The 259,827-nt window shown below is 40.7% G+C and overlaps 1 protein-coding gene across 2 annotated transcripts; it reads left to right on the forward strand.

Moving 5' to 3' along the window:
- The first annotated feature begins 65,813 nt into the window (after positions 1 to 65,813).
- Positions 65,814 to 185,098, forward strand: CDH20 (cadherin 20). Of its 2 annotated transcripts, none has more exons than XM_039722122.1 (12): positions 65,814 to 66,126; positions 147,043 to 147,425; positions 153,943 to 154,237; positions 155,942 to 156,061; positions 159,194 to 159,361; positions 161,201 to 161,388; positions 166,189 to 166,442; positions 169,772 to 169,908; positions 172,421 to 172,542; positions 174,458 to 174,575; positions 181,694 to 181,945; positions 183,505 to 185,098. In XM_039722122.1, exons 2-12 carry the CDS (start codon positions 147,183 to 147,185, stop codon positions 184,002 to 184,004), a joined length of 2,397 nt encoding a protein of 798 aa, XP_039578056.1. In that variant the 5' UTR covers positions 65,814 to 66,126; positions 147,043 to 147,182; the 3' UTR covers positions 184,005 to 185,098. The 2 variants fall into 2 exon arrangements, with proteins under 2 accessions (XP_039578056.1, XP_039578066.1); XM_039722132.1 differs by lacking the exon at positions 65,814 to 66,126 and adding an exon at positions 94,337 to 94,449.
- Positions 185,099 to 259,827: the final 74,729 nt, after the last annotated feature.

Here is a 259,827-nt window from a genome sequence, read left to right on the forward strand (position 1 = left end):
ATTTTAGCAACCTCCATATGCCTCTCAAATCTGAAAATGTTTTTCTAAGCAGTATATGGATGTTTCTGAGTACTTCAACCAATTTGCAAAAGAAAATAAAATGTTATGTCTTGGTACATAGACTCAGAATATTCACAGAAGACAATATTTTGGGCTATGTGACCAACTCTGCTTTTCAGAGTTCAAACATGAAATGCACGCTGTCATTACATCAGAAATCTAGTTGGGATATCACTGCTCCAGTGACCTTTACATCATTAACTGCCTGCTGCATTGTGTGTTCAGACAATATCCTAATATGATAACTTGGTTTCCTTCACTTTGCTCTAGTGTTATTTAGGAAGTTTTTAAAACATAAGTTTGTATAGCTGTATTTTATATATTTTGTTTAGAACCTTTGGCCACATAGTTTATTCATAAGTAATCACATCGTAACAGAAGAAATCTGAACTGGTATGCCAAGTGCTTCTTACACAGTTGCACCTCAATGCAAAACATTGCACAAGCATAAAATTATGCTAAAGGAATGTTAGTGTTTCAAAGTCACTCAGAATTTAGGCAGTGAAATAAATTATGTTATCCACAGCTTTATTTTGTTTTGTGAATTAACTGCTATGTGTAGTGACATCCTTTCACATCATTACCATGACCAAGTTTTCTTAAGACTCCTGCTCCACTTGCACACAGGCAATGTTGTGCCCCAGAAATGAGTTGAAAATCCATAGAAAAATTGCAGCATCCTTGCTTCATTGTTGTGGGAACTCAGAGATATCAGAAGAATGAAATAGGGGGCATAGAAAGATACAATAATCTTGTGGTTAAGGAAGTTGAAGGTCACCTAGAAATTCTAACATTATCTCACTTATATCTACAGTTCCAGCATAAGACTTTGACCAGAAACATTTCATTTGTCTGTTTTGGTATGACTCCCTTTTTTTTTTTTTTTTTTTTTAACAGTATTGTTTTAAATTTTGGTCCTAGAATCTTATCAGTAGAAGAGCTGCTATCTGACTGAGTAGGAGGCTGCACAGCACTGCAGGCTTCTTACTTTGGTCTCATTGAAATTCATTCTTCCACTTATGAAATACTAAACAGAACTCACAAAAGTGTTGAGAATTATTATTTCTGAAACACTAAAAAAATAAATACAGCAGAGCTAACACAGAAAAAGGTCTAAAGTATTCATTGTTCAATTAAAATTTGGGTCTTGTTAAGTAAAAGTTGCTCATTCATGATTTTCAATGCAGAAGTGCCAGCATCTGCAGAATCAGAGTTCTCAATGAGCAAATATCCATTACTTCAACATTTTTCAATTGTTTCTCAGGGAAAATCTAAACAATATATCCCTTCAGCTTTAAACCAGATAACATGGAACATTCTTAAAGGAATTGTAATTTGGGGCTGCATATGGTCCTATGCTAATAAATTAAGCAGTTGCCAGGAATGTTCTCAGACACTAAAATGTTATTGTCTATGTCATAAAAATGTAAAAATATTTCTTGGCATGACTTTGGCCTCAGCCAATTAGCACTTTTCCCAAACAGTTACATGGGCCAGGGACCATTACTTGTAGGCAGACAGTGTGTGGCTGTCCTGTTTTAAAAGGTAAAAGACTTTAACAGCATGCTTGGATGCCATTGCCATGCATGTCCATCAGTCTCAGCAACAGAGAGTGACCTTGGCCCAGTTATTTAGAAGTATAAGCAGAGCCGTGAGAACCAGGGTCCCAGGCCAGTTTATCTGTCCAAACATATTGTTCATTCTTCCTTCTACATAGCCCATTGTTGCATTATGAGATCCAATGGAATACGGATATATGGAGAATACCATGGAAAATACCACTTTTGCAGGGGATGTGGAACTTTAATCTAACTTGCATGACACAGGAAATTACTGCAGGGTAATCTCTTTTAATACAGGTAATTTTTTCATGAGTGGAAAAAAGGGAGGCAAAATTTCTATAAACAGGTCACACCCATTTCCTTTGTGATTTGGACTCCATAAAGACTTTCCAACTCACTTTTGTTTCATTTTACAGTTTTTAGGTAAACATTTGCCTGACAGTAGGTAAAGTGTGTGCAACTACCTGCCTACACACAACAAAAACAGTGATGTTCAAGGGCATGGCAATGTTCTATATGAAACCCTTGGATGAATGAAAGTAAAATAAATTTTACCCAATGAGGAAAATGCTGGGTTGAGAAAATGTAGCAAGAGAGTGAAACCACAGTTAAAATGGGAGGTTTTCAGTATCATTTCTCTTCAGAGCAAAACAGAAAAGGAGCTTACCTACTGGTACAAAGTAATGCCCCAGGGTAGCAAATGAAGAACATAGGAAGAGTTCCTAGCTCCCACACAAAGAAATGTTCCTTATTCTCACAAGTTCTGACATCCATGATGCAGAACACAAAGCTTACATCTTCTTTCTTCTTAGCAAGTCCAAAAGACTTCCGTAAGGATCTTTTTCAACCCAAATGAATCCATGAGTCTATGAATTCATCTAATAGACAATGAGAAGAAAGCCACTTCTGCCACTTTAGAAGGTCTGCTCAGTAACTGTAAGACATTTTCTTGGAAAACATGCCTTATCTTCACCATTTCTGTGTGCTCAGTTATTCTCATCCCTTAATGAGGGATAAGTCATTCTCATCCTATTGTATCTTCTTTCTTCTGACCTTCTTCTTTACATTCTTTCTTAATTTGCCTTCCAAATGAAAACCTACCCTTGAAGCAGCCCTTCAAGTTAACTTCCATTGTTGGTGTCCACCATAACAGCCAATCTCTTCTCTTTGCTCCCTTAGAATTGTTCCCAGCATCTGTGCTTTCAAAATTGTCTTCTCTTGATGTCTTCAGTGGAGCAGATTTTTTTCACAGCTGCTATCCACTCCTCAGTCTCACAACCTACTTCACCCATGCTTTTTGTCATTTCTCACTCTTCTCTTTGCTGTGCCTGCCCTTAGAAGATGTCCTTCCTCCTGCCTTCCTCATCACTGACCCATCAAATCCTCCACTATGCCGCAGTTTTCCATATTTCCCTCCTTCATTGGCCAGTTCATGTTTCCCAGCAGACCTCTACCTGAAAACAGATGCAGTTCTGGAACCATCTCATCAGGCTCCCCTGTGCTTTCTGGTGCCTGATACCATAATGACAAGATGGTGCTGGGCTGCAGGTGGGCACAAGCAGCTGCTATCAAAGCACTGTGGGATCATCATAGCAAAAAGGCATAACAAAATATGTAATGGGCAGAAAATGTTCCTGGCTGGACTGTCAGCAGCAGCCTCTTTTCCTTGTTCTGTATTTCACCTGGAGCAAGGGACAGATGGGACTTAACAAGGGAGGCCATTATTACATGCCCTTTTCTGTCCTTATCTTTCAGATGTCATGGACAGAAAGAAAACAGATTATAAGGTGTGACTCAGGCTTTGTTTACTCTCTTCTGTCCAGACCAGACCTAGAAGTTTGCAAGTGCATTAAAAGCTTTCCTTCTTCCTTCCACTTTTCCTACCCAGCTAAGGGACAGACTGTGTGGGAACTGAGACATTTGCAGGAGGCATTCATGAGTTATTTTTACTCTCAGTCATGTCTTGTATAGGAGACATACCACAGGCACATGTAGAAATGAGAACCTTTGCCAAAAGAATTTCATTCTTGGGAAAAAAGATACGTCTTCCCTCCTGTGCAAAAAGACCTAATTTTTCAATTACTGTTTCTAAGCACATGAAATTCAGAATATTTTTTAAAGATATCTATTGCTTGAAATTTGAGTTTATCCTGCTGTTCCAATGAAAAAACCTGTAAATGTCACACACTTGTCTGAAGCCCATGCACACCTCAGTGACCTCATGCTCACTTCTCTGGCTTGACAGGTACCTCACCCACTGCAGTGCAGCATCAGAGCCTGTGCCAGGCTACACACCCCAGTGTGCCCATTGTAACAAGTCAGTCCAGCTTCCTCTGATCCATCCCCCAGCTGAGTCCGGCATGTGTGGCCACACTGCAGGAGGGAGATCTCGCCTGAGGAAGGGTGTCACTGAGGGAGGCCCTATGCCCAAAGAATTCCCCACTGAAGTCAGTCTCCAGCTGCAACTGCTGTCTTGCCAGGTAACTGGACTTGCCAGGAATGTCCCTGGCACACAGTACAGTCTCACAGGTGGAGTATAAAGAACTTCAAAGGTCTGAAGTTAATTATCTCCAGACTCAAGACTACAAGGTGCTGCTGTCTCAGGGCTGAACTACAAAATAGAGTTCTCCATTAGCATCAAAGAGAGAACCTGCTATCACTATCCCACTGTGAATCATCTCCTGCTATCAATGAAGTGGCATTTGGAAAATCACAATCGGTAGATATCCATCAGTAATTTACTATAGGACACTATTTTTAATTTAAATTGTCCCTTTTGTCCCCAGAGAAATAAAAGATACCTTCCCCGGAGTTCCTCAGTTGTTAGCCAACAATAAGGGATTTCTTGCCTTTGCCAACACCAGCCTGAGCTTTCCTCAAAGCACTGAGCCACAGCTGGAACTTGCCTGGTCTACATGGTGCAAAGTCCTTGTATTTTGGACAAAAGAAGCTCTGCACAATATCAGAGCAGTGATACAGTCTCTGGTATTTATTTATGATAAAGAAAAGAGCAGCCTGATGAATGGCTGAAGGATTACAACTTATGCTGTGAATATTAGAGTATTAATAGCTGTGCTGCATTTTTCTAGTCTGCATCCTGGGGCTTTCATTCGTAAGGCTGTGGAAAGAAAAGACACCTTCCTATTATCCCAACTAGTATACTTAGACAGATTTTCAGGTATCAAAGCCTTTTCATGAAATGAAATACAGGAGAAGAAAAGCAGTGTACTATAAAGGCACCAACCACCAAGCAAGTTGAGATCGCTTGGCCATATGCTCAAATCAAAAAGTTCCACAATGAAGAAATTTTGGTTGTGTTCCCTTATATGCTAGCTGTGAGTAAGGACTTTGAGACGGTCTTTCACTGCAGGCTCACCTGCTGTTTTCCCTGTATAACCCTGCTATACAGGGAAAATCCAAATCCGACAAGGAAAATCCCACTTAGTTCAACTTATTTCTGGCTTATTAAAGCTGTTTTCAGTGTTTCACTTTTCCACTTCTTATTATGTTAATGTACTTCTCTCACACATTAGGGAGACTCCCCACCTCTTCTTTCATAGCACTGTCACTCCAGGTTTGAGGAACACCAAGACCCCCACCACCTGAAAGGTCTTTAAAATGTAACCTACAATTTAATTTACTGTTTCTGTCCAAGATCCTGGAAAATTGCACTTCAGCTGCAGTCACACCTCAGTGGGAATGCCAGGTTCAATCCATTTCAGAGAGGGCTTTGGAAACCTTTCCCAGCCCCAAAACTGCTTCACCAGCTTTTTTACTCCCTCCTGGAAAGCCACAACCATCTCTCACCTGTCTCATGGTCTCTTGGACTCCTCCACTGCTCTTCACAGGGGAACTGCGAATTTTGTTCTGGTCACTTGGCCACTTAAGCAGTTCTGCTGCTGCTCATGAAGGGTTTTGATTGTCAGGCTTCTCCATCCTGTTTTTACATAAGGGTTTGTATGTTTGGGAGTACAGTCCCTGGAGTTATTTAAACATCTATTCTTCAGCCCCATGCTGTTTAATAGCTTTAAATATGCTGCTTTTGGGGTGTGGATTTAAATTGCTGCACTTTCTCATGTCAGTTCTCTGTAGCTGCACCTCAGTTATTCTGCCTCATACTGACATTGCAACCTCAGTGAGAGAGTGTGGCCTGGGATCTCTCTCAGTAGAGAGAGACCTTGCAGAGGTCAGACACCAGTTACAGCTGAGCATCAACAAAAGACAGATTGCAATTCTGAGTCCCTGTAAATACTCATTGTGATCATATATTATCACCCACTCTATCCTTCCAAGGACGTGAATGCATTTTCAAGCACTTATCAATTAAGCCTCAAAATATCTCATTGAGGTACTGCAAATTAGGTGATAAAGGGATCAATTTACCTAACACTGATATGTACCTACTTCAGAAATTAAATGGCACATCACAGCTATTCAACAATGCACATTTAAATCCCTGAATGATGGACTACAACCACAAATGAGGAAATTAAGTCCAGCACTGCAGCACTGTCTCGTTCATTTAGCAACAGTCTCAGCCAGGAGTTTTTGAAAGTGAATTCTCTTGGGTGAGAAAAAAAACCACTAAACAGGATTGTGAAATACACATGAGAAATAGCCTTATCTCTTCCAGTCTTTTCTCTGGTGGATGACTAGACCGCAAATCTACCCATCAATTGGTTACCTAAAGTCTCCTTTATGAAGATTGCCTTCGTCTGTCAGTGTTAAGACTGCAACTATGGAAAAAATTGTGCTACCTTAGACAGCATTGTTCCTGCTTTGATTACTTCTAGCAGTAAGATAAATTTCAGCCAAAAAATAGAGTTACACACTAAATACAGGGAGGTAGGTATATGTAGGTTGTATATGGAGGCTTATGCACATACACATTCTGATATATATACTATAAACATGTATATGAACATATATATATATAAAACATATATATATATAAATTATTTGGTATATATTTGCTCCACAAGGGAAGTATATTTTATGTGCTGTACACTGAGTAAAGTACTCAAGTGTTTGAATTTGGCATTATTGATGAAATTTCTTGAGGTTGCTTGATATCAAGAGAAAATGTGGCAAGGAGATGTCAAAATAATTTTGTTTATGGAGCAAGATACAAAATATTACTGGTTTTAAACTTCAAAATGTCATTAGGAGCAGAAAGTTCTCTTCAGAAAATATCAAAATTTAAGAGTCATCCCAATAACCAGACGTTATTGGGATGGGGTTTTTTGTTGCAGTAACAAGGCATTCTAAGATTCAAGTTTCACACTGTTTCCAGAGAAAATAACACACCTTCTACAGAAGACATGAGCTTCAAGAAAACCCAGACGTGGTCTTCTCAGAACTTTCAAACTCTGTGCAGAAAGCAGAATGACTGTACATTTATGATGCTTTCTCCACAGAAGGGCCATCCTACATTTGTAAACCCAAGAAACCAAGGCTCCCCAAGCGAGGGTTTAAATAAGTTGAAGAAAAATTCGGACACCTTTCCATCTGGTTTCTGTCAGAAATCCTTTTCCTGGCTCATTGGTAGTTGATTACATAGCTAATTTCTGAGATATTTCTGTTTCAAAGAATTTACAACTTCTGGTGCAAGCGTGTCTCATTGGAAAATTTCCAACTGCTTTCCTAGTTTCTTCTTGACAATTATGATAATATGGAAATTTTTTCTTTTTAGAACCCTGATCATCTTAGCACTAGAGTAAATCAGGAGTAATATTATTGGAGCCTTTGATTTTAAGTTGGCAGAAAATTGTTATGGGGAAACTGGGTCTCTACTCTCCCTTTAGACTCCTGGCTGAATGTCTGTGAGGTATTGCTTCTATCATTTAGAAATATTGGCAAATATGGTCTTTGAAAAAGAATAATGTAGAGATTAGATTACATGTTTGGTGACCTTGGAGTCTGATGACAGCAATTTTTTCTCGATTCTCTGCTAATTTATCAGCAGGTTCTTGTTTATACATAATGCAACTGCTACCATAGATTTCTGGCATGGTCTTGGCCAGTGTAATGCTCTATAAATGCATCTTGGTGACACTGAAGCTGCAAAAGCCATTTTAATTGCAACTGTGACCAGCCACCTTCCTAAGCATCTTCCCAACTTCAGTGTATTTATCCTAATGCACTAAACACCAGGAAAAGAACCTCTATTGTTTGTATTCCTCAGGAGGGAGAAGAAAAATATCCTCTTTCTTAGCTGATCCATCACTGAGCTGCTGCTGCCTGCAATCAGTCTATTGACTGCTGAGCAGTGAAGAGCTCTTGCTTGGCACTGTCAAGGCTCCTTTGTTTTGTGTTAGTGAGATGCTCAGTGAAGCAGAGGCTGGCTCCTCAGCCCAGTGCTTGCACTGTGCACATGGGGTGTAGAAAGCTGTTTGGTGTTTGGCTTCTGGCAGTAGAAAGTGGGGTGGCTCTCCCATGAGCTTTCAGATTCAGGCTCCTGGAGCACAGAACTAGAGCACTATAACTTGGTGTCTCAGGCATTCATCTTGGAGGCCAGCTCAAACCTCCAGCCAGAACCAGAAAGGACAATGGCTCCTAAGTGTATTCATTAGCCAACAAACTATTGGCTGATTTTTGGTAAAAAAAAAATCATATCTATCATTGACAGGAAGTTTTACATTCAGTCTCAAAATTCAGCCCTCTCAACACTACAAAAAATCAATAATTTTTTTAGAATTTTTTAATTTTTTTTTTAATTTTAAAAAGAAAAAAAAACAGCTTTTTTTTTTTACATGTCTCAGAATCTCTTTCATTTTCTTATCTGGTAGAAGATTTTAGATTTCTTTTAGCTATGGGATGTTTTTATGCTAAACATCTTGAATGAATAAGCCTATAACATTCTGGTCACTGTGCAGAATATCATGGTGGTAAAACAGATGCAATAAATCCTCCCAGAGAATTTGAAACAAATTGATTTGAAAGCCCCTTAGTATTCTCAGAGGATTGAGGTACAGTATAGTGCACAACAGAAGCACAGTAGAAGAAATAAGTTCCTTTGGTCCTGTGTGAAAAACCTACTCAGAATGTATATGTGTAATAAGGCTGCTAACAATTTACCCATCATTAGGTCTTTGTATTCCAATTTAAAATTTCTTATTGACTGATTCTAAATCCTGGAGATAAGATTTCCTCTTGCCTTTCATTTTTCGCTGTGAATAGCTGATAATCTGATGCTTTACAGAAACCTGTCTGGGTTCCTAACCTTGGACAGCTTTTATGCTCCGCTGTCAATTCCTCTGAGCGCTGTAGCTGCTATGCATGAATGCTGTAATTTTACAGCATGACCTGCAGAGAGGAACAGAGGCAACTGGAACCTATTAGACCATGAACTTCATTTTCTGAGGACCTACAGCTCCTGTTGTAGTTGTGCATATTGGCAATTTCTGAAAATGAGAGCCCCTCCCCCACCTTTTTATAAGAAATTTTGACAAAAGTCTCTGGGATTGGAGTGCTGTTTCAGGAAGGCTGATAGTTAATAAACCTTGTCAACTCTGCCTCATTCTTCTAATCGCTTTTTACAGTGTGTTTTGGTTTAGTTTTTAATCTCAATGGTTCTCTCCTCTCTCTCTGCCTGTATTTTTAGCTTTATGACTGAAAGTCCTTGTTGGGAAATACATACACATGCGTCACTTGCAGAAAAGTGAAATGTGTTTCTGCCACTGTTTTTTTAGTTCACAGTATGTATTACTTTTTTTCCTTGGAAAGATTTCCTGTAAAACATTACCCTGTCCTCATAAGTGGAAACCAAAGCTTATTTGTTATGGATACACAAACGTTTTCAAAAGCAGATTCTTTCTTCTAATAACGAATGGATGCACCCAACTTTGTCTAACTGCTGAATCTAAGGATGCAGCCACTATCAGTTCTGACAAGCTGTAGGACTGCATCCTGTGTTTTAGAAAGTCCACTAGCAGAAATCAATATAGCTGCAATAAATCCCATTATGTTACTTATCATTAGATGTACATCACGAGTTCATGTTCTCAGTCCCCTTCTTTAAATCTGGGAAATCTTTCTTGTATTAATCAAGTTAATGATGTAAGAAAGTAATATGTGTATATACATAATTTAGTTGAGATCAGTTTCAGCTGGGTTATATCAATAAATGCCATAAATACAACACTTGTAAATAACAGGACTGCACTTACAGGCAGCAATGAGCATGCTGCAGTAATAGATTCTGTAAATCAAAAATACTACAGAGAAAAACATGTAAACTGATTTAATACAAAGTAGTAAAATCAATGAAAACTAGATGATTTCTTGATTGTGTAATGCATTTATGAATGTGTCAGGTCATTGTGAGTGCTTGAGCTCCAGGACAGCTCAGTGGAATTGATTGTGGTGCCTATATAGAAAGGTTTGTTTCTTCATCTGCAGCTGCAGCAGATTTTGTTTTACCCTTTGGTCAGCCTGTGGCAAGCCAGCCAAAATAACAACTACTGCAAATGTGTGCAGCATTGGCGCTACTTTTGGACATCTATTATCAAACCTATGACTTTAGATTGAATATCAAATGAGTTTATCAGTTTAATATACATGCTGCAAATCTGTGCCCTACCAAGCCATTTGGTCCTGCCTGAGCGAGTTTAGTGACTGCTCATAAACACCATGTTATGTGACAAGATGAGCTTTGCTTGCTGCCTTTAATCCAAAGCCACCATGCAGCCGGAATAAAAAGGTCACACTACAGTGAAAGGGTCGGGCTAAATGTAACTGTAAATTACCTTTTCCCTGAACAACAGGCTTAAGCCAATAAGAAGTCTCTCTAGATGCATGTTCTTCTGGTGCCACTGAAAATCAAGCTATTAATCTGTCCCTGAAAAAAACAGCTGTTGATCTTCTACTCAGTTGAATAACTAGTTCATACAGATGTTGAGATGTGAAAGACAAAACTCTGAGCGGCAAAGTCAGCACAAGTTAGGTGGAAAATATAGGGAGAACCAAGGGCAATTATGGAGAAGTTGCGGAGTGGTTTGCTAGAGCATGAAGCAAAAAAATGCTCTATCTTTTCATCTTCACTGTTGAATGTACACACAGACATTAAAAGATCTGATGGCTGCAATCTGGTCTAACCTTTTATCTCTGAAGAGTGATCTAATAACTCACTCTGGACTGTAGCAGTTATGAGTTATCATTTCGCTCATTCGCAAAGATGAATGCAAGCATCTCCACAGCTCTCAGCCATTGTGCATTCTGCAATTCTCTGTGTGTAAATAAATTAGCTATGCTATTAAATTAATAACAAAATTTGGTTTCACTTAAGTTACAGCAGGGGATGTAGTTTTCTTTTTCTCTCTTTATTAGCAAATGAGAATTTGTAGTCACATGAATGTTAATCACAAGACACTAAGTGCCTGCTCACATCCTCTCTGTATGCTGATGTAAATGAGCTGATAGGAAACTGTATATTTTAAATCAGAACTTATTTTTGCGAAAAGTAAAAGTCTATATTTCACACAGGAAAGCAAACTAAATCCTGATTGTTCTTCTGCAGCAAAGAGGCAGCAGAAGTTTTTCCCTGTAAAAAAATTAAATGGTTAAACCATAAAATGCATTTTTAATACTGTACCAGTAAACTCCACAAAAGTAGTCATGATGCCTTTTAATGACTGATTTGATGAATAACAACTGCGCATTAGCACACTCAGAATTTGCTTGGGATCATTAAATAACTGTGTTATTAAGTGTTGCAAACAACCACTCTTTCCTGCATTATTTGATAATATGTACCTTCTGTGTATGTCATATGCAGCTAAGCATAAAGGCAAGACTGAGTGGAAAACAGATCACCAAATTCTATCAATTTTTCACACTTCACAGATTGAATTTTGCTGCTGTAATAATTCTGATGCATACTGTAATTGGGAAAGACAATCAGTCTTTCTATATTTAAAACAAATATCTGTTCCTAGAGTTGAAATAAGGGATTATATTCCAAATACATGGCTGGTGAAGTAGTCCTTTCCCCCTCACCAGCACACTTCTATCCTCACCCTAAAATATTTCACTAAAGTAAAAATGAAGTGGTTTGGGTTTTAGCCAAAAGGTCTGTCATCTGAAACACTTTTCTTCATCAGGCATGTTCCTCTTGAATAGAAATTCATTCAGTTGCAAGTCTGCCCCTCAGTCAAAGAGGCAAAATGAGGTAACACAATTAAGCACCTCTTTGTGGGGAGGGCAAGGGAGGCTGGCAATGGAGGTCTTGGGGCAGTGAGAGGCTGGCTGAGGCTGTGGGAACATCTCTACGAGCTCAGGTAACTTCTGTAACTTCTCCTTACAGCTGGAGTCCAACCAGCTCCTCTCCTCATCTTCATCCCCCAGCTGCTTCTGCATGGCAGGAAAAAGTCCCTCTTGCCATAAGAGAAGACTCTCTGAGCTGTCATGGTTTAACCCCAGCCAATAACTAAGCATCACACGGCCCCTAGCTGACAAACCCCCAGCAGAATGGGGGGGAGAGAACTGGAAGGGTAAGAATGAGAAAACCCATGGGTTGAGATATGAAAAATTTAAAAATTTTAGTAGTAGTAGTAGTAGTAGTAATAATAATAATAATAATAATAATAGAAAATTACAAATAGTGGCAATAAAACCCCAGAAGGACAAGTGATGAAAATGAGAACTATTGTTCATAACTGACCAATCAACCAATCAGTGCTCAGTGAGTCCCTGAGAAGCATTTCCCCCTGGCTAACCTTCCCCATGGTTTTATAGCTAAGCATGGCATGCTAAGATATCCAATATCCCTTTAATCATTTGGGGCCAGTTTCCTGGCTGTGTTGCTTTCCAACTTCTTGTGCACCTCCAGTATCCTTGCTGGGGTGAGACAGGAAAGGCCTTGACCCTGTAAGCACTGCTGAGCAGTAACTTAAACATCCCTGTTTTTATGCTCATAATACTATGCTCAGCAAAAATCCAAAACACAGCCCCATATCAGCCGCTGAGAAGAAAATAAACCACTCCAGCCAAAATATAGTATACTGAGCACACCTGAGAAAGTGAAGGCAAAAAGGAGGCTCCTTTTGAGGGATCTTGTTTTATTCAATTTATTTTATTTTATTTTATTTTATTTTATTTTATTTTATTTTATTTTATTTTATTTATGCCTTTTTGAGGAGGAGGCTCTGTTTTACAAACAACTTATACTGGATGAAGCCTGGCTGGTTCATCTCTGCATTTTTTTCCCCAAGGCCACGTTACTGCACAGTTCTCCCACAGGGTTTAGTTGTGTAGCTTGTTCCAGTTTCAGAGAGATGACTGATTCTGCTGAAGGTACTGGTGCATAAAATTGGAGTGCCAGGAGGACCAGTAACATCTCTAGGATGAGAATGGACTTTAAAAGCGTAATCAGAATGATTCTTTCACTTAGCAGACAACTTCCTGCAATACCTCTACTCAACTTTTCACAAGTATCAGGCCATGAACCTTGAAACAGTCTAGTAACAAAGACAAGTAATAGGAGTTTTAGCTGCTTAAGCATTAATATTACAACAGGTGTAAGAAGTAAACTTAAATGTCCACAGAGTTTGCATATTTATAGTCTAAAGCTGCAAAATATAATGTGTCTTAAATGCATATGCTCTGAAGGTGTCCCCATTCAATTCAGTAGCAAAACTTTCTCTGATGTCAGTCATATAGGATCAGGGCCTGTGTTTTAATACAGGTGCAGCACCTAGCACACCTTTAGGATTGTTAAAAATTATATGTAGAAGCTGTGTGTAGCTTATCAAAAGAAGAGAGCCTGTGGCTTTTCCAGTGTGCTGTACTCCTATACATATTAAGCCAGCTCAAGATTTTTCAGAGGTGTGGGGAAGATGAGTTTTGATGTTATGATGTGTAGGAAAACTGAGGAGGAAGTTGGGATTAGGCTGCTGCTTCCATGAGAAGTGAGGATGGGACAATGGCAGTGGCTTGGAGGGCTGGACCAGGAGTGACCTGGTGTTGCTCCCATCCTGGGTGTGGGCAGAATGGGTTTCTGTGAGGAGCTACCCCATAGCCACCAACAGTCTGGGCAGTCGCAGCAGGGCAAGCTTATTTTCTAATACAGCAATGACCACTCTCACCACTCAAGGGTATTTTGCTGTTCTGGGCAAACGCCTGCTCTGCCCAGTCCACATGCTGACTCTGTATCTGCCTGGATTCTGTCAAGACAGCTTTCCTACCCATAGTGTAATGTACTTAAAACTTTGGCGATTTGGTTTTCATATTTTTTCCAGAAGCTCTTTGATGCACAGCTGCAGTTGCACTTCCCCATGTGTCAGACTTTCCAGACATGTTGGGAGAGGTTACACTATGAGCAACCCCAAGGAAGAAATGCATCCCTTAATAAGAAATCCAGTTACAAAGAGGAGCCTATTTCCCCATGGTGTCAGATCTCATGGTCAAGTTCCTCAGCATCTGATAAGGTGACACTTGAAGATGTCTCTTCAATGTAAGGAGCTTTTTTTTCTATCAAGTGTTTCTGCCTTGTTGAATTCTTGTGATGAACAAAAGGTGAAGTTGTCTTGCAGCTTTCCCCTCTGCAGGGATGCTAATAGGATAGTTCTTCTCCCAGCCACCTGTTTTCATGTAACTTCTGGGAGCTTCATATCTTTGACAGCAGTTTCAACTCGATTTGACAGCCCAGTGGTTTCAGAAAGGATGGTGAAGGGGGACACAGAGCACACATTTAGGGGAGTGCATGACCTCTGCTGCCACGGGGAACCAAGCAAAGCTACGCTCTTACAGTAACAACATTACTATTCACCAGAACAAAAGTATAAAAGCTCATACAATGCAGAATGGAACAAACATGCAGAACACCATACAACACCAACAAAACCTTTCTTCTCTTCTTTGAGAACTGCTCTGCACTTTTTTAATGCAGGGAAAATTTTAGGGCTCATGAAATAGTTTTAATTGGCATGTTTTCATTCCTTTTTCAATTTGCATCTTCATGGAATGCCTTTTTTTTTTTTTTAAAGGGGAAAGTGAAGACTGTGTTAACAACATGCTAACCAGTTAAAACTAGGGTTTAAAACTCCCTAAACACCAAAGATCTTTTCAGCAGCCAAAAGCTGAAGGGGAGGGAATTTTTCCGTTGGAAGAATTTTAAAAATTAATACTCATTTTATTATAAACTAAAATATTTGGAAGAAAATTAGACCACTTTCACAAATATATGAAATAAATCCCTCTCAATTCTGACTTCAATATTGATTCAAAGGAGTGTGGAAGCTAAAACTGGGCAGGTTTCAAAATGGCCTCAAATGCAATGTAGGATTTTTTTGAATGTATCAGCCAAGCTGGAATGCAGAGTGCAGTATGGTGTTGAGAGACAGGGAGTTTGCAGGACTGTAATGTGGGACATCCTGAGTGGGTGGCGTGCAAGAGGCCAAAGCTGAGTTTCAGGATGTGCCTTTCCAACTTGAAAACACCAAACACCTTTTGCATGCTTTGTGTTCTCAGCACTGGGTGCACAAGGCTCCAGCTCAACAGGCCTGCAGGTTTGGTAGTGGGCTATGCTGTTCTACCATTGCTTCAATCATAGAAATCACTGCTGACTGTGTGACTGGGCTGGAAGCTGCACAGTTAATGGATTAAATGCTTAGCTGTGCTCTCCTCTTTGACCAGATACTGTATTTTATCTTTAGTGCACTGTGCTGTGCTAGCAACAACGTTTCTATTAAGTTAATTTGGTTGTGAGTGGTTTTCACTCATACTTGTGCAGTTTGGCCAATATCTCCATGAGCTGGTCTCTCATTAATCTTGTCAAATATATCCTAATATCAGTGCATACCAAGTTCTGACATCAGACATCTATTTGTCAGCAGATTTGAGTATTTTCTGTGCATATAGGCAAAATCTCATTGAGGTCATATTCACGTTTCACACTAGGAATGTAAAAATACACCTGTAAAGATGAAAACTGCAATTGGATACCTCTTATAAGAAGGAAAAAGTAGCTGAAATATATTATGACCTTCGGTATTTAATCCGCAGATTAAGTAAATTTCCCAGCATATGAATGAAATCATCTCTACTAATAACAAGAATGCAATTCTTCAAAATGCAAACTCCACTGTTGGTCTGCAGGGGCAGAGAATAAAAGGGAGAGAAAGCAATTATGTGAATAGAGTCAAAGGTTCACTAAGACTGCAAAAACCTTTGCCTGAACACCACCAAGTCAATTAACCACAGCTCTTAGTGCCACATTCAGTTGAATAGTTCCTTTTTTTTATAAAAAATATCATACACTGAACTAGAATAAAGTAGAAGTTCCTGCACAATTTGTGGTCAGCATTAGTGTTTTCTGGACATCCCAGCATTGGTGAACATGGGTTCTCCCTCACAGAAGGAGCAGTGCTGGCTGCAGATCAGCAAGCCCACCCAGCTCATTTCACTCAAAGACAGATGACAACAGTACTAGGTTGGGTCAGCCACTGCCTTATCTAGCTAAGTCTTGCAAAACTTCACTGGCAGAGATTCAACAACCTTTACTGCTATCTTGTTCCTCTCCTCTAGTTTACTAGTGAAGACCTTTTTCTTATATTATCCTAATTCAATCCTCCCATCCACAATGCGCTCTACCACCTCTTGTTATACCATCTACTGACTGAAAGAAGTTTGGGTCAAACATCTTTGCACCTTCTCTTCAAATACATGTAGGCTCCCATCATATTGCTCCCTACCATCTTCTTCAGCAGACTTTGCACCAGTTCATTCTACCTGTCCTTGCATTGCAGGTGCCATGGCTTGTACTCACCAAGGCAGCTCTCTGCAAGACCATCTCCAAGCTTTCTTATATTTATACATATAAACTGGAAAGATTTTACCTTCTATTTTTAATTCATATACACATTAAACAAATTGCAATTTGTGTCACCAACAAGAATAATACTGTGAAGGAAAAGAGTGGTAAGAGCTTGAGGAATATAACAAATTCTTGCCCATTTCAAATAGACTTAAATCTGTGTAAATGTCCAAGCCTTCAATACTGTTGGAGTATGCTTCACTGACTTGGGAGACAACTAACCACAGTCTGTAAAGTACTGCCTAGGTTTGTTTCTGAGCACTGAACAGCAATGATCTGTACTATTAAATGTTAGGATACCACCTTCCATGCTTTTGCCCCATTTCCAGTCCCCTCAAACAATTCCCAGCCAAGGTTTGGGAATTGGAACTTACCAGAAGATATTCCTAACAGGTGATCTGTGCTCACTACACCCTAGAGGTGGAGAAGATTTAGTAGCTTAAATCTGAGACATCAAGTAACCCAAGCACATTCAGAGTGTAGGCACAATCCTGGGTATGTTTAACTTACTAGTACAGCCATACATGCCTGCCCCATACTCAACTACTGTATTCATACAACCACACTAATTGAGAAATAAATAATTTTTTCTTTCATGGCTGAAAAAAAATAAGGCTCATGTTACTTGGAATGAAGCACTGATCGATAAAGTTATGCCAAGAAAATAAAACCCAGTTAAGATGCAGCAGAAATTTTACCACTTTCCATAACAGTTTTTACTCCTATCGGCATAATAGTAAAAAAGGACTCTTGTGATTTAGAAATAGGCAAATGTGCTGCTCTTTGCAGAATATATTTTTATGTCAGCTCATCTCTTTCATCAGCCCTTCCTCTTTAAAAAAAAAAAAAAAAAAAAAAAAAAAAAAAAAAAATAGAGCTTGTCTGGAAAATTTTGAGCTATTTATGGTCTTTGAGCTCTGGATATCTCTCCATCATACTCATTCTGCGGTTTCCTCCATCCCGCTTCCCCCTTCACCACACCTTGTCCATAGCTCTGCTTCCAAGGGCAGATAGCCTCTGAATTCTCTCATCTGGTTCCTTCTCTGTGCCAACCGTGGCTCCCTCACTGTTTCCACAATGGCATATTTTGAAAGGCTGTGAAGGGGGTTGCTCCATCCTCCCTGAAGTCTGATCATCCAAATTGGAAAGGGACCAACTGTGCATCAAGTGTCACTGTAACTATGCTGGGGTTGCACAACTCAGCCTCCTGCTGCTACAGTGACAGCAATGAGCTTTTTAGGTTCCATTATAGATTTCTGTGAGCATATACAGACATCTCCCCAACTATTCCTCCTCACTGAATTTTCATCTGTCTTCTGTGTTTTTTTCATACTTTCTTTCTTTCAAGGCATTTTTACAAAAATACATAATAATGTGGATGACATATTGACATTTTCTAAAGGTTTATGACTCAGACAAAACTTGTGCAATCACTGCTTCTTGTCTTGACATAGTCGTAAGAAGCAGCTCAGTTCTTGAAATGTGAAGAGGCATGGTGGTGTTAGCATCCAAGAAGGAATGTTGGTGTTAGCATCCAGTGACAGCAGTCCAAGAAAAAAAAAATTTACGGAATTTATTGTGTCTGTGGTGTGGCCTGAGAGGAGTTCAGAACTTTCTCCTGCAGCGTGATTTCCTCATCACCTTACTGGTGAACAGAGCTCTGAACAGTTTTTGAAAATCAAAGAAATTAAATGGCAGTTACCTGATTCTACCATATGCTTAAGCCAAATTAATACATTCTGTGGAAATTCAGTTAATCTCTGCACTGAAAGCTACAATTCCCTCTGCTCTATTCCATTTTCCTGCTGTAATGAGTCAGTGTAACCCCTGACTAAAATGTAGTGCAGGAGATGTAGTCAAGGCAGAGACCAACACATTCAAGAGAATAGCAGCACGTGATTTGGAATTACAATCTGCACTAACCTGTCACAACTCAAAGGAGCATGGTTAAGTTGTCACTCCATACAAAAGCCTTGCTCCTTGACATATTTAAATGGATGAAAACTTGCAGAGTTCCTCACATCCACTTTTGCCTTTTTTTGAAAAGCCACAGCCTGCTTTGGCATTTCATTACGATTCAGGATTGCAATGGTATCCAAGCACTGGAATGACCTGTAGGAAGGGCTCATCTGTGAGCATCCCTACTGCTTGGAGTTATCCTACATGGATACATCCCTGCTGTTTCAGGAATGAGTAACTCCAAGCCCTTATAACCAAATCACTTAACTGATTCTCTAAAAGTGGTAATTCAGTGGTTCCAGCTAAAAACTTTCTCTTACTTTATATTTGCTCTCAAGGCTTTAAGACAAGATTAATGGTGAATTCTACAGTGAAGGCATGTGACATGAGGCATGTGTTAGCACCATTCAGGACTGTTGTCACATTCTAACTTGCTTCAGCAAGTGTTGTCAGAGCTGTGCAAATGTTAGTAGACAGCTCATCGAGCCAAGAATTTACTTTGAAAATGTTGGGTTTTTCTTCTTATTTCTAGTTTATCATTTTTGAAAGAGCAGTATTTGCTCTTCCATTATACAAAATTCTTTTTTATTTTCTTTTTTCTTAGTTTCAGGAAGATTCGTACTGGATTTTGATGAGATCAAACTTTCTCCAGAGCTCTTAAATTGGTTGTCACGGTATTATCTTATTCAGTAATATGCAAATGCAGAAATTCAGTTTTGTTCTCAGTGTGATTGTGTGTGCATGTATAAAATTATATTTTTCAAGCATCTCTCTCATAATCTAGACACACCAGTCAGCATTGTTTACCTGAAAAACTGATTAAGTAGGCTCTGTAGTATACTTCAGTTATTAAAAGCTAAGTAGCAATCAAAGATTCTTAGAGGAAGTTACTTCATTTTAGTCCAAAGTAAACCAATCCCATTCAAGTAAAGAAATAAAATGTTTTCTATTGTGTTTCAAGCACATAGAAGTGGTTTTGGGGTTTTTTGCTTGTTTGTTTGTTTTCAATAGAGCCAAAACAAAAACATTATTCTAAGTCACCAGCTCAGAGTATAGAACCCAGAATATTATTGAGGTTAATGGGTTTTCAATAGACCCTCAGACATTACTCTCTGGAGTTCACTAGATGAATTACAAAAATTGTATGACATTTTTGTGATGAAAAGGACTTTTATTTAGATAAAGTGTAATAGTTTTAAATAGTGCATTATTTATCAATACAGTAGCAAAAAGGAAAGAGGAGGAAAAAACACTGGTGATAATACCCCATAGAATACACTTTTATATTCTGATCTGGCCAACACCAACTTTGGCTTTTTGAGAATGCCATGATGTCTTTATTTATGAAGTTTCTCTATGATTTTGGCTAGTGGCTAGTTTGCATCTGGCATCTGGCTGTAAATATGGATGATAATGTCATATCTGGTATGAAGTCATGGTGATGATTAGTTGACATAAAGTCTAGCAGTGTTTTATCCTCTAGAAATTAGCCTTGGAGGTTGCTGAGAAAGGTACCAGTGGGAAGACCTTAAGTACATAAAAAAAATATCAAAAATACAGTGTAAGTGGTGTTATGTAGGGGACATGACATAGAAAAAAAAAGCACAGTAAGAAATGCTTTCTTTAACATGCAATATTTAACAATATTGCATCCATCATTGTTAGCAGTTACAAGAATTTAAATACAGGAATTAATTAGGTATTGAGTTCTTCCAATTTCTGGCAAGAAAAAACATTGATTTTTGCTCCGTTTCTTACTGACAGTAACTTTATAGAGAAGAAAACAAAGGCTACTGCACTTGCCATCCTTCTACTCCTGTTCTCAAAAGTGGGTTTAGCCAAATAAATCTGAGATATATTGCTGACATCCTTGCCAAGGCTTTGTTGATTGAACACCTTGGGGTGAGGTGGAGTGGGAACCTCACACCCTGTGTATGGGCAAGTAAAGAAGCGAAGATGCAGGCACTGCTGAGCAGCTGAGCATCAGTGACAGAACTTGCTGGAAAGGAAAATTAAGCTCTGGTCTGGGAACAAGCTATAATTTTAAAAGCCTGTTCTACCGAGTCTAACTTGCTGCCTCTAGCAGAGATCTGTACACAGCAGGAACAACATGCACTCTGTGTTTTTCCTAGGATGGATGATGTATAGTTTTGATATTAAGATATTAAAATCTTGCACTGTGCCTGCAGTGAATAGGGAAAGCATGCTTTTGCACTGAACTAGATATCCCTCATAAAATCTCACAATGGACAATTGAAAAGAGCGGAGATTTAAGTTCATATTGCATCGTTTTTATCCACATTGCTGTTATACAGTGTGTATCCGCTGTAAGGAGAAAAGTATTTAATGCTGGGTTACTGCTTATATCCCTGGTAAAAAAAAGGAGGGGAAAAGGTGTAGACTAATTAATATAATGTGTTGTTCTTGAGATTAAATTAATTTGTGAACTTTCTAATATTTTCAAAAGCAGAGTTGACTCAGTCTTTCTAAAAAATGGAAGAATGAGGTTTGACTCTAGATCTGTTGTAAAGACTTTGTTTCCACCTTCGAAATCTGTCCTTCCACTCTTATGCAGCATAACAAGTTGTTTAATTTTTCATTTATTTTTCTTGAGATCTAAATTCTCCCAAAGAAAATATCTTAGCATCATATAAAATATATATCTCAAGCTCGCCTCATCCTTCCTCACATAAAAGCCACCAAAACTTGCAGTATGTCCCAGCACAATTCATTTGAAGCATAATTCTCAAGTCCGGTTCATTGGCTAGATAATTAAGAGACTGAAAACAGAGTTTCTATGGATCTGAGAACACCAGGGACAGCTCAGTTCCCAATATTTTTCTCAACAAGTTTCAATATGTGGGCTTTAATTACTGAATCAATGTGTTACAGGACAGACATCAAGATGTTAAAATATTGCTGTATCAGACTTGATTTGCAATGCTTTTCCTTTTCTGTCAGCACAGTTAAGATGACATCATGGAGTTATTTAGTCATGAACAAAATTTTTTCAGGCCTTTTCCCATAAGTCTTTTTATGTTAGAAATAATGAAAGTTCACTCATAATATTTTGCATATAAATACAGCTAATTCACATTGTGTAGAAAGATGTGTAAAGGGCTCTGGTTCTGGGATTTCTTCTACTTTTATAAAGGAAAACATAGCTGTATTTAAGCTTATACCATAAAGGACTTTCTTATTGAATTTTCCTTTTGACATGATTGATTTCTGTATTGACTCTAGGAAACGGAAACTAGTAAGTAGAGTCTGACATAAAAGAAATATTTGGGCTCTGCAGTAATGCCATTTACTACAGTAACAGCTAAACTGGAATGTGAATTGCCACCAGCTTCTTCTGCATATGCAAATGCATTTTTTTCCTCAGGGTCATAATTGCATCCTCTTTGAGGAGGGTAAATAAACACAGCCACTGATTCATCTGTCACTGCAGTGGGGGAGGATGGGAGGGAATTTGTATATAATTAGGATACCTGGCTCAGAATTTTGGCCTAGGAAGCATTAGAGTATAACACGTTGGAAAACTGAAGCCTCCCTCTGCTCTTTCACGTGGAATAAACATGAGAATAACCTGCAGGTGAGTGGCTTTCTGTGCCAACCTGAAATAAGCATTGGCTCTGCTCCTGTTGCTGTTATTCACTGCTCCAGATGACCAGTGATACTGATGTTGCTGTTCATCTGTGTTGAGCAGCAGTACTACTGTGTGTCAGATGCACTGTAGGTCATAAAATTGCAAAGTGATGGTAGTGATGTTCCAAGTGAATTTTTACCTACTATATAATTTCATAAAACAATAAACACAAATCTCCTGCATTCATCCTGCAGCATAGTTAATTTGCAGAGCATCAGGTGAAAAATCACTGCAAGTCGCTCACCTAATAATAATAACGGTCAGCCAGAATTGCTAATAAATCAGGCTTAGGCACTCTGAGACAGTCTATCTAGATTATTTATTTTTTCATTACAGGGCTTGATTTTGCAATTTATTATTCCTTTTATTATTTACATTCTACTGGTGCCCATGCTCTGCTCTGTTATGGCCCACATTAGGCAGAGGATGCACATCCCTGCCCCAGGGATCCCACACCAGCTGTCACAACCCAGCCCATGCTTTGTTCAGTGGCAAATCCCACACAGGGATGGCAGCTCCAGCCATCTTCCCCCAGCTTGATCCTGCAAGCACAGGACATGGGGACCACACACAGAGGTAGAAGTCTGGAGGAGCAGGTACAAATGCTGTGCTGCCCCTGGAGGCAGTGAGGCTGCCCCTGGTGGGGCAGGAGCTTGGCTCCCAAAAACGCTTCTCTAAAAGGCATCTCACGGCAGCGTGGCAGTGGCTGGGTTTGGGTAGGCATTTTTCAGCTGAGAAAATCACAGCAAGATGTGGAGCAAAACGCCAGTCATTTCTGTATCTCTGAATTCGTAATGTGCAGAATAAAACGTTAACATGTAACATTTCACTGTTGAAAAAGATGAAAAGAGGCTATTTTCAAATTCCCCAAATGACATGAGTTCTGCAATTAGAAGTAAAGGAACTTCAAAGTCTCCCAAAAATGCTACAATAAGTGTCGTAATGCCTCCAGGGGAGAAAAGCAATAAAGCTGTCATGAGACGCAGATCTTGCTTTGCCTTCCATTTTGTTTCTGGGCTGAGCAGGCATCAGCACAGTAAATATGTGCACGTACAGTCATGGCTCCTTTCAGTCTTGTGTGTCACAGAGATGTTCCCTCTCTCTTCTTTTCCTATTAGAAATAAAATAGGCATTGCTGCTTTCACTAACAGCACGGGGTCTAGAAACCAAGCTGGGACAGACTGTGGAGGGAACAATCTATGAAATGTCTTTGGAGACTCACTCCCCCAACCTTTATCTGACAGTACTCAAAATTGCTGTTTTCCAAATGCACCTCTAAGCTCTTATTTTTCTATGCTTTTTCTGCAGATAGAGTAAATGGAAATAATTGAGTTGTGAGGAAAGGCTTTCATTTGGGTGCACCAAGAGTCTTGTAATAAGAACATTAGCACTCTTATTAAAATGTCTTGTTTGCTCATGCCCCGAGGTTTAGACAGGGGTATTGCATTTTCATTTTCTAAAAAAAAAGAAATCTAAATAAAAATCTAATAGCCAATTTCTGAGCACAGCTGACTAGATGGGAATGTGCTAACCTTAATATATTCTCATTAGAGAAATTTTATCCTGCTCTGGTCAACAAAGAAGACATTTTTCCATAGATAACACTTGGTTCAAAGGCGGGACCAGTTCCAGAAGCCAAGATTGCTGTTGCCTACTGCACTGCCAGAAGTTTCTGCTGATAAACCTGCCAATCCTGGGTGAACCACTGCAGTCAAGAGGCAGCACATGAGCTGCCATGTGCCACCCACTTTCCTGTTTGTTGGGGATGTGACCAGTAAGTCCCCAGCTTGTTGTTGAGGCCTTCACCAAACCCATCTGGAGCCTGCCCTGAACCCATTCCCAGGGAGAGGGAAGACTGATCTTCCTCTCATCTTCATGTCACACCTTGTCCAGTGGAGTCCTGCCTTAGGACGCCACCCACGTGCAACATATTGCGGTGTTCTCATTTGGAGCCTGCATCCCAACTGCTTTCTCCAGCCTTTCTCTTTGTGGATAAATTGTGTGACTGGAATGTCTCCACAGCCACGGTGTGAGGAAAAACGAGCTGAAGCTCAGTGCCAGCCTGGCTCGTAGCGAAGCGGAGGGCCCTACTGCTTATTGATGAGTTTCCACAGGGACTCAGCATGTCATGCTCAGCTCCAGGGGACCATGGCACTGCAACCTGGATGATACATTGCAGTTTTGCACCAGGCAGGAGGCAGTAATTGGGTGAACCCTCCCTGTGTGCAAGACAGCTGCAAAGATCCACACCTTGAAGTCATAGCAGCTTTCCCACAGTTAGCAGAGATTATGTAAACCCCGAGCCAAAGCCCCCAACATCTATTTCATTTTGAACAGAAGGCTGAAATACAAATGGTGAAATGTTCCCGATTCAGCAACCATAAATACAGGGATGGCATGAACAGTAAAATTAATAGCAGGATCTCATTAGAGTGCTCCTCCCCTGTAAAATAACAAGAACAACAGAAAAAGCTCCTCATATATGCACACACATTCCTAATTAAACTGCATAGAATAGAAAGAAGAAAGGCACTCTGGATTGCCTCGTCCGTTGAAAGACATTTTGGCACTCAAACCTTCTCATTCCGGCTGGGCAGCTGTTGGAGCCTTTGAGATGCTCTCCTTGGTGGAGGGAATAAGGCAGATGGCCTCAGTGCCTGAGGTGTGTGTGTGTCCCCATTGGGTCCCCCTTCTCCAACTCTCCTGTCGAGTGGTCCATGCAGAAACCTCTCTGCCTGCCTCTGCCATGGTGCTTAAGTATCTGTTCAAAGTTAAGCTTTCAAGTAGTTTGTATATAAACTGGAAGCTGACAGTTTTATGTGCAAGTAATTACACAATAGCTTTATGCTTTGCATGGCCTCTGATCACTTCTATAATTAAAATAAATCAGTAGATATATTTACTGTAAATTTTGAAAATCTGCAAAGTAAAAATAAAATCACAGCAAGCTTAATGTACTACATAAATTTGGAAATATGCCCCTTCATATCAAAGTATAAATAAAAACATTTATGCAAAGTGCAAAGACTATTGGAAATTCTGAGCAAAGATGTTCAGATATAGCTGAACAGCAGTTTAAATTATATTATTTACAGGATGTGTTTCCCCTAGCATCAAAAAAAGAAATGTAAACCCTTCAAGAAAATCATAAATATTTTGGATTTGCATCTAATAAATCATGACAAAGCTGAAATACTATAACAGTTTCTCACAATGCATGATTTACTTTGTTGGGGAGAAAATAGTATTTGGCAATTTGTTTTTGCTAGGCAGCTGTTTCAGAAAGTCACTAAGAAAGCAAAGGTTATGTTACCTTTCATTTGCTCTGCTGTTTTAGGAGGAATTTGTTCCAAATATTGTCCCCCTGTCTAATCTGTCTATGTTCAGAATGGGACTATAAAAACAAAATGAAAGGAGGAAAACTTTAGAGAAGTTCTGCAAACAGCAGGGTGAAGCGTTTCCCTGAGACAGCCACAGATATCTGCAGAAAACCCTTTCAGAGGTTTGTTACACTTTTGTACAATGACTGTGATCCCTCTGTGCATTTCTGTGTAACACTTCATTTGATATGTCTTAAGTGCCTCAGCTGCCATTATTTGGCAGGCTTCATTTACCTCAGTGGAGCTAAGCCAGTTTATATCACATGAGGATCTGGCACATGTTTCTCAGAGTGGTTTAAGACATGCATAGCCTTTTTCTGGAAGTTTAGTAGAAGCAGACAACTTCCCTGAGGAGGGAATATCATGTACATCTGTGAGCAAACCATCACATAAGTATTTAAATAACTGATGGCATAAAACACTAAATTTTTTAAGCAATTAAAGAAAGAAAAAAAAAAGCCAAAACAAATTCAAACAAACAAAACCAAACAAAACAGACACATGCACACATCGCAAAAATAGAAAACCACAAGCCAAGAGATATATATGAGAACAGACAAACACCAGATTAAAAAAATAAATATAAAATATATCAACGTGGGCACACAGAAACATGGGTGAAACATCCATCTTCCAAACTGACAGAGAAGAATTACTTTATTCTATTATACTAGAGGTATGATGAACATTGGGATCTAAACAGAAAATATTCCAGGTGTATGGAATTTGTATCCTTCCCTCTCCCAGCTTCTGCTATCAGGGAGCTAACTTCTGTCACTTGATACATGGAGTTTTAGAGTAGCTCTTTTTCTTTATTTCTATTGCAAAGTTGTGAAAGCCAGCAAGGCAAAAAAAATGCTGATGCTGATGATAAAAACTTATTTAAAAAAAAAAACGAACCATATTAACATTTCAAACATGTTAAATGAAAAGAAAACAAAGCCACAAAGACCTCTGGGTAAATCCACAGCTGGTGTTAAGCAGCAGAGTGTCACTGAGGTGCACAACGTCTTCTTCTAGTTCAAAGAGAAATTAATTCAGTGAGGCTCTGTAGTTTTATGTCATGTAGGTCAGACAGGATGAGCACTGTGGTACCCTGTGGTTTTATATATAGACTGCAGAAAGTGGCCAAGCTCATCTCCTTTTTTTAAGTAGCATCATTTATTCCCACCACTGAAACAGATTCCGGGGCTAGACGGACCATTGATCTGACCCAGTCAGATATTCCTTATGTTTTTGTAATCTTACCTATAAATCTTCACCAACCGATACAGGAAAATTTCAAGCCTATGCTTATGAAATATTTATCAAAATGTCTACCTAGGCTGCATCCTTCCTCCTGTATTCCACTTCTTCCTTTGCCTCTCTCTATTTGTTCTGCTCTTCAGTTAAGCTGTAAGTTTCCCAAGGAAGGGTGTATCTTCTGCGAGCTTCCACCAGCATGACTAATACACTTTCAAGCAATAAAACAGAGTAATAAACCTAGTTTACTTCCCATACTGCAGACTTCCCTAATTTTGAGCCATGGAAACCAATAGGAAAAAAAGTATGTGTCAGAATAAGTAAACACAGTCAGTATAACCATCACAGTTGTGCTAGGGGGTGATTTGGCAGATTGTTGACTGTAGCTTCAATAGGTCAGGGTCTTAAAACTCCTTTCTAGGAGACAAATTCAGAAGGTGCCTGTCTCTAGTTGATAAAAAACATGATCATCAACAGGTTTTGTCTATATTAAAGTCAATATGGCTTTGAAATTATCCAAGCCTACTTGGCAGACAGATCATGTGCAATAGCCAGCTGGAGAAAACTCCAGCCTAGACCTCTGACAGAAAACACCCAAAACACTGCACTCAAATGTCTGCTGATGGCATTACCAGCACTCATATGCCATCAATAGAGGCTTAAAGATGTGTAAAACAGAGAAGGAATGGAGCAGCTAATTAACAAGGCACAGTTCTATTTAGTGACCTGTGTAAGCCCTAGATTTTCTGGACAGGAAAGAAAAATTAAAATCATTACAAAATGGGAACACTCTTGTAGAGCTTTTTCTGCAAATATCTCAGCACTTGTCTTGCTTATGTAGGCAACACTCTGTCAACACCGTGTTGCTGTTATGACTTGCAGTGCTGGAGCAAGGCTGTGAGCTGGTATTGCCCCTGAGACCCTCCCCAGCCGGGCACTGATAAATCTCAGAGCAACAACTCACAGAGGCAGCAGCTCTCGTGTGTGGGAGATACAAATGTGCCCAAGAACTGGGCTGTCAAAGAACAAGTAGAGAGAGCACTGGCTGTTGGGTGACCTGTGGATGAATTTTCACTGCTGCTCCTGTTGCAGCCTTGCTATCTCTGGGACATAACCATAAGCACAGTCACTCCCTGCACATCTGTGCCATACAAGCACATACAACAGCCACAATTCACCAATCTTTTGCTCAGGCATGACTTACAAACTCTAGCACTTTTCTCAAATTAGGGCTTGGGGTTGTGACCTCCCTTGTTAAGCATGCTGAGCTACAGAAGCTGAAGAGTTCCTACAGACAAGTTCTGCAGGGATGGTGTCCCAGTTTTCCACCTACCTCCCATGACATGAGAGCCTGGAAGAGCAATAAACAGAAGGCTTCCATCACAGTCTGGCATAACAGCTCAGAGGATCAAGCTTTTGCTAATGAGTTTTGGGCTGAGAAAGCAGTGAGTGAAAGGGTGCAGCTGGCAGACCAGTACACATCTGATGAAGCAGGACAGGAGCCTCTAGTAGAAAGAGTCTGGGAAATAACCCTTCACAGCACTCCAGCTCAGTTTGCAAAATCTCATATGTCAGAATCCCAAACACCTTTTCCTTTCTGGTAGTGCCTGATATTTGCTGAACCAAGTCATCTATTTGCAGTAGGGTTCTGGGATCCACAATTTCCCCTAAGGTTTTAACTGATAATCTAATATTAGTTAGGATAGCATTAGATTAGGGAAATACAATCTCATGCTTCAGGGTGTGTGCCAATTTAAAGCCAGAACAGATAGGAAGGAAGGAAGCTGTGCTGTGAGCATGTTAAGCCATAAGTATCTCAAGCCTTGTCCAGAATCACGACTGAGCGCTGTCTTGAGGCAGGAGGCTGGATGAAAGAGATTAATTCTGGTCTGATGGGTACTTTTCTCATTGTTTTTACACCAGCCTTATGATGTTGGACTAGATTTTTTTTTGTGGTTTCTTAACTTCTTATAGGTTATATAGAGTTATGTAAACAATGGCACTATACTCTGATAAAAATGCAAAATAAGAAATAATCAAGTAATCATTTTCAAAAAAGAACCCTGTAGCAGTGTGCTGACAATCTACTGTGTATCTGAGTATTCCCACAGCAAATACAACATTTGGCACTTAGAGATATTGCAATGCTAATCTGTGTCCCCAAGTAACTAGAATATGCCCCAAAAGGTGTTGTACAAAATCATTTTTATCTTCATTCAACATGAATGCCAAAATAGCTTTGTGTGTGAAAGTAGTGTGAAGAAAGATGAGCAAAGGACTTCCAAATAAGTATGAATGAGGATCTTTTTATGTCTAGTTTCCTAGTTAGTGAAAGGGCCTTGCCATATAATACAGCACTGCATTACTTCTACAGTTACTGCTGTAATAATACCCATGAGCTGTGTACATCTACATATGTATATCATAGAGGCAATATTCCTTCAATGTAATGTGGGTTATGCCCCCTGGTGATACAACACATATGAAAGCTCCACAATTCAGAAACAGCTAAAAGGCTATTTAGCACATATTACCTGTCTTCATTTCTATGTTACACTCATTTCTGGCAAAATTAAGGGAATCAATTTATTTTTCCCTGAAGTATCTTCTAAAATTATAGGAGCTTTTCACAATCTATACTTTCTCCCCAGTACTTCTTTCTGTTCAGCTATTGATGTGAACAGATAAACAAAGCTGAAAATGCATCTGGGCTATACTGATTTTCTATGAACATGACAGTAAAGTAACTAGTTACCTGAGCAAGTGTCCAAAAACTGTGACATTATCCATTTACTGCAGAAATAGATTTCTTCAAAAGCATTTAAAAATTGACATCATATTTTCACAGGCACCTAAGAGCTGGAATAAGAGCACAGCTTTGCTGTTAGTTGGTTTAAGACTCAAGTAACTATGTTAACAAGACGCTGGACCTAAATTTGATCACTAGGGCTGAATTCAACATATGGATCTGTGACTTCCATATAGAAATAGCAAACAGACTGTTGGTCTGCACTTCTCTAAATTTACTTTCTGAATGAACATTGATGAATTTAAGGCTCTAAGATTACTTGTGAATGTAGGACTACTAATGTTAATTTTGCCTTGCGAGTACAGCAACTCACTGATTCAGTAATAAATTAATCAACTAATTAATTCATATGGTTATGTTACAATTCCCAAGCAGCCCCTACAGGAAATTACCCACTTGGAGCACCCATGCACCAAAATCCTATCTGGCCTTTGCCACATAAGGAGGTGGAGATTTCCACTGCTGTAGAAAAAAAGGCAAGTCTACAAGAAGTACTCCTGATTCTTTTTTCCCATATAAGGGGAAACAAGTCTGTCTAAAAGACACTAAGTCGAATTTCTACTGAACTTCAAACTTTAATAAGCAGTCTTCCTTTAAATTCAATACAGGATCAATGTAGCTATGCGAGTTCAGTTTTACAGTATAATATACTGAAATACTATCATCTGCAGGATTCCTTGACACCAAAGGTCACATTTATGAAAGATTTTACTCATACTCTCCTTCACCTGATCCACATTTCTCAATTCAGCTTTGTGAGACTTGGAGAAATATATTACAAGGAATGCCTAATATTTGGGTGAAGATTAGATGATTTTTGTCTCCAAATAAAAAAGTGTTAGCTAATAAAATCTGTTCTCACATCCCTTAAGAACTGTCTTCCATTATTCATTTGGAAAAGAAAAGATAGTGAATGACTTCATGTCCTCGTGAAATAGGAGCCTGCTTTGGCTAGTGGTAGAATGAGTGTCTCCTGCCCATTGAACTCAGTTTTTTGGGTTTCTTTTTTTCAGTTTTTCTGAGTTGAGGAAATGTTTCCTCTGATGTATTTACTACAGAATGTCAAAAAGTGACAAAATCCTTAACTAGAAAGTCCAATAAAATTTGTAACTTAAATTACTTCATTTTTAATTTTGTGAACTATTTAGGTCGGTTTTGACCTTTTTGAAGTGGTTTCTCTGTTTGGCTGGCCTTTAACATAAATTATCTTCAAATTGAGGACATTTTGAACAAAATAGTAGAATGTATTATTTTTAAACAATATTGAAACAGATATAACATTAGATGGGTCATTCACTCATTCATTCAATTACTTGCTTTTGCTGTGAACAACTGAAAGTGAGTCAACAAACTTTTTCATTGAAAAGGCCCTGAATTTAAAGACTCTAGATGAGATAGGTAGTGTATAAATTAATTTGATGTTCCAATTCAGATACTGATTGACCTATCCATAGTTGTTAAGGAACTCTGAAATGCAAAATTTAAGTTTCATGTATGTGGCTGAATGAAAACCCTAACCAAGGAGATCACACCATATTGAAAAAGAACCCCACAGTGCATAGATGTTTTTTAACTCCTCTGTCTTATATCTCTCACTATGAATCTCTCATGGTGATCTAATTAAAAAAAAAAAAAGTTACAAAGCTGTAGACATTTATTTTATTCACTTTATTAAAACTTGTTAAAACTTATGTCTTTACATTATTATTACTGTCATCTTCATCCTTTGTTCCCATAATCAAGTAAACCCTAAACTCTCTTCAAATATTACCTTGTACTTATTTAGACATCTGTCTCTTGGCCAGTGACTCTATTCATATGGCAGACATGCTTTAGAAATACTGTATACATCCTTTGAACCATCAAAGTCTCAGCCTATAAATAAGTAGTGGCTATGCATTGTACTCAGTGTACTAGGCTGTACAGTATTCAGTAAAATGAAGTTGCTGTCTTTGAGAAGTTGAGACTTCAACATATCAATTCATGTAATGCAAAGAATACTAAGAAAGTAATCTCAAAGAGCACAAGGAAAATGCTAGTACTTTGTAAAGTTAGGATTCATTTCTATGTTGAAGCTAACTGTGTGAGTCTCATTAAAACATTTAAAATGGAGTTTAACTAATTTTATCCCTGTTGTGCTTCTATCAAAGTCCATACTTATTCCAACTGAAAATCCAGTAATATTTGAGAACAGTGTTCATTTCTATGTCACTTTTAGCAGTCTTCAGGATGTATGATCTTATTCTTGCAGTAATCCTTTTCCCATTTAACCACCCAACATTTTATTAGTTTCTTTTACTTCTCCCACATTTTAGGTGCCTGGCTCATGAAAAGCCTTTTGGTAACTTATATTTTATATTTCTTTGTATTTAACGTGTTGATTTCAGCTGGCGAATCTGGCCTTTATTGCCTCAAATATGGAAAAAAATTCATTACATGCATTATCATTTTGTACAGTTGGGACTGGCTACTGTTCAGAACAGAAAAGATATTTTTGCTCTTCTGCATACTAGGGCATTTCTGAATATTTTGAAAGATGCCATGCCTTGTACTTCCAGTAGTTAACAATTTGTATGTGTGTAATTAATAGTGTCAAAACCAGGGAAAGACATATGGTTGATCTTTTTCTTCCTATAGAAATGAAAACTTTAATTTCTGAAAGAAGATGCCAGACCAAAGGAATGCCCTCTGCTTGTTACCTTGATAGTCAGGAGACATGAATAGTATTATTGATGCACAAACACAAAAGACTGGAGGCTTATAACTCTGTTTCTGTTTGATTAAAGACCTGCACGAGATTCTTGGTGGCAGCAGGCAGAGGGTGTTTCTTACAAAAGGGAGTAGAAATGAAAACTGACCTTTCCTGTCATAAACGACACTGCAACAACTTTGGGCCTCAATTTCCCTGCAACTGCATCTTTTGTCTTCCCACCCCACAATTCTGTACTTTTGGATGCTTTGCTTTTTATTACTGTGCACAAGTCCAAAATTTTTAGCCTGCCAAGAAAAACCTAACCTTTCCTTTCTACCAACAGTCTTTCTGATTAAAAGGATGTTCGTCTATTCCTGCCTTTCCTTTCCCTCAGATATCAGAGTGCTATGCCATCCTTCTCCCTGCTCCCCGAGTGTTCATGAACTTCAAAATAGCCTGGAAAAGACAAACTGGACAGCTGCATTTTGCTTGGGTGAGTTTTCCCTTCACTCCTCAGCACAGCTACCAAAGTAGCCCTGATGGCATCAGGCAGAGCACAGGGTGTGAATCACTCAGAGGGTTCCTGAGCTGGTAGCAGCAGCCTGTTATGGCCTGGGAGCATCCCAGATACCACTTCAATTAAAAAAATCACCAGAAGTTGCCACCAGAAGGCCAGGGGGAGAAAAACAGAAAAGGAATCATTTGGCTGCAATTTACCACATACAGATATATCTGTCACTTTCTGAGTGCAAGGAAAGTGGGCTAGCACTTGTGTTCTCCACAGAAAATAACTGACAAGTAATAATTTTGTTAGACACAGGTGCTGTAATAGAACACAACATCAGAGTCTTTATTTCCTTTGGCACTGTTTTCATTTATCCTTGCTCCTTTTGCTCTTCACAAATTGTGCAAAATGGTAATAGTAATGCTCATTGGTAAAGTATTTCAAGGATTAATGGTGCTGAGTATTGCCCTCATTTAATAAATGGACAGGCCAGGATATGCCAGCTATGATACAGCACAGTAATTGTGCCACAAACACCTTTAAACTCCCCTGGCTTTAGTCTGCATGTTGCTCCTAACCTCAGAAATGTATTGCGATGACTGAAGTCATCCAATCTCTTCTTCATATAATTTCATTGCTCAACGCATAAACAACCACATCAAATCAAAAGCCCTGCTATAGCTGCCCTAATGGAGTAATTTAGCCTTTCTCTTAGACAAATATTTCAAAAATCAGTAAAACTACCCTCGTCCCCATGCCCTTAACCATCTTTTTTTTTTTAACTTCTTTTGATTTTCTTGCTGTGGTATGGTTGACATCCAAAACCTTCCTCTTATGAACCCCAATGTGAAGCACTCCAAAGGTTATCTTGGTAAAGCTTCTGGATCACTCTCTTGGTCATTTCACATGTTCCAAGAAGCAAAAGCCTCATAAATGTCTGGTGGCACGGTCACCATCTTGCAGCATGTGATGGCCACAGGTTGAACCCCACGTAATCGCTTCTGCACTTCACCACTGGTCACTGTGAAGGAATATAATGGACTTATTTCAAAAAATAAAGTAAGTATTCCCAAACTGAAACTTTTATATTCCATTCCTGCTGGACTGCAAAAGCAGCAATATTCCCTGAGATGAATAACAAAAGACAGTGTAACAAATTAATACAAATGAAGTCATTGCTGAGCGACTCCATCTGCTTTGGAAATGAGGCTCGGACTTTCCAAAATGTGGCCGTGATCCAAATAATTAGGCTTAACTCCAAATGAAGCCACACAGGTAACTTACAGCTTCATTAACTCTCCTCGGGAAGGCAGGCATCCAAGAACTAACCTTAATAGAGCAGCATATGATCCATTGACAATCTGTTTGATATTAAAATATGAACTTTGGTTTTACTGTGTTACATCAGTATTAGGCCAATAACATATGCAGAGCAAAATGATAGGGATTGGACATGGTCTTGTATCCTGTATTACACACCAGCCACTACATCCAGAGAACTGGGATAGTAATTTTTTGTTTACAAGGTTTAATCAAAATACATTAATAATCTACAAAATCTAAGCAAGGCACATAAGGTGTCTGCAAGTGTCTTTCCTCTGTAATCAACAGGAGGATTATTAGGTAATAACAAATGTTATTCATCTTCATAATGGCTAAATGACAGCCTGCTTAAAAATAACAAATGACTACTCTTCATCAACTATTACAGGGTGAATATGACCTTCACGTACTTTAAGCAAACAAGTCATCTTTTCAAAGACTTCCTTAGTTCTTTAATTGATAATGATGAGATGCTTTATCTGTGCAGAGAAAAAAAAAGAGCTCTAGTTATACCATTTATTTTAGTCTTGGAGGCATTTTATAAAGCCCTCTGTCAGAAAAGATACTGAGATATAATACCGATTTTTTTCATCAATAATGAATTAATGCATAATTAAAGCGTTTAGTGATGTGCATAATGAACTCCGTAGAGATGTTTGCCTTTAACGTCTATCAGTTTTCTGTCTGATTTTTTTCTGTTGACATGATGCTGCTTTAATGCAACAGAACTGGAGAAAATTGGCCTGAAAGAAACCTCACGAAGTTCTCTCATATATCTGTCTGTTCCATCCTTGGCAGAAGTCTCTCTCACTGCTTCTTGAAAACCTCCAGTGCTGACAATTCCCAGCAAAACCAGTTCCAATCGTTGCCTCTAGACACACTTTCATAAAATCTAATCTGAATCTGCCTTCTTGTTTCTTCAGCCCAAGTGGGCTGCAGAATGGGACCTGGAGTTTTCAATCTGAAGCTCTTCTACAGACCAAATCTTTCCTTCTAATAAAGTTTCTTTGAGCCTGAAAAGAATAGAGCATGTGCAACAGCTTACATACATCAGTGGTCAGACTGATGAGGATGGAAACCTAAACAAGTGCCACAGTAACACAGTAAAAACTGTCATTCTGCCTAGCAGAATCTTTGTACAAAGACTTTTTTCATCATTTAGGCAGTTTTGCAATTTAGGTTGTTCTGATCCCTGCTAATAATGGTTTACAGGAGTTCTGGCCTTTTGCAGATACCCACAGCCATAAATGTGTCTGTGTCTCAGTGTCTATGTATCTGTGTTAAAGTAATGCACAGTGGTTATACCTTCCAGTGAGGTAAATTAGGATGCTCTTTTGTGAACATTATCTACAGACAAAGCAAAAAACACAGTAACTGCCATGCTTGCTTCTGCAGTCTGAAAGATGCTGCCTTTGCCAAATCATAGCCATATTTGATTCATTTGCCATACAATTTACACCCACAGGAACTGAGATGAGGTGGAATTAGCAGCTCTCTACTACCTCTTGTTTCTCTCACAGTACTAAGGGTGTTGCAAACAAAATTTCATTTGCCAGATAAGCTCAAAGAAGGAAAAATGTGATACTAACATTGGCGGAAATTATTTTAGCAATCTTAGACAATTACTTGGACTGAAGAGTGCTGTGCATTAGAAGGAACATTTCAGCCATGGCCATAAAAATCAATCCAATACAAAAAATGTGTATTATTGCTTTTGCTTAGACTCATATTAATTATAGCAGAGCATAATGCTCTATGTCAAACCTCTGTTGTTCATTTTAAGGGAAAACAGTGATCCACATCATTCCAATTCAGCCTGGTATATTCTAGCATCTAGCTGTTCCTGCAAATCAGTGTGTAGTTATTCATCACTGACTTCTCCTTATTCAGGGACAAAATGCAGAAATTCATTATTTTTTTTTACCATGCTTATTTAATTATCTCCATAAGTCATCTAATAACTGAATGAATACTGCCATAACCAAAAGTAAATGTTATCTTTTTTATTTTCCTGGGCAACAAGTATGTCAAAATGCATAATTGTGTCAGAGATGTGTGCACGTGCATGTGAGCACACATACACATACACACACACACACACACACACAAAGAACATGTTTCTTATAAATACATACATTCTAAATTTATTTTGATCATTTTCCCTTTTTAACAAAGGCATATGTGACAAAAATTAACTGAAGACTGCTCATTAGATTATCTGATTCAAGCTAACTAGGCACAGCAGCAGCAGGGAGATGGTTTGATGTTCTCAGTCACAGTCAACCAACCCATGGTCTACATCTAAAACTACTGCTTGCTCTATAAGGAACATACCAGTTGTACCTTCAGCCTTAAAGAGATTATTTATTGAAGTTATCAGGATCACATCTTAGAATATCAGTGCTTTCCTGTTTGTGACAAATTTGAGAAAATCTGGAGATTGTGGGAGAGGCAGTTGAAATAGAACATCATCTGAGATTTTCTTTTCTGGGCTTTCTTCATCCAACTCACTCTCCTTTTCAGGAGTATTTGCAATCAAACTTCCTGTGTTTTCTATATTTATTGCTTGTGTCATGATTTTGTGCCCATTAGTCTTGTACATGAAATTAGAGAATTATCAGTGTGTTTTTAGTCTGAAAGCTCTGCCTTTCTTGTCATAATTGTGAATTTCAGAGTGGCAGGTAATATTGAACAGGAGCCTGTTTTCTTAATCTTTCTCCAAGGCCAGTCATTTGTTAAATAAACTGCTAACAGTATAAAACTAATGTTATTCACCTCTCCACATATTATTTATTGGAAATGAGATGAATATAGGACTGCAAGAACATTAGTAACTACAGGGTCACAAGCTGAGGTCTAACACACCAGACTTCATTTACTGCTTTGTGCTGAGGATTTCAGATTTGGAGGAGCTCTAACAATGCCAGAGGTTTGCATTTCTGGTGACCAAATAGAGACTGGATAGACTGCAACACCATGGATGGCTAAAATGGGAGGAGTTCCCATGTAAATGGACATAGGTGAGGTATCCTTGGGGCTCTTTCCAGCAAAGCACACACAGGATGGGATTCTCCATGACCTTGTCATGGCTGCAGACTGAACACTGATGAACCTGATATGCCTGGGCTAGAAAGTGAAGGGGCAAGACAGTTTTGGGAAATGAGGAGTCTTGGCTTCTTCACCAGCTCCCCAGGAAGAAGATGGATGGCGCTGGGAGCTGAGTGAGTGGCAGGCATTAATGCTGAAACACAACAGGTGGGAGACAGAACTGTGAATGTCATCCCTGTCCCTCAAGTTTCCTCCAGTTTGTTTCTGTTTTGCACAGGGCTGGTGACAATCACATCTGAGTTCTCAGAAGACAAATAACTCTTCCCTATCATATTCCCCTCCAGTTTCCTGCCCAAACATTTTTTTTCTGGTGCCCTGCAGCCAGCTAAGGAGGTACCAGTTTTCTCTCCAGAAAGGTCTGCATTTTGGTAAAGGATGTAGTGTGTGTTGTAATTCGAAATCAATGATGCACTAGGAAGGGAGGAAATGGCACTACATAAATCAGTCAGCTATCGATATTATGCTTGTTGCTTAATAGCATAATTTTAGAAGCAAGCTGTCTGCAGACAATGCCTTTAGTGTCTAGGAAATTGTTTAAAACAGAAGGTTGTAAGAGGGCTTGAGCTTTTCCAAAATCAGCTGAGTAGTCCTCAACAATTTTTGTAAGGTTTGTAGAGGCAGGCAGGAAAGTGTTTTTTTATTTATTTTAGTACTCATAGAGGATTTTGTATTAAAGATCGGTGTCATTCCATACATAAGGCAGAAAGGCTGAAGTGATTTCTGTGGATAAATGGAAAATCATATTTGGGCCTATCAAGAATGAAAACGTAATTCCAAGTACAACCAAGTCACAAGAATTTGAGCAAAGTTTGATAAGTACCTCCTATATGAAAACCTACATGTAGATATTACAATGCAAATCTCATCATTAATTGAAGTTCTTAACAGAAATACTTAAACAAGCACAGTAAATTGCTGAAAAGATTCCTACTCTCATTGAACCAAATCTTGTTGATTATAGGTATTCTTGATTCAGACCATTGGGAGCCTTTCCAGCATGAGCCCTACAGAAAGATGTCTATGTATTGCCTACCTCCAGTCAAAAAAGCTATAAAAGCCATAGATTTTGTCCCCAGATATATTCGGCATTTTAAAAAAGGAAGAATACCTAAGTCAACTGTGCAGGGGATATGATCTGCAGGAGTCAGGATTTTGTCAATCAGCAGCCTTTCTAGACCTAAACAGCCCAAAAGAACTGTATTGCAAATGACCCATTAAAGACAGATCTTTTGAAAAATATTTTTAAATTAGTGAAAAAGTATTACATGTCCAATGTCATACTTTTTTACCGTGTCACTTAAAGCAGAGTTTTAGATGGTCCTCTATTATGCTGTCCCAGTAAGATGTGAGAGCAAATGTCTGATTTAAATGTCTGATTTGTCAACACAGTTCTTGTTTGCATAGCTCTTCTACAAATCAGATAGGTATCTGTTAACCTTTTTTGTGCCTGCTATTTAAAGACATTTCAGAAAACAAGGCCCATCTGCCATTTGTATGTTTACATGCCTCATAGTCTTTGGTATATTTTCCCTAGATATGGGGCCAGTGCAAGGAGCTAAAATCTAATGATCTATGATAAAATCATGGAATTATTTCTGTTGGAAGGAACCTTAAAGATCATCTAGTCCCAAAGCCCTTGCTGGGGGTAGGGACACGTTTCACTAGACTGGGTTGCTGAGAGCTCCATCCAGCCTGGCCTTGAACAGTACCAAGTTAGCCTCAAAACGTAAGAGGAAAGGAGGAGATTATTTTTATATTGGCCCATGCTGACTGGTAGTACAAAATATACTACAGATCTTTCAAAAGCTTCCAGAGAGGTGGGTTTGGGGGTGTTGTCTAAGGATTCTTTTTGACAACAACACCAACTACAACAACAAAAAAAAAGAGTAATTTGTTGTGTATATCCTCTTAAATTGTCTACAGAGGGGTTATTTCCATCACTGATAGTGTATGCTCCAAGCTTTAGTTGTTTCCACCCAGCATCTTTGGTCTGGAAGCAATATTAATCAGGCAGACCAAGTGGACTAACCTGCTTACATCATTGCTAGTCTAAAGGTCTCTATCCTCCATGGCAACAACATCGCTCTTTTTTATTGTTTCTCTTGTTGTGTCACTGTATGCCTCTGAAACCTTACTCACACTAAACTGGGGTTTATCCAAGCTAATACACTCCCATTCTCCCTCCCATGCGAGCCTGGGTAGTGGTGAGTTACCTCTGATACCTTCAGATGCCACAGAAAAACCACTGGATACTGGACATTTTTTTGGGCAAATCAAAGACTGTTTTTTCCCAGGGCAAAGATGAAACACTCCATTGTAATGTCTGTATAAAACAGCTTGACTTTTTATTCTAGAAAATAAGCCCCATGATATTGAAATAATAGCTGAAGGTTTTTTACTTCACTCCCACAACAGAACAATAATTCTGTGTGATCAGGTAGTACACAATTTGCTTTGAGCTTCACTTCCAAGGAAACAGCACCATCAGCATCATTCTCCCTTCTTTCCCCCACAACTGCAAATAGCATTAGCAGATTCTGTGACCAGAACATGGCAGTCCTTATTGTCTTCTTCCATCCAGTCTGGGATCTCTGTCCAACACTGGGAGAAAAATCAGTTCTGGTCATAGCCAGCCTGTTCACCCACGTGCATGGAAGAGTAACCATGGAAGAGCACTCAGTGCTTTCTCAGGGCTTCTGACAAGGACTGGGTGAAAAATCTACATCCCACATCTAGGTGTACATTCCTCTCCTTTCAAAATGCAGTTTGGGCAAACAGCTTCAACTGATTTCTTTCTTTAAAGCAGTGTTGATGAACACAGAGCCACACATGGTTTAGAACTCCACTTGCTTAACCTGCCTGTAAAATGGCATCCTTTTTTCTGGAGAGTGGCACAGACGACCCTAATTAAGCTGCTCTAGTCAGATACATGGTCAGTGGAAGCTGCCCTCAGCTCAAGTGAGATCCCTACAGTCAAAGCTCAGGTTTTGTGGATGGCTCCATAGGCCTTTCCAGGAATGAGCAAACTCCTGATAGGATGGGTGAGGTGTTCAAAGAGGATGGAAGGAAGGTGTCCATGGCTATGCAAAATTCTGCAAGAGCTGAGAGACAGCAGGCAGGGGCAACTGTTTGTGTGTATGAAGCAAATGCATTCCAAGCTTTGCTCATCCCTGCTAATTCAGGTCTGCACAGTGCTCCACAATGGGCCCCAGGGGCCATTAACATTGTTTGCTGCTGTTTCTTACACGTAGGGAGGAAACCTGTGGGCAATACCCGATCTATTACACCATTATGTGACACAAGGTTTTACCTCCTGTCTAGTCAGTGGTTTTCCCACAGGAGCTCAAGCCAAAACTTATCTCATTTGCATAAGGGAAAGTCATCCCAGTGAGTGCTGCATGTCATACTGGAACTGGTGCTGCAGTATTTCTCACCTGAAAAAAAAGAAAAAAAAATGGAGTTGGGCATTCACATTCATTTGCTTTTAAAAATAATTTTTAAATGCAACATCATGAAAGTCAGTAATGGGCTTGGGGAAAAAAAGGGCAAAGCTAATTAAATTAAATTTCTGGAGTTTGTTGGTTTTGTTTTTTTTATCAAAGTACTTGTTTAATATTAAATAAGTTATTAAAAATAACTATGGACAATAAATGAACATAAAGATAGATCAGGTGGACTGAAAATTAAAAGTGAAACTTAAATATTAATGGAGTTTTTCCTCAGATGGTCAGACACTTTTTTCTACAACATTTCCCGTCAGAAAATGTTATTTTATCAGAATAAAACAATCTCTGTGGGAATATGTCAGTTACGACAAAACAGGGGGGAGGGCCAGTGAATGACTCATTTAGTGGTATCAAAACATTTTATTTTGAAGTGTTTTTGAGCATTTTCAGCATGGTGCTTCTTTTAATTATAATAATCTTTTAGTCTGGTTTAAAAGTGAAGATTGGAATAAAACATTCAAGCAGTATAAAACAGATCTTTCCAGACTTTCTAAAAGTATCTTTAAAGGTTACATTTTATTTCACATTCTTCATCTTCAAAATTACATTTTGGAAAATTATGTCATAATTTAGGATAAAAATGTCTCAGGTTATAATTCTTAAAGAAGGGAACTTTCAAAATTCACAGGGTTGTACTTAACATCTGTTCTATGTTTTGCCTCATTATTTGTTTTATGTAGCTTTACACTTGTCTCAGGAGATAACATAAAGGAAACTAGAGATGTTGTGTATTATTTCTGTTGAAAAACTTCATTTAAGATAATTCTTCCCTTTCCTTTTTCGCTGATACCCCATTTCTGCTTCATTCTTACCCCATCTCCCCTTTGTAACATAAATCACAGCAAATCACTAGTGATTTAAACAGAACACAGAAAAAAAATGGGGAGGGCTGTTGGGGTGTTTTTAAAGTCTATTTCACAAAATACTGGGGTTCAATGCTGATCATTTTGATAAGTTTACCTACAATGTAACCACAGGAGAGATGTCAGAAGTCCCATCAGGAGAGGCAGAGAAGAGTGCTGGTGAGTAGGCAGGAGCAAAAGCAGTGAGGAAGGAGAAAGGAACCAGACAACTCTCCTGCCAACTTCAGTACTAAAGCAAACATGTTGTAGACTTCTCAAAAGGCTCAGATCCATCCACAAGGATGAGCCATGGAGTGACTTTTTGACCAACTTGTTTAAAACATGTTAATCTCATTAGGTACACGCCAGTGGTAGTGGGGTCATTTCATCTGCACGAGGTGTAACAGTGAAGTTGCTTAAACTCTGAAGGCTCCTGCCTGTAGTCTAAGCTTCCAGTATTTCCAAGACAGCTGTATACACTGTTTACACATAAAATATACCCCTTCACTACACATAACATCAGTGTTATGGTTAAAAATTGGCACTTTGTGTCTTTTGACAGATGACTGAATAAACATTGGGGTTGGGATTTGGTATGAGGACTCTCATTACAGAGGTCAAGGGTTCAATGTATTCAAAATCAATACTAACTGAGAGTTATTACCTTTGGGTGGCCTATGCAACACGAGTGGTGGTTCTAGCCTAATTTCTAGTTGACAGATGTCTGTGCCATCAAAAAAATCCCATCATTGCATTTGGCATTCTTCACACAAGCCTCAACATCGAAGCCAAAGACAGACTGGGCACAGAGGTGGAATTAATCTCTTGTGAAAGGCCTCTAGTTGGTCCTTCCAAAACAGAAATAAAACAGATTATGAAGGCAGTTTGAGGAATACCGAAGTGTTAGTTCTTGTAGTTGGCTCCTCCCTGTGAATAAAGAGAGGGAAGAATTTTCATGGTCTTCATCCAGCATCTTTTCACAAGTACCAAATTGACTCTTGCAGGGGAAAAGATATAAGAGGCTTATTTGTGCTACCAAGTTAAGATTGTGTCAGCGTCTCTCTTAAAAACCCCACCAAGCCATAAGAATTTAATCTGGGCTAAAAGCTGGCAGAACTGTTTTCAGCCCTCAAGTATGTTTTAAACCCCATTAACAAATATGTGTTAGGCCGTGTTAGGCCACTTATAAGCTAAAATACTCAAGGCTAAATAACAATAATAGAAAAAGTCCTTTCATCTGAGTGTGGAATGCAAAGAGGAAATCAAATGTCAAATATATGGCTTAAAAAGTATTCTTGTGTCTGTGCATCAAATGAGGACGCTTTGACAAGTCTTTCTGATTAAGTCTGAGGATACTTGAATGGTTCTTTTTGCTTGAACTGTTGGGAATATGTTATCAGCAGGTCCTGAAGACAGATCACAGACAACTTTAAAAAATGTGAGTGATAACATTTTGAAATAGCTGCAGAACTTTACTGCCATGAAGAAAAAATATGTAGATTTGGCTTACTCCCAATGGGAAGATGAGCTGCATAGTTTTGTGCAGCTTGAAGGCGTTAAATTTGCCTGGTGGGAAGACCAGTTAAAAGAGAATTACAGCAGTTTAAGCATGAAAAATAAGAGCAGGCTGCACATCAGCACTCTCAGTTCTCAAGCATACATTGTTAACCTTAATTCTTGTTTGCATTTCTCAACTGAAAAAAAAAGAAAGGAAACTGATGATTTTAAGAAAAAAATTATCATCTTATTTGTGCATTAAAAAACCAGTGTTTTTCTACATTCATCTTTTGAGACATCATGAGCCTGAAAAGGGATAGATATTGTTTTCAAAAAGCTTATCAGATAAATGCTTTTAAATGGCATATAAGGGGCTGGATCTGAAACCACTTTAGGCTACTTTAATCTCTGGGCCTTGTGATGCCTCTCATTTGCTGTGGCCCTTTGCTGCTCTGCCTTGATTTCAGGAGAATTAATCCAGATGTGAACCAGCCTGAAACCTAGTATGCACCAAGCTGCTGTCTCCTCTAAAGAGAAGCATAACCAATGCAGGAACCCAGAGCCTGATGTGGACGGCATCTCATCAGATATTTAAGTTTGCCAAAAGTGAATGGACATTGTGCACAAAACAGTTTTGAGCCATGTGACCTAGGAAAAAAAGACTTCTCACCAAAACCATTAAATATGCTGCAATCAGATATGCTTCTGCTCTGTTTATGTTTGAAGAGAAAAAAATCCTTCACAAAATACTTCAGAGAGCCATGGCACTTTTATAGGAAGTATGCTAGATAAGCTAATTTTTTTTTTTTTCTATCTCTAAATAGCATGGAGCTAAACTGCAGATAAAAATAACGATCTGGGAGTACGGCGTGTTGATAGGAGTGTTAGTGCAGAAATACCAATGTTCCACTCACAGTTTCCAGAGACCATACAGTCTTAAATAACAACTCATAGCCCAAAATCTGATTTACACAAGTGTCTGTACTAGATCAAATAATCCCTAGATGAGCTACCTAAGTAGTCAGTAAAAAGAAGGAGAGTACTTCATCCTGATTTAGCTCCTAGCTCGAGTGCTGCTTCAAGAGTCTGCTTCCACAATGATTGCACAGTGAAAGAGACATGGTTGCTCTGGTGCCCAGTTGGTGAGAGCCAGGGTCTGGCCAAGGGTCGCTCAGAGAAGGACTGGTGGGAAGGAGGAAACAATGGCTCTTTGCTGCCTAAGCAAACACAGGGTTTATAAAGGCAAAACAGCTCTTTTGGGCTCACTTTACTAAGCCTTATATATGATATATATACACAATGTACACATATATTTTGTATCTGGGGAGGAATATTTGTAAACATCTGTTCTGGGTGCAGGTGTATTGGTGCTGGCAGAGATGCACCTGCAGCCCCAGAACAGAACTCAGTGGGACAGGTGGACATGCCTCGTGGGAAGTGGTAGCCCATGGGAGTCCACAGTGGGGCAGGTTTATCCTAGGACTGCAGCTAGTGGGAATGCCTCAGGCTGGAGCAGGGAAACAACACGAGGAGGGAGTGGCAGAGAGGAGCTGTTTTGGACTCACTGCAGGCCCCCATTCCATAGCACAGCTTAGGGGAGGTGGTGGAGAAGTCAGGAGTGAAGAGTAAAGTTCAGCCTGGAAAAATGAGAGGGTGCTTTGGTGCTTTTTGGTTTTGTTTATCAACCCAACTTTATTTTAATTGGCAACAAATTAAATTTTTCCGAGGTGGAGTTGGTTTTGCCCAGGCAAGACAATTCTGTGACCCATGAGCTTTTCCATCCCATTTTCTCTGTTGGAGAAGGGAGTGAGTGAGCAGCTGGGTGGGCATCTGGCAGCTGGCCAAGGTCAACCACAATCTCACAGCAGCAAATGAATTGCCAGAGCTCCAATGTGTACCTTGTTGACTGTGGTATTTAACCACAGAAGAGAAAGCTGCTTATTGTCTCAAATTACCTATGAGAATTTGATTATAGTACAACATTCAGCATTTATGAGCCAGAGAGGCATCAGCTGCAGAATATCAACCCTGAAAAGAGAGCTGTTCTGAAATGTGCCAAATAATGTGGGAGCAGGCAGGAAGGCTCTTGCCAGACACTGTCACAGAGACACTGCTCTGAGGAGGCAGTTCCTTCAACCCAGAGTGAGAGGTACAAAGTGAAGACTTGCTCTTGTCCCTGTGAAAGTGTCCCCAAGAATGCAGCTACAAAAAAAGCTGCTCCTTTAGCCCAACAGGCTGCAGAGTCCAGTGCCACATCCATTGGGACAGGAGAATGCTTCTTTGACAAGGTGGGAACCCTACCATGAATAATGCATAATGTTTCTTACTGTATTTTTAGAAAATACAACAATTTACCAACATTTAGTGTTCTGGTGTTCCAGTGTCCCCATGTGCACACAGCTAGTGAGATGTATGTTCTTTCCTCTTCAATTGTTCTTCTGTATTGTGAAGGCATGAGGAAGTCCCCCATGCCACTTCCCTGCTCTCTTAAGATAGCAGGGACAAAAGCAGAACTTCAGTGTAATTGAGTTTCAGACCTCTCTGCTATAGGGAATGCATAGTTCTTTGAATTTATCTCTACCCAAGGAAAACCTTTTTTTTTTTTTTTTTTTTTTTAATGCTAATATTGATATGTTGCGTAGTCCAACTAAAGCTTTTCATATGCTTGCTAATATAATAGCCCTTGTGCACATTGTGCTCACTGTGATTTTAAAGTTTTTCATTGGGAAAGATCTGACTGCTGCTGAGAAACTGAAAAAGCACCCCTAATCCGTCCCCCAACCCCTAAGTAATTCTATTGCCCAGTGAGGTTTGCTTTTTTTATGAAGAGATGATTAAGCAAGATGTTTAACTGTGTCAGTTTCCTGCTACAGTTGTTCAACTGAAGAGATATTCTACCAAAAAGCACAGAAAACTTTCTAAACCAGTATTGCTCACAGCTCAGAATGGAGACCCAGCTCCATTTCACTCCTCCAAGATACCTCTAGGAGGAACACTATCTCATTGCATTCCTTATCTTCCCCCTATAGCTAATGAAGAGGGAGACTGAGTGAGAGACAATTCCAGAGAACAACTCCCATCTTCCTCTCTCCTTCCCCATTTGCTCCTTCACACTTCTTGTTGTTGCTACGTTCTTCCTGAAGGAGTTTCACCTAAGCAGGCTGAATCCAGTAAGTATGAGTCAGGAATGCTTTAACTCTTCCTGATATAATGAGCAACCTAAATAACAAAGGCTGGAGCCAATTACCCTGAAGCAGTTGGAGCACTAAGTGAGCTCTGACAGTCCCGTGGTTCCAGAAGTAAAAGGTAATCAAAATATATTTGATTGTTGTGCTGAGAGCAAGAAGCAAAGTATGGGAGTCCCAAGGTTGCCTGGAACTGTGGAAAACAAGGAGAAAGTGAGATGGCTTTTGACTGTTGTCTGCAAACAGCACCCACAGGTGCACTAAGAAGGAGAGACAATCAGAAGGTAACCAGATCTGACAGTGGCTAGTCCGTAGGCACAACATTTTGTTCTGCTAAAAAGAAGAATGCCTGAGATATTAGGAACAGATGCCAGAGACTCTGGGAAATCACATATATGCAGAGTGACAGTTAAGGCAGAACAACGCCCTCACTGATGAGAGTCGGGGGCCCCAGGGCCACTGCTGCTTCCCGGGAAGAGACTGTACCTACCCACGTCAGTAAATACTGGCTGTGGATTGCCCTGGTATCACCAGAGGTAGTGGGTATCTGCAGTTGCCTGAAATTGTCAACCCAGACAGTGGAGTCACCTTCTCAGAAGCTCAGAGAGGAGAGAGACTGGGGCTGCCTCAGGTTAGCCAGCTGCCTCTCGAGGGATCCTTTGCCAGGCAGGGAGCGCGACAGGCTGAGACAGGGAGGACTTCCAGGACACACATGTCAGAGCTGTATCATAAGGTTTACTGCCTCCCTGGGCAAGTGACTGAGGTTGGAAGGGAGGTCTGTGAGCTTGAGCAACAGTGCTGCATACTCTGTCTGAGCCCCTGGTGTTGGTGTTTCACTGCAAGTGTGTAGAGACAGGTCCTAAAAGCTTTGCAGTCGAGCTTTTTAATGGTAAGTACTTTTGTTGTAAGGGAACACAAGCTGGGAAGTGTGCTCAGCTCCCAAAACATCTTCTGCAAAGTACTGAGAAACTCAGGAAGTTATGCAGAGCTGTATGGTTCTGCCCATAGACCCAGGAGTCAGCTCTCTCAGAAGTCTTAAGCCCTGAATATGTAATGAGTATCTCACCCTGCTAGCAGGTGGTGGGCCAAAGTGCTCCCCTTCACCTCTGCAGAGAGGTGGATTCTAGGTATTCTAAAGCATGGAGAAAGGACTCCAGGCAACACTCAAATGCTGGGGGCCCTGATGAGTGCAGGAATGGAGAAGCAAAGAAAGAGCTTCATATAAACACACTCATAAGGAAATTCTGGGCTGCTGCTTTGGGGCTGAAATGGAAATAAAATTGTACATCAGATTTTTGAGATACCGAACGTGCATCAGGAGCCAAAGGGAGACAAGTTACCTCCACAAAGAACATACAAAGGCATTTGCAAATGACAAAGGCCAAGGAGCAGGACTTCGGTAAAGCAGGTGCTACATAACAAGTCATATCATTTTAGACACTGTCTCTCACCTGTTTTCATCAAACTTGCCCTTAAGTCACTGTCTGGTGCAAAAAAATATGAGAAAGTTGTTGTGGGTTCTCAAAGGTAATGATGAGCAGTTTTGCCTGTTTGTTTGTTTCTGGCTTTTTGTTTGACATAACTTACTGGATAATTTTTACAAATAAGTTAGCAGCTCTGAAGTTCGGTGATGAAAAGATGAAGACTGCCATGTTTGTGAATTAATAATGCAGAAGAGATATAACAAAGGTGCAAACTGAGTGAAGCGGAGAGAATATTACATTTTCATTGAGTACAACATCAGCATAACATTGTCAGATTCAGACAGGGAGGAAATAATTGAAAGTTTTGCCATTGAAAGGAAGTGTTTGAGCCACCAGCAACATTGGCAGCATGGTGGTTTGTTAAAAACTTCTTCAGTATGTTCAGGTAACTGGAACTTAATTATTATTTATATATATTATCAGTCAGATGCTGTTCTCAGCTCAGCTGATATACCCCTGAAGCAACTATAATGACGGGCAAGGCCTGATCTGGGGTTAGCTCCAGCACAGCTGAGAGCAGTGTGTTGCACTAGGGTGTGTTTTCACCTGTTGGTGGGAATGGCAGGAGCATCTGCAATGGCCATGTTATGTAGATGTTATGACAATCAGTTCTAGTTTGCCTTCTGCTTAGCAGTGAATTCAGATAGGTGAATAAGGTGCTGATGTTATTAGTACTGCTGGAGGGGAGTGTGGGTACATTTTTGTATTGCTTGGGCTAAATAAGTCTGCCTCCCCAGAAAGGACTGGGGTGCAGTTTGGTAAGGTCCCATCAAGCCTACCATGATGTGCTTGACACAGTTTAGATGCTGCAGGAATTTATCACTTGATTTATAATCAAAAGGCCGTTGAAATCAATATTGAGAGATACACTGTCTCTGAATCAAGACTTCACGTTGCCCTTCACACTTGTGCCACAACAGAGTCCATCAGGGTAACCGGATCTCAGAATACACAGAAGAAGGTTTTTTGTAGAGATCTGAATACAAATTTGACTAAACAAATCCAAGCCAGAGGTAAACATTTGGATAACAATGTGTCGTCTGATAAAAACAGGTGGGAAATCCTCTGTGGGACTCTGGATAGATGAATCCTAGAAAACCTATGGGCCGAAGAGCACAGCTCACCCAGCTGAGTGAAAATGCCCAGTCAAAGAGTAAGCACATGCAGCAAAAAAAAAAAAAATATTGAAGCATAAACCAAAACTGACTGCCATAAGAAATGTCAGGAGAATAAACCTGACAATACTTTACTGATATTGTAGATATTGGTAGCATGTTGTCCTTTCTGTATCATCTCTGGGTCTGGTGGTCTTCATCTCAGAAATGATCTGACCAAGTATGTCAGTTCCAATGTTACTATAATAGTGGCATGTTTTATTACACCTATTAAAGTTATAGTCTCACCTGTCAGAGACTTCAGAAGCTTTGGTTATCTTCTGCTGATGAGGTTTTATGCCAGTCAACAGCAAAGCTCTAACATTAGAAATAGATGTAAATGGGAATTTCTCTCTGATTTTTACAATGTCTGTCCCATGCACTGAGCTCTAAATCTCATCTTTACTAAGAATATTGTTTGAACGTCTGTTTATGCTCCAGGGAATGACTAAGAGCATTTTTATTTCCTCCTCTTTCTATACCACATTTTTTTAAAGTTTTATTTGCCCCTGCAGTCTGTCAACCAAATCCAAATATTTCACAGGCTGGAATATTTCAGGCAGCTCTCACCTCTTCAGAAGTCCATGTTAGTTTATCGCATTTAGAGACAGTCACAGCCTGTCCTTAATTGCAGCCTATTAAGCTGACATGCTCAGTATTAAGTCCCAGTTTCTGACTTCCTCATGAAACACCTTGGCATTGACCAGGTCTGCCCTCTCTGAAATAAACTATGAGGTGCAGATGTGTTCTGTCTTGTTCTGCATGGGCTCCATCTCCCTGCCATCCACACTGTCTGACTACATCTGGATGGCAGAGCCAAGTGTGGACACAGCAGCCTGAAACCTACACTGTAAAATTCACATGGGACCCTGTAATTTGTTTTCAGCATTAAAATTAATCAGCTGAGGTCTCGTAGCATGGATTCTCTGACTTTCAGTTTTCTTTTGATTCCTTACATTGAAAACCAATTTGTCTCTGAGGTACTTCCTCATAAGAGTTTCAGTTCAGGCGACGAATAAATTTTTCAAGCAAATTTCTCAGTTGTCACTCTTACTCTGTTATGTTTCATATTTCCAGTGAAAACATGCTAACTTCTGGATGAAGTTAACATGAACATTAACTTGCCAGAGAGCATTGTCATGCCCTCAGAAATGTGCAACAAGATACCTCTGTTGCATCCTGTGTGAGGCCATGATCTCCTTGAGAGCAGAGGTGCTCACTTGCAGGAGCAGCCAGGGGCTTCACTCCTCAGAAAATCACAGTAAAAATGGAGATGGGCACTGCTTTTTTAGTCACACATGTTCATCTAGAGGTAACTTGTTGACCCACAAGACCTTCAAAATTTGAAGCTACATTTACAGGTGTCTTACTTGCTCCAAGCCCTGTGATCTTCAGGTTGCCAGATATAAATGTGATGTGGTGGCCAGCAATCTTTCTGATGCTGTGTTGGGCGGGTGGGTAAAAGAATATGTAGAGAGCCAATTTCTCAGTGTATTTACCCAGAACTTAAAATAAGCAGAAAGTTTAGGAATTGAGAATTTTTTTTCTTATTACTATGCAGGGATTGGAGAAGTCAGTGGAGAATGTGCCTCCTCTGTATCAATTCCCCCTAATGATATTGTGGCAGCCACCAAAACTACAAACAAAAGCAAAATTGGATGGGGAGCCAAGCTGAACTGAAAACAAGAGAAAAACTTTTATTCTCAAATATGCATGGCAGGGTGGCTGTTTCCCTTGGAAAGATTGAACAGCTGGAAGCACTGTTCAGTGTACAATGACCAAGGACAACTCCTCAGTCAGGGATGACTTAATTTGTCCTCCTAGTTAGACACCCTGCAAACTGCAGAGGATGAGAGCAGACCTTAGTGAATTCTTATGATGGCCTCCTGCCTATTCATGCAAAAAAAAAAAACAGAAATCATCAGAGATGTGTTAATTGCAGGAGCCTCAAAGCAAAACTAGATAATATCTCCCAAGGGAGGAGCATGCCACCAAACCATGAATAATGTTTACTGCATGGGAATTGGTATACAATAAATTACCCTTGTCTTTTGTATGTTCTCACCAGCACATGGAGGCAGTGGATTACAGAGAAAATTACTCTGGGAATAAGATCCACTGATCTCTAAGAAAGGTATAATTATACCCATTTTTTCTGCCTTTTGCATGTTGCTTTCTCTTTACAGTTTCCTTGGTCTTGTAAGCCTATATGTCATTTGTAAACAGGGAAGTGTACCCTCATAAGAGTGCTTGGGAAGGAAGCATTGAATAGTGCTTGTATGATTTAAAAAGAGAAAAAACAAAAGACAATACAACAACCCAAATAACAAATCATGTTATTTTGATAAACTATTCAAAACCACATTTTAGCCATGCAAAAGGGAAATGGATATTTTGGAATGCCTGTTGAGGATCAAATCCTACAAATTGGCACCTACCTGCAAATTGATCTCTACAAAATAATGCAACAGAATGCCTATTCTTTTAAATGAAAGGGACAGTAGCACTTCCTAGAAGCTCTAATTTGCAAAAATTTTTGCAAGTGCAGACATATATACTGGTGTAATTAATTTTTTTTTTGTCATGAGGAAAGGGAAGAAAGTATTCCAGTTCCAAAGGCAAAACAGCTTCTCATTAGAAACTGTGTGTAACAGATCAGGTGAAGAAGAAATTTTGTGTTGCAGGTATGAAACAAATTGGAAGTTTCAGGTTTTTTATGGAAAGCAAGAACATAAATGGTACAAGCCCCTTTGCCTAGCTGGCTAGTTAGCAAGGCAGGAAGGAGGTGCTGATCTCATCCTCCCTGGTAACCAGTGGTGGGACACATGATAATGGTTCAAAGCTGTGCCAGGGGAGAGTCAAGGTGGAGCTTAGGAAGCATTTCATTATGAAGAGGATGGTCAAACACTGGAACAAGTTTCATGGACAGGTGGTAGATGCCCCAAGCCTGTCAGTGTTGAAGAGGCACTTTGACAATGCCCTTAAAAACCTGCTTTGGCTTGATCAGCCCTGAACTGGCAAGGCAGGTAGACTAGATGATCATTGTAGGTCCCTTACATCTGAAATGGTCTGTGCTAAGGGAAGAAAAGGAAGAGAAGAGAAGAGAAGAGAAGAGAAGAGAAGAGAAGAGAAGAGAAGAGAAGAGAAGAGAAGAGAAGAGAAGAGAAGAGAAGAGAAGAGAAGAGAAGAGAAGAGAAGAGAAGAGAAGAGAAGAGAAGAGAAGAGAAGAGAAGAGAAGAGAAGAGAAATCTTATTTGCTGTATGAAGTGAATTGTATAAATTTCCTTCACATTCATATGTCTTCACATTAATGTATAATATTTACTTGCCCAGCTGGATTTCATCTGTGGCTTTTAGTACCCTTAATAATCTTTATAATTGCAATAAAAAACCCCAGCTGCCAATGTCCTGGACCCCTGATGGCCATGAATTGGCATCTCAGCTCAAGGACATACTGGTGTTAAGGCAATCAATCTAAACCCATAGTTCCTTTAACTCCTGAGTTATCTGAGGTATGAAAGAACATGAGGAGTGAATAAACACCCCTATTCTTCCCGAGTGGTTCTCGTGAACTGAAATGTGGTTTTGATGTCTGTACCAGATCTGTTTGCAACTACAGGAGTGTAAATGCATGAAGGACATTTTTATCTAGTACATTCAGTCTGGCACCTTTTGTCAAAACAGAACTCAAAACATTTGTGTCAGCCAAAGCAGGTGTTTGGCTGTTAATGGAGCTGAAGCGAAAGTTTGAACATTGTGTAGGATGAAAGATGAGCTTGAGGAATGTCTAGAGACATTTCAGTGTGTAAATATTCCAAGCCTCTCAGTGTTGCCCAATTTAAGAAAAAATAGAGACAAAAACAAGCTTATGACAGCCTGCATCCCCATGTCTTCCTCTCCGTTTTCCTCCAGTAGGGCTAAATGCAGGCAAATAGGGATGGCAAATATGCCACTGAAAATAGGCACATCTATTTCTAGCCAATGTATTGTCATGGCTCAGTTGGAGTGCAGTTTGCTGAATTTTCTTTTTCAGTCCCAAGGACTGCCTGTCCACAGTCTCCTTCCTCTCCCTTCCCATCAGCAGCACCTATCCTGCAGGCTGGCAAGCAAACGTGGGGTCAAGAAACAAATACTGAAGTTCCCAGCAGGTGTCTAGAGCCCAACTCTTTCTTCAATAATCACTTTATGTATATTTTGGATAATGGATCTGGCAAAAAACAAATTAAACTGTGTAATTTATCCTGATTTGACAAAATGCAAAGTATTTCTTGGAAGAATTTAAGATAAAATTAAAATCTGTGGTCTACTCATCACATAACAGTCCAAATACTCTGAATAAATGATAACATATCAGCTAGTTCAGCCTTTTGACAGTATGAAGTCCTTAATCTTCAGTCATTATGGTTCTCTGATTGCCCCTTCATTGGCTGTTAATACCTCCTCCTGAGTCCTAGTGTCAGGAATTAGCTGCAGTAATTCTATTTCAATTACAGCCAATTGATGATAATCTGAATTTCTGATATGCTTCATACAAAATTATTGTCAGGCTGGTACATTAAATCTGTGTTTGTGTACCTTTCCTTTAGGAAAAAAAAAACACAGAATACTTTTATTTGCAAATTCACAAATTTTGCAAGTTTTTTCATGATCACCAAAGCAAATTAAAAGAAAAAACAGCACAATGTACACCACTAGTCTGTGAAGGATACAGCCGAATTTGTCAAAGAGGGATAAAACCTTGGGGTGCTATCTGAATCATCAGCTAAGCCTGGATGATCAGCTAGTGCCAGTGATTACAAAACACCACCCACAACAGACACACTCTCCCCACACACACTGTGTATCAGCTTCAGATTTCAAGGAAATGTTGATCCTTTATCCCAAGTGTGTCTTAGTTTCCTGTGATCCAGATTAGGCACTTAACAGCTCCCAGCTGGGTTAACAAAATTCCCTGTACCTAAAATGATGCACCAGCTGCAGCCATAAAAGTCAACTTTCTGCTGCCCTCAGAGCCTGATTGCTGTCTAGAAATAGTCCAAAAGCTCTTTGCTAAGGTGAATCTTTCTGTCATAGTAATGTGGTTGGGATTGTATGACATCAACTGCAACCTTCATTATTATAGGTTAATTTACAGAAGCTGTACTGAAACAGCCCCAGCTATCAAAACAGCAGCCCAAAACCCAGTGGTGATGATCTACGAGCTAGATACCTCTCCCTGATAATTTGGAGCTAGATACCTCTCTGATAATTTGGAGTTATCAGCATTTTATAGCACCCTCTTCTGTCTCCCTTTCTCCTGTTAAAATGTGTCTTAGGACGTGAGAGGTATCGCATCCTATCCAGTCCTACTGAAGGAAAACTGTTGCATCCAGGTAGCCATGGCTTGGAAAGAGCATTGACTGGGAAAAACTGCTTTCAAGAGACTCCAGAACAACACTCTTAGCCATGTGACCAGGCTATGACCAGACTGCACAAAAAGAAGAGCTCACTAGATAGTTCTGACCTGCAGCAGACTGCTGCAAGAGCCAGATGTGTGTTCTGCTCTCCATGGGAGGCTGATGTCTTTGTGGCAGGGAAAGTAGGGACCCCAGCATGCCCAGTGTCTCAGCCAGCACTGCTCACAGTCCTGCATTGTTAGCAAAAGTCAAAGGGGAAAGCAGATTTGTACTAACATGTCAGGGTGTGATATTGGACAACTGAGATATGGGCACTTTTTTTGCTGCCCTCTGACATCTTCTGTCTCAGACAGTGCAGTTGCCTGCACTATGTCTTAGGTAGAAACAGCCCTGACAAGAAGTGCAGGGAAAAAATCGTCTGGAAAAGAAACTGTAGCAATTATGAACAATTCAGATCTGTAAACCTGATTGTTGGTTTTTTGTTTTTGTTTTCCTGTGAAGGAGATGGGACCAGGATCCATATCTGTATCGTACTGCATTGAAAGAATTTATAATTAGTATTTTTTTTTCTTAGAAATACATATGAAATGGAATAAAAGGAATTACGTTTATTCTGCATTCTTTTGTGTACATATATATATATGTGTGTAATGTCTCTGCTACCTGGTTTTGCTGGTTGTCTTGCACACCATGACTGTTCCTGAGAGCATATAACCTTGCCATTTTAGTAGTACATCCAAAGCCACCTTACTTCCATATGCGTAATATGCAGCCACTTCAGGTATGTGTAGGAAATCTAGCCAGCCTGGGCAATTGCAGAGCTGTTGTACATGTGAAGATCAATTCTGCACTGCTGGAACAACACTACTCCCACCATGCTACTGGTTTTAGAGCTGCACAGGCTGACAGGAACATATGAACATAAATGCTGTGAAAGCAAAAATTAAGGGGCTGTGGGACCTGTGCTGTCTGAACAGATACAGGAGCCCCCAAGTTTCAAATGAAATGGAGTGACACAGTCCTGTAAAAAAAAATACCATCAGGGAGAGAGAGAAATATATTAGGATGTTTGTAGGTCATTGTTAATTAAAAAAGCATCTGATTATCATTAACATAAATTGTCACTGAAGGAAATGGGGCCTGCATTGCAAGAGACAAACTTGCTGAGTTAGCTTAAATTGCCTGGAATGCGTGTACCATGTGATGGAACCAGTGAAGAAATTGAAAGCAAATTATAAATTTGCACGTAGGTAACTGATTCAGAAAACAGTTATGCTGAAGTTGAACCTCAGTGTTTTTTTTAATTGCAATAAAGCAGTATAGATAGGGTTTGAGCTAAAGCTGTAGGAGCAGCAAATTTGCTATAGCTGAAAACAATATCCCTCCATTTTCAAAAGCTAATGTGTGAAAGAGACCAACACAAAAAGTCAGAAACTCCTGATATTTAAAGGTGTAGCTCAAGAAAATAAAATCTTATCACCTACATTAACTGGTATCTCTCACTTGCCAGATGCTTCTGTGCCAAGCATTCTGATAGTTTGATTTATTAATTCTTTCCTACACACTTTTCCACCTAGTTAGAATTTGACTTGGTTGTCTTCTTGCTCCAGAATTCATTCTGCTTTGCTCTTGGATTGCCAGTGGCTATTCCAAGAATAGCCCTGTGACTGACACAGTCTCCAAAGCACTTGGAAAACTGTATCTGAAACTCCACAATTTGGAGAGCTTTGGAAGTAAAATGTCTTTTTTTCTGTTTCCCTATTGTGTGGAAGAAGGACACTTGGAAGATCATCTGAAAGAAGGAAAAATACTAAATCAAGCAAGAAAAGCTGTAAATGCTACTCAGATCTTTAATTTACTTTCTCTGATACACATAATGTTTACAATGCTGTACAACTGGAGGAGATATATCTTGGTAGGAACCTTTGAATAATTTTCAAATTTTTTTACCCTGACAACAGGCAGTTTAGCAGCTGGAATTTTGGGATTACTTTACAAAGTTACCTTATTAAGTAACTTTATTGAGTACTCTGCATTTTCTTACTGTATCTCCATTTTATCTATTGTGGTTGGTGCAATCTAACTAAGAAAGTAGACTACTGAGGTTTGCCTTCAGAGTAAAAAGCATTGGAGGTAGGACTGCAAAAAGTGTAGTTTAAAAGGACTTGTCTCAAGAAATGTAACTCAGTGATTCTGCAAAGTTAGTTTATGCTGTCAGAAAACAAAAACAGCTACCAAGATATATATGCACAGATGTATGAGATAACCACTAAGGTAATATGTTAATTGTAATATCATCTGCAGATAGTAAACCTGAGGAAACCAACATCACTCTCTTGATTTTGTTGGAGCTAAAAGGATTTACATGAACCACATATTTGCCCTATCTCCCATAAATGTATTTATCAGATTATCATATCCCTCTTCTGAAGAAGTGTACTTGGAGATCAGTTCCTGTGGAACGTGCTGTATCATTAAACGTTAATTAAACCATTTCCATTATTATAAATTAATAGCTGATAGAGTTTATTAGAGTGATAGCTCTTCTACAGATACTTTAAAAATAAATGCCTTATTTCTTTTAAAAGTCGTTGGGAATTTTTTTTTTATCTTTTATCTTTTAAATTTTTTTCCTGAAGGTCTTTAATTTTCAAGCAAGCACAAATCTTACCTTCAAATGTGCCTTGCTGTTTTAGACTGGTAGCTGTTTCTGCATTTCTGAAACCATTTGAAAATGTCCAGACCATCTGCTCTATAGTGTTACTAAAAATGTCTGCTGAATTTGAAAGCAGGTTGAGCTCTCTAGAAAGTCTTTCATTTTTGTATTTCGGCTGGCCTTTGACTATGACAAGCAGTTATGTGTTTCCTGAAAGTGTTCTCTTTGCTCCTCTTAGATTTTTCTCTAGCAGGTACCTTTCCTCTGCAGAAGATGACTGGGATCTTCTCTTCAGCTCTTGGACCCAGAGAGGCTATCAAGGGTGAAACTCTCTGTGCCATTGTCAGTTTATCATGGTTTGTTTACCTTAAAACCCTAAATCTGGGGTCCCTGGTAGTGAGGTAGCCAGATGTGTAGAGTGAAGTTGTTGTCCCCAACAAACAGACCAGAGCTAGAATTATGGCATAAAGGCATAATGTTTTTGACAGGATTTCCCCTGCTCTGGACAGAGTCCTAAAAATGCACTCAAGGTGCACATTTATTGACCAACAGTTACTATTTTGAACCCTTTGGATATTGAATGCATGCTTCTCATATTAAAAATATTGCTTCAAAGGAAAGAAAATTCTGCGTGGTTAATACTCCATTGTCTGACCATTGTGACTTATCTTTAAAGGAACTCACTCTTCAAACAGTTCTCTTTACTCATCTAGAAAACTCAGAGCTTTCTAACATATCCTAAAATTATAAAACTAGTCCCTTTCTGGATTTAAAGAAGGGTAGTTTTTATTTTCCATTCCCTGATGTCTTGATACCTGACTTAAAGAACAAAGCTATTTTGTTTTTTGTGCAGATATTCAATGATACTAAAATATGCATGTACAAAAAAGGCTCAGTTGTGCACAAGTTCTTTAGGGAAAATGTTTGTTGACATCAACAAGATTTTTTGCTTGAGCAAGGTCCTCAGGATTTGGTCTGATAGGTGTCTTGAGGTTTTCTGCCTGAATTGTGCTGTGATGACAGCCACAGTGACAGTAGTAGCAGACCAGGCTTTGTTTTTTCAATGTCTGTAAACCCAGCTCACACACAGGTACACTGGAAAGCTCACTTCTTACCCTGGGCAGGTGTATTTACATATGCAAAACAAAGTTTCAGTTGCCTTTAAGCATGTAAATTAGCCCCCTATGTGCCTGCTTGTTAACATGTGCCTCAGAATTAGCTAACGTGCACTGAACGCAGATTTTTACAATATTCCAAAGAAAACAATGTCTTCAAAGGAAAATAAAGATGAGGCATTTTGTTGACTTTGCTCTTATTCTATCTATTCTAGGAAAACTGAGGACATATTTCATTTATGAAAAGCTATTTCAACCAGCTTAACAATCAAGTTAGAGTCACCTCAAAAATAACATATTGCCTTTGTCATTTTTCATATATTTCTATATTTTATGTACTGCACTGATATGGAACTTTTCTTGGAGAGTTTGCTTTTGAATCACTAAATAGTTGAACAGACTGTCACTATAAAATGCTTTAGAACTTTTATGAGCATATTTTTATCGTAAATATTAATTTACAGTGGAGCTATTTCAGTACCAGAACTTAAAAAGCAGTGCCATGAAGATTGTTAGCTAAAATAATTTTTAGTTTCTCGGATTCATTAAGTAAAATGTTCAGCTGCAAATGGCAAATTTTAGTCTGAATTAATAAACACATAGGTCTGCTGGTTTGCAGTATTATTTTAGCTTGTTTGCCTTCTCTGTGTATCCATAAAATCTTTGAAAACTTTAAGCTTTATCAGAGTCTTTCAGAATAAAACATAATTATAGTACAAAGTTAATTTTTCCTCGCTCTGTCTGTTGGGATCCCAGTGCATTTCTAGGTAATAGTCAAATTAGTACTTTCCTGCTTATCTTGTCCTCCTCCTTGAAGACAGGAATAGTATGCCACAAGACCATAAAAGTTACTGGGGTGAAATGTGTTGCTCCAGTCCTGAATCTGGTCTGTGTTTGGGCTCTACATATGCCAGCTAAGACTGTGCTCTGTGTTTCAAACCATTGCCTAAATTTGGCTTTAGGGGGATGCAGTATTGCGTTTTATACTACAGGGGGACAAACAGGTCTGTTCCTGGGGGCAGCCCAACCCTGCAGCTCTGCTGACTGCAATGGGACTTGAGAATTCTGCCTCTCCCTGTGCCCTGCCCATCCCCGAGGAGATGGGGATGGATGAGCCCATCCACTGCCCTGCTCAGAGGTCTGAGCTCAAGCCTCGAGGCAACAACCCATGCCTTCGTCTTTCTTCACTGGAAACTTCCCCTTTTCATTAGGCTTGAGCTGGTAAGTGAAATTTATTAGCCTAAACTGGGCTGGAACTGATGAGATTTACAGTGATATATAGAAGAAATGCCGAGCTGGAGAAAACGGATGGAAAATTGAAATGATAAAGTTGTATTGGGAGCTTGTTGAGGTAATTGAAAAGCCTTGTTATGTTGTATTGTGATGGGTTCAAATAAAATATAGGTGCAATTTGTCTAGATCATGCCTGCAGCACACTACAAAATAGATTCCTCTCCTCTAGAGTTAGGGATGTGTTCAATTTTTCCTGTCAGTGGGCATTGTGAAGGGGTGAGATGAGACTAAAACTTCTCTTAATTGATGTAGTTGACAGCTCGGCATTTTTTCCCACCACACTGCTTGCAGGAGGTCAGGGAGTGTTCTTCAAAACACCCAGAGGCATTTCTGCAAAGACATCCAGCACGCCCATTTTTGTCCCCCAGCAATCTCCCATGCTCTATTCCATGCTCTCTCTCTTTCCCAGAGAAAACTGATTAGCTCTGGTGCATTTCTGAAGCTCAATGCAGTACCTTCTGCAGGCCCAAGGGTAGTGTGCTTTCCAGCAGACCACTTCTAGCACAGCTACACTGTGGCTGAAAATTGCTTTCCATACCCTTCCTCAACACTTGTAGGCTCCAATTTGGTTATTTCAGGTGTTCAGGAGAAGATTTTGTCTAAATGTATTCCCAATACAGTAGCAAAAACAAGTCAGATGCTATTAATAATGCAGAGGAGGAACTAGGTTCTCAGACAGGTATTTTATAATTACATGAGCAACAGCATTGTAACAGTCATGGTGATCTAAGATTGTAACAGCAGCTAAGTTTGCCCAGAGAAATAACATCTTTTATGTAGCCAGTTGGAGCACCTAGGGAGAAAAAAAAAACAGACTGTTTTTTACTCTGTGAAGGGCTTGTGTTTCTGATCCATCTTTTCATTCTAATCAGTTGGTCTAATAAAAAATATTACCTGTGTCTACAAACCCTGCCTTGCAAATACATCTGACTTGAATCAATAAATAGATCTTCTTTGCACAATAGATAATCATATGATAATTCAGTGCCAGTGAGTTTGTCAGTAGTGACATATAAGCTGCACAGCAGATCTTTTTAAATATAACCATATTAAATGTATTTTGAAAAATACTTTCTGTTTGAAAAAAAGATTAGTTTTGTTCCTCTGAATGGAACCTGTAATGTGCTTATGCAGTGGAATTCATCTTTCTCTGTCAATGTAGTATCTTTCTCTCTTTCTCTATAATGCCCTTCATTCTCTGCTTTGTGCTAAGGATATGTATTGACTTTGCAGAATTGCTGTAGCAAGCTGCAAATGATATATTCAAAGAAAAATCCCTGCTCAGTTCCCATAGAGAGAACATGAACAGTGCTGGGCAATCAGAGTTATGCTGCATTTTGTATTGTCACATTCAGTGCAAGCAGGAAAAGCAGCCCAAGCACAGACGTCACTGACTTAAGTTCTGACAATAGAAGCCTGTTCCTTTTTCTATTCATATAGAGACATCTGAAGTGTTTTTCCTTCTTCACTTTATTTCTTTTCTATTAGCCCTTGTCATCATGCATGGCAAGAAGACAATCCTTGATTACCTACAGTTCTCTCTCTGCAGAGAAGGGTATAGCTAGCAATTTGACAATTGCTTGTTTACCAACCAGCATCCTACCTGCGATTTGTCCACAGCACACACTTCATATCCTGTGGTACATGTACCACAGCAAATAATTCACTCCTTTTACCTAAGTGGTGCAGTTAGAGATATTCAGAATTGGTTTAGTAAATGCCTGGAAGAGCAGAAAATCTGCTCATTAGCATTCCATTAGAAATGTTGTGGGAGAAAAATTGTTAAGAGTAGGTAGAGTTGTAATAATACAGTTGTGTGTATTTTTCCTTTGTTTTCATTTGGAAATTCCACATGCCCTGATAAAAATAAGCAAAATGAAATGGGTGCAGTCAGGGAGAGGCCAGGTCGAGGCCAAGATGACATGGCAGTTCCTTGGCAGCTCCCTCTGAGGTTTTCAGCCATGCAAGTCCCCTGGTGCCCTCCATCTGAGGTGACATTTTGAGATGTGAATAGGACTCAGTAAACTTTCTTGCTGCTGTCTTGAAACCAAATCAGGTTTCAAACTAAATTAATAAAGTCCAGAGCTGTAAAGCTGACTCCTACTCTTGGGATTCCCTGCCACTGCTGTGGACTTCTAAAGACTTGTGTGAAGGAAAAGCTAATGCATCTCTCAGCAGGAGAAAAAGAGAGTATTTTCCTCAGTGACTCCAGATCACAAATTACTTTTCTGAAGACACTGGTGGAGCAGACCATGCTCATGGTCTTTTTAGCAGAAATAGAAGTCCGTATTCTAATTTAATCACTTCCTTATGAGAAAGAAGGTGCTGAATCCTACAGACCTTCCAACAAACAATAGACTAAAATGATAAACTGACAATTAAGTTTAAGGAGAAGTGGCAGAGACAAAGACTTTATTTTAAAGAGCAGGAGATAGCCCAAAACAAGGCTGTATTTCCAGATGGCCATCAGATTTGAATATACACTTGAATAAGATTTTCTTAATTAATATAGAAGAAAAGGTGACTAAGAGGAAAGTTGTGTCAGATTTGCCTTCCCCACCCTACATAAGCAACAGAAGATGTAAATCACTATATTAAGTGACTGTGTAAGGCAAAACAAAAAGAAAAACAAACAAACAAGAAAAAAAAAGGGCAGAGCAAAGAGGGAGGGGATCCCTCTTTTCAGAGGAAGGAAAATATTACAAAGTTTTTCTGACAGTGGCAAGCTCAGATAACCCCTTGAGAAGGATTAAAATCAGTCCTCCCTCCCAAGGGGAGAGGAGGCCTGAAGGACACATCACTGGTTCCTTGGAAGAAAAGGAGAATGAAGGCCAAAAGCAAAGCATGTGATGGAGAAGAAAGTAATGTCTTGGATGAGAGGTTCTGAGGTACATCTGTACACATGTGGCAGAACAGACACAGCCATATACATGTCTTTGTGTCCTGTATTGAAGTCTCATTAATTTCTCCACTGGATTTTGTGTGCATACATGCTTTTTGAACAGACTGTACAGCATTCAGGAGTTTCACCATTGTAGCACGTAACACTCTGTGCTTTCTTGGCTGCAAGTACAGCTGATATTCTTCCCTGTGGACATGACAACTTGAAAGCTATTCCTATTACTGGTTTAGTAACATTTTACAGAGATGGATGTGACTTTATGACCGCACATATTCCTTTCACCATTCTTGTTATAGATGCATTGTCTTGCTATGTCACTTCTTCAGCAATGTGCAATATTGTTTTATTGCTGTGGAAACTTACTGCTTTTGGGTCATGGATTCATTTTATGGTTTAGTATATGGAACCTTTTTTTAGTAAATATTCACTCTTTTTGCCTTCTCAAATAGATTCTATAGTGCCTTTAACAATTGTGGTATTTTAAAAAGCCGTGATTTATTGCACAATACAAACCAATACAGTTTAGGTCATGATCAACTACAAAAGCAAATCAATGGTTAAATAAACACCCACTATTCTAAAAAGTCACAAAAATTCCATCATATCAATTTCTCTGACATCTCTTGGTGCAAATATATCATTTGAGTATTTGCAAAGAGTGTTTCTTGTTAACCATCTCTAAAGTAACACTACACACAGTCCACACCTGCAAAATCCAAACCCTCTTTTCTTGTCAGACGAATAATGAACCGAGCTGGATAAAGCGAGGCAGGGGTATAAGAGGGAAACATAAAAGCTGTTGTATGACATGCAATAACATAAAAGTGGAAAATAGTTGTTTTCCTGCTTTCTTCTCTCTTGCTCCTTCACCCCTGTCATTTAGGTAACTTGTAACTCATGTCTTGTTTCAGTCCTGCGTGACAGAAAGCTATATGAACACATAGGCAATATCCATATATAATGCTTCATCTTCAAAGTCTTCCTTGTAGGAGAACAGTGTAAATACCTTGCAGCATACAAAATTCTCTTGTTCAAACAGTGATAACAAAATGCTTCTTTCATCTCTCAGAAAGCCTCTAAATTTTAAAACAACTCAGCATGCTGCATTTTCTAGTATTTTTTTTTACTCTGTATGGTTTTAGAATTATGTATAGTATGGTGACAGGGAGAACTTCAAGTACTGGAGATGAAAGATTCACTTTTTTACGTAAGGACACTTAATCACAACTGTGCTTAATAAATGATCTAGATTAAAAATTGATTTTTATTGTTCAAGTAAGTTTTGATAGTTGATTCCTTTTATTTTCATTTAAAGTTTTAATTTTAGTTCATGTTTTTGAGGAAGGAGGTGAGACACTTCTTCATCCACCTGTTCTGTATGTGCATTTCACATATGAATGTTTGAAACCTTCTCCCATTTTTCCTGAAAAAGCCTGTTGGTTGAAAACACGCAGTGCTGCAACAGGTGAATTGATGAACACACTCTTCGCCACATTCTCTCAACTCCAATTTCAGAGGCACAGGAAGCACTCTTCAGATAGAATAATTCAGCTGTGTACTGGGAGGGGAGCATGAGATGGTGAAAATATAAGTTCCTCCTATTTTACTGTGTAGCACAGGTCTCAGAAAAGATAAGTCACAGGAACATTTCTGAATCATGTCCCTGTGAAAGAAGACAACACACAAGACAGAATTTAAAGTGTGTAGCCACATCTGCTTTAGTAAACACAATGTTTGGATAACCCACTTGGCTGTGTATGTGAAACTGAGAAGTTCATTTATTAAATGCATGGATTTGTTCTAGTGCTTACTCTGTGTATCATAGAATTCTCTTGTGTTTTCTGTGTCACATAGGAGTGCTGCCTTATGTACTATATATTTATCTTTAATTATAAATTTAAACAATAGACAGTACTGCATTTTATTTTCATGGTACTGTAGTACATGCAATAATTAAAAGACATCCATTACAGCTGCCATTCTTTTAAAGCTGTCATATGTATTTTATTCTGACTTTTTTCCCCCTACTGCAGTCCAACTTCAGGGAAGAAAAACAAACTCACAGACTACACTCAAACTGAAATGCAAACTTTGTAAGTGGCATCTATTTAGCCTTTAAGATTGCAATCAGACTTATTCCAAGTATACCACATTGAAGCAGAGGAATGGGGATGTGTTCATATACAACAAGAAGTGCAGTGATTCAGTAACCAGCTCAATTCTAGCAAGAGGTCATTGCTCTTGCCATCATACTTGAAGTAGTAATGGTGTTCTGATATTTTCCAGGTGTTATTACAAGTATTCTGTCCTAGTATTAGGGAAAAGTGGTACCGAGGGGTCTATTTTGCCTTATTTTTGTCAGAAGTGTGCCGAGTCTCTGTGGCTGACCAGTAATGCTGACAAAGGCCATTCCTGCCTCCTCCAACTGCTACATTAAAAATGTTCCATCAGCCTGAGGATGAGCTCAAAGATGAACATTAAATAAAGGAAACTGGGAGAACATTGTATGGCTTCCCAACACACCCAAGTCTTCATTTATCATAGCTGTAATTCATCATTTGTTTTGGGCACTTTGCCAGCATTCAAACTTCCAGCAACTTCTCTCCAGAGATCTGACTGCCCTTTTTCTTCTGTAATGCTGAAATGACTATGTTACGATCAATATGAAAAATGCAGGGCCAGAAAACTAGCCAGTGAGACCTTAGTTCTGCAAATAATCATTAGTGCAAATCTGGAGAGAAAAAAGAAAACAAAAACCACCCAAAACAAATCTTGACTGTATAAGCTCAATCCTCATCTCAAGATCTAATTGTTGAGGGACTGGCAGCATCCCAGGTAATCAATAATGAGATTTAGAGTCTCCTACTGCCACTCACCGGCTTGGCCACAGACTGATGGGGCACAGCTCTGCTTAGTGGAGTTTCTTGAGATTTACCAGTTGAACTGAGACAGGGAATGGGCTGTGTGCTCACAGCAAAAAGGAGTTATTACTACAGGGAGCTATTAGAGAGGTAATAACCTCCTCATACCCAAGTGGACAAGTTTCCCTCTCTTTTTCATACATACACATCATCAAAGTTGGTGCAAGTTTGCTGCCTTCCCATTTTGTGCAGAAAGATGAAGGCTGGCACAGGAATGGTGGATAAGCAATCCCTGCCCTCCTGGTTGTTTCAGGTCAAGACCGAGACGAATCACTTGGCAGAAAGGATGCCTTGTCCTGTTGCCTTTGCAGTTGTTGTTCTGTGGATGGGGAGTACTTCAGCAAGCCCAGCAGCTTTTATGAACACTAAAATGATCTTTAAAGGTGGATGTAAAACCCCTTTATTATTTGGTTGTTTTTCCAAAGTCTTACACAAACCCTCCAGGAAACTTTACTGTTTGCCCTCATAAAAGTACCTCTGACATTAATCTCAGCGTGTTTATTAACTAAAATCAAGCCTTCCAAAGAAATTCAGCTTTCATCTCCGTACTCTTTCAGTTAAATAAAGGACCGCTTCGCCTCTCCGGTGTGACTTTTGGTCTACCTCAGCAGCCAGTGTGGTGCCTTTTGGAATCCTCCCGAGATGTAACCAGCCCTGCGGAGGGGAGACCCGCGGTTGCTCTCCTATAGCCGGGGGCCGCAGCTGGGGCGGGGGTTCCCCGGGAAGGAGGGCGGGGGCGGCGCAGGAGGGCGCAGCTCCCCGGCACCAATCGCCTCCCGCAGGTCCCCGCGGCAGCGCTGGACCCGCCGCGATATCCACGGGCAGCCGAGCCAGGGGCAGCGCCGGCCACTTCCCGCGGGCAGCTCTGGGGAGCGGGGCTCCTTCCTCCTCCTCCTCCTCCTCCTCCTCCTCCGCCCGCGGCCGCGCAGCCCCCCCAGCCCGAGCGGCTCCCGCAGCCGGAGACGGGAGCGAGCGGCAGCTCCTCCGCGGCAGCGGGGATGTGAGGGGTGCACCCGGCGGAGGAGGGAAGTCCTGTCGCCGGGAAAGCAGTCGGGAGCTCCTCCGCACTGCAAGGTAACCCGACCTCTCCTTCGCGGACTTTTTCTTCTGCTTTTTTTTCCTTTTCCCCCCTCTTTCTCCCTCTCCTTTTTCTTTTCTCTTTTTTTTTTTTTAATTTTTGTTTTCTTTATTTCCTTCTTATTTTTCCCCTTTCCTTTTTTTCTTTTTTTTTTCCCCTCTCTTCTGCTTTACAATTTTTGTTTTCTTTATTTCTTTCTTATTTTTCCCCTTTCCTTTTTTCTTTTTTTTCCCCCTCTCTTCTGCTTTACTCCTTTTTCTCCTTGTTTTAATCTCAGTTGTTCCTCCTGTTATTTTTTTATTTATTTATTTCTTTTCCCGACCCTCTGGCTGTCCAGCCGCAGTCAGAGGGCGAGGAGGAGGCGGTGGGGAACGAAGCGAGCCCACGCCGGGTCGCGCTGGAGTTTGGCTGGGACGAGCTTGCCCCGCTCCGCAGGTGCCCAGCCGCGCTGGCAGGAGCGGGCAGCGCCGGGCGGAGCGGGGCTCGCAGCGTCCCGGCCGCGCCGCTGCCCATCGGGAGAGGGGGGCAGGTCGGGGGGACGGAGAGCGGGCAGAGAGAGCCGCCCGGGGCATGGAGCGGCTCCCTCCAACTTTCCCCGGGCGGAGAGCCTCCTCCGAGATTTCGGCAGAACGAGGAAAAAACTGTGGGAGAAAGTGTGAGTGTGTGGATGCGTGTGGATGCTGTACAGCCGGAGCTGGAAATTATCTCCCTCCCGCCCCCTCTCCGGGGCTCCCAGGGAAGAAGCGCCCCCTTATCCAGGAGTGTCCGGGGGTGTCCAGAGGCTCCGGGGGTGTCCGGGGGCTCCGGGGCTCGGCGGGCGCCACTGGAGCGGCGCGGAGGGGGTGCAGGGGGACACAAATGGTAAAAGATACGGAAGGAAGAGACCCAGTGGCTGGGACATAAATCAGGCAGAATATATGGGGAGTTGATGAGAATAGGTCTTTTCACCCTTAAAAAAAAAAAAAAATAGCCACTTTGGAAGAGAAAAAGGAGGCTGATTATTGGCATCCAGCTCTGAAACCCAGGCAGCTGATGCTGAAGGGAGCCAAAGGGAGCAGTTCTTCTTGGTTTAAAAACAGCAAGACAGTCTCTGCCAAAGATTGCTGTAAACACTGAATAAAGATTTCATTGTGGCTTGGTGTGACTGGAATAATTAGGCAGTTAATTGTTCATTCTGATCTTAAAGTGCAGTAATCAGTAGTGCACAGTAGGAAAAATACGGGGGAAAGGGAGGAAAAATAGCAATAGGAAAATGATAGGAAAATGCATCACTTTTTCCTCTTCCGCAGGTTTGGGGGTTTTTTTATGTGGGTTGCTTTTTTTCTCTGTCTGTATGTGTGTGAGAGAGAGAGAGAGAGAGAGAGGAGAGAGCGAGAGAGAGAGACTGGGAGCACGTGGGTCCCAGTCTATTTAGATAGAGAGCACCTTTGTAAAGCTCGGGTGTAATTGTGCTTTTGCTGCCACTGTGTCAATATCATTTTGGGCTGGACAAAATCAAATTATGAGACTTAAAGAAATCCTATTTTATGGAAATGAAATCTGAAGATGCCTGGAGAATGAACATTTTAACTAGATTGACTAATACCAATTAATGCGTTTTACTTATGTGTGCACTTTATTGCCAACTCAGCAGGGATGAAAGCTAATGGTGCCAGCTTTTGTGCTGCTCTAAGACATTTCTCAAGCAGTCACACAAAGCTTTAATGGCAAACTGTTTCGAGTTTTTAACACTGTAGTTGTGTCCCTGTTCAGCTCAAGTTCCTTGCAGCGGTGATTCTTTCGTGGTAATCTAATGAAATGATCTCTTGTTATACTGTGTTTGCTATTCCCTGTGACACAGCAGGAAGATACAACCTGTGAGTGTACTGAAGGTGGTGATAAGTTGTTGAGCAAGATGTGCTTATAAGCAACAGAATATGACTTACTGATATTAACTGGAAGATGGCACCCTAGGCAAAAGGTGGTTTGCTTTCCTATACAGCATGTTTTTCCATGCATATTTTTATATATATACACATTTGTGCTAAAGAAGTGTAATAGTGAATTAACCATCAGAAAGGATGAAAAGATGTTGTGTTTAAAAAGAAGAAAAAAAAACTTTGAAAGCAGCCCATAGTCATTTAAACAAGGTAGAAGGATTTCTAAAAGGAAACAGACTTATCATTCATATAACTTTCTTGACCTTACAAGTCTTTACATGAAAGACTTATTTGGCTTGGGGACATCAGATATCAATATAGCCTGCACATGCATCTTAAAGAAATAAATAAACATGCTGTAATTGGGCAAGGTTTTAAAAGTAATTCAGTTGAATTTCTCTCACTGCACATGCAAAGAACTAAGAGCTACCTATCACAAGAAAAAACAGAAGGAGGCAGCTTTCATTCAGCTCTGAAAAGTAAAGCAGTTTGTTATATTTTGTTGGAGCTGTGTTTGCTGAAGGTTTTGACCTGCACTTTCTGAGATTTTTGTGGAAAGACAAGAGGCGAAAGCATGAGGCATATTGTCCATCTAAAAGTACAAAACTAATATAAAACACTGCAGTCTTCTCTCAGGTCATAGAGTTTAGAAGAGCAAGGACAGAATGATAGCTCCAGAATGGTAAAAACATCTCTTAACAACTGGGTATGTGAGGGCCAATGTTAAGATCCACTTTACAAGCATTTTTCTTAAGCTGTTGAATGTGCTCTGTCCTACCACAGTGATACTCAATATTCAATCTGTGAAGAGTAGTCCTGACTGAACAGCAATCTGTGTTTAAAGAATGTCTTCAAGACATATATCTATTTCTACAGTCTAGAGGAGGATGCTGCTAACTTTGTTTGCACCTATGTAGTCCGAGAAATCTAAGGATGTTCCACTTTCTTACAAAAATCCAAAAAGTGTGGTGACAAGTGGTCACATAAGAGACTCTGCTCAAGTTTCTGATTACAATGTTTTATAATCAGAATGTTTCAAAAAATTTGCGTGGTGTACTCCTTGTGCAAGTATTATATTAAAGTCTAGAATAATTTGAAGATTGCTAAAATATTTTGAGAAGAGTCTGAAGTGCAAGTGGCTCCTCCTTTCTATAATAAAATGCATTGAAAACACACTTTGGTCATCACAGTGAGTTTGGTAAGGGGTCTTTCTTGCATTGTTATAATGTGTAGCAAAATACACAGAGGATTACACACTTTTATTCAAGGAAAACATTTTCCATCAAATTGTAGCTAGAATCCTGGATACTATCTTATACCTATCCTTAATACTAATTTATACTGTTTGAAATGCATAGTACATCTTCATAATAAAATTGCATTGTCACAGACATAATTGTTATTCATAACAAGTAGTCTCACAAACAGATTCCATCCCTTTAAGTATTGAGTCTCAGTCAGGCCAATTATGACTAAATTACTGCATGTTCTCTCCTGTATCAACTAATTAAAGGGTAATTAATAAAATGATAATTTCATTCCATGGCAATGTCTACATCTGGTTGTCATAGCAAAGATTGTTTGACATATGGTTAAATGGTCAGATACTACATTGTATGAATGCAACATTTGCACAAAACACCTGGCAAGCCAGAGGAATTTAACCCTTAAGACATCCATTTCAAGAATCTGTGTCAATGTGTTATTACAGTGATTTGCTTATTCTCTCCACCTAGTCTTTTTACACCTTTAAGGAAATTTAGTGCTCCAAGTTAATTTAAGTAACTCTGTTGGGGCGGGGGAAGAGTGGGTAGACAACTTGGGATATTAGATTGGAAATGAGAGATAAAATAGTACTGACTTTTCTGTGGGAAAGAAAATGGGTGGTTTTAAATTAACTTCTGAGAGGAGACACTCCATTGGTTCTCATATTACTGGGAGCTTCCCCTTTTCAGAAAGTCAAGCTGAAATTAGCATGGCGACAATTTTTTTTTTTTCCTTAGATACAGTTGTATGCCAGGATTAAGACTGTGATTGTGGTCACAACAGCATGAAACAGTCTGCATTGCAGCCTTCCCTCACTGTACCTGTCATATACAGATAAAACAAAACTTACCTCCTCAAGGAGAGTAACCATAAAATTCACACATGCTAAAGAAATGAAACAATCTTTTATCAAGTCAACAGATTATATGAATAAACGTTTCTCCTGTTGGTAGCTGTTGTACAAAATAACATATACACATACTCTGAAGTATCAGTGGTTGAAATTCTCAGGACAGCCCATACGCAGGATTGTATACATATCTTAAAGGAATCTATATTAGTCCTCCTCATTGCCTTGAAAAATTTCAACCACTGCTTTTTCAAATTGTTCAACAGACTGTCTCTCTGTCCTTTAAAACATAAACTCTAAGTAGTGATATTTTAGCATGAACTAAATGACAATTTCTTATCTATACTGGGTCAAGCTGAATCCCCCATAAAACTAAAAACAAGAAGCAACAGGCATAATGTTTTCCTTCTTCTTAGAACAAAAATAAAATGCTTAAAAGGGGGAAAATGATTAGTGCTTTTTCCCAAACAGAGCAAAGTAAAAAGGATGTAGTAAACTGCAGGAAGACATGAAAGTCTGTCTTTTCCCATGCAAACGATCCTCAATGAACAGTTCCCCCAGTGAATAGTCGAGGTCGCTCATCACCTCGTGTGGTCAGGTGCAGAGTGTGGCCAGTGGTGCTTATAAAGCACTGTTTGTCTGTCTCTCTGAGAGCCTGAGTCCTGCTCCTTGAGAATTTCCAAGTGCACGGTTCCCCCTCATTTTTATTCTGCTCGTGCAACTCATTAACACCTGGAAAATCTTTTATAGCATTTAACTGCATCAGATGCACGGTCCGGCACATGTTTTCTTAATAGGGCTTTCACTGTGGTATTGTCAAAGAGCCCTTATGTCACAGCTGGGAACATGAATCTGTCATGTCAGTGCTGTACCTTGGGGTAGACAGTAATAGTGTATGAGTGTGTTTTATGGAGGAGCTGAACATTTCCATATACTGTGTTAGCAGGGAAGAATGTGAAGCTTGTTCTCCTAAATAAAGATTCAGGCTGGTGCTAGTGGAGTACTTTGTACCATTTAAACACTGCTGCCTCTAAGGCATTGCACTTAAAGAAGGGGAAGTTTGAGGCAAGCAAGACACATCCTAGTATTTTAGTGGTGTAATGCTGCTAGTTAACGATATGTCATCATTTACATTTCAGTAGGAAAAAAATTGCCAGAGGTTTCTAATTCAACAGAAACAACCAGAAGTTGATATGAAAGTCCTTACCCTGGGAATATTTGTTTTTAAAACAAGTTTGATTTAAACATATTTGGCAATATAAGAAGAAGGGGAAGAGAAGTAAATGTTTTCTAATTCCGTATGGTTTTTTTGCCCATTAGATCACTGTAAAACCCAGTTTTAAATAGATTACTTTGTAGCTCTGTAATCAGAATGCCTTGGGTAATTAAAAAAAGGATAGAACTGTGAAAACTGACAGCAACGCATGTATAAGACCTACTTTTTTCAGAGGAATTTTTAACATAGTTACATACATTTAATCTGAAAGCTAAGCACTTAAAATTCACCAGCTACAACACTAGCAAGCATGTCTTGATGGCATTCCAAAAGATAGAGCCCACATTTGAAAAGTGTTTGCAGACTTGAGAAACCATAACTGTTGTGAAGGAGTTGACTTGGGTCCTCATTTACAGAATGAATGGATGAAAGGAGCATTTCATGCAGTCTCAGGCAGTTCAAATTTTTAAACTACTTGTTTTGCTTTGAAAAGCATAAGTATAATTCATGTGCTAAGAAATAAATTCAAGGTACACCACTAAATGCATTCTGTATGTTAAAAGTGTTTGTCTGTGATGATTTTTGAAATGGCTCTTTTTATTTGAGCATTCAGGGGTTGATATCCCAAACCATAACCAGTCCAAGCTTAAGCTGGAACCAGTGAAACACAGAGGTATTCGAGTAATAGGGCTGCCTTCTGAATTTCCGTCTTGGTTTTCTCCTTTTTACCATCTGTGTCATCTTCTGTTTTTTCTAGCACTGACACCATTGGGATGCTCTTTTATGCCCATGCCATTAGTTCATGCCCTCAACAAAGAGAGAAAGAATAGTGCTGGTTAGGGCTGCCATGAGGCCCCTGGGGAAAACATGTGGATTTGTTTCTCAGTAAGGCCTTTTGTGAATTATTTTACTTTTGTCAGAAGGACTGATGGCCTTCCTGCTTCTGTGCAGATGCCCAATAGAACAAGCACTCACTGAAAGGTGTAGGGTTTGCCCTGTTGAGCTATGCAGCGCCCAACAGCATAGCCCAAGAGGTGCTAAGAGTTTTCAGAATAGGAGCACACCAGCACTGAGTTCTTCTGCATGATTCCTTTCAGCAAATCAAAGGTAAAAAATGAATCTGTGTAACTGGAGTGTGTTGACCGTGGCTGGATCCCAGTGCACACCAAAGCCACTCTATGCCTTCCCTCAGCTAAACAGGAGAGACAAAATACAAAGAGAATACAAGTCAGATTGAGGACAGGGGATATGCCTCACCAATTACTGTTACCAGCAAAACAGACTCAACCTGGGGAAATCAATTTAATTTATTACACATCTCTTCTCCCCAGACTCTACTTCGTTCCAAATTTCTCTGCCTCCCTGTGGAACAAAGGGACAGGGAATTGACGCTACAGTCAGTTAATCATGCATTGTCACTGCTTCTCCTCCCGCATGGGAAGGACTCCTAGCACTCTTCTCCTGGTCCACCATGGTTTCCCTCCCACAGAACTCAGTTCTTCACAAACTCCTCCAATGTGGGGTCTTCCTATGGGCTGCAGTTCTTCATTAAGTGCTCCAGCGTGAGTCTCCTGCAGGATCAATCACAAATCCTGGCACCATAGGTTACCTTCACCGTGGGCTCTCTACACACATTCACAGGTCCTGCCAGGAGCCTACTAGAGCATGGGCTTCCCGTGGGGGTCACAGCCACCTTTGGGCATCCACTTGCTTCAATTTCAGGTCCTCCAGGGTCACAGCTGCCTTACCATGGTCTTCACCAGGGGCTGCAGGGGAATCTCTGCTCCAGTGCCTGGAGCACCTCCTTCCCCTCCTTCTTCTCAGACCTTGGTGTCTGCAGAGCTGTTTCTCTCACATGTTTCTCTCCTCTCTGGCTGCTGTGGCAGAAGGGTTTTTTCTCCCCTTCTTAGATAAGTTATCCCAGAGGTGGTGCCATCGTTGCTGATGGGCTCAGCCTTGGCCAGCAGTGGGTCCATCCTGGAGCCAGTGGACATTAACTGTAGTGGACATGGGGGAAGCTTGTGGCAGCTCTCACATCGACACCCCTGTAGCTCCCCCCCCCCAACCAGCAAAACCTTGTCACTCAAACCCAATACAGTAATTAACCTTTGTACATGCCTAGGTATTGTGAGACACAGTCGAGAGCCCTTGCAATATGTCACTTTGTTACTGTGAAGAAAGTTAAGGATTGACGGAAAGGCTTAACTATAAATTTTCTTGCCTGTATGAGTTTAATTTAGAATTGCAATCACGATGTAACATAAATTAAAATAGCAGTAGTAGATCACTAGTTGGCAAATCTCTTAAGAATAATGTAGGTACTTCACTAGATTATGGAGTACCTTCTATGTGCTTAGCCCATTGCTGAAATTAGTCTATTTTTTAAATTTTAAGATACTTTTGAAGACGAGAGACAGGCTTTAAGAGGTGAAGTTATGGTGGCTCTCTGTGTGATTTAGAAGACTGACTTCTGGAAAGGGGAGCTTCCTTAATGAAAAGAAGCATTTCCCTTCAAATAAAATTTGAAGTTTTGCCCCAAGCATCCTCCAATCCATGCATAATCTGGAGGACATTAACCATTAAAGTAAATATTATGTATTACTTGACCTGCAGGTGTAATATATTAAAGCTTCACAGCAAAAATGTGTTTTTAAGGAAGAGAGTGGAGGAATAAAAAGGAAATCTACAGGCCTTGTGAAGGACCTATGAAGGACAGAAAAATTCTTTCCCAGAAAGACAAGTATGGGAAGACTGTATATCAGCGGTTCCTGTGTGTTTTAATTAGACACTCAGTTTTGTTCAATGTCAAAGGAGGGCTGCATGCAGCAAACAGCTATCGTACCTCCTCAGAGGAGCTGCTGCTCTGTCTCCTTCAGAAAGTGATATGGAAATGATCAGTCTCCATGCAAAGAATTCACGAGGAGTGAGCACAAGTTGGTAAATTTATTCTAATAGCAAGGTTAAACGCCATCTTTTCTGGGTACCCAATGGACACCCAGAGGAGATCCTGTCAAATGACTAGTGCACATCTTTGACAATGACAAGGGGAAGGGCTGCCAGGGCTGTTGGGAAGGCAGCAGTCAGCCATTGACATTATCAGACCGGCTCTGTGGCCCACAGCCCTGTGCACCTTCTGTCTTGGAGACGTTCCTCAGGAGGAAGGGCCACGAGGAGCAGCTTTGGTAGAACAAGCTCCACATTAAACACTTGTAGTGGAGGAGGAACATAGGCACAGTGCTGCAAGGAAGAGCTGAAATCAGCCTTCAAGCAGATGACAAGAGAGGATCTGTCAAACCAGCCTTCAAGAGGACAGAGAGCATGCTGAGACAAATGATGATAATAGCAACAAAACCTTGAGGAGACTGAACAGAGAAAGAAGCTGCAGGAGGGCAAGAAAACAGGATTTCATAGTGAGGCAGACAGAAAGAAATTACAAATGTCTTCATAGAATAACAGAGACAAAAAAGGACAGATCTGATAGGTTGCAAGTATAGAATTTGGCTCTGGCTTGGAATGAGGCTCATACAAAAAGAAAACACATAACTGTTCCACAAGGTTGTAAATGAGCATGGCAGAAAGCAGAGGGGTTTGTGGTAACAGATAAAGATTGAAGTAACAGTATCTGGATCCCACAAGAAGTTTCCAGGGTGAGTAAAGAATATTGGGGAGGTTGTTAAAAAATATATTCCTAGATTTGCATATGGTTTCAGGTTGTAGCTCATGAATATGCCAAGAGAAATGTGTCTGTCAGCAATGTGTTGTAGATATTAGGACTATATACAAAATGGAACCATTGTATATAAATGTTGGTCTGAACCATGGTTAAACCTTTTTTTTTGTGTAGTATAGACTTGGGAAAGGCGAATCCTCATGAGGGTGAACTCAGTGGTGCCACTAAAGCCACTGTGTTAAATGCACTGTGGTTGGGGATGCACTCTTCCAGGTGGGCTCCTGCTGTCTCGTGCCCAGGGTACATCTCAGCATGAAGTGGAGGACAAGGGAACTGGCTGCTAGATTCAAATATGTTGAAGCGATAATGGAAGCAAAGGAGAGAAGGAAAAGAGAGGAGCTCAACACTGAGCTGTCAGTCTCTGTCTGTCTGTTTTCCTTGCCTGTTTGGCCCATGTAGCTCTTCAAGTGCCCTCGTTTGCTGTCCTGCTGCTCTGTGCAAGAGAAGGGGCTCCCATTAAAGACTCATTTGTATTGCAGCCTGCTAAATAGGCAACTGTTAGTGAGGCAATGAATCAGCCACGGCTAACAGCAGTGATACCCAGTATAGCTAATAACCTTTCCCTACTACTGTTTGCTATCTCCACCTCATTTGTTTCTCACCCCTGGGAGAAAGAGCTCCATTGCATTACCTCTGTAATCCCCTACTGGGCTGTACAGGTGTTTATGCAGAACAAACATATATGGTTGTGTGGCAGGTAGGTGTTAATTTTTACTACAAATCCTAGCCTCAAAAATTCCATTCCCATTAAAGTCAGTTTCCATTTTAATCCTGTTGCCAATGAACCCTTTGGCTATGAAGTCCTTGTTTTGTTGAAACATCAGTTATTGCAGTATCAAAAATAAATTATAAGGTGTTCTGTTTTCTTCTTCATCGTGTCAATTTAGTAGAACATCAGTAAAATGCTCATAGATAACCATCTGACACTGGGGTTTTTTGCAGTTTGTTCTTTCTTTCCTGAATGTTTAAGTGTCAATACCTTAGCAGCGGGCAAAAAGTTGTCCCAGGAGAGCATGGCTAAGAGTTTTGAAACTGCTGTAGGATCTGGACACTTAAGTTCCCATTATTTTTAATGATCACTGAGCATCCAAATTCCCCATGTAGTTACAGTTACCTACCAAATTGTCCTCAAAGGGTTGGTTGACCAAAACTGTTTTTATTCTGAGATAAATTGCCTTCTTTTCTCTGGGAACTCATAAAGTTATTTATTGAAGAGGTAATTACCAAATGTCATAACAGATTTGACTTACTAGCTGTAAATAGCCAATCTATCAACCACTACCTGCATTTAAAAGCATTTTTAAGTCTACTGGTTGGGGGGGTTTTTGCCTCTTTAGGAACTATCTAGAGGGGACTGAGCCACTTAACTTCTGATTTAAAATATCATCCTGTGCAGGATTATTGTTTCATTGGAAGACCACCTTGCTTTCAGGGCTCCAGGAGAGTTAGAAGAATGTCTGTTTTCATTGTTAAAGGTTTGTGTCTTCTCTGGATAAAGAGATCTTTCCTGTTCTATATCCTCATGGGTTATTCAGACACTGAAATCACTGCCTTGATAAACTTCTTTTCATAATAATTTACTCACCAGGGTACCATTTCACAGTGTTGGCCTGTTACTGTGTCATTAACATGACACAGGGAAGTAAAAATATAAATTAGAAACTTATTTTCTACAGAGATTTTTCTTTTTTCATTTGCTTTACTGTGTAGATGGAGATGACTCAAAAATCATCAAGCCAACTACATAACCCTACTTCTGATAGTAACTTTAAAAATCATACAGTCTTTTATGCTCACCATCTCCTAAGGCTAAGAAACACAGGGTAACTTAATGGTGTGTAATTGAATGTTCAGCATTAGAAAAATTCTCATCAATGAAAAAAGGGGGTTTTTTTGAACCTTAATACTAGATGAAAGTATTTAGAATGGAGATAATATCAGTGAACTGCAAAGGAGGATGCATTTTCAAATTCTGTCCATATTGACCAATAAACAATTTATGGAGAGAACACAAACAAACCCTTAGAATATTTTAAGATCATAGCTTCTGACAAGTATACTTTATTTATGACTTTGCAGTACATTCTTCTCCAATAATGTTTAGAGGAAATAAAAAGGGAAAGGGGGAAGACACAGCATTCACAATGTTTACAGTGTTTTATCCTCTTGTCCTCTGCCATGTGTGGGGTATTGTCAACATAAGTTGATCAGATAACCTCAATGTTCCTGTCTTATATAAAGCCCTGCAACTAGAAAAAGTCACAGATGTGACAATAAATGTTTAAGGAAAAGGACTGCAGAAAATGGTGCTCCTTTATCTGAAACTTGTGCAGCACTGGTGCCAGTAAATGAGTGCTGCCAGCACAGCCAAGCGAGTCTGGGTGAAAAAGGAGGCAGAGATGGGGTAGGATAAGTGTCTAGCCTTAGCACAACTTCTGCCACCGTTGGGCATTCTACTGCCAAAGCCAGTGGTTCACAATCTGATGGGATTATACGCCTAGGTAAGAGCAATATTTGAATTTAGCTTTGGAGTTGCTGATACAACAGGGATTTTTTTAGTTTTTGTCCACAGAGTGGATCTGAGTGCTTGAGGAAACACATCGGGTTTAGGTTTCTGAGACAGAATCACCAGACAAAGGTAAAACTTCTATCACTAGCTATAATTTGTGGTTTGGAGGTGCCTGCAGGTGTTAGGCAATATGCAGATCCCCCTGCAGTACAAACACGTAGGGCATAGTGCTTGCAGACCAAATACTGGAACTGGGAGATCACAGTTCTCTTTTGTCAAAGCTTAGATTTCAGAATCATCATGTTTTAGAAGGAAACCAAAGCATTTAGGAAGTGCTCAGACTAAAGACCTGTCAGAGCAATCACACTTAGTAATGAAGAGGTCAAGATTGTGATTTTTGTCTCAAAGTGCCAAGAAGGAGCTCTGATCTGAGAAATCTTTTCCTGGAAAAGGTTGAAGTTCATATGTTTCTGGCAGAAAAAAAAAATTGCTTTTTTTGCTTGAAGATAATATATCTCAAAACCAAAATACTGTTGAACACAAGGCAGAGAGAAGGTAAAACAAGCCCAGAGAATAGTGTGGGCAATCAAGGAAAAAGGCAAGAGAAAAACTAAACATTGGAGTCAGCCCCTGGTTCCCAATCCAGTACCATGAATTTGCCATCCCAATTTACCAGCCGTTTTCCTCTTTTCAGCCTAGTCCAAAGTTTCTGAGAAATGGGCTGCAGTCCCTGGGATCAGGAGGGCAGCAGCTCTCTGTGCTTTGGACACCCACCAGTGATTGCACATGCCCACAGCACTGAGGGGTGCAGGTGGACACCCCACTGTACCAGGAGTCCCTTTGGACATCTCACCGCCCCATAGCCAAGGAGGGCTCCCTTTCTGGGGAGACCCTCTGCTGTCTGAGCACCTCTTCCTAAGGCAGCGTTGCTTCCATTGCTAGACAGACACTGTTGTGGAAAACCTGGAGTAGAAATAAAAAGGTAGCCCTTAACAGTATTTTCTGCTTTAAAAGATACCCTGACAGTGTTGGTTAACTAGACAAGTGTGCTTCTAACAAACCCATCGAGCTTGATGAATGGTTCTCTATTAATATCCTAATTTTGCTGGATCTCATGAGCAGATTTTGGAGTTCAGAGGCAGAAAAAGACTGCTTGAAAGATGGCTCTTACAAGAAGCTAATTGCATGCAGGGTTTTCAGAAATATTAGGTCAGTTTCTGTTCAAAAGTTGGGTGCCTGTTCTTCTTTAGTGGCAACAAAATTAATTCTTCTGGGCTTGGGGAGAAAAAGAATTACTTTGATTTTTACCAGTTAATGTACTGCTGAGTCTTACTTCAAATAAGTCCAAAATTTTTTAAGTTTTCAAACAGTCCACAAAGGAAGGGATATAATTTCAAGGATGAAGGACGGTGTAAAATAATTTCAACAAAATTGATTGTGTTGGAAGCACTGTGTTTATATGACTTTTGTAAAATACTGCTTTTTTAATGTTAATATTTCAGCAGCAGAAAAAAAATATTGCAGTTGAGTTCTCTTTTGGACACATACATAAAAATACCATTTACACCAGTACAGCAATGAAAACAATGTGATTTAAGTGGGGAAAGATCTTTCCCAATAGAGCATGTTTTAGTTGTAATTACAACCCATTTATCTTAAAGACTCAGGATTTACTGTGTAAGGACAGAGTGGTGTCTGGAACAATGACCCATGTCATTATTTCAAAAAAGATGTAAAGAACTTTTACAATGTGGCATGTCTCTGTTACTCTGCTCCTTAACACCATAATGGAAGCTCACTGGTTTCAATGGGGTTATGTTGGTGCAATGACAATACATTCCACTCAAAGAGGGTCTGAGTTCTCTTGGTAGTAAGGAATTGATTTTTGATTGTTTGATTGTCTCTGTTTTGTTTTTTTTAATGACTTTATTGTTACTGTTCTGTTACAAAAATGACCCCATCAACCTCTGGCTTGGTCATTCTATACATCATGATGGACCTTGCACAGATTCCCAATGAGGTCTCTACTTATTTAGTTTCACAGAAAAGTATTCCAGTGTGCTTCTTGATTTCCAGTTGCAAAATAATTTTTAAAATTGGTATTTCCATGAAAAGAGTTGCTTATAAAACATGCTTTTAAAACTTGAGGCTGTGAAGAAAGATTCATCTCAAGTGCTTTTCAAAGTCCTTTCTTATTTACAAATCACACTGAGATTCTAAGTTGAATACTAGTCTTGTTACCTGATATTCTGCCTTGATAGTCACACTCAAAGGATTCAAAAAAGCAAGTTGTAAAATAACAACTAGGTTTGATCACTAAAGTATCCAATTAAATATTTTTCTGTTGTTTATTAAATTTGAAAATGTTCATAGTGAAAGTAGACCCTTTAGTAAAATTTGCCACAGGAAAATCTGGCTGGCATTTATATTTTGTAATTGGGATGAGATGTTGCATTGGTGTGAAGCCTCTTGGGAGCAGCCACACCAGGAGATTCTCATGTCTGGTGGGGTTCTAATTCTGTCTGGGGAGAGGGGTCCATAGGCAGAGACAGACTAGTGGATCAAGAATATCAGCTCTCAGCTGTGACCGTCTGAAGTTGGAGTGAAGGAGCAAGATCACCACAACCCTCTTGCTCCTTAGCACTAAACCTTTTCATTTCTGAAACCTCGAGATGACCTGTATCATACCATAGATGTTAAAGTTTTTCCCTTTATAAAATGATTTTTAAGAACTCCATGGAAAGATAAATTGCATTATTTGGACTTTTTAGCCTGAATTGGAAGAAATGCCAAATGCTATAACTTCTTGCAAGATGGGCATTCTGTTTTTCAATCTGATATAAAAGTTGTATGATCATAGTAAATATTCTACCTTAAAACTCTTTTAAGGAAGGAAAAATAATAGGCACTGTTACATTTCTCTCTAGTTCTCTCAAACAAGGACTAGATTAGTTTTAGCTAATCTAGACCTTGTAGTTGCAGTGGGGTTGCAGCCATCTCTGTGTGTGTGTGTGTGTGTGTGTGTGTGTGTGTGTGTGTGTGTGTGTAAAACTGGAGAAATCACAGTCATCTGAACCTGTGTTCCAAAGTGTCCTTCATGCAGAAGAATATCTTCATTATTAAATCCTTCCAATGCCAGCATTCTATAATACTGAACTCTGGGAAATGTGTCAATTAAAAACATAATGAAAGGCAGAATGAGTAACCCAAAAAACAATCTCCTTCATGATTGCAAAAGGCTTTGAGTATTTGGGAATCAGCCTTTCCCAGTGAGATGAACTTTTCCAGTGGGATGAGGAGCAGGAAATTCCAAACATTCCTTGGTTAAGGAAAGTGAAAATGACAGTCTCCTAATGCAGGGTGAGAGGTCCTGCCCTCTCATTTTTATCCCCTGAAGACTCATTCAACTAATGTGTTAGTGCTATTTTTTTTTTTTCTGATGATTTCAATTAGATCCTTACAGTGCAGTTCTGCCACATATCTGTCTTCTTTCATAGCCTTCTTTTTCCCTGTCTTACTCAATAATGACCCTAAAGTGGGCTTGCATTTCCATGTGCTTTTAGCCTGAGCTGATCCACTGAATTGAAATGTGGAAGTACTGTTTTGTGCAGCCTGTAGAAAGACAAAGACATGAGGCTAGAAAAGTGGCTTGTGCCTTCCTTTTTGTACTTCTTTCCTGATCTAACCTAAATAGCCTTTCAATGTTTCTTGAGCATCCTTGCATCTCTAACAGTAAATTTGCCTACTTATATATTTCAAAACATATTGATAACCTCTCTTCTGTGCTTCCCTGTTTGGAGACAGCTCCTAGACTGTAGGATGTTAATCAGAAAGAAAAGGGAAAACAAAAAACAAAAAAACAAAAAAAAAACCACAAAAAAAAAAAAAAAAAAAAAGATCAGTGGAATAGGTTTTGCTCCGTATTGTCCCAGCATGTAATATAACAAAGCAACAGGCTCCTTCGAAATGTTGTGATAGGTAGGCAAGTGCTCAAAGCTGGACTTGAACTACTTTTACACATGGAACAGATGCAATTTTCCAGTGCATTATCATTTCCAGCTCCCTGTGACAGTCTGTGAAGTTTGCACCTTTCTATCAGGTCTAGCAGCCAGCAGGAAGCTGCGCCTTCTGGGAAACCAGGCTGAGACTTTGGCACTAACTTCCTCAGAAACTGATGGACATTTCAAACCCCACCACCTTCTCCTTCACAAGCAAGGTGCTGTCCTTGTTTTTCTTCCCAACATACCCAGCATGTAGATTTAAAACAACAAAAACAAAGTCACGTCAAAAAAAAACAAACAAACAAACCAAAACACTACAATGCATACCCTGTTATCCCTTGGGAGTAAGATGAGAGGGAGAACCCTACATGGCAGATGTTGGTTGTTTAATGCTCTACAGAAAGACAGTCAGATGCTACAGTGATGTTTGACCCCATGGGGAGCAGGGTAAAACAACTTCCATGCCCCCCTCCTCAGTAGCGTGAGAAACAGGGACAATGTGCAGGTGGAAGCAGTCAAGCTAAAAAAATGACCAGGAACAACTACCAACACTAAGCAGCCTTAGTGCTTCCATTAGGTCAAATCTTGCTTTGGAGGATTTAAGTAGGACAGAGCCCCATGCTGGGTTTCTTTCTGGCCATGGGTTCCACTGCTGTGTGCACATGCGTGTGTGCAAGCATCACCCAGTCTGGTCCAGGCAGTGAACACAGCAAAAGTTCAAAGCTTTTGGATTCCTCTTCATCGTTTTTTTTTAAAGCACTGCGTCTGATCTTTGCTTTTCATCCCTGGATTTATTTGGAAGCATTTCTCTTCCCATTTTTTCATGCAGCAGGTTGCATGCAGATTCGTTTTTCTGGTATTCAGTGACCGTCCGCATTGCTTTGTACTTAGTTTACATCTTCATGGCTGTAATGAAACCGAGACTTGAAGGAATAACTGGATAAGCAGGTCTCTCTCTCCAGCTGTCATGTCTAGTTGTGGCAGAAAACTGGTGTTTCATTGTAAAAGATGTTAATTTCAATCTGAGCTGTGGCTGTGTTGAGAGGAGCATAAAAGGAATTCTTGATTATCTATATCAGTACCGTTGTCCCCAGGGACAGGCTCTGAATCTTCAGATCACATATGGCAAGAGTGCTGTGATAAAATATGCATCAATAAAACTTTGCAATTTATGATAATAAAGGAGTGGAAAGTTTTATACACTGTGATAATTATTCCTGACTGGTACTTTTTCTTTCCATTCCTTCTTCTGTATGCCTTTGTGTTTAAGCCTTTTCTGCGTGTTGTAGAAATGATTGCATCACTGAAACTACAGGTTCACAAACTGGGGGGCTCGCCTTGTTTCTAGGTCCATTGACCTTCTGTAGCCATCAGTTCACTTCTAAAGCAGCAGGAATTTGCCATCTCTGGGAAGGTTCTGCAGTGCTGTGATTCCTCACTCTTCTTCCTCTTCTGTGCACGCACACTACATGCAGCATGGATTTCAGAGTAGATTCCAAAAAGGATCAAATTATATTCCTCTGATCTTTCTTTGCATATCTTATTACTATAATCGATGAGAGAAGTGTACATCTACGTGAAGGCAATATTTATCCCATACTGCGTGTCACATGCACTGTTTTAACCTTATTTCATCTAAATACAATTCTTATTCTTTTGAAGCAAGAGAAATAATGATATGTTTACACTCACAGGAAGTAAACAGTGGGCTCTTAAATAAAACCAATATATTATCTGTGACCTTATTTTTTTTCTTCCTCAGCTCATTACCTCTTTGGGGGCCATCCTATGAGAGAGCCTGTCTTCTGCGTTGGCACACTCGACTGCAATTAATCATACAGCTTGAAACTCATGGCCCGGCAGTACAAACCTCTTGCGTGCTTGGGCTCTGCTGACTTCAAAGGCACTTCCCATGCAGTGTTTACAGGCAGCTCCCCTTTACTGAACACCCTCACTGACATGTTTGCACAGCCACTCGCGCTGTGGGATCCCAGGCTTTACTGGGACATCTAAGCCCTGCTGCAACACAAATAGTCGTTAGTCCCATCTGTCTCCTGTCCCCCTTTTGTTGTTTTTTTTTTCTCGTTTCTCAGTCTTTTGCTCCGGTTGGCCTGCAGGAAATAAACCAGCCTCTCTTAACCTTTTCCAGGCTTATTTCTTCACAGCTATAGAAGAGCTGTGAAACTAGTTAGGAGAAACAGTGTAGCCATCAAGCTATCTCAAGAATGTTTCCTTTTACTCCTGCTCACTCAACTAAATTGTGAGCTCCTGTGCAGTGGCAGAAAAGTGCGTACCTTGACAGGTGTGCTTACTTTCTATCAGCTTCAATAGTACTTGGTCACCTGTCTGAGGTTCAGTATGTGCTCAGAGGCTTTGCATGTCTGGGTACCAAGGCCCTGCCTCACAAAATCCGTAACTATTCAGTCTTGCATGTTCAGCCTTTTTCCCGGATTTCTGCAGGTGCTTGAACATCATCAAAGGCAGTAAGATTTAGATCATTTGTGTAAGTGCTTAAGTGGACTTTGAAATCTATAAAAGTTCTGCTGAATCTGGACCTGCCTGATTAAAAGAGCTCAAACATTTAGCAAAAAGAATAGGAAGGCTATTTGCAAGTACATTTCTTTATTTTTTCTTTTTTTTCTTTTTCTTTTTTTTAAAGCAGCAGTTAAAAAGACAAAATGTAAAACTATTAGTTCCACATTAAAGAATGATGGGAGATTTAGGTTACAAAAATAATAATTTCCAATTCTACAGATGTAAGGAGAACTGGATGATAAGGCCAGCAGTGAAAACAAAAGGGATAATGTGAGGGGTTTTGTGCCTCTGCATTTGTGTGAATTAATAGGAAATTAAAGACTGTTAGAAAGTTGATTGAATTTTGTTTCCTAACTTGTTCATTTTTCATTAAGGTGATCCTAAAAGCAGGTGGCTTTCAATTAGTTTTGTTCAATGCTGGCTAAAGTTGTAATGATCCTTGGGAGAGTGAAAGAAAAGAGATTTATTGCAGTAGGGATAAGCTAGGCCAGGCAAAGAGACAGAGTACATAACCACTAATTAACTCATGTAGTCATTAAAAACAAAAAAAAAAGAAAAGGAGGAAGAAAAAACAATGTGCAACCTGAAAGAGGATTGTAAAGCATCTCTGCACTGCAGATCAGACCCTTGAGCTTTCATTACACTGTGCATATCATATTAGATGGTATATATGAGCCAATTGCATATAAATCACATTCTCCCAATGTTGCAAGTCCTTGTCACAGAGCATATTTAATTTAACATTGTAATATTTATTTTCCAAAGTTCTAAGTAGGCCAAAACATATCAGTAAATTGAGTGCTCTGCCACAGCACAGTGCCTGACCTACACTCCAGTAGAAAATTAACCCTAATTCATCTTCGTAGTGACCCTATGCCAAACAGCTATTCCAGATGCTCCATTCCTGCCCTTCACTGACTTAGTAAAGTGAAGCTGTAGCAGTTTTGACTAATTCAGTTTGGACTTTTAATTACATCTATTCCATTCATTTGTTTCCACTTAAAACCATCGTGTTGTGGTTGGGTGGCTTGTCAGCAAGCTTTGCTTGGTCTTGGTATCCTTTAGGGACAGGCTTAAGCCAGAAGGCGTGTACGTCTGTTGAAACCATGTCAAATGGGAGCTGCTATCTCAGATTTGAACTACAAGGCTTTGTTTTCTGACACAAAGGGTCAAAGTCTGCCTAGTTATTTCCATGTGTCCCTCCCCCCTCTCACTCCCATCAGGATTATTTTAAATTCACATTATGGATGAGCGTTTGTGTGCATATGCACAATTCACTGGAAAACAGAGGCTCTTTATTGTTCAAAGCTTCTCTAGAAGTGACTTGTTTCAGGCATTCCTCTCACAACCATTCACACATCTCTAAAACCAGAGAGATTTCAGTCAATCTGCTAACAAAGTCTGTTTTCAGATGGCATGTGGAGAAACCTGAAATGCTTCAAGCATTTTTATCATCTGATTTTTACCTAATTGTTGATAAGAATTAGAAGAAATTTATTAAGAATGTTTGTGCTTATTCTGCTATTATTTGAGGGATTAGTACTGTGTTTTGTAGTACATCACACATTAATACTGTTTTGTAGGGCATCGCAATCAAACTGTTTCTTCTGCTCCTCCCACAATTAACAGAGATTGTATCTGATTTCTGTAATGTTTTCTACATGTGTAGAGCAGGACATATTTGGACTGCAGCAAGGATGCAAAGTGAGAAGACTGCAGAGAAGACACCAAGATAAGAAAATCTGAATCTTCTCACTGACCTCTTGCCAGGAATAAATGAAAATATTTTACGACAAAATCTACCAAATTTATCTACATACATCTTGTGCATGTACATTAAGTTAGAGTGTCAAAGGAAAAGATGAAATTTATTTAAATGGGTTTTTTTTAAACCCTGGTTTTATCAAAGTCAGGTGACTTCTGGTTTTGACATTACAGGCACACAAGTACAGCTTTGCTGTCATTTCTTAGCTCTAGTACAACTCCACTTATGAAGAAAAATTGGACCATATGGGAGCATATGGAAAAAACAGAAGGTTCGTATTTGTGGGAAAGTACCTCCCACAGGTGGCATTGTAATTAACCTTGTGGGTCCAGAGCACACACGTCACTCAAGTGCGCACAGGTGCCATGTCCCTGCATGGGACAGGAGCACGGTTCCCGTGCCAGCACCACCAGGAGCCACCTGGCCCTCAGGCCAGCCTTCCCCGCCATGGGTCTGCTGACAGTCCTGCTGCCCCACATCCCACAGGCACCCAGTGGCCAACAGGGAGGGTGTCCCCTCAGAGCTGGCGGGTAGCGCTGTGCTCTCCCGCAAACCCTGTGGAAGTAGTGGCCTGAAGGCTGCTTTCTCTCAACCCGTGATTTCCCACACCCCCCATCCTGGCACAATCATGGTGCCCAGAGTCTTCCCAGCTGGCAGAGGAGGGGGAAGCTGTGTCGCAATTTGGTTGGCCTTGCTCCTCTTAGTTGCCCTGGCGGTTATCAAAGTGTTGGTAGGATGTGACATATTAGCCATTTGGCAGACTCCTTCCCATATTTTGCGCAGAGCTGGGTGTGTCTCTGCATAAGACACAAGCTTGTGGCCACATCTCCTCCAGCCCCATCAGCAGCTGAGACCATGCTGACTATGCCCTGGGCACCTTAGCATTGGGAAAACAAATAAAAATGAGGAGTACCTGTATACACAGAGGGTCATGTGCCTGGGACATTGGCATGTATCTTAGGTGAATGGGTGGAGCAAATGTGTTTGGAACTGTGAGCTCAAGAGGCAAAATAGGAAAAGATGGAATGGCATCAAGCTTGGGCAAAGGGTTGGATCCATGTTTTTCTTTCCAGCATGACTGCCAAATAAATTTCATCAAGAATTGCTGGAGAGGACACAAATTGAAGAGGATTGAGAACTGGCTGAAGAGCAGATCCCAGGGGGTTGTAATCACTGTCAAAGGACCTAGTTGGACACTTGTCTCTGGTGGTGTCCCCCACCAAGATTCAAGTATTGTTTAATGTACTCATCAATGACTTGGATGAAGGGGCAGGTGCCTCCTCAGCGAGTTCACTGATGGCACAAAGCTGGGAGGAGTGCCCGATACCCCAGAGGGCTGTGAAGCCCCCCAGAGGGACCTCAACAGGTTGGAGAGAAGTAAATGGGCAAAGTGCAACTTTCTGAAATACAGCGAGGGCAAATGCAGGGTCCTGGACCTGGGGAAAAATAACCCCATCGACCAGGACAAGGGGGCCAAACTGCTGGAAAGCAAAGAGCATGGGTGTCCTGGCTGACAATGAGCTGTCCATGAGCCAGCAGTGTGTCCTTGTGGCCAAGAAGGCCAAAGGTATCCTGGGGTACATTAAGAGGAGCATTGTTGCCAGCAGGTTGAAGGAGGTGATCCAGCCCTTCTGCTCAGCCCTGATGAGCCCACATCTGGAGTGCTGTGTCCAGTTCTAAGCTCCTCAGTATATGAGAGACAGGGAGCTCCTGGAACAGGTCCAGTGGAAGGTGACAAAGGTGATTGAGAGATGAGAGCATCTCTTTCATGAGGAAAGGCTGAGGAAATTGTGCTTCTTCAGCCTTGAGAAGAGAGGACTGAAAAGGGACCTCTTCAATGTCTATAAGACTTATCATGTCTATAAGTATCTGAAGGGAGGGTGTCAAGAGGATGGAGACAGGCTGTTGGTTTTTCCAAGCAATAGGACAAGAGTCAATGGGCAGAAACCAGCACAGGAAGCTCCACCTCAATAAGAGAAAAAGCTTTTTTATTGTGCAGGTGACTGCATACTGAACAGATTGCCCAGGGAGGCTGCGGAGTCTCTCTCACTGGAGATTTTCCAGAGTCACTTGGACACAATCCTGTGCCATGTGCTCTGGGATGACCTTACTTAAGCAGGGAGGTTGGACCAGATGACCCATCGTGCATCCCTTCCAGCCTGACCCATTCTGTAATTCTGTAATTCTGTGAAGTACATCTTAAATAACAAGAACCAGTACAGTGAAAATGTCCTCACCTTTGAAAGGATTTGAAGCTTTTGCATAGCTTTAATAAGTGCAATTTGCAGAAACAGTGCAGTGTTTTAAAATAAATTATGCTCACAGAGTCACATGCTGTGATTTATCTTTAAGCATCCTCATGCAGTGTGGTTTATTAAATTTCAACCTGGGCTCTCAACTGTTCAGTTAATGTAGATAATTAATTTGATTATCATTCAATCAGGCTGTTTTGTGACTGAAACGGTCCCATATTGTTGCTACAAATATTTCAGTTAGCTTGTATGAAGAAATCATAATTTTTATTTTTTTTTTGCTTCCTTGTTTGTTTTATTTTATTTTTGTTCTCCCTATCTTTCTTTCTGGCAGTGAGTTGTTCTAAAGCACGTAGTGTTGGATTACTAATGCCTCCCCCTAATACTTTAATAGTTTTCTTTGAGCACACAGTTAGTATTCATCCTTGGCTATGCATGCATCTTCTAGTCACATTAGGTGACCCTTTTTTCTTTTCTTTTTTCTTCATGCAGAAGATAGAGGAGGAGAACTGTGGGCGCCCTGTGTATTACACTGCAGTTCTTAAGGAATATATGTGCATTACTTACTAATTGTAAAAAGCTGTCTGGCTAAAGTATAGAGGATGAAAAGTGTTATGCATTAGTAGACTACATTCTACTACACTTCTTGGCTACAAAAATTTTATACTAAGTACATTACTTTAAAATTAGAGCAGAATGTAAGTACACAAATTCAGTTGATGCGTTCACCCTATTTACTTCTTGTGACAAAACAAGTGGAGTTTGTTTTTACTACCATCCATTAGATGTACTCTGCTGTAAAAATTCCACAGAGTTCCAGAGATGGAGGTGGCTTTTTGTGTTGTCACCTCATCAGGCAGGGTAGGCAGCCTGCACACCACACATCACAGAGGAGGCCCAGTCCAGCCTCGTGTGGGGAGGTGCTCACTGCACCTCTGACCAGCAAAGGGAGCTGAGTGAGAAGGGGTAGGAACCTTTGTTGGTCCACATGGTGAAACTGGGCAAGATTTTGGACCCATGACTTTGCTTCAGACGTGTCAGCCTGTCCAATGAAGGGTATTGATTCTGCTCACAAGACTTGTTGTGTGACATCAGCAGTGCTCTCTGTTACCATGCACTGCACTCTTCTGACGAGCTCCTGCAACAACACTGAAATCCCTCTCTGGGGAGCTTGCTCACATATGTCACGGTGAGGAAGGCAGAGCAGAAAAACTATAAAGAGATAAGGCTTTTTAAAGTGATGGGGTCCTTTTTCCCTTCCAAGAGCCAGAGCAGACTTTGAATCAAGGGTGTTCAAATCATTTTTTTTATCCCGGATAGAAATTTCACCTTGAACTTCTAATAATAGCTTAGCATGGATTGTTGATTTCACTTATGAAAAAGGCCTCTGAAATTGTGTTCAGTCTTGCCTCAAGCCTTCAGGAGTATTTCTTCCCAGTTTATGGAGTGCACTGCAGTGGATGCTAGTAAAACCAATTATTTCATGAAAGTGACTGGTAGACTGCAAGGAAAAGAAAGCCCTTTCTCATCTGCCTAAATTAAATAGTTACAGTCCCTGACTTGCCCATTTCAGACCAGTGGGCAGTGTTTGTCGCAGAAGGGTATCAGTGACAGTCTCTAGCAAATGTGTTCCTTCTTCCTTCTTCCTTCTTCCTTCTTCCTTCACCTTTCCTCTGCTCTGGAGTGGGCGTGTCTTAGAAAGGTTATGGAAAAAGGCTGTGATGGTGGAAGTGCAGAGATGTCCCTGACAGCAGACCTCAGTCATTATAATGCGAGGTTCAAGCATGAAATATTTACTTATAAAAGTACAATTGAAAATTATCAAATGTATCTTAAGCATCAGGACTGAATCCAGCTACCTTGAGATTAATGTGAATTTTGGCATTGAATTCCTTTGAAATATTAGGCTCACCAATGCACGTAGCAAAGGGTAGACAATATCAGTACACCTTGGAGAAAAAAGGAGCAAAGATACATCTTACGCTGCTATTATTTATTATTAAAAGCCATTTCTAAAAGACTGCTGGGTACTAGGGTACAGAAATGTGTAGAAAGACTCAACCCATGCAGCAGAGAGCTTCAGACTCTAAAGCACCCGGTCTTGGTCTCTATGGAAAGCTTTTTCAAAAATTATAAGCTTTTTTTTTTCCCTTATATTTGACACAGACAAAAAATAGTCACAGATCTTCTTTTCAGGTTCTTTATGTCACAGGAAAGATGTGGTGCATTCTTTTTCCCAAAAGCTCCATATCCCAAACAGACAGTAGATAAAATGTAGTATTGTTTTTCTTCCTTTTTTTTTACACTGTTTACTAATTTTTTTTAATGCCATTCAAGTATTTATGCATTATATTATTTTGTTTTTAATAAAGATATCAGAACTGTGCTTAATAAGCACTATGGATCAATTTAAAATAGCACTGCTTTAGAATTGCTGCAGAAGACACAATCTTAGTCTTGTATCTTCTTTTAGATTTCCGTTCCATTGCTATATTACAATTGTTACTAAATTCAGATAGCATTCAGTGTGTGTGTGTGCTGGAGGAACAAACAAAAAAAGCAAGGTTGACATTCCTGCCACTTGAGAGCCTGTGTAGAAGCTGTGTTCAGACGAGGTCTGCTGGAAAGAGAAGAGTTAAGGCAGCAGTAGGTCATGGTAATGGTATTGTAATATCAGTAATGTAGTTCTTGATAACATGATGGCTTTGCTCTTAAAGGCAGTTACCTGAAAATAAACAGATAACAGTTATTTGTACATTAATTCAGCATTATTACATGCCAAAGAGCAACTGGAAGTGAGCCTTCAGGAGTTTTCTGACTGTAATCTAGAGCATATCTTAGAGAGGCATTTCTTGTAAAAGCAGTGAAGCCAGCATTTGGGCAACCAAAGGATGTGTAGGCCCAGGCCAGTAGATAAATAGGAGCAATGCTGATGCAGAAAAAGGAAGTTATATAAGGAAGCAGAACAGATTCGGATCTCCAGAGAAAAATATGACCCTTGCACCCAACATATCTCGTGTAGGTACTTTTGCCTAATGAAGTATGTTGTTAACAGAGACCAAAACGCTTGATTTTGAGGGTGAACCAAACCTCTTATGTTACAGGGAGATTTTCAAGAGAAATACAAGTTGTGGCTATTGGGTTAAAATCAGCCTTTATACAATCTGCTTGTTACTGCAGAATTAATGGGCATGCACATATCTTGCTAAAGTTACTTTGAAGTATATTGAAAGGCCCATATTTTATTAATCTAATTCTGCTAAGACTACTTTAAACAAAGTTGTAAAGGAAATACTAAAATATTTTTTTGCTGAGATTATTATAATTTGCCTAAGTTACATTAGTAAAGCAGTAGATAATGGTGACAAATGACTTTGGAATATTTTAGGCAGCAGAAATCAGGCTTACAAGAATTGAAGTCACTAGGGACCACAAAGGTAAAATAAATTTCCTGACTCTTAAATGCTGAGTTCTATCCCATAGTGAGAAGCGAAAGCTCACTGGGGATTTGTTTCATATAACTTCCAAATGAGAAGTCAGAAGAATACAGTCAGTATCATAAAATTTAACAAGTTGTTCCAGGAGCAGCACAATTTAAAAAGCCTAGAGTCATATAGATTTGTTTCCTATACCCATAGATGCCCATGCCTCCCTGGAGTAGCCTTTTTGCCTCTGTTGTGGTTCCCATAATTTCAGCCACCCCAACAACACCTCAATTTTCCATCCCCATGCCCCACCAGTGCCCACACAAAACTAAAGATTCTTTCAAGGCCATGGGGATCGGTTTGATGACAAGGTCCAAGCCACCCATGTGATAGCTGGCCAGCCAAATCTCCAGGCTGCCCAGCAGAGGCCAAGGCCAGAAACACAATTAAGAGACAATTTGCTGCAGGTTTTCTCTCCATGGGATATTCATTTTGTTCTTTCTTCTCTTTGTTGCAGTTTTGTACAATATGTGTAGGGCCCTGTTGCTGTCAGCTCTGAATTAGGCCGGCTGAAACTGGCTGAAAGAACTGACATTGGAATAAGCCAACAGATTTGAAACTAATAATGAGTGGCCAGGACAGACAGGCAGAAAGAGCCCTGTCTTAAGGAGTGGGCTGCGATTGTGTGAGCGCACAGGGCCCCAGCCTTGAACGACTCTGGAGACCCATCGGGATGTGCTAGGATTGTGCTTGATAATAGAGATGATCCTGTATTATGCACTCCTGTATAGACAGTCCAATCCCAGATCTCAGATGGAGAAACCTTTTGAGGGAAAGGGTATTTTCTGTATTCCTGTGGCAACAACATCCTCAGCACCCCAGGCCGCTGCATGGCCAGAAACCAACTGCTGTTTGCTTGCAGATAAGTTGGCTGTGGGCTGTAAATCTGATCTACTGGACTGCATCTGCAGGGAGGTTGTACCTCCCATGGGCAGTGTGCCTGCCCAGCCCTGCTTCACAGGCAAGGGAGAGCCATTCCCTTATGCAGTAGGTATTTATCCAGGATCCCCAAGGCCCACATGTCCTTCAACGTTCATTTGGTGGCTCTGCCATAGGCAGAGGGATGGCAAAATTATGCCATTTCTTTATGAGCCCGTGCTTTAAATTGTGCAGTCACTGGGAAGAATCATATTCTCAGATGAAAGAGGGAGCAGAGAGATGTCAGCAAAGCCACAAAAACCCAGCCTAAACTGCAAATGAATATTCCTCTTTATTTGTTGTAAAATTGAGTGAATTTGGAACCAGCTAATTTAAAAATGAATGTGATGCAGGTCTTCCACATGCAGTTAAAACTGAGACATAAGCCTGACCCTGTTTTTCAGTAGCACCCTGTCCTCTGGCACTGCCTCTATTCAGTTAAGGACATGCTTAAGAAAAGATGCACGTTTCTGCCTTGGTGAATTTAATGGTGCTGAAGTCCATCCCACTGCAGGACAGCAGTTAAGTACCTGCTTAACTTTCAGAAAGTCCCTATGTACCAGCTGTAATCCACTTCTGAAGCAGATAATCATCTCAAGTACCAAGATATCTCCCTAGAAATGAATGTGCCTTGAACTGTTCAATTCATTACAAGTATTGAGGAGATAGAATTCTTATGTAGTTAACAGGCTAATACACTGTTATTTAAAAATTTATTAATAGCTATTGAATAACAATATAACTAGTGCTTACCTGCAATTAAGATCTGTGTTGATTAGGTGCTGCTGGAGAAACTTCTGTAATGAAATATGTGCATTACCAAAACTTGAGCAATCCTGTAGTCTGTTATCCCTCTTATAGACACCAGAAAAGCAAAGCAAAACCCCTCCAGTGGGCTTATTCAGTTATGAAATACTGTGGAGGAGGTGCAGGAGGAAGAGAAAAAGAAATTCTTCCTAACCCTTGTAGTTATTTGGCCTGGAGATGAAACTCCAAGTCCCTGACTCAGATTTAATGCTTGTTTAAATAGTAATTGCTTTTATGTCCTAGGAACTGTGCAACCCACATAATGCCCATCATCCCAAACCAACAGAACATTTTTTCAAGCTTCTCACCTTAGTCTGTCCCTTTTAGTGACTGTTGCTTTTTTTCTTTTTAGGAACCTGCCTTGCCCTTCAAATGAACAGCCAAATTCCCTCTTCCATAAAATATAGGGCAAAGTCATTAACTTCTGGAGTCAATGACTGAATGGGCCCTTGCTTCAGGGGGGTGAGGCTCACAATGAGCTGGTGAACAAAGCTTTTCCATTTATGTGCTGAAGTCAAGGAACAGGGTATTCAGCTGACCTAATTAACTGTCCAAATAGGGCAGACCAAGTAGAAAATAAAGACCATGGGTCAGATTTGGATCTGCGTTATGCTGCTGAAAACTTCAGGGTAATCAGTGATGCTGCTACTTATTTAAAATTGACTCCGTGTCCACTTAGTGCATTAGTCCTGCTCTCAGAATCTGTAATGAACAACCTGCAATTAACTGGCTGTGTTTGTACCATTCTGATTCATCATAACATTTTATGTTATTATTAATGCAAACGGTTACCATGAAATATTTCTTCATTAGTTCTGACTGATTGACTTTTCGGTTTTTCTCTTTCCCACTGGGAAAAATAATTAGCCAGGAATAATACAATTAAGAATGTTTCAAATCAGTTCCATTAACTTGCTTTGTCTAATCAGTCGCGTGTCCCTCGGTCTCCTTTAAGTTCTGTCGGAGGAGCTGCTTCTGCACCGGTGCCTCTGCAAGGACTGTTATGTGAGCTGACTGTCCTCCCCTGGCGACTGCGCGGTGCCGGCATCCATGGGGGCAGTGCCATGTAAGGCCTTGACCCTTAATTGGGATGAGTGAGTGAGCTGGACAGTGCTTGCCTCTGGATTGCAGCCAACTCTATTAGACAACCCCAAACGGAGTACATCCTCCCCTTGTAATGCTTCCATCTGGCATCATCAGGCAATGCCGCTTTGCAAAATGCCGCGGCGTTACAAAGCCAGTGCACGATGGGCAGGAGCAGCCAGTTGGAAAGACAAAGGCTTGTCCCTTTCCTTCATCTTCCTTATGTATGGACTGCCAGGGCACAGAGATGGATTTCAATGGGGGGCAGTTCTGTTACTGCATTGGGCACAAACCCCTGATAGGGCTTTTCTAGAACAGTATTGTAAATTCAAATGAAGATGGTAGCATGAACTCACTGTATTGCAGCATCTATTTGCAGAGTGCAGGCTCCAGGTAACTTTAACTTGGTCAGTTTTGATCTAATTGCTTTCCTCACCTCTCCCTTTCTCCTTTTGCCTTTTCCCTTTCCCCATTCCTCTTCTCTCTTTCTCTTATATTTTCTTTTCATTCCCCTATAAGTCAAACCAGGTGTTCAGTACATCTACATGGGTAACTAAATTATTAGAGACTTAAAGAAAACAGAGCCTTTTACTTATGGCCATGGGGTCAAGTGCAGACTACACAGAAGTCATAAAATTGTCATAGCCTTTGTGTGTTGTATTTTGCCATTAGTTTTTTCATTAGTGAACATTTAACTGGTGAAATCTATTGGGCAAAATTAGCTTCTCAGTCACTTTGAGGATGAAGGGTGCTGGCAGAACCACTTAGATCAGCACAACCATCTTCTGTACAGTCATGGAAAACTTCATTCTCTAGGACAAAATCCACTTGCTCTCTTCTCAGTGATACTGGCCAAGTCTGGCTTCTTATCAGTCCAAAAGAAAAAAGTCTAAAGGAAAGGCATGACTCATTCTCTGTGATTTGGGAGTGCGATGTGCGAGAGGACAAAAGCAGGAATGAGACTTGTTGAATGCCATGTCATATGGGAAGAATGCCATGCCACCATGTAGGAAGATTTGCTCTGGAGAGCATTCAGTAATTTTCAGACTAATGGTGGCAAGCATAGAGTAGGGAGTATTGTCTTCATATGTAGGCAAACTGCTTTTCTGGGCTCCTAGGTTTTAAAATTGGTTATTATTTGAATACCAACAAAACTAACATGATTACCAGGAACTGAAGCTCTGTTACAGAATTGCAGAAACACAAAATAGGTAACATTGGAAGCAAACTCCTGAGGCCATCTAGCCCAACCTCCCTCCTCAAGCAGGGTCTCCTCAAGGAGCCTCCTCTCTCTTACCTCTAAAATTTCTAAGTAGGGAAAAATCCTAGGCAATATCTGGAAAAAAACTGTAGAAGGGTTGTATTTTGAACCCATGCTGAGCCTTGGAAGCTTAGGGGCAAGGTTTTTTCTCAAAAAACTGAGCTAAAGCAAGGCTGCTTCACATTTATGTTATTATTGGTTTATTTCTTTGTACTTTAGTTCCTTCACCCTCTTGTTATTTAAGACAGACCTGTCTTGCTAGGAAAATGGGGGGCTAAAAAGTCAGCCATGTCTTCCCAAACATGTCCCCAAAACAACATAGCAGCTTCATAGAAGGCTTTCAAGGAGGGGGATGTAAGAATCAATTGTGTGGCTAAAATGAAATGAGTTCAGGCTTTACTTCTGAAAAAAAAAAACATTCATAAGTGTAATATTTCTCCATTACAGTGGTAGACAGGACATTTTTAATGACAATGACATATTAGGATGAGAAACTTATAACTGGAGACATGATGCAGCCAAGCTAAAAATGTAGTTGCTTAAGAAATTGCCAGCAGAGACAAAACTAGAAGTAAGCAGCAACATTTTCATCCAAGGCAAATTAGCCCTCATGGTACCTCAACATGAGAATCCCTGCTCTGCCTCAGTGCTGTTGTGGTCTAGGGCAGAGGTAAAGACATATGCAACAGAGGTAAATCCTCGATTATGGATGATATGAGAGATGACCAAAACATCTGAGAGTGATGAAACAACCAGCACTAATGCTTAGGCTTTTCTCTCATAACGCTTTGTCTTTCCTTTCAAACCACCTCTGGTTTTTAACTCCAGAAAGAGTCCTTAACACTAGAGTATTCTGCTGTGCCTTATGGTAAACTTTATTGAAGACCAGCTAAGCTAAACAAAGATCAGCCTGCTGCAGTGGTCACTTGGTTCTCTGTAATTATATCCAGTGCTTTACTGTTTCCTGCTTTAATTTTTGTCTCAAATAGCTTTGAGCTTATTCATTTCCAGCTCAAGACTTGATCTTTTCTGTCTTCTCTTTGACTCCTGGTTTTTCTTTTCTCTTCTCTTTGCTTCAGGCCTGACTAGTTTGATTGCTTAACATATTCTTTAACACTTCACTCCTGAAGGCAGGTTTTCCATGCACTGGGATGCAGTGCAGGTTGGGGATGATGGTTCCACAGTGTTCTCCATTATCTGCTTCCTATCCCCAAGTCCTCCATCACTGCTGCTCCCTGTTCTGCATGCCTGCAGGCTGTGCTCAGTGTGTGTGTGTGTATATATATATATATTTTTTTTTTAATTTTTTTTTTTTTTTGCCATCCTGTGGCAGTTGGTCCCAGCTTCCCCAGTGGAAGGGCTCCTAAGCAGCCCTCCTGCCACCTGCTGCACTGGAGGGGGTTGGATTTCCTCTAGGAAGCCTTGGTACTGCACAAAGCTCCCTGAAAGCAGCCTCTCAACCCCAGCCTTGCACATTTGTTACAAAAGGCAGTACATACATGTATGGGGCAGGGAAGATGGAGAGAGATTATGAGACCCATTAACCCCAATGCCTATGAAAAAATAACTTCTGCTCCTTTAATTTTTCAGTTTATATTGGTTTTTTTTCCATAACAATGTTAATGGTTTGGGTTTTTTCTCACCACTCCTGCAGAGACAGTTCCCTCTCCTATTTTGTCTCTGTGGGATCTGTTCCTCCTTGCTGTCACAGCTTTTTCATTTTGGCTTTCTGCCCAGTTTCTCCACAAAAGGCACCTGTAAAAGATTTTTTTGTTTTAATTGCTTTAACTTTCTTTAACCTTCTTGTTTAGTTTTTTTCTCTGTTCCCTCTCTGATTTAGAACTTTTCTTTATGCAATCATTTTCTTTACAAGTTTTCACTCTTTGGCTATCTCTTATTCTTGTAACAGGCAGAAAACAACCTGCAGCTTAGACTGAGCTGCAACTCCTCTCCTTCCAGGCATGTGTTTTATTTAGTTTGAGGACCACCTCAGCCATGCTACATACAGAAGATAAGAGCTTAGAGAAACAGAGCAGCTTTGGTAAAGATTCTCTTAATAACCTGTAAATGACACAGAAATAAAAGCTGGATTTCAGAACAAGACTCTCTGTTTCTCTGCACTTCTGTGTAGCACATGATCTCAGGAATAAAACCAGTCTTGAGTGCTTTCTCTATACAGTAACTTTGTGGTAAGTTATATGGCTGCCCAAAGCTGAGGGCACTGGAAAGTCAGGCAAGATCCCTTTTAGCATTGCTCTGAGGAGGAGGTGTACCTGCTTACAGCTCTTCTTCCTCTTAACCTCTGCACTTTCATAGATTGCCCCCTTGAACCTCCAGGAATCTCTGCTGGGCCCATCTTTTCTAATCCCTGTGAATGTGCTTCTACTGCCCTATATGTAGGGCGTAATTATAGGGGTGTATTTTCAACATCCTTCCCTATACTTTCCTGTCAAGTGGTCATATATAGTTTCACCAAGCTCTGTGATGCAGTGAGCATCTGAAGGGAAAATTGTCTGTTCTTATTGCAAAAAGAATTAGCCTCTTAATTGTCTCTCTCATTTAGGGGAAAAGGCTGCCTACTCTGGCTTTTTTTTTGTCTCCAACTTTCTTTTTTTTCCCTTTTTAGGCGTGCCCTTTATTATGAGAGTGACTTGTATCAGCAATGTAATTCCTCCAGCAAACTCACTCTGCTGATTTCAAGAGTCTGTTGGTGCTGTTTTATTCTTGTCATGTCGGATGCAGTAATCCAGTTTGCATTCACGATTAGATTAGGAAAGACATGAAGTACCTGCATTTGCAAAATTAGTGTGGATATTTACCAGTTGGCAGCTTGTTCTCTTACTTCCTCCTCACCTCACTGCTGGAAGCCTTTAATCCACTACTCAGATGTATAAGTTAATGCCTTGCTGTGAATCAAGAAAATGTCTTTCTGCATTGTTAATTTCTGTGACATGATCTCGCCTCATGTTGTCTTCACAGGCACATGCCATGGCATAACCTGATGAGATGTAACCTGTACTCTAACAGGCAGCAAGTAGTCAGTATGCTGATGATGCCTCCCAGCAGCCTGTCTTAAGAGAGTTTTGTAAGAGGGAAATTAAAAAGGAAAAAAAAGACAGGTTGTCTCACCTAGCTCCTATGGAGAGGTGCACAAAACCATCTCTATATGGTGAGATAGGGCTTATTAAGAGCCCTATACTCTCTGTAGAAAATAATTGTCAGGGACTTCTTTTATTTTGTTCCCCACTTCTGCATGTTCCCAGGACCTGCAGGGCAGTGAACAGACAGAGAGTGCAGAGCAACTTCTGAGCCTACAGCAGCCCAGAGCCTGTTTCCAGCCTAGTCTTAACACGGTGCTGGAGACAATGATCTGGGGGCTCAGAGGGCCCAACAAGTCAGCACTCAGACTCCACCTGGATTTAAACTGACCCTATTCCCTTTTCACATAAACACAGCTCCCTGAACCTTTTTGCCTGTGTGTCATCCCTCCACTGAAACCTTAAAGACAAAAGTTCATCTGAGTGCACAAGTTGGATTTTTTTTACTATTAAAATGTTGATAGCTTTCAATTTTCCAGGGCTTTTGTAGAAACATTCACAATAGAAATGAGCCTAGCCATTAAACTTCACTACATGATGGGAGCTAATTCCTGCAGTTGAACAGCTTGTTCTTGGTTCCCCCACACATGATCTCTTACTACTCCAGTCCCTAAAACTCTCCTAGCTCAAATTCAGATCTCCTTCAGCATGCTTCTCCAGGAGTAGACAGGAGTCCCAAAGCAAGGCCAAGGACTGGCATGCTGCACATCCAGAGCTCAGCTTGCGTCACATCCAAACCTCAGTTTTGTTTGCAGTCAGAAAAGGATGAATAGATGGACCATGCATCATTAGCCAAGGGCTGCTGAGATGTTTGTTCTTCAGTACCAGCCAGGAACACGTATTTCTAAGGCAATAAGTCCCTTGTGAGAAGACACTGCTGGTAGCTCTTTTATGTTTAATCTGCTGGGATGCTAGTCTGAGCCCCTTGGTGTATTATTGTGATATAATTGTGTCATCTCAAAGTTACAAACCTGTATGCTATTCTGCCAAGGAAATGTTTTTCCAAATATGCTGAAAGCTGCCAACTAGCTATTTCTGCAGCTTAGTAAGTGCTAGGTAATTTTCTTCTTAGAAAAGTGGAAAGAGAGTAGGGGAAAACAATAACGAAAAATAATTTACAATTCCCCAGAAATTACCTAGAATCATCCCTTAGGAAGAGCATCAGTGGAGGCATCAGGGGATGCTCCTCCTGCCTGCAAAGCTGTTCACATACCATCACATCCCCACAATGTTTCCACCCTTTGCCCCAACCTCTGCAGCCTCTCTCTGTGCTCACTCTTTCTCTTCGTCCCTCAGTCACATGTCTCCCTGCAGGCAGGCTGCACTTTCCAAGGCACAGGCTGCTCCTCTCTGACTGCCAGGAGCTGCCTCCCTAACATCTTGCCCCTGCTGCCACCCAAAGCAGCCAGCCAGAGATGCTCTTCCAGCCTGCTAGTGGCTGGATGGGCACAGGAGTGTGTGGGCAGACTGCCAGATCATCTCAGGGGAGCATCCGGAAAGAACAGCCTTTCCTGGGGGTAGGTTTTTCCCAGCTGAGGATTCATCCAGCCAGATCGAGGCGGCTGGCCAGCATTTCCCAAGGTGAAAGCTTCAGTGCCTTGAGCAGCCAGGAAGTCAGACACTAAAATGTCAGCGTCTGTGCCTCCTCCCTGGTGCATGGAGGACAGAAAGGCTGTTTTCCTCCCCATAGTGTCCTTGCCAGGGGACGAGAGCCAGGTGGGAGCTGGTGTAAGGCATGGACACGAGGGCTGCAGTGCTCAGGCCTTCACAACTTGCCTCTGTCTCAAAGCGGCTTAGCCTCAGTTTGGGAGGAGCAGGGTGATGGTGGGGTGAGCCTGGGCACCCAGGGCTATCTTTGGTCAAAGGGAGCAAAATAAATATGTCTTTGGTCAAAGGGAGCAAAGCAGCCAGGCTGCAGCTGCCTTCAGCATGGGCAGTGCACCTGGCCTTTCCCCAAGTACATCCCACCACCAAGGCACACCGTTTGCCTCTGGCTTTCAAAAGTGCTCTGGGTCCCCCCCACAAGGTCACCTCATGTGAACTACCACCCCACTATTGCCAGATCATCTTGGAATGAAAAGATTTGGAAGACAAAGGAATCCAACCAAAGCTGTGGCTTAGCAGAGAGGGTGAGTGAGTGAGAAAGTTTAAGCAAAGCCAGAAATTAAAGCCTTTCTCAATTTTCATCCAACTGTGTTGACATATGAAAGCTAAACGACAGTTTATTTAAAGCGACTCTGTTACCTATTAAATTGCAAAAGACCAAGTTCTTTGGTATTCATGAAGAAGAATTCATTAATTCCATAACAGTTAACTTTAAACATGCAGCAATATGCTGAATACTGATTACTGAGCCATGTAAAAAAGGGTAAAAGAAAAAAAAAAAAAAAACACAACCAAAAACCAGAGCACTATTTTATTCATTTCATGTTGATTGTATTACTTCAGCAGATGCAGTGCTACTTCACAGATGCACTGTGACCCTAAACTGGTCCCACAAATGGCATTTCTCTGGGTCCAAAGCCCCCATCTCTCACTGCAGCTTGCCCACAGCACTGCAAAAGAGCACACTTGGCTGTCAAGAAAGGCTTGCAAGAGCTAAGGATAGGTGGAAAAAAAAAAGAGGTAGGAGTGGGAGCACCAAGCACAAAGTTAAAGTATGCGTTTGTAATGTAACAGTGGTGGTGTGCTGGATTATTCACGCTTCTGCTCCACAACTTGAAATTGAGGGTGGTAAAAACAAGATGTTCAAAACCCATCTAGATGATTTCTCAGGGGGTGCTGTATAAATGCGATAACCATCACCAGTGAGAATAAAGCAAACAGCAGGAAAAAAAGTCAGCAGCCTGGTCTTTGGTGAATTCACTCTGAGTCTTATATGTCAGGAACCATTGTACTTATCATCTGAAATCCGACTCCCAGCCCTATCCTGGCTCTCCATCAGCCCTCGGTCTGCAGTGAGCAAACTTCTTCTGAAGGATTGTCGGTTTGTAGCCAGCGCAGGCAACGCGTCTCTGTCAGGAACAGTAATGCATGTCGACAAGTGCACATTAATTTTAGATTATTCATCCTGACAAGGCTGTTGATTTGGAGGTTTGCTGCAACTGTTGGTTTAAACAGGCACAGAAGGAAGCTGGAGGCATGAACAAAACCCAAAAGGGGACTTCTGGGAGGGGATCTAATATCCTGATGAAAAGTCTTCCTAAATTTGTCTAGAGCTCAGCTTTGAGCTTGGAAAGCTAAAGTGAAATAGAGATGTATTTCAAGGCCTAGCAGCACAGGAGAGGTAACCATGGCAATTTAACCTATTCAGTCTGAGATAGGAAGAAGCAGGATCAAGTTCCTTCGCTCCTTTTATGCAGAAAGTGCTTCACATGCGATAAAGGATGAAGGAAAGGTTGTCAGAGAATGAATGAAGGAAATTAAAGAAAATTCATGCAAAAGGAGGAGGTCTTCTGCTCCAGAGCTGCTGGGGAGTTGTCAAACCAAGCCAGTCCTCACAGCTAGGGCTGACAGAAATGCTGCATTCAATTCTACCCCCAATAAAGTTAATGACAACCCCACCACACCTGAAAGAATAAAGGATAGTTCTTTACATCACCAAGATGAGCTCTGTTTGGGACTTCTCTCACAGAAGCATATAGAGAGATACAGCTCCCCAGTGTCTGCTCTGGAGCAGTTTTCTTTAGTGTGTGCAAAGCATCTGCATCTGCTCTCTGTGGTGCAAAGCAGGTGCAGTTGTCTCGCTGCCCTCCAGACTCTGTGCACCCAGAGCCACGCAGCCCTTCCAAGAGTTGCTCCTGTGTCAAGTGATGCAAATGCATTCATAAGACTTTGGGGAGCAGTTTCACGGATCATCCATTTTCATGGATCACAGGTCATTTAAACAAAAGAAGACTGTTAAGCAGTGGATAAAATTGTTGAGGTGCTGCTCCCACTCTTTAATATTAGTAAATCTCTCTGTGACCCTAAAGCAAACAAAAATGAGTAAACTCCAGTCTGCCTATTCAAGGGACATGTAACATGTCACAGAGCAAAACTGTGCCATTCTTATGACCAAGAGAAAAATCTATAGAAGTGAAGATGAAGAGCAATGAAAAATACTGTATATTCAGGTTCTAATATTTGTTATTTAAATTATTCAGACAGATACCTAAAATACAGATAGGAATGATAGGATGGGTGTGCCCTGCTCTTACAGTGAGGAGTTCCACAGTTGTGGGGCAGGAGGCTGATTCTATACCTCCTACTGTCAAACATCACTGTTTTCTTTTCTCTGAAGACTGCATTTTTTATGTGCATTGCACAAATACAGGGAGCACTTCTTTAGCATTATCTTTGGATAATCACAGCTTAATGGTCTTTGAATTCATATTGTCAGACAATAGTTCTTGTCATGCATAAACTTTTGTATTATTAAAATAAAATTCTGGTAAAAAATAACCTATTTGAGATTTTTCACAGAGAGAGTGCAAAGAACTAAAACTGCTATTCTCTTTGAAACGTCAGTAGCAAGCAGACTCCATTCCTTCTCCTCAAGGAATGATTTACCCATAGACTGTTAGTATTTACAGTAATAATTATTTTAGTGAATATGGACCTGAGAATTCCAGATATGCAAGTCCTCAGACCCTTGGTTCACTCCTCCTTACAAAAATGCTACCTTATTGTACCTAGGGCAAGGAGAGATGTTGTGGTGGTGTATGGGCTTTGCTGCTGAGGTTAGTAGATGTCAGCACTGTGAAGTCTCGCAAAAATGACGAGCAGGTCTCAAGAGACCTGGTGATCACCAAAACTTGCCACATCAAGAGTTTTGTGCTGTTAGCTCATGGTTACAGGGTGCTTTCCCTGTTGGACTCTGTTGGTGCCTGTTGAGCATATTCCTTATCCAGAACATCTATTTCAGCTGTGCTCTTCTCTGCAGCACGAACAGCACTGGGCAATGATGTGGAGAAAGGGGCAGTTTCAGAGGTGAAATGGTTAAGCAATAATCATCTCCCTCTGTCTTTGGAATTAACATTGGAGGCAGAATGTAAAGAGCAGCACGCAGAGCAAGGTGGGTGCAACTTCCCAAAGGGAGGATGAGCAGCCCAAGTGAATAATTGACTAAATAGCATGAAATCTGGCAATATTCAGTCATCTGAATTCAGGTGAAAAATGTGGGTTGAGCTACTGAACCTCCTGCTGCTTCTAGCAGCAGCACTAAGCTGGCAAGCCATGAGACATGTTCCCTCCTGCCAGTCCTACCAGCCTCCTTCAGCTGGATGGGGCCAACACAGGGGGCCCTAATTTAGCCTGACTTCTTAACTAAGGAAATTGTTTATGGTAATGTGTAAGTTTTGGGGGGGTTTTGTTGGGTATTTTTGTGGGTTTTTATGGTTTTTTGGGTTTTTTTTGGTTTTTTGCCTGAGTACATTTGCCCCACTGCCTTTATTTTCCTTTTTACCTGCAGAACTTTCTATCCTACTGTTGCTTCCCTCTTCGCCTCCTCCCCATACGTCCCAGAGTGCATCTTGCACACACGGGTGTAGCTAAAGGAGGACCAAGACCACGCCATGACATTTAGTTTATTCTTTACTTGGAAGCAGGGCGCAAGGCACAGGCAATTTCCCCTCAGTCTGCAGCGGGCAGCAGAGAGGTTGATGTGGTATGTTTGATCACATGGAGAAAGCCAACGTTTTGAGTCCCCATCAGTTACAGTTAACCCATCAAAAGATTATGGGTTGTGAGTGCAAGGGATTGTGGCTTGTGAGTACTCTTACTGAGTAGAAGGGCAAGGTTTGTCGGCCCTTTCTTCACCCCTTTGGGAAACTAAAAGTTAAAAAAAGAAAGTAAAGCTGCAAATGGAAGATGATTTTTTAGGTCGATTTTTTGGCCCTTGGAATCAGGTAAACACTGAGTAAAATCTAAGAAAATCCTCACCCATCACCACTCAGTACTACCAAATGCCTTACTCATTCTTTTACATACCAATGCTTAGTGGATTTTTCTTTTTCCTTTAACTGTAGCTGTTTCACTACGATTAAATAACAAACTGCAGGATTTTCTAATATTTGAACGTGTTGTAATTTTAGTGGTCATCCTTAATCTTTTTTTCCTAGCACAGCTTTTTCTCTCATCAGCTTAGCATTTAAACTGGATTCATTTTTAATGCGTTAATATGCAAACACATTTATGTCAAAATTGATTCAATATTTAAACTTGTTCAGTTTCAAATACATTTTATGCTTCAGCTGTTTCAACTTGTAGATTATTTCAAATGTGGAATTGATTCCAAAATTAAGCAGGTTTAAATGTTCAGTCAATTTATTTTAAACTATGTGTGTGTTTTAGAGACCTATATGGAGAAATGCTAATTTTTTTTAATGGTGCTTTCACAGTTTGCATTGTGTCAGCACTTTAAAAGTAAATCTCTGCACATACAACTGCTCCTTAAAGTCGAACCAAGTCTACTGTACGACTTAGAAAATGGTAAATTATTAGCCTGATCTGAATACAGTATATAGAACCAGCCAACCTCAGAAAGATATTTTTTCTGTCTTCAAAAATGATTGGTGAAAATCTATCTGTCTGTCAGTATATTTAAATATATAAAATAATGCTTTTCCAAAATATGCCATTTCCAGACATAACTGTGAATCTAGGCTGTATCTGTAGAACTGCTTGCTGGACAGTGCAGTGTGTTAGCTAAAAGAGAAGAAGGTCTGCAACTGATGCCCACTAAGAGGATCCCAGCAATCTCAGTCAATTCTTTCCTCCACCTGCATTCTCTGGACCCTGTGAAAGGGTACTGGATATTTCAGGCAGCAGCATCTTTGCTCTGCATTCCAGCACTGTTGCTCCACTGTGTGAAACAGACAAATATTATTTTGAGGGGAAATTAAAAGCAGCTTCCCATGTTCTCAGGTGAGTATCCTTACTGCAGAGCTATAAAGTCCTCCTCCTTTCTCTTTTCTTCTCGTGGACGCTTAATTATTTAAGTGGCATAAAATAAGCATGAGAGATTAAAAACAATGCATAACCAAATTTCTTATGACCCTCTAGCTTTGGAAGTCAAATCTGAGATGCCTCTTCATTCCCTCTTTCAAGGCAGAGATTTGAAAACTGTTTTCCTACTCCTTCAAGTACATGGATAATGCTAAAAAGTTTACTTTTAAAGCTTTAATTTTTATTGATTACCTTTCGTTTTCCTTCCAAAAATGTCACAAAGCACTGAAATCTCTTTTCAGTGAAAGTGAAAAGAATGGGACCAGGAGGAGTGAAATGGGAATGTTTTGATTAATTTTTATCCATTTCAGTGGTGAGGAGCCAAAAACCAAATATGGCTTGAAGGACTTCTCTTTTGTTTGGTTTTGGCTGCTTGGCTGTCTTCCTCTCAGGAAGACATAATGTTTTATAGCTGCTTTTTTATATCACAGTAGAACAAAACCTCCAGTTTTTCAGTTGGCATGACCTTCTCTGTAATCTTAGAGAAAAAGTACTGAATGGTTGCAAACACCTTGGCAATTGGATACACAGGTGATGTGTTTTTGTCGTAGGTGACAAAAGTCTTTGGTTTTGCTGTCTGGATAGAGCCAGAAGTGCTGGCTTCTGTTATTATTGATCTGGTATTTTTAATGATTATTACAAGAAGAAAGGTTAAGTTATTGTCAGAAAACTGCTTGCAATATTGCTGATGCTTTGTAGTAGAACCTCTCCCTGCAGCAGTTATTTTCTGTCCTTCAGAGTGCTAATTTTGCACTGTTAATGTTTTTAATACATTGTCATCCAAAGAAGAAAAAGAAAACCTCAGGTAAATTTCTTCTCAGGTTGCTTATAATGTGAGAATAGGAATTAGTTCATTTGGGCTATTTTCAAGATTCCTATAATTTAAAAATTGTTTTGTTCTTCAGAATGAAATGTTGCATAACAGTAGTTAATGATGTAGATGAGCTCTTTTTGTTATTCTCTTCAAATTAAAATTTTTTAAGTTGGAAACATCTGAGTGTTGGTGAGAGCACACATATTAGCTGCTTTCATTTTAGAACCATTAAATGCACACAGAAGTATTATCACTTCACATCAAAAACTGAGAGGCTATATGTACCTGCCAACATTATCTGTAAAAAACAAGTAGGTTTAATACCTGCATAAGCTCAGGTTTACAATATCTGACTCATTTTATTTAAAGTAATACTTTAACAAAAGCATAGGTAACAAAAGATAATTGCATGGGTTTATTGAGAGTTTAGGGTGTTTCAGAAGACATTACACACAGACACATGCAGACACAGACCCACACACTCCTACAGAATAAGTTGCTATGTCACAATTGCATGTTTATTTCTATCAGTTCACAAATTATGGTCAGTTTAGGTACTGCTGGTTTTTGTCCTACGAGGGACAGCAGTTGTATGCCAATGAAAATACTCAGGTGCTCAGCAGTAGCAGAATCAAGTCTGAGAGTGAGAAATGCAGCCAGTCAGCATCTCAGCGGATGATAAAAGCAGCCTGAGGTTGCATCTATCCTAGTTAATTAAACATGCCCAGGACTGCTGTCTGGCACTGAGACCAGTAGGCATGAAGCATTCCATGAGTCTGGGGACTATTCTGACAGTCTTGAAAGACAGATTGCCACCATCCACTGCCCAGGCACCATTATTTAATTTACTAAAGGTTAAGACAGCCTAACAGTTCAATTCCAGAGCTGACATTCTCAGAGCATACTTAAAACTCCAATGGTGGCAGAGGCTGCATGTTTTCAGAGTCAATACAAAGGCTCTTGGAATAGTAGCTCCTGTTCCCATGCAGCTCCTTTCCCAATGGATACAGTGCAGCTCCTGTATGCATCTGTGCTGTGCCCAGAGTTCCTGCAGTGCACCATCATGCACCCAGCTTGGTGCATCATCACACAGGAGCAGCTCAGATCATCCAGGGTGCAGGCATGGCCTTATTTTTGAGTTTCACTTCCCTGTGTTGGGGGCTGATGGGGAGTCGGCTTTATGGCATCAAAGGCAGACCTCCCATGAGAAGCCAGAAAGGCAAGAAGAATGTGGTCCAGAATTGAGTCAACAGACTTCTAAAGACAGGCCTTCCATCCCTCTGGAAGAACAGGCACCTCTGCCTGGACCTGTGAGGAGAAGTACCCTTATGCCATGTCCAAAGGCTGCTTTGTGGGAGAGAAGGATAGCAATACTCAGTCTGCCAGTGGGAAATCATAACCTAAGTGCAGTCTGACAGGAGATGGGGACAATTACCTGGGTGTGATTACAGGGAGAAATTTGGCTTGGAAATAGCTTCTGTGCTTCCTGTGACACAGTGGCGTGAAGGGAAGAACAGATGAATTCTGTGTTGGTTTCAATGGGCTTAGGGGTGTTAGCACAACCTTGTCACTTCAGAACATTACACAGTTAAATACATTTATGGTTTTGACAGAGAAATCTCAATCTATTTAATACCATGGTAAACAACTAGCTTAAAAATCTATCATCCTTTATTAAAGATTCAGAATAAGAAAAGAGGAAGACTAATGCCTCTGACATATAAACAGGGAGGTAACTTCTTTTTAGCAATATGCCATATTTCCTTAGACTTTAGCTGTAGAGAGACCATTTGGCAACCATTTGACTGATATTAGAAATTATAGTAATTGCTCTTGTTAAAGAAAAGATAAAATGTCATCTGGGCTGGGTTGCAGCTGGTTTGTCACATCTTGGTTCCCTGAAGGACAAAATGTGTGCCAAATAAGGAGCAAAGAGCATCAAAGACAGAAAAATTTGGCTTTGGACTCTGAGACTGGCTCTTGCATCAGTGGTCCTAGAGAATAGCAGGCACCATCTAGTCTTCTTAGCCCATTCAGTCTTTGTAGTGGTGTTGGGCTGACTTGATGGTAGCTCCCTTTGGATGACATGCTCAATGTAGCAACAATAGCTGCCACCTTAGTCAAGCAGATCAGATTCATGCAAAAAAAGACACAGACACCTCAGAAAGCACACAAATGTATATATGAACATCCAAATCACACACAAAGAAGAAAGATATTATGGAAAAAGAACAAATAGCATAGGAAAGGAGCAAATAGGGATAGAGATAGACAACAAAGAGATAAAAGCATAGAAAGAAAGGAGAGAGCTAGGAATTCGTTCATTGCACAATAGATCCTGGCCAGAGGTAGTTCTGAGGCAAAAACATTCTCATGTCCTCTAGAACCTTCTGATGCTTCTTGGCTCAATCTTATAATTTTCCAGGAACAGGGAAAGTAAAGTCCCACAGTGTTAGGGTGCATTGTGTGATCAGGGGAGGTGTCCCCAACACACACTATTATCTGCATACCTGTATTATACTTATTACAATTTCTTCCCATCAGCCTTCCAAATAGAGCTCTCCTAGTGGAAATGGTAGGTGGAGTAGCATAGAGTCCACTCTATTTTTTAGCTTATTTCTCAGCACATTGATTCTATACTCTTGATTTCTCAAGGTCTTAGGTTCTTATGCCTGCTGCTCAGACTTCAGCACACTTGCTGGGCTTACCAGTCAGACACCTTGTGTTCTCCATGACTTTTGGTAACTCTTACAACAAATTTTGTGCAACAGACTGAACTGGATTCATGTTACCTTAGGGAAGGGGGAAAAAAGTTGTTTCTTGCTCTATTACTGCCTAAAACACCATCAAGTGAAGAAAAACAGCCCTACCACATCTGAATATTCAGAAGTTGAAGTCCAACATGCATACAGTGATAATAGGTCTGTAGAGCTTAGAAAGAGCAACCAGTGATGCAGGAATCTGTTCTAAACTGTAGTTTGATGCATGAATGATCAAATAAATAAAATTAATACTCATATACTTGTAGTACTCAAAGGCTGGGAGCTCTGAGTACATCTGCTCTTTTTATGAGTTATCTGCATTAATGTAATATCCAAAAGGCTGATCAGCTGCAGCACTATGTCTGTATTTCTTAAATAAAACTACTGTGACCCAGAAGATCTCAAAGAATAGATTGAGATGAGCATGGGAAAGCTGGCTGTCCTAACTTGTAATATATATTTATGAAATGCACAATGCATTAGGTGACACAGACTGCTATTTCATTAACTACACATTTTGAAGAGAGATTTTTCTTTGTCTTTTAAATAGATCTTGTAAGAATAGAAAATATCATTACATCAAAGAAAATATTCATATAACCCAAATGATCTGACATAAGCCCTCAAATGCCAGGCAACCCATAGATGATATTAGAATTCTGTGCCTACCTCTAACAGTAATGCAAATCAGTAAAAAGTTCGAACAAAATGTCATCTTTTATGCTAGAATTCTGTGACAGGAAGACCTCTAGGCAGATAAAATGAATATGCCCAGCTGATCACTTTTCACAATGGTAACATTGTCATTTTTTAAATGCTCTGATTTGCTACCTGATAAGGCAAGGTTCAATACCCCGCAAAGCCATAACTATGCTCTAAGGAAGCTTGAGATTCCCTTTCTTTCTTAAGATGCCCTTATGACATTCTGCCTGGGGGAACCTTCCTCACCTCCTTGATGTTATCAAACCCCCCCGTCACTCTTACTTGTGCTGATGGGGTCAGTTTTCTACTTCTTACATTGCCAGTCAGCTCCTCTAGCAAAGGTGTGGGGTTGGCATTGAGTTTAGGGTGCAGTCATGTCTTCTCAGCCTCTGCCTGTTAGGAGTCAAGATTACTCATGCTAGCAATTTGCTTTGGAGCAGAGGTGCAACATTGAAGCAAAAGTACAGATTATCATCATGCACCACATAGTGGTTGAAAAATCCACACAGTTCTCAAAAGATAGAGGACAAGGACAAGAAATACAAAGGTCCCATTCATACATCGTAGACAAGCAGAACAGAGCATACAGTAATTTGCATGTTGTTCTGTATTTCCTTACATTTAATTAGATTAAATTTTAGTGGAGAAAATTATAATCAGTTGATTATTGAATTGAATTCCATTTTTTGCTATGCTTTTAAATGGAAGAATGCATGCCACCTATAACAGAAATCCTAATAGGCTAAATATAGACTATCAGAATTTTTTCTAGCCATCAGATTTTATGGTTTGAGACTTAAGTAATGAAGAAGGATCAATACAGACAAAGAAATCAATATGTTTTGCACGCACTGTTTCCCAAGTTCAGAACAAACTTGCAGAACTGTCTGTAATTCCTTCACTGTAGCCATATATTTTGAAATCTGTGGAAAATCAGCCATGCAAAGAATGTTCTGAAAACAAATATGAACATAAAATCTTCCCTCCCTCCCCCCCCCCCCCCCCCCAAAAAAATACCCATGCATTTTCTTCCCTTGCTTCAGTTAGGGGGAAAAAAAGATTTGCATATGCTGCTCAGCAGAGATGATTCAGGGACCAGTGATGAAAATTACTACAGACACAAAAAGACTTCCATATGAAAAGCTAGTGAAAATCTTGAACGTCCTTAGCCCAGAGATTAAATAAATAACATGGAGCATGATAGAAGTACACCGAGTAATGAATAATGTAGAGGAGGCAACTTGGGAACTCCTAATTACCTTTTCTTTATAACTCATAACTAACTGCTAAGATGGGATATATTTTTACCCAAAAGCACAGTTAAATATGGAATTCACTGCCACTAGCTATGACTGAGGCAAATCATCTAGTAAAAAATGATAAAAGGGTAGAAAAGTATATGTACATTGAGAATGTCTATTGTTACCCTGGGTCAGCTTAAAAAGGCAATGTGTCATAAAGCCATAATCTTCCAAAAGGAATCTAAATACTAACACATTTTTGATGTCTAGTTTGTTCCACTGCTGTGTTACATAGTTTTTGCACATCCATTGAAACTTCCATTGCCAACCATTGGCACAGGTGAGAGCATGGGACAGGTGTCAGTGCCCTGCTCTGGCCTAGCAGCATTTGTACAGCTCTAAAATGGAAATAAAGCAGGGCTGCAGGGTCAAGAGGCCACTCCTGCCTGAGCACAGGGTCAGTTATGCTTTGTCTGGCCTAGATTTAACCATTGCTGGGAAGGGGAGTGCAAGAGCCTCCACATGCAACCTTCTGCAGTGCCTGATAAGCCCTCTCGTTGCAAGCTCACATGTGGTCCAATCCTCCCTTGCAGGCAGGGAGGACTCCTGAGTCAGGCATCCACTGTGGGCACAGACAGTGAGCTTTGCCTCTCTGCTTCACACCATACTTCTGTGTGTTTGATGACTGTTGTAATGTTGCCTCCTTAGTACTTTCTTCTTCAGGCTAATTAAGTGCAGACTTTCTTCTGAAGTCACATTTTCCAGACCTCTGATCTGCCTTGGTGCTTCCCTCTGCCCTCCCTCCAGCTGAGCCACACACAGGTTGAGGCACGGTGCCCAAATCTGAATGCAGCCCCTGTGAAGCCTCTTGAGTGCCAAGTGCAATGAGAAGGGCTGTTTCAGATGTCTTGTTTTTTTCCTGTTCTTACATTCCACTATGGTGTTTCGTTTTCTTGGATCTGCAGGACACTTTTGAATTTTGTTTGGTGTGTGTGATCCATTACAGCCTCTGAGGTTTTCCCTAGAACTTCAAGTTGCAAATTATTTCCCCCAAGATATGCACAGCTGATTAACCCAAATAAAGTGTGTATCTTACTTTTCCTCTCTCAAATTACGTTCAATGTAAAATAAGAAATGGGATACCCATTTTTGAATGACTACCACATGATCAGGAGAATATAAAGAGGATAATGAGAAAGAGCTCTTGTTATTCATTTGTTAAGTGTAATTTAGCTTTCATTATTTCTTACAATAGCAAATCATCTAGTCGTAACATCATGTGCTGAAGTCTGAATTCTCTGTGACTGAGAACTGCATGACAACATTTATCAGTATTGAAAAATTTGGTTGTGTGTGGATTTGCAAAACAGAAACCCTTTTGCAGTTTTCACAGAATTCGGCAATAGTCTTGTGGAAATGTGTGATCTGACCAGTTAACTTCCCTCAGGAGCTGATGGCTATTGATCTTCTAGGAAAGATAAAATACAGAAATGTATCAAATCATTAAGTGAGTGTTTTGACCCAGATAGGAGCTAAGGTTTTGTCACTGATATTGCAGTGATATATATACAGCAACAAATGGAAATTCTCAGATATGTTAATGTCATTTAAATGCTGACATTAAAAAACAAGTACTCAAAACATAATGAAGGAACTCTTGAGAGAATAATTTTGTAATTATTAGTTTAATATCTTGAACTTAAATTTTCAGAAGTTAGACCATTAATTTATTTTTTATAAATTCCGAATTTTATTCTTATTGCTAATTTTATAGAGAGAACTTTTCAAATATTTGTAAAAAAAAGATGCTAAATTGCACCTTTGCTTCCAAAATGACAAAATTGTGTAAGCCTTGAGAAGTATGAGACTTTGTCCAGTAAATACATGGGCAAAAATTCTGGTATAGCCATGGCTGTCTTCCCATTAAACTGCCTATATAAATAACTCTGGTTTTCCTTTTTATCTGGAAGCTTTTATATTGACATGCTGGCAGGACAGGGGTTCATACAGCCTTTTGTAGCCTGTGAGGGTTCCAGCTCTCCAACACCAATGAATCATAGAATCAATTCAGTTGGAAAAGACCTCTGAGATCATCAAGTCTGAGTATTAACCCAGCACTGCCAAGTCCACCACCGAACCATGTCTAAACCAAGTGCCACATCTGCATATTTTTTAAATACCTCCAGGGATGGTCACTCCACCACATCCCTGAGCAGCCTGCTCCAATGTTTGACAACACTTTCCATGAAGATATTTTTCCTAATATACAATCCAAAACTCCCCCGGTGCAGCTTGAGGCCGCTTTTATCTTGTCCTGTCGCTTGTAACCTCCAACAGGCTGACCCCTAGCTGGCTACAACCTCCTTTCAGGCAGTTGTTGAGGGTGATAAGGCCTCCCCTGAGCCTCCTTTTCTCCAGGCTAAACAATCCCAGATCCCTCAGCTGCTCCTCATAAAACCCCAGCATACAGGGGTACAATCACTGCCCTGGTCCTGTTGGCCCCACTATTTTTGATTCAAGCCCGGAAGCCATTGGCCTTCTTGGGCACCTGGCACACGTTGGCTCACGTTCAGGCAGCTGTTGACAAGCTGAAGAGACAAGCCCAAAGATAACAGGCACATACAATGACACTCAGTACTAATTAGCCTAGCTAGCCCAGTAATTAGCTCCCAGAATCCCTTCAAAAGTCCCAGAATCACGTCTTTGCCTCCAGACCTTTGCTTTTTCATCAGATCTGATAATTTACTGGCTCCAGCCTGAAGGAAATTTCAGGAGCTCCTACTTTCCCCCTCCTGCCTCCCACCATGGGTATGGGTGAAGCAGCTGCAGCTGGAGCTGTTTCCTAGCTAAGAAAAGACAGTAAGCAAACATCTCTTGGTTTGGATTAGTTTATTCTTCCCAGAGGAAAACTGGAGAGACAAAGAGGAGCACTTTCTCAGCCATTGACTCATTCATCTGCTCTTCCATCCTTACATGTAGCATTCCCAGTGTACGCACTTAGCTATTTTCTGTTTAGTTTATAAATGTGGGGAAATTTTTGTTTGGTCTCAAAATTTGAGCCCATACTTGGTAGGGCACTGCTTCCAATTCATGGCTAGGGACTGTGCTCAACAGTGGAGGTGAAGGGGTGTGACTAGAAAAAAATATTTGTTTTTTGCTTTATTCCCAGTTTCTGCTAATCTAGTGGCATTGATCTGTTGCTATTAATAAAAGCAATTGTTTACCTCCCTCGTCTGCAGACTCCTAACATCCTTGCAAACACAACAGCTCTGTTTGCTTTATTTTCTATGAAAGCATTTTCCCTCTCCATACTCCCACTCACCTACAGACAAAGGCTGTTAACATACTGCAGCTATCTCATCACAATCAGGACCTTGCAATTTGATTTTACTTAATGGATCTTTAAGCATAGGAAAATGTTATTATTTATTCAAAATTAGTCAAGCCTCTTGTTTTGAATATAAAGGTTCCTTCTAATTCTGCAAATCTTTCTTTATTTAACCTTTATTTAAGGTTTCAGAGAAGAAAAACAAAACAAAAGTAACCTTTACTTTTTGTTGTATTTAAAGCAATTTAAACAGTTCACAAAACAGAAATCCCTGCAAAACCAGTACTGGTACAGTATTTAATTAGACATTGAGCTTTCATTTAAAATATCTTGATTTGAAGTGCTAGAGAGACCTTCAGAAGTTATCTATCCTAGCTGTTTAAGAGTCAGATTCCCCTCTAGGTGGAAACAGATTGGTGTGTGCCAGCACTGATATATCCACTCCTGGGTACACAGCGCAGAGGTCTGTGGTCTTCAGCTCTCTGGTCCCCAGTTACCCAAGCTGTTGACAAGCTTTAGCCATCACAGCCTCCTTAGAAGTGGATGATGCCCTTACTCCCATTTTCTGCTTCCATAGAAGGAAAGTAGAAAATACTAGCCATGAGCAATGTGAAGGCAATGAATGCATGGCAATGGAGGGGAGTGGATGCCAATTGCTCACAAAGCACTTTCCTGTTCTATTCCCAAAAGCTATCATGGAAAGAACTGGGCAGCATATTTTAGTTTGCAGTTCCCTTAAAATCCTTCCTGGCCTTGTGTATAAGAAAAGGGCTCATGAACTTGGAGGGAAGATCCTGAATTATCATTCCAATGGGTTGATAGTCCTCTGTCAGGGATTCCTTTTCTCTAGGAGAAAAGCATCTAATAAGGCATTCAACAGCCTAAAGACAGGGGAGGAGGGGGATTTTGATCCGTTTGTATGTAACTTTACTGTGAAAAATTACCATATAAAAAGAGCATCTTCTTGCTCAGGGGGTCTAACAAAACTCTGAGTTTCTCCTGTTGCTTTTCCCTTTATTTTGTCCTGCAGACTCAATGCAGATAGGCAGACAGGAGCTGAGGTTTCTGTTTTGTCATAAGCATCATCCTCAGAAGTGTTTACAGAGAGCTAATTAGTCGCAACCTGACTAACTGCAGTGAGGCCAACAGAACTGTAAGAGGTCCAGCGGCAGTGCAGTTTTGCCAATTAGCCATTCATGTTTGGTAGCTGTGCAAAAGACTTCGCCAGTCCAGGTGTACATATGGTTTGCAATGTCTGCAGTCAGGAAAAAAATATCCCCTTTAGTCTCAAGCTGAATGTACGTTATGCAGAAAATCACACATGAAATAATAATCACAGACACACACGATGTGATTTTTGCTATAGCAGAGCTTCCTAAGAGAAGACTGCATTTTAACAGTGCCAGTTATGCTGTGGGACATAGAGGTCTTGCAGGTCTTCACGTGTAGATGCCTTTTTCCTTTTTTTTAGAATTTAATCATGGGATTGTATCTACTGCAACATACATTTGCTTAATGTTTAATTCATTAGGTCCCCAAGGAAATCTGCAGGTTCCACAAAAGCTATGAAAATCTGTCTGTTTTGTGCAGGCACCCCATTGTCAGGACCACCTTTACACCTCTCCACAGCAAAGATCTCCTGATTAGAGGAAAACAATATTAGGCCTCAGCTGTGATGTGACTGTTGAGCTGTTTAAAGCTCCTCACTTCTGCAGTTCAGAGGAATATCAAAATATGCAATCCCTGGTAATTGAAACCAGAGCTAAGGGCAGACCTGTAAAGCAAAGGCAACTGGAAAATGGCAGTAATCATTGCGAGTTCCCCTGCTGCCCTGGAACAGGAATGTCCAGTGGTGGCACAAGCACTGCAGAATGCACAAAAGGGAGGGAAAAGAGAGCTGGCAGAAGTAAACTAATGGATTTCAATCAGAAAGACCTGCCACTTTCAGCCAAATCTGAGGAGCAGCAGTCGCACTTGGCATCCCTGTCCTTGCTGTGGGATGTGTGCCAGAACGGTCCCTGGCACCTGCCCATTGTAGCAGCTCATCCCAGGATGGATGTGGCTGGGCCTGCACCTTCACCCTCCTCTGGGCATTCAGCTGAGTGCCAGAGGAGTCACAAGGCAGCCCAAGTACCCAGAGGCCTCTATGGCACTGAATTTGCACACCCAGGTTGTAAGAGAAACAGCTCCTAGGGACCTCACCAAGATGCTGGGGGAAAAGGGAGGCTGCTAAAAAGACCCAGACCTACAGAGTGACAGACAGAGGAGGAAGAGGAACCATAAGCAAAACAGATGGGAAGAGGAGAAATAAAGACAAAGAAACTGGTCACTGCCTACCCTATATCTGTTTCTCATTTTGCCAGTGCCTTCTTTCATCTGCAGTCTACTGGAACTCATTTACAGCTATGTCCCTTCCCAGATGCACCATAACTAAACCTCTCTCAGGCTGAAGCACTCTGTAAGACCTCGGAATAAAATGAATGAGTGTTTCCCATTGCCATTTTGCTTAAAGAAACACCTACAATGCCTTCAGTCTTGTGACAGTCATTCCTTCCTCAGCTGTCTCCTTTGAGTTCTTTTCTCACCCACTTCTGTTCCTCTTTCTGCTTCTTTTACATGATATTTTTGGTAGAGAGGCCATGAAAAGGAAAGGCAAAAAATGCAGTGTTGTTTAACCATTGCCAAAAGCTGGAGTCACTTCACAGAGACAGAGTGATCTAGGATTTACTCTGTAATCCCAAACATGTGAAAACTGAAACAGGTCATTGTAGGGCTCAGATCACAAGATGCACTGCCAGAGGATGTTTGGGTTTTCTGTCCTGTCAGACAAAAGAAGCCTTTATTATGTTATTGCTAAAAAAAGAAAGAAAAAGCAAAAGGGAAAAAAAAAAAAGAATGTCATGTCTTAATATTCTAGCGTGCTGGCAAGCAAATTCATTTCACTGCTCAGGACCAATTGATGACATTCTTAACCTTTTTTAAACATGTGTTGCTGCTGTAAATTGTATGCCTCAGTTTACTTGCTAAAGAATACAATTAAGCCAACAAAAAGCTGGTTGTGACTCACACATAATGAAATGAGAACAGTGTCATCATCATTAAGCAGCAAATAAGGCTATTGATTCTTTGCATTATGCTGTCAGGTTTAATTCAATTTCATTTTTTTCTCCTTTCAGCCCTTAATTACACAGTTCCTGCTGATTCCTCATTTTAGTAAAAAGAATGGAGCGATGCCTTACCTTCTTACCTTAGCATCAAAAGTACAAGCCTACTGAGCCCCAGTGCATCTTTGTTGGACTTAATTAAAGACAAATTTTCACAGCTTCTGATAAAGGCAGGTATTTCAGTCCTGAGACAGTCTGGGGGCTTCAAGCACAAGGTTGGTGCTGCTGGGCTGTGTCTGGCTCTTTCTGCCCATTCCCAGCTGGGTGCACCATCAGTGCCTTCCATTTAGCTAGTAAAGCTAAACCAGGCTGCTAACAAATGCCCCATAGAGCTGGAGCCAAGGAGAGGGGGACAGAAAAATGCTGCAGCAGTCAAAATGTGAAAATAAAAATCAGTACTACTATGTGATCTCATCAAAGGGCCACTGTGGAGCAGGGTATGAAGGAAAAAAGGTGGGTGAGGGAGAGAGGGCATCTCCTCTGAGTCCTTTCTGTCAATAGCAGGTACAGAGAGCATTGAGAGCGAGTTCATGGACACTGGGAGCCCTTCATTGTAGGATGTGCTGTGCCAGAGCTGTACTGTCAGCGTGGGTTGGGCTGCTGGTTGCTTACAATGGCAGGAACATATTGTACCCTTTCTGGAGAGCAATCTGAATAGTGGGAAGAGAGGGGGAGTTTTTGTTGATTTCTTTTAAACAAAAACCATACAGATCAGCTGAATAGCATATTTGCTGGATATTGTTCAAGCAGCATTTTTTCCCTGCTTGTGGCCAGTTTGCAATACATGTATTCATGCTGATTCCTTATTCTTTGAACTATTCATAAATACTTTCTTAATATGCATCAATGGCAAATTTGGCCCTGGTTGAGTAGCTGTGTTAGAAACAGTCTAGACTGATGCTTTTTTTCCACTTCTGACTTTCTGATTAATATGGACATATGAATATATGACTTAAAGACAGGTTCTGCTCTCTTGCCTCAGACTTTCCAAAGGGATCTCCCTCAGCTCCAGCTATTGCAGCAACACAAACTTCCATGGGACCACTCAGTGACTTCACTCCTGCTCACTGCAAGTCAGGGGGTCAGAGCCCACAGCAGACAACAAATACTGATTATTTTAAAGGGGTCATGTCTTCTGAATGTTTCTCTTCTGCTGAGGTTCACAGGGATTTCCAACACAATTAAAGGAGTATGTATGTCCCTTCCACAGGAACTAGTGAATCATTCTTTTTCTGCTCCTCCAGATGAGCATATCATAAAAAGAGGAGATTAGAATAAATCCTCTGGCATGAATTCAAGCAAACCATACCTGCCAGCATCTTAATTAAAGACAGAAGGTATCAGATCAAGTGAATTTGTGAAAATATTCACTGGGGAAAAAAATGTCAAGAAAGGACCTAAGGATGCTTGTTTTCTTATGAGATCTCAGGCTCTGTGCTTCTCATGTTCTCTGCAACAGCTGCTTAGACTTTGGAACAAAAATCTGACTTCCCTCCTTCTATCCTACTTCTTTGTTTCTCACAAGAATTAGGGCATTTAAATATAGGGAAAGTTGATGTTGAAGTGCTGTTGTCACTCAGGGTGTTTTTTAAAAGAATATTTAAACTCTTGGGAAATCTCTGATTGCCTGATTGCTCCTTAGGTTTGTATTTGTTATGCCCTACACCCCTTTACATCAGGATTTGCAAAACAGTGGAACTGTCTCCATCTGCAACAGATCTTAGAGTATTGACTGATGGTTTGCAGCCATGAACAGACCTCAGAGAAAAATAAAGGTTGATTGAGACTCGCTAAGTCTTCTGAGGATGCCACCTCTGAATCTCACAAAAATAAGTTTCACCATGAGCTTCATAATTATGTGAGGGCACTTTTGCTTGAGAAGATTAATACTTGTTATCAGTTGTCATCACCTTTGTTTGAAACTTCACCAACAAGCTAAAAGAACACAGCACAAAATGCTTCTAAAGTCCATTTCATATCCTGTACATGTCTGTGTGGGTATTGTGGAGGCTGTTTCCACTTGCTAAACATTTTTTTTATTCTGTCTACCTTGTGGAAAATGTAAAACAGAAAAGGAGTAGTGATTTGGGATCTGTCTTTTGAGTGAAAGAGGTTTAGATCTATGTAGGCTTAACTTTCCTGCAGGCTAATAATAATGCAGAAGGGTTTGATGAAATTAATATGAGTGAGTCCATCACCTCAGTGATTTCTTGCAAAAGAGCAGAGATAAAATTAAGCTTCTATTCCTCTCCTATATGGCCAGGATATTTCTTAGTGTGTAGATATTTCCTTGAACATCTGTTAGAAGAAAAGAAAAAGCTGTAACAACAAAAACAAAAGCAAAAAATATCCTCTGATGTTTTAAACTGCCTTATAACTTTAAGGTCTCTCCTTTTGCTTGTTACACAGTCTACTTCTCTCCAATTTTCATCACATCCTTTCTCCTGTATTTTTTCTGTTGCAGTATGCTATATACTGAATTAAGTAAAAGCAATTATTTGCAGACTTACAGATGCAGGTTTTAAAGCCAGCAACACCAAATGATAATTTCCCTAAGCAGTTTTGTTTGCAGCTTTGTTTACTGCTCTTTGCAGCTGTTAGCAATGCTCTTTCCCCATTATCTGCCTGGTAGCAGTTGTAATGGAGAAGGCACTGTGAGAGAAGAGTGCCCCAAATTTCCTGCTTATGGTGAGGAGCTCTCAGCCATCATGGCTGCAGAGTGCTTGGCTGCTTCTGAGGCAGAGTCTCTAAGCAATAGCACTGAAAGCAGCAAATCGTTTGGGGTTTTTTTCCTCCCCATCTGATTCTCCAACTCCGTGAATCGTTAATATGGTTTAGAATGGAAATGAAAATGCCACAAAAGAGCATCTCATTGCAGGATGTCTGTAAAGATACATAAAAGGATCTTTTCAGGGGTAATTATTCAAACTACTTCATATAACTGTCACCATTAAAAGGTCACTAACTTTTACCACAAAGGGTTTGCAAAAGATGCAGTGCTGGCACCATCTTCTAAAACTTAGGAAAGTACTCTAGTGTCACTCATGGTCATCTGTGATACTGCCTGGTTTTATCTTCCCTTTACTCAACTCAATTCAACTTAGCTTTATTATGTTAGTAGAGAGGATCAAGGTGACCGCTCTTACTGACAGTGTACAACCTTATAACAAATAGCAGCTCTTTCCTTGAGGAACTTTCACTCACAGAATGATAGACAGACCATATCTCAGGCGTGTCATCTTTTTACTGGTAATAATTGCAATTACATCCTACAATGTTCTTGCGGTATTTCATTTTAGATTTTAATTGCATACTATCATTCTCATTCTAAATTAAGATCCCAGTGCATATTTTAAACTGTCTGTAAATACGCATTAAAAAGATGACATCCATTAGACAACCATGCAAGCAATGTGTATGTGGCATATTAAAGAAACAGATATACTTGAAGAGCTTGCTTTCAACCCAAATGCATGCATATACAAAATTTTCTGTGAAAAAAATAAGTCCTTTGGGTATATTGCAGATAATCCTTTTCCCTATACACTATAACATCTTTTCTGTCAAATAGGGTTGAAATTGGCTAAATGGATTCCAGTTTTATTAGATGAGGACTGACAGGCAGAAAGAAACTACTATACATCCATTTCTTTGGGAAATCCAGCTAAAAATCCTTTGTTCTCTTGGTAGACAATACCAGTGGTATTACTCCCAACAATGTGATATGCAGCTGAATTTTGAGGTTTCAAATCATGGCAGGCTATACAGATGCTGTGTATCAGAGGCAGCTCTTCTGCTGCCTGAGTGAGTCCTGGGCATCCCTGAGCCGTTTAAACATCTGCAGAGCCTAGGGAGGCTGCTTATGAGCAAAATGAGCGCTAGCAAACTTTTCATGCCAGCCTTATAGAAATAGGTCACTGCCCCCATTGCATTGTAAGTCAAGTGAACTCTGAAACTCAAAGAAGTCAAAGGAAAGGAACATTTGTGTCTACACTGAAGAGGCAAAAAAGTTTTGGGAGTTCAGAGAAAGGTGCAAAAAAGCTGCATAAACCCCTCATCTTGCTCAGACTGAGAATTCAAGGGAGATGAAAGTCTGCCTCAATGAGATGGTAGAGAGAGCAGAAGAGGACCTAGAAGTGGAAGATGAGCAGACCTTCCTTCTTTCCTTGGCCAAAGAGAAATTTTCCATATGGCTAGTTTTTCAGAGCAGCAACTTTGTGCTTGTACAGACCAGAGTAGGTTGTGTCTAGTGTTTGCAAAACAGCCTGAGAAACCTGAAATTCTTTTACCTTTGCTTGTCTATGGTCTCTCCAAAAGCCAACAGTAAAAAAAAGAAAAAAAATTACAGACCTCACTTATGATGAGAAACCTGGAGGAACTGTTTCAACTGAAAATAACTTCTGCAAATACATGTTATATTATGAGGAAATTTTGTTTTCCAATCACATAAACTAGAGAGTAAAGTGCTGTAAGGTGCTGGTTTTTCACAACAAAGTTGTCGCCACTGTACCATCCCTAGCATTTCACATGAAACATGGTCAGTGAATGTCTCTCTGGATGCTTCATGTCACTGGGAGCTGCCAATTCTGAGGGCCCTTAAATGAGTGTACAATTATTGATCCAAACATAGCATTACAAACAGTTTTTGAATGTTATTCTAATGCTTATTCATTATTCTACTGTTTCAGTAGCAATGGAGATGGGGTTTTTTTTTGTACTGTAACCTGTGTTAGATAATGTAGAAATTAGTGCAGTGCTCATTGTTAGTGGTTATTTCTTACTAGGAATGTTTGTTGAGTGAGCCTTTCTTCTGCACAGCAATAGGTGGCTGATTGGTGCTGATTTAATGATTTATAGCATCTTATTTCCTGATGAGACTGCAGCTCACAAGAAGTGCCAGGGACGTGCCTTTTGAGAAGCTGACATGGGCTGCATATTTCATGTACTGCTGGAGAGTGCAGGCAGGCTGTGTAGTATCAGATCACATAAGATGTACGTATCTACGATTTTCCTGCGTAACAAAAATCCTGTCATCTGTTGACATAAGAGACACGAGATAACAAGTCTGTGACCTTGCATGGTTCTTCAGTTTGGACAGATGAGACAAATCTAAATAATTGAGTATGAGCTCCTCAGACTTTCTTCATGTTAGTGCAGTGCCACAGCCAAAAAACAGAGAATGCTTTTGAACTGCCTGCACTCTCCTCTTGCTGCAGTGATCATTGTGTTTTCCAGTCGCCATTAGTGGAAAGGCCAGCAAGGTCCTGGGTTCATGCAAGGCACCATAGGTCAGGCTTCCCCACTACCCAGCATCAGCTTCCTGTTCTGCCTTTTCTGCCACAAATTTGGGAAGTTGCTGATTCCTCTTGAATAGAAAGATAGTAGGGTAACTAAAAAGTATATCCGTGTATATGTAGATACACGTGCTTTCACTCGTACTGACATTTCCATCTAGCAACAGCACAACATCCAACATTCTTTCTCACCTCACTGCTCACTGCCTGTAGTCCATTGTTTCACTGAGACCCTGGACTTGTCAGGCTTGAGAGGAAAGAAAAATTTCAGCATTAATATCCCTGCATTGAGTGGAAAGTTCCTAGCTGCCTCCTATTGGAAATAGAGAGCTGGCAGTCATTAAGTCTGATTAAGTTGTGATTACCACTGCAGAAGATTCCTTTTTAGAACTTAGTCCTGTTTTCTTTTAATTGCATCAGTTGGTAGGACTTAGAAAAAGCAACAAAACAGCAGAACATTCACCAACATGTTCATAACAACCTAATACCATGGTTTTTTATTGCTATCCCTATGTAAAATGACTGCAGTTTGTATTGACTTTACCTGAGATTCATAACATCATTTCAACTTACTATTTGATTTTGGGTGCTTTTTTACTTTAAAGCTTTACTTGTTAATGTATTTTTCTATAATTACACCACAATCACTCCTAAGTGCACAGTTTACATTGAACAGAGCCATTAAGGGTTGCTGCTGGTAGTTGATTGTTACACACAGTTGTGCAGACAACTTTGTATTTAGACCCAAACCAGCTTTACAGGGCAAAGATATATTTAGCTGCAGGAATTTCCAGCCATTATTTCTGTTGATGTCCATAGTTAATCAGGCTGGACAGCCTATAGGGTAATAGTGAGGCTGGTGTTAAGCAGTCCTGTGCTCAGCAGAGATCTCAATGTCTTTGCTGTGCATATGGTGATGAGCTTTAGTGGCTGGCTCTGAATTGTGTTCCGTCTGATGCAAAGGCTTCATGGCACACCATAAGCTATCAACAATGCACATTTCTCAGCTCTTTGTTGTTTCCTTCTCTTAACTTTTCCCTAGGTGATGAAGTGATTGTCTATTCACAAAGCCTGATTTTGATCCTACCTCTTTGGTGAAATTCATTTGAGTTCTGTGCCAAATTTGTTTAAGGAGCTACAGCTCTTTAACATGTTTATGGCTCAGAGGGGTACACTATAATTTGAGGAAAACATTAGTATGTGTAATACTACCAGTGATGAATAATTAACGTACAATTATAAAATCTTTCATCATGATTTTAAGTGGGCAAGAATAATTTCATTTTTCCCCAGACCACATTTGAAATAAAGCAGAGCAGCAGTGAAAGAGGATGTACACCCTCAAATAGTCCAGGGCAGGCTCTGAAGATGACTGCCACACACAGATGAAACAACAAAGGGAATTTACTTAGACAGAAGGTATTAGCAGAAATCCAGCATCCACTGATGGGGCTTTGCATAGTGCCTTGCACATGTCATTAATCTGATTTGGAATTTGGAAAGGAGACAGAAGACTTCATTACTGCCCTTGTTGAACGGACTACTGCATCTTTTAATAGCCTCACATAAGCAAGAACTCATTTTAATGTCCTGTTCAGAAGAAAGAACACCATCTGCAGAATTAGCAAGAAGTATCTGTGGCAAGTGGACGTTCCTCTGGAATCTCCCATTCACTGCTTTTTCCAGCCCTTTCACAGCTTTTAAAACCATGGGGAATCATAATGCAGAGTGACATGAGTGCTCAAAAGCTGCAGGTTGAAACTAGGAAGGGGTCTCTTTCTGTTTGGGCACTGAATGCTTGCTGAATCAGGAAAAAAATTGATAAAAGTGTATGAAGAAAAAACTTGAGCAGCTGCAATGGCCTTCACGGTGCTCTGGATCTGAGCAAGAGGCTGGCAGCACCAAGGCTGTGGAGATCAGCCTGGTATCATTTCAGCCCCGGTACATCAAACAGCAGAACAGGAAATCCTCAATAGACAGGACAGGGGATTAGCTTGTCCTATCAAGGGAAGGCCAAGCCCCTGATATTCAACAGTAATTGCCAGCCCAAACTGCTGATAAACTGAGTAATTACATGGAGCAGCTGACTGAGACATGCAGCTCAGTCATGAGGGCAGGAGAGCTCCAACCCTTCAGGACCACCCATTATTGCACTAAAGGCTGCTGCTTGCCATAGTCAGGATCCCCTGCTTTAATCCAAATGGAAGCTGCTTTACTTGAGCCATTGTCTCCAACTTTTGGACAGAAAGACTGTAAGAAATTATCTGAGCCATCAGTAACAGGGGAAGTGGAAAAGGGGTGAGTCAGGCACCTCAGGTTCCTCTCCCACTTGTCTCCTCTGGCATGGCTGGAGGTGCTGCCTTGTTGCAGGGGCACTCTGCCTCTTGTCCCAGGACTACTAAAATAGAGGAAACCCCCCCAGCCAGGCAGCCCTCAGGTAGGACTGTCTACCTCCAAGGATGGGGGCAGCAAGGCAGCCATGAGCCCACCCACACAAAACTGCTTGTGGCTGCTCTTCACTCACTGTGGCTGCAGCAAGGCTTTTTAAGGCTTTAGCGACAGCCACAATGAGCCAAAAAAAGGTCCAACAGATATCAATGCCGCTGTGATTGGTTTGGGAAAGTTTTGTTCCCTGCCCAGTCTCGTGGCTGATTGGCAGGGTACCTTTTGAAGTGGTTGATTTTGTTGCTGTTTAAAGTTTCAGACCAGGCAGATTCAGTGCCACAACCAGCAAATGGCTGATTGGCAGGATACCTTTTGTTCCTGTTTAAAGTTTCAGACCAGGCAGATTCAGTGCCACAACCAGCAAAGTCAGCCCTCACTTCCCGAGGCTCTGAAGACGGGTCACCAGTGGGCAGGCAGATGGGTACAAATTCCTGCCATGAGTCTGTCTCTTCTTAACTTTGCATTGGCAACCACTTTAGAGGTTATCCATAACTTCATCCTGACATGCAATTACTCTTCTATGTTTATCTTCAAAGTTTATTTTCATTTTTTCATTTGTCTGTTTGTAAAAAGAAAGGACAGTTTTATTCCATATTCAGTTTTCTCCAGCATGGCTCCAATGAAGGCTGATGACAATCTACCCCACATCATAGGCATGGAATACACTTTACTGACTCCTCCAAAGTAATAAATGTTTCTAGACAATAAATAATGGTTGAAATTGATCATATTTTCTTGGCAGCAGTATAAGTTTTATTGACACAGCTGTGGTTTCAGGTCCAAAACAGAAAAACCTGAGTTCTGTCTTTGTCCTAAGAAACCCTTTTTTAATGTGAGAATATGTCCATTGGATGGTGACTTGCCCATATGTGACCTGACCAAAAAGAATAACTGGTAACAAGAATACATGGAACTAAAATACTGAAGACTATCTGAAGTCCATTCTTCTGAAAAAGTTGAAAAGCAATTCAGAATGGACTTGCTGTTCCAGTTTTGCTGACTTTTCACAGATTTTAGAACTAAAGATCACACTGTAAAACTTACATTTTGCTAATATTTTTCTTACATACCTAACAAAGAATGAACCTATTTTGAATTTTGCACAATTTCCTCCAGAGACACTTAAAAATATATAAAATTATGCTATGTCTTTAGTTAATTATTCTAGTTACGGGCTGTTTAAGAAACAAAATTGCTTATTTAAGTTTCACAAGTTACTGAAGTTATTGAGGTTTAAGGGGTACTTTTGGGATTGACATTATAAACTGAAAATATGACTTTGCATTTTACTATTTTTTCAATCTGTCTGATTTTTCTCCAGTGTTTTCACTTCTTTTACTAGATTTTTGCTTTTTGTGTGTCATGCTAAAATGAACTCTAATGTATAAAAGACAAAAGAAAGACCCTAGTACTTCATTACATTAAGCAAACATTTTTCCCAAGTTTTATAGAAAATATTCTACAACTCAACGTTGGCATGACTTCACCTCTGGTACAGTGTGCAGTTTTGAGCACCACAATATAAGAATATTAAAGTATTAGCATGTGTTCAAAGGAGGGCAACTAAGATGGTGAAAGGAGTAAAGGGCATAACTTAGGAGGAGTGGCTGAGGATGCTGGGTTTGTTCAGCTTAGGGAATGGGAGACAGGGGTGTGACCTCGCTGCTGTCTACACCTTTCCCCTGACAGGGAAGCAGAGAGGGAGGTGGTGATCTCTTCTTTCTGGTGTCCTGTCATAGGACACAGGGGTGGACCTTACTAAGAGATGTTCCATCCAGTTCTAGTAACCTGAAGTTACCTCTTCTGGCCTTTGTTAATTACTGTGTCACAGCTTCGTGCTTGATTTTCTGGCATGGGTCAGGAACATGAGAGCTTGAGAAAAAAGAGCTGAAAAGCTGACAGTACTAAGAACTACTGGAGTTTTTTTCTCTATTAATTTCTCACTGACTTTGTGGCTGAAGGAATCTGACTGAGACAGAGTAGTAGTTGAGAAGATAGTTTACAGTGAATGATTGCCTTTTAGAGCTTGACTGACAACAGTGTGTTGAAAGGTGTTTGACATATTCTCATTTGATAGCAGTAATCATATTGGTCAAGAGAAGATCCAAATACTTCTCATTGGCATTCAGCAGCCCCAAGAATTAAGGGTCCCTTTCAAATCGGATAGTTCAGATTTCTAGCTGTCAGACAGTGTCAAAGAATTCATTCCTTTGTGTAGTTTCCAGTCTGGCTTTGCCTGGAGAAAGCACTTTGAGCTCATTTTATCTCATCTGCAAAGGAAGATGACAGCTCTTTGCTATAGAAAATTTGTGTCTGATAACTATACTATCTCTTAATACAGCCTTTTCAGCCCAAGACTTCCAAATACCCACTGCAGAGACAAGGCAGAACTCTCCCCATTGATCTGTCACAGGTTAAGGCTGTACTTTGTGACGCTTTCATGTAGATTAAGACACAAGATGTAAGTGTTAGGGGACAAAGGCAGGGAAGGAGCTGTGTTTCTGTGGGGGAATATCCAGAATTTATTGTACACTTCATTTTTATTTTTAAGAACATGCCCATATTTGCAGTCCACACTGTGTTTCTGGGCTGCCCGGTCCACACCAGTATAGAAACATAGAATGGTTACGTTGAAAAAGACCTCTAAGATCAAGTCCAACCATTAACCTACATGCCAAGTCCACTGCTAAACGATGTCCCTGAGTGCTACATCTAAATGTATTATCAGAAATAGTCGTTCACCTGTGACAATGGTAACTAGACTGCTCTTAACCTCCCAACTCATTTCCTGTTTGTCAGATCAGAAGCATTCATGGAGTCCGTGTAGCACAACCTCACCTCACTCCTCCAAGCAGTGTCCTGCCCCAGCTATCTACAGCATGACTTCACATAAGCTGTATCCAATCTATTTCTATGCCACATTGTCACCAGCTAAAATTGGTCTTGTTCCTCCATTTTCAAGCTGAAAAAGGAGAGGAACAGATAAGCCCCAGTTTAATTTGTTCTGGCAATTATTGGAAATCTCCCACAGAGAGAGGAGCCCTTGCCTGTCGGTGCGGAATGACATACAGCCTCACGGGCCCAGACAAAAGGAGACCCTGCTTTTCTGCAAGTCTATTCAGGCATGTATAGACATATTGGCTGAGGTACCAGCCCATCCGCATCTTAATGGGGAAAAGAGAGACAAGGACCTAAAAAAAAAGAAAAAGGCATAAAAACTGTGAAGCAAGGACTGACACTGTGGTATTGAAGGCTTGAAAACAAACTGTGCACTGGTGAAGAGAGTGGGGAAAAAACTCTTGACTGGCTAGTCCAGCAGATAACTACATTGCTGCTGTCTGTGTTTCAGAAGTACCAGAATAATTCTGTTATTACAGATAAAGGTTATGCTAAGATTGATCTAGAAATGTGAATTGAAGATAAGTGTGTTTTGGAGCTGGGGTAGAAGCTAAGCTTTTTTCTTTTCTCTTTCTCTCCCTCTTCCTCTCCCTCAATTTCTGAAAATCAGGATTCAACATTAATTCAACCCAAATGAAAGTGTTATGATAAAACACCTCTGAGAAGCATTTTAAAATATAATTTCCTGCAAAACGAGTGTGTAAGTTTATTAAAAAAACCAAAGTGCTAGTCAAAAGGTGAAAGAAATATATTGCATGATTATAGAGGAAGAAAGAGGTTATTTAAGAAATAGCTGAAATGGCAGTTCTTTTAAAATTGTCATGTGAATGCTTTTAAAATGTAATGACAATGGCAGCTATTCTTTAAGGCTTTTTCCTTATACTCTGCTCCTGAGCCAAGGGGAAAAGTGTTTGTGGAGAAAATCACTTTAAATTCCAGGTAGATCTTTTTTCCCATGCTTCTGGATTAATTTTCTCAATTTATTCCTTTAACAATGCTCAATAATAATAATAATTCTTATGGCCACCTAATTTGTCTACACTGAAAACAGCTGGCAGGAAAAAAATGTCAAATTTGGTCATTGGCATCCCAAAAATGATTTCTTATTGCATTAATAACATATTGCAGAAGAAAAGCTGTAATGTAAATTTAGAAAACAGCAGACCCCCTGCTTGTTTTAAAAGAAACTGTCGAGACCTATCCAAAGCTTACTGCACTGATTGAAAATGCTTTTGCTAGCTTTGCTGAACATAGAGCTGATGCATTGTTTATAGGGATTGTAACCTTTGCTGTTGTTGTCTGCAACAAAAAATTAATAATGTACGAAGGTAGCAAACATCAGCTTTCTTTTTGTTAATGGTAATTTCTGTGCAGGACAATTAGAGAATTTTTATGACTGACCAATGCTCTAGTTAGATAAGTTGGAAAAACAAAGTTTAAAAGCAAAAACTGTGCCCCCAGATACTTAGAAAGTCCATGTGTAATTGCTGGGAAATTAGTTCTTACTGCAATTAGTGGCCATTGTGTTTGAGCATTAATAGCCTGGGGAAAGAATAATAAAGTTGCTCCTAACTGTTGGTAACAACATATTTCTCAGGGATTATTACTTAATTAACAATCATTTGAAAGGGTAGTTCTTCTGAGATGAAGCATTCATTTATATGGTGTATCTAAACAATACCAGATCAAAACATGTCACCTGCTAAGATTTCTCTTGGTTCTTTGGTTTCACTTATGAGTGCTTGCTCGCCTTTATAAAATACTGTATGTGCATCTGAGCTACTTCTTCTGTGGGTCCATGTAATAGGAATTTGTCCCCCCTTGGAAGTTTGTACATTGTTTTCTCATCATAGGGTATCTTCTCAGTCTGAGTAGATTATGATTTTAATTAGAAATGCTAACATCACCAGGGAAGTACCTCTCATGCCTGCTCTTTCCACGCCCTCTACACCAGAACGGGGCAACTGTTTCCCCAACACATGCATTATTCATTCCCAGCCACCTCAACATGAAACGTTTGCTATTGTTTCCACTGTCCACTCATGTAGCTTATGTTCTCCCGGCATCCTTTCCAGTGAATGGTGCCTGTATACCTCACCTCCTGGATTACTGGTCCCATTCACACACTGGTGCATCAGTTGAGAAAGAGGCTAGATCATCAGACAAAGAGTGTCTGATTGGTTTGTGATGATGTCTTTTCTTTTTCCTGAAAGTTGCTGCATGCTGTAGTACAAACCAGACTTGTTCTTTGGAGTGGGTTATGTTAAAAAGAGGGCAGAGCTGCTGAGGCAACCTGTTGCACACATTGCACAGAAGAGCACAAGAGAAATGCAGTGTTTAAACTGAGCTGCAGCAGCAAATGACAGAACAGAGAAATGCAAACATAGTGAAAGGTATGTTGTAATATTACTATTTATTTTCTCAGTTGCAGAGAATACAATTTCTCTGTTGCTTCCTGTTGTATGCAGTGGATTGTGTAAAACCAGAAAAGATTTAAAAAGCATTGTATTTTTTGTGTTAGTAAGAAACAATTCATATGCTATGTTCTCTAATATGTGGACAAGCTGTCAGAGACAGTGCTTCAGAAATATTCAGTATCTGTCTGTGGCATTCACTGGTATCCACATAAGCGGCTCAGTATAATTCCATTATTTGCTCCTTATAGTCTGTTCAAGGAGACTGAAAGTTTAGACCGAGACATTAGTGGAAAGTGGCAGTGACATGGAAAAATTATTTTTAAACTGGTTGCAAAACTCTTCTAATAGAAAAAATATTTTGTAAAATAGGCATTAGGCACACACATTTCTATTTGTGCTGTCAGAAAATTCCTGTTCAAACAGCTAATCTGCATGTCTTGACTGTCTAGATGGAAGCTTATATTTGGAAGTAGATTAGACTGGCACTTATGCAGAGCCCAGACTTCTGTAGTGGATCAAGATTGATTACAGTGGCACAGAATTTCATTTTTATTTCAGTAGAATTTTAAAATTTCCTAGTTCACACAATATCAAAGGTGTCCTTCTAAATAAAAATCCATGCAGTTCTCTATCTGAGGACATATTATGTACAATATAATCAGATTGATATAGTATTGCATCAGAAACAACACAAGATGTTTTGAAATGGGCCTTGTGGGAAAACAAAATGGAGAATATATAACAATGTATGTGTTTCTTTGAAGAGAGAGAAGAGTTACAGTGAATGAAGCTCAGGCTAATTAAAAACATTGGACAGACGCTATGTTTCTTCTTGAAATACTGAATGAATATTAAACTAGAAATCAAAGTTTTATTGTCCTTGACATATTTTTTTCCAAGTAACATTGTTCACATTTTTGTAGTCTTCTTCATAGCAAAATGACCAGGAACTACTGCTACAGAGTCCACTCTCTAAAACTGATGTTGTGTGGGGATTATCATTAAAGAATAAACTCCTGCTTTTTTTTTTTTTTAAAGGCTACAAAGACAGGCTGCCTGTTAAAATCCTCTGCAAGCAAAGCAGTCTGGTCCCCATGCATGGGGAAATCCTCACTTTCCTCCTCCTGCCTCTGATACTGCACGAGAAACAGTGATTATCTTGCTGCTCCACTGGGGCCATCCTCCCTAGGTCCCCAGCCAGCTACACTCCTCACACAGTGGAGTAGCTGTCTGTCAGGGGGTCTCTGAGACCAGAGCAAGAAGAAATTCTGCAGTCCATGGGACAGAGACTTTCCACTGCCTGATTTTTGCTGTACAAAGTCTGCAGATCTTCCGTTCAGGACAGGCACTATGGGGTCTTTCATCTCTGTTTCAGAATGTCTGGAGAGGGTGCGAGCCAGGCACCCACCAGTGCCCGCAGCCATTTGTAGTTGCTTCTCAAGCCTGGCATCCCAGGTATGGTCTCTTCCAGCTGGAGCAGGTGGGAAGTGCAGGCAGGCAGAGTGGGTGGAGTGGACAAACCACAGCTCAACAAGTAACTCAGGAAGGACTTTGCTTCAGCCTTTGCTGGTGGTGCTTGAGACTGCCTGTGTGCAGAACTGGGCAACGCAGTCCTCTGTGTGTCTGTGTCACTCCAGCAGACTGCGGTGCTCTCCCTACATCAGTTTTGCAAGATACCACTTCTCTATTTAAATCCTCCAAAAATTCAGCTGTTTACTGAGTCTTCCCAAGTCAATCACATTCACTGGTTTATTACTCTACCTTCAATATTTAACTAGAAATTATCAGCAACTGACTTAATCAAATCTGATCATTTCTTCAGTGCATCACAAACTGTGGATTTAAAGGTGTCTCATAACCCCCTGCCTTAGAGCTGGGACGTGAGCTGCATGCATCTGTGGTTTGCCCTTCCTGGTAATATCAAGCGATGCATTTTCATAAGTACACTACATCTCTAGGTAAAATGGACACACTGTGCTTTCCATATACGTCATATTATATTGAATTATGTTATATCACTTCACAGTATATTATATAACATTATATTATACTATTTAATTTTACTTGAGTGAAATATTTAGTAATGCAGTCCCTTTATATTTTGCAATTGGAGATCATTCTGGCACTAAAATTTCATTTAGGCTGCATTTTGCTTATTATCATGTGATTGGCAAGAAAAGTATTTCTTGAAGGAAAGATATTCTAGGGGTTGGAGAAGAAGTGATAGATTTTTGACAGGTAATACTATGAATTTATATTGCACATCCATCCCCAGGAATGTCACAGTAGTATAAATAGTATCTGAATAAAATTTTACTTTCTTGAGACATATTTTGTGCCTGCCATTATTCATTGTTGATAATGAGACAATTAATAGGCTAATGATACAATATAGGCATTTAATTCTGCCATTTCAATGCCAAAGCTACAGGTGTATCTACAAAGTATATAGGTAGGTGTTGTAATTCTTTTATGTCTTTTAAATGCATCTGCAGAACTGTAGGTCATATCTTCATGGCTCTGCTCGCCTGAATATTCTTACCGAAGTACCCTGGGAGGTGCAAATGAGCCAAGCAAGCAAGATTTACCCTGAGCATAGTCTGTGGAAATCTTGGACAGAATCTGTGGAAGACTTGGACAGAAAAGTCCTTTTTTGGGAAAAAAAATTGGTTGGGGAGGGAAATTTGATTCTTAGGCGTATTGAAACCCTTCACATTGAAACATGGCAAGTCAAAGATCAAGTGCAGTAATGTAAAGAGCATCACTGTGAGACATAGGCCAAAAGTAAGACAATCAATTCCAGCTTTAGGTGGATTTATATAAACAAAAAAGTGAGTTTAAAAGAGATGAAAAAGAATACTTGTACTCTTACAGAAAGTGTCAATCAATTTTTAAAAGGCAGAGATACCTAGGGTCTCTTTTCTATGTTAACTGCCTAATGCAAAGAAGCATTTCTTGCTGTGCCCCGTGATGCTGTACAGCAAGCTAGGACGGTGTCACTGGCATTCAAACTTTGTTTTATTGAAAATACCTTGTACTTAATAGGAGGGGTCAGTTAATTATTTCTGCTTGGATATATGGACTGTGAACCTATTCTCAGAAATGGGAATCAATGAGAAAAAATGAGTAGATAGGCCTTATCTTCTCATATAGGGATTTAAAAGGCAATGGGGAATAATGGTCTTTTACAAAGCTGCAGGGAGTTTGGCCTAGTTAGCACTTTTGTATGCTAACTTAGACTTTAATAAAGTATCAATTAGCACATGTAGAATCAGAGGCCTCTCCTGAATCAATAGACTATCGTTTGATGGTCATTTTATGAAGTAAGGAAGCCCTTCAGTGTGGTTAGGGAGATTACAGAGTAGCTTGCATCACAAAAATCCTTTTATAGTGGGATCGAGGGTACAACCTCCTGCTTGACAGGATAGTTTCTTTTAAAAGAAACACCGTTTAAGCATACAAAGCTCTGGATCTGATTTACCTGTCATGAAATTACTGCTGTTACAGAAGTGGGGACCCTCCAGAGCAAACAAAGTACAGCTGGAGTAAATGCTTTATTCCCCATTAGCCCCACAGTATGGCAATCCTGAACAAACACCTTCTAATCCTCCCTTTCCTGGAAAGACCCATTTCTTACGATGATCAAGAAAAGCATGAGGGCTTTTTTCTTCATATTTTTTTTCCTAATTATCATGAGAAACAGTGATCATTCCAGGATTCATTTGGTATGTTCACATAAGCCTAACAATGTTATCCATGCCTGATAAGGTTTCTCTCTACCACACAGTACAACTAGCTGGTTTCTTTGAATACTCACATGGTAAACACAATTGGAACATGTGGATTCAGCCTAACAGAGAAGGAGACAAAGAGGTAGAAAGACCCAAAGAAATTATAGAGTAGACTAGACATAATGAGTCTTCAGACCTTTTATTTTACATTATAAGATGTGATTTTTATTTGCATTTCAGGGTTGTAGAAATGTAGGACTTTTCTAAATTACTTCTGTCTTTTGTTTCTGATGCAAGATCAAAGATCACCTGAACAACTTCCAAGATTACTCTCAAGACTCTCCTTAAAAGCTAAACAAAAAAAAAGAGATTTCACAGTTTCCATCAGTCACCTGTTCCAATTTCCATCCATCTTATTCTTAGAGGTTTAGTGTGCTTGTAACCTAAATTTCTCTTGCTTCAAAGCAGGCTAATTTCACCTTCACTTGTCATGGAAACTATGTAGATCAGCACTCTTCTTGTTATACCTGTTAATATTCATTAGACTTTTTTTTAATCTGGTTTTGTGCCCTCACGCAAATCTTGTTTTTCTAGACTCAAAAAATACAAATTTTAACCTTTTTACCAGTCCTGTTTTTCCAGACCTCTGGCAAAGTTTCTTGCTGTTTTCCCAGCAGCAGTTTGGGAGTCTATCCATGTCTCCTTTTCAGCTGTGAGGTACTGCCTTTTTTATGCTGAGGTCACCAGCAAAAAATGCTCCAGAGATGCAACACAAGCAGCTTGCCCAGCATGCTGTGGACACAGCACAGAGTGGCATTTTCCTCCTTTGCAACAACCCATGGAATATTGTTGGCTCCTATTCATTTTGTGGTCATCTCCTTTCCTACAATGCTGACTCATAGGCTGTTACTCACCTCTCTATGCCTGGGAATTTGATTTTGCTCTTCCAAGGCTTGTGTTTTTCACTTGTCTGTATTGAATTTTCTGGTATTGATTTCCAAACATTTCTCCAGTTTACCAAGATCATTTTGAATTCTACCCCTGTCTTCCCAAATGCTTACAAAATCTCCCAGCCTGATGTCCTTCTCACATTTTGTAACTGTTAGCATAAGCATTCAGTGTTCTGGTCATGAACCAAAATCCTGCAGGACCACTCGATGCTGACTCCCAGTTTAACACTGAGCTGCTGACAGTGGTCCTTCAGGTTGTTTGCCAGTCTGTCACTGTCATTTCACCTGGGTCTTATTGCCCTATGCTGCCTTTGACAATGAGCTGTGGAGTTGTGTGAAACATTTTACAAAGGTCAAGTTGTACTGCATTTCTCTGATTTCACATAGGCTATTTCACATAGGCTAAGCCAGTTATCTTAACCAGAGAGGAAAATCAGGCTGGTTTTGTTGTCAATTTATTCTTCACAAATACATGTTAGCTATTCCCTAGTACTTTATTATCCTCTAGATGCTGAAAATGTGATTGTTGGTTCCAGTAACTTTCCACATACTAAGGTTATAATGAAGATTCTGTAACTCACTAATTCACTGGTTCCTCTTTCTCACTGTTCCCTTCTCCTTTATTAAAACTATTGTACCTGTATAGGTACAATAGTTTTTCTCTGCCAGTCCTCTAGGAACTCACTTATCTTCTGTAATCACATGAAGGTATTCACTAATTTTGTCTATTGCTTTAGCTGGTTTCTGAAATACCTGAGGGAAAATCCAGTGTGGACTGATTAATTTTGCAAGAGATTTCAAAAATGTAGGTTATATGACTTGAGAGAAGACAGAACATAATATATAATATCCCATCAATTTTCAGTGGACACTGTACCTGGCTTTTGGCTATGATGAAATTGATGAAATAAAAATGGATCAATCTATGTCTTCATGCTCCTCCTAAATTTAAAAGAGAAGCTGAAAAGCTTCAGAAAAAGGCTGGGGGAAAAAAGGGAGAAACTGAAGTTAGTATTTATACTGCTACATTTTTTAAAGAGAAAAAAATGATTCTTCAGTCAAAAGGAAGAAATCAAAACTCACGCTTCAGTGCATCAACTGATTACAAGGGTCAGCAAGGAATTGTTCTCACCATTTCCATCATCTCACAACAGTACAGTCTTCTTTTTTATGGTTAACTAAAGATTATATATCAAGCAGTATCACATTATTGACCTCAGCATTGAGTGCTAGTGCTTATTCCCATTGTTCTTTATTTTCCACTTCTTCCCCTCTCTGAAGCTTCAAATACAAAATATCTAATTAATCTGACTTCTCCAACAAGGAGGAAGAAACAAATTACATCCAGTCTGGAGTTTTCAGCTTTAATGTGAATAAAAATTTCCATGTGTAACCATCTTTCAGGCAAATTATTTAAGTATGCATACATGTCTTTTACATCTCATACATTTTCCCAGCAATCTGTAGTTCAATATCTAAGCAAAATACTGCTTTTCCTTTTTTTACACATTCTCTCATTAGGATTTCGCTTGTGTCAGACTAGAAGACCACTCCATTTCCACTTGGGCTGTACCATTTTTCCAGCTTCCTGGTGTAATCTTCTTTGCTGCTATTAGTCATAGCTATTCTGATGTCAAGTTTCTTTTGTCAGAATTTCTTTCATTTCTGAACTATCTCTTTCAAAGCATGTGAAGAGGGAGTTCAACTATTTGGAAGTACCAGCTACTGGCAATTTCCAAAGGCAAAAATCTCAATGCTAGAGCAGAGGTCTAGTTTGACAAGCCCATCCTGGTATCTCCAAAGATTGTGGTGCAGAACTTGCTGATAAAAATGCAGACACATAAGTAAGAAAGAATACATTTAGAAGGTATGTAAGAAGAATCTTGTTGCTGAAGTACACATACAGATCTAAGAAAGGATCTTCAAATTATTTGAGGGGTTGCATGAAGTGGCTACCTACAGTGGGAGAAATGGGCCATGATGACCCTGCAGTTGCTGCTTTTAGGGTTTCTCCATGTACATGCGCTGTGTTCAGGGTCATTAGCACTTTGTACACTACCAATGTCTCCCTGCCTAAAGAGGAGGTGCACCTAAATATTGAAGAGGCACCAAATGACCTTTTAGTGACCACCAGTAGCAGTGAATGAAAGCCATACCTTACTTTCAGGTCCATACTCAAAAGGTTGCAATGATGTGCTCTGCTGATCACTGAAAAGGCTTTAAGGCAGCTGGGAGGCCCCTAGAATTTATATGTGAATAAATTTTTTCTCTAAGACTTTTAACAAACAAGTGAAGAGGAATAGAACTACAAAGCCTGGTTTATTATGGTAATGTCTTTCCCTCATATCTCTTCCTTCATACACAATCATTTCAGCTCCTTACAGCTGCCTTGTCATAACAGCTAACATACCTCAGTTACTATGGCAGAGCTGCATGCAAGATGATCCCTTAGTCAAAGAGATTGTATAACCGCCCATACTTCCCTCAGCGGGGACATTAGCCTGGTTCTCACTTCTCAAATAAACCTGCTGATCCCCAGGGAGCAGTTAGAAATGCTGGGCAAACAGTTGGACACAATGAAGTTAGATGTCTTTTCCAACATTAATGATTCTATGATTCTATGATTTTATGAAAGAGCACAATCCTTGGGATCTCTCCTTTCACAATGCTAAGAGAATATCAGTGCAATTATGTTACTGCATAAGCTCATTTCTTTGGGAAATCAGACTCAAAACAGCTGCAGAAGATTCTCCCCTCTGAAGGACAGCAACCAGATGGCTCACAGCAGATAATGGAAGGATGGGAATTTTGGCCAAGAATACCTCAGCTCTTACAAAAGCTGCTATTACATCACCATTACAAATTGAATACTAAAACAGATGGAGCACAGGGTTTTGGATTCTTCTCTGAACGATTCACCTGTAACAAACTGACAAGCAAAGAGTTTGCCAGCAAAACAAAAGATCTGTTATATTCTAGTAAATGCTTGTTTTGCTTAGCCATTAAGCAATCCAGACAGAGGAAATGCTTCATCCAGGATACTCATCTTATGAAATGGAAGGCACAGTGAAAGCTGGAAACATGTCCCAACAGTGGATTATAAAGAAGATGGGAAATAGATAATACATACTTCTTTGTGAGGGGTAGGTGTTATTAGAGCATGTCACATCTACAGAGGACAATTAGACAGGACATTACACACACTCTCCGTGGAAACTGCAAGAGTTGAGTTTGAAGACCAAAACCTAAAGGCTGGCATGCAAAGCATGTGAAGTTGTTTTTCAGGCTTTATGAACCTTTTGCTTGCTGTCTTAAAACTGGGACAAATTAGGCTTTAATTCATTTATTCATATTTACTTTATTCTTTCAGCTTGAAAGTGTCCTGTGAAGGCTAAGCACTCTATTCTGTATTTCTACAAACACTTTGAAGCTAGGTGATAAAAACAAGGTATACTCTAGTATCTCAGACAGAGAAGGAGGCTGTAAGACTTCTGTTTCTTTTGCTGGTTTGGTTTCATATACTGTAGCTTGGAGATGACTTGAAAATGTTCATCCTGTTGGTTAGTAGTGTATGTCCTCATGCCCAGACAAGGCAATCAATGAGATCAGGGGAGGTGCAGGTGCCAGTGTTGTACTGATGAGCAATGTCAGAGTCATGAAATGGGAATTAGAGAAAAGATTTTCACCTTTAGAGCACCCACAGCTATTTTCTAACTTAATTTAAAGAATGTCCTTTCTCTATGAAAAGACACAATTTTTTAAAACCAACAACAACAAAAACCACAATCAGACAAAACAACAACAACAGAAAAGCCTACTATCCACTAAATGCCAGTGGGTGCATGCAGTAATTATGAGAGATGGCAAAATACTGATTTCTGGTTAGAAAAATAAATTACCTGTTCACTTCTTCATCTTCAACAGCTGCTTTTAGAAATGGGTTGGGGTTCATTTGTAATATGACAAAATGCTGTGTAAAATGCCAAATTAACAAGGAATACAGTCATAAAGAAACTAGGAAGTTGTCTTCACCAGCAACAGCACAAAGGCCATTGTCAATCATTGGTTTTGATCTTTATGCATGGGAAGAAATATTACCTCTACTTGGTGCAGGCAGGAAGCTGCTTCTCATATCTGTCACCAGATAGGAGATAACACTTTTTCTGTCTTTGGCATTTGGGGTTATCAGAGAGGCTTATCAACTATCCAGTAGCTGTGGGATAAGAAAGAGATCATTTTTCACTGCTACATGGAAATATGTCATATTGTGGGGACTAGCAGACACAAAATGCAATGTTTTGTAGCTAAAGAACATGATGTGCTACCACGCACAGGCAGCATGGTGACACCTCGGGTTCAAAATACATTCCAGGTGTGCAACAGGAACAGATTTTATCCCATAGCAGGGGAATGGCAGATACCTGGATTGCTCAGGGGCCTTAAGACAAGTGTGAGCAAAGGCTCCTAGTACAGCTGCAAAGAGAGGTCACACTTTGAGGACAGGAAGGGCTTTATGGTTTGCTTTGTTTTAGTTGTTTGGGGTTTTTTAAATCACCATATGTGCTACTTAATATAAGCATCAATTCACAATTTAGAGTTATTCGTACAGGCTTTTTGACAGCATAGCAAAAGTAGTCAGGATGTGAGAATTAAAAGGAGGTTTTGCTTAATAATGAAAGCATAATTAGTATGATTTCATAGGTTTTGTGTATCTTTGCACATCCTTGATGAAAAAGGGGTTGTTTTATCTAAAATTTATTTGAATTTTGCAGTGTATTTGCAATGTTACACTTAGTTCCTATTGAAGTTGACTTCAGCAGAGTTAGTTAGGCATGCTTGGAGCTTTAGAAACTGTCCTGTACTTCTGTACTGCTCTTTACAGTAGTATTTACAGTGCCTCACACTGAGTAAAAGCAGAGGATCAGATCTTCCCCTGACGCAAGTTATCAGCATAATTCTATTTGGAAATGTTTATTTTGTGATTGTGTGTGTCTTTTATTCTTTTTGATCTTTTTATGCATCTATAACCATAGGGCTGGGATTTATACGATGGGACTCCCTCTGTCATTCTGTGGGTTTTTTCACTCTGCAGACACTCCAAAGCTTTGAAGGACTTCAGATCTTGAGCAAAATGAGTTCACTGATGTGTCCCAGGAGAGATTGTTGACTAGCCTGTAGATATAATTTTATGACAATAGATTGTATTTGGAGTTAATGTTTATGCACCATATGGTACATTGTCAAGTTTCATTGTATTTATGATGATCTTAATAAAGTGAAGTAAAAATAAAAATACATGTTTAGGCCCAGTCTGTTTTCAAGAAAAGTAACTAGTGCCTCTAGATTTTTCCTTTTAACTTAAATTTGCCCAGAAACTATAACAGGTAATAGTAACAGTAGGACCGTCCTGGGCCAGAGATAAAACATAGGAAGTTCTGGAAGTAGTACAGAGATATTTAGGACTATAATTATGCAGCCTGTTTAGAGATAACTAAATAAGGTACTGCAAGCATTAGGATTTCTAAAATATAGAGTCACAGGATCACAGAATGGGTCAGGCCAGAAGGGACCACAGTGGGTCATCTGGACCAATCTCCCTGCTCCAGCAGGGTCATCCCAGAGCACATGGTACAAAATTGTGACCAGATAGTTTTTGTATATCTCCTGTGAGGGAGACTCCACAACTTCTCTGGGAAAACTGTTCCAGTGCTCAGTCATCTGCACAGTAAAGTTCCCTCTCATGTTCAGGTGGAACTTTCTGTGCCCCAGTTTCTGCCCAGTGCCCCCTGTCCTGTTGCACAGCACCACTGAGCAGAACCTGGATCCATTCTCTTGACATTCTCCCTTCAGGTACTTATAGACATTGATGAGGTCCCCTCTCAGTCCTTCCTGAGACTGAGCAGGCCCAGCTCCCTCAGCCTCTCCTTGTAGGAGAGATGCTCCAGCCCCTTGATCATCTTGATTGCCCTCTGCTGGACCTGCTCCCGGAGCTCCATGTCTCCCTCATACTCAGAAGCCCAGAACTGGAAACAGCAGTCCAAGATATAACCTCATTAGGACTGAAAAGGAGAAAAGTAGGGCATTAATTTCTTAAGACATTTTAGTTTCTGGATCAGCAGAACCTCCATCTCTGGCTTGTGATTTTAACACCGTTGTGGTGGTGTGTTTGGTGCAGAATACAGCCTACAGCTGCTTACTGACTGGTGCTCCTCTGGGCTTATTGCAAAGGTGTCTTGTGTCAAAGCAGCAAGCAAATGAGGGTACAGGAACCCTAAGAACTAATCTGTGAAAGCATAAAAGAATAATCCATTTCATAGTGGGTAAAAAACTGCACAGTACTCCCACCTCCACCTTGGTTTAAAATATCAAAATTGAGAAATTCAAGAAACAAAGTAAATACCTCATCTGGAGAATTCTTTTTAGTCAAATTTAATTTCTTCTTACTCTGGTCATTACCAATCTGTTTAGTTTCTTTTGCAAAATACTGGGGGAAAATCTTTAAATGTGTCATTAAACACAGAGATCATTTTCCTTAGCATATTCCTAGTGCAGTGTGTGTGCTGCTAAGCAATGTGACATATTTGAAATGTTTACTTGAGAAGTATCACATGAATTTGTGTACTCATGTACAGACAAAATGGAAGGAGGAGTTTAATACTGGTTGCCTCTCTTCCCCACTTTCTCAGTTTAATGGTCCAAATGAATTGCCTCCACTCAAGCCATGTGCCTGCTTGGGCTCCACTAAGGTCTGTAGCATTTTACAAGAGTGCTGAGTCCATACAGCAAAATCCACTGCAAGGACCAGGCATAAAAGATGTAATTAATTTTAAGAATGCAAATAGTCCACTGACTTTCTGGGAGACCACTTGCTCATTGTGGTGAGTACAGTAAGCATGTCAGTAAAGCTTTTCAAGTCTGAGCTTTTTGACTATATAATCCTTGGCATTTATGTAAATATGTATTGAGCACAATACATTTCAATCCCAGTGGAACTCTCTGGGTACCAATATGGTCATCCAAACTATTAATGTTTTTATCCTTTTGTTGGAAGCGTTGTTCTCTTCAGGATTAACAAGATAACTGGGTCACTTGCAAGAAATGTCAGAAGTTGGTTCTGGCAATTATTTTGTTTTCCTTTTCAACTTTGCCCAGTATTAGCTATTCAATTAAGAATAACTTAATTACAGAACAAATATGTGATGGGGATGGAGGGATGTCTGCAGAATTGGAGCATGAAGAGTAGTTCACACTTGGAATATGCCTACTTTAATTTGCAATACAGGCCAAAAGAGAAATCTATATTTTCATTGGTGAACTCTTTTTTGTGTAGAACTATTAGGTAATTCCTTTGTACCATGTATAGACCACAAGTAGCACAAAGATCAATCAGATCTTCATGGGTCTTTATAAGGCCAAAAGTTGTATTTGTAACCACTGACTGACAAGAAAAAGGATTTTCAGCAATGTTTGCAAGGCAAGATCAGACAAAGTAACCTACACAACCAAGCTGATTATCAAATATTCATCACAAAAGCTGGGGCAAGAAAGGCATTCACTTTGGGTCAAGGATATAAACTGCACAGATACACCTAAATGTTTTTCCATGGAGTAGAGAACTGTGAGAAACAAAATGAACCATTTAAGTTACTCTTGAAAAATAAAGCACCCTCTGCAGAAATCTCACAGATTTTGGTCACGTAGTTCTCCCAGGCTCAATTATTTTTGTGTCTCAGCAAGGAAAACAAGATTTCCCCCTCTTTACTGCCTTCAAATTCTTTGCACATCTCCATGCTGAGTCATGAAATGTGTTCCTGTAATATACTTCATATGGCAAGCAGAGGCTCATCAATTCCATCTTTGCAGATTTCCTTAAGAACGTATTTTGAAGGGCTCCAAGAAACTATTTGCATTAAGGGAACATTAAGAGTTCTGTTCTGCCTCGCTTAGCAATGCCAAGTAACCCTTCCTGTATGATGGGTTCCGCTGATTCCCTGCAAGGAACAGAATCTGCCTCCAAGCCTGAGCGAACCATCTGAGCAAAAACCACTGTGGGCCATCTAAGTCCAGAGACCCCACCAAGCTAATGCACCCCAAGCACCTGGCTCTTATCTTAACCCAGTGTTGTGTCTACAGCTGAAGTGACCCTGTACTCATCCATCACACTCATCTGCACAAGTCCTCTGAGAGACTCAGTCACCCATGGCCTTATCTGTAGCTCAGCCACCATCTGTACGACCACACAGTTCCAGCCCTAAATGTACGTGAGTGCCCCTTTGCGCCGCTGGGAAATGCATTCCTTGGCCTGCAGGCCTTGCAGATGCAGAAGCCAAGAGCACACACCTGGGGTTGGTGACACTGAAGGAAAAGGGACACAGAGAGATCAGCAGCGCCTCAGCCCAGGAGTTAACAGAGGCCTTTTTCATCCCTTTAACACCAGCTGAGGACCTGAGACAGAAAAAAATGTCATTCTCCTTCAGTCTCAGAGAGGAACCATTGTGGACTAAACATTGCTATTAATGGTATCAATTTGCCCTTAGGCGAGGAGCAAAATGCAATGAGTTTGAGCCTGCTCTTGCTCATAGTTTTGGAAAGGCATGAGAAATCAGAAACTCTGCTATTAACAAAGAAAAAAAACCCGCTGTTCCACTTCAATACTACTGCTTTCTTCCATTTCTACAAAAATATATGACCATGTCACCATGGGCTGGCAGTAAATGTGGAAATTACTGGTGCTCAAGGAAGGAACATCCTTTTATACGACTTTACATTTCTTAATGGCAAGTTTCCTGACAGTTGCCATACCCCAGAATAAGTTTGCATTGGGAATAAGAAATGTTCTTAGGGATATTACTGCCAGGGACCACGGAGTCGTACACTGTTTTCAAGAAAGTTTCATCATGGAACTGTACATTCAGATGGCAAAAGCTGTTCTCACAAAGAGCCTGAAGCATTTATATCACTCCTCTTGACCTTTTTTTTACTGCTTTTACTTATCATGCTTCTTCCTGATTTAATGCACTTGTGGATAAAAAACATCCTGATTATCAGATTTCTTTTGCTATTGCCTCCTTACAGGTATACTAGTAACTCTGCAAGTTCATTTAACAATGTCTTGATACCTTTCCTAAGTACTGTTGATCGTTGATGGCTGAACTTAATTGCAGGAGACACCTGGCACCGTTAGTTTTGAATTTGTGGTTTGAGAATTCACTTACAAACACAATCTGACTGCCACAGGAATTGGTCCATCGTGTTGTATCATCTCTTTGCCACATAAAAATAAATGCAACTGATCTGTTTAGTAGGGGGAGTTTCTTAAAGCAAAAACTTCAGGTAGGACCTTACTGCTGGATCATAGCCTGCCCCCAGTTACTTTTCCCATTGCAGGGTGTATTCCCTCAAATTATATTGGGGGGTGGTGAGAAGCTCTTGCCCACATTTACTCACCAGCAAAACATGGATTGTAAATAATGTCCCGCTGACTTTGCTGAGAATAACTCGTTGTTTAGAACACACCAAGAACATGGTGCGCATACTTATGAAAGAAGGGCTTCAGCCTTCCTTTCCCCAGTGTAGAGGTGTGTTGGAGGTTTGGAGCAAGGCATCACAGGACAAAGAGAGGCAAGCCCTGCACACATAGTTCTTGGACAGCTGTGGCTGTGGGCATCCAGCAGGGACTGTGAGCCACGTCCCTGCCTCTCACAAACAGCTGGAAACTTCTTCATGAAGTGACAGACATGCAGAGATTACTGTGGTCCTTCTGGGCTTGTACTGCTTAGGGTAAATCCCCATTCTTTAGCTTTGCAGGCAATAAACTCTAGCATATTATGTAGCCAGTGTCTAAACAACCAGCAGCTCTGGACATTGCTCTGCTTAGAAGGATTTTACCATGCTCTGTGCTTATAGTTTTGACTTTCTTTGTCATATCTGTTCAGGCCTAGGTTGTAAACTTTATCAAGGTAAAGGCCCCATTACTTTGCTACACTTCTCAGCTGTATAGGCTAGTGGCACTATGTGGTCATACTTCTGGGCTTTATATTTGGAAACATTATTTTGTGTAGAAATTAGTCTTAGATGGTCATTTTATCTCTGCTCCCCCGTGGACATCACTTACAAATTTACACTGCCGTTTTCAAATTTCAGCCAATTTTTGGATTATTTTTTGAATTTCTGTTTCAGTAGATTTCTAAGTGTACCCAGTTCTCCAGTTGTAACAACCTTTATGCTGGGGAATTCACAACCACACTCTTCTTTGTTAAAAACATTGCGTTGTCTTGGTCTTTACTTTAAAGTCATGCAACTGTCTAAAATACTTTTTATTATTTTGAACTCCTTCGAGGATTTCAGTTGGAAATATTTGACAGACATCTCCTGGTACATTTATTTCCACAGGCTAAAACAATTAACTAAGCCTAAACACCTACGTGTAGAACAGCAGTAAAAGGAAGTGTGAACTTTTAAGACTCAGAGCTGCATATGCCTTTCCTAATTAGTCTGTTTATCATGAAAAAAGAAGTGTTCTTAAAAGCAGCAGCAAAAATACTGGGCCAACAGAGGATGTATGGAGTGTTTTGACAGAGTAACTTGTGTCCAGCACTAGAACATTAAGTTCAGCAAAATGGTGAAGGAAAAGTTTGCTATAATACCTAGCCTGGAGTGAGGTCATCAACTAAACTGACCACGACAAGACAAGGCCCTAGACTGATAAGAAAGTGTCCTCTGATAGAGGTCATTATTCCTTTGCCTAAACAGGTCTTTAAGGACTCTGAAAGAAAAAAAAAATGTGCTACCATTACTTGCTTGGACATGCACTATGTGGCCATCAGCACTGTGAAACATTTTGTGGGTTATAAAATTATTAACTGACCCTTCAAATTCTAGAAATGTTGCATTTGTAGCAGCAATCAGTTCCTCAGAGAGGAGGCAACAGAGTGTGAAACCTGAATTCAAGCAACAGAGAGGCTGAGAGAATAATTAAAGCCAGAAATAACTTGGAGCTTCCAGAAATTATTCTCAAGTTTTGCAATATAGCAATAATATCTGTATTTATGTAGACATGTGTGTATGGACGTGTGTGTAATGACAATGGCATAGTTTCCAAATAGAAAGATGGTTGCCAAATATTGTTCTCCAGGTATCATAATTTTCCAGAGTGAACTGTTTTTAAATATTCTTCTTCTGATTATAAATATTTCTAAAAAGTATGCACTTAATTCATGCCAATCAATATCATAAAGCAACCCTACAGCTAAATTAGCAAAGTCAAGAACTCATGCTTATTGACTAAACCCTGATATGACTTGTACCTAAGGCTCCAGGTCTTCAGCTTATATGGTAATAGTATTTCTGTTTTCAAAAGTTGTACATCCTGATCTTACATTTTTATATAGAGATTAAATACTTTATAGTATATTTGTCTATTGAGAATACTTATTTGCCTTGAGGAAAAAGGCATCTTCTTATGAATTTCCTTTAACTTTACAGGATACTGTATTTCTGAGAACCAGGATCTCTCCTGGACATTTCAAAGGACCTACTGGACCTCCTGGACACAGAGGACCTACTTTATTTTCAAGGGACCCAAGTTACTGTGTTTGGGCTTTTAAGCCAGTCCTAGTATACGGATGTGGACTTCAGGTAGAATGAGCAATGCAAAGAACTTGTTTGGACTTGGTGTCTCCTTGTATTTTTGGGGACTGATGGACCTTACTACAACTGTGCTGTCAGGAAGTGCCAGACCCCTCACTGAAGGGCAAGAAGACAACCTGTCAGACAAGCTGCATCAGCGTATGAAGAGGAGCTGGGTGTGGAACCAGTTTTTTGTTCTGGAGGAATACACAGGAACTGACCCTCTCTATGTTGGGAAGGTAAGATCCACAGTGGGAGGATGTCTGGAAGAGCGTGTGTATCCATCTGTGTATCTGCAGATTGTGGTGAAACACGGCATGTTTCCTCAAGTGTCTTTGCCTTCTTTCTGGCAGTGACTTCACTCGCATTAATTTCACTTCTGCTCCCAAGAGCTTTTGCCCCATGTCACCTTTGTTTAGGAATAATTGCTGTTTCAAGGGGCTGTCAATATATTTGCCTATTTCAAAGAGATCTGCTGCATCAATCATCATCTGCAATTTGAGGTAGTGTTAGAAAATCTGCAGCAATTTTTTCAGGGACTCCTACAATGTCAAGGCAAAGCAAGGTTATATTGACATATAAGGATTAGGAAAGAAAGGAAGAGATTGTGATCATGCTTCTGTCCATGATCAAGTCAGCTAGAAGCTGCAATTCAAAATCAAATTAAATAGCCAGTTTCCCTTGAAAATTGACATTTTAGAGTTTTTTTTCTGTAAATATTCAGGGTCAGAGTATCTTCTGGCTTACCACATTGTGACTGCAGATAATTTGGTGGACTACAGAGAAGTCTCTCCAGATGCAGAAGGGTAAATGGACACCTCATTAAATCCAACTATAAAGGGTCCTATTTTTGAACCCCTTATGCCCCAAGAACCTATCCATCAGTACAGATATGTGTAAAATATATTCCTGAGTTTATCCTATACATATTCTTGGTAATATTTTGCATTTATTTTTCTGTGTCTCCTTGAGGAAGAAGCTGATGGAAATCAGACCAGTGACGTCTGTCACAATCTGTCTCACTATAACCATCCTCCTTTTTCATTTTTAAAGACCCTGAATCACTGACCCTTTGTTGACCCTGTTATTCAAAGTTTTATGGTCAGCATCAAGTTTGCTTCTCTTCTACACCAAGGTGACAAATCTGGACAAAAATGTGGAGAGAGTTAATGTGCTTAATCAAGATTTACATGCCTAGAATATCAGATACAGCTATGACAAGTGGAGACTACACATAGGTATATATAAAAAATAACTTAGAAAGGATGTCAGGAAATAATTCCTTCACATTTCATTGCTTATTCTTTCATGAGATATAGGCTCCATTTTTCCTTCCAAGCTATCCATCTGCAGGAAGAAAAAAATATTACATATCCAGAGGCCCAGTTTGGACTCATATTTATCATTCTACACCCCCATAGAGCTAAATTGTGCTCTCAGTCACACCAATATAAATCAAAATGGATCTGCAGGCTTCAGAAGACCTCCTCCTGATTTATCCCTGCATGACTGACAGCAAGATGTCCTCTTCCTCCTCCCAAAGCAATGGCATTACTAGTAATTGCCTCCAGATGAGACCTCATTAGTCTTCATTCATCTGTGCACCTAGCTTTTCAGGTCTTGAGATATCTATTGATTAAAGAAATTAATATTTGTTTTCAGGCTATTCCCAGCTTCAGAACAAGGGCCAGACTTATTATTCCACATTCTCAGTTACATCTGAAATTACTTCAGGCTTCCACTTGTGAGTCGAACTTAGGTAAAACACATATGGGGAGAAACCAGCTCATCTTTTAGACCTGGTGTTGTCATTAGGAGCACGCACATTTGGCACAGTCAGCAATGCTCCTGAGCTCACCACCACTCAGCTTTGCCCAAGGGAAGGACACCAAGACCTCATGGCCTGTGCCCACCACTCCGAAGCCCAAGCTGCCATCAGGGAGCCTCTCCAAGACTGCCTGAGCGCTGGCTGTGCTTGCACCAGGGTGCACAAGGGCTAATTAACACCCAAGGGCTAATCAGCACCCACAGTTAACAGGGCCAATTAGTCCCACGCACTGCTGAGCTGACAGGGCTGGATCCCTCGGAAGGCCTCCTAACTCAGCAGTGCCCCGTGTCATCCTGGCACCAGGGAGCTCTGCTGGCAGAAGGGGCCTCTGGGGCTCCCACATTCTGTGGTCTCCCGCCCCCCATGGGGTGCAGAGCAGCAGCCAAGGGGTGGGATGGGGGCTGTGGGGCCCTGTGAGGCTCTGTGAGGCAGAGGCTTCCCCTTGCCTCGCCCAGCCAGAGGCACAGGCGCTCCGAACAATTCAGCCTCCCACAATTCATCGCCCGCCTGCATTAGCGCTGCCTGAGTCTTAGGGATCCTTAGGAAAGGGGTCAGCAGGGAATAGACTGTGGGGTGAATTAATTGTTCTGGCAGGCCAGAAATTTTTCAGCCCGAGTCACCCCCGGCTGACTCAAAAATAGCTCTGTAAAGGCTTGCATGGAGTGGGGCGGAGGTGGGACAGGGCTTTCAGTCTGCTGCTGGCTGCTCACACCAGCCCTCCAAAACAGCCCTGGTCCCATACCAGGCCAGGCAGGGCATCTTCTAAATGACGCCACCCACAACATCCTGAAAAGCCTTGATTTTATCCATCTGGTCTCTCCAAGCCCCTGTCAGAAAGAGAAAGAATGCACAGCACAGATGCATTTGTACAGCTGGTTCTGGCTGGTTCCATATGACTGGAGCAACCAAAAAATCACCTTGACTTGAACAACAGGTCCAGGCTTGCCTAATATGATTTCCAAAGCTGCTATGATTCTGTGAACTTCCCTAGACAACTGTTAAGGCAAGGTGCAAAATATGTTCTGGACAGAGAAATGAAAGAAACTTCCTGATGTGAAGTCAGTACAATTTTTGCTTTTCTCCAGTGCTCATGATAGTGATTTAAAGTACTTCAGCTTCAGAGGGTTCCTGGTCCTGTCACAGATAAATACAAGGCTTCAGTTTTCCTAGAGGTGGCCATTATTGGCTAATAGGATGAACCAGGGAAACCAAAGCCCCTTCATTTGCTACAGCAGGTATTTTCCACATTCAATGAGCAGCCTGCACTGTGTCAGTAATTGAACTGGGGACACACTTCACCATTTTGCCATGTTGGAGACTCCCTAACCCTGTTTCAAAGAAGCACTTGAATCACAGCAGCTGAATAAATGAATAAAATGCAACCTCTCCGCAGACTATCAATGTACATCAACCACACTCACTCAGAAATCTTTACAAAAATCCCCTGCAGGTACTACCTCCCTGGAAGCAGAGAAGGGAGAAGCACATCAAGGATGGAGTCGCAGACTGCTTAGCAGAGCTGTGTGGGTTCTCCCCTGAGCTGCTCACTGCAGCAGTGCTCTCTTCCACATGTCCTTTGCCAGGAAAGATGTCATTCCAATGCAGATGTAACATCCTTTTTTTTTTTTTTTTTTGTACTATTCTCATCAAAAGAAGCAACACTGGTTGACACAGTTAAAAATTTCTCAGGAGTTATCAGCTTTATTCCTCTAATAACCCATTCCTTAATATGGAGGAGAAAGTAAAATTTCATTCCTGCTACTCTGTATCAACCACATGGCAGCACAATTTATTGCACCACCCATAAAACAGAGCCAACTTAAAACTAGATCACCTTTCCAAAACAGTGACTTTTACACTGCAAACTACAGCATCCTGATATTAGGTTTGGTGTGAACTTCAGTCCCTTCAGACACCAAATTCCTTCGGATTTATTGCAGTCTGGCAGTGTTGTGTCATTTTGTCTTTTACACTCTTTTTTGCTTTGTCTTGAACGAGCGGGTTATACAAGAAGCTGCAAAAGTGCTGCTAGCATTTGTTACTGCCTAGCCTTGGTGGAGACCCAATGTTTCTAACAAATCACAGCTAGACAGAGATCCTCTTGTACTCCCAAATTCTTAATAGCATGCCATGTTCATTCCTTGTTTGCTCCCTTCACAACTGCATTTCTTCCAAGTAGGGCTTTGGACAGAAGGTGTAATTTAACCCATGAGTTTGATTCATTATTTGGTTCTAAGTATTCTGAAAATTCCTGAGCACCTACTGCTATTTGAAAAAATGCTTGTTTTTTCTTTCTCTTTTCCTTCTTCTTTTTCTCCTTCTTCTTCATTTTCTTTTTCTGTTCCTGATCCCTTTTTCTTTTCCTATTTTCTTTTTTCCTTGCTTTCAATTTCTTTTCCATTTTTCTCTTTCTTTTCTGTTTCACTTTTGACTTTGAATTTGACTTTGCCTTCCTCTTTCTTTTTTTTTTCCTTATTTATTGAGGACTTGGTGTTCCAAAACACATTTTCCTCCATCAGGCCCAGCTCTAATTCCCCAATCAGGTCTAACATCTGTATCTGTCTTAGCAGCTGCATTCTTTTACTGGAGCATTAATGCACTAAAACAAATGCCTAAGATGTAGCTTAGTGGTTCTGAATCAATTTGAAAAGCTATAATAGTGTCCTCCTTCTGGAAGTACCCTGTTTACTAGCTCCTACAGTGATAATCTCTGAGTTATGGGTGTTTAGGGTAAGTAATGACAACCACTGTCTTTTTTTAAATTAATCACAAGATGGTGTTTCCTAAAGATACACCAGTTTGCAGTCCTGGTGCCTGCATGTGAATTAATACACATGGCAGCCATCTAAATTTAACTGTTTACCACTGCCAAATTTTTCTGGGCTTGTTCTTCCACCATTCAGTTAATACATTGCCTGAGAGCTGCCAGCTTTTCTCCAAAATATTGGTGTTTCTCAGATGCAGTAGCCACTGCAGGGATGGAAGCAGAGGAAATGAAATACCAGTGGCCTGACACAGCCATTGTCACAACCTGCACCTTCAGCTCCTGCAGCCACATTGCAGCACTGCTGCCCTTAACATTGGCTGTCCCAGTTCATGGGCCACCTCCACAGAGACCTGCCTGCAGGCTGGGATATGCCATGGAAAACCAGGGGATCCCACCTCAGCTGAAAGCTGAAAGCTTGCTCTAAAATCAGGAGTGGGTCCAAGTTTTGCATAGATCACCTGACCTAGCTGAGAGGCAAGTAAGGGACACACCCTGCAGAGAATGAGTATCTCCTGACCAGACCCTTCACTGGGGGAGAAGATCTTTCCATTCCCCAGTCAACAGGATCATGTGCCCTAAAACAGCTGAGGAGCTGCTTCACTGGCACTAGAAATGCTCAGGTCAGATAAGCAATTTTGCCCTCATTCCTATTAAACTTTCTCCTATGTGATAAGTTATTTTATATGTTCTTTATGTTTTTAAACAGCTCAGACATGAGATTTCTTCTTTCTTTCTTGAGAGAACAGTCTGTAATCAATTGTAGAAAGTTTGACTTCTGCTTTTCGACCCAAATTATCCATTTCTTATATTTCTATCCAAATATTCCAGTTTGGATACTTTCTTCCAACACTGTGTTCATATATTCAGTTTATTATTCTAAGATTTTTCTCTCCAGTACAATTATTTAACTATGTCTGGCCCCATCGTCCAATATTACTCCCATCTGTCTTTTAAGCTCATCAAAGCATTAAACACACACCTAATTCTGACCATATTTCTGAGATTATTTTCCTATATATGCATTTTAAAATGTACTTAATTGAATCCAACCCACCTTCACTGCTTTTTTAAAATTATTATTTATCCTTTATTCATCACCCACAATGATAATCACACTGGAAAACAGTATTCACTTCTGAACCATTTTGATTTTTGCACCTCAAGTCAATTGCCTTCCTGTCTTTTGGTACTGAATGATTACTGCCACTGGGCATTGATCTTTATGCTCTGTTCTTCAAAAGCATGGAAGTATGACCATAACACTGTGGATTTTCATAGTGTGAGTGAAATTAACCAATTTGATTGCTTTTGATAGTCATTCCAGTATTTCATGGGAACCAGGTGTTTAACAGAATGTAGTCCCCAGAATGATTTGCTTCCCTGTTTTAGATTATAATTAGTACTGTGTTTACTCTTGCTCTTTTCTGTTGCATTCACAGTTATCTGTGGCTGCTCAAAACTAATTAGCAGTCATGCAATAAATCCATTTGCTAATTTCCTAGAAAATCTGGGATGGCTCTCATTTCTATAGCCTGCCATGGGCATGAGCAACTGTTTCTTGCTGCTTAGCTTACCTACTGTTTGGCAATATTCCTTCCTGAAGATGTAAGGATCCAGACTAATTTTATTATTAAAATTCAATGGAAAAAGATTAAAATATTTATGAATCATAACACTTACTGGGTAGCTCTCCCATTCTGCTTTCCCCTTGATCCCAAACAGATTTCCCTTTTTTGCTCCAACATTATGCTTCGCCTGTAGTATTTGACTTCTCTTAAGCCATGTGAGGAATCACAGTCTGCAGCTTTGCTGACCTCACTTTATCCCAAATCTTCTCAGTGGCCATTGTAACAAGGCAAAAGATAATTATTTTGTTGAGTGAGACTCCAAAAGGCACAGAGCCTGTTCCTGTTTGGGTGCCTCTGCCTTTTCTTTTGGCACAGCTGTGGGTGCAGAAGCAGGAAGACAGGAGAGGTTTTTTTAATTACAACTATGCGATACAGACTTTACCATTTGCCTCTTTCAGCAAAGCGAGTTCATTAGAACCAGCTTGTGAGTCCCGACAGCGAGACCAGAATGCTGGGGATGATCACATGCTTAGTGTTTCTCAGCAGCTGCTTACCCAGCTCATGGTCTAATTGAACGCTGTTCCTTTCCACAGCTCCACTCTGACATGGACAGGGGAGATGGCTCGATCAAATACATCCTCTCGGGAGAGGGAGCTGGCATCGTGTTCACAATTGATGATACGACAGGGGACATTCATGCCATTCAGCGGCTGGACCGGGAAGAAAGGTCACAGTACACCCTCAGAGCACAAGCTCTGGACAGGAGAACAGGCCGGCCGATGGAACCAGAGTCAGAGTTTATCATCAAAATCCAAGACATCAATGACAATGAACCCAAGTTCCTGGATGGACCTTATGTAGCCTCTGTTCCAGAAATGTCACCTGTGGGTAAGACAGATTTTGTGGAGTCTCTTTCCCTTATAAGCAAATTGGAGATGGTCACCAAAACACAAATTCCCTGACTCCTTGATCTCAGCTTCTGCCCCTTACACAGGAGCTGCAGGACAGAGGAGCTTATCCTGAGGTGCCTGCTTGCTATAGAAAAGAGACAACAGGCTTTACATCAGCATCAGCTCCACTGAAAGAAAATGTGCCAAAGGAAGCCTGAGAGCTGAAAAAGTTGTGATTCAGTCACGCCATGTTTAGACAAGTTGTATAACATAGTGCCCCTTCTCCTCTCACATCAGATGGCAGAAATAATAAAGTCCATTAGACAGCCATTACTATCCCAAAAATAACACAGTCTTAGCACCCTAATCTAGTTCATACTTGAGAACTCAGCTACTGTCCAGGAGCCCTTGAAAACATGGAGACATGAAAACAATCATTAGCTCCTTCTAATTTGTGTGAGCCTGCACTAAACTAAGTTTAGTGAATGCTGAGGTTCTGTTATTATTTGTCCTCCACTTTTACAGAGTGGGATCGTGTTGAGCAGATTCCTGTTATTGCAATGCAGAAGACAAACAGCAGCCTTCCTATTTTCCTATCCTGACACAAGTCAGAAGAAATCATTTCCATATAAGAATGCAAACAATCACATAAAATATTGTTTATCTGGACTTTTTTTTTCTTTTTGAGTTGTCTTTGTTTGCTTATTGCTTTTTTGGCTGTGTGACATCATTGCAGAGACAATAATACCACACAAATTTCATGTTCTGAACTTACAGATATGCTTCAACTTCTCATTCTTCAATATTATGTTGACGTAAAGCTAGAGAGAGGCATCAAATACAGAACTTCCAGTCAGTAATAGTATTTTTAATGGTAATGGCTAGCTTGAATTCAGATTTATCTTCAAGTGCTTTTCTAGTAACATCAGATTTGTTTGTAACACAAAACATTATGTAGAAGGCTAGATACATTCATAAAGGCATTGTCTGACATTTTAAGGAGTCAAAACCCACACATATTTCAGTTGTGCCTCACCTTCTCCTTGTTCTTGATAAATTACATCACCTGCAAGCCGTTACTAGCTTCAGAGGAAGCAGACCTTGAAAACCAATTGAAAAAAGAAATATATATGCCTCTGTGTGAGTTGCAAAGGCACTTCAGCAGTGTATAATCTCTAGGCCATGCAATGTAAACAGTCCCACAGAAAGATTATCTCAGAGATACATCCCTTCATGCTCACTGTTTGTGTACAATTTCCATCCCTCAGTCAACTTACAGCATCTATGGGCCTGCTAAACCAATTCATAACTTATGTCAGCAGAGCTATGGAATTTCTTTGAGGTGCCTCCTAATAACATTTAAAATCAAGAAAAGGGGGAAAGAAGCAAGCAGCATATAATTAGCATCTCTCTGTCAACCATAACAAAGTACTGTTAGTTCAGCAATTCTGTAACTGTGGTCCATAGAGTACTCGCTCTTTTATATCTTCGTATAGAAGCATGATGAATTAATACCTTTAATTAATTCCTTTAGTGCTAATGAGCTACAAGTATGAACAATAAGTACAAGCACTATGAGCATCAAGTGAAAAAGTTTGGTATGGGAAAGCTCTTGTTAGGCATTTCAATTTACTTTGAACTGTGTACTTTTCCTGCCAGCTCTTTATCCCACAAAGTCTTACCTTGATGGTTTTTTTGTCAGGCACCTCTGTTATCCAGGTGACAGCGACAGATGCTGATGACCCAACCTATGGGAACAGCGCGAGAGTCGTATACAGTATTCTCCAAGGACAGCCATATTTCTCTGTGGACTCTCGGACAGGTATGTTATTTCATCAGGGAATGAGTCAGTGTGAAAACCAAAAGAAAAAGTTGCAAGCAGGAAAAAGCAGCAGTGCATCATAGCTGTGGTCAGAGAAATGTAGGTTTGTGGATTGGAGCCAAGACAGAGCAGCACTGTGTGAGGGGTAAAGTAATGCTGTGGCAGTGAGCTCCAGAAGAAGAATGTGCTTTTTCCAGTGATATATTCCTCTGAATGACCATATTCTGCAACTCAGGATCTGGATAGTTTTTGGTGCTGTAAATACTCTTGTTGGCTTCTATCATTGAAAAATGTCTTAAACAGATCTAGTTGATAACAAGGCTTAGGGGGTGGAAAAATCTATGAACCAGCCAGGACTGGAAAGTGCAAGCTAAAGGATGCAGTTATCTGGAGTACTTTTACCTAAGGGTACTCTTGTTAATAACCTTACATTTATCTATAGGACACCCTCTCTGTTTCACTTGCTTTCTCTCTCTCTTTTCTCTATACATCCAAGGTTTATATTCAAAAGTGGAATCTGACAGATTTTGACAGTTTCTAAAGGGCATCTGTAGTGCTAAGGTCAGAAACTCATGTTGTCAACTACGGCAGAGCCGTAGGGGACAACATAGGAAAAACACTGAATAAACTTCTGAAGTTAGCAGTTTACAGGGTAGGTGCTCTAGCCAAAGACAAACTTGTATGTGTCATGCTATTTTCTCAGTTTTGTTTATATTTACAATATAAATAAACTACTAATGCTCCTTTATAATCAGGTGTCAACCACAGACAAATAAGGGCATAATCATAGATTTGCTGAGTACCAAATTATTTCCAAGAAAGCAAAGGATCAATATTCAGGGTCAGATTCAGAGCAGATTTAACCACTAGAATTATTCTGCAGCTTATACAGAAGATAGGCCCTTAAGTCCAAAAGCATGTACTTTATCAGTATTTAACCCAGAAAAGGTCTTTTTCTCCTGATTAACTTCCCAGTCACTTAGACAAGCATCCCTAGACAGACTCAGAGATGCCTCAGCCTTTAGCTGCCTCAGTGAGCAACTGGACTCCCATTTAGGGTAAGCACTGTTGTGAGCCAGAAAGCATTTCCCTATGGAAATGTGCTTGCCCTACAAGCACAGGGCTGTAGTCAGCTTCCCCTGTGCAAAATCACCTGTAGGATTTGGTAGCTCACAAAATGCAATTGCATGTCTGTTTTTCTAAAATAAGAGCTAGAGCATAAGTGACCAACAGCTCCTTTCTATCGATAGATAGTGATTAAAACATCCAATAGTGGACAACTCATTTCAGTACAGTCCTCCTCTAGTAGTATTTGGAGTCCTTACCATTTACCTCCAACATAGCCTCTTGGTTCCAGAGGTGTGCTCCTATTTCTATTCTGTCACTGTCCTCACAGGTGCTGAACAAGTGTCTATGTGAAAGCACAACTTCAAAGGAAAGTTGAGAGCCTCCTCCTCCTTTTTTCCAGAATACTTTTTACAGCCACAATCATATTCCCCTAGAAGATAAAAGAACTCTCCTACTTCCTAAGAAACCATCTGGCTGTTACAGAAAAGAAAGGACATCACCTCTGCTCTTTACTGTTTTCTTAAGAGCACAAACCTCACTCCCTTCAGTGAAAGAAATGGTTCCAGTATATTTCTTTGGAAGACCTGAGGATCTCAACCTTTACCATAGCCTTTCTTATAGCCCTAAGGATGGGTTTTATGTTCACCACCAGCCTTAGCATTCTTTGCTGACTGACTGTGTGCAGCAGCATCAGATGCTCCCTGCTCTGCATTGCTGCATCTCTGCTCTGCATCTGGTTCTGAGTCTTGGTGTCCTGGACCAGCCCTCCTCTAGGGACTAGAGGCCCCAAAGATAGGCATGGCAGAGCCTGGAGTTTAGGCACTGATGTCTTTTTTTAAGTCAAGCCAAGAGTGGAAATTCCCTACAAAGTGTTCATATATGGAGAAAATACTTCCCAAAATGCTAAGTATTTTCATATCTTATTTATATATCCATGGGAGCTGAGGAACTACAGCACTTCACAGGAGGCACTCAGCTTTGCAGGATGGGACTCTGAAGGGCTCCACACGGAAAGATTAAAGTAGCACATTGCAAGCTGTTCCATACTGGTCACTATTTCTTCCCTTCACACACAGCGATAATTGCCAACACAATATCATTTTACTGCTTTTTTATTAAACCCATACGTTGTCTTTCTGCTAAAAATAAAGGCTAAATGCAGATCAGTCAAGTTGATAGTGTCCTGATGTGCAAGTGCTGCGTGTTGAGCCGCGCTGCTGGGGTGGTGCCTGGGGCTGACACACTCGCCCCACCGCCAAGGGCATCCCAAACGTGCCGCTAGCAAGGGATTATCCCACGGCAGCGCATGCCCGGGCTGCACTGCCGGCTGCTGGAGGGAGCACCTGGAGGTGCTGGAGGCTGGGTGGGCTGGGAGGGCGGCAGGACGGACAGCCGGGGTACGCGGGGCTGAGCGGGGCGCAGCGGCAGCCCCGCCGCCCGGGCCGGCGCTCGCAGCCTCCGTAAGAGAAGTGCTGCTGCCACCTCACGTCCTGCCGCAGTAGTGGCACCCCGAAGGGAAGGGACGCCCTGGTCAGGGGGAGCAGGGTGGCCCCTCCGGAGGGGCACAGCGGTGTCTCCCCGCACTCTGCGCTCCCAGCCCCGCCTGGGTCCCGAAGGACACGAGCAAAGCTCCCGGGCTTGTGCCAGGCGGTCTCTAGGATTGCGTGCTCTGGAAAACTTGTCTTGATGCATCTTTTAGCAAAGCGCATCACTTCCAGCTTTTGTGCAGAGATTGTCATCCTGAGCAGGGCCTTTAATTCGACGTAGCACACTGTTCCCCCAAAAAGCTTTTCCTTGGAAGGCAACATTTTAATTTTGAACGTGCAGCCTGTCCCAGAGCTGATGCATTTTAACTGGCTTCTTTAAAATTCACACCTTCTGTTAACCTAGATTCCACTTGGGTGAGTTTTACTCTGCCAGGAAAGGTGGGAGTCAGTTCAGAGCCTGGTCTCATTGTTAACACATGGAATAGGATGCAGGAGCAAGAGCCCTCTACTCCCTTTGTGTATTCTCTAACAGCCATTTTCTTTTGTTTCCCAAACACCTTTCCACCCTCAATCTCAGGCTTAATTAGAACAGCTCTAATGAACATGGACCGAGAAGCAAAAGAATATTACGAAGTGATTATCCAGGCCAAGGATATGGGTGGACAGCTGGGAGGATTAGCTGGAACAACCACAGTCAACATCACTCTCTCTGATGTCAATGACAATCCACCCAGATTTCCACAGAGTGAGTACCCATGGTGCCACAGGCAAAAAGGGGTGGCTGAGGTTTATTTATGTCTGCTGTTTGCTCTCATGACAGACATTTTCAAGCTCAGGATAGTGACAACTAGAGATAGGCAGAATTTCAGATTTGATATGGAACTCTCCTTCAGAAAAATGTCAAAAGGAATTATTCGACACCTTGCCTTTCAGAAAAAGTTTCTGACCTCCAAAATAATCAAAAACAACACCTTTTTTTTTTTAAAGGATGGGAAATTAATTTACAGAAAAAGGCAGGAAGGAGAACCTTTGTGTTTAGACTGCTCATGGCCATTGCCTTTGGCTACTAATTGCTGCTCTGATTGTCTTTTCATCCTATCTCCAGAGGATGTCTCTCAAATCAGGGACATGTGGTGGTGCTGGAAGTTGAAAGATAATTCATTCAACACTCCAGCCAGGCCACAGCAGGGGAGCGTCTGGAAGCAGTGCTGCCAGTGTGGAGTGGGTTGTCATACAGGCTGTTCTCCAGGAAAGGTTCATCTAAACCTTGGCAATATACAGTTAAACCCTAAGATATGTAACAGCCATACTTCATGGATGCAAAAATAGGCAGCTCCACTCTTATCAGAAACACAACTTTGTATTTACAAAAGTGACAAGATTTGCAATATTTTGCTTTCTGCTAATAAGATTTTTTATCACATTTATTTACATAATTCTGTATTGCCGTTAAAAATTTGACACAAGCTTTTCACTTTTGATTGGACTAAATGTTTCAAGGGATGTAATTTGGGATTTTTAAAGAAAACTGATTATTTTAGTGTTGTAAATCAATCTCAGGCCATTTTGTTTTTGACGTTTTTCTCATTTAGCTGAGTAATGCAAACTCCCGCAGTTCTTTTTGATGGTATTCTTCTTCTCCATCTGTTACTGCATGTTGCACTGGTAAATCAAAGTATTCCACTAAGATCAGCAAGAACTCTCAACTTCCACTTTTCTTCTTCTGTTAGAGCAACTTCTTGAGCATGCCATTGCCAGCTGTGTTTTGAAAGTGGCATAAATTTTAACTGATATCAAACTCTTGATTAAGAAAAATTACAATTCATCAAACCCCATCCTTGATGTTATTCTGCCTTCTAAAGCTTAATAGTAGGTGCAGTCAACAGAGGGGGTGCAGCAAGGAAGGTTTGAAAGTAAAGCATGATGCCAGAGAAGTATTTTAGGTACAACATTTATGTTTTCAAAACACGCTTTTAAAATAGTAGGTTGTTCTTTCCCCACTCTTGCTGCTAAGCAAATTAGCAATGCAACAAATGAGCTCAAGACAGTGTTTTTAGGGACAGGCAATACATTTTAATAGAATAACTTGTAAATTTGAAAGAAAAAGGCAAGTTCCTGAGCTTTCTTCAGGGCTGAAAAGAAGTTTGTAGGGACTTGGGAAAGGATTTGTGGTGCTCAAAATTTGTTTATTCCTGCTGTACAAACTGATCTAATAAAAATATGCCTGTCCTATTCTGTTCCATATCTTGCTTTACATCATGGCTGCAACAGCACTGGTGCTAATTGCCCTATTTTTCTAGTTGAAGTTCCTATCTTCAGATGTATTGCTGTTTTTTAAAAAACCCATTCAACAAACCTGTTGCTACAACAAACACCTAAATAAAACTTCCCCAGGAAATTTAGCTGGGCTGTGACTTTTTAAAGGAAGTCACACGGCTGTCACAGCTTTGGCACAGGTGCTAAAGTCTCTCTGCAGGCCATGCAGTGTCGTGGCTTCCCTGATCCACTGCATTGCTTGGCAGTTTTTTTGGTTCTTCTTCACAGCCTGTCTTTCCCCTCTCTCCCTCTGTGCTGCTTGTGCCAGAGCATTATCAGATGAGTGTGCTGGAGTCTGCTCCCATCAGCTCCACCGTGGGCCGTGTGGTTGCTAAAGACCTGGACGAAGGCATTAATGCAGAGATGAAGTACAGCCTTGTGGATGGAGATGGACTGGATGTCTTTGATATTAACACTGATCCTAATTACCAAGTTGGCATCATCACTGTAAGAAAGGTAAAAAAGTTTCCTTTTTATAGTAATTTATATAACTAACTGTCCTGGTTATATTTTATGTGTGGAATATTCCCTTACGCCTGCAATAACTTGGTTCCCATTACATGACAGTAGCCCCTTTCTGGCTGTAAAACACAATTTCTTTAACATTTATTGCTAAAATATGAAAGCAGACTGCATTCCTAGGCACAACTTTTATAAAGTGGGAAGAGCATTAGCATAAACATGTCTTTTCCCACCAAAGGAATGCTCTTAGTCCTTATTTATCTATTTAAATATTCTCTGTAGCTTAATTATCCTACAATGCAAGAAATTAGATCAATATTTGCATTTGAACTGTACATATTTTTCACTCTGGTGTTCCACAAACAATAATAAAGCATGCCTTGGAATTATTTATAAACCAATAAAACCCAGGCAGTGTTTATTTTTTTTTTAATTGCTGCTTGAAGATCCATAAATGCTAATTAGTCTAGAGGAAGTTGTCTCTAAAATGGCAGCTGTGAAACTGCTGGTACTCTGTACCACAGGCTATGCAGGAAGGCATCAAGTATTTTGCTTAGGCTCCCTGCTATGGGATATTTATTCTACAATATTACATAAATGTTAGAAGTTCAACTCTGTTTCTAGGTTATGAAATTGTAACCATATTTCTGCCTAAGCATATCTAGTGTACTAATAAGGAAGTATAGTTTCCATTTAAATGGCCTGGGATTAAATTGTGCACTAAAATGGAACAATACAGGGGAGAGCTTTGACCTTGCAAGCCTCTATGCCCTACAGCAAAGCATTTAAGCATGTATTTATGGTCACCTTTCCCTGGCTCTTTTTTTGTGCATATTAGTCCACAAAGTTAAGCATACCTTCTGGAATGAAATAGATGTTGAATGCAAACTCTAATGTGATTTTCCACTCATTTATCAATGAAATAAAACAGTTTCTTTGGAGTAAATGTGTCAATAAGCTTGACCTTTGTTATTATGAATACAGTTTTGCTACATGTTCACGTATGTCTGAAGAAGTTATAAAATGTATGGTATCAATCATACCAGATATGTACTGGCATCAGGTACATATTGCTCAATCCACCTACTGTACACAAACATTTGTAATATTTTATGTATGTCTCTAGCTTTATGTAATGCTGTGATTATCAATAGCCAAACACCAGGAAAGCTGTCCTTTGAATCCCCTCATGAAACAAACAAAAATAAATTCAACTGGTGTCAATATAAAAGGATATCAAAATGGGAGGAGAGGGGAGAGAGAATTTCTAAACCAAGAATGAAATCTTTTTTAAAAGTAAGCAAAACTTTCCCTGTAATTCTTGACAGATTTCCCAAGCAAAATAATTAGCACTTCTAACAGGGGCATCAGAAAGCCTCAACTTACAGTTACTGACAAGACTTGCTTGTGGTGTTGTGGCTACTTATCACAGCCTACTAATCCCACAAAATGTTGAGCACCTCCTGAAAATGTACAGTTTCTTCCAGGCTGCCTGCCTGTGAGAGTGATGCTCACCCTACCCTCCTCTTCTCCCTGCTTCCCTTTTGCACTGCCCACGGAAGGCAGGGTGCTGGGTTACCCAGCCTGCACAGCAGACAGGAGAGCCCTGTCCTCTCCTGTCCTCCTCCCCTGACGTTGCCTGATCCATCACTTTCTCACAGTGGGCTTTACTGAATTCCCCCCTGTATGGTGCCATTTTGCACTGGGTTACCCAGCCTGCACAGCAGACAGGAGAGCCCTGTCCTGTCCTGCCCTGCCTTCCTCCCCTGACATTGCCTGATCAATCACTTTCTCACAGTGGGCTTTACTGAATTCCCCCCTGTATGGTGCCACCTCTCAGTGCCTGTGTCTGCACTGGCAGAAGGAGGACAAGGAGAGCATTCCACAGGCTGCCTTTCCCCTTGGCTGTGTTTTGCAGCATGTTAGGTTCACAGGAGAAGGTAACTTGCCTGCCCTCCCCATTGGACCAGCATTGAGAAGAGGTTTGAATGCACCCATGGGAGAAAAATTTGATGAGGGGGACAGTGGTGCTGAGGCATTAGCACAGGAGAGAAACAGGATGAAAGTCATCTTTGACAATGAAGGCAAAAAGGAGCATCAAAAATGTGACGGCCTAGCACACTTATCTGATTTTTCTCATTTTTCTAACTTGATCTAGGTGATTATAGGAAAGTCATCTTTGACAATGAAGGCAAACAGGAGCATCAAAAATGTCTAGCACACTTATCTGATTTTTCTCATTTTTCTAACTTGATCTAGGTGATTATGTGTTTTAATAATGTAATTGGGTTTTATAGCTGTTAAGTCTGCCTGTGATTTAACTGCTTTTTTTATAACTTAGCTTTTTGGTGTACACACAGTGTTTCTCGTGCAGTTTTCTTCACGTGGGAAACAATTCAATATACTGGCCTCTTTCTTAGTATATGTTTAGGCACCTTTACGTTGCATATTCCTTGCCAGATGGACAATAAATGTAGCTTGGTCCTGTGAATATCTTACTAGTATTTTTACAGCTCATAAATATGCAACTGGTAGGCAATAATGACTCTGCAGCCAGGGACATTGCATTTATAGACCTCACTAAACCCGAGCTGACAAGTGCTGTGCCTGCAGTAGTCGCTGGTGTACCAGGAGCTAAAGGCAGCAGGAGCAAGTTTCACAACATCTCCAGTAATACTGGACCATCATGTCCCCAGTACAGAAACCTGTTCCCATTCCAGTCTTCATTCCTCACTCTCATGTACTAAATGCTCAGTGATTTTCAGTTTTATAATTTCAAGAATGCCAGTCTTTAGTCAGGCATTCCTATGCAGGACATCTGTACTGGCAATTTACTGTGAAAGCATGAGCTTTGGTATGTCACTACAACATTTCCACTTCTGAAAAAGGAAGCTGTTGAGGCAAAAGACAAGTACTGAAGACTTGGTTGAATCCAGGAGGTGTTTTGAGGCCCATGCCTGAACATGGAAATCTTTTGCTGATGCTGCTTAAACTAATGCACACCTCATGGCTCCAGAACTGGCCAGCTGCCCCGTTGAGCAGGGCAGGAAAGAAATGGGTTGTGACTGGCAAAGGACAATTTTACTGCCATAGTAATGATTTTTGCACCTTTGACTTCCAGTTGCTTTGGTATCCTCCTTCTCTTTTATTTTCCTGCCCATCTCCATGTGTCGGTCTGGTGATTGGTCTTCAATCAAATGGTCTTCAAATAGAAAGAGCTGAATAGAAGAAGCAAAGGGGTTGGATGGGAACAGCAGACATTTACTGCAGTCTAAATGAACTGCTTCTGTGTGTGGTAATTCTACACACATGAGGCTCAAATCCTTATGCAAATAAAGCCACTCTTTTTGAAAACTATTCATATAGCAAAGAGGGGTATGCCCCACTGGGTGACCCTGACATTGGCCATTTCTTTCCTGGTACAAGGTTTCTCTTGCTCAGAATCTGTGCAAGCTAAGGGAATTCACTGTGCTGGTTTTCAGTATCAGACCTGCCCAGATTATTCAAGTAAAGGGTTGTGACCATTTAACCACAGTACAATTGCTTGCAACTTCTGACTGCAACTTGAGAAGTGTGACTGTATCCTCTGTAAGCTGAACTTCATCTGGTGGCATGTTTTTATATTTTGGACTTCCATCCTGTTATTCTGGTTTGTCAAATCCTTACTGTTATCTCTTACCAAGACTAGTAAGTAGCACATAAAATATGGACATTTTCATTCAGATCTAAGAAGGTTTTGGAGACACCTTATTTTCTTCAGGAATCTGCGAAACGAAGATGGAAGGAAGATGAAAAATGTATTTATTAGAGATTCAGTGTCAGCATTAGTTAGTTCTATATCCATTTCTACCAAATAAGTAATTTTATCTAGATAGGAAATCAAATTCAGGTAACTACTAACAGAGTACGCTGGCCCCCTTTATCCATTGACTCAGGAAGGAAAGAAATGGGAAGAGGGAAGAGGGAAAAGAGAAAATGGAAAAGGAGACCATTCTCACTCCCTGCTTCAAATAATACTTGAGTATTTAATATTTCACATTTCATATTAAGTGAAAGAGTTCCTAGAGGAAGATATCAGGGATACTTTATAATTAAACTGCTTTAAAATTAAACTGTTCTCTAGGCAGGGAGCAGATTCAAATCTTAGCACTCATGACACCTGGATGGTGAACCCACATTTAGGACACTTACTGAAAGGAGAAGGTGAAAAAACCTCACTTCTAGGAAGAATGGATTATGGATAAAAACTGCAACAAGAACTTGCTAGAGAGGCTGACCATGTTCCCTGCTCCCACTGAAGCCCTTTATCAGCTTGACAGACAGGGTCTTGGAGACAAGACTCTGGTGTCCTCAGGGGAAAAAAGAGGATGCTAACTGGGACCTCTACCTCCTGTGTGAGCATCCTTGTTCCTGCCACTGGGCCCATTTTTGAGGAACCGTCTTACCTTATTTTCAGGTACTCTCATTATTCTCTGTTTCTTCATGTATTTTCCTCAGTGGCATGAAACAGGTTGTGTGAATCATGATGCAGTGGCAGGTTGGCTTGTTTATATTTTCATTTTAGCAAGAAGAATGAAAGAATATGTATTTTGAAGTGATCTGCAAGTAGTTCTCCTGGCCTTTTCAGCTCAACTATCAAATTAAAGAAAGAAAAAATATACAGTGCCATTTCTAATACTTTCAAAGCTTTTTCTGCATCTGCAAATATTTATCTTTGTTGCATTTGAAATTAAAAGTAATAATGATATATATGACTCAGTGTGCCTGATGGTAGATTTATTTTTTTCTACTCAGCCTTTAAGTTTTGAGAGCAAGAAAAGCTACACCTTGAAGGTAGAGGGTGCTAACCCTCACCTGGAAATGCGGTTCCTGAACCTGGGTCCCTTCCGTGACACCACCACTGTCCACATCAGTGTGGAGGACGTGGATGAGCCTCCTGTGTTTGAGCCCAGCATCTACTTTGTGGAAGTGCCCGAGGATGTGGAGATTGGAACCACCATACAGATCATTTCTGCCAAGGACCCAGACGTGACCAACAACTCCATCAGGTCTGTCCTCTATTTGTGTGCTGCCCCACAAGCACTCCTTAATACATCTGGTTGGTGGGGCAGTGGTGAGTGAGAGGGACTCTCTCTTTCCAGCCAGTAGTGGTCATCAGTGGGTTTGGCAAACCAGACCTCACTCGCTGAGGGCTCTGCCAAAGCAATGCAGGAGCTCCCTCTGTTCTGTGGTGTGGAGGACATCAGCATCAAGCCTTGCAATGAGCCAGTCAGGCATTAAAAACAGCCCCAGAATCTTGCCTGTGCTGGCACAAAACCTGACAGCATTGCTGAGAACCCACTGCCATCCTGATGGCAAGGGTATCACTTGCTTGTCCTTTTTCCCCTTTCTCTTACAAAGCTCGCCCTTGTCAACAAGCTCAAACACACAGCTTCTTTTGTAGTAGATCAAATGCATGCTAATAAATATCCAAGAACTGTTAAATTATCTAGTGTCTGGTCAAAGATACAAAGCGTATTCCCATAAGGAGGTAAGAAAGGTAAAGGTGCATTTACAGCCATGGGAGCTTCATAGCTGCAACTCAGCAAGAAGCCAAAGGAGCAGATTTGAAAAGAGTGATCATAGCACTCTTTTCCATAGTGGCTGACAGCCAGTGCCAGCCCCATTTATCAGAGGAGGCTGCACTTCTCCAAGGCCAGCCCACACAGAAATGTTCACTACCTGCAGTAGCAACTAGTGCAGGCACTTTGATTATCCCAGCAGGTTGGCTGCTCCTCTCATCTGAGAGTTTTAGGTGTTGAGCTGCTGTCGGACTACCCATGCATTGGCCCTGCTTCTGAGATGCCTGTGTTCAGGAACAGTCCTGGGAAATACAGGAGGGAGTTGAAACATTGAGTATTAGGATTTTTTGAAGAAAGTAAAATCTAAATGAGCATTCTGTGGGCTTCAGCTAGAAGATTTGAGCAGACACAAAGCCTGTTCTTCTTAATGGTATTGCACTCTGTGATGCTGGTCTAATTATTTTTTTTCATCTCTGCTACTTTAATATACCTATCTTTTCTGCCTACATTATAAGGTTATCATACTTCTCATGACATTGCCTCAAATTCCTCAGTAAAACTATTATACTGTCTGCATCACAATTTCATTACCCTAAACTTTTTTCCACTTGCATCCTATTTTGCTGATTACTGTCTGGTATTATCCAAACCCTGCAATGCAAACAATTCTCTGCTAATCTGCTTAAAATAATATAAGAATAATTCTGAGGACTATCAAAGGGTAGAATTGATCATTGTTATTTTTAATGAGTTTTTTCTTAGTTTTTTTCAGAGCTTTGCAGTGACTGCCCTTGATGAACAACACTCTATAAACCACAGAATCCTTCAACAAAGATACATTTAAAAAAAAAAAGTTGTAAATATTCACAGACTCTTTTGTAACTCTGTTCTTTGACAACTTCCTTCCTCTTTTCTCCCCACCTTCCTCCTTTTCCACCGCCCTTTCTTCCCTCATTCCTTCCCTTCTTTTTCCCCATGCTGAGGTAAAGAAACAGATTTAAAAATTAAGAATAAATACCATTTGCTATCTAAAATGCAGATAGTAAGAATTTGTTGTTGCCTCTTGTGGTCTCCTCCATTCATTCCAGCTCCGTGCAGTATCAGACTGGCAATGTTTTAAGCTGAATTCAATTCACACAGGGTAAGGCAAGCTAAGAAAGACAATAATCCCAAATACTTACCATGTTGCACAACTGAACTGTGAAACACTTCTGAAACTTAAACAGTGATCTGGCTCAAATCCTCACTTTCCCAGCATCCAGTAGCTGGCTCCCACACTGTGAAATTCTGATGGCTGGAAATATGCCATGATTGTTGTTAAATGATTCAGGAAGATTATCTAAATAGTACAATGGAACAAGTGTGTAGGAGCAGATACACTTAAAAAGAGAACTTAGCTGGAGAATCTAGAAAAAAATCCACTTGTGCCTCTTGACACCGGCGCTTAATTCTGAACCACTAATCACACGACTATTGTCAATTCCAGATACTCATTGGCCTTAAAATGTCAGAGAGAAATTATTTTATAGCCCCCATACAAGAATAATTATTACACCAAAATATAGGAACACTCATACTTATTGTCTATATAAATCAAATGCCTGAGAAACCTTTTTATTGATGAAGAGGTAAGAAGGACTGGGAAGGAAAGGGACACAAACCTGCCATACCTTCCTCTTTGATTGTTCTGAAAAAGCGTGTAAAAGAAATTCCCAACAACATATCTCAATAGTGTTTTATATCCTGGTTTAATAAGTCCCTATATAAAGAAAAGGCTGTCATGCTTGTTCCAGTGAATGCATTCATGCTGAAAGGAGAAAATTCAGAAGAATGAGCCCTGTTCAGTGTCTGTTGTGACTAACGCTTTCAATTCCCATCCACTCTGACGAAAACACCAACAAAAAGGACAGAAAGTCTGGTCTCTGTTCTACGCTGTGACATTTACCTAGGCCTGTGTGTGGCTTTGGTCAAAGTATCCCTTACCATGCTAACAGTCAGCTGGGAAGGCAGCTTGCACAAAGTGCCTTTAAGAGCAAGGCGATGCCCGTGAAGGATACTGAGCCCACCATGAGAAATCATCTCTCTGACTGAGTACTGCAGTGACTCTGCCCATCAGCTGCCTCCCTGGCCAGGTTTCCTGGCCTGCAGGCACCACAACAATCCCCCATCCACAGGGGCAGGAAGCTGGTTCCCAGCATTGAACTGACACGACATCGGTCAGGAAGGTTCGGTATTTAGGATGAATCAGTCTCACAGAGGGAGCTGTTTTGCTGACTGGAGAAAGCCATGCATCATCCCCCTTGTGCTGACACAGCCCCATCAGTAGCATGCTTCAGGATGCAGGTGGAGTTTATTCCCCTTAAGGAGGAGAGAATTACAAGGAAGGGAATGGTTCCTCTTCATCAACCTAGGTGCTCAGAGAATGAACTAATCTGAAGCCATTTTCATCCTGTCTGAATTTGCCTAGGGACAGGGCATAATTATTTCTCTTAGAAAAAGAAATTATACTCCTCACTGGCAGATTTTCTCTGTAAAGCAGATGTTCCTGCACTGATCTGTGCCTCACTTTGAGGCTTCTTCTTCTAAATCTTTCTGTCTTCTAGCTCCATTCAAGTGCTGTTAAATGCCATCAGCCTCATGAACTTTTTCCAGCATCTCACTCTGGACCTGTGCAAGTCAAAGGAGCACATAATTAGGTTGTGGAAGAATGTGGATCCGCTTTGTATGACACTGTTGCCATTGCTGGGATACTTTGGTGCCCATAACACACAGTTTTCACAAGGGTTGCGTAATATTTTTCGTGTGTGCTCTTGCAGATACTCGATTGACAGGAGCAGTGATCCGGGACGGTTCTTTTATGTCGACATAACATCAGGAGCACTGATGACTGCAAGACCTCTTGACCGGGAGGACATTTCTTGGCACAACATCACTGTGTTGGCCATGGAGCTGAGTAAGGAGAATGCAGACTGTACATAGAATAAAGAGACACAATAGACAAAGCAGGCTGAGAGACCTGAATTCAAAGTTCACATATTGTTATGCACCGAGTGGGAAGCCACATTAAGTGAATTGCTTCTCTGACATCAACTAGCAAATACTGCATTTTATTTATTTTTTGGTGCTCATTTTCACAGGGTGGTGGGAGGAATAGAGGATGGCAATTAAATGCAGAGTCCTTCTTTTTCAATTCATTAGCATTCCAGGGATTTATTTCAAACTCTTCCTGATGTGTTTCTGGCAAGGTCCTCTCACTTCAGAAAGCCAAGGTAGCTAAAGAAAATACTGCAAAGGCTGCACAGCTGCTAGAGCTCCCAGTCCTGCCTGGGAGGATTGAGTGGTGCAGGGATGGGTAGGCAGCAGTGATCCTGCACTGCTAGGTCACTAGTTGAAATCTGCTCTGGTTCAGCAGCAAGTAAATGACATCGCCATCTGCTTGCTACATAAATAATTTGGGCTAGAGTGCTTTGGGATCTTCGAGTATGCTGAACTCATTATGCTTTTGGGTTTTACAATGAGCTAAAACTCAGCTCAGGACTCATCTGTGCCGGGTATTTTTCAAGGTTGTGAGAAGAAGGAGATGCTCGCTCATTTTGTTTTGTCAGTATGAAAAATTTAGCCGAGTTTGAAATGCTCACAGATGTGAGCTTCGCAAAGGAGTTTCAGATATATAAGCAAATAAAAGGTTCGCGTAGTCTTCACCTGAAATTCCTTTGGTTCACATAGCTTTTGCTCAGGATCTCAGTTCATCCATGAGAGGCAGCAGCTTTTCTGTAGCTTGGTGCTGATAGCTGAGTCATTCCTTGTGCCTCAGAAAGCTTCCTGCACATCTAGGCTGTGCCAGAGATATAGAGCACTTTGAGAGGAACAAAGCTTCAACAAACTCACCCAAATTGCAATCGGCCAGCTTGAAAGCAGGGGGAATATTTTACAAGAGTTGGAGTGACTCTGACACGTATTTGCCGGCTGTTCCAGCACAATGCCTTTCTGTGCCCTTTTAATTAGTGAAAGTGGTTGAGACAATGGGATTTCACCCCCATCTATTTTGACACTAGTTTTATTTTCAGCCACCAGTGGTCATTGCAATTCCATGAGTCTGTAAAAGCTGCTGCTGTGGCAGCACTTGAGGGTGAGATCAATAGGAAAGCATGTCTTCCTTTGGTTCTCTTTCCATCAATCCTCTGTCAGTTTTTCTCTGTACATGTGCAGCACAATATTTTAATTTAGTGAATAATTTCAAAAATTTCATAGCTCTGCACTCCTGAATAAGGCCCCTAGTGCTAAAGGTTAGATCAATTATTTCTAAGAGTGTGAATGCAGGTATTCATCTGCCTCAACAACAGGTGTGTCAGCAAGATGTATGTATGCATATGTGGGAAGCTGAAGGATTACATTACAAATTAGGAAGAAAGAATATAGTCTGAGTATTATCTCAATGACACAATGCAACACATGCTGTGGACTACAGTACACTGAACATTTAGAAAATTCCAGAGTTTATGTAAACTCTCTATTGTTTATATGAATATATGATTTCATGCTATAAAGGGAGATATATTTGGAGATAAATGTACAAAATGCTACAGCTAAAACAAAGATGAGAATACTAGTATTAAAGAATTTTCTTGATTTTTTTCACCTCTTCTGATCCCTTTAACATTTTTTTCTTTCTGATTACAGTTTCATTTTATCATTAAATAAGGGAGGGGCAAAGGATTATTTGGGGCAGACAAGCACAGTAAGAAAAACAAATTATTCTGTAGCCACTTAATTTGGAATTTGTGAAGATATGTGAAAAGATGTACAGATTTACTGACAAAGAAAGCTAATGCACCAGTGGGACAGAAACATCACAAATGATGTCATGCAGAATGTAAAATTTTCATTGTAATTTTAAGCTTCACTGAAAGCTTTTCTGTACAATTTCATGTATTATTACATTTTAAACCCCTCTGTAATAAGTGTCAAAGACTTGACACTATTTTTTAGTTCAGGGAACATAAATTTTGAGCAAATGCATTTCTGAACTAGAGATAAAAACTGCCATTTTTAACAAGTTCTGAATACCAAGTCTATCCTTAAAACAGAACCTTCCTAATTCCTGCCACCAGTAGGGAGGCTCAAACAGTATTGCCCAGATGAAAGGCAATAAAAAAATAGGGGGCATTTTCTAAAACTTTTGCTGTAGAAATAGTTCATTGGAGTGAAGCAGGTTGAAGTCTTTTACAGAATTGTTTTGTTTGTAAAAGATGTGATTAGATGGGAAGCCAGGCTAGAGAGAGAGCAGCATTTGCAGCTTCACTCTGAGTCACACAATACCCAGGTCACCATAGTTCCTGATGGGAAAATGTGATTTAACACCAGCTAGTAGTGGAAAACCTGATTTACCTCTTGAGCCTACTGAGGAGCAGCTTCTTCCCCTTCCCACATATTGCCTTTCCTTACATTAAACCTTCTTCTTCCAGATAACCCCTCACAGGTGGGCAGCGTGTCTGTGACAGTGAAAGTCCTGGATGTGAACGATAATGCGCCGGAGTTTGCAAGATTTTATGAAGCTTTTGTTTGTGAAAATGCCAAAGCAGGCCAGGTGAGAAAGGCTTGTACCACCAAGGGTTGGGAAGGGTATGCTGTCCTACATGGAGGCAGCATGCCAGGAAGGGTGAGTGTTGGAAAGAGGGCTCAGCTACTCACATGTTTCATCTGAACTCTTATCAGCAGCTGTCTGTGCTTCATTCCAAAGGCAAGCATATCCCACTGGAAGGAGCATCACATATAGTACCTCTTTTGTTTCTCCCACGTTTCTTTTATTCTCCCAAAGTAGATTCTAGGCTCACTGGACAATATATTTCATAGCTGAAATAAAGCCTTCCCTTAGGCATGTGCCAGCAGGCAAACAGCCAGTATGTCCTGTAGCAGCATCAAATAGAGGAGAAGTGTTATGAGAAGTGCCACAGAACCAGCTCAGGCCACGTGTGACAGACAAGGCTTACTACTAAATGTTTTAAGAGCCTTAAGCACACCTGGACACACAGGAGCTGGACAGAACTTACTACATCAGGTTCAAAGGGGTGCCAAGCAGAATATGTTCTGTTGTGAACTGGAGATGACCGAGAGTCAAAAGCAGCACAAGACTTCCCATTACACACACTCTAAAGCAGCAGCTTCAAGCAAGCGGTGAAGACTCTGCTCCTCTCCCTTCCAAAACCCCATCAAAGCCCTTGAACAAGGTCACCAGTGCCAGAGACAGGTGTGAGTTTTCCTGGCTGGACCTGCTGCAAGCTCTGCTGCTGATTGATTGTGGGGAGCCTCTTCTTGCTCCACCATCAGGGTCCACGGTGGAGACTGGTGCCTCCTCATGCAAAGCTGACTAGAATAAATAGCATTTAAACACATAGACACACCTCTCATGATCTGCGAAGGAAAAATGATGCAAGTAGTATCACTGTGTGTTTGCTGAATCTTATCCCAGCTGTGTGAAACAGAATGAAATAGCTACTCACTGCTGGGGTAACTGTCCTTACAACTATCATACATAGGATATTTTCATCTCACCAGTTTACAGAGCTTCTTAGTAATATAGGCAATAGCAATCATTGCCTAGACCTTTTTTTCCTGGTTTTAAAGGGTGAGTGTCCTAAGTAATAAGCTGTTTAAGTTCAATATTATTATGAATACTAATCTGGACTACTTCTTTCAGCAGACAACACTAAATTCTATTGCCACATTTTAAAAAGTTCTGAAATCAGTTTTAAGGTGGTGAAAGAGCCTTTATGGGTCTGGCATTTGCCTTTGAATCCCAAAATAGCTTTCAAGTTAAAAAGAATCCAGGTGAAGATTTATTCGTTGTCCAAAAAGATGCCTGAATGTTTATTCAGACAGTGCTCATTGTGCTTCAAGCTGTTAAACCTACTTTACAAAGCCTCTATAAGTGAAGTAACAAATCTCTTTCTGGATTTAGCATTGTCTTAGTTTCTTAGTTTGGTGTTATTTATTGCATATGCATTCTGCATGGTTGGCTTTTCTCTCATTTACACTGACATCTTGGGAAGAATTTTATTGATTTAAAACTAAAAGAGTGGCAAAATAATCAACTTGAAATCCTTTTCTACCTGTATAATGAAGCTGAAAGTAAGTATGAGCTTTCTTACAAGCTCTCTAATGCACAATGAATCTTCTGAAAAACCTGGGCCCCAAAAGACAAAAAAGAAATGTGCAAGAGAAGATAGGGATGCATGACAGGAAAGCATCTGTTAATTGAGGTAAACTGAATATCTCCTCCTTTGTTTAAAAGTGATGTGCATGACCACAGCAAAATAGATGACCCCTGCAAGCTTTTGAGTCTCTTCTTGAGAGAAGATTGTATCTCTGGAAGGCAATTTTATTTTAATGCTCCAATTGCTTATATTTATAGATATAAAATACATGTAATCGGTTTGATTGTTTGTTTATATTATAAATATTTTGCTTCTCACCCGTTTCTACTTTTCTCTTGTGTTTTGTAGCTGATTCAGACAGTGAGTGCCATCGACAAGGATGACCCACAGGAGGGTCAGCACTTCTACTACAGCCTGGCTCCAGAGGCAGCCAACAACCCCAACTTTACTCTAAGGGATAATCAAGGTAATCAGAGTGGACACAGACAGTTAGCTACTCTAATTTCTAATGCCTGAGTTGGACTTGAGAAGCTCTGACTTACAGTGGGTGATAAGACTGCCATTTCAAATAATACCAAGTGACACCTGCTCCTTAAAGGCAATAATAAAATGACATCTTACTTAATACATTTGAAGGTTATATGATATTTTCTTCTCTATAAATATTCTCTAGCAATAGGCCCCTTTTTCTTTTTCGAGGAAGTGTGCCAGTATTTTGTGCAAATTCAGGTCTTTTGGTCAGGCTGCAGGCATCTCGGATTATCAGAGTGGAAATTGCATTTGCTCAAAAGGAGATGCTTAAAGGTAGGATAGTAACTGGAACTAGAAGATGAATCTGAAGGGAATTACATTGCTCTTTTTTTTTCTTTTTTTTTTCTTTTTTTTTTTTTTTTTTGTACTCTTCATGTTTTCTTCCAGGCACAGAAAAAAGGAAGGCTTTTGTACTGTTCCAGTCTTTTCCCCCAAGCACTTTTTCCTTCTCCTTGCACATCCTCATTTCTCTAGAGAAAGAGGGAAGTAGGGAGGACTCCCAGAGCCTTGGGGAGGTAACTTGGTGTACAGCTAAAGGTCTGTGTAAGATGACCTAAGTAGAAACTGAAACACCAGTGGGAAGACTCATGGCAAATCATTGGCATTTGAGCATTCTAACCAGTGGAATTTGATTCTTTTCAGAAATCTTTGGTGGTTTTGGAGCCTGCAGAAAAGTCCTACAATAGCAGATCTCTGCATGACTGCTGTTGATAGATGATCTCCACAGGCAGACAAGGTCTAAAATCAGGTCCACACCAGCCTTCATCAGGAAAGAGGGACGACCTTGAGTGACCTGATGTAGAGCTTGGAAAATCAGTATTGAGGGGCTGGGTTTCAGTACAAGTTTAGTGTGTAAAGATCCACGAATCAGCAAGCAATTTCAGAATAAATGGGGAGAAAGACTGGCCACCTACATCATCTGTGGCCAGCCTCCAAGCCCAGCCTTGCTCCCACACATGCCTGCTTGACACACTGACTTCCATAAGCCCCTGTCTGGGCCTCTCCAGGCATATGAAAGAGCAACAGAAATGTTTATAAAGAATCCCATGCATTCACTAACCAAACATGTTTTAAAACATGGTACTTGCACTGTCTGGAGCTCTCCTCTACAGCATGCTACCAAAAGCATTTTTTTCTATAGTGTCCCTGAAGACTCCCCACACAATTTCTTGCATTTTTATCCCCTTCTTTCTCTCCTTGTCTTTTTTATTTGTGAGTAGATATTGCAAAAATAAATGAACAAATATAACACAACTCTTGCTAAAGCATTTGGCAAAGCAAGCTCATTTAATCCTCAAGGCATTGTTCTAAAAAAAGAAACTCGCAGAACTCCCAGCATCAGATGCACTTTTTCTGTCTCAGGCCATACTTGCAATAATTCATAGTGACAGCAGTGACTGAATGGCTGTGCCTCCCACTCTCTATAAAATATCAGTTTGCCATATTTATATACAAGAAACTTAGGGTACTATTAGTTACTAATTTGAAATAAAAATGTTAAGTATCAAACCACTGACTATTTGATCCACATAGTAAACCATAGCATAAGAAGAATATTAAGCTATTAGAGAACATCCAAAAGGAGAGCCATGAGGATCGTGAAGGGTTTTAGGGGAAGCTGTGCAGGGTGCAGCTGGGGTCACCTGGTCTTTTATCCTGGAGTTGACTGAGGGAAGAAGACCTCATTGCAGTCTATAATTTCCTTGTGAGGGGAAGCAGAGGGACAGGTACTGATCTCTTCTCTCTGGTGACCAGTGACAGGACTTGACAAAACAGCACGAGACTAAGTCAGGGAAGGTTTAGGTTGGATAGGAGGAAGAGGTTTTTCTCCCAGAGGCTGTACGAGCACTGGAAAGGCTCCCCAGGGACGTGGTCATGGCACCAAACCTGTCTCAGTTCAAGAAGCACTTGGGCAAAGCTCTCAGGCACACAGTGTGACTCTTGGTGTATCCTGTGCAGGGCCAGGAGCTAGACTCAATTATCCTGAAGGGTCCCCTACAACACAGCATATTCTATGATTCTATGATTGAGGGTTTATTTACTGCCTCAGCAATTTGGAGAGCAGTAGTCATTTCAGTAAAAGTAATTTATGCTTATATTTTCATCTAGGGGCCACTAAGAGCTATATAAATCATGTAACTTGGGCACAGAGGGGGTAGCTGTACTGTTTGTCACAGGGTGGCTAGACAAGAAACAGAACACACTTTGCTAGTCACAGCCTGTGCCCATAAACATGAGCCAGGAATGCTTCCCAGGCTGCAGGAAGGCACTGTGAAGATTAGCAATTGTGCTGATTACTTGGTTGTCCAATATAGCAGTAAGAGAAACTGCAAGACGTGTAGCTTTCTTGGCAACAATTAAAACCGTGATTTATACTGAGCAACAGATAGATCACAGTTTGCATTCTGATGAGCTGTTTTACTTTTTTTTTTTTGGCCCTTGTAATTTTAGTCTCTGAGAACTTCTTCAGTCTATTCATTCTTTGTATATGTTCAGCAGACAGAGAAAGCCTATTGTTCTCCTTTATAGATGGGGATCTAGGGCAAGGAGAAATTAAGCTACTTACATGCTGGGTTCTCTTTGAGTTCAGTAAAATCAGTGAGAAATAGACATGTTAAGTAGCTGCAACAATCTGGGCACAAATGGCTTTTCAAGGCCTTATAGGATAAATGTGATGAAGCAGAGAATTGAGCTGGAGTCTCCCATCTCTTCGGTGTCTGCTGTAGGGCATTGGCAAGCCATCCTCCTTCCACCTTCTTCTAGGTGAGACTATGCTAGGAATAACTTAGAAAGAGTGGCTTGCTGTAGGAATGAGCAACAAAATAAGCTTACTGCATTTCCAGATTAAATTGTGAGCTTATCTTCTGTTGAACCTTAATCACCACCCTCCATCTTTGGGAACCAGGAATTGTTGAATAGAGAAGCTTTTTATAATGGGTGAAGAATCAGGATCTGTCACACCCCAGGCGTGGTGTCCTGGCAGTCCTTTGCAATACAATTAAATTTGTCCTAGGAAAAAAATTTAGCTATTTCTGCCTTCCCTAAATCTGTGGTCACACATGTAAGCAGTGACCTGAAAATCTTCAAGGAAAGGTGTGACTCTTTCCCCAACCCAGTCATGTCTAGATTGCCTGCTTCCTTGTGTTCTTTCTCCCACTCCTGGTGGAATATTTCTTTATATTATTCCTAGCTCTTCATAATTACTGCAATCAGTTTTTAAAGTCTAACAGAATTGTCAGGCTAATCATCCCCAGTTCTTCTGCAGGTGCCTGCAGAAAGAAACCAAGCCTTTCTTGTGAGAAGAGCAGAGGTTATTAGCTCTGATGTCAAGGTTGGGACTTACACAGTGGTTAATTCCCCTGATCTCTCCAGAGAGGTACATCATTTCCAGTGAGGCAGAAAACTGCAGGAAGATGATGCTCCATGGCTTGTTTTCATGACTACATGAAGACACCAGCCTGCACACATGTGGGAAGATCAGTTTTCACACAAATGGAACTAGCCATGCTGCAATCTTCAGCATCTCTGCTCAGTGCTGGAGCTAAGGACTGCCATCCAGCCTCCATGAGCCGTGCCGTGCCATGCTGGAAGCTGAGAGGAAAAATATTGTGCATTCTTATCAGGCCTGCTCTCTTTTTTTAATATAATAGGGCTTTCATGTCCTCACAAGCCCTCTTCTCTTGATGGCTGGGGCTTAGCAGATATCAAATTTGGAATAAAATTGTCTATTCCAGTTTCTGCCATGGTGCATCATATTCCAGCACATCCTTCACACTGCGCTAGCACGTCAAATCACATTGGCTTTTGATGAGTCACACAACAAACTTTGGCACCAATGTATTTCAGTTGCAGAGTAACAGGTAGAACAATTCTTTAAGGATGATTTGGATGCTTGCCTAGTACAAAGCAAAATGAAACAAAAGGCCCAGAATGTAATGCTGGGAGTTACAAAGAGAATTTAATCACCAAGAACGTTTAAGACCTGGATGATATGGTCAGGTCATCACAGCAGAAGGTGTATATACATATGTATCTTTCAATATTAGATTATAGAAACTTGGTTTTGGCCTGAAAAAAGAATGGTTAAAAACCCTTGAGATCTCTCACTAGCTGATTTTGCACAGCTTCTGTCACTGCCTGTGACTTCTTTTTCAGGCAAAGTATGACCATCTCAGAATAATTAATCTTTTTTCCCTCACAAAGAGCAATTTTACATTAAATGAAGGCTGTCACCTGAATAGAAGTTTGTGACTTCTATTGTAAGTCAGTTTAAAGAAAGTGAATCTTTCTCTCTCAGGAAAGAGAAATACATCCAAGTTACTCCAGGTAGGGTGACTCAAATATTTTCACTGACACAGCATACAGGCAGGCACTTTGCCACTCTCTGCCTTTGGGCTGCTTTTCCTCATGCCAAAACTGGCCCAGTGGTGAAAAGATGAGATATTAATAGCTGTGGAGCACATATAGAGGGCACATAAACAGCCCAAGGCAGGGAAAGCACTTGTATGTGCCCCAGGAGAGAGAAGAGAAGGGTTTGAGCAGGCAAGGACTCCTGTCCGCAGCATTCCCTTTGCCCAGGAGCCATGGGAAACACAGAGGTACTGCTCTCTGATGAGTTTTGGGACACATTCCTGAATCATGGAGTCATTTAACTTGGAAAAGGCCTCCAAAATCATTGAGTCCAGCTGTTAATCTAATGCTGCCGAGTCCCTGACTAAGTGCCATAAGTGCCCCATCTTTTGAATATGTCCAGAGATGGTGACTCAAACACTTCCCTGGACAGCCTTTTTCAATGCCTGACTATCCATTCAGTAAGAAATTTTTCCTAATATCCAAGCCTCCCCTGGCACAACTTGAGGCTGTTTCCTCTTGTCCTATTGTTTGTTCCTAGGAAGAGACCTACTATGTCTGTCCATACCCACTGCACACACTCAGAGCTGCATTGTATATCAAAGGTGAAATCAGTAAACACTGACACATAATCACTTTTAAGCAACTTTGGGATTTCATCTTGCACCTGGTGGTTTTTCCTAAAAGCTCCAGCTCTTGAGACCATGTGATTTAACAAGACATTATAATTTCACTACATATTTGCATGCAGGCATGTAGCACACTTCAGAATTTCATGGTTTTGGAGGAAAAGCTTGAAATGTCGTTGACGTGCAAGAAAAAATACCCTAAGATTCATTTTAAAAACATGTCAAAAATTTAAATTGATCTCACAAACTGTGGAACCTGACATCTCAATACTTAGGTGTGCCTGTACTCTCTGATGGCATAAGATTAGAAGCACAGAGTTTGTAACTTGGACCACAGTTTAAGTCCAGGAGACAAGTCTGGTTAGTCTAGCTTGAGTTTGCCTATATTCCATAGTTGGCTGTATATGAAGCTTCTGATTTCCCTTCAAAAAGCCATCAAATCATTTTTGGTGTCCAGACTACAGCACATCATATAGCTGAATTTATCTGCATGTAACCTGAGTTTCTACACTGAAAAAAAATCACCCAAGATTTAAACCTTAGCAGTGAATGGACAGAGCAATAATAAGGAAATTGAACACTTCTATGTTAATATTTTAGGTTTTTTAAGACTCTACTTGTGATCAGAAGGTTGCTTGCCTTTTCCAGGCAGCAGTCCCATTGTGCCAATCCACCTGGGACAGCTGATCAGCATCCTGCATTTTCAAGCACAGCAAATGTACATTGGTAACAACCTGAAGATGCAGATGGCCAGACTGTGTGACCTCTTTTGGACCAAGGGAACAGGAAATAAAACTAAGTAGTAAAAGAAGCTGCATGAAGATCATTTCCCAAAAAAATGCCACAGCATCAGTGCACAGAATCAGAGCTTGTAGGTCTGCCAAAGAGAAAAAGTACCTGTGTTCCCCAGTAATCTTTCCTGGCCCTAGCAGACCTGTTTGTAAGAAAGGACAATTTTCATGCAAGTTCCTTTAGTCTCTTTGGTGAACAGATCATGCTGGAGACATTGTCCTGCACTTTCCAAAAATCTTTGAGGCTACAAGGCTCAAATTCAGCATTGAAAAATATCAACATTCATCTCCAAAGACTTTTGCTTTGGCATCCTGAGATGAGAATTGAGAACAAGTTCCTGAATCCTTTTTTCACTTTTTTTACACTATTTTAAATTAAAAATTTGGTGCACATTCTGAGGAATTTGAGGGAGGAGACAGACAGGAATTCAAATGCCACTGGTAAATGTTGACATTTAAAAAAGCATGTTTAATATGAAGGAATAAGCCCCAGAGGTAGGAATTTCCCTTGATATGGCCAACAGCAACTGACTGTTAGGTCACTCTTTTACTATTTTTGTCAGCAGCATTATTTTGATTCCTTTTGATTTCAGTTCTTATAAAAAACCAGCAGTCACACTAAATGAAGCAGAATGGTCAAATCAAAGCAGAATAATTCTGACAATGGTACAAAGCATTCTGGCTTTTTTTCTATGGCAGAAGTACTAAAGAAATTGCATGTACTTCACAGAAAAAAATGTTTTGTTGCGAATTTTCAACTCACTGCTGCTTTGGGATAGCAAGCTGGGTTTTTTCCTTTGTCCCCTTGTTGCCTCAAGGGCATGATCATGCCACCTATCAAAAACCACAGAGTACCATAACATGTCCACAATGGTTATATGCCAGCATCTCCAAAATGGTGGCAGCACCTGAGACCTAGAAAAGCTGCTGAGCATAAGCAAACAGGAACACCAAGTTGCCTTCAATTGCTCATTTCTGTCTTGCACTTTGAAAGCTCTCCTAGCTAAATCTGAACACCATGAGTTTGCTCTGGGCATCTTGTATCAGAATGGGTAAAGGCAACTCCTAAGGTGTGTATGCCTCTCAGGTTTGGATCTATGGCCTGAGAAGATACTGGAAGAGGGGGAGGAGAAGCAGAATTATTAGTGATTAACTGATTTTTTAAAAGAAAAGAGGAGAAAAAATGGATGTGGGTCTAAGGCTGATTATTTTTAACATTCTTTCTCTGCTGAATGTATTTGCTATGCATGTAAGCTGTTCTCCCTGTTTATTTCCTCTCCTAGACAACACAGCGTGGATTTTGACAAGGCGCTCTGGCTTCAGACAAAACGAGCAGAACACCTTTTACCTGCCCATCCTGATCAGCGACAACGGGCGCCCGGTGCTGAGCAGCACAGGCACGCTGACTGTGCACGTGTGCAGCTGCGATGAGGAGGGCATGGTGATGTCCTGCAACGCCGAGGCCTACGTCCTCCCTGTGAGCCTGAGCCGAGGGGCACTCATTGCCATCCTCGCCTGCATCTTTGTCCTGCTGGGTAAAGCCTTCACTTCTTCCTGGGAGGGACAGACTTTTCGGTTCTGGCCAGGGTGCTGATCCACCGAAGGTGTAGGACTCAAACACATACACGCACACACACACACACACACACACACATATCTGTGTGTACATGTATATGTAGATGCATGCATGCCTAAAAGGCCAATTCAAGGACCCCATGGTGTAGTCAGGTACGTGTATATATAGATGCATGCATGCCTAAAAGGCCAATTCAAGGACCCCATGGTGTAGTCAGCTGCATATGGCTTCAGGATCTGGACTGTAAGAATGGGGGGAAAACATGGCCTACAAATATTTCTGCCGGATGCCCAAAGTGTTGCTTTCCTGCAAGGGTATGGCAGTGGGAAGTATTGAGAGCTGTGGCTTGGGGCAGGTTATTTTCTCATCCTGATTCACAGGAAACAGTAGTGGTAAGCCTAGTTCCATTTCTTGTCTTTCTCTTGGAGAGAGATATCCCCACCTCCATACTTTTTCCTTGAGACTCTACATTTAAATGGTTCCTATGCTGCAGTAAAGGGGCTGAGGGTCTTGCATGAGTTCTGTCTCCACAATTAAATTTCATGCTTTCCTTGCCCAGACATCCTATGTTCCCTGTTAGCTGTTGGTATCAAAAGAGCTTCAGTTCCCTTGTTCACACTCTCAAATCATGTGGCACTAGTTCAAAACACACATTCCCTGAAATTTCAGGGGACCCAGTTTGAGGAACAGTGTACTAAGATACAGAAAAAATTCTTTTAAAGTGTCTCAATTCTGGCTCTTCAAAGGAGCTTAGATACATCAGCTCAAAATTTCAGTATCCAAAATCTTTGCTGAGTTCTAACTCTGGAAATAGTCACCAAGTAATGGCACATTTTCAACAGCAAAGGGCTCTGGTGACTGTATGACCACTTCTCCCCATGCTAATAAGCACAGCAAGGGTGAGAAGCACCAGCACTGCAGGAGGCTTGCAGATAAACAAAAAATTCCGTACAGCAGAGGGTGAGAAGCACCAGCACTGCAGCACTGCAGGAGGCTTGCAGATAAACAAAAAATTCCTTACAGCAGACTAAGGGGATAGCTCTGCATTTTGCTGTGTAGGCAGACATATCACCATGGTGCCTTAGGATCATCCATCTCTGTCACATGCAGTGGCCAGCCCAAGAGGCATCCCTAAAGCAGGCTGCAAAACCCACCCACAGAGCAGAAAGCAAAATATCTCTATGGCCCTATGCTGCTGCAGATAAACTGTTACTGACCTCTGAGCTGGCTAGCTTAAAAGTGGCAAGCACCACTAGATATCCATGTCCTAAGTGTCACCAGGAGTTAAGAATTCAGGTGAGAAAGGGGACAGATTATCAGGACCTCAAGCTACCAGTTTTGACTGGGGAGTGAGAGAGAAAGATATTTCTACATCCCTCAGCTTGCCAACACCACAGCTCTTTAAATCCAAGAGGCTAGTTGGGCTCACCCAGGGGATAATAGGACAGAGGAAAGTCTGAAGCCCTGGCAAGATCTGTGTCCTTGCTGACAGCCCCGTGTCTTGCTTGGCTCCCTCAGTGTTGGTGCTCCTCATCCTCTCCATGCGGCGCCAGCGGAAGCAGCCGTACATCATTGACGAGGAGGAGAACATCCACGAGAACATCGTCAGGTACGATGATGAGGGCGGCGGGGAGGAGGACACAGAGGCCTTCGACATAGCCGCCATGTGGAACCCGCGGGAGGCCCAGCTGGTGGTGAAGAACCGGCAGGACATGCTCCCTGAAATAGAGAGCCTCTCCCGATACGTGCCTCAGGCGTGCGTCATGGACAACAACGTCCACAACTACGTGCTCGCCAAGCTCTACGAAGCTGACATGGACCTGTGGGCGCCTCCCTTCGACTCCCTCCAGACCTACATGTTTGAAGGGAACGGCTCGGTGGCGGAGTCGCTCAGCTCCTTACAGTCCGTGACGACAGACTCAGACCAGAGCTACGACTACCTGACGGACTGGGGGCCGCGCTTCAAGAAGCTGGCTGAAATGTACGGGGCCACAGACAGCAGTGGGGCTCTGTGGTAACAGAAGAGGAATGGCAAAGGGCTTTCCATGTGAAATGGTGCCCAGTTCGGTCCCTTCTCATCAGATGCTTCCATGGACATGGGTGAGGCCTCATAAAAAAATAGCAATACAGTGCTTGGATGAGAATGGGAAGAAGGGTGTGAATGAAAGTCTCTCTGGATCAGCTTTACTCAGTTAAATTAAGTCACATTTTTGAAACTATGGGAAACGGAATGAAGAAAGTTTTTTCCTGGTTCTTACAGCAAAATTTGAGAGCTCCACAGCGTTGCGCTCTCTCTCTCTCTCTTCCTTTCTCTCCCCTTTGTACATGGCAGCTTACTGAGCTCTATACATCAGGGTTCAAAGATCTATAAACTCCAACTATAATCTCCAACTCACTGAGAAAGTGTCACCACAGAAGAGTTGCTTCCCATTGGTCATTTCTTTCCCCATTAAAACAGAAAAGAATTGCTTGCTAACAAGAGAAAAAAATCCACAAAGCAGAAAATTGAAACTGGAATCTCAGAGGGCTCCTTGTAAACTAAACTCCCTCTGTTGCTAACAGAGCTCTTTTTTAATCCTTTAGAAACAAGGCTGAGGTTGGGTGTTTTTTTCCACGTGACTGAGAGGGCTGGGGAAGAGGCTTTGAATTTCTGCTCTAGTTTAGTGGCTGATCTGTGAGTCACTGGCGTTAACACTAATCCATCTCCTATCAAGTTTGTGTAAATTTATTCTTGACTCTTTAAAACCATGACTCTGCTAAACTGCTCAGAACAAAACCAGAAAATCTGCCTCTTTTGCACTGTAGATGTCTCTTCCATGTGCCAAATGTGAAGATTAGATTCTACCAATGAAAGCCAAATAAATTTTAAAATAAGAAAAAGCTATATTTGGTAACTACATGGGTTAGATGGGCTTTCCTAATCTGTGTGAGGTCAATCCAAGGGATGTTTACATACTGTAGATAACCTACTTGAACAAATGCAGTATTATAGACAAATAAATGGATGTAAGAAAATTACATGTATAAGTTTTGTATATTTGTTAATTTTGGTAATAAATATGATGTACTGCATACAGTACAGTACCTTAGCACCTCTTTTAATAAAAGTTAAACAGAAGGGAAAGTCTGATGGCAATTTATTGACTACTTTGCACACAGCAGTTAGAGCTTATCTACAGCTTGACATGCCTTGAGCATCAAGAAAAAATGGTTCATCAGCATTGTGTCAAGGAGACAAGGCTTCAGTTTGCAGAATCCAGCAGATTGTCTACTTGTTTTATCATTGTTCACTTGGACATTGCCCTTAGCATTGAATCAGCCCAAGTACAGCCCACCAGACTAGTTACTTTTCTAATCTAAGCATGCTGAAGTCAAAAGAAAGTCTTGCCTGATTCTTTTGAAACATTAAGGCTGGGGCATTGATTGGCTTGGAAAACAGTTACACAGCCCCACCAGAGGATCATGCCTTCAGAGCCATGACAGACATAGATAAAATATCTATTTATTCTTACTCTGCAGTCAGTTTTGCTCCTAGGCTGTCTCTTGCTGGGTGTGTTAATGTGAAGAGCTAGGAAATTACACTAACACAAGTTTCATGGAAAGTGGCGAAAGGCCTCTGAAAGCAAAACAGTCTGCAATGGAATTTGCAGGTTTATTTCTAGCTAAGGACTCTCTACACCTCCAGTTGCCCAGAAAATAGATGTGCACACATAACCACCCAGTCACCACACTTTTACTACGGGCATGCCGTGCTCAGTTCCTGTTGCATATGTGCACAAAACATTGCGGTCTCTCCTTTGCTAATCTAAATTGGTTGTACCAATGTAAGGGAGGAGCCTTGTTTCCATAGACTCATGCAATGTCATGCATCCCTAGAGAGCCATGCACCCACCAAGGAAGAAAGGTTTTAGTGACTTCTTGCTTGTTAATCTGATGTGATGAAAATCTGGGCCTTCACAAACATAATATGCCAAGGGTTCTGCTTATCAGCTGAACATGATTTATACCATTGCAGAAAGAGCACTGATAATTATTTGATAGCGATTCTTTTACTCATACAGTAGCACTCACCCTCACATGTCATATTGATTTTAAAACATTAAACTAGAACTGTAGCAATCATGATCAAGGAAGTAGTCTAAAGGACACAAAACTGCTGTTGAAAGTTTGAGAGTTTCCTTGCCTCCTGCCACCACAGATACCACAGAACATAGGCAGGAGGATATCTATTCCACCATTGCCCTGTCTGATCTAAACATTAGTTTTACATATTTTAAGCAGATACCTCTTGCTTCTTAAAGCCGCAGCTGTTAAAGCTCTGTAACCTTTCTAGGCAGTCTTTCTAGGCATCAGTACATTCATTGCTGAAAGGCTTCCAGGGGAAGTATAAGGCATGCACCCTTTGCCATATAAGCCTGCAATACACATAGATGACCTTGTCCCTCCACAGAGCTATGATTTAGTATTTTCAGACCATTACTGTCTCTCCCAGTAGCCACAGTCTACAGTAACAAAAAAACCTCGAGATTGTTCTTCATATCTTGATTCCATGATGGTTTAAATCTCCTGTCATAGGCAGAGTGGGAGGATGGGGCATAAAAGTACAGTCCAGCATCACAAAGCCTTCAACCTCCTGCATTTACTGAGAGTTTCCCAGGACGAGCTGCCTCATGGTCTGTTTTGACTCCACAGAAGCCTCCAGACATGGTCTCTGCAAGACAGGCTGTGCAGCAGCCAGAAGCAGCTTCCCAGGGTGTGTATCCCCCATTGTGGAAAGGCCAGCAGCCCTTTTGCTATGGGCTTGCACTCATGCCACAGGGGAATTTATAACCCACCTTCCCAAGCTGCATGTCAGCATTAGGCTCTCTGATTGTCCTCAGGTTTGCCTCAACTTGTGATCACAGTCAATAGCTGCACAGCTTGATGCTGTGACACTTACCAGCTGGTGTTTAGTAGGCACTTGGCAGCCTGGCACCTTTTTTTTCCATTTTATGGAACAGGTGACAGTGTTTCTGTAGTCTGTGAAGTCTCTATGCCAACAACCAACACTTGCATCTATCACACTGCCACAAACAAAACAGAAGAACCCTCTTGTTTTGCTGATGAGATATGAAAAGGATCCATTTTCAGACACATCAGGGCTCAGCAGGCCCAGAGTAGAAGAGGAGACTCCAAGCCCAAAGGAAATGTGTGGTGCCACGGACTGTCAGCGAAACAAGCACAGGTCCTCAGCCTCCTGCACAGCCGGCCTGGCTGTGTGCATGAACATTTGCAGCACTACCTCAAACCTGCTCATTGTTTGCAGCCTGCCATGGTGGAGGGACTGGGCTTTGCCATGCCACCAGACACCTCCAAGGGAGAGTCCCAATGCATGGCACACACTCTATCCACTGCCCTGGTGTAAGGGCAGAAATGTCAGAGGGCCGGGACAAGGTCCTGTGTGTACTCACCAGTGTCCCCAGTCCCTTTGTGCTCCAAGACTGGTCTGAGTGCACAGAGCTTTTACCACTATTCATTTTGGTTTGTTCCTCTGATGACATTATTTCCATAGCTGCCAGTTCTCAGGGAAAAAAAAAAAAAAAAAAGGACTTACCATCCAGCAACAATCCCCTAGTCTCAGCCATGACTGCAAATCAGTGTTTCAGAGGAAAGAATAACAGAGCATACAAGTCATTTTACTAATTTCAGCCACTTAAAAATTGAGCATATGGGCTAAGCAATCCATCTCAACTCTCTCTCTCTAACAAACAGAGTTAGACAAAGAGTGATTCATTCCCCCCATCCTGGCCATCTGTATGATGCTATGGCCCCCTGGAGCTGTATGCCTCTCAGTTAATGGCTGGGCCTCTAGGGATTCATCCCTGCTGCTCAGCCTGGCCCTAGGCATGACATTCCCAAGCCCTCTGCTCTACATCTGGTTTTACAAGTGGCCATAGGCAAACTACAGTCTCTGGTGTTTTCCTTTTCCTACCACCCATCTCTGCCTTGTCTAGGTAGGTTGCATGACCTGCCACTCTTATTCTGCACTGGCCATCACACCAAGGCTCTGAGTAGCAGTGTTCTTTAAACCATCTGTCAAGGACTCCAGAGCAAAATACAGAACTCAAGAATGCATGAAGAGAGTTAATATCATTTTTTCCAGTGTAAATTTTCTTGCAATGCTGCCTTTCATTTGCTGCTACACTGCCCATTTATCCAGCTTTATTAGGCCCCGCTTGATTTTGTCATTTCTTCTCCAACTTTTATTGCTCTAAATCACTTTATGCTACCATCACATTTGTTGCCTAAAATTCCCTCCTAGACCATTCATTAAAGCCAGTAGTGATACAAATCCTTGAGGGACCCAGAAGTTATATTTTGGTCACCCTGAAATATAATTTATTAGCCCATGCCCATATTTTCCTTAATGTAACTTTCACATAGCACAAGCACAAGCTAGAACCTGCTTGCTGTCTGAGCACAGCTCCCAGGAATGATCAAACTGGAAAGATGGATATGCTCCAGAAGTCTGTTCTGCATATGCACCACATCTTACTTGTCCTGGATATGAGTAAGAGAAAGAAGGCATATAAAAGATGCACAAGTGATACCTTACAGGTTCCAGAAAAGTTCTGACCTGGACAAATTCAAAGTTGAGGATATTCAGTTGTTTTTGCATTTGTGCTGCCAGGGTCTTACTAATTAGATCACTTTGGTTTATGCCAGCTTAGCTATCAGTTAGATCAAACTCAGGAGAGAAGGAGGGCTCAATAACAAGTGAGGATGACACGTGAGGAAATCTGTACTGTTGTGAGTTACTTATGTTGCTGCTCCCCCTCATCCTGTGTGTCAGGGTGTGAGATAGCCCATTTCATCCAGCTCAAGGAATGGCCTTTAATGTATTGTGTCCATACAAAGCTGGTGTAAACAGGCAGTGGGTCTCTCCAAGACATCCTGATTTGTGCCTGCTGAGATGTGCAGCATTCAGAAGAGCAGGAGCTGCGTTCCACTCAGTTGTGCCCCTGTCTCTCTCACAGCAGTGCATCAGAGAGCTCCAAGATAGCCACTGCTGCAAAACAGCTGTATCACCTAAGGGATTCATTCTCCTGCATAAAGGTCAGTGATTTGCCTCTCATTTGGACTGTAATGCAGTAATAATCTGTATCAGTGCATCCTGTTGAAACACACAGGAAAATCAGCAGACAGCAGTGAAACTGAGGTGAAACTGTGATCCTAGAAAAGCAGTAGGAACTGGGGAGTCTCACTGTCAAACCAAGACTTTAAGAACAGATTTTCTGTTTTGCTTTCTTATATCAACACTCTGAAGACCTTGCCCACACTGACACGCAGATATTTTGCTGTTGACATCTGAGGTGGCACATCAGGCCTCCTGCATCACTGACTGAGCAGAAGCAGCAGTGGAATGTTGATACTGTATTTCCCAAGAGACATTAAAGTATTATGGTAGAGGAGGTAGAAGTGAGTCACTTCACAATGACTTTAAAAAAATTATGTGATTTTTTTAAGACACGATGTAGGAGAGAGTACATAGTCTAAATATCATTTTCAGACCTCATTTGTTATTAAGCTCACCATTAGGAAATAGACCTCTTGGAAATATGAATTTTTAAACCCACATCTCAGTATCTATAGGCTGGTTCCATGATGGCTAACCCTATAATTTTTTTCCCAAAGGTGCATGAGCTACAGCACTTATACTAGAGGCAGAAGTTCTTGCCATGCCACATAAAACCAATAACAATAACAATGACCACATCTATCATAATAGGGGTCAAAGCTTGCTTCTGCTTTGTGGCAAGGGTGAAGGCTACCAGACTCATAATGGAATTTAGGAAGCTGAGTCTCTAGTTAAAGGATTAGTAGTTCGAGATGTACTAGGAAATGTTAAAAGGCTAGATGGAGCTCTGAGGAACCAGTCAAAGGTGTCCCTGCCTTTGTAGTGCTGGGAGAGGTACTGGAATTAGACGATCTGTAAGTTACCTTCCAGCCCAGACTGTTCTGTGATTCTATGATGATTCTATGATTCTTTCTGCCAAACACACATGGGTAAATCAGAGTGCAACATGATCCTCCTCAGTATCACAGTACCATGATGAGTGCAGAACAGAAGATTTGGTCTTTTCTACCATACCTAGAAAAAGAAAAATATGGAAAACTTTCCTTTCAAGCAGTGGTGCTAACACATGGGTTAATTTGGCATTATTTCTTTTATTTTTTGCATAGATTATTCTTGGGGCTTCTCAAAGGGAGACAAGCTGTCCAACAAAGACATTTCTTTGTGAAGCTCAACCAAATATTCTGTAAGATCATAGGTATCACAGATAGAAAAAATATAAAAAATTAGGTACAAAGCAATCAAATATCTTCTTAATGGAAACATAAACAGAGCCCCAGCCCGCATATCACTTATTCTAACCTCAGAGCAGCCTTCTGGTTACAAAAACTCTTGTTTACTTTCAGCTTAGAGACATATTCCCAAAAAGAAAACTAATTAGTTGAGGTGCATAATTTCAACAGCCTCAATCTTGTGCCCATGGACCATGATCTTGCATTTAACATGTACACTAGAAGGAAGGAAAAAAGTGCATATTCTACCTATACTCTATGCTTTTGTCCTGAGATTGCAAAATGTTTTGCAAATTCTGCTACAGAATAGTCTGGTGTTTTTTGCAGACAAATACATGGCAACACAGGGAAGTTTAAAAAATTATGAAGATTTCAAAAGACATCATTGTAGAAATGGTAACCTGTCCCAACAATCATTCTAAACAGAATTCCTCTTGCAACTTAGTACATTATGTCTATGGCATGGGTGGCAGGTGGGCAATAGAATTTTGAGTTATAGCTCAGGTGCAAAATTATTTTTTATGAATAAGATAAACATATCTGTGAGTTAAATTATAAATATAGTAGCACAACAGAAAATTATCTCTGCTACTAATCTAAGGGAATTTCATTTCATGATTTATATTTGAACCTGTCATTTACTATTCAGCCAACTGTCCAACCACTAAAGAAATCAAAAGTCAATGTTGCATTTACAGCTCAAAACAGATGAGTAGGATAAAAATGTCTGAAAGCTCTAATTAAATCTTATCATCCAGAGTTAATTGTAAAGTGTTTTCCTAGACTGTTAGAGTAGTGAACAAGCACAACATAAATTATGTGTAATTTTGAGTAATTACAGATGATGTTAGCATTTTTGAAACATCACTCACAGTAAGAGTTCCAAACTGACCAATTTATAAGATACTGTGCCTCCTTCATCTTCTCTGATAAATTTCATCCACCTCATGGTTCTGCTTGATAAATGAACAGCACATTCAAAGATGTGGTAAACTGCTGGCTTTGCTTTGAACAAGACCGAATTAAACAAGCATTTTCTGTCAGCAGTTTCTGATAAGGAATAGTCTCGGTGCCTCGCCAGCCCTGACTTCATTTGCAGGCTGGTGAGACAAAAGCCAGCGTCAGTAAAGACAACAGCTCCATCCCCTGGGCGGAGTTACTCTATAAACCACTGCAGCAGCCACCTCAAAAACATGTTTGGTGAAGAAGAAAAGAAGACTGAAAACATTCCCTATGATCCCAGTACCATGTTTTAATATCTGGGCTCACAGAAAGCAAGGCATCTGCCACCCGCACATTGGTGAACAGCCATAACCCTGCGTGAGCCACAGAGGGCCCAGTGGGCTTTCCCAGCTCATCACCAACAACCAGCACCGAGGGACCACAGAACCTGAGGTGTGGCTTTGACTCTGATGTTGATGCTACATGCAGGTCAGGCAAATTTTCACGATCTTTCTGTGCTGTGGCTTTCCACCCAGCATACCACAGGGGTAACTGTCTCTACTACCCACGCTAAAGGCACATAACAACATGAAGAATTTTGTTATTTATCTTAGCAGACTTCTAAGCATTTTAGAGCCCCAGGCACATGTTAGATAGGATATAAAGCTGCATATTTTTTTCAAAAAGCACATACCCTTATAGCCCTGGGAAAAGAGGAAAAGAAGGATGACTCACAAGCAGCAGATGTTGGTAACATCTCTTAACACATTACTGGAAAGCACTCAGAGGTTGCAGGGATGCAGACTCTCTTAAAGCCTACCTAGAACAGATTTGAACAAAATGCCGTGGCAAGCCAGATCTTAGATCATTCCCTTTGTCTCACTTTATCAGCTGTAGTCACAATATTTTGCTTGTCAGACCTTCTCTCCAAAACCATCAAAGCACACAATAAATATGAATAACTAAAGCAGCACAGCATTCTTGATGTGTACAGTGGCTCTGTTATCAGTAGCCCTGGGAGAGTGTTACTCTATTATTGTAATATTATTGCTAAAGAAAATCACCTGTCTTGCGCAGCCCAGCAGGATTTGAGACCAATAATACAGCGGGTCCCATTTTTCCAGAAAAATGCAGACCAGATGTGAAAATTACCAGATGTAAAATTAATTAAATGTCCAAATTCTTTCTATAGACAATAGAGAGAGGATGAATCCTCAGCAAAACATGCACATTACCTTAGACACCCTTCTCAGGACAGGAAGATTTCACTCCTAAAAGAGTGTTTCCCTATCTCCAGGCCATCATCTGCTGGCCACACAGGAGGTGTCCCCTTGGACCAGAGGTGCCCAAGGGACTGCTGAGGCTTCAAACAGAAAGAGTAGGTTTAGATTAGATATTCAGAAGAAATTACTGTGGGGGTGCTGAGGCACTGGAACAGGTTGCCCAGAGAAGCTGTGGATGCCCCATTGCTGGAAGTGTTCCAGCCCAGGTTGCACAGGAATTTGAGCCCCATGGTCTAGTGGAGGGTGTCCCTGTGCACACCAAGGGGGGTTGAAACCAGGTGACCTCAATAGTCCCTTCCTACTCAACCATTCTATGATTTTATGATCCTGACATTTATGATTCTGCACAGCTCCAAAAGGGATGAAGTCTCATTAAGACATCAGTGCAAGAGACCCTGATGAAGAGTAACATCTCAGAGGAACCCAATTTACTGGGTTGAGTGCCTGCAGTGCTGCACACACTGCTTCACAAGTTTCACAAAGATGTACAGCCCAGCAGGCACATCCACTGCTGGTGGACTCACCTGGTGTCAGCACCAGCTACTACCCGCCTGCCTCACTGCTCAATCTGACATGTGGCAAAAACAAGCTGGCCAGCCCCTTTTTTAATTGAAAGACATTTGTACTGAAGACCAGGTGCCAGAACATGGCACTGGTTTCATACATAGTGTGAAAAAAACTTTCTTTAGTCCTGTAGCAAATTGTTTGTTCTATTAGTATCAGATCCCTGTCCACAAGACAGAGATAATGGTGAGGAGACCTTAGCTACTCTGCCTGTAAGGCCAAGGGAGCACCTCTCATTTTGTGTAGGGATAATGGGTACTGCAATGTATCAGAATTACAAGAAGAAAAATTATGCTATTTAGCTACTTTTGCTGTTGCATTCTCCCTGCCAGCCTCTGCCTGCAACTCATTGTCCTGTCTCTGCAAGTAAATACTGTGATAGCAGCTAAAAGCAAAACACAGCTGTAGTGAAACATCCAATCAGCTTGCAGCCATTAAACAAACAGAATGCCTACTCTTTCTTTTTGTTTAGAATATCATTACTGGGAACAAGTCCTCTCTATCACTGCCTTTGTGCTTCAGTGCACACGTTAGGTTTCCAAACCTGACCTAGTTTTGGCTGAAAAGTTTCCCTAAAAGAGCCTACAGACAGCATCTCCAGGCACGCTATTTTCTCCCTCTAATCAATACATTGTAAAGGCTGGAGCGTCTCCCTTTGCTGAAAATGTGGCAAGGGATGAGGAGCCACACTGGGGTCAGGCTCTAATGCAACTTCTTGCAAGCCAACTGTACCATTGCACATGCCAGCCTCCTGCTTCCCCTCAGACCTTCAGAGTTCCCTGATTCTCCATGGAGCTGACAAAGTCCAGTCCAACTCTGAAACAGTACCAATGGCACTGCTTCAAAAACAGGCAAAGCTTTGCCTTCCCTGCAACAGGTAATTGGGGTTGGCACACTGCAGCAGTGTTTGTGGAGCCTGGCAACATTTTTAAGGTGTTTGGATGAGCTGAGTTTATAGCTGAAGTCTTTTGTGGCTGTGAGGTCCTGCCTTCAGGACCCATTTGTTTATTTTAACTGTGCTCAGGATTTCTCTGAGCTGCCTTTAAGATGACTGACAAGGGGATCCGCTGTACAGGGAATGGGCGAGACAGACTTCACAGTAACTAATAACTGCTTTGCATTCGTAATAGCTCTGACAAAGACTTCTTAACTCCAGAGGCTTTCTCTGGAATGAATAGGTTCCATCCAGGAACACCAACATTAGAAGGTGTCATGATGCATCTAATTGCAGACCGAGTCCCCACGTAGGCTGCACGTATCCCAAACTGTGCAACCAGACTCTACCAGGTGCTTCATCAGCCCCGTGAGATCCACACCCTGTGTCAGCCAAGCATGACTGAGATGTGCAAGTGGACTCACATTTAAGAGCAGCACAGCTCATGGGAGAAGGGAGGAGGTGACATCTCATCACTGGGCAGTGTGCACATCCAAAAGGAAGGGGAAGCCAGAGGGAAGCTGCTGTCTGATCATGAGATTTGGGGTGCACTGAACAAAAAGTACTATTTCAAAGAGCTGGGAATCAGACATTGGAGAGAAGATGGAGGCATTTTGTTGTGAGGATGTTCAAGGCTGTGAGGGTATTCAGTTTATCCCTACAAAGAAGACATTTGGAACACAATGACAGAACAACAGTAAGGGGGAAATACTGACCCTACCTCATATTCTTCTAGCTGAAGAGGAAAAGGAGTATACAGTGAAGGACCACGTTAGAAATGCCTGAGCAAAGATCTGAGGATGAACAAAAAAAAAAAAGGCTTCAGCAGGAATTTCTGATACAGGTGAGGAGGTTATACAATCATGTAAAGCCAGAGGCTGAGAGAAAAAGTATTTCCTCTCCCAATATATGGTCTTGTTAATTTGAATATTTCCATAAGCCCTTCTCTGGTAAGTCTTCAACAACAAAGCTAAAATTTGTACAACAACAATAATTTATTTTTTTAATTATATTTCTTGCATCATTAATACCAAGCATACAGATGAAGTATAAATCATACTGCAATTAGGAGACATGAAGGACAGGTAATACTCTTGTAACCCCACATTTTCTTTTTTGTAGGGGCAACAGTTACATCAGTTACAAGTACTCAAAAAAAAATAACCCAAAAGGCAGCTATCTCCAAATTATTAAACTTTCTTCACTCCATAATAGTAAGTTTTTTCTTCTAAGATGTAATTGCATTTTGTTTTTAACTATGTGCCACTAACACTAGCAACTTTGGAGGTCATGTCCCAGAGCTTCCAGTCATGATAAAATCTCTCTAAATAATTGAAAAGCTGAACTGCTTTCTTAGGTGGATGTTTTTTAATGAAAACACATGTATTGCAAGAATTTTGTGATGAAATCCCCAAAGCAAGGAACACTGACCAGGACTCAGTGGAGTCAGGTTTTTATTATGAAAGAAGGAACTGATTTTCTTCTTATCTCACACCCAAAGTCAATCCCTCCCCAGGAGGGAAGGGCACATGGAAAGGGAAATAAGACAGGCACAGGCTGCTGGCCCACTTTGGGGTGCTGATGCATTCTGTGAGGAGACAGGTGCCAGGGGAGACAGTCTGAGCCAACATCACTTCCCAACAGCAGCAGGACATCACACCCACTGCACTAAGAGGACATGGAGGGAAACTGGCACAGTTTGTTGGACCAATGTTCCAATGTCCAGCCTTCATGTCAGCATGTCCTGAAGTGTAACACAGGATGTCTTATAATGAGACACATTTTATTTGACTTCATTGTCTGGTACAAGCTGCCTCCTGGCATCTCACATCTGTGCAAGAGATATTTATGGGATTCACTCCATTCTAATATTACCTTTTGTGTCCCTGCATTCCTGCCTGAGTCTGAAGTCTGCAAAGCCTGCAAATGTATTAACACCCTCCCTATCTCAATGTAGTACCATTTGTTTCTCGGCTTGTTTCATTTCATGAACTTACAGGCTGACTTCTAAAACCAGTCATCAAACACTGAAGCAATATAAGAGAAAAGAGAAAAAAAAGAGAGAGAGAAAACCTGAGGGAGGAAACAGATTTCAATTTCTGATTTCCACAAGGTTAATATAAAAAGCATAGGAGTAGGAAGGAAGCATTTGAAAATTTAATTTTAAAAAATGCCCTGGCAGTCTCTTCCCAGCACAGCACTGGGGCTGAATTCACCTACACTTGTAGGTGAATCAAGTGAACAAAAATAAAAAGAAAACTGTAGCCTTACAAATATCCAGAATTATGCCTTAAACTCACCCATGCAGCTCCCCAGCTAAGTAAAAGTGTCAGCAAGTCCTCCACAGGGTCTCTCCAAAAGCAGGGAAATTATGGCATGTGACAGAGCTGGTACAGCCCTTGCTCTTCAGAGAGAGAGGGTTTTACTGGGAGTAAGAGGGTTTGGAAACAGGCTTCACTCCCAGGTTTCCGCTGTCCCTAGAATCATTCCTCAGTGCCACAAACAAGCATAAGCAAGCACAATCAGAAATGCCCTCAGGTACCAGCAGGTTAAACCAGGCTACCCGTGACCTAATCAAATTAAAACAGTGTTGGCCAAGAACTTGCATTATGCTGCACAAGCCACTGAGAACCCCACCAGGTTCCACTGGAAAGGACCACCTGGCATTTGGCTGGCATATTTTCATTTTCACAGTGGTGTAACTGCCCAAAACAAGTACTTCCCACTGACACAAATGGTTGTGCTGCCCTTGGCTCCAGAAGTTATGCAGGAATTTGCCACAGACCTTGTAGGACATCTTTAAAGGCAGTGTGTTAACTTTCATAAAGGCAAAGATCAGAACTTGGAGAGGAAAATAAACAGCCACTATGAAGCACAATTTATCCTTTCTATCGAATTGTACAGTATGGTAGATATGCTCACATGAGATGCTGTCATAATATCTGTAATTTAAAAACACAGGGTATGAAGATCCTCACTCTAAAGAATAGGTTCATAAAGGAATTATAAGGTTTCTTAAATTATTTGTAGCTGTTATAACCATTTTACAGATGAGTAATACATTTTACAAGTCTACCAGCAGAAGATTTAATAGATAGGCAATCAATCAGCCTGCATGATAACTAATTAACCATATACTAAAACACCCCTTAGTGCTCTATTAACCCCTAATGCTCTGGTCATGAACATACCCTTAGCACAAGCCCCAGTACAAGAAACAAAAGCCATCTGACCTCCTTCAAAGCCATTAATCTCCAGCTCTTAACCTGCAGCTCAAGGATGAAGGAGAGTGACTAACTTGGCAGCCTGCCCTGGAAGGTAACAAGCTCCTGATTTTCTGGAGCAGTGGGAATGCAGCATCTCCCAGAAACCCGTACCTGGCTTTCTGCTAACAGAAACCTGTCAGTTGTTTCTGACAGGGTTCTGTGTCATGTGTTCTTTGGCACAGCAATATTCCCCCTCTGCTGGGCTGCTGGGGCAGTTCGTGAAGAGCTGCAGCCCACGGGGTGGACTCATGCTGGAGAAGTCCATGGAGGACTGTCTCCTGTGGGGGGATCTCTATGCTGGAGTAGGGGCAGGAGTTCTCCCCTGAGGAGGAAGAAGTGACAGAGACAATATGTGAAGGACTGACTGCAAGCCCCATTCCCTGTCTCCCTGCACAGCTGGGCGAAGAGGAGATAGAGAAAATCAGGAGAGAAATTGAGCTGGAAGAAGGGAGCAGTGTGGGGAAGATATTTTAAGATTTAGGTTTACTTTTCATTATTCTACTCCAATTTGACTGGCACAAATTAAATTAGCATTCCTAAATCGAAGGAATCAGTCTTAACTGAAATTAGCAATGATCTCTCTCTGTCCTTATCTCATCCCAGGAGCCTCTCATTACATTTTCTCCCCCCTGTCCAGCTGAGGACAGGAAGGATAGAGAGGCTTCAGTGGGCACCTGGTGTCCAGCCAGGATCAACCCACTGCATCTGTCAAGAAAAGAGGTTGGTGCCTCTATAAGGAAAAAAAAAAAATGTAATCAAACCCCAGGCCTGTTTAAATCCACGCGAAATGTCTACACTAAGTGTAGACTACACTACACTATGTGCAACCCCAGCGTGTTAAGGTTGCACTGAGCTCACCTGACAAAGGATTGCAGGCTCTGTGAAGAAATGTGCTTCCTGACCAGTTTTTCGGACTCAGAAAATATTTGCAGATATCTAAAAACACATGCAATTTTAAACACACATGCACCTGCAAAGTAAAAAAGAAATATTTTACAGTCTATCCCTTACTCAAGCTGTCAGAGGCCCCATGGTGACCCATAGAGAGGCTGTCCCACAGAAGAAGTTTACATATCAATTAGCTGAACTTTTGCTGCACAAAAATATAATTTTTCTCAAAATAGTAACCCCTGCTTCATAACAGTGGTAGAGCAGATCACCACAGTACCAAACTCTACTTTTCCCAGGAGGAGAAGTGGACTCCCTATGTATTCTACATGGCACTGTGGGGTGTAAACATCTTGGTGCTTGTATATTCAAGTGGCAACAGGAAAGCGGCTGTTCTCCACTGAAGATTCAAATTCCTCCAGGGTCTCATCATTGAATGGATCTGTAACCCAGTAAAAAAACACATTCACCCCATCCACCTTCTGTGATGATCTGTACACCCAGTCACGGCTGCAGACTGGTACAGTGCCAGTATTGTTTTTTACTGTGCTAATTCTGCAATTCAGCTTCCCTATTCTCCTGTGTGTTGCTGCCAGTTCCATTACTCAGGCTCACATCACAGGGGCTGTGTGCAAGTTTTTTAAAAACTAAGGAAAAGTAAAACAGTGCCACAAAGAAGTGAACTGAAGGCACCCAGAATTAAGAGCAGCTGGATTTTCTTCATGAAGAATAAATCTTATTTTCCTAGTCAGCTTCCTGTAGAGAAGGCAAGCAGTTGTATATTGCTCAGACACAGACTACCCCTATGAGTGAGCAAGATGACAAACTTGGAAGATAAATCTTCCAAGTGTGAACAGTGTGAGAAGGAGCAAGCCACAGCCAAGGGGCTGTTTCCTCTCAGCCTAAAGGTGGAGGACAAGCTGGAACCGCCTTTTCAATAGAAAAGGAGGCGAACAGTTTTTTGGCATATCTCTGCTCCTCTGTACAACAATTCCTTCTCCAGAATTCCTTTAAAAATCCCTGAGCCGCCACCCCATTCAGAAATATTTCACCCAGCTAACAAATAGCACACATGCAATGTCTCTCAAATTAATTAGTTTCCAGGGAAGGATGTATAACCCAAAAAGCTGGTTCCTCAGCTGGTTCCAACTGCTTAGCAGTTTTACTTCAAGGGAAACAGCACTTCTTCTCCACACTGTCAGTACCACCGGGTTGTAAGTAGAATAAAATTAGAGACAGCCTTTCCAATCCCATGCAGTGATCCATTCAGTTACTGAGTTTGCAGTTCAGTACTTTTTGGGGCAAGTAGTTAAAAATAATGGGAATTAGTGTAACTACAACATGCTAGAGAAAGAAGCATGGCTGAACCTGGAAGTTAAATCAGTTTTCCCTAGTGAAGGAGAGAAGAGGTAATAAGTAAAACTTTGACACTTTAGGACCTTCTTGATTAGAGTGGACAGGGATGATCTTGAATGTCGGATGCTTTCTAATTCTATTTTCACAACCAAAATTAAACTAGCCATGCAGCAAATCTTCCAAACCAAAGACATTTGATTTTGCAGAACCAGACGCTGTGCCCTGTTCTAACAAGCTCTTCTCATTTTTCTGTGAGAAGAGTCTCTCACACAAATTCCCTGTTGCTTTTTCAGGCATTGTATATATCCCTTCTAATCCTTCATTCTTTTAGTGAGCTTCTATGTAGAGCAGGTTCTTTAGCACTAAACCAGGCATTTAATATTGTTACTGCCATACCCTTAATTATTCCTTTTTCAATTTTATATGCTTAAGCACTAATTGAGTCATGATCTCCTTGCAAATGTGACTTAACCTGCTGTTCTCCTGATTGCTTAGGCACCACAAATACAAAAAATAATGGCACTGGTAATTAACCGAGGCCTGACAATATAACTTGCCTCCCAGCCCGTGACGGGTAAAAGTTCAGCTGAAAAGTAAGGCATATAAACGCATATTAACTGAACCAGAACAAAGCACCAACCAGACATACAAGAAAAGCATGAGTACAAAAGAACCAAACTACAGATTTCAGTTTGAAGAAATTGGATAATACAGGCAAGTTTTACTTTTCCAAAGGCCAGGAGAATTATCAGCATCAGATAGGCAGACAGCAAACATATGCACATACTTGGGTTTCCCAAGTAGCATCAGCCTACAGAGAACTGCTTTTTCCTTAGGAACATGTATTGAAAATTTATAATCAAGTACTCATACACCTTAGCATTGCCTGGCAGGAAAATAACCAGGAGAGAGAGGTACAGAGCTGCAGTTCATTCTGCAGCAAGCCATACTGAAAAAGCTGCTGCTCTCTATCTGCTCAGTGGTGTGGAGGTTTTGCAGTCAGACAGAAGCGCCAGGCTGCACAGAGGCTGCACCTTGTGAGACAGGAAAAGCATGCTCAGAGAGAAAAGTACTTCTAGTGGGGGAACACACCCAAGTAAGGATACAAGGGGCAAAATAAACTCCTACACCTTTCTTACTGAGGAAAACAAACCCCTGGGTAGTGCAGATGATGAACATTATAACTCACCACAAACTGGAGAGCACACGTGGTATAAACTTGGGATTCTGTGTCCTCAGTCTTGATTTTCTTTGCCACTATCTCCCTCCTTTACCCTTACGCTATTCATATCCAGTTAGAAAGCCTTCATGCAGCCAATTTAGTACCTCTGAATCCCCATCTGTTATACTCATAACTGTGGAGTCTAGGGGATGAAAAGCTGCCTCATATTTTGAAATTTAATAAGTTCTATCCCTGTGAATAGCACACTTCTATTAAAATTCATGGTAATTTTCGCCACTAATTTAATTTATAAAAATTAATTGCTTGCAATTTACTAAAGCATTTACCAGTGGCTTTTGCAGGTCACCCCAAATGAGTGTCCATAAAACCTTTAAACTGCAGCATATCGTGTTCTGTACATTTTGCTTGTGACTCTCACAATTTATAATTGAGATTCACAAGGTAGAACAGAAGAAAAGGGAAATTTTTGATGGTTTATGTTCAGAGGATTGTGAGATATTAAGGTGATCCAGATGGCAAAAAAAGCTTTTGTATAGAGGCAATGTTATGCCTTCAAACTAAGAGAGTTCTGCTTCATTTAGTAACAGAAATAATAAATAGGGGAAAAAAAATAATCAAAAGCTTGGATGTTACTCTGTCTTCTCTTTTTCTCTCATAGAAAAAGAGAGATAGTAGATAGATCAGTATTCCAGAAGGCAATTATGTCCTGCAGGTAAGCGGAATAAGAAAATAAGTATATTGAAAAGCATCTAAGTCTACTCACACTGCAACACTTGAAGTGAATCTACTGGAAGTTTGCCAGGATGTTTTGGAAGACCCAGGATATCACAAAACATACATTACACATATAAATATTATTCAGCCAGTAGGAGGTATGCCTACCAAATTCTGTGAGAAAACAGCAGAAGCAATAGTGTAAGCAAAATAAAGAAGGCACTGAGTCCATAAGTGCCAAAAGACAACATGGGAGTAATTGAAAAGTCAGGCTTTTGTTCAACCTCAGCATCTAAAAGCCTTGAAAAGTCACCATTCTCCAAAGCTTAATTGTAAAAGAAAGATTGCAAAATGTATCTCAGTGATTGATATCAAAGCTACATTTGCAGAGGAGCATTCTTGGGAAGCATCGTGTTCCAGTCTCAGCAGTTGCAGCTGGCAGCTTTCCCTGGGATGTGCAGTGTTCTGTGAGCACTGATCCAGCCATTTCCCCCCAGCAGGTACATCGAACCCCAGTAAAGCTCTGCCACTTACCACCCAGGCATGAGGACTGGTTAGCCAGCAGTCTCTGAACTGCCTTCCTGCCCTGGCAATATGTCTGGTTTGGACATCAGTTTGAGGAGTTATTGGCGTAAGCAGTCATTGCAGAAGCTCCTTATTCTCCCCAAATAGTCAATAACCCATGCCAAGCCTCAACAACCGACCTCACACTAAGCACAGCAAAGTAAAATGCATGGGGCCATATTTCCTTCAGGCTCACACTGATTTATCACCCCACCACTGCAGTTTAACACAGCACAGGGACTTTTCAAGAACCCAGAGTTGGTCTCGGATATAATTTTTTATGCAGCACGTGAGTTAGTTAAAACAAATAAAACAGTGGGGAAAACATTGTTTTCCTGCTCCAAAATGTTTGCTCTGTGGTATCAGAGCATTTGCTATTACTATGCACATCCTGCTTTACACATATTGAAAAGATTCCCAAGGAGCTGCTCACAATTCACAGGGCTGAATTCATTCTTTAACTGCATGATTTAAAGCTGCAGACACTTGCTGGCAGCTCTCAGAGCTCTTTATATATTTGCTTCCTCAGCAAAAAATAGTTCTGTACGTAAACCTGCAAATTTTGGATCAACAAATTCTAGGCACGTAGTTATTATCAGATTAACTCATCTAGCTGAAAGTAGCAGTCCTTAAAACGCCCAAACATATAATTCTGTTGTTATAAGGAAAGCTAAATTGCATTAAAATCTATGGGGATTTCCAAATCATTTACAAACCTGGGACTGTATATGCTCCAAGGAGACATTTGTTCTGTATTGGTAAATCCCATTAACATTTGGTTGTTCTGCACTGATGAATTAAAAGCAGCCTAAATATTTTTAAAACAGCAATATATTGTAAAGGAGGTTTTGTAACTCCAAATTTTCCAAGGTCAGCTGGGAGGATCAAATCCAGTGTCTTCATTGGTCCTTAGTGTAGCTGGAAAAACAAAGGAAATGCAATCTCTGACTCTGCTTTTGATCTAGAGGAACTCAGGGACCTCAAAACACTAAGGACACTGCTTATTGCAGTGCCAGAAGGCACTCAGATGCTAGAATGATGTATGGTCTTGTACAGAATAGAAAAAAAAGCACTTTGTGGACATACAAACAAGACAAGATCCCCCATCTCAATCTAATTATTTGAAAACTTTGAGTTCTCCAAACACCAGTGCATTGCCCTTTGCTGCACACAGAACTGCTTTTAAAAGGAACTATTATTCACGGAGAGGAACCTAAGTATCCTGAGAAGAAAATAATCAGAACAGTTGTGAAGAACTGGATCAATTATCGTGATAAGAAGAAAAAAAGAGATAAAAATAAAAAGAGATAATGAGAACATATAAATATGACACAAGTAAGTATTCAAATTCAAGTCCAAGAATTGTTAATTATTTATGGTAATGTTAAACACTGTCTTAAGTAGTCACTGATTAGTACACAATTAATGCAGCTCTTCTTTTAACTGTCTGGACAAGAAAATACTACTGTAATCTGGAACTCTCACTTTTAGGAACTTTTTGAAACTTAATTTAGCAAAACATCAGTTGTTATCTTGTTACTCAAAGATTCTAAGGTGTAGTTCAAGCAGAGATTAAAAACACCTGCCCCTAATGAGGCAGTAAGATTTATTCACTTTTCAAACCTCAGTTAGAAGTTACTGTTTCTACCTCTGCCCCACATTGGGACAGACATAACTGTTTGAAAAAAGTTTGAAAACTGTGCAATAACCTGTAGCAAAGGCTGCTTTTACTTCAGTGATGCAGAACAAAGAAATGTTGGGAGGAATTACTAATACAGAACAAAAAGCTGGATCAGTCCCCACAGTTCCACCCAAGCACTTTCTGGAATTGTCATTCACAGGGCTTTGGCTACCTGAACATAATTGTGAAGTGCCATTTGAGATACCCTTAAGTACATGAGACATCCTTGTCATGGGACTGACACATATGGCACAACCTTCTGGAAGAGCAGCCAGAGCACAGGAGATGGAGGGCACCTGAAAGAGCTCTAGCCTACCTCTGTTTCGAAAACTGGGTCTCATTATTCATTTTTAAACCTCCTTGCAAATGCAACTTATTCAGAGCACATTCTCTTGGTGCTTGTATGTGTGACTCACATCATGCACTCTCTTACTACATCCCTTTCACTCTAAAATTTATATCTGCCCTGATTTTGTCCTACAGCAATTTCTATTCCAGATGAAACAGTCCTGTGAACAGATCTTTTGACTGTGCTATGAAAGAATTAAAAACTTCATTCACTGATTTTCCAGGGAGAATAATTTAGAAGACTCATTCTCACAGGTTCAAAGCTCTTGATACCATATGACACTGCCAATAACCTATATGGTTTTCCCTTTTAAGTCATCAGCCTGAATTCCACTCAGTTTGAGAGGACAGCACGGCTCAGTCCTGAATTAATTTCCCACAGTCCTATATGCTAGAATAGACTGGAAAAAATAGAATCCAGAACAAGTTTTTCCTTAAGGAAATTGACATTACCAGTTCTGACACTGGGAGGACCCAGCACAGAAGAGAAAATTGTGAGCCTGTGATTTTTCACGCCACCTGACAGCCAGACTGTATCAGGATCAAGAAAGCACAGGCTTTCTCATGTAAGAAGTAATCCCAAGTGTGGAAGCTGCATGAAGTCACTGTGTCTGCACATGCCTGACTCACAGGCGTGATGACACTAAAACCCCTCTCACCCTTCATTACTAAATTTCATTTGGTGGAAGAGCAATACAGTGACTCAGTTACACTGTGTGTTCTCTAGTTCACATTATCCTCTGTGTATTCCACCATTTCCAGCACACAGATACTCTCAATAATTAATAAGAAATAACCCTGGAATGCTTAGCTGAGCTAAACTCTTTGCAAGTTAGCCATCAGCCCTGTTTACTTTCATTTAGTGTCAGCATTACACCAGAAATACTTTTGCTCCAAAGAGACAGGACACGCTTAAAGAAGGAAAGCAAAAGCAGCACATGAGCTTCCTTGTCCTAATTTTGCCTTGGGGCAAGGCACAGCTCCCACTAAGAGCTCTGTCCTACCTACACTCAAGGCAAATAGCAAAGCTGAAAACACATGATCAGCATTTTTTAGCATAATTTGGATCGTCATTTCTGGTTTTATCTTCAAGGCAAATGGCTATGAAGCATTAAACAACACACTCAGGGAGCATGGATAGCACAGTAACCTGAAAAGTCCCTATTTAGTTCCAGTAGGAGTTACATTATTGCATTTATGAATGTGTTCTATTCTGTGTCCCATCAGATCACCTGACCACAGCCAAAGGGAAAAGAGGGGACCAATGCTGTAAAGTAACTTCTTTACTAATCAGAAAGCAGAAGATATCTGGTTGCACACAGCAGGAAGTGGCAACACTTGCAAATTAAAGAAGAGTCAGAAGGGTTCTGGGTTTTTGTTTGTTTTAGAGGGAGATGTAATTTGAATTGCTGTTGCAAAGATATTTTGTGACAGGTCCTAGGAACTTCAATGTACAGAACTACCCATCTGTTTTGCTTTGTCTCCTGTTCTAGATTTCTTTCCATCCCACTCATCCTGTTCCAACAACCTTTCCATCAGCTTAAACCTGTTGTGTCATTGTTATTATTGCAATTGTTCTTAAATTGTTATCATGCCAGAAAGTGCATTCTTTTCTTGAGAATTACTCTGTCTTGATAGGTAAAAAAATTAGTTATTCACTTTTTCAGAGAAAAACTGAGATCTTCTGCTGAACATTTTGAGAAATTATGAAATATTATTTAAATTCTTCCTGAGAAAAACCACCCAGTTTCCAGCTGGTTCTTCCTAAGGTTCCATCTACACTACAGTTTCCTCAATGGTAGGAATCAGTTTTTAAACACAAGTTTAATTTGGTTGACTGGTTCTTACAGTGTGTGCAAATAACACTGCTCTAAATATCCATTTTTCTAATAAAAATCAAGGGACAGATTCGCGCGAGAGAATCCCCTGCACAGAAGTTGTTAATCAAAGGCAAACATTATGGTTGTTTTTATTGACTTGAACAGCTGTTGGTAGGGGCTGTCTTCCTGATAACCAGGAATACCACTGATAAATAAGAGGGAAAGAACGAATTTCAATAATTCACTTATAAAGCTTTAATTAAGGAGGTATATCAAGAGATTATAAAAATCTTCTTCAATTCCCAAAACTATATCTTCTTTGAAATTCTAGCTTAAACCCCACCATCCTGTGAAAATTTGTATTTACCTATTGCAACTTCTTTCTTTCTTCATGCAGAGGGTACAATCAGGATTCTCTCTTCCTTCTTGCGTTACTACCTGTATCACTGCTCTGTGTGCTGAACTCTGGATCCTGGGCTCATGTCACAGCATGGAAGTGACCTTGACAGGGATGGGAGGTTCCAAATTTTCAACTGCAGTGTAGCTCATATGGGGGCTAAGATACTGCCACCTGCTGCAGTTTCAAATCTTCAGGAACAAAATAATCATGCAGCTGTGCATTTTGAATCCTGACAATTGCTTGCACTCTGGTGATTAATTAAGAAGTGCTCAGAGTGAAAAAGACTCACTTAAGAATTATTAAGGAAAAAAAAATCACACTCCCTTCTGCACAGTCTTGTCTTAGGATGCTTTCTCTAAAGAAGAGAGGACAAGTCTGTTCAACTGTGATTCACAGGAGGCTTTTCACAGCTGACACAGGGAGCTGCAAAGTGCCATCTGTTTCACTTCCTTACCTCCTCAGACAATATCTGGTGGTGAACAGGCGCACAAGAATATGAAATACAGAGAGAGTTATATCTTACTGCAGAAAAGGGAACACAAAAGGGAAAAAAGTAACCAAAGAGATGGGTGTTCTCTAATGAGGAGCATTTTCAGCAGTCAGTGGGAACTTACCCAGTTACTTACTGCCCATTTTAGTTTGTTCTGGTTGAACAAAGTTAATTCCTTCCTATTATCCAAGAGGCATTTAACTCTCCAAATGAGACTGGAAAGTTATTTCAGACAGGTAAGAATAGAGAGGCACTCTGTGAAGCCAACAGACATTTAATGTGGTTTACTGTATCCCCACAGCCCTATGAGAGATATCCCCACAGTACCATGAGGATGTTTAGGCTCCAGTCAAACCAGCAGTGTGATGCAGAGATGCTGAGAAGCCATTTATCAGAGGCTGTGCATCAAACCAATGCCTAAGTCAAGAAGTACTGAAGGGTGCAAACTCACATTTGTCTTCTCACTCTGCTGGAAAAGATTAGAGTCCCATAGGATTGTTTGAGTTGGAAACAACCTAGTTCCAACCCCCCTGCCATCAGCGGGAACACCTTCCACTAGACCAAGTTGATCAAAGACGTACCAAACCTGGCCTTAAACCCTTCCAGTAATGGGACATCTACAGTTTCTCTGGGCAGCCTGTCCTAGTATCTCACTACCCTCACTGTAAAGAATTTCTTCTTAGTATCTAAAATAAACCTACTCTATTTCAGTGTGAAGCCATTTCTGCTTGTAGTATCACTGCATGCCCTTATAAGTCCCTCTCTGGCTTTTTTGTGGGTTACCTTTAAGTACTGGAAGGTTCTACAAGATCTCCACAGAGCCTTCTCTTCTCCAGACTGAACAAGCCCAACTCTCTCAGTTTGTTTTCATAGAAGTGTTCCAACCCTCTGACCATCTTCACAGCCTTCCTCTGGACTCACTCTAGCAGGCTGATGGACTTCTTACACCAGGGGCTCAACAGCTGAGCACAGTATTCAGGGCAGAATGACTGACCCCCCAGGATCTGTCAGCCAAGATTCTTTTGATGAAGCCAGGACACAGCTTTTCTGGGCTTCAAGTGCATGTTGCCAGGTTGTGTCGAGCTCCTTGTCAACTAACAGCCCAAGCCCTTCTCCTCAGGGCTGCTCTTAATCCATTCTCCCCCAGCCTGTATTTGTGCTGGTGATTGCCCTGACCCACATGTGGGGTCTTGCCCAACTCACCATTGCACCCCTAATTACAGCTCATCTCAGTGGGAAATGATGATGCCACAGCAAGCATCAAGGTCAGTTCCATAAAGGATTGTTAAAGATCTATCCAGCCATATACACAGTCAGCGAAGTAAAAGAAATGCTGCAAGACACCTTCCCCTGCTCTGAAAGTGAGGAAAATGTTGTTCTTTAACTCCCTGCACTAAGACAGCATGGGTCTATTCATCAGCCGCAGGGAGCCAAGTCTGTATTTAGGAAATGGTATTTATAATGCAGTGCTATACTCAATGTCAGTTCCCAGAGGACACTCTGTGCCGTCTCTGTTGCTCTAGTGGAAGTGAACAGCTGCTTTCTAGATTTCCCAAAGCCCTGGTGCAAAATAAATCCTTCTCCCTCCACTTAATTTTAAAGAGCAATGACGCCTGGGCAGGGAATATATACAGGAGAGGAGCAAAAGCAAGGAATTAATTGGTTTATATCATTTAACATTTGCATTATCTGTTAAATTATCATTTAAACTATGAAACTGTCAAAACTGAAACTACTATCACAGATGCAGGAAAGTAACAGCCATAAGGCACAAACATCACTTCCCTCTTCCCATCCTCAAGCTATATTCAACCTTCCCTTTTCCACACAGTCTTCACCACAATGAGGGGAAAGAAAAATGAATCTGTAAAATCAAACATATTTCATCCAAGAGAAAGAAAGAAATTGAGAACAAAAAATACATAGGTTCACTTCAGTTCCTGTAAACTAGCCTTCACAGGACTAAGGTCAACACTGACTTGTTTCCATTTCAATCCTTATTTTAGCAGGTTTATGCAGCACTGCTGACTTAATACACTGAAAAATGAAATCCAGTTTACAAAGCAGGACAGCCAATTGTTTAATCTGATGAGGTCACAAAACTAGTCTCAAGGTTATGTTACGTTGTTTTCATTTCTGGTCATGTGGGACTTTAAAATTTGATCTTTGAAAAGCTGAGGCAAGTCTTTATGTTCTTCCATCAAGAAATCTGGAGGGGGCAGCTCCTTCATCTTTTTGTCCCCTTATTATTTGCCTTACATGTTTTTAAGCTTTTCTCAGAGTCCTCTTTTTGAGCACATACCCATAGCAGACAGAGATGTCAGTATCCAAGCTAAGACACACGGGGAATACAGCAAGAACAACCTTGTTTTCATGTCTCCTTATTTATGGCATGTATTTCCAATGTATATTAGCATTTACATCATCCATTGACCTTCTGAATCATCAGTGAGTTCTTCAGCTCACGCAGGATTACAGTTATTGTGCTGCCTTTTACATTCGGGCAGTTTTACTAATCAATACAGCTTGTCTGATTGACAGAAATCTGTCTGTTGCCTGAACCTCACCTAGAGCTTAGTAGCAGACTGCTCCATCTCCAAGTGCAATTACAGCTTAACTGAGCAATGTCTCATCTCTCATTTCCTAACTACAAAGAAGAGAAATTAAATAAATAGTAATGGATACATTTACACACCCACTTTCGCACTCTCATACGTGCGTCTGCATTTACGCACTCACAGAACTCACGTGCACAAATTGTGTATTTAATGTGTTCACATATAACATCAATTTAATGTTCTCTCTTCTTTAATCAATTATCCATGATAATCCATTGTATTCCCCTAGGTACATAGTCATCAAAGCCACTTTAAACCTCTTCTTGAAGATCAAATGGCTCTTTAATCCATTTATTTACAGTTTACAGAGTTATAGAAAATTAATCAGGATCATAAGTTAGCTACTGCAGCAAGCCTCTTCTAAAGCCTGCTATCAGTACAAACACTAATTCTCAGAGACCCAACAGGACAGGGGAAGAAAGGAATAAATCTCCTGACGTCTGTTCCTCCCATCAGCAACTGTCAATGACCGTCTCTCTCTGATCCTTGTTTGATCAAACTGTGCTCCATCAAATCCATTTAAATGAATTAGCACTACTAAGGTAACAGGAGAGCTAATTAGTCTTAAACTTTGTTCTTAAGTTTTTCATATAGGGTCTTTTGGTGTCTAGCAGGCTGGGCTGGATGTTTCCTTCTCAAGTTCACTGGGCACAATAATCCATGTGAGGAAGTCTGTGGAGCACACGAGAAACCACATTTCTCTCAGCTCTGCTTAAGTTTCTCTTTAGTGTTCCATGTCTTCATCCAAATATTCCCTCTCCTGTACACAGTTCTGTACATTAGGCAGCCTACAAATGAATGTTTAATGGCCAACTTTCTGGTGATTATCAATACTGAACCATTATAATCATGCATTAACTGGATGAGACATCACAAATTTAGGGTGTGACAGTAATCATTACACATTAGCATGGGAGTTGTGCATTTTCATACCAGTTATTTTTTACAAGAGTAAAGAAATTCTGCCAGCAAAAGTGACCTCCTGAATTAATTCCTTATTAAGTCTTCCAACCACTATAATATTATTAATAATTACATTCACCTACACACGCAAAACCAGCAATCCCTGAAATGCTGTCACTGCATTAGGGATGGTAGGATCAGAACATAGCTGTAAAGACAAGGAAGTGAACAAAAATACCACTGCCTGATGGAGGTGTTGGAGTAAACTCAACATTATTTCATGAAATAAAATTGAGTGGGTCAGAGGGAAAACAGACTTCCCGTTCTGACTTACCCCACAAATTACCAAGACTTCACTTTTACTTCTCCTAAGATATTACAATCATGAACTACATTTTCAAAATGCACATAGAGCGATAAAATAGATACATTAAGGCTTTGCTAATATTGTAATCAGTTCTCATGAAGAGATAATACATAAAGCTTTTCTTCATCAGAAAAATTTATTTATTATGTCATCCCGTTCAGAAAATATTCAGATCATTCCTTTTTTTCATGCAGTGTCCCCAAACAGCTTCACAAATGACCTCTTCATTTGCAATTACTTGTGTGGATAAGTGATAATCTCATCATATTAGAAGGTTGCCATAGGGTAAAAGTCCCCTCCTGCCATATAATATCTGTTTACTTTATTTTGATTACAAAAAATAATCAAGGAGGTAGATCCTCTCTGAAATATAGTGTATATAATAGCACTATTGCTGAAAAAGTGCAAGCTGGATGCTCCTGAGAAAACAGCATTTCTGTGCTACAGCTCATTTCCAGACAGGCTACATGCTAAAACATATTTTTGTTGGTGTTTGGTTTTTGGTTTGTTTTGTTGCAGTTTTGATTGTTTGCTTGTTTGTTTGTTGGGGTTTTATGCACTTTGGTAAATAAGTTGGGTCCTGACAGACTGAAATCCTGTGTATTAAAAACTGTATTGATATATAAATGCTATTTAAGCAACTAGACTGCTTGGTATTCCTTCAGTAGAATTATTGAATAAAGGCACTTGGACAAAATCAATAGGAGGATGTCAAAAGGAGAAAATTAAAGTAGATCCTCCTAATTTAATGTGACAATTTCTTCTGGCTCTCTGCCAAGAAAAAATCATACCAACTTGCATTCTTGTGCAATCACATATCAGAAAGCATCTATTAGTATAGTCAGTCTGGGCATCTAATTCTTCTCTCACCTGCTTCAGTCTGCTCTTAGAGAGGTGTTACCATGGCACATGACATTTGCATCAGAGAGGCTAATTTTGCTTTTTCTCGCATTGACGTAAATCTTCAGTAACACAGTTATAGCCCAAAAAAAATCTGCACAGGGGAAAAGAAAGTTGTGCCTAGTCAATACAAATGCAATGCTATATCCTTTTTCTTTTTCCTGATTACAGCTCTACTTTATAATCATCTTAATCATTTACCAAAATGCTACAGTTACCAGGGAAGGCAATCAGGTAAGGACACAACGGAGCCTTGAGAGGGATTCAGATCACTTTCACAGTTTCCCTGATTATGTTCAGCATAGAGAGAAAACCCTGTAATTCCTGTTTGGTCTCAGCACGGCAGCGACTTGCTCCTAGAGTTCCTTCCTCCATTTTCCCTATGTCCAAGCTTCATTTCTAAATTGCTCAGTCTAAAGCTGTTTATACATCAAGGTTTTGGCAGATGTGGGGCTACGAGGGCACCTTCTGTCAGAAGGTGCCAGAGGCTTCCCCCATGTCCAATAGAGAAAATGCCCATTGATTCCAAAAGACACCCACTGGTGGCCAAGGCCAAGCCCATCAGTGATGGGCCTCTGGGATAACAGATTTAGGAGGGGAGGAATGGCATTGTGCCAAAGCAATTACAACTAGAGAAGAGAGGAGTGAGAAAATGTGAGAGAAACAGCCCTGCAGACACCAAGGTGAGTGAGGAAGGACAGGGAGGAGGCACTGGAGCAGAGATTCCCCTGCAGCCCCTGGATGACCCCACAGCAGAGCAAAGGAGGCTGTGACCACATGGGGAGCCCACACCAGAGCAGGCTGCTGGCAGGACCTGTGGAGAGAGCAGCCCACACTGGGGCAGGGGGAGAATATGAGGATCCTCCCCCTGAGGAGAAAGGAGCAGCAGAGACACTCCTGGTGCAGTGGGGGAAAAAAACTGTGGGTGAAATTGATGCTAGGAAGAAGTGAGGGGTGGCAGGGAGGTGTTTTAAGATTTTGTGTTATTTCTCATTATGTTACTCTAATTTGATTGGAAATAAATTAAATTTATTTTTTCCCATGTCAAGTCTGTTTTTCCTGTGACATTAATTGGTGAGTGATATCTTCCTGCCCTTATCTCAACACATTTTATTTTCTCTTCCCTGTCCAGCTGAGGAGGTGAGTGATAGAGTGGCTTTGGGGGCGAGTCCACCACAAAAGCCAAAGGTCCCTAGCAGAACTGACAAACATTTGGATCAGAAATCTAGACAAGTCTCAAAACTCTTCCCAAATGTACAATAAATAGAAACAGAAGTCTCGTTAATTGGAGTATATGAGTAACTTCAAAAAGGTTGGCACATTTCCTAAAAAGGTACAAAGTAAAATATGATATTCACATCAGGCTTATTTACCTCCTATCCTTCATGTCTAAAAGCAGCTCCATACAGGGTCTCATAAAGCCTTCTCTAAGGCTGTATTTTTCTGCAGACCAAACAATTTTCCTATGTGTAGGTCATTATTCCTCTTGCCTAAGGAGAGAGCTGTATTTGCACTTCCTGGACAGATGCAGGAATGAAAACAGTGCAGCACTTTCCAAGCACTGAAGCAAACACCAAAATATGGAGAAGTAGTTCCCCAGGCTCCTCAATGCAATGCATTGCTGCATAGGATTAAAAAAAAGTCATTGGAGCACATAATGCATCTCTCTCTTCCAAACACCTATGAGAAACCCAAAACAAATTGCACAATACATTTCCCAGACACCAAAAGATGGCAGTGTTTCAGAGCATTACATGTATCTGTGTGTGGTTTGGCTAGTCTTACATGTTGTGCCCATAATGTGACTCTGCAGTCCAATAACAGGGAAATAAACAAAATTGTTCTATTGCATTTCATTACAAGGCAAGGCACAAAAACAAAGCAATCAGCTGCAAAAGCTACTATGGTATTCTGAATATTCTTCAAGATTAGCAAGCCAAAGTCACATCCAATATGTGCTTGTAGGATAAATATGCGTGTATGTCAGTAAAAAATAAGTTTAATATTAAAGGTCATATTCTTAAAAGTTTTCTTCAACAAGGTCTGGGAAAGGAGCACTGGTGAGCTAAATTTGACTTCAGAAAAGCTGTAAGAGCTCATCCTGTTGCAAGGTAAGCAAAGACAAGGAGGGAAGATCATGCATAAGCCTGTGAAAGTGCTGTAATTTTCTTTCAAGGGTGCAAATCACCTGAGAACCTCAAAGCTGCACCTTGCTGACCTGTATCAGCATCACTGTAACATGGAGATATCATTATAAAATGATATCCATTTTATATATCATATATGTTATTTTATATATAAAATTATATCCATTTTATCCAAGAATCCTCCATACCTTAATAAGGAAAACTCTTGTTTCCACCTTCAGCATCTCTAGTCCTACCGCATTTGTCAAGAAGTCTGCATCCCTCAAATGATTGAAAAGACTTGCAAGTTCGTTAAATCTATTATAATTCTCCTGTCACACAGGTAGCTTGCAAAGTTGAGGGAACTTAGACTACATTTCAGTATGCTGTTCTACCTCAGGCTCTCATAGGTGTTCCAGCACATCAGACAGGTCTTGAGACATGCAGGCATGCACAAAGGGGCTATAGAAGTCTTGTAGAAGCATTCCTCATCTTCCTCTGTAATTCCCTAATTCTATTCCTAGTTCCAGAAAGCAGAGCATCTGCTTGCTTTCTGTACTCATTTCACAGTTTCTCTTTTCCACGTCAGTTTTCAGTAATTCATCGTCCAGCTTTCCTTTGCTTTCCACTGCTTCTCTAAGGAGAATATACACTGTAGGCATCTTCCATTCCTGACACATGGCCAAGCCCCCTCAGCAGTTCTTCTTGATTATTCCACTGAAGCCTTGTACTAGCCAACTAGTTTTCAGTTCTTTCTCCTGCACTTTCTGTGGATACAAAGTTCTCAGTATTCCATTCAATCATCCAATTTCTGCAGCTTTTATCTTGTCTTCATTGTGTTGCTTCAGTCCAGTGATACCAGCTCATGCAAGGGCAGTACACATCACTTCTCTCAAAAGTGCTAACTGCCATGGTTCCTGAAATGTCTGCAGTCTCCCACATCCTGCAAGGTTTCCACAAGTAGTAGTTGCTTGGATGAAACCTTCCCAATTTTTTCTTTCTTTCTTATGATTTTAGAGAATAAGTCTGTTCTGGAGGTGAACTGGGATTTCGTGGTGGAACGAGCATTTGTCTATAAGACTCAGGGTCATCTGCTAACATAGGAACACTAAACATTAAGTAGGCAGGAAACTAGAGGAGGAGAAGAAAAAAATCATAGGTAAAGAAAGTGAAAAATCTACCTGAAGAACAGTATCCATTCTCTATCTCTGCTGCTGGATCTCCTTCTGATGTTTATTGGCTTTAATTTCCAGGTCTCAGCCTGCATTCTGTAAAAAGTGGGCATTACCACCTCCTCTCCTTTAAAGGTCTTTTGAAATCTTTACTCTTTAAAAGCTAGGAGGTTATTTCAGCACAAGCACCCTAGAAAAGTCCAAGGTGAAAGGAAGTCATCCACGTTTATGGGAGAGTATATGGAGGAGTGGAAAAATACTTTGAAAGATACCTGGTGCATGAGCACCAAGTGTCCTGTGTGATGGGTGAGACAGGAGGCCTGTGGAAAAACATGACCAAATAGCAAACAAAAGACATATTGCATAGAGAGGAAGCAAATTAAGGCTTCTGCTGAGCATGAATTCCAATATTTCTTTGTTTCTGGGTACTTGGCTTTGCCTCTTTAATACTATCTTTTTAAAATCATTTCATGCCATTTAGCTACCCTCTCATTAGTCAGACATTATGAATGCTTTTATTCCAGAGATGTTCTTGTGCTCACAGAAAATGAGTTGATAAAATGAGTCTCCAGTGACCTCAATGCAGAATATAGGGTGTTAGCAAAATAAAAATAGGTAACAATGAAGCAATTCAATTGTTTTATTTTTCTTTTCCTACTGCAAGGAAGCCACAGCCAGGGCTCTTTGAGATTAAAGAACGACTGGACCAAACAACCAAAATATTGAACATGTTTAGCAGTACTTAAAAGTCTATCAGAAGACAAGAAAGTTATAAAAAATATTATCACCTGTTTCAAAGTGGTTTTATATTCCTGTGGTGGCTGTGCTGTGCTCTGCTCATCAGTTCTGCAACAGTACAATCCAGTTGCTTTGCTCTTACAAAAAATAACTGAGGGCTGAATGTATCCACTCCCTCCCTTGATGGAATATAGCAAATCCCCTTTGAGAGCCCAGGAACAGATAGCTAAATATACAAAACTGCCTCTTCACAGCTACCTAGGAGGTAAAATCTCTGTGAAAAGATGAGAGAAACTGGAAGGACCCCCTTCTAGCTATCCACAAATGCCATCCAGAGAAGGACGGAAGAAGCTATTGCTGGTTTATCAGACTCATCTTTGCTGGATCTTATTATTCTAGAAGAAACATTTTAATTTCATTAATCACCTTGAAGGAGAATTGGGAAGGGAACAAGCTCTAACAACTTGACATCACTGAATGATTAAAATGAAAATGAAATTATTAGTAGCAGCACAGGCACTGGGTAGACAGGCCGTGCCAGCAGACCCAGTCTCTTTTTATAGCGGTCCACCTTGTACCACTTCCTTTAGAAAATTAATTTGGGCCAGTGATGCTCCACTGATTTCTCTAGAGCTCAGCCAGCTTCCTCCCACAGAGGCATGAATGCCAGAAAGCTGTTATTCATCTTCTCATATGACTAGAGAGTCACTATCAATTCTGACCCACAATTCCAGATATTAATGTGAAAATGATTATAAGAAAAATTATTTCCTGAATATAATATGCAATAGATCCATCTATTGTTTCCCATCCTGTATTTCATTTAGCATTTTTCAGCATCAGCAAGTTTTTCAGTAATCCAGTTTGTCAATAGTCTTTACGCTACTGTCACTGTGCTGTCCTTATCTCAACACCACATACTTCTAATACGTGTTTTTGAGGTAATGTCATTGCAAGAAAAATATGGCAGTCCAAAGAAAGTATAAATCTCAGAAAATCAAAGGTGAGACATCACATCTATATCAAGAATTTGGATTTAAGATTAAATGCTCACATCCCAATTCTTCTTTTACTCCTCGATAATATTTTAAAAAGTATAATACTACATAAGAACATCCAAATAGAAAGACTGAAAAATCTATTTTTATGGGATGAACTGCACTTAGTGATTGCACTTTCATTCCTTCCTGGGGACCAATATCTAACTTTGCTACAATAAATTCTCCCATTTTACATCTCCCTCTATCAGTGTTTACACAAAAGACATTCCTCATATCTGCCATGCCACAATACCTACAGTCATATTCAACAACTATTTACTGCCAACAGTGCTTTATACAGTGTATACAATACCTCACAGAATATTAGAACATAGAATAAAACAATGCTGAATTACTTAGCTTTTTTTTTCCTGCAACATCTCCCCCATAAAGTGTATGGAAACAGGCCACAGTGGAAGTGAAGTTGGTCATAGTTTCCTTCACATTTTCCCAGCAGGAAAAATATATTTTTCTGATTCCCCTACCCCATCCCTCAGTGGTCTATTATACTTGTACTTCCACACCAGCACATGCAACACCATCTCCTGCATTCTCTTGTTATCAGGTCCCAGCAAACATCTCAATGAGAATATTTACCTTTCTGAAAACCCCTGAATTAGCTGGGTTAGCTTCTGAGCAGATCCTCTCGATGGATGGTTGGCATTGATGGGCTCTCTTTTCTTCCTCATCCTTGTACTACCAGTCCTTCCCATTTTGGAGCAATGAACCTACACCATGAATGCCCAGTTATAGAGGGAATCCTGAGAATAGGCAGTGCAAACCTATGTCCAGATGCAGTGAAAGCACCTGTAAGTGCACTGCAGAGGCTCATTCATGTTTCAGTCAGGTCCTGCCTCCATGCATTTTAGGAGTTTGTTCACTTCATCCAAAAATTCTTTCAGCTTTTGCTTACTATCAAAAGAGAAGTGTGGAGTTTTTACCCACAGGCACCCTCATTTCTCATTCCAAAACACCACCAGTATTTTTCAGGGCTATACACATGGTGAGCCAAATATTACAGAGCATTTCTCTTCTCTCCTAACAAAAGCTATTAAAACATTATCTCATTTTTACCTTCAGCATGACCTTCTTCTTTGTTTCTAATCTTCTGCATCTATGAAACTTCTTTGATGGTCTTTTCTATCACCTTGAAACCTTGACACAACATTGGTGGTTTAACACTGCAATTTTGTTCAGTTTGTTGGGAATGCTTGTTTATTTCACACAATTGTCTTCTACTAAGAATAGGCTGATTTTACAGTTAAAAACATAACTCTGACAAGTCTGAGCTAAGACACCACAGAGAGACATTTTCTAAGTAACGCTGTGAGAGCACAAGAGTCAGAAGACACCACCAAGCCACTGTGACTACCAGGCTGTGGAAAAGGAGGAAGATGACATTTCTCAGTTGAGTACATAATATCTGATCAAGCTACAGCATATATCTAGGAAAAAAACTTGTGACTGATCGCAGAATATACATCAGATATTTTATTACTTTAAAGCATTGAATAAAGTACCTAAATAACAACCAGGATGTTGTCTTTCAGGAATTGCTTCAAAATTAGCAATTTATAACAGTGATAAGTGCACAAATTGCTAATAGTCCATGGATATGTATGTTTTTCAATTCTTATTCAAGTAAATAGAGTAATTTTCTCATTTTCACCTTGAGTATCACTGAGACTCTCAGCTTAAAAAAAAAGCTGAATAGGGTCCTCTTGGGGTTGTCTATTTGAAACAGTTTATCCTAACAGACAGACAGCTGTTTGAAAAAAATCTTTGACTTTTAGAGACTTTTTGCAATAATAATCCCACAGTGATTCAAGGCAGAAAAATATCCAGGAAATGCTAAGAAAGAGGAAAGGTAACACTAACTGTTAAGTAAACATTAAAGAAAGTAAACTCTCCAGCAAAGAACTGAAGGACACTGACTTCATCCATCCAGTGTCAGAAGAAATTGTTTCAGAAGGATGAAGAGAGCACTGCATCCAGATAGGTATTGATTTCCATGGACCTGCAGTTTGCTTGCACTGCTTAAAGTCACGTCTCTGTGCTTGGGAAGTTCCTTTGCAAATCCTGTGTTCTTTATTTCAACTGCCACGAATCTCCCAAAGGGGTTAAATTGTAAGCCAGGATGCATGTGCTCTAGGATGTACCAACACTGCCTTTGAGATGCAGGAAAGGGACCAGAAGAAAAGATGTGTCCCTGAAAGAGCACTTGACAATCTCCACATCAAGAGAGAAGTGAATTCAGCTCGAAGAGGGCTCTGCTACAGAATTTTAACATTAGGTCCAAATAACACAATCTGGCCACCATCCACTAGGGAGACTGAGCCAAATCATGACAAAATTCACAGGCAGCAGATCACAGAAAATCCTCTCTTTGATGGCAGATGATGAAAGGACAGGCATAAATTTCTAGCTGAATTATGCCTCAAGTAGAAAATAGAGACAAGAGAGATAAGGCAATGGATCCCGAGATTAGGAATCAAAGGGCTTGTAGTTCTCATGGCTTTAGCACTGTGTCACCTTAAGAATACTTTCAAGTCACACTACATTAATTTGACTCAGTTTCTCCTAAATATTAGATATGAAGTATAAAAATTAATCATCAAGCTATATAAATTTTCTCCTGTTCTTGAGAGAAGCAGCAATAAAGTATAACAATAAATACAGCAGTTGTTCACACCACAAATTTGTAACCAATTTGCAATGTTTCATAGCAGCCCCACACTAAATAACATCCCAAGCATGCACACCTTTTGAGTCACAGACTTTCCCACTCTCCAGAAAAAACTACATTTAGAGTGCATGTATTTGTGGTCTGAGTACCCTCAGACAATCTCTTCTTACAAATACATGTATCAGTTATTCAGAAATAAATATTAAATAATCACTGTTATAAAACATGGTAAGTTTTTCAGGACCAATAGGTGGTACAATAAAGTAGAGTGCCATGTCCTCCTGTCAGAACAACCTATGCCTTATACAGTTAAAGGACTGGGGAAAGAAAAAAACCTCACCACCACAGTGAACAAACAATTCCACTCAGGCTCCCATGCTGTAATAAAAGCAATTGATGAGATGCCTTGATCCATAAAGAATAGAGTCATTAGGAAGAAAAGGAGGTGACATTGCCTCTGTATTTAATGTATTTTATACTAATCCAGGCAAATCATGCAGTCCTTTTGGCTGTTTTTCCTGAAGAATAATGAAAAATAGGTGTGAAAAAGCTGTTTAAAAATGTAAGAGTTTTACAGGGACAAAGGCAATGAGTACAATACATTTAACAACAAACACAGAAGTAATTGGAATGGTGAGGAACAGGCATCCTAAACAGAAAAAAATCAGCAATCCATTAAAAGAGAAGAGAAAGGTAAAATACTGACAAGTAGTTCAAAGCAAATTTCGACAAGAGATTAGGTATAAGATTTGTTGTTGGTTTTCTTTTTTACAGTGATGGTAAATAAGCATTTTATTTGTCTTGCAAGGTTAGGACTGGATGCCTGTTAGAACAGTGCATGATAGTTTTCTTCAAACAATACCAAAAGGAGTAGCCAAGGCCAGGACAATTCTTCCACAGAGGAGAGGTGGGTGTATAATGACTTTCTACAAAGTGTCACACCACCTGGCAGGTATGGTTGGTACTTAGTGGCCTCATAGAGATTCCTAGGGAATATGTAGAAGTCAGGAACACACAGCAGGAGGGAATTCCAGGGGTGGCTGTGGCCTTTTACACACCTCCTATTCATGATTTTTCCTTGGCTGTTTTATAGCCCTTCTGAATTATCCCAGCAAAGATGCTTCCCAGGAATCTCTGTTTACAGGTTAGCAATTGGACTTCCATCACATAGAAGATCTTCAGTGATGGTTTGGAAACTGTTGATTGCATTCATCTTCTACCAGCTAGTCTTTGGGAGTAAAAACACCAGGTGAAACTGGGTGAGCCATCCCCTTCTGGCCTTTTCCTCTAAGCGTCTTTTGGAACCCTCCCCTCCTTTCCTTACTTCGCTTAAACAATTTCAAAATACAATAATTTTAAATACTTGTTATCCTTTGAACAAAGCATAAGGAAGAGACTAAGAAGTACATTGGTCACACAAGGAAAGAAATCAGGCTGCAGTGTTCTCCATGTCTGTGATCAGAGGATCCAGAAAGCCCTTCTCCAGACCCCACAGTTTTATCATTAGATGCCTGGAGGCTGTCTCTCAACTTCAAATCATAACTCACTCCCAGCACTCATTTACTTGCTTTGCTATATTGTATCAAGTATTCTTTGTCCAGCTTTGAGGAAGATTTGAGGAGAAAAAGCAAGACAGAAAGAGTAGAAATGAAAGAATTGTGTTCAATGATACATTCATGCCTCCACCCAAGAACAAGTTTATCCAGTCCTGCCTTCAGCAACGGAAACAAACAAATAAAACCCGCAGATTTAACAGCTTCTAAGGCTCACTGACAATCAATTGTCTTTTACTTGAAGATAAAACTTACCTAATTTAATCTTTGGATCTTCTTACACTTTGATTAGTGAAATTGTAATGCTCTCCTACCTTTAGATTAGCTGTTTCCCATCAATAAATACCAACGCCCAGTGACAAGATCCCACCACAATTTCATTTTGATTAATAGAGAAGCTACTACTGCTATCTGTTAGTCTAACATTTTACTGCAAAAATAATGGGGTTTTAACACACCAGCTCAAACAAGGAATGCAACAAAATCTGTTCCAGAGCTAGTCAAAACAGATATTTTCCAGACAATCACAATCATGTACACATTTTGTTCAATCTAAGACAACTTCCTGGTGCAATTATTTGTGCTATTTAACCATTTTAGTATTTTTCTGTGTTTCTTGTTTGTTTTTCAGACAATGTCTAAAGATACACTGCTCTCAAACAAAAGAGATTTACAGGCTTGTATTGAAATATTGAACCAATTCATTTCAGTACTTCCAAAATGCTAATGATTTTATTTTGTTTAACATTTTTAAATTTCTGCTTGCTTTTCATTTTTTGAAACACTACAGGGAATTTGTCAACTTTCATAAAGTTCCTTTCTTCCTTAAATGTAATTTTTCTGAAAATGGTTGGGTGGCCAGTGTCCCCATGCCCTTTGTAGACAATAGGGAATTTAACAAATCCACAGTGTCTGACTGGAGAATCATAAATAATCCTGGCACAACCCACTAAGAAAGAATGACCAGGAAATATCAACTAGCTGGCTTATAAAGACAGTATTGCCACCCTGGCCCCAAATATGGGGAGGAAAAATGTGATCATGTAATCAAAGGTGGATCTCAAAGCCCATGCACAAGGGGATTGAGTTAAGCCTGCATAGGCAAATACCTTAATTCTGTTATTTAAAAACTCAACCAGCATTTCCTGAATACTTTGACTTTGCAATTTAAATAGCATTAATTAATTTAGGAGTTGTGTGTAGTTAATGATGACTAATGTGACAGATCCATAATTATCTACCTATCACAGTGGTAAAGACAGATCCTTAGATAGCCAAGTTTTTCATATAGTTTCCACTGAATAACAAATAAAGAAGAGCTTATGCCTGTTTTGAGGCTCACAACTCTTGGAGATGAAAACATGTTGGATAGGAGTCTGAATGTTCCTGTAATGTAAACAACAGGAGATACCTCTTCACCACATTGCTCAACACCAAATGAAGTACAGGCTTCCCCCATAAATGATACCTAACACTGCTCATGAATTCTTATCCTGAACACAGTAATTGCTCCTTAAGAAAGACCATTACAAATTTTCACTGCTGTACCACCCCATTCAGGGTGCAGGGATTCCTTTTCATCATCCACCAGAATGCTGTCGACACTAGCGGAAGAATAATTTTGTGTGAACTTTTATTTTTTTAGTGTTCCCATTTTTTTCAGCATTTCCTTTTTCTCTTTTTTATTTACTACTCCTTCTCTTCCCCACCACCCCTCCCTAAAATCCCTCTTTAGAAGGATCTCAGTGTTACTCTTGTGCTGTCTTGGTCATTACATTTCCCAAGAAATTTTTGAAACTGGCAGCAGTTCTATCTGATAACAATAGCAGGAGAGAAAGGTAAGTAAAAAATAATGGACTGCCAGTCATGGTTGCTCAAGAAAGATCATGGGTCCCAACCAGAATCTAAAGTAGTAATGGGAATTTTGTCTTAATAGACTTCTTCTTGGGCTGCAAAGTAAAGCCAGTGTGGCTAGAGGGATTTTCTTAAAGAAGATTATCTTCCAGCTCTTCATGTTAACACCCCCAGATAGTAAAAAACAGGAGAAATGAGATGGCAGTAATCTCTGGAACATCCTAAGAGGTATGTTAACAAGGACTAAAGACATGTATAACATGTAACCTGGTACATTTCAAACATTAGAAGTCTGGAATTACCATAAAAAGCCATGGCAACAACAGGCAATTAATTCACACTTATTCAGATTACCATAGAAACTGGACCAACATATCAGAAATTATCTAAAATGCCTCACTTCACACATTCAAGCAGTCTATAATTTCCATAGTAATTGAGTGCTTGTAATAACCACAGAAGTATTATAAAATCTCTGTGAAACACTATGAAATCTTGACATAATGAAGGCCAAACAGCATTTTAAAAATCTTCACCACTTTTTCACGCATTATAATATACCACAGAGTAGCCAGAAAACTTTTCATCTTCCAACATGAAATTAATTTCTTCCAAGAAAAATTAATGGTATTCTGTCAGATGAAAAGAAAAATACACTTACGTCACAACAAATCACAACAAAAATCTGCCAGGCAGAGCAGAGCTCGTGTACAGAGCTCAGGCTCTCTGAAGTGTTGCCTTGTTCATTTTTTCAGGAAGGCATCCTTAGCTCAGAGTTGTACAATCCTTTTGTTGAAACTTGTGGTAGGTATTTTCTAGACTGCCTACTGTTAAAGAAAGCTTTAAAAGAAAAAAAAATATATATATACAGCTATATATATACTTCCAATCCTGAAAGACATTCTTTTCTTTCAAAACCTATTGTTGTTGCAGGTGCCACAGCAACAGAACACTATGTGAAAACTCTGTGTACTCAGGAGTACTCTCCTTGACTCCTTGCATATGTTCATAGCTTTTACAAATCCCTGAATACCAAAAACTCTATTTGAAATACTGTTAACTGTAATATAAGAAGTGGCTACCTGGTAGTCATCCAGTATGACTAATCTATGTAAAGCCTACTTGGGTACTATTTACATGGAATTTTCAGTAGTTTTTAAAAGTATTGCTAGCAAAACCATTAAAGCATAATTCAAGTAATCAACACTAGTTGAATTAGAAATACTGATTCAGTGGAGTTTTGAAGGCATCAGACAGGCAGGACTGGTGCAGAAGTGAATGCTGATTATTGACCTGTAACAAGGAAGAGCAGCCCAGAAGAGAAATGTCCTTCTCCCTTTTGGCTCCATAGGAAGACTAAGGATAACTGCTAAAATTTATCTCTGAACACTTCTTGTCACCAGCACCATCAGCCCACGAGCCCATTACTTATTCTGCATTACACATGACATTCTTCAAAGCACATGGAAGTCAATGGGAACATTCCCATTAACTCCAATTGCCCTTGAATCAATTCTTCAGAGCAGTTTCACACCAGTTGAGCTTCAGAGCTTTTGACTGAGTTACTCCTAATTTACATTGGCAGTAGAGTTTTCTGTCAGTGAATGTGAAAAGTCTTTTCACACAACAAATAACAAAACAACAAACATTTGTTGCCTGTAGGAAAATCAGAAAGTCAATCACTTTGTGCTGAATATTTTCAAATTATATTGTGGATATTGTGAATGATATTTCAAATAATATTGTGATATTATCTTCTCTCTTAAAAATGTGGAGAGCCTGAAAGGAAAATATCAGAGTAAACCAAGGTCTTGCTGTACAGAGAGACAATTAGTGAAAGATTTCAGAGTGACTGAAATACTGAGAAGTTGGAGTCCTGGTTTGGATAAATACCCACCCACTTTCAACCTTTTGCATACTTCCTCAGAGTACCCCAGCATTACCAATCAGAAAGTAAAACTTACAAAAGAATGTAAGTTTCTTACATTGTAAGAAAACATACATGTTTCATACATGTATGGAATGTTTTGCTGTGCCACTGGCATAGCAATGTTTAAGTAATCAGTTAGCCTACTTTTTCTGTTTTCTTTTACTTTTAGTTACCTTCTAAATTTAGGAAGCTCACAAAAAAAAAAAGAATAAAAATGTCTATTTCAAATTCTACTGAACATCAACAAAGTTTAGTTCTTATTTGTTTTGCAGTCCTGGTAGACTGTCACACCAAAACAACCACAGTGTCTGATTCAATTAGACACTGGGTATCCTCACTTATAAATGAGGTACTCAATGACTTGATATGAGTTACTTAGCTCTCTCATTATTACATACATTAAATGTTACAAGGATGTTGTAAATCATTTGTCATCGATTCTTGAAAAGCACTAATTCTTGGCTGAAATTGCTAGAATGATATAGCACTGTACCATTCATTGAACGAGGTTTGGGGTTTCCTTTTTAATATCCCACATGATATTTTTCAGAAAACTTAATACTGACAGGGAGGTGCAGATTTCTCCAGGCTGCAAATGCACAATATAAAATATTTAAAGTGAAATCTGGGCTTGGTGACAGTGATAACATTAATCTAGCTCTGCTTCTCAGCCTTTCTACAATTTGAGCACATCACAACCCATAAGACAACCTGCTCTCAAAATTGACATGCACTTTGATAGGTAACTTAAAATTCAAGACCTTTACAAGAACCAACTACACAAAGTACCAGCTGTGGCTTCCGTGGTGCAACTGACTGCAATTTCTGTCAGCTCTCAAATCCATGTGTGCATCCCAGGGAAATCAAGCCCCCCATGGCCATAGCAGAGAGTCCAGGACTCCACAGGTTCTTACGGCACGCACGCAGCTCACATGAGACAGGCACAGACACTGTCACCACCTGGGCTCCCTCCTGACAGGGCAGCTGAGATTCACAGCCCCTTCTTCAGCAACTATTTCAGCCTATTCCTTTATGAAAATGACCTTGCCAGAAAGAAGGTGGGGTTGTGAAACCTTTACAGACACTAGTTTAGAGATTGTGTGGTTGTAAGGCAGATGAAAAGCAGCGTGGGAACATTATCAAAGTCTACTGAGGGGTCAAATAAGGACCTGCTCCCAAAACTTAAAATTCAGAGACACAGTTCAGTCTGGTATAAACACAGTGTGGTTTTATACACAAGTGTTTCCACTGAAGCTGTGCTGTCAGACTATTAATGGTTTCAGTTTGAGATGTTGATATCCTTAAGCCCTAAGCAGACCCACACACATGCTTTGCATCATACCTACAAGTTGAATTACTATGTTGCTGACTCAGTGCCAGGCCACAGAAAAACCATCATTTCTATGAAAAGGCCTAATGTCATCTCCAGAAGAGGGCAGTGCTGGCTTAAACTAGCTGGGCACAGACCCTCTTAAAAGTCTTGGTTTGCAGAGGGCAGTACATTTCTCAAGCAAAAACTCCCTGTCAGAGTCTTACAAAAATGTGTAAAAATCACCTCACCACAGAGAAACAGCCAATAGAGCAGTCCTGAGGGAGAAACCAAGTTTTGAAGCATTTATTAACAGCATTCATATTTTGTACTGTGATTTGGGCAGAAGCTGGGTCCCTTTCTCACAAATTTCTGTCTTCAGAAAGCCCTAGACAGGTTAGATGAATTGCTATTTCTAGGAAAAGGAAAGTGATTGATAGTGGGGTTTATCTCTCATTTGATCTTGTAGAGCTCAGTCTGCCTGGTTTTTTAATCAGTGGCAGAAGGAAGGGCTTCATGCTCAGAGTGACCTAATTATTGCTACCCCAGAGGGATTACTCTTTTTACTTCCCACAGGGAAACTTGTGGGAAGGAAGTCTGAGTTCAGATCCTCCTCATACCTGGGTAACTCATGCATAAAACCAGGAGAGAAACTTCACATATATAGACATTATTTAGAGAACTGAAGGCCTGGGACTAAAAACTATAGAGGATTGTTCACTTTCAAGCTACAGAAAGAAAAACCCATTGTGGGAATTGTACAAAAGTAACCCCCATGCAAGGATCAACACCAGGCAAGTCTTCCATGCTGCTCTTAGAGATCCTCTGACTGTCCTGATAACCACCTCTCCTCCTTAAGCAAAAGCAAAGGGATGGTGAGGAGCTGGGTGTACTTTAGGAAGTGACAGACAGAGGCAGGAGGTGTTTGACTACAGGCTGAGATGATGGGCTCCCACCTCGGATGGCCCAAGCAGTTGTTGGCCTCCTTGGCTCTGAATGATTCCCAAATTACACATCATCCTGTGGGTAAAGCAAGCTCAGAAAACACCTTTGGGGGACAGAATTATTCAAGCCCCAGCCAGAGACAAAACTAATGGGAAATGGAAAGAAAAATAGGAGGCCACTGCCAAGGATTTAAACAGAGCTTCATTATGTATCAGCAAGAAATGGGTGCCAGCAAAGTGGAGGGCAATCAGAAGATAGCTTTGTCTCTGACAAGCTCCATTCCTGACAGGCTTCGACTCTGATCATTTGACATTTTAAAGAGCTTTTAGTTATTTCAGATACAGGAGGTTACAAAATGTAATTATAGGAGCTGGAAGAGGCCTGCACACCAGATAAAGGCTTGGCGGAGGTGCTTTAAAGAAAAAGTCAGGAAAACCAAAAGCTTTGTGCACATTTTAACGCAAAGAACAGGAGCACATCTGAGGCATGTGTCTCAGTTATGAGCACAGGGAAACAAATTTCTGGAGTAGTTGGGAAAACACAAGAACTCCAACCAGAGTAAAGCTGACCTCAGGAAATGTGAACAATGGCTTCACACTGTGAAATAACAAGACACTACCCAAAATAAAACTGGAAAACAAAGGACACAAAGCTCAAAGTCAGGGCACTTGGGAGGGCCAGTGGCTCTCTGGCATCAGGGTCTGTCCCACAGTCCCAGGCAGGAGCAAGAAAGCTGAGAGGAGACCAGGAGAGCCCCATACACCTTTCCAGGGAGGGGCCAAGGCTGGGCTGGGACATGTGCCTGCAGGTGAGGGATCAGGAGCAGGATCAGGCCCTGTCACGGGAACCAGGGTCAGAAAAAGCAAGGCCTTATAGCCCACTCAGGACCCCGACACTCAGGAAAAACACACAAAATTCAAGAAAACAAGAAGCCTACAACATAAGAAGCTTCTACCCTTAGAGGTAACAAAAGGCACAACCTTAGACAAAGACCAGAACTTGGCAGAGGCAGGGTGGGGAGGGAAATTATTACAAGAGATCATAAACAAGCTAGTGGAAGTAGTGCTGTGTCTGGCGTGGACAAGAGGAAAACTACTGCTACCCACAAGTGCTCTGCACAAAATCCTGCTGAGTAACAGAGACTAACAGTCCTGGGTTGGTATTACTACACTTTAAATTTTCATCTTACAGAATTAGGCAGGACTAGGAGAAAGGCAGCCCTCATCCAGTGTCACTGCTCATTTCTTACATCTGTGTTTTCAAGTTGAAAGTCAGTGCTTCTAGATAGACTTTGGCTTAGTACTCTTCTCCTGCTCATCTAAACAGAAGCAAAACTTATTAACAGTTTGTAATCTACCACTAAGTGATTGAGCTCCAAGCCAACAGACAAAATCTGGATTTCTTTACCCACAACTGCAGTGCTGGCTGAATCCTAGGGGGTTTTGAGTTTTGCTCCTTATAAATATAAACCACTAGGTGTCTAAAAAGCATTTGTGTGTCCAAGATCATTGCCTTCAAAAAGTTTTACAGTATCCAGAATTTTAGCACAAACCCCCAAAAGAGGTTCTAGGTGTCCCCCCCACCTTCAAGTTAATAGTGTACAGAAGCAGTCCTGTGACTAGCAAGTGAATTCCATTTTACCTTGAAGGAAATGTAACTTTCACTTCCACAAAGTATGGCTCAGTTTCATATACAGGAAAATTCAAGGAATGGGAGAGAAAAGAAGAGGGTTCCCTAGAGGGAGAGAGTAAAAACACTATCTAGTCTGTCAATGAAATCATAATAGCACTGCCCCATCCCACATTCCCCCAGCAATGTTTTTATAATTGTTTTTGAAAACAATGGTTTTTATAATTACATTTGCCTTTAAAAATCCTTTTCCTCCTTAATTGTTGTGGAAAAAATCCATATAAGCAACAAAGGAATCATTTGACAGTACATGGGGGAAAAGTGAAATTATTCCATGTAAAAGTGCTTTGAAATACACAAATGCACTGTAATAAAAGAATTGCAATCTCTTGGATAACCGGTAACATTAATAGGCACAGTCATGCAGACTGAAGTGTGATCTTTTTTTTTTTTAATCCAGCACCATGCATCAGGCTGAGAGCCTAAATTATCTCCTTAATCCACATACAAAACAGTTTTCTTTTTCTCTTTACCTTATCATATTTCTTCTTTACTTAAAGGCTAGGATTTCCCGTTGTTCTTTATAGAGAAAAATACTGAGCTAACAATTGAAATCTCTGCACATGCAACACAGCTGGTGTCTTATTTCTCTGATTTAACTCAATCAATTTGGGACAGTTTCTTTAAAAAAAATCTGATCTGGGATTCTTTAATGAGAATATTATGGTAGTGGCATCATACTGTGAGGGTGAACTTCACCTGTGTGATTCTGAGGGCACGTCACTGCTACAGCCAAAAGCAGGCTTTTCTAAATTAGTTTTTGGAAAACATTACCTATGCTTCATCTAGACATCTCATTTTCAAGAATTGGCGAGAGGCAGATAAATGGAATTACAAATGAACCAGTCTAAACCCATTGCTTCTATGACTAACACCGTAAGAACAGAACCAGTGATAATGCAGTAGAGACAAGCAAGCAGGCTTTATCATTTCAAAAATGACAGAAAAATGATATTGCTGGATAATTCACAAGGGCATGATTACTGCAAGACTTTCAGTAGATTTATCATGTGACAGACCCTGACAGGAAAAAGCAGTGTGTGGAAAGAGCTATATCGAATATAGCAGAGAAACTCAACACAGCATTAGCCAGGATCACTCCCTTTGATTTCATTTTAGCAACAGTTGGACATAAAAATCCCAGTCAGAGCACACAGCTTTGTGTAGCAATCAGTCAGCTATTAGGTGTTACTCTGTGATGATATGACTCACTTATGTAACGACAATTAAGTTGCTGTGCTAAATGACTGCTGCTGATTAAATGCCTCAGTGCAGGTGCTATTCAGATTTACATCCATCATGTGGAGCATGTCTTAATGCTGATGGTATTTAGAAATTAGCAGCTGCAGGGAATGGAAAGGCAGCAGAACCTCTGTGGTCAATACCGGAGATGCTTTGCTCACAGAGGACACACTCTGAGCAGATGATCCTTTTAAAGCATCTCCTTTCACAGAGGGGGAGAAATCCCAATACCAGTGAAAACTAAAGAGGGCCAAGCAATCTCTGGTTACCTCTTTCATCTTTTGCTTCACCAGTTTCATCGGCACCCAACATGACAAGGAATATAGCAATTGAAGTCATAAGGAAAAGAGGCACCTAAGGAAACCTCAGAGCTGCAGAAAAGGGTATCCACTAAACTTTGCTATGCTTGCCTTCTCCTCAGTGAATTCACCTTCCCACAGCCCCTTAAGGAATGCATCTGACACGTGGTTAGTGTTGAAAAAGTGTGTCAGAGTCGTACTTTTGCCTGCTAGACAGAAATCAGATCTTTATACTGGGGGACTCCTAGAGACAGTGGGAGTAACTGCTGCAGAGCAGAAGAAAGAGACAGGACACACAGAACACAGAAGGCTCTGATTTAAGCCTCTTCTATCATTTGGTAGTGAAATCTGTCACCGCTATTGCTGTATTTAAAATTGGGCTCTCTCAATCACTTATAAAACTTAGACTAATACAAGCTTTCATTCAAGAAGTTCCTATGGCTGGCAGCAGGGAAGATTTTGCAAGGAGCAAAAAAATTTCTCTCAGCTTGCCCTGCACTTTAGAGTCTTTTCCTAGTAGCCTGGCACTGAGCACACTGACAGGACCTTTTCTTTAGATCCTCCTGACATTCCAGCAAAACAGTGGATGTCTGCCCTGCCCTCTCAGCAGCACTATCTGAGGAGCCATGCTCCTTCTGAGAAGAGACACTTTGCATTTCACCCTGTTTGCAGGAAGCTTCATGAAGCTGGGACAGGAACTGTGACAATGCTGTATACCCTGCCTGGCAGACTGGGTCTTTTTAATAATGTTTACTTTCATCATGGCTTTGCTGCCGCTACAGCATGCCAGTAGGAGAAAACCAGGTTAAAAGCCAATGTAGACGGCACAAAGGAAAACCTGTCAAAAGTCAAGCTTTCCCTTATAGCCAGATGCTCTATAAACGTGTCAATAGTGCAGCAACTCTCCTCACAGCACCAGCTGAGGATCACCAGTACAAACAGGCAGAGAATCACTCTCACACCTCTGCAATAAGTTTCTTCCACCACTGGCTCATGGCTGGTAAAAAACATTAAATGTCAAGATGTCAGAAGAAAATACTTGCTCTGACAGTGAAGATGAGAGAGGATCTTAAATTCTACACAGAATTGCTAGCAACATGCTGAGGTAACAGTTATGCTCAATACATCAGCATCAAACATCATAGCTTGCCCAAGGGTGAAAACTGCTGGAGCAGAAAACACATCACAGGGTTTCTTGAGGATATCTGTAATGCCATAGTCGGTATTCCTGGGCTGACAAGAACAATATAGGTTGGTAGGCTACCCCATTCTTGTCAATGAGAAAAAAGCTTAAGAACAGTATGAGCTACATAGATAGATGTATGTCCCCAGCCAAGAGGCAGCTGTAAGAAAACTCCTTGGACAGCTGGCTCAACAATGTGAAAACAACTGACCTTCAAAGAAAACATTCCAGTTATCATTTAGGACATTTTCCTCCATCCTGAGCAAGAGTCATCTGTATTTTCTCAAGTAACTGTATTCATTCCATGTTTGTAGTCATATTCTTCTTGTTAATTCTGTCTCCCAGCTCATTTTAAATGATTTCTAGTGGGTGAGAAGAGCAAATGTAAACAGGTAAGCATTTTCAGAGTCTAAATAGCTGCTTCACTTGCAATTCTCAGCAAGAGCTTATGCAGAATGAAAGGTCTGCATCAGTCAACCCTAATATCTAACCTTAATCTTGATATATTATTGAGTTTATTCTTGTCTATTGCTGTGACAGAAATTGCTCATCTATGAGGAAGAAAATGAGCAGAGCCCTGTTATATCATTTACATGGTGTCAAAAAGATGCACAAAGCTTTCCACACAAATAGAGGGAAAAAAAGAAAAATCCCAGCCTTTGAGATTTTTAATCTAACCTTAAGGATTCACTACCAGTGGTTCCAATGCCACATGGACAACACCATCATGTGTACAGACTGGTGGTACATGTGTGTAGAGAGTTATTTTAGGGGTCCATTTTACTGACTATCATATGGGACTAATATTTTCAAACTACCATTCCCACAAGGACATTTTCAGATATCAGCCAACAAATTGCACCTGATAACACACATAAATATTGGAAGTTCTTTATAAACAGTGTCTTTGTGCTTGGCACATTTACAAATCTTTAATAGCTTTTAGTTTAATTTTTTTCAGTTAAAAAATATTAAGCTATTTTTGTTGGCCTGTTGTATTACCTATTTTCACAGTTAGCCATCAATACCAATAATGACACTGGGGTTATGTTTCTAAACATGTTCATTGACTTCATCACGAAAAGATAGAATAATTTTCTGAATTTACAAGGATTAACCTGTGGCACTTAAGCAGTCTCAGAATGCCAATGGCTTAATGTGATCAGGAGCAGGATATGAGGCTGGGCAATTCTAAGGGAAGTATAGCACAAGTTAATAAACCAGTGATATACAAGGGAGCCATCCAGAAGGAATCTACCAAAAATCTCAGACCAAGTGGAAGCATGATGTTACAAGAGGACACCAAGATTGCTTTGTTCTGCCTGGGAAAGAAGAAAGGGGCAAAAAGGTTGCCAGAGCTGTTTTCTTATGAACACATGAAACATTGTGAACATGAGATAGGGAAAAGAACCTTTCAAGCCAAAGAACCACAGAATAAAGACAAGTAATGAATACATTTAGCCTGCAAATTATGCCTGACAAAGCAATTTTATTCATGAACAGCCTTCTAATGGAGGACAGAAGAAAGAGAGCAGGAAGTTCTAACTACTTTTTAATGGAGATTGATTTATCTGTGGAAGAGACTGTGTGATCTATTTGTACCTCAAAAGTAGGGCTCAATGATCTGGGGCAGGAGGGAGTTTCTTGCACAGTTTAAGCCGGGGGACTGGGATGGGATTTGAGCACTGTGTTATTCACACAGCTGTCAACCAAAAAAATGTGTGGCACGGCAGCAAAGGCTTGTGATCCACTACGATCTTTGCTGTGAATGAGGGGTTAACTCCAGCTCTGCTCTCCCTTCTGCTTGGATCCTGTTCAGAAGAGCTAGTGGATGGCCAGAAGGTAGAAAACTGCTGCTGGGAAAGTCAAGCTCCACAAGCAGGCTCATGGTACTGAGCTGACCCTTATGCCAAGGGATTTTCTACTGTGATTTCTATTTGTTGTCCCATCCTTGCTCACAGGCTCCATGGTTTTCTGCTAAATCACTCCTTCTCATGCCATTGCGAATGTATTCAGGAATCAGGAGTACTCAGGAGTACTTCTCAGAAACAGAAACTCAGCAGTTTGTGTCTTCAATTTAAACTTACCAGAGAGAGGAGACGGTTGTGTAGACAAGTGTCTATAGGAAAGATGTGGAACAATATGGGCTCATTCTCTGCAACTCAAACAGCTGTGAACAGTACACTTTGAAAAGTTGCTGTCCTCTTCTCATAGAAAGGTAAAAGACCGAATTTGTGCTGTTGCTTTTTAAAGCTGCTTGCCACAGTGTTCAAGTGTGGGCCAAAGAGGTTCCACAAGAGATGGAGAAGTGTGTCTCTATTTCTAAATGTTCAGTGTATGAAGATAGTTTTACCCAGAGCAAAGCAACACTAAACTGCTGAGTTTACTGGGATGAGGTCAATCTCTTTTCTTCAACAAAGGCTGAACAAATGCAAAAGGTCACTTCTAGCTTTCATACTTAGAGAGTGATCTGTTACACTTCCACAATCACTGTTACTGTTCAAATGTGAAACCTATGGGTTATACCTGTTGTGACCCTTACCTGTTGTATGTTGCATCTCAAACCCAGAACAACAGCTGTCTATATATCTGACTTCACAAAATTCTCCATAGAAGTCGTTGCCACTTTCTCTACCTCTTTGGGATGTAGATCACATATTAACAGAGATTAGAATCTCATTACCTGACTGACACTGTCCCTACAGGTATCCCAGTCAGATATTGCTGTGGCAGCCTTGTCTTTGTATAAGCTGCACTTGAGATGCCGTGTGTGACTTTCACAAAGTAGGCTTGCCTCACAACACTTGACAAGAGATTTTTACACTGAGCCACTGGATCATGACCTGTAGTGTTATTTCACTCTGATTCACCACTGCACACCTGCTTGGGTTTCCTCCAAAACAATCTGCTCTAGCCCATTAATCAGTTACAGAGCTTTGCCTTCTGCAGTGATGGTCAGTTCCAGACACACATGGCAACATTACCCAAGATGTTAGTGAGCAGCCCTGCTGAGAATGGGTGAACATCAATGTAGGCTCCCAGTCAGCACCCTCAGCCATTACAATTTTTGGGAAACAGGAGGCTGTAATGAAATTTTAGAGTGAAAAAAAAAAAAAATCAGGCTCTTTGGTGTAGTGTAGTACCTGCTCCACCACAATAGAGACCAGATTCAGAGCAGTGCAGAGGGTGACTACAACTCAACTACTTTGCTAGGGGATGTTGCACCGGCACTTTTGAGGTAACACAAAGGGCCACAGGACCCTTGGGGCTTGTGGAACCTGGAGGAAACTCACACAGGTGGCAAGACATGGACCAATTCAGTAGAAGATTCATAATTCTCCAAAGAGAGGGGGTCAAATTGCAGTTAGGATGAGGTACTGAAGAAAATTCAGGAATCAGTATTTGTTGGCTCAGGAAAACTACTGATAAATGAACCAGAAGTCTACTTACACTTCCTGTCTACACAAAGCTGTGAAGCAATGAGAAGGGCTTGTGTCTGAAGGAGAAAGGACAATAAGCAGACAACAGCACCCTCCACTGGGGCAGGATGCTTAGCACATCTGCAGCTGCAAGTACGGGTTTCCAGCATGTGAACTGGGAGAGAGGCAAGGAAGACACTCTCCACCTCTTTGGAGCAGTCACACAGTTCTTTGGGCTTGGCCTTCAAAGGCACCACTGTCACTTATGGAGGAGGCTGGGATGTGGGTTAGCACCTCCCACAAAGGACAGCAACTGGGACAAACTTCCTCCATCTCTTCTCCAGTTCTTCATATACTTCAGGGGAGAAGGTTTAGTCAAGCTGCTCCTGTTTTAACATTACAACAGACAGTTTTAAACAGAAGCAATTTCTGCTCCACAAATATCTATCACTTCAGTCATTGCTGGGTATCTTCCTACTAGATAGTCACAACAAGAAGGAATGAAACAGGCTTTTTTTTTTTCCCCCTTTTCTTAGCTTCCTTACAAAATTATATACCCCACTGCAGTTGTAGTTCCTTCTGTGGGGCTGGGGATGTGAGGAAGGAACAGCTGCCCAACAGAAAGAAAAGTCTTCAAAGGCTCACTTGGTAAAAAACAGGCACTTGTCTAGATTTAAAGAGTGTGAACAGCCTTTTTAACAGGTTAAACACAGATATATATAGAAAGAGAGTCATGAAGAAAAGTGTCATATCCCTAAAGTACTCTGACAAAGCCTTGAGAGGAGTTACTTGGCTGCAGGCAAGATGCCAATGAAAGTGGTCTCCTGACATAAAACACATTCAGATGAGTCAGGAGTCAGGAAAGCTATAAGGTCACATGAAAACCACAGTGAAAGCATCCAGAGCTGGCTCTGGATGGAGGCAGAACTCGATGAAATCCCTGCAGGAAACACAGTGTGTTGCTAACTCTGTTACTGTGAGAACAGAAAGCAAATCATGGCTTTGAATATCCTTCCAAGCAAACCCAATGCATTCTCAACCCACCAACCGACCACAAGAATGGAAATCTTATTTTTTTAATGATGTGCTTTAGACACCTCTGAATTTCTCTGATGGGAGAGAGATCCTCCTTTCAAAACAAATTACAGCACATTTCACTTGTATGAAAACAACAGTGTCAGCAAGACTCTGGCTGTGTTTTTAGACTTCCCATATTCAGCGTATGAAACCATGTAAGAAAACAATAATAGCTGTATTTTCTTAAATACTTTTAGGCAGACCATTGTTTTGGGGACTGTTAGAAGAACATCATGATTCAGTACTGGTAGTGTCATGGCACATAAATAAAATTCTCACCGAGAGCATAACAATCGCTTTGTTTTGATGTGCACAGCTGAGCAAGAAGTCATCACCAAAATAAACTTGATTCAAACACACCAGAAATGTTTTTGTTTCTTTTCTTTTTGCTCTTTGCACTGAATTCTATGGCGTGCAATCTGCATAGACTAGATATTATTATAACTATAAATATTCATTTTCAAAATATCTGTTGAATTATCTTTTTAGCCTTTTTTAACTCTGCATAAATATTTTTCATTGCTCATTATTTTGTTTACAGCCATGTGACAAAAAACATGAGAAGTAGATGAGCACAACTCTAACTCGTTATGGGAAAGAATGTGAGATTTAATTTGCATGTTTCAATGTAAACTCTGCTTGGAAAGACAAAGCATGTATGAAATTTCTTATCGTAGAGGCCAAGGTATTTTTAAGGTGTAAAGTCAAGCATATATAATTAACAGGGAGCAACAGGGCATTTGAGTAGAAACCCCCTGATGAGCAAATGGGACCCTAGAGGCTTGCAAAGCCTCATCTTCCATTCCTTCTCCCAAGAACTGCATAATCATTACTGAACTAATGATAATTGACAGTTCACGGGCACACCTTAATTTTGTTTATATTTTAAAGCTTCCTCACATGGGAGGGAAAACATTCCCTGTCAGGCAGTGCTTCCTCATGATTGTTTTTTTAGTCTCATTAAGGAAATATTTCAAATCACCACTTTTGCTGTAAACTTCCTCCCATTGCTTACTCCCTTTCTCTACTTTCACATGCTAGCAGTGATGCAAAGCCTCAGAAATTTTCTGTACAGGCATTAACTATGCTGGTTTCCTTAGAGGTATGAGTTTCTCCCTCTCACACACTGTGATACAATGTCAGGATAAGCAGTGGCAGTATTGACAAAGGAGTCAGACTTGCCACAAAACTGCTCAGGGGAGGACATTGTCACCACAGTGGAAAAGGACACTGAGAGTATACAGATGGTATTCCAAGACTGGTTTTTCTTCATTACCAAAGAAGATAGACATGAAAAGCTGGTATCTGCTATTCTCAGTAAAATGCTATGGAAGACAAAGCTCCTGTAGTTTTCACGTCTAGGCAAACTTCTAGAAGCTTACCCCACAGGTAAGGCACAAAATGCTGAGGTCATTTTCCTATCACAGAGTTACAGAGGTCTTCTTTCAACTAGGCTTTTACAGCTTAGGTACCCTGTGTTTGGAATCCACTGGGAAAAATCCCACCTTTTTGGCTACAAAACTAAGACAAAAGTTTGCACCCTCAGTATCCAGATAGTCTACTTGCATTGTGACCTCAAACAAAACAGAGTAACAAACAGAGCAGAGGCAATAATTTGTGGTCAATCACACTGAACAAATGTCATAATCTCACCAGGTTAAATAAAGGTCTAATTTCATATGGTATGACCCATGCCCACACGCAAGCCCACTCATGGTTTTGTATTGTGCTTTTGGGCACAAACAGCACATGCTCTGCTACCAGTTCTGATGCACATTTGTGCACCGCTCTGTGGTTCCCCAGTGGCCAATGGCTTATCCATATCATAAATACTCTTGAATTCCCTTCACCCCCCTTTGCACAAAGTAAACTCATCCTAATCACAGTTGGCTCTGGTGGCATTTTAAATTCCTTTTCTAGACTGCAGAAAGCTCCTTCTTTTTATTTTTAAATGAAAGTTAAATTCTTATGCAACCAGACTCCAAGACCAAACTTTAAAGAACAATGCTGCTGACCTAAAGGCATAATATGAACCACTGGAGACAGCAAATCCATCACCACTGAATCAAGGCTTAGCTAACTTCGGATTATCTTCCCACAAGTGATTTCTTTATTGTTCTCATGAAAGTGACTTCTAAATTAATGAGAAATACTCCGGGTGTTTATCCTATTGAGCTCTTTCTCTTGCTGCCTGAAAAAAAAATTAACCACTGTTTAATTAATTATTTAGTCAGGTCCCTTTTGCAAAGAAATATCTTCATGCAAGCAGCTCTCACCACTAGACTTAAACAAAATCAGCAGTCCTGTCTCATTTGATTTAATAGGAGATTACAGGCTAAATACCACTTTAATATTACATACTAAACACACAAACCAAAAAGAATAGTTCACCCAGAAGAAAAGAACGAATTGGGAAGACCTGGTGTTATTTACTTTCTACTGTCATCAAGGAGGACACTTGGGACTTGGAACGGCAGGCCTGTCAGCACCACAGGACATAGCTCTTGTTAAAAGGGAACACTATTTTTAAAATATAACACAGATGTCTTAGCAGAATTCTAAACAGATGTATGATAACACACAATCCACACATAAATAGAAATGGCCAAAGGCAAAACCACACAATTGGGCCAAAAAGTGAGGCTCTTCTCTTTAATTTTGTTTCTTTTTGTAGATAAATATTGACTAATGTAATGCAAGACTATTGCAACCATATCCCCACTACAGGAGAGTGACTGAGACTGACATATCAACTTTTCTCATTGTTACATTTCTTGGCTCAGGTGCACCTTGAGAAAAGTCCTTCCCAAGTGTACTTAGCAGCTGTTCTGAAGCCACCAAATTGATGAGTAACAGCAGTGCCAAGTCTTGACTATGAACAAAGAGGATATGACAAGAGATTTCTGTTATTGCAGAGGTACTTAGGTGACAAGCCTTGTGGAACAAGTACATCTGAGGGACATTTGGGACAGGCAAAGCAATTCAACCAAGCAGTGAACCTGGATGACAATAATTCATGTTAAAACCTGTCAGCATCCAAAGGTATGATACTGTCTGAGAAGTGAAGCTATCAGCCTCAATCTTGTGTTCCTCCTATTTAAAAACCTGAGATCGGCTTCACTTCTGAAGGCAGCAGAGCAGCCTCTGGAAGGACAGAGCACACAGCGCACACAAACACCTACCTTCTCCCTCACTGCAATTTTTAGTGCTTTTGTTACTGCTTTGTCCCCCTAATGTCACATAGAAGAGCAAATTCCTTCTCCCTAACACTCACCCAAGACTCAGCAAGAGACTCTGCAGAAGAGATTCCCCAGCACATGGGGCAGAGTAGAAACTGCCCCATCCCAGGCAAACAACTCTCTTGAGATCTATCTATTGGGGGATGTGGGAGGGTGGTTTTCTGACTCTTCACATCTCTTCTCTTTGCTCACCTGTGACTCCAGATTCCTCCTGTATGAAACAATCAGCTCTGCAGTATGGAAGTTTTTTGACCAGGCTCCACTTCATTGTGAAGTTGTCAGAAGTTTATAATTCTCCTACAAAATGTGCCAGGATTTTCCACATTACTCCTCTCTGCATGGAGAAAGGTATGCAACACCAGTCCTTATTTACTCTTCTTACCAATGATGTGCAAGTCCAGGATGCCTCCAGATATGAGGATGAAAACCTGGATTTTGAGACTTTTTCCCCACTTCAGCAGCCAGCTTATGCCATCCCAAGGCTCTGTCTTGATGTTGCTCTCAGTCAGAAAGCCCTGAATGTTTCTCTGCTTTCTCTGAGCAAAAGGCTGGGCAGCCAGGGCTGCACTTTTCATCAAGGTCAGAGGAAGCACTGACCATGCTGGACAGTGAACACCTATGGTGGGTGGACAAACCTGGAAGTTTTCACACTCCTGCAGTTCCAAAAAGCAGGTAATACAATTCATAAAAAGCCAGGAGGTCCAGAGACAAAGCTGTGTTGAACCAGACACATTGCCTCTGACTTTCCTGTTCCCAGATTTAAGTAGCACACCATTGTTACTCCCATTTTTTCCAACAGAAGTCCATATTCACAACATGTCAAAGGAAAAAACTTATCCCTACCAGTCAACTTCAGGAAATCAAGACATGCTTTGCTCCTCATCTTCTAAGGCTCTTCACCTCTCTTCCCTACCTCTGCCCCTCATTCACTCTCCATGAGCATCAGCTGCTTGGTGCAACTCATAGAGGAAACCTCAGCAGCATCTCTCACCTGAAGGAGGTCTGAAGAGCAGGGTGAGGAGAGGAAGAGAATCAGATTACCAAAAAAAACTCTCATTTGTTTTCCAAACTGTAGTATGGGAAAATAAATCAATATTGAGTTTCAGTTGAAAATAAAAAGATTTTATTTGAAGCACTCTCTCTGACTGGGAAAGGCTTATTTTCTACAACTAATAAGTTCTATATCTTTCCATACATTTTTAAGGGAATATGTAACTAATAAGGTTTTTAAAGTAAACTTTGTAAAAGACATTCTAATATCAGCAAATTGTAATTTCAAAGCTAGCTGTAGACTTGAGCATGTATCCAAGGTTATTTCTGTTCCTCAACATAATAGTGTCGGGTTAGTGCATTAAGGGAAAATGTGCTGGTTTGTTATTGAAAGGGTATTTTCCCCTAGGAGTGTGTATTTTTTTATCTTTATAGAGCTATATTAATAGAGAGAAAAAATTGGGCAAACATCTCCTCATAGTATGCACTTCATCTTTATCTGCAGCCCAATTAACTAATTTTATTTGTATGAATTAATTTTATTTGTTGTTTCAAATGTTATTTGTTAGAATGTAGAATATAGAATCCATGTACTAACTTAATTATACATAACATCTTTCCCAACCTGGAAAAAAAAATCTGGCATGCCCAGGAAACAGGGAAGGGAAGGAGGGACAGGTGGTGGCAATCGTTTTTCTGGGAAAATGGAATGGCAAAAACATCCCAGGAGGTTGGGCAGAAGAGGAGGAGCAATGGAGAAATGGGACTCACTGCATGGAAGGTCATAGTGCTGTTGATACTTTTAAAGGCTGGAAGAAGTAAGGGAAAAAGGAAAAAGTAAACACAACTGCTTCCCAATGGAAGGGGACACTATGGCATGTCCCCTGGCTCAAAAAGGATAGCAGTAGCAATCCCAGCACTGAGACAAATCATCCAGAGATGTTGTAGAGTCTCAGTCCTTGGAGATAGTCAAAATATCTCCAAGATACTTTGAAAAGATCTTGCATAGGGGCCATATCTCAGCTGGAGCATATATGACCTTGCTTCAGCAACACTTCGCCTTCATCTCCAAGAGAACTGGGCACAGAGGAGCTTCCCTGTGCCTGCATTTCTCCTGGAAGGAAGCCCAGAGGAATTGCAACGTGCATGTTCAAACTCCAGCCCGGGCCAGCAGAAGGGAAGGTAAAATTCACTGACAAGTGTCATCATGGCTGGTGATCCCACTTCACTTACGTTTTCTGGATGCTGCACCAGCACTGAAAGAGCTGACAAACACAGGTGCTTCATGTCAGCCACGCTTAAGCCACCTGACAAACTAGCTCCTTCTCCTGAGGGACAGGCCCCCATGGCTGGCACACCCAATCTTCTAGTCAATATTTCATCATTACTTTTAAAATATACCTTCCAGTTCAGAATAATAAATGGTATAGGCTTTCAAAAGAGAAGTTGCTGCAGGAAAGAATTGCTCATATATTATTGCATCATACATTATTGCATACAAGTATTTGAGCCCCTCTAAGGCAGAAATAATACTACAGGCAGTACAGGAAAATCTTTGAATGTATTTGTACTTTCATGTACTATAAGTCTTTGTTTAAAAAATGAAGTGTTTTTTCCAGAAAATTTACCTGGGAGATTAAGACCTGGGGAAAATAAATAAATAAATAAATTATTTTTTTTTAAAGAGAGAGCTTTATCCTTTAGTATGTGGGGTTTAATTTAATTTTTAAACCATACCAAATTGAATTATACATACTTTTATTTTTTTAATATTAATGCAGTCTCAAATGTAATAGAAACATTAAAGGGAGTATGGCATTGTAAAAGGAAGACTTTTTCAGTGCGTAAAACAAAAAACACAGGAAGGTACCCACCCCATGAAAGGCTAAAGGCTTGTCACTTGAGGAATTTTTCTTGTTTATACACACATGTATTCCTTTGGCTAGGGCGGTACACCTAAATGGTGCTCTTACTTCCTCTCTCTGTGCTCAAGGTCTAATAATACAAATAGAATTAGAGATAAATGTCATTTTTATGCTTGTTTTTCATCTGTAGCAAGTCTATAACGTGATCTCTAGATAAAGTTTCACGGCTGAAATAAATTCACACACTTTGCCGTAAGTCTAGACGGGCTGCAGAGGTAGTTACATTGAAATGTCATCTAATTTCAGAAAATAAATGCTTCCTATCCAGACCCCATACCAATAGCCTGCATCCCATCTTTTTCCCTTAAAGGGGAAATCTCAGAGTTCAGGTGTTAAATATGCTTAGGCTGGAGTGGGCTGGAAGGCAGCTTTAGACCACACATCACTATTTCTAAAGGATGCCTTCAGCAGCGGGAGAGAGGGGGACAGACACCTTGCCTTTGAAGGATGGATCACCTTGGCTCTTTGTACTCCTTGCATTTACACAGGACTCTCCACAGGAATGGGAATAAATTGTTGCTTTTTAACACTGGAATGACACCTGCTGCAGTCTCACAGGGCACCCACAAGCAGGCCTGACACCAGCGTTTCATTACTGCCATCAGAATTACAGTGAGTGACAGCTAGAAAATTGTTAAGTATTTCAGCAGGATTGGGGCAGAGCTCTGATTAATATTTAAGCACCTACATTTGCAGAAGCAACAATCTTATTTGCTTTAAAAATACTTCTCATTACAGTGTAGTCCAGCATTCATAAGGCAAAATATAGCCATGTGGCTTTTGTGACTAATCCTATCCTTCGTTTTCTTGTTTGAGACAATTTTCATAACCATATGGCAGTATCTCAGTAATTCACACTGCAATTGAACTGGAACTGCTGGATTAAGACTATCTTCCATCATCAATGCCTACCTGCAGAACCAATTTACTTCAGAACCTACCTCACAAATGGAATACTGTGGAAATTGACAATTTTCTGATTGCAGCTATTGGCTGCAGATACTGGAATGGCAGGAGACTGAGCTGCGTCTGAGTTTCTTCTGTTTCTGGCTCTTACTGCCATAAAACACCTCAACCATGAAGAAAAAAAATAGCTCTCATAACCTTGAGTTAGATCTCTGTCTGCAACAACAACAACAACTGCAAAACTGAGGTGAAGGTATGGAAAGATATGAAAGTTATTTTCATAGTTTAGGTGGGATTCCTGGAATTCAAATAAACCAAACTCCTCTCAAAATAGTAAATGGTCTGAATCCAAATGTGGAAAATACTACACCTGAAGTAAAGGTCTGGAAAAAAATACATGACGTGAGACTGGAGCAGGGCTCTTCCTCAGTGGTACCTGTGCAGTAAATCTCTTTTACTGTCAACTGTTTGAAACCCTGGAAGCCTTTGCTGGTGAGCCACAGGAATTACAGGGAGTGACCTTCAAGAAGAATCATAATGACAAATTTTCACCATCAGTGCCAAGATGGTTGCACTTCTATCACTGTCCAAAACATAGAAAGCAACGAAACTTGGTCTTCAATTTGGTATTGAGATTAGCTATGTTAGGGATAAAATGCTGGAAATTAAAATGCAGTGAAATCTAATGGGCATACCAGTGCCAAGCCAAGTCAGTGTCAGGTGAGAACTGTGTGCATCTAAGAACAAAAGGTTATGTGTGTTGCAAGCTCATACCTTTACTTTATCACTGGAAATGGTTTCAGGGTTCAGTGAGCAAAGTAAACTGGAGCGGGGCTAACACATGAAACTCCAACAGCTTCTTATGAGCAAGAACTTTCAATTTCTGATGTGGGTCTGCAAGGACTATACATTAATTATCAAAAATGAATGGAATCACATATGCATGTTCTGAAGAACGACTGTGCAGATGATATGTGGGGAAGGACTTGCAAAACCCCACATCTCCCTGTGCATCAGTAGGAGGGTGTTCATTTACACCAGCTGACTTTCAGACTGACAGTGTTCAGAGTAATTTTTCAGAAGGGCTTGAAATATGAGCCTTCTTAATAAAAGGGTGGATTTACTTATGATAGTTTATATCTGCTTTACCTTCTTGCTACTAGTAAATCTGTCAAATGAGTGTTCAAGGTACTCTCTAAATTCACTGCTCCAGGAACCTAACGATGATTTCATGTATCTTAAAGCACCGTGCATTACTACTGAAGTGGTAGATGAAGCTATAAACAAAATTCAAATCATTTTGAAAATACCATTATTTATCTTAAAGCTGTCACTGTAGCACAGGAGAGATTGTTTCTACTCAACCACACATAGCATCATGCTAAGTTTTTATAATAAAAGAGTTAAATGGCTACCAGTGAGCATAAACCAGAATACTGTGGATTGGTTCTTAACAGAAATAGAAAGCAGAGTGAGTTTTGTACTTGGAAATATTCCATGAATGAGTCCAACATAGTAATTTCATTTGATAAAGGAGATGTCAGTCTGTAATTCATAAGGCACTTCAGTTCTGTGAGCATTAAAAACTGAGCCAGTTTAAAAGATTGCATATATTAAGGTCCTGGTCCCTTAGTCAGGCAAAATAAAATATTTTGCCTATGTCAGAGAAATCTTTGCCGTAAGGCTTCAAGATTGTATTGTAAGGGAGAAATATTGCCCTCTCTTCAGGCAGTAAAAGCCTGTTTCAGTGAGCCACTATGCTTCTGAAGTATGAACATGACAGGATTTCTTAGCAAGGAGTAAGCAAAGCCATTTTGGAGACACATCTGCACACTGACAGGAATCTGAGAACAGGAGTGTTCCCAGTCACAGTGCACTTTAAAGTAACCCTCTCTTTTACTGCAAGACTCTGCTCTTGCCTAAGTACCCCTTCCAAACCTTGTTTTGAAAGGTAATTCATAAGGAGTGTTCACATGTCACTAACAGCATGGGGTTGCTGCTTTCATCGACCCTTGAAATGTAATCACTCAAAACTATAAAATAGTTTCTGCTGAGGAGAATGGATTTGCCTGAGGGGAGATGATTTGCAACACCAGGGCCACCTGTCAACACCCCAAAGCAGCATGAGCTTAATCCCTTCAGAAGCAGCTGTGATGTGCCCTCTTGGAAAACCATTGAGTGGCCAAAGGATGTATCTACCAAATCTAGACAGAGCATGTGAGCACAAATGCTTTTGCCTTCATCCACACAGAAGTTAGGAGGCAGTCACTCAGAGCAAACTAAAGGTTGATCTACCTGACTCCTTTCCAATCACATAAGATTGCACAAAAAGAGTTTGCAGGCTATGTTTGGATGTGTATAATTGTGAAACTGTCTTTAAGGAACCTACAAAATATTACTCACAAGTTCCAGCTTCCTAGAAAAAGCTAGGTCTTCCTTATCCCAGAGAGGTTTCACATCACAGAAAATGCTTCTTGCTCCACTGCCTGTGCCACCTGACTGAGCTGGTACAAAGCCAGTGCAGGGTGCCACTGAACTGAGAGGTACCTTCTTCATGTTCAATTCAGAAAACAATTCAGTGAGAGGGATCATTCCATTGAAAAATAAATTTCTGATGCCCCCAGAGATAGATATGTATCCAAACCTTGCTTTAAACTCTGTACTGAAGGAAGCCAAGCAGCAAACAATCAAAATACAAATCCATGTTAATCCAACAGGGAGGTAAAAGGCAGTGTGCTTACCCAGGACTTTCTGGTCTGACTTCCATGCAGTATCCCAGCCTATCTGAGCAAGAGCCTAGAACTTCCAAGTCTGGGAGTGGAGGACAAAATACATCACTTGCCTGAAAAAAAAAAATATGAGTTGTTTAGGTATTGTGGAATACAGGGAAGTTATCTGCAGTAATATCACTATTTCTGATGTCTGTGCATTTTAAACCACACCGGTTGAAAAATAAATTAATTGCAGTCATTTACTGCCAAACTGTCCTGCAAAGCTGAGGAGGCACAGCCAAGCCCTTCTTATTGTAAGATGATCTGAAATACAGAGGAAAGTTTACAGTTATTACTGAGGAATAACTGTAACACCACAAACATTCCTATGATTAATGGTATTTCAGATAACAGCATATACTGAAAACAGAATATATTGAGAAATATGAGAAACTCTGTGTGATTTGTTCCAGTGTTTCTTCATTCAAATGTTAGAGGCAGTTTTAGACAGTTAAGATGACAATGAGGAATGAGACTGCAGAATACCAGCCTCAAGTATGTCGCAGTCTTAGTGGAGAATGCAAAATCTGGGCATGAAGGAAAAAAAGCTCCAGTCTTAGCTAAAATACAACTACTTTCTTTCCATCACAAATTTTGAAAACTCTAAAGGATTTCCCCCCTCTGCTCCCTAGAGTGGCCTACTCCAGGTAATTGTGTTCAGACTGAAATTAGGTTCTAGTAGGGAAAACCCTACAAGATATGAAAAGCTCCTGACATCATTGTATTGTTTTTAAAACTTTTCCTCCATCACTTAGCTATGAAGTATCAAGATTATTGTGCTCTGGTTTTCTCCACATCTTTTCAGTAAATCGCTCCTGTTCCACAATAGGTACTTAGCAGGATAAAAACTGACTCAATCTCATACACAAACCCTTTATTTTTAGTGATTTTCCAAAGCCATTGATTGCAGTTTTTATTTATCACTGAAACAGAATGTGTTTCTATCCCCAAAAGGTTTAAGTGAAAGGAATAATAAATAAGAATAATTCTTCTGATTTTATATAAAAGTAATGACTTAAAAGGATCACAACACGATTTGTTGTTTAGTAGGTATTACAGATTTAAACAGTGGAAATCTTTCCTTGGGGCTTAAATTGGCTCTGTGTCAAGACACACACATACAGATTCACTCCTCCTCAACACCTCAGAAATCTCTCAGGTTAAATGCATAAGCTCTATTACCCCAGTTGCTGTAGCTTCCCAGCTTAAGGGAGGGAGATGGAAGTGGCACAGTTCAAGCAGTACAGTGCCATAAATTCACAGATGCCAACTCTCTAGGAAAAGGGCACACAGAAATTGATAAAATACATATATCCCATGTATACAAACTGTTTTGAAAGAGCTGCTATCAGGCTGTAAAACCAAGCAGACAAATAGCCCAGGACTGAACTGGGACTGCTTGCACATCATCACAGTGGGCTTCATCAGCTCACTGCTCTGCACCCACCCACACAGCTCAGAGGTCTCTGCCCACTCCTCCCAGCTCCAGGCTTCCCCCCAGGCAGCTCATGCCTGCCTGCACCTCCTGATGTGCAGGATTATTGCAAGAGCAGCACTGCACAGCCAGAGCTACCTGCCTTCTTTATACAGGCTCTGCTGGAACTGACTTGGCAGCTCCTTCACTTTGGTTCGTGACCAGCACAAGGTTCAGCCCAGCAGGCATGAAAAAGCAGCTCTGTGGAGTGGCCTGCCCCCTCAGATCAGCTGTCCTTAGGTCTGACTTCATTCCTCACATCTTATGCTTGTGTCCTCTTCCCACTTAACCTCCTGCTGACAAAATACCTGTTTGCTCTCTATCCCTCTGGCCAACAATTTTCCTAGAGCACCCTGATGAGAAAACCCTGGTATGCTAATTCCTCCTCATCTTCCTCTGCGAGGACTAAGTTAATGGATTTCACTTTTGGGTAGAACACCTGATAGATGGCCAAGCCTGAGACCAGGCCCTATAATTATTTTCCTGTGTACCAGGCAAAGAACAGCTCTATCCTACCTCCATGTAGGAGGAAAGCTTCACAACTCTATTCAAACTTCCAGAACCAAAGAACACCTGAGTGTAGTACCCACTTTCTGTTCCCCTTGCACTTACAGCCATTGTTTGCATCTTTTCATTTCATATCTAGAATTTCAAATGCTTTTTCCCAGTCTTTACTGTATCATTCCTCATAGCAAGTAAATAATAGAAATAGGAAAATATTGTTCTGAAAAGAGATTCCCCCACCCCCCACCCCCCCCAGGAAAAACTGTAATATTGAAACGAATTTGTATTGTACAGAATGTGACCAGTCATTTCATTCCAGAAATTATCACGTTATATTCATTAACCACAGGACAATGGTGCTTCAAGGTTAGTGCCCAAGGTCTGGAAGTTTGGAATTTAGGTGACAGCAATTGCTTGAGCCATAAGAAAGACCACACTCAGTTAAGCACTGTTTAACATGCTGCCTACATCTGCATGGCAACAATGAGGGCATTATGTCCAAATCCTGTGATAACATCCACATCTAAAACTGAAATCCTACATTTAAGTGATAAGACAGTGATGAAAGCCATAGACTGTGTGACAAAGCAGCATCTGCAATCTCAGTCCTAAACTCTGAGCTGATGGGAGACGGACCTGAATGCTAAAGGAACAAGGAGAATATCTATCACTTTTATATCCTATATTCATGACACAGAGGAAAGATACTACATCTGAACAAATAATACAGAGTGATCCTGGTCTCTGAATGCTTTGTGATTGAAAGGAGTGGGCATAATAGATCCACGGAGCTGTAGGCCACAAAAAGCAGGAATTAATTGACCCAGTATGCCTCTCTGTATTTTAAAATGACTAATGCTCATCTACCTAGTCTCTTACTGGAACCAGTATCTTATACTTGAAGTACACACTCCAAAGAGGTGATATGAATGTCAGAAGGATGGGGAAGAAATTTGTGGGGGGTTTTGTTGTGCTGTTACCCGAGCTCCTAGTTCAAAATGTGTGCTTTATTTGCTGTCTCCACTGGTGTAATTTTAGCTTCCAGCTATAAGATCATGTCACACGCTTGTCTAGACCTCATTACTCTCTCTCCTTGAAAGAACTTCTTCACTGTAAACCTGTCACCTCTTGATTCTCATTGCTGATAAAATAAACTGAGATACTTAAGTCTTGTTTCAACACCAGATCCCCAAGCCCTCAAAAAACATTTACTCTCACTTCATTTATGTTTCAAAAAATCCTTTTGAAACAGCAGACACTGGAAGGCTCTGTAACAATCTCACTGTGGCCACCCATGGGTCACAGACTATTAACTAATAGCCTACTTATAGCTGAGTTAATAATATTAACTCATAGGTCACAAACTAGTAATTAATCAGTATATCAGCCGTATTACCTATGTTTCACCTACATTTATCCCTTCCTGAAATACAACAAAGTCCTGTTTCCTATATATTATCCATCTCTCTCCTTCCTCACCTCCTTTGAGAGATTCTAATTTCTGCATTCCAGTGGTTCCTTGAGACCATTACTCACTCCACCAAAACGTGTTTATACCTTTAACAATAACTTACTAAAACCAAGAGTCCCAACTTCCAACAGTGTTAAGACACTACAAGTTTGACACTTATTTCGCCTATGTTTAAAGTTCATTTGCCACTTCCACTTCTACCTTTCTCTTCTTTCTATAACAGAAAAAAACACTTGTTCTTCATCAGCCAGTTGTATTACTCCAGAGTTTCATTCATATCAGTGAAAAATAAGAGGTGCTAGGAAAGCTTACAACCTATTCTGATCATTTTTAAGACTGGTTTTCTTTTAGATCTCAAATTTCAACACATTTTCCTCAATATTAGTCTGAAAAAGTACCTCTTTTATGTCACAAGCTGAGATGTTCTGCATGACAACAATAATTACTGTGCGTAATAAAGCACTTAATCTCTATTAGGATGTCTACTGAGACTCATTATGTCTCAAAGTACTAGCCCTCAGAGTAGTATTTTGCAGATCTGTAAATCCTGATGTTGATATCAGCAGTAGTCACTGGTCATGGATACAGAATACAACTGAAGTAGGAGGAAGCTGACTAAATATGGCAAAACAGCTCACTGGGGCAATATTTTCACATTAATCTGTGGATGACAAAAATAAGAGTGATCTTTGGTTCTTCCTTTTTAGTGACATGCATCAGAATTAGTCACATATCTGGATTTGGAATGTTGGTCTGCATGACCAACAAAGAATTTAGAAAAATACTATGACATTTCTAAGTTGAATTCTCCTATTGAGGAGTGAATATTCCTGTTAATTTTAATGATCTTCTAAACACACGTCTGAAACCCCTCAAATCAGCAAAATTAAAGTTGCAGCATTCTCGTGGTTTACAACATTTCCAATATCCAGCTCCTACTCCTCTTTTCAAACTGAATGCCATTTCCATTCAGTTGGTTTAGGATTTCACTGGGGGGGTTTGTTTGGTTTGTCAGTTTGTTTTGGTTTGTTTGTGAAAGTCATCTGTAGCAAACAGTCCTTTTCAAGAATCTCCCTCAGGAGCCTAAAAACTGAAACTGGCACGCTCCATGCAACAGAGGGAAGCAAAGACATAAGATCAATGAGTAGAGAAACTTTGGAGAAGCAGCTGATCCCACTCAAGCCCAAAAAGCTCCTTCCCATTTTCTCCTGACTTTGCTAATCAGGACAAAGCAATTCAGATGTAAGAGCTCATTTATAATGTCATCCTTCAGGTCAGTCTCAGACAAACAGTGCAAAGCAAAAGCACTTTGGTGTTCAATGAATCATGTTGTGGGTTTTGAATATGGAATGTGAATGAGCTTGCTGCTGAGGGAGAGCAATGGGCAGGAGCCCAAAGTGTCAACAAATGGAGAAGTAGGTGTGAAAAATGAGGTTGTTTGTGAGCCTGGTGAATGGAGGATGGTCGGTCAGAAGGATGAGAATGAACAAAAGTGAGAGATCACTCGGCTAAAAAGTGGCAGTGTTTTCTACAAAATGCCAAGGTGAGTATCTGAAGAGCAATCTACTGTCTCTTCTCCTCAACAATCACAAACTAGGTGGGCTTTAAATCATTAAGTTGCAAAAAATTGCATTGAAAGCAGATATTACTAAGGGAAGGTGCAACTGCCACCACTTTGAGCTGTCGAGGGTGAAACACTCTAATGGGCAGATATCTCAAGGGCTTGGAGTCTCAGCAGTTTCTGAAAACCGGATCCATTTAACGTGTCCCAGTTGGAGCACCAAAACAATGAGGCTTTGTTGTTGCTGACAGACAGAAACAATTAGTCAGGGATAAAGGAATAAATATGAACAAAGCAAGCCCCTTGTTTCTGCAAAGATATCTAATTTTAGGTGCAGAATTCTACATGGCTGCATACACAGCCACAGGTTCCAGCATGAGCAAATGTGCACAAACAGGTCTGATCCTGAAAGAATTTTCCCTTAACTTCACTAAGAGCAGAAATGAATGCTAAAGGCTAATTCTCTGCCCTGAATTCTTCCAATTCTCTGAGCAGCTGCAATAATTTGACCTGTGAAGTACAGAGGTGAGAAATGATATCATCATTCAGCCCCAAGGATTCTGTGAACTCATCTGACTCAGAAAGAACCAAAAATATAAATATTTTCCAAGCTCTGACCATATAGCTGATCCTCATAATGCTGTCAAGATGCAGAAGACTTGAGAGACAGCAGCTGAACAGTCATAAAATCAATATACAGAAAGTCATCTCACAGAAAAGCCAACAGGAGAATACCTGTCCTTGGTTTCAGAACGGGGGAGAAAGGTGCACAACCCTGATGGTTTCTAGGTGGCAGCTTCTCTGTTGCTTTGAAAGGCTAAAGGGCGTCTTTGATTTTACACATCCAGCTTACTTTTACAATCAGTCCCATCTACAGACACCATTACAAGATCAGTTCTTTAAACCACAGGTAAACACTATTTCTCCTGGACAAGTTACAAGCAAGGAATTAGAGAGGTGCTATCTGATCCTTGAGCTTTCTGGACAGACCATAAACAGGTCTCCTCTGTGCAGGCTACAAAAGGAGCAGAGCTTGGATGCCTATGGCTAAAACAGGCACTGCAGCTCCAGCTGGCAGGGTGAAACCACACAGGGTGCAAACACAGCCCAAGTAAACCCTGCATCACAGCCATGCTTAGGAGAAGCCCAGTATTCATTCACTTCCACCCCACAGCTGTGGACGCTTTCAGGACTCTACCCAAACCCTTCCAAGGATAAAGTACAATTGCATAGCACATCTCCAGCTGACAATCTCTGTTGTGGGAAGTGTCACCGGATGGATGTCAATCATTTAGTTTACAGATGGTTTTCCATCTGGACATGGACTGTTCTGCACAGTGGTCAAAACTGCATGGGTAGGATGCCACAGCTCACGCAGGATGGGGCATGCTTTTCATAAATTGTCATCTGGCTGAACAAAGACACCAGCCCACATGTCAGGGATCTCTTATCTTTTATTCTATAGTCGCTGTAATTCTAGGAACTAGCCCACTATATAATGAGAGAAGTGTTGGCTAATAAGCTCTCAACTCTTACAACACTCTTTAACATGCTCCCAATCCTTACAAGCAAAATCCTTACTGAAGCAAACTTCAGTACAGAGTACAGGGTAAGAATCTGATAGCTGCACTTTGACAAGACAAGGCAAGGGGGGAGAGAAATAAAGACAGAAAACGGAGAAAGAGAGGGAGAAAGATCACCAGTCCTCTAGATCCCACATTGGTTCTGCCACCATGGATAGTCCAAATCTGCGGTCAAAAGAGAGAGAGAAAGAAAGAAAAGGACCAATCCACTTTATTTTCTAGTATACCTGGTGCACACCTCTTATGTAAAGTAGGTTTTTCACACCATTCACATTACATTGCTTGTGCATGCACAGACAGCCCTTTAGAGCCCTCCAGGAAGTGAGTCGGGCTGAGGGGGAGTCGGTGCAGGCACAACAGCAGAAGCCTCAAGGCAGAAAAGGAAGCTGGCTGAGAACAGTGTTGCTCCATCCCCACAGGACCCTCCCTTCCACTAACAACTTTCCTCTCACAGCAGTCAGAATGCTTGAGAATAAAACATGCTTATCTGCCTATGCCCAGTCCTCCACACAAGATTACCCTGGAAATGATGTATTTTCTTCTTGCATGAGGTGGCAACCATAAGCATAGAAAAATGGACTGCCACACTGCAGGTGAAGGGGAAAAAAATTGAAGACCCACAAAAAGGATAGAGAAAGAAATGATAACAACTTGCTATAGTGTAAGAAACCCCAGCCATTCAGTTTAGGTTACAAGCATATGTAACCATTTGTGTACACAATGCATTTACTGTAGTGCCTTTTTCCCAGCAATCTCCCTGTCTCCAAACTCTACAGTCTAATTTCTTTTGCCTGTTAAGACCCCAGTATAATGCCACAGAACATTTTGCATTTTTTCAGGTCCCAGCTACAAGTAAAACAACTAACCTGGGCATAGCCATTATTCCTCTGCAGTGTTTCCAGAGTTCTTGAGGGGTTGTTGGCTATAAGTGTGAAGAGCTCTAGTTGCACTTGTACTTTGGAGAAGCTTGAGGAAAAAAATCCAAGTGTTGTAGCTAAAGAGGAAGGTTCCATTAACCAACAGAACAACAGAGATGTGCAGGAATCTTACTTGCATTCAGCTGGCAGTGGAAACTACCCTGGTTGCTCTGTGTCATGGTTTAGAAATGGTATTCCCCAACTTAGTAGTCTCACTGAGACCCTCCAAACTATATGCCCTTCACTCACTTGCTCCTCCTCCCTCTTCCCCTTCCCCTGTGGCAGAATGGAGAGGAGAACTTGAGCCACAAAAAGTAAAGATTGTGGGTTGAGAAAAGAACAGTTTACTGGAAACAGCAATGACATATGAAAATTAACAATAACAGCAATAATATTAATAACAAAGTTGTGCAAGAAACAAAGGATTTGCACATGAGCTCTCACCCCTGACAATACCCAGCCTCTCCCTCCACCATGCTACACCAACCCAGAAGGGACCCCTTTCGCCATCCCTGGAAAATGACCTGAGGTGGTACAAAACAACCTCCAGGTACCAGCCATAGCCCCTCCTGGCCACTGCAAAAATTAATCCTGTCCTCCTAAACCAAGACACTCTGCTAAATGCATAATGAGATCAGGAGTATCTAGTTGTGCTTGCTTCCCTCAAACATTTAGTCAAAGGAATAGGAGCAAAAGCAATCATCTTAAGAGTGCAGTAACAACAAATGCATATTTTGTTTAAAAAAGAATTGATCAGGAAAAAGAAAGCACAGCCATACAGTCTCTCAATAGAGATTCATATGGTCCACATGAATCTCTACTGATCCACAGTTCACCACACTTTTGCCTTTGAGATGCCTCTGAGTAATTTCCTTCTGAGCAAAAAAGGATGGTTGAAAATACAGTGGGGTACTCACTCACAAGCAAGATCTGGTCTACAGTAATGTTCATCCAGCTTTGTTATGAAGCACTCCTCCAGATTTTCACATGCATATATTACATCAGTGTATTATATAGATCAATTTGCACAGGACATTCACAAGAAATTGTTTCCAAAATGAAAGTGACCAGGGGATGCACTTTTAACATTGGAATACAGCCATCCAGTAATTTGGAGTCACCTCCTATGAGGAGGTGCATCCATCCATATGTGTGCATGCATGAAAGGGTACAAGAGCAGAGAGAGAACACTCCTTGCAAAACTGAAAAGCTCCATATTGAGGTAAGATGCATTGAAGAGCAAAATCTCCAACCTTATATGGTCTCTGAGCAACCAGGTGTAGTGGGAGGTGTCCCTGCCCATAGCAGGTGGTTGGAACAAAATTGATCTTAAAGGTCCCTCCCAAACCATTCTGTGGATCTGTGATGATTCTGTCATTATTTTAGATGAAAGGATTTTTCAGGCTTTTCCCTGTGAGTCTTTTACAACCTTGCAAAAACTGTTCTGTGCTGCTGAGGCTTCTCAAGCAATGCCATATAAAATTTTTCAATATATTTATCATGTTTGTTTGAAATTTTCACTTTCTTTCACCTTTGAGCTTGTCAACTGTTAAATAATTTCCAAAGCAATGAAAGGGTGGTTTTAATTACATTAATATACAGTTTTGATGTTGATATATTAATATACAATTCAATTTTGAATATATATGCAGTTTTCATAGAAGCCATATTCTGAAATGCAGCATAATATTTTAAATAAGTTTTACGCAGTTCATTTTTAATTCAGCCATGTATTCTCAAGTGATCAAGGTCAGAGACTTCATTTAAAAACAGCACCTGGACATATTTTTTAAAAGGTATTTTAAGATAGTTGCTGCACAAAGTCTTCAGGAGGTGCAGGATGGAGGGTGGGTAGTGCTGGGTTTTTCTTTCAGGTTTTTCTTTCAGGTTTGCACAGGTAGACTATGCTACATCTCAAAGATGCAGCATTATAGAGCCTTATGGAAGGTGGGAGGGATCATTAGACCATCTGGCCTGATGCTCAGTTTCATCCAAATGTCCTGATGCTACAAGCATGCCTCACTCCTGCAAAAGTCAAAGTAAGGGGCACTCATGGGAAACAAGGTGGAGAGGTATGTGCCATGCTCATTGGCAGCTCTGCAGGGTCTGATCCTGTGTGGCAGACACGTGCAGGTGTCCCCAGCAGCTGAACCTCTCTGCCCATAAAGAGACAGAACACCAACACCCATCTCACCTCAGAGGGAAATATTTTTGCTGCCCTTAGCATGGTTGATTACCACTGCCAGAAGCACGTGAGCAGGACATGGTCATCAGGCATCTCAGAGAATGCTCAGTGTCAGCAGCAAGCTGCTCCACTCAATTTTATGCCTACAAAATTGCCACATGCTTATCAGCAGGGTCAAGAAGCAGTGCCACTCTTAGCTCCCCTGCAGCGTTCAGGTGCCCACACATGCTAACAAAATTAAGCCCCCACCTCCAAACAGGCCAGCAGAGGAAGTTGAAATCTTAACACTCCCCTCAAAACCTGCTTCTACTGGACTCCTGGCAAACCAATCCAGCTGCTGTGGGGCTAGAGGGTGAAGAGGGACCCTGACAGAGGGACTACTGCACCAGCAGTTGTCTGCACCCTCCTTTGCTTCAGCTGTAGCACCCCAGCACTTCAGCCCAGCTCCTTTTGTCCAAGCACACTGCCAGCAGGCACGGGATTTCCCAGTTCTGAGAAGAAAGATAAACAAGAGCCTTCCTTGAATGGGCACAGAGGCGCCATGTCAACAGCTGCTGCCTCCGTAAAACCAGTGATCACACGAGTGAATTTGGTCCTGAAGGGGTGCCAGCTCCCCACTCTGCACCTCTGCAATGCAGCTTTGGGACTGGGTGCCTGCATGTGGCCAAGTGGGATCTGCATTAATTTCATAGAACACAGCTGCTTTGATTTCAAGAAGATCCCTTTCAATAAATTCCAAGGGAATCTGGCCTTATTTCAGGTTATGTTTTGCTTATTCTAGCTCTTCCTGGAGAAAGAACTTCTAACTAAGCCATTGTAAATTTGTTTTCTTGCCTAGGTATTTTAGCACTTCAAACCCAGCCGAAGACAATAATAGTTAAAGTATACAGATTTAACAACTGAACTCCACCCAAGCTTTTGTTTTAGTGTGCTACTCAGACCTTACCCATTCCATGGTCTCTGTGTAGACTTCTCTCATCAGCATTTGAATACACACAGAGAAAAAAGGAAAAGCAAACAAAATAAACATAATTGGAGACAAGAATGTCAGGCTGTAAGTGGAAGAAAACACTTAATTTTAGATAAGCGCTTGGCTCAGTGTGCTAATCTGCTGCTCAGCAACACTCACTCATGCTGAGAGTGTTTCACTCACTGTTAGCCCTGGTGCTTCAAGCCCCTCTCCTGACAAGGCTTGTGGCTCTGTGAGCACAGGGGTGGCAGAATGAGGCCTCCATGATTTATCCACCTTCCTTGTAGAGCCACCACGAAAATCTGCACAAGTTGCATTGTTCTCCTTGTGTAGGCATGACTGGGACTGGTCAAAAGTGGTGATACATTGGTGCAATTAAAGTGCTCATCTGCACCTCTGACCAGCTAATTAGGCTGGAGACACATTAATTAGGCTGTTGAGCTGAACAGAATCTTGGGAGCTGCTTGCCTGGCACAGACAATTGTCCTGGCTTTCTAACCAGGGCAGAAGTGGATGGAAACACTGGTTTGTTTACTGATTTGTGTGTTTTGATTCCCCTGAATATGTCCTAAATTACAGCCTCCACATTTTTGGTTGGGTTGTTTGGGTTGGTTTTGTTTTGTAGTTCTCCTCAAATACAGGTAGGATGGAGAGCTGGGGGTCACGGAGTGAAGGAGACACCTCATTTGTTGAAGTCTAGGGATTCTGGTTTGTCCTGGACACAAAAGACTTGGAGACAAGACCATGATCCAGATGCCTCAGCAGCAAAAGCTGTATACAAGCTGATGAAAGACTCAGATTAATTTGAATGAGATTGGAGGCTTGATATTTGGATAACAGATAGTGTCAGAGTGAAAATCACTTAATATAATTTGTGAGCCATGCTGCTGTATTTATTCTACTAATATATTTTTCAGCCGTGCCAGGGAACACAACCAACACCCTTCTTCTCAGTAAGGTTTCCTGAAGGATTAATTTGACCCACTGCATTTTGCAGGCAGCCCCTGTCCTGGCAGCCTTCCAACTACAGCTCCACAGCTCTCAGCTTGTGGCAGGTGAGAGAAGCACAGAGAGAAAAAAAAATGCAAGTGAGTGCCGCAAGCCAGGATAGTGCTGGCAAAAATCTAAGCCCAGCTCAGGGTGTGTGCAAATCAGCCAGTCAGTTCTATGCCTTCCAGTCAGGGCTTCACAAGCTCATTTGCATCCACTCCTCCAGCCCATTTGCTTCGCTCCCCTTCCCTAGTGCCACCAAGAGCCCTGTGCTACATCTTCAAACACAAACAGCACGTAAAACACCAGTGAAACACTACAGCCTTACTGCTCCTACCCCAAGGTCAACTTGCAGGCTTGCCCACTTGAAGGGGCAGAGGCAATCACTGTAATGTAGCCACATTTTGCCACAAGGCAAAATGAGGAACCGGCTCTTAGCTCGGTAAATTGTTGTGATATCATCATCAAGCCTAGCGAAGGAAGAAAGCAAAGCAATGGACATCACCAAGGTTAGGAAGGCTGTATTCGGGCATTAAACACACGAAGCAATATACTCACCTCAGCGAAACTTAAAACTGCCACAGATAACAAACAGCAGACAGCAAATCAGTCCTTCGGATACCAGGAGAAACTTCTGAAAAGCAGTCATTAATTTGGCCACTGTGATGAATTCCTCCATGGTGAAAGCAACAACCCACTTCACTGCCTCACTGATTCATTGCCTGGGAGGCCATGAAGAACACTGTGATAATTTAACCTGTCTTCCTGTGTAAGACTTCAGCTACCAGCAATCTTTTATAATGCCTTCAGCTGGTAGGAAAGGGGTGGTTTTGATCAAGCAACATTTTTCATACCTTTGTGTGCAGCTGTTGCCTCAGTCCATTTCTTGCAGGAAGCCTCCTCCCACCTTCCTGCACTGGCAGTGGAGAGGAAGGCCAGCAGCAGAATCACTACAACTGGGCCTGTTTTGCTTTCCTTTTGTACTCAGAGAAATAGAGACACATCCCCCCAAAAGATGAGCTCAGCAGAGCAAACCTGCCTGTTACACCAACTGGGAACGGGTTATGGCTGCCACGCTTTGCACAGTGACATATGTAACTGTCACACTGGAGATGCAGCTCTTCATTCCAGGATTGCAGTCTGGGACAGACACAAGTGCAGGGTTCAGGGGAGTCTGCATCTCTCTAAGCATAATTTTCCTTTCCTTTCCTTTCCTTTCCTTTCCTTTCCTTTCCTTTCCTTTCCTTTCCCGCTTTGCACAGTGACATATGTAACTGTCACACTGGAGATGCAGCTCTTCATTCCAGGACTGCAGTCTGGGACAGACACAGGTGCAGGGTTCAGGGGAGTCTGCATCTCTGTAAGCCTAATCTTCCCTTCCCTTCCCTTCCCTTCCCTTCCCTTCCCTTCCCTGTCTAAAGCGGTAACTGCTGACACACAATTTTTGCTCCCCAGATGTGTTTTCACTCTTTAGCACTCTTTAAGCTATTCTAGATAGCTCAATGACATACAAAGGGTTTTACTCATTGAAGCAATGTATCATGTCTTCAGACAAATCTGCCATATATGAGACTTACACAACTGAAAGTACCAAATGCCCTTACACTGAGCTTTACTCAGAAGCCCTGTCTGGTATTACTTGGTTTAAAGATACTGGAAATGTCCACTGTGCCTGCCTGTTGATGGCAGAGGGGGAAAAATACATTGCTATTTGAGAATATTTCCATCTGGCTTTGGAATTAACAGCTGTACTGGGTCCTGAAATTTCTTCATCTGTTAGACTGCTATCTACTGAATATCCATATTTCATGCCAAATTATAAGTCTCCCTCAGGCCTTTTCTCCCTTAACCACTTTAATTTTTCACTAGTGAAATTGCCTCTTGCACTCTACCTGTTCTGTTTGGCTAAAATCTCTCCTGGCCTTCAACAAAATATATGAAATTGCCTCTTGCACTCTCTCTACCTGTTCTGTTTGGCTAAAATCTCTCCCGGCCTTCAACAAAATTTCCTCTCCTCCACAGATTGTATCTCTCTTACTCTGTCAGCATTCCAAGTAAGTGGCATAACTAAGTCACCTGTACCTAGTTTTGAAGTTGGCTAACAGCCTTGAAAAAGGTGTGCGTGTGGGTACAATAACTCATTAATTTCCTGTTTATTGCTTCAAGTATTAAAACATGCTAGCCCACCTAACCTCATATACACTCCTAGTTAATCCCAGCTAAACCAACCATATCTACAATGCTATCATAAATGACAGAGCACGGTATGGTTTTGCCTTGCTTTTGATACTAAAACCCAGTCAGACACATCATTATAGGCTTTCCTTTTGATGATGCACCTCTACAGTTCTGCCAATTGACATCTGTCCCCATCTCAGTGAAATTACTTAGTTATATAAAGTGATGTCATGAAAGCTGTGTTATGACTCTACTAACGAAGAGATTCAGCTTCTGGTGACTGCAAAACTCCACTTGCCTTGGGCTGTATATTGGCAACTAGTGCCACTTAAATTCATCACTCAAGAC

This window comes from Passer montanus, unplaced genomic scaffold (genome assembly GCF_014805655.1).
Source record: "Passer montanus isolate IOZ18808 unplaced genomic scaffold, ASM1480565v1 scaffold107, whole genome shotgun sequence".
Taxonomy (NCBI): Eukaryota; Metazoa; Chordata; class Aves; order Passeriformes; family Passeridae; genus Passer; species Passer montanus.

Excerpts from the sequence above, each read along its gene's own strand:
- CDH20 (XM_039722122.1), top strand. The coding sequence starts at position 147,183 with ATGTGGACTTCAGGTAGAATGAGCAATGCAAAGAACTTGTTTGGACTT. Across the intron at positions 156,062-159,193 it reads CTCTGTGGACTCTCGGACAG|GCTTAATTAGAACAGCTCTA; the intron begins GTATGTTATTTC and ends CCTCAATCTCAG. Across the intron at positions 169,909-172,420 it reads TGTGTTGGCCATGGAGCTGA|ATAACCCCTCACAGGTGGGC; the intron begins GTAAGGAGAATG and ends TTCTTCTTCCAG.